This window comes from Epinephelus fuscoguttatus, linkage group LG23, assembly GCF_011397635.1.
Source record: "Epinephelus fuscoguttatus linkage group LG23, E.fuscoguttatus.final_Chr_v1".
NCBI classification, from domain to species: Eukaryota; Metazoa; Chordata; class Actinopteri; order Perciformes; family Serranidae; genus Epinephelus; species Epinephelus fuscoguttatus.
Genome location: NC_064774.1, coordinates 14,419,004 through 14,640,857, shown reverse-complemented (window position 1 = coordinate 14,640,857; position 221,854 = coordinate 14,419,004). Strand labels below are relative to the sequence as shown.

Below are 221,854 nucleotides of genomic sequence, written 5' to 3'. Positions count from 1 at the left end.
GTAAGGCTGCCCCCGACTAAGAATACCCCCAGTTGACCAATAGTTGTCATTTAGGGCCATTAAACAATATTAATATAATTATTTAATCATATATTTTGTGCGGGGCAACACAATGGTTTGAGTTGAAGGTGTGAGAAAGAACAGTATCAGTAACATTGTTAACACTGTGCTACATTACAGAGAAATACAAACCGTACTAATGAACCTTCATTAATATAGGCCTATATTTTATCTACAAGTGCACGTCGCACACTGAGCGAGCCGCCTGTTAATGACGCTGTGGGCTAATGGGCATGTAGCTACTTCCATGTTTCAGATGATACGTCATGTTTGCAGTCGACCAATGAAGATGAGTTTACATATCACCTTGGGTTCGTCCTTCACCTTCTCAAAATGATCCCACACTTTGGATTTTCTGCCCGACACGTTATTAACTAGCCTGTGGAATAACCGCAGGTACCAGCCCTGGAAATTAGGGGCCGTACACATGCTGCGTCTTTAACCACCTGGAAACGCAAGGCTGGGTGCTGCGTCTGAGGTTGCTAAGCAACCTTAACAAGCATCATATAGTCTATTTACCTGAAATCCTGAGTGCAGAGCTGATCTTCTTCCAGGCGCTGTTTATAAGTGTGAAGGCCTATCGTCCGTGGGACAGATGTAAAGCTCTGGGTAGCCCTGCACTAACATGATCAACTTTTCGGTATTTATCAGACTGAATATTTGCAGAAGAAGGGAACGATATCTGTCAGCTGTGATTGGTTTGTAACCTGACTCCTGTCTGACTGCTGAGCGTGGCCTCTTCCTGTAGCCCCTTTTACACTGCCAGATTTTCCGCAAATGTTGTGCCATTTTGCCAGGAAGCTGCGAGCGTTTAGACACACAGAGCAGATTGGCGAGTTGATCCGAGGTACCCAATTTTCCGCCTTGTAGGGTAGTCATATTGGCAGAACCCGGCGGCATTTTGCTGCATTCCCTGATTTTGGTTTTATACTGCCAATGCTGAAAAAAGACTGATTGGGCTTTCCTGCAAATTTGCACAATTCCTATCTAAAAAGGGCTTATGTGTCAGCCCTGTGATAGTCTGGCGACCTGTCCAGGGTGTACCCTGCCTCTCGCCCAATGTCAGGTAGGCTCCAGCTGTTACAGAAAATGAATAAAATGAATGATCAATCAGTTGTCTGCATTGTTTTAATATCACCTTCTAGTATCAGCTCAGTTTGCTTGGAACGCTGCCTGAAATAATACTAAAATAGGTTTTACGGAAAACAACAAGTTTCCCCATTATATGTCCTAAAATGTCGAAATATTCCTCTAAAAAGATCAACAACCACGACACAAGCAGTGAAGCAAACAGCACTGCTGCACCAGAGGGCTCTCTGGCCACCAACCATCTGATGCATTCAAGTTTGTGAAATGTGACGGAAGGCAGCGAGCAGCGTTGCATCAAAGCTTTACAAGTTGAAAAGGGTTAAAAACGATGAAAATGAAGGAGATTGATGATTATGGATGATGAGCTGCGGGAGGAAAGATCAGAAAGGAGAGGAAACACATTAAAAAATCATGTGCTATCAAGTCAGCTGTGTGTTGTGTGCCGCTGCTGATTGCTGATCACACACCCCCACTGTGAACACACACTTAATCATACTACAGCACACTCACCCCCCTTTATAACCATATAGAACGGGGTGTACACACACTTTGATGCAGCCGTTGTATTCACACAGTAGTATTGCAGAAACACACAGGCACACACTGACAACAGCACACATTAAAAAAACCCACAGCCCTTCGTCTCCATCAGCCTGCAGCAGCTCCGGTGGCTGAATCGACCGCAGACCCAACGCCTCCACCTACGGCCCCGTTGTTTACTAAGACTCCCATGACCGCGGTTCAAAGCACGCCTCATACTTCCCTCTGCAGTGCACCACTCTCTGACCCCGTGCCCACACAGGAGCTGTGATCTAAAATAAAACAAACAAACGCTTTGTTCTCTGCAGAGTGAAGCCCCGCTCGATATCGGAGAGAGAAAGAGGGAGAGGAGTGGAAACCTCCCAGGGAACTGTGTGTTTCTTTTGGAGACAAGTTGGACTAACGTGTCGGTGTATGTGTGTGTGTATGTGTGTGTGTGTCAGAAACTTGAAGCATGTGTAGCGAATATGTGTTTGCACGCTGATAAAGTTGAATCTATACAGTGGCTTGAAATCAGTAATGTGTGTGAAGACATACACATACCATACATGCCTGCACTGCATGTGTTCAATGTGTCTTTCTGTCTGTGGTGATTCTCATGTGTGTATGCATGCGTGTATGTGCGTCTGAGTTCATCTGGTGAGCTGCCAGGTTTATGCCTTTATCACTGGCTGCTTGTGGAAACACCTCCATTAACATTTATTAGCTCCAAAACATCAAGCAAGACCACGGCTGTGAAACTGTGAGTGTGTAGGTGTGCAGAGCTACAAAGAGCATAAGAAATGCTGCAGACAGAAAAAGGGAAAAGGAAATTTCTTTTCTTTTTATTCATCAAAAGCACGAGCAGGAGGACGCCTTAATTCCATAGCGTTAGCGGCATCATTTATATTCCTGTTGGTTAACCGCGTTAGATGTAATTCAATGTAAAATTGAACAGATTTAAGTCTAATTACAGAGCTGCTGGCTCCTCTGCGGACTGAGACAGCTTACACTCGGGGTGGAGAAAGCCCCGAAAATGCTCCTGTTTGATGTAGTCTTTGAAATACTGTTGTGTTTTTCCACCTGGCAGAAACAGTCTGAAGTTGGCCTGACAACGATGAACTTTAATTTGGCAATCTCACAAATAAACTCAGATGTCTGTGTTTGTCTGTCGCAGTTCTTCCCTTAAATTGGACCCATTTTATGTGTTAATTAATGGTCTGTTTAAACTAAAGCAGGGCTGAATGAGATTCACGGTGAGATCCAGTAATGAGTCGAGCAACCACAGCAGAAATATACATATTTCCAAAGGCTTCCTGCTGCATCTTAAAATGTCTCCCTTCCCAGCAACTTACTTTCCAAACAACATCTGCAGATGTGTGTTTTCTCGTGATGTCAGCAGGTGACATTGATTGTTGCATAACAGAGGCTCAGCTTTTAGCTCAGAGACAGCCTCGGGGCAGAGTGTTACATTTTTGAGGTTTAAAGTGCCTACAAAGCCATCAGCCACCCACGCAGGTGTTTCCACTCATCTTGCTTAATTAGACCTCGTCTGTAGTCGCGAGCCCGCCGCGGCTGATTGACTTCTTTGCTCTCCTGTTAGCTCCGTTACACCTGGCAGGAGTGAGACTAATTATACCTTCATCTCTCTTAATTAATGCGGTCAGTCCGCTGTTTGATTTCTTGCATGGATCCGTCAAGATTAAAGTTTCTGAAATTTTCTTTTTTTTCTAAGTAAAGAAATATAAACTATGGTGATAGTGATTGTGCAGAGTTTTCAGTTAAGTTTGTTGGTCGACCACCACTTTAGTCCAGATGTAAACACCTCAACTATGTAAATTTTGTACATATGTCCAATATCTTCGACCACCAGCAAATGTTTCCTAGCATGCTGACACACTAAATTAAGATGGTGAACATGGTAAAGATTATACCTGCTTTACGTTAGCATGTTGGCATTGTGAGCATGTTGGCACGCTGAAGGGCAGGGATTTAGACAGAAAGGTATATATGTAGTTTGGCAGGCAGTTGGGTGTTAAGGCAGGCAGGTATTCAGGCAAGCATGTAGGCAGGCATTTAGACAGTTGTGCAAGGAGGCATTAAGGCAGACAGGTATTTAGGCAGGCAGACATGCAGGCGGGCATTTAGGTAAGCAGACATTCAGCCATGTAGGCAGTTAGGCAAATATTTTTGCAGGTACTTATGCAAGCAGACAGGCATTTAGGCAGTTAGGCAGGTTTTTCAGCAGAAATTTAGGCACTCAGACAGGCAGGCATTTAGGCAGCCTGACATTTAGGCAATTAGGCATTCTGGCAGGCATTTAGGCAGGCAGGTATTACGGCAACTATTTAGGCAGGCAGACGGGCATTTAGACTGGCTGACATTTAGCCATTTAAGCAGTTAAACAGGTATTTGGCCAGATATTTAGGCAGTTGTGCAGGCATTTATGCAGACAGGCATTTAGGCAAGCAGATATTTGAGCAGGCATTGAGGCATCCTGACATTTAGGCAATTAGGCAAGCAGGCATTTAAGCATGCAGGTATTTAGGTAAGCTTTAAGGCAGGCATTTAGGGCAAGCAGGCATGTAGGCAGGCATTTAAACAGGCAGGTGTTTACGCAGGCAAACATTTAGGCAGTTTGGCAGGTATTTAGGCAGGTGGGTATTTGGGCAGATATTTAGGTAGTCAGGCATTTAGCCATTTAGGCAGTTAGGCAGGTATTTATAGAGTGCCGAAGTCATGCCCCTTCCGATAGAGCTCATGGGACCTTAGATCGGAAAAAATATGAATGGCAGTGAATGGGGAGAGCAATATTATCTTTTGTTCCCGTTTGAGTTGTGACATGAAATCTAAATATGTTGTTAATGAGTTTAAAACATAAATTGTAAGGTCAAGAAAGTCAAACTTTGTGATAAAACTGTTGAGATATAAGCTTTTTAATTAGAAAGACTCGAGTACACAGGAGGAGGTCGCGTATGTGACGTCATAGCTTTCGCTCGCTTCCTGCAGCTTGGCCTCCCCGCTTAAATTCCACTATTTTATGATTAATCGATTTATGATTGAAGATGTCTGTGTGTTTTGTGCCAGGCTTCAGTCACTCCGAGCTGCAGAAAGCTATGACGTCACATACGCGACCGCCTGCTGCGTAGTTTTTCTAATTATAAATAAATTCTAAAGTTTTTTTCAAAAGCTTATATCTCAACAGTTTTACCACAAAGTATTATGACTTTCTTGACCTTAAAATTTATGTTTAAAATTCATTAACAACATATTTGGATTTCATGTCACAACTCAAACGGGACCAAAAGATAATATTTCTCTCCTCATTCACTGTCATTCATATTTTTTCCGATCTAAGGTCCCATGAGCTTCACCGGAAGGGGCGTGACTTCGGCACTCTATGCAGACAGGCATTTAGGCAGATAGGCAGGTATTTGGGCAGACATTCAAGCACTCAGGCAGGCAGGTATTTAGATATGCTTTTAGACAGGCATGTAGGGCAAGCAGGCATGTAGGCAGGCATTTAAACAGGCAGGTGTTTAGGCAGTTAGTCGGGTATTTTGGCAGATATTTAGGCAGTCAGGGAGGCCACAATCAGTCTGTCCAAAAATTTGGAATATGACCAAATTGCTCCATATCTAATGACAAATATAACAGTTAGTGCTAATAAGCAAATGTTAGCATGCTGACACACAATATCAAGATGGTGAACATAATAACCATTATACCTGCTTTACGTTAGCATGCTGGCATTGTCATTATGAGCATGTTAACATATTGAGGATAGCATTTAGGCAGGCAGGTGTTGAGGCTTTCAGGCATGCATTTAGGGCAGGCAGGCATGTAGGTGTGCATCGAGGCAGGCAGACAGGCATGGTTTTAGACATTTAGACAGACAGTCAGGTGTTTAGACAGGCAAGAATTCAGGCATTTACTCAGTTAGGCAAGCAGGCCTTTAGGTAGGATAGCATCTAGGGCAGGCATGCATTTTATTAATCCTAGTGGGAAACTGTACCATTACAGGAGCTTAACACAAAAGGACAGGCAAGATAATGTGCAAAAAAACCCTATACAACACTTGGCAATATACATACAATTCTTTAGTGGTATGAAAATGTATTTGTCTCACTCTGCATACTCAGAGCGCATGGTGGTGCACCAAATTCCTCCACACGTGTATGATGACAAGATGTTGAATGCAGCATATTTACAGTCATATGTACAGTCTGTGTGTATTTTACTTTGATAGAATCCACACATTACGCCCACGGCCTGGCAGAAGACCTTTTGTTTTTGTTCTTTTTTGGTATAATAGCGTAATGAGAAAGAGACAGCAGGCAGTGTCGGAGAGATGACAGAGCCTGTCTCACTTTCATTAAACCTCACACAGACCTGTCTTCACCCCCAGATAAAAGAGCAGAGGAGGAAGACTGGGGGATAATTGGAACAGCACTATATGCAAATATTTAGCCATTTAGAGGATTCAGGGATGTTTTGTGTGTGGAAGTAGTGGGTGGTGAGGCTTCTGAGCATGTGGGTTTGTGGGAGTGAGTGATTTAATGGAAGTTGGGTTTTTTTGTCTGTGTGTCTTCTCCCCAAGCGGTTGATGTCACTCAGTAGCCGAGCGGAGGAGCATCTCCGGTTTCCCGAGCGCACAAAGAAAATAACGGCCGCTCTGTTGCAGCGCTCCATTCTCCCAGCAGCCTGCAGAGATCTGGTTGGCCTTACAGGGGATCCCTCGCCCCGCTCATTATCAGCCCCTCTTTTTCTTTCTTATTTCAACCTCTCTCACACACACACACACACACACATCATTTCATTTCCTCCATCTCCCACTTGTTTTCTCACACCCACACCTACTGTGCTCCCACTTTCTCTTTAATCCACTGACAGAATTTCACCTAAAAACTATTAAAAAAACATAATGTTGGCAAAAGAAAACCATCAAAGGACAACACCAGCAAAGATCAAAGTGAAAATACATCACCTTTCCCTCCTCACACCATCTCTCATCTTCTCCCCAGGACTTCTCTTTCGCCTCTGACTTAAAAATTATGATTCATGTTGTGCTTCAAAACAAGGAGATGTGTTGCAGACTGACTGTGAGTGGGACTGCATCTTTCATCGAGGAGGGGGCACACTCCTCTGTTGCCTTGTTTCAATAATGCAGCAGTCTAAAGCATCCATCCATACATCATTCAGAAGACTCAACTACGCTTTTCTCTCACTTATACTTCCTGCCCTGCAAAACTCAACCCCAACAAACTTGTTGGTTCGATCATTTAAACCCATTTTTACTTTGATTTTGTGTCAACAAGTATCGAAAAGTTGGGCTGTTTCTTGTTGCCAGACGATACACAGCACTGGGGTTTACAGTAAGCAAGCATCTGGTGTGAAATTATTCTACAGGGCACAGATGCAGAGGCCAACGAGTTCAAGAAGCCCCAAAGAAAGAATGTCTGGATAACATCTTCAGCCTGGGGCTAGGGGCGAGGTAACAAAAGGGGCCTTTTGGACATCTGTGCCCAGGGGCCATCATTTTATAATCAGTCCATGTAAGGTCACAAGGTCCTCTTTTTACAAGCACAGCTCTGAAAATCATCCCGTATCAGAAAGCTGGGAGAAAATCAGGGGCAAAAAGTCAAATGAGCTCCAGAATGGGCAATCTAATCGCCAGGGAAAAAAAGGTTGGCATTGTACAGTACTACAAACCACAGATATATTTGCCCATTTTTATGTAGTGGACACACTGAATCTCTTTGTTTCTTTATGTTTCAACAATGCTGTGGTTGATGTGTGGTTAGGTCTGGGCACAAAAACCACATGGTTATGTTCAGGAAAGGATCATATTTTGACTTACAATACCTGGTTTTGGTACCACTTGTAACTAATTTAGATTTACTTTCATCAGGACAACAATCAATGTTTTAACATTTACAGCTGCAGACTTGATGGATTATTATTACAACCGTTTATCAATGACTAATTAACATTTACAGCTGTATGCAGATGACTTACTAACATTTGTGCGAGACTCGAGAACTAGCACCACCACTAACCATCAGCTAGTCTCATGCGACAGCACGCCGGCAGGGCAGGCTAACTGACCACGGTGAGAAATGATGCTATAAAAGTGGAGTAAATGACGTCTTTTCAAGTCAATTTTGCATGCCGCGGCTTCAGGGCACTTGGGTTAAGACGGATGAGCTGTTCTGACATTTTTCAAATGCATTAGCGGAGTTTTATTACATTTTCAAAATGTAGGTTCCATGCACTTCAAGTGTAGCTGTTATTCCGGCGAGCTGTTATCCTCTGATACCCTGAATGAGTTTTGTGGATTAAAAAACTACACTGGACTTCTTGTCGGCATGAGGGTCAGTAAGTACGGTCTGTATTTTCATTCTAAAGTGGCCATTTCCTTTAATTAATGACTTCTGAAGACTTGATGGCTTAGTACACAGATGGTTGACCATTAATGTTCATGCAAGATTTTTCAAAACCTGGCAACCCAGAGGTCACTTTTATTGATGGATTATAACTGATGTAGATGAAGCATCTCTAAATGGTTTACTAACCACAGTCAGAACCATAGACTGTGTAATTAATGGATGTAGCTACTGTGACATCTCCCATTGGTTTGTGGGCTGCTGTCTTGAAGCCTTGAGCTCGGCATTTCGGCCGCTGCGATCTTGTGTTTTTGGAGGGAGCCAGAATTGACCACATTTGGATGAGAGAGTGTAGCTGTTTAGGAGCAAGGGATGAATCTTGACACTTTTGCACTGCCTGTTCAAGGCAGGAATATCACACCTCTATGCTGCCTCACATTTCTGTTTATAAGGTACGATCACTGAAAGCAGGTTCAGAGTTGTCTCACCTCTGAGCAGGGAACAGAGGTAGTAACAGCCCCACAACAAGGTCTGTGTACAATATAAGGCTGGAAAAACGTACGTAATGTTTTCATTACGTATTATGATGGCGATCCATTACGTGAGATTTTAAATGCAGCTGTTAGTAGCCAGCGGCTAACTCGAAGAAGGAGAATATCAGCCATAAATGTCTGCAAACTGGGAAAACAATAAGATTTAGAAGCTCCTTACTCTCTGAGCAGAAGACGACATCAGCTGACACTTAAGACAGATGAAAAATGATTGCAATTGACATGTTTTGATGTTGTTTAAAAAGTGTAGCAGAACAAAACACAATTAAACCCACTTAGAATAGGCTGTGGACTCATTTCCTGTTGCCAGTAGATCAGAGTGTGTATATGGCTCTGCAGCAGATGAGCATGCCTTTCTGCATGTGTGGAGTTGGTGTCACGTTTGATGTCACGGACAGGCCAGAGAACAAGTAAACAGCAGAGAGGAGCATAAAAGCCTATGAAAACTTTAGGGTCTCTCTTTCAAACTTGGTGCAGACTAATTTGGATTAATGACTGAGTGCTGCTTGGGCGGAGATGGACAGTATTTTGTGGTGGCTGGTGGTAAACGAGCTAAAATTACTGTTTACCTTGGTGTTTTGTTCCCATCAATGCCAATCAGAGCTACACGCAATAAATACCCATGAGTGCTGCAGAGCTATTTGGTATGAATTCTGTTTAAAACCTTTCAAATTGCATTAAAAAGCCAGATGTTAGCAGGTGTTAGTTGGTTTCTGTGCAGTGGGAGAGCAGCTGCAGACTGTAGCATTGCCTCACAGAAAGCCTGTCACTCAAGCAGCCAGCTCTTAAATATGTGTAACTCCGGGTCTTAATAAAATCTAGGCATGGTTAGGTTGTCATGAATGTTGAAATTAGCTAAAGTGACCAAAACAATTTTTGTGCCAGGCTGTAAACATGTTTATTTCTGCTGTAAAGTTGGGAATGTTAACATGGGGGATTTACTCTGTGTTGGACCGTCTGCCACTGCAACAGAGAGCCTGATTGCTTTGTTTTCCTTGTTTCCTGTCATTTTCTGGTGTAAACAGACAAATTCTTTGTGTTTTTCCATAAACACTTATTGGTTGATGCCTAAAGAATGCCCCTGATTAAACTGATAAATAGTAGGTGGTGCTTCCTGTGATTTTACATTATACTCTTGGCTTCAGCACCTTCGACGAGCCTTTATTTGGTAAGCAAAAGGTATACTGAGGTTATAGACACCTCTGTTTGAAAAGTTAAGTTTTAGAAAGTGTTTATATTTAAGTGTTTCTGACTGATGTGTCCCTTTGCACAGTGTTTTTCTCTTTTGGGTCTTTTTCTCTGTCATGTTCAGAATCCCAAAGAGCAAAAGCATGAAACTTGATCCTCGGATAAAAGCACTCGGTTATTGGGTTATCGAACAGAGCGACAGAGAGCTGCTGGTGATGGTGTTGGTGGGGGGGGTTGTCTTAACTGAGCGCCGTGGCCCCCGAGAGCGGGAGTCATGGATTTAAGAAATAAATGAACGGTTACAAGAGGAGGGAGAAAGGGGAGTAATCTGACCCCTCCCTTGCTTTGCATTCACATTAAAGAACTACTCTCTGCTACTTCTACACCCCCACCCCACCCAGAATGAACACACACACACACACATACACACACACACACACACACACACACACACACACACCTCCTCACTCCCCTGAAAGACAGCTTTCAGAATTGGATTACCAGCTCTGAATGGGGTCGGTTCCCCTCCGCTGGGTTTCGTCTCCATCCCCTGCCGGGACTAGTGGTCCACACACACACACACACACACACACACACACACACACACACACACACACGCACCAGTCCTCCTTAATTGGTGGGCTGTGCCCTCATTACATGTCCAAATATATGCATGTGCTGCTATTGTCTCTCCCCAAAGACTCCCTCTTTGAATACGGATTGAAAGAGCGCACCATGCTGTGTGTGTGTGTGTGTGTGTGTGTGTGTGTGTGTGTGTGTGTGTGTAGTGATCCCAGCTGCAGATGTGTCCTTGATGGCGGTGAACTTGATCTCAATCTGACCCTATTCTTCTGAGGGGGGGGTCAGATACAAAGCATCACACTGTCTATGGGGACACCCTAAGCACTCTCTCACACACCTACAAACATGCACACACACACACACACACACACACACACACACACACACACACACACACACACACACACACACACACATGCATGCAGGTGAGCTCAGTGGGAGCTCAGAGAAAGAGATCTGGTATCTTGTTATCTGCTGCGGGCTGTTGCTCTCTCTGCTTCTCACTGATAAATACCTCAGAATAATTACCATAAAATATTCAAGCACGAGTGAGTAAAATGGGAGAACCACATCCACAAAAACCACAATTATCCACCATCCAAAACCACAAACTGTGACAGTAAAGGATCTGAAACACTCTGTGGGCTTATTTCTGGTCAACTAAAGTCCAGACCAGCTTTTTCATGCTGAAATTTTGGGGGAAAAATCAATCTCCAGACAGGACTTCATAGCCATCTAAGCCAGCTTTTATGTATTTGGCTTTCTGTTACTTTGGCAGGATTTCATTTTGTAATGCTAACAGCTATAAAGTCAACAACCTTTGTAAAATCAAATATAGTGGAGCTGCCAATAGATGCCAGAGTACATCTTGCATATTTTAAAATTTATATTCCTCATCGTTGCACAGTGTATAAAGAAACTATTTGTGACTTTCAATAGTCTTTCCTGCTTTGTCAGCCTCTCTGCAACTATCAAAATGTTCTCACACCATTAATAGCCGTTGACCGTGGTTTTTATCCTCATAAATGTGGGATAGAAGGGGCCTGCCCAAAACATTCTCACTCCGACCTCGTCTCACTTCAGTGTTTGGTTGTGAACTTTCCATGTCCAGATTTGACATACAAGGTACCCTGGGTGTGTTAGTTGTTGAAGTTCTGGGACACCGTGTCAAGTTCTGCCTGTTAAGTTGGTGTATAATCATACGGGACGCAAACATCACTCTCCTGTTTCAAAGTTGGTTTACAGGTTTACAGAACGCGAACACCACTCTCCTGGGTTAATGTCAGTTTACAATATTATGGGACATGAACACGCTCTCCTGTGTGACAGTTGGTTAGTAATCTTATGGGATGCGAACACTGCTCTTCTGGGTGACAGTCAGTTTGTAATCTTATGGGACGCGAACACCGCTCTTCTGAGTGACAGTCGGTTTGTAATCTTACGGGATGCGAACACCACTCTCCTGGGTGACTGTCGGTTTGTAATCTTATGGGACGCGAACACCACTCTCCTGGGCGAAAGTCGGTTAATAATCTGGACATGAACACTGCTCTCACTCACTCTCTGTTGGTCCCATCCACCACTACTCCCGTCTACCCTTCTCGGACTTTTGCCACATTAACTTTCATTCTTGTGCCACTGCATTTCCCCCTCGATTTTTTAAGGACGGCTTTTTCGTCGGTGACTGACGAATCACTGCCTTCAAATGAGACCGTGTTGCCCTGCCACACCTAATATTTTGTTCAGTGGCCATAACCCAACATTGTGAAACATTCCCAATTTCATTTGGTTTAACTTTCACTTCAGTTAGATTTAGGTGCAACAACTACATCGTTAGGTTTAGAAAGAAGTATCATGGAAGGTCAGTTAAAACAAGCATCTCTGGTTAAAATAAGTCAATGTTACCTTTTGGTTTCACACGGGACATAAACCCTGCTGTCCTGTGTGAAAACCCTGTGTTTGTTTGACCCATCCACCACCCCCTTGGAAGTGGATTTTCTCACTCTTTATACTACGTCACCTGACTTCCACCTTTGCTCTTGTCATAATTATTATGGCCATGCGAGGTTGCTGCCTAACAATAAATGTAAATGGCCATTTCCTGGTCTGATAATTGCCTTCAAAACCTAATAACAGATGTGGTGGGCACCTCCTGACCCATATCTCTGAAGCTTATAACCACTGATAACGGCTATTTAGTGGCAAGGTATCATTAAAGAGTGGAGGTGCTTTAAAGCGGTATGATCTCCAAGCAGTGTATTTCTGCTTGAGGAAAAGCATACTATACATACATAAATGGGCTACTGTTAACCTCATTTGGGCATTGTATAAGTTGTAAATATTTTTGGATTTGCACTCTATTAATAATATCATATTATTAATATAATATATAATAATATATGTCTAATATCTTAGACTTAAGTATTTGCACTCATATTTGCACATTTCCTACTTTGAATTGCAACAGCTGCAAGGCAGTTTCCCTCAGAGTAAATAAAGTTTTATCTTATCCTAATCTCAAGACATGTAAGGCTACAGCTTTCTTGGCCATTCAATGCAATTTGCGATTTATGATACATTGATAAATTGAAACTATGGTATTTATATGTCAATTCTGTGTTTACAGCTTGTTGTGCTGCCTCCAAGTGGCCAAAAAAAGAATGCAGCTTTCAGAAGAAATGTGCCTGCTAGCATCTAGCTAGCTACTTTAGCAGCTTTTGACGAGTGTGGACTATAGCTTGCTAGCCGTTAGCTAGCTTAGCAGGTGAGTTTGTGGGCCCAACTGTTTTATCATTCAGTATGTTTTACTGATAACAGTTTGTTAATACACTGAAATTACAAACTTATTTGGGTGTTTGGTTACTTTATGGTATTTATATGATTGTGAATATTATCTGCAGTGGTATCAGCATTTCACTATGTCGTCAGTTAGTAACTGAAGTTAGTAATTGAATCATAAGCACTTATGACATGTTAGCTTTGCTTAATGGCCATTTTATTGTCATTTACAAGCATACCAGAGTTATCTTCTCTGTGTTGTTGCTCTGGTGGTAATTAACACAGTATAATCCGACTGTGAAAGTCTTCATACTTGAACATCTTTCAGATTCTTTGTTTGTTACTTGATATCAGCCTATACCAATGACATGCCGATAATATGGTGCATCCCCAGCTCGTATGAGATTGAAACAGACTGGGTGATGTGATGTTAACTGTATGGATTCTGTCACTGTTAAGAATGTGTTATGCTCACCTACAGTAAAAGGTCTGTTATAGCAGTTACAGAGTTTTCCGTAATGTCAGTGAACATGTTACTCCCAGGGGAGCCTGTCAGTCAGTACTAGAACCCATGGCAGTGATTTGTGTGAGATACCCCCTGTGATTGTCAGAGGTTTGAAGACGGAGGGTTGTTGTTATTCTTGCTATTCAGAGTGTGTGTGTGTGTGTGTGTGTGTAAGCCGAGGAGCAGGAGTTGTTGAAGTTGCCATTAATGCAGAGAACACCTTGTAAAGCAGACAGGTTTGTTGTTTTGGCATTGGCTATGGCCCACAGTAGCCTGTGTTAAAGTCAAGGAATAAAAAGCCAGCAAAACAAGTTCATGCCTCATAGCCTCATTGTTAAGGGACACTACAATACCAAATTAGCGCCCTACAAATGACATTACATACTTAATGTCATGTGACATAGGTTAGGCTTGGAAAAAGAAACATGGTTGGGTGTCTTCTGGTGACGTAGGCTACGTTTAGGAAAAGAGACATGGTCATGACATACCTTAAAATAACTCAGTTCACCTGGTTTCATACAGTTCAGAATTTCAGACTCCTCGAGGTAAGCCTGGGGAGAAAGTCATGTGTTTTGTGACCCATCCACCACCGCAACTTGCCTCCTAATGGGAACTACTTCTTTCTAGCCTTCCCGATTTTGTGGGGTATACACGAAACACCTGTCCCATGATGACTTGGCAACTATAATAGTCCAGTCAGGAACACTTAAGTCAAAGAAAATTTTATTTCCATTTACAGTATTATATTTGACGATATGGCTCTGTTCTGGGGCCTCTCTGCCTTTTTGGCCTACGCAGAAAGCCTCTTCCACGCACCTTCTTGGAAAGCATAAGGCAGAGAGAGCACACCTTCCTGCCCTTCCATGCGCCTACATGGAAAGCATAAGGCGTAGAGAGCACACCTTCCTGCCCTTCCATGCACCTACATGGAAAGCATAAGGCGGAGAGAGCACACTTGTCTGCCCTTCCATGCGCCTACATGGAAAGCGTAAGGCAGAGAGAGCACACCTTCCTGCCCTTCCATGCGCCTACATCGAAAGCATAAGGCGGAGAGAGCACACCTGTCTGCCCTTCCATGCGCCTACATCGAAAGCATAAGGCGGAGAGAGCACACCTGTCTGCCCTTCCATGTGCCTACATGGAAAGCATAAGGTGGAGAGAGCACACCTCCCTGCCCTTCCATGCGCCTACATGGAAAGAATAAGGCAGGAAGAGCAGTAGGAAAGACCCCCCAGGAACAGAACAGCAACAGCAGGCAGGCCAGAGGACTTTAAATAGGGCACCCTGAATGAGATTCACCAGTTGGTTGCATAGAGAGGAATCATGTGATCTATCAGCTGACTCTCTTCCATCAAGCAGCTGCTCCATCAGTTGACTGGGCTGTTTGAGATCAGCTGATGTAGCTGGGATGTGAGCTGAGCTTGACCTTGTGTCCTGCCTGAACTAACGCTATGCTCAATATTTGGTGCATTACTTTTTGTAGGTATATGTATGAACAGTGCATGAGAACAGCCTGACCATAAACACGGATGGCCAGACAAAAAGGTTGCAAACTTTCCCTTTAAGTGCTGCAGATAAAGTCACCACACTTACCCATCGTCAGCTGGCGCGTGGAAACCAGGGGTGACTAATTAAGTGGAGAAAAAAGTGTTGTTTGCACTTAAAATATCTTCTTTGTTTTCATTTTCTCTATTTTGTCAGATTGTCAGAAACATGTCCAGTATTAAGGAACCAAAGAAAGACAAAATAATATACACAGACGGGATATGCCTTGCATTTCTGTCCTGTTTTTGTTATCCATTTCCTGTTTGCATCCATCCATCTGTCAATCATCCAGGCCTCTCATCGTTTAACAGATTAATTTGCCGATGGCGGAGGAGGGATTAGTCAGCCCGAGGTGCGATCGTCACGCCTGTCAGCCCTCACTTTACACATCCCTCGCTTCACCCCCCCACCCACCCTCAATAAAAAAAACACTTAACCATATTCTCCCTCACATTCTCGCCTCCACACACACATCTTCTCATCACTTTCACACTCTCGCTCATTTTCCTCCCTCTACCTGAGTCTATGTCTCAAAGGTTTTCTGTAAAATGACCCGATGGTGCTGGCAGCAGCGACATGCTTATATAATACACGGACAAAGAGGAGAAGAGTGGAGGTGGAGTGTTTATGTGCATATATATACTGAAGAAAGAGGAGACACAGGGTCTCATTTTTCCACTGTGTGTGGGGTGTTAATGTGCAAGAGAACAGCTGTGGATAATTTTCATATCAGTCGACTGTTTCCTCTCCTTTCCTCTGTGCTGAGGATCAAAATGTGACCAGGTGACAACAATGTGAGTCTGGAAAAAAGGGAACATCATTACACGTTGCTCTTTTTCTCTCTGTTTTTAGTGTTTTAATACACAAGTATATCCCATTTTTCCCCTCCATCCAACACATCCATTGAATAAAACGAATTAAAGGGACAGTGTGTAAGATTCAGAGAGCTTTAGTGGCATCTAGTGGTGAGGACTGCAGATTGCAACCACCTGAAACTTGCCCCGATTAGATTTCCGTCATTGCTCTTCCTCTCTAAAACAAAGACCATGGCCCTCATATATAAAACTCTGCAGTCTGCGCAGGTGGTAAAGATGTGAAGTGAATGGCCCTATCCAGAGCGAGTGTTTGGTTTGTCAGTTCTGGACTACTGTAGAAACATGGTGGTGCAACATGATGATGTCTGTAGACGAGGACCCGCTCCCTATGTAGAAATAAACAGCTCATTCTAAGGTGAAGAAAACACAATGATTCTTAATTTCAGGTGATTATAAACTAAAGAAAACATACTTGTTATGTTATATTCCTTTTCTGACAATTTATCCCTCTAAATCCTACACACTGAAACTTTCATCAAGGTGAAATCATTGAAATCCGGCAAGGGCAGTGACTTGCGGCGTCAAACACCCACAAATAAAACCGTCCTTTGACGTCGGCATGATACAAATAAATGACATGTTTTTGAGTGGAGAGTACCTTTAATGTTAGTAATTAAAAGTTTAGTTTTATTTAAAGGCCAAACCGCAGCAACGTGCAGCAGAGTGCTTGTTCTGTGTGTGTATATGTGTGTGCTTAAGAAAAGACAGACGGTGAACGAGTAGAAAGGGACAGGGAGAACTCCCAGATCAGAGCCCATCCACCGGAACAGACACTTCATAAAAATGTTTTGACACCAACATCTGTTCGAGACACCACACATCAACCGACATCTCCAGATCTCCTGCAGCTGTCGTCTCGCTCGCCACACCATCATCACGGAGTTTGAAACGCTGAGACTGAGGTGAAATCACACGAGCCAAACTTCCTGTACCCGAAAGATCTGTTGAGGTGTCAGAACTGTTGTCCCTCAACCTGCAGAGCCTGGCAGCATTAGACTACAGTATATGTGTGTGTGTGTGCACACACTATATGCTGTTGGGAATACAAAGGCAAATGACTCCATTAACTTATCTTTAAAACCCATTAAAGATCCTCTTAGGGACACTTTGTTTCAAAAGATGCATTACTTTCTGGGGTAAGGAGATATTTCAAGTTTGAACGTATCCTGGCTAAATGTATGGAGGAAATGTCAAAATGGTGAAAACACACAAATGTACAGGGAGCAGCGCATCACAAGTTATATATGTATTCAAGCAACACATTCTCACTCCGACCTTGCCACATATCAATAAGTCATGGACTTTTCCACGTCCAAATACGACGACCTGGGTGTGTTGGTTGTTGATGTTCTGGGACACCGTGTCAAGTTCAGCCTGTTACATGCATTGTCTTCTTTCAAAATAAATGTACTACGTCATACACCACGCCAAACTGACATTTTATTTCCTTCAACAACAAAAGCACGTGGTTGTGTTTAGAATTTTACAGGACACGAACATTGCTCTCCCAGGTGCGAGTCGGTGTTTGTTGGACCCATCCGCCACCCCTCCCATCTGCCCTACTTGGACTTTCACCGCCTTAACTTTCATTCTTGTCCCACCGTATTTTCCCCTGACGCTGCCGGCCACCGTTAAACTAAACTGAGGCTCCTGTTTGTTCAATGAATAAATTGTTAAATTGCCAGTATGTCTTGTTTCTTCAGACTTCAATCATCCAGTCCACTAAACAACACCAAACAAGAGTCAACAGCAAAAAAAAAAGAAGCTGTTTGGCATTGGCAGAGATCTGGCAAATTTTTTATGGACACAACCCACATACTCAGCTCTGCTGTTCATCCCGCAAATGCATGTTCCTTACAAAGGTGGCACCATTTAAAAGGAAAATAATCAGGCTTTCCAATGATATAAGATTTACTGCATTGTTACAACAAAGAAATAATCTACCAAACACAAATTTCCTTACTTTTTTGGTTTATAGTGGTGACTGGCCACGCATCATGTCGACATTAAAGGATGGCTTTTTTGGTCAGAGTCTGACACACCAAGTCACTGCCCAAGTGCCGGATTTCGACAACTTCGGGGTGAGGCCAGGTTGCTTGGGCAGTGTCCCTACTGTCACTATAATGATACCTCAGCAACTTAAAGTTTTTAGTAATACATTGCTGCCTTTGCGGCTACATTTGTGGCCCATAAAACCAAGTGTTTTTTAAGGACATGCCACTGCCTTTCTACCTGCATCTGTGGCACTCAAAGCCAGATGATTTTTCTAACATGCTGCTGCCTTTTTGGCCCCATCTGTGGCACTTAAAGCAGTGTGTTTTTTAGCAACATGCTGCTGCCATTCCAGCCATGGTTGTGGCACTCAAAGCTGGGTGTTTTTTTAGCCACATCTGCCATCTTTTCTTAACCATAACCAAGTAGTTTTGATGCCTAAACCTAATCACCAACCCCATCTTACTGCCACATTTGTGCAACTCAAAGCCAGGTGTTAAACCCGGGTATTTTCTCAGTGACATCCACGATCTTTTCCCAACCATGACCAAGTAATTTTGTTGTCGAAACCTGATTGCTGACCACGTCTGCATCAAGGTACAACCCATAATGCAGCCCCTGGCTTCCTTTTAGTAACGCCTGGGGCTTCAGCCTAAGCGGCAAAATATGACAAGTAGGGATGAGATCATGTTACCTGTAACACTCTTGATATGTACTGCTCTTTTACCGGTCAAACTGGAACGAGCAGCGCGATGCCAGCACTGGAGAGAGCAGAAAGTGAAGTGGTGGTGTCTAGACGGTAACCCCAGATTCACAAAAACTCCCACACAAGCTCATGTTTCAAGTGAACATTTTAACTCAAACTATTATATTTCCTCAACCCTAACCAAGTGCTTTTTGTGCCTAAGGTCTAACCAGACCTTAACCATAGCATTGTCACACCATTAAACAGTGAGATAAGAACATTTTTGAGCAGTTTGCAAAAGTTTCCCAAATCTGGGGGCACCATCAAACCACGACCGACGAAACCTACAGCAAGCCGCTGTGTGTGGGGCCGAGCCACTCAGTGAGGGAGAAAGAGTAGGTCTGCTTCCAGCTCCTTTTCAGAGTTTTCTTGTTTTACTTTTTATGTGGGAAAACCATGTCAAACAGAATTTTAATCATAGCAGAGTATTTTTACATACTTTCAAGCATGTCTGGAGGGGGATTTTAATGATGACCATATTCATGCCAAAAATATAAATGTATTCATTTTCTTGCTCTGTTTTGCTGGTAAAAAGCCTCTGAAACAGCATTTAGACCATCTGGAAGCATCAAACAGCATTGATTAATAACATTACTTTTGGGTTTGTTGCTTTTTTAATAAAGGCTTTCTGTAATTGGTGAATGTTTAATATGGAGAAAATACGATCTGATTGCAGGTTTCGCAGACTCATTTAGAAGAAGAACCTTCATCGTATTAGAGATGGAAGACATAACCCGTTTTTCATGCTGTTCTCACATGAACTGAGACAAATGGCCGCCTGGAAAGAAGGAAATCAATCTGAACACTTCTGGTATGCTTTTACACAGTGTTCAGGCTCAGATGTAAGCTTGTTTGAAAAGTTACAAATATACACTCCCCTGCCACTTTATTTGGTACACCTTGCTAGTACAGGGTTGGATCCCTTTTGCCTTCAGAACTGCCTTAATTCTTGGTGTCATAGATTCAACAAGGTGCTGGAAACATTCCTCAGAGATGTTGGTCCATATTGACATGATAGCATCACACAGTTGCTGCAGATCTGTCGGCTGCGCATCCATGATGTGAATCTCCCGTTCCACCACATCCCAAAGGTGCTCTATTGGACTGAGATCTGGTGACTGTGGAGGCCATTGGAGTACAGTGAACTCATTGTCATGTTCAAGAAACCAGTTTGAGATGATTTGAGCTTTGTGACATGGTGCGTTATCCTGCTGGAAGTAGCCATCAGAAGATGGGTACACTGTGGTCATAAAGGGATGGACACGGTCAGCAACAATACTCAGGTAGGCTGTGGTGTTTAAACCATGCTCAGTTGGTACTAAGGGGCCCAAAGTGTGCCAAGAAAATATCCCCCACACCATTACACCATCACCAGCAGCCTGAACCGTTGATACAAGGCAGGATGGATCCATGCTTTCATGTTGTTTGCACCAAATTCTGATCCTACCATCTGAACGTCGCAGCAGAAATCCAGACTCATCAGACCAGGCAACGTAGCCCAAAGTAGCCCATCTGCTTCAAGGTTGGACGTGTTGTTGGTTCAGAGATGGTCTTCTGCAGACCTTGGTTGTAACCAGTGGTTATTTGAGTTACTGTTGCCTCTCTATCATCTTGAACCAGTCTGTCCATTCTCCTCTGACCTCTGGCATCAACAAGGCATTGTCACCCAGAGAACAGCTGCTCACTGGATATTGTCTCTTTTTGGGACCATCCTCTGTAAACCCTAGAGATGGTTGTGTGTGAAAATCCCAGTAGATCAGCAGCTTCTGAAACACTCAGACCAGCCTGTCTGGCACCAACAACCATGCCACGTTCAAAGTCACTTAAATCACATTTCTTCAGGTCGTCTTGACCATGTCTACATGCCTAAATGCACTGAGTTGCTGCCACGTGATGTACCTAATAAAGTGGCCGGTGAGTGTCTAAGTTATATATGATTGTAAATGATACACAACTAGAACTACAGCTATGCATGTCCTAATTAACAGTTTGCTTATTTTATTTTCTCTGTTTAAGGCTTTGAACTGTGGGAGGTGCTAAAGGATGCACTTGACAGCAAGACTATTTTCAGCAAGTCTTTTCCAAACACAACAAGCATTTAATGACTCGTTACATTAAGTGTTAAGATTTCAGACTTTATAGCCTGTTCTTTACAATCTGTTCTTTCCAATTGGAATCGACTCTCTACAGACTGACTTTTTTCATTTGTTTGTTTTTGGGTAATTCATTAAAAATTGAGAGCAAATCGTTCCCATGGAAGTAAAACCGCACTGTTCTGAGGACACTAACATTACCACGAATCATGCATATTGAATCAAACTCACTTTGATTCTTCTGGCATGTTCAATAGATCTTGATGCACCAGCCCCTGCCTTGGTGATTTGTCTTGTCAGCTGTCCACACGTTCCAGCCATTCTCCAGCTGTGCTTTGTGACAGAAAAGTGTTTGTCAAACAGTGTTGTTTGCAGAACATCAGGGAATTTTCTTACACAGTCTTTATCCAGAATTTTTATTGGTAACTGTGATATGTCCATGCTGCAAATGTCTGCGTCTTTACAACTAGAAACAAGGGAGTGAGTTTGGAGACATTATGTGGGGGTCTGCTATCGCTGGTGAAACTTAAAGGAAACTACGATGACTGGGGAAATTTACAGAAAAGGTTGCAGTGATTGGACAATATTGTAAGGATTCACAGAATTCACAGGGATTGGTTTTTCAAAACTGCCTACTACCTCTAAATTCAGTGTACTTCGTGCTTTCTGCATCATTTCCTTCTCTTCCCTGGAAGACATATATACACATACATATACACATGACATAATATGACATGACACGTGCATGATCATATAAAGTGTGTCACACATACTGTACACTAACACACAAATACAACTGTTTACTATCGTGTAAAATTAGTCTGATATGCAGCCAGGCCTTGGATCACTGTCCGACTTCTTTTATTTAGTTCCTGTCAGTTTCTCCGCTTCAGTCAGTTCCTCTACCTGAGCAATAAATGATATTCATATGTTTATACAGTTATCGACTGGTCCTTCAGTGTGAATTTTATTCAAAACAACTTTTCTATTTGCTTTAAAAACCTTGCAAATAGTAACGTTTTTCTTTTAGAGTCAGATGCAATGACGTCTGGTTGGAATATTCTTAAGTAAATAGTAAATAGTTTGGAAGAAATTGATGTATTACATAAAAAAGCAAAAGAATGATCAAATATTAAAGGGACAGTTCATGACATTTTCTTTCTACTGAACTGCACCTGCCAAACATATCACTGTGCAGAAGGAAGAGTGCATCTACTCATGGACGAAAGGCTCGTGTTTGTGACAGTGTGAGATGTGAACATTAATGGTGTCCTCCTCGGCTGAGCTGTCACATCAGGTAGCTCAGTGGTGCTAAGTGAGCTAGCAGTAGATGCATGTTTCCTTCTGGGTGGTGATATGGTTGGCAGGTGTAGTTTGGTAGAGAGAAAATAGTTCCTACATGAAACTGCTCACAACAAGGTCTGTGGATTATCTTGAGTGACCAGGTCATGATTTCTGGAAAGAGACATTGCTGTTGAGTTATTCACATGTATTTTTCTGCACTGTGAGCAGCACAAGCTGAGTGCCATCTAGTTCCATTATATTGGCAAAATATAACAGCAAAACAATCTAGACTGATAAACAGCACTACAGGTAAGAGGAAAAATATGTATTTTCAGGGGTAAGTTGTTCCTCTAAGGACCAAAAGTTATCTAAGAAGGACTGGACCAGAAACATATGACCTTGTCTCACTGCACCAAAAACAATTTTCTACCTCAATGGACAATAAATTATTGCAAAGTCTTTCACAGTCTAACAATTAAGCAGGTCACATTCCTTGTGTATCCTGTCCACTTGGCAAACACTCTCACTTCTGGCTCTGGGCAGCAGTTGCATGCTGCTTTCTGACTAGACTGAGGATTAGAAGTATCTTTGGATTATACAGCCTGGTGTAACTCTTTCAGCCCTCTCTGGTCCAGCACAAAACTCTGTATCCCTGCGTCCGCTCGTATGGCCTGACTGTGTGACTCAGCTGTCAGTTTCTGAGTCCAGGAGATGTGAACAAGGTGTCAGCTCGGCTGCGTCACTGAGCCGTGCAGCGGAGGACTGATCTGTGATGAAGGGAGGCAAACAGACAGACAGAGAAATAAACAGGGTGCAGCAGACATGGACGACCAAGTCAGCTCTTCTGCCTGTTGTCATATGCTGCTTGGCTCGCGGGCATTGTGGGAAATGTGCATGTGAGAGTGTTGGCACGTGTGTAAGGATACAATCTCATGCTGCGACTTCTCTTCATTGTGTCTGCAAAATGTTCAAAGACGTGAGGAGTGTTGAAAGATTGTCATATTTATTTCCCTTATTTCTCCTGATAGTTGCCTTAACAGTTTTCCCCTTTATATTTCCCCTTAGGTAAGTTTAAGTTTGGAGACATCGTCTTCACAGTCGTATTCAAAACCAAAACTCTGTTTTTGTGACTGCACCGTTTTCTCAAATTTAAATATCCTAGATGTCTTGAGCCTCATTTTTTACACATTTCTCCAACTTAATTGGTGTCTTTGGAAACCTCAAAATAAAGTTCTGTGGGTTTGAACAATGTTTAGCTGAACAACTTGAGTCTCATCAGTGGGTCGGTCATGCAGCAAACATACTGCTGCAGAATAAATTAGACACATTTGCATAGAAATCATCGCAAAACGCATAATTGCACATTCTGCATGTCCTCTGTGGTTTGGGAGAAAGACTCATTTGCATGCACACAAGCGTTTTAATTAAGATTCATTCTTGACCTCAGAAACAGCAGTTGACAAAATGTCGGCACAGGGTCCATTTAGTAGCTTCTGGAGCTTTCATTACAGTCTTCCTCTGTAGATCGAGCTCACTCTGTTATTCTTTGGAATTGTTCAAATATGCTGTCTCCAAGGTCAAGGATAAACTTTTGAGCCAACATGGGAAGCCCCCTAAAGTTTGTTTTTATTATCATTTTGTCCAACCAATTTATATCACTGAGGGTAGGCTAACTAGCACAAACACTTCTCTGTATAATGAAGTACAGTTCAACAAACTGCACCCTCCACAGTTATCGTATATTTCTGTAAGATGAAACCATTTCCCTCAGAGGAAACAAAGCTTTTATTTACTTTAATTTCACAGATAAGAAACAAAAATTCGTGAAGACAATAAAGCCTCCACAAAAATAGCATTTTAAGTCTTGTGTGTGATTTATCCTGGCTTCATATGAGCAGAGGAAATGTCTGCCAGCTGCTAGGCTAATTTATACAATGTAAAATGCCATAGGCTTGTGCTAATAACGTTAGCATGTTGTATTTGTTTTGAAAACGTGTTTAGTATAAGACAGTTGTTTTGTCAGTGAACCTTGTGAGTTGTAATGACGCCAAATTTTGTAACGTTACCTTTGTTAAATGTTGCTGTTGTCCCTGGCTTCATATGAGTAGAGGAAAAGTCTGCTAGCCACCAGGCTAATTCATACAATGTAAAATGCCATAGGCTTGTGCTACAAAACATTAGCATGTTGTATTTGTGGGGAAAATGTGTCGGGATAAAGACAATAAACTAGCACTGGTGTGCAAAGGGCTTTAGACTGCGGTTTTACCCAGGTGTACCTAATAAACTGGCAACTGAGCTTAGTTGTGATGTCACAAAAGCACGCTGGTTAGGTCATCACTTCAGCAGATGGATGTAAAAACAGCCCTCTGGTGTTAAATCTGCACAGACGTCATCCCGCAGCTCCAACATCTGACTAAAGTCACAATTAGCAGAACACATTTTTTGAAGTGGAGAGGGGGGTTTAAATCTGACTGTGATAACGGTGGAAGTTAAAAATGGATGAGCACACACTCACACACACAGCATCTCCTGAAAACATTCTTTTCTGTGCTGCACACACACGCTGCTACCTATTACTGTGTGCAGATACCTGTCGTCCATCCGTCATCTCACCTCTGAGCGGAGAGGTCTGAACAGCAACACACTCGGCTGTCTCCATGACCGCCCCACAGCATATGATATGAGCCTACACACAGTTTCTGACATGATGACACCCTCCACACACACACACACACACACACACACACACACTGACAGTATCTTACATGAGCAGTGTCCGTGTCTCTGCTCATTTCTCTCTCTGTGAGTCAGAGATGCTTTGCACAGCGTTGAGACCACAACACATCACTTCCATTTTAGTTCACACTCTGAAAGGCTGTGGGCGGCATGAATGTGTGTGTGTGTTTGTGTGAGTGTGTGTGTGTGTGTGTGCATGTGTGTGCGCAGAGAGAGAGAGCAAGAGGCCAGGGAAGGAAAGAGAGATAACTCGTGTGTGTGTGTGTGTTCCAATTAATTAGCATTAGCCCAGCGCTGTTGGTTTCCGAGTGGCTGCAGATTGCCACACTAGTGGTTTTTCCACTCAGTGGGACGGAGGAACTGGCCCACAGTGATCTGGCATGTGAAAGATGCTGGAGAGATGCGGGAGCTGTCCTAACATGGCAAACACCCAGCGCTGAAACACTGAGAGCCACAGAACATCTGAAGCCGAGTTTTCCTCCCCTGAAGGCGTTCAGCCGACCGCAGCTCGAGAAAATGGGACGTTAAAAAAGCACATCACACATCCTGACCTTGGAGTGACACAGATTTTCATGCCAGTTTGGTCAGAAATGAGTTATTAGAACGGCATATGAAATGTAGCCATCTATATTTTGAAAATGGTTTCTTCAAGTGCACAGTGGATAATGGGAAATGTTACAGTATATTAGTTTTGCTATTTGAGATATCAAAATGTGTCTCGTCGCAGACAGAGCTGAACATGGTAATTTTGAGTCTGCAATTTTGTAATTTAGCCCCAAAATACAGACAGAGTCAATATTAGCAGGGCTGGAGCCACCACTGGGGACACTGAGGTCATGTCTGTATATTTAGGGATGGTGGCGACGTGGCTCGAGGGACCGCAGAGTCTGTCTGTCTGCTGATCAATCCACCACTTCGGTCCTGGCTGAAATATCTCAACGACTATTAGATGGATTACCATGAAATCTGTTAAAGACAGTCATGCTCCCCAGAGGATGAATCATACCGACTTAGGCCCCAGTTGCTCATGTAATTTGATCGGATTTCGGCTTTTGCATTGGATCAGATCTTGAAAATGGGTTCAAGAGACAAAAGACAAAACAAGAAACAACACAACATGTTCTTCAAAACTTTTTAGTAAGAATGGGATATATTATATCTACAAGTGCACGTCACACACTGAGCGAGCCGCCTGTTAATGACGCTGTGGGCTAATGGGCATGTAGCTACTTCCATGTTCCAGATGATACGTCATGTTTGTAGTCGACCAATGAAGATGAGTTTACATATCACCTTGGGTTCGTCCTTCACCTTCTCAAAATGATCCCACACTTTTGATTTCCTGCCCGACATGTTATTAACTAGCCTGCGTGATAACCTGACTCCTGTCTGACTGCTGAGCGTGGCCACTTCCTGTTTCTGTCCTTTCAAATTAAACTCCCACATGGTCCAGTCATATAGGTTTGGATTTATTTTGACAAGGTGCACCTCCTAATAGAGTTTAATGTTTGCTTGTTTTATTTGTTGTTGTGTTTTTCTGCCACAAAGCGACATATGAATCTCGCCGCCCAATGACTTTTCTGGTTGACTAACGTTTGGTCGACTATCGGGGGCAACCCTACTAGTTAGTCTGTTAGTACATTACAACACTTTCTATTTTTGTGCACTGAGCTGCCAATCTGAGTGATTTCACTCACAGACAGGCTCCACGGAGTCCGACACCGACTCAACAAGCTGAATCGGCCAAAAAATGCTGACAAGGCACGAATAGTGCCAAATGTACGGGACACACCACACAAATTAGGGTGACAGATGCTCATTTACCTACCAACATTGACCGATGACCATCAGCTTGGTGTATCAGGGCCCTTAGAGCACTGATTATTCGGATTTGGTAATCTTGAAAAGTCTGTATCTGGATCAGGCTTTGAAAAAACGTTACAAAAGTGAGATGGATTAGCTGATCCTGGATCGCAAAACATAGGCTTTCCAGGTCCAGATCATACCCAAACACTAGCAAACCACAACATTTACATCATACAGTCAGTGTGTTGGTTTATTCTCGTACTTTTAGACTCATATCTGTTGACTTTTTGGTCAACAAGAGAACTATAAATGAATAGATAAATAAAGGACTCAGTGTTTCTCCTCCAGACGTTTATTCCTGGCAGCACGGACGGAGCTTTAAAACAGCACTTACACTTATGTGTGAGTAAATAACATAAACACAAGGTCCACTTAACAGCTTTTTTTGGAGCCTTTAACTGCATCTCACGCTCTAGTTTGTCTTTAATCAGCATTTCACGCTTCGTTTTATGGCGCTGTAATTTCCTAGAAAGTTTCTAGAGAGAGTGATTTGTTCTGGTACCTCGGTACTTACAGAGAGGACTCTTCCCTGGGAGGTTTGAGGGATTTGACTCATGACATCAGCATTTCTAAAATCCTGGCTCCAGCCCTGAATGATTTTAACATTATTATGCATCCAAGTAACGTTAATTAAACCAAGGGCAGAACGGGAGAAAGCTTGAGCAATGTAGACTCAGCCGCTAACGCCAGTCATCAGTTTCTAAGTGTCATTGTCATCATTTTCAAAATGGCAGGATTTCACAGTTACACTCATCATCTGCAAGCATGAGTCCGGAGAGGCATGAAAATGACGAGAAAAATAGGACTGGCTGGGAACAAAAAAACAAACCCGATTAAATTAAAGAGGAACGAGTGTGGTCATAAGATGCATGGCAGAGGCCCAGAGAATTATGATCCACTGCCAGACAGCAAACAACATCTGGAGCTGGCAGCACACCAACACACACAGCAATCAGAAGGACTAATAATGAGGGATGTGCATAAGGAGGGACATTATCATGTTTTAGACTTAATCTGATGAGAAATTAGATTATGTGGTGTGAGATTAGCAGAGGAACAGAAAGGAATAATCATGTTTAAGTCTAAACTCATGCTGAAGCATATTAACTATATGGCTGAAAGTATGTTGATCATTTCATACCAAAACCATTCAACCATTCTGCCACATAATAATATACAAATGTGACTTTTCTGTGGTTTGCAGAAATGTACACTTGGGCTGCATAATAAGAGGGAGGCTGTTTGATGAAACACCATAGGAAAGCTGAGATTCCAGTTGAGAGAGTGCCACAATAATAAATTCTATATTAGAAGTCGAGCAGCGGTATTTTGAAGTTTGCATCCGGGACCAGTAATGTTTAGGGAAACTGGGGAAAATATTTCTTGAGGGTCATCACTTTGTTTATTTGGGCATGTTGAAACAGGAAAGGGTCGACACAACGCTGGAGGAACACTATGGTCCAAAATATCATTGTATTTTGTATCATTACAACTTCCCTTCATAATTTTTTTGGTGGGGAAGAAAGGTCACAAGTTTATTTTGTATTTGCAATTGTTTGGCCAAATTCTCCCTAGACCTGGAAGAAAAAAAAGTTAGGATAGGTTTTTTATTTTATTTTATTTTATTTTTAATTTATTTTTGGTTTTGTTTCATTTAATTTTTTAAATGAGCTTATTTTATTCTATTTTATTTTGTTTTATTTTATTTTATTTTTCAGTTTATTTTTTGTTTTGTTTTATTTATTCTATTCCGTTCTATTCTATTATATTTTTATTTTTGTTGTTTTTATTTTATTTTATTTTATTTCATTCTTTTTACGTAATTCAAGTAATTGGGATGTCAAACAGTTATTACAAAATTGCATAACATGTCCCTTGTCGTGGAAATAAAATGTAAAATATAGTATTTACAAATGTGATTAAATTCACTTTCAAGAAATGTAATTTTAAAGGTACTGTGCATGCTTTTAATCAGTTCAATTTTTATCATTTTAACTGGTTATACATAGTGTGTGCTCGTGCATGTGTGTATGTGTGTGTGTGTGTGTGTGCCGGACAAATAATCTCACTATTCCTTGAATCTGTGTTAAATAACTAAAACTTCAGAATCCAGGTTTACGTGTCACTTCTAATACAAAGCAGGTGCCGGGTGTCAGTAATTTTTCCTCAGGCTCCTCCACGGCTGATATGTCCTCCTCTGAGCATTCAACATCCTGCTCTACTGCCTGGCTCTGAGGTTTTCCTGTTTCTTGAAGTATGAAAAATGGTTGAGAATAAGGAGAAACAAGTCTCACTGTCTTCCACGGAGAACATGGATTAAAATGTGTGTTTTAAAAGGCTGTAAATTAACACATAAACAAAATCTTATAGTTAGTTATCTAATATAGTTAAGACTCTCATGAATAGGAAAACCACATCTTCATGAAAAACAGAAACAATATATCTTTATCAGTTTGATCACTGATCTCCTTCACTGCCATAGAACGTATTATTGTGATTACCCCTTTCTGAAAAGCTCCTCCTGAGCCTCTCAGTGCTGCCTGGTGTAACTGGTACCTTCTTCCTAACCTCAGCAGAGTGAGAAGGCAGTTATCCGGGTGGTTGGGATCTTTAATGACTCTCCTGGTCTTATTTTTGCAGTGTCTGGTGTAAACATCCTTAATGTATTCAGCTGACTGAACCACTGTTTGCAGGGCCTGTTTGGTGCTGTTTCCGTACCAGGCAGTGATGTTCCCTGTCAGGATGCTCACAATGGTGCAGGAGTAGAAATTCTCATCTCAGCCTTGTCTTTCTCACCACTGAGTCAGTGTGCAGCACCCAGGTCAGGCTCACAGTGGACACCAAGGTATTTGAAGCTGCTATCATCCTCTCCATCAAGGACCTGTTGATAAGGGGAGCGTAGTTCGTTTGCTGCTTCTTCCCCATCTCCTCTTCATCTCCTTAGATTTGCTGACGTTCAGGAGTACCTTCTTGTCCTGACACCAGAGGGTCAGGCCCTCTGCTTCTTTCAGGTAGGTCTTTTCATTGTAATCTGTGATCAGACCCACCACAGCTGTGTTGTCGGCAAACTTAATGCTGATGTTGGAGTCAGAAGTGGCTACACAGTCGTGTGTGTACAGAGAGTACAGCAGGGGGCTCAAAACGTAGCCCTGGGTTGCCCCTGTATTACAGATGAGAGTGGAGAAGGTGTATCCGCCCACTCTCACCACCTGGGGTCTGTCTGTCAGGAAGTCAAGGATCCACATGCACAGTGAGGTGTTTAATCTCAGCTCCTTGAGCTTTGTGACCAGCCTGGAGGGAACTATGGTGTTAAACGCTGAACTGCAGTCAATGAAAAGCAATCTCACAAAGCTCTGTCTTTCCTAGGTGAGACAAGGTGGTGAGGAGGATGTGTGCTATGGTGTCGTCTGTAGATCAGGACTCAAACAGACTGCATGTGGTATTTAAAATAGAGGCCTCAGTGTCATGTCCCCCACAGAGGACAAAGATAGATTGTCGGGTCTCAGGAATATGTGTAAGCTCAGTACAAAAAGGATGTAAAGAATTGTAATTCAGCTAGTCGTTAAAAGTAGTAAAGGTGAAACTGTCTGTTCATGATTCTATATTAATGTGCCGGCTACATAATAGTATCAGCCTGTATCTAATATAAGTAAGAGATACAGTCAATGCCTCCATTTACAGTTTATTTCAAACAGAGTCGTCCTTGCGTTCCTCATCCTCTGAACACCACAAGATGGAGACATTAACACATACAGCAGGAACCACACTGCCCCTCTGAGCTTAAGCAATCATTTCCATTCGCTCTTCAGCTCCCTACTTCAGACTGCAGCCAACATTTATTTGTTCATGAAAATCTTGATCTTGATTGTCACCCGTGCATAGTGTTGAGTATTGAGTTATGCTCTTGCTAGCATAATGTTAGCTTTCAGGCTAGTAGCTGAGCCGAAGGTTTCTATGACCTAAGCAGACTGGAACCCAGCCGAACGTTTGTATGTGGGGCCCACGTGGGTAAAAAATGGGCCCCATATAGGAGTGACCCGGGGCTCCATTCTGACCCCATGCCAATTGCCCACACGGGTGGTGTTACCCAGGTGGGCCCCACATCGGTTATGCTAGGGCTACCTGGGTAGCAATTGAGATGGGCCCAAAATTGGCACCTTATTTGGGGCTCACTTGGGTAAACCCACCCATGTGGGCAATTGGCATGGCGTCAATATGGAACACATGGACAATCCCATAGACCCACGACCCACATGGACACCACATACAAATGTTGGCTGGGAAACATCTCTCCTTGCTAAGTCATAGAGTCCTTAACAGGTCAAAAAAATTACAACCCAAACTGAACCAACCCGTGTGAGTTGAACCCCAAACCCAGCCTGTCCAAGATCATCAGAATAAATACTGAGCCCAAGTCCGAGCCTGCCAAAAGCACTAGTTGGCTTCTAAGGCCCGGCATACACTGACTGTGTGGCAGCACAAGCCATGCACCTCTCCAGCAGAAAATGGACCAGGTCAGTGGATCACCGACTCTCCACACTGTATCTTCCCGCATTCCCGAAGCTTCCTGCTCCAACCAGGAGGAAGACCATAGAGCCCGGCATGGACCCTGGCTGCTCCCTCTCCCTTTCTCCCTGTCTGCACTTTTAAATGTTTTATTTATTGATTTTTTAAAAATCTCTTTTTTCCACCGCCTGAGCCCAGCCAATCAGCGCCCATTTCCAGCCCGAACCCAGTCTGACCTGTTGAGCTTTTCCAACACATTCTCACTCCGACCTCATCACGTATTGATGTTTTGGTCATTGACTGTCCACGTCCACATACAATGAGCAAGGGAATCTGGGTGCGTTGGTTGTTGACGTTCTGGAACACCGTGTCCGCCCTCTCAGATGAAGGTTGATGTTTGTTGGATCCATCCACCACCCCTTCCATCTGCCTTACTTGGACATTCGCCGCCTTGAATTGATCCTTGCCTTGACCCGGGCGCTGTTAAACTACAATGGCAACAGGCCACACATCATGCTGACATTAAAGGACGCCTTTTTTTCATTCGTTTCCGACACCTCAAGTCACTACCCATGCACCGGATTTCAACGATTTTGGAGTGAGACCATGCTTGCTTTTCAGGACCTGTCTGGCTCAAACTGAGACTCAGAATTCTACTAAGGTTCGTCCTTTTTACTGTAGTAGTAGTAGTAGTAACGTTTCCATTGCATAAAAACCTTATAGGGTAGTAATGATTGTCCCCAGGTACTAGGCAACCCTAAGGTGTTACCATGGAAACTAAGTTATGGTTTGTGGAACTTTTGATTTGCCTCATGTTTTTACTTTTTATTTCTTTGATAAGTGAGCATGGTATAAGCGTGATAATGCCCTTCGTCCATCATCACTTTTTAATGGCCTTCGCGAAGGCAACCGTCCAACGCTCTCGCCTCCATGTCGGCCATTAAACACTGATAATGGATTCTTCGACTGCGTTATCCTTTACATAATTTCTTAAGGACAGGGATGGCAGGGATGGTGTTAATGTTTATATTTGTGTCATATGAATGTGTAATATGTGTGTTTTGTTGCTAAAGTGTTGCCTCTATTACTTTTTCTACTGTTCAGTATTTTGCAAATGAGACAATATAAATAAAGTTTATTCAAAATCACAGACTGGTCCACACACATAATAAAAAAAGACATATACCATCTCCCAAACCATCCATCCTTTATACTGAGCCATAATGTTTCTCTCTTGCACACCACAGTGGCTGGTCAGCGCTGTGTGTAAATCCTAAACGCGGCCTGTGGCGCCCTCCAGCGGGCAGTGGCGGAACTACAAATCTTCACCTGTAAAAAAAAGAAGAGGAAGGGAAAAAAAAAAGATGGATGCAGCAATCCAGAAATAGCTCACCAAAAAAAAGCGCACCGTGCGTCAAAGTCCAGTTCCGGTTACATGACGCGTCTAACAGCTTTCTCATGGTCACAGTGTGAGAGGATTGTGATATTTCTGATGAATATGCCTCACTTGATGAATTCAATTAGCATTTTAAGACCCTCAGCTGCTTGCTCCCACCTTAGAGTGCTGTATAGAAGTATTTATGTAATGGAGGATCAGACTTTATGATTCCTTTATAATGTGTGTATGATATTTTAAGAGTTAAGGTTTTTATAATGTGAATAATAGTCATTTTGTAGGCGTCAATATTGCTGCTTTATGGAGTTTTTAGACTTTGTGGCTTCACTATAATATTCCTGAAGGGATTTAAGACGCATGTACTGTATTATTTTAAATGTTCTTTTGTTATTTTTCTAACTTACTGACAAAACTCCCATTTTTCATAATATGATTTGGTGTGTGTGTGTGTCAGAGTCGGGGAGGCGGGGGGAGGGGGGCACACACACACAGTGTCTCTGCTGTGACTGTGTATCACTTCAGATGCTCAGACAGAATTAAAAATGCGCTCCTCCGCCTTGTCACCAGTGTTGTGCGCATTTTCTTGACAAGCCCGTGTTCCCACAGCATGGTGCTCGGACTCAGAGGCTCGAGCACTGTCTCCATACATAACCATTAAATTAAACTCTCTCGGACGCCTAATTAGGCAGCAGACCACACGCAGCGGCGCGCAGCACCTGTTCCCACCTTCACAGAGAAGGTAAGTTTCCTTTTTGCAAGCGGAATTTACGTTTTAGGAAACCAAAAAAAAAAAGAAGAAGAAGAAGTGCGAGTTGTTGTCATGCTTTTAAAAAATAGACTCCGTGAAGTGAGAATGCAACGGGAGTTCCTGCAGAGTTGGCACATGCAGGGCTGCCTGCAGGCAACACTGTATCTGTATTAATATTTTCTCCTCCCTTTGAAGGTCTCTTTCAATTCTCAAGTTCAAAGCGCGTTGGCGTTTGTTGTTTAACGTAGTTTCCGGTCGGCAGGGGACGTCTTGGTAAACAATGCTGCACGGTGATTCATGCATATGTGTCCCCTTGACTTCCAAGCTCTGCCAATTAATCAATTAGCGATCAGGGCTGTAGTTGTGTGTTGCTCAGTGCAGCAGTGATGTCATTATCTCGCAGTGGAGCCAAAGCAGTGAGTTAATTTAAAGTTTCCAGCCTCCAGGAAGGAGACATGAGGGGTTTTCTGATTGTTTCACGCTGGCATTGAAGACACAAAGTGTAGGTGTTGAGAAAATTCAAATTACTGCCAGCCACAGGTTTGTGCTGGAGCTGTCAGAGGAGCTGTTGTTCTCGCTGTCTGGCTTTCTTTTTCATTTCACTGATGACTTTTGGAGACACCTCCGTGCCGTGCCGTGTCCAGAGAAGACAAAAGCCTTAAAGTTTGATGCTTTGCACACTGCAGCAGAAGTTCAGTTTGGTTTCTCATCCAGCTGCTGCTTTAGATGTTAACTAATGGCATTTATGCACCTTCCCCAGCCAAAACAATGCTCAATTAGCCACTCAGACTTTTCATTTTGGAGTATTTTGATCTCTTGTCTCCCCTCTGAGGGCAAAGTGAGTGTAATCTCACACCATTGGACTGTTACATAACTTTAAAACTGAAGTGCCATCCTGCCTGCGTAGGAGTGGATGTGATGTTCCCAGTTCCTTGCTGTTGTTTTGCTCGTTAATTCTGAGAGGCACATTACTGTAAGTGGCGTTTTGTGACTTAACATGACTGCTGATTTTTGGGGGGGGTTTATGCAGATGAGGCCCCGAGCAGGACTGATTGCTGTGATTATGTAGCCCTACCTACGTGAAGTCTGTGATTGTTGAATGTGGAATGATATGTTAATTTCCAAGGTGGCATGACCAAATGTGTGTATGTATTTGTGTGTGTGTGTGTGTGTAGAGGGGGCTGAGCTCGGCCCTGTGTTGTGTAGGAGGGGTGTGATCGCAGTGTGCCCGAGCATGACGCTCAGAGCTGTTGGACAGAGTTCAGTCCTTTGCTGAGCAGTCTGTCCTCTGCGCTGGAAGTGGTGCACAGACAGACACGTTACAGTAACCTGACTCATGTTTGTGTATATGGCAGGCTTCCCCCATCACTGCTTAGGAATTGTGTCATCATCATCAGCAGCAGCAGCAGCAGCAGCATGCAGCACAACACACAGGGACAAGCGATGAAAATGAGTTCCAGTCCTGAGGCAAGTGTCCACCATTTTGAAAAAATCTGGCAGCTACTCGGGTAAAATGTTGGCGGGCGTGCAAGAAGAACTCCTGACTGTGAAGTGTTTCAGTTGTTTTTCAGTTCTGATGGTAGCTGCACTTTACCCACATACATCCAGGGGAGGGATTTTGATTTTAAAAGGTGGAGGAGGGGACACAGGAAGTGTAGACACTACACTACAGGCTGAAATTTCACACAGACACGCACTATCAGCAACAACAAAAAAAACTTTTACTTAAAGGTCCAGTGTGTAGGATTCAGGGGGACATATTGGCAGAAATGGAATATAATGAAATAAGTGTGTTTTCTTTAGTGTATAATCACCTGAAAATAAGAATCATTGTGTTTTTGTTACCTTAGAATGAGACGTTTATATCTACATAGCTGGTCCTCGTCTACAGAGATCACCATGTTGCACCGCCATGTTTCTACAGTAGGTCACAAACACTGGCTCTACATATAGATAGATAGTTAGCAGCCCCTCCGTGACAAGCTGCATCGGAAAAACAGATTTTTTTTTTTACGTGAAAACTGTTTTATGCAGTGTTTTTAGTAGTTTAAATCACCTGGCCTGTTTGCTTTGGAGAGGAAGAGACTTCTGTGGATTATTCGGCTCCTGGTAAAAACTTCAGCAAGTGGCCCATCTTCAACATGCCGACCATCGTCAGAGAAACCCTGATTTTTTTTTGTCATGAAATTGCTTTACTCAGTGTTTTTACTGGTTCCAATCAGTAGGTGTATTTGTTTTAGAGAGGAGGACACCTCTGCAGATCATTCAGCTCCCAGTTAAAACATCCTGAACATCTGGATCTTAAGTTATCAGAGGAAAAAGGTGAGCACACGATAGCAGGTTTTGGACAAGCAGCCTGTCTGCAACATGCTTAACAGCATAGGAGAAACACTGATTTGTAACATGAAACTGTTAAATACTGTTTTGGAGAGGAAGAGACCTCTAATAATAATTCAGCTCCTGGTTATAAAAATTCCTGAACAATGTTGTTTGCAGTTGTGGGTTCAGTGCTTTGCTCAAGGGCACCTCAGCAGTGCCCAGAAGGCGAACTGGCACCTCTCCAGCTACCAGTCCACGTCCCATATTTGGTTTGGAAGGGGTCTTGAGGTGGCGACTGTCTGGTTCCCAACCCTACGGACTGAGCCCCATTGCACCTGAAGACTTAAGTGTTTCTTTTTTTTTATCTCTTTTATACTTCTGGATATATATATCAAAAGTAACATTTCAGCTCCTTTAAATCCTATGGAGCAAAAGATTTCAAAATGCTTCTCCTCTTACATGTGTAAGCTAGACACACCACGCTCCCTTCTGCACAGTGATATGGGTGGTGGGTGTAGATCAGTGCAAAGAAAATCAAGAAAATTGTTCCTACATGAAGCTGCTCACAACAAGGTCTGTGGACTATCTTCAGTAACCAGGTCATGATTTCTGGAAAGAGACATTGCTGTTGAGTTTTTTGCAAGCCACAAGCCAAGTGCCATCTAGTTCCATTATACTGGAGAGAAGGCAGACATCTCTACGGCTGATATCTTCAGCACTCTGCAGCTCACACCAAAACAATCTAGACTGATAAACAGCACTACAGGTAAGACAAAAAATAAGTTTGGGTGAACTGTCCCTTTAATACAACACAGATAGGACATGATATCACAACTATAGATTTGATCCAAGCCATAGACAGCTCCATATATATCAAAATGCACTGCACCATTGATGAAGTGATACTTAAGTGTATAAACTTAAAGGTACACTGTGCAGGATTTTCCGATATATAGAAGTAATCCCTCTCAATCATCACTTGTGACTCACTGGAAGTGTGTGGCGGTGTATTTATCTGCAGAGACTCCGCCCTCTGCCTGTATTCTCTTCTTTCTTTCTGTGTTCGGGACGTTTATGGGCGTGTACCCCCACAGTGCTCAGGTGAGGTCGGGGCTCAAAAACAAATGTGTAGCGACCATAAGCAGCAGGCATCTGAGAGAGACAGTGCCAGTGAGACAATGGGCTGTTAAGACACAGTTTTAGTGTTTATTTTTTCATATTACTATTAAGTTATTTACCCAAAATAAAATATGTTACGGCTGCAAACTGTTCAAATTTGACTCCTGCTCTTCTTAAACTCACATATCGGTATTTGTCAGGGAATATAACATATATTACAATATAAATAACAAGTTTGTTGTGTCTAACACTTAACTTTAGAGTGGGTAAATAGCCCAAAAATTACACTAACACATGGTTTAAACAGTTTATTTGTACTGTAAAACTGACTCAAACTGGGTCCATTTTTTAACCCAATGAGTTTTAGTGTGTACATTTAAACTGTAGAGGAAAAAACAGACTCCTTGACTTTGTTACAGCGCTCATTAGCTCCCCCAAATGTTCCTCCAGCTCACTGTAGGTGGTTTGTGTTTTCTGCTTAGCTTTTTAGCATTCTCCAAACATCAACACTTTGGGTATGACTAAATCAAGTGTGTGTTTGTAGTCAAAATTCACTCAAAACACTTACGTGTCATGGAGAACAAGCAGAGGAATATTTTTCTAAGGATTATATTTGTATTTCTTCAGGCGAGTCTGGTGGATAAATGCCCCAACACTGACAATATAACGTCCAACATAATGATCTTAAAGAGTAAGGTAGTCCCTCCTTGACAGAATAACTCCTAAAATGTGTCAGCTGACTCAAAAGAACACACCTGATTGGCCAAACCCAACACACCTGAGCTTTGTTTTGACTGTCACTGTCAGATGTGCGTCTCTGAAAAGCTTTGAGACAGCTGTAAACATTCAGAAGGATTCAATAAAGGAGGAGAGCTTGAAAAGGAAGAGGTCTAACTTGGCACCCTCCCTCCCCGTCCGCTTCAGACAGTACAGTATTAATGCAGGCTTTTGTCCTCTTGTGGTCACTCTAACACAATCTGAAAATGGAGGATGAAAGTGATCCCTCATTGTCATTGTCAAGACCGCGCTCGGGAGATTCATACGCGGGTGGAGGAAGCCTCGAGAGGCTTGGGAGATGAAATAATGTGCAGATGTTGGCGGTTAGACGGATGCACAATACGGGTAAAGCCTTTTGAGACAAATAAGAGCCCAAAATATTTCTGGTATGTTCATCAATTGTCCTGTCACGTGTTATCAGCATGTTCTGGGGGTGAAAGCATCTTTGGTTTTTAAGGGATCTTGCCTGCTTTAAAAGAATAAACCCTTAACTTTAAGGGTGTTAAACTAAGTCTGGAAATGTAGTGAAATAAGCACAAAAATCTCGGACGCCATGTGCTGCCCCGGATTCTGTAAAATATCTACTTAAACATCCCCTACAAACTTTAAAACACTCCGTTTTTATGTTACTCACACTCACTTATGGAAAACTTCTGCCATTACCTAACAGTCCTCTACCAAAATAACATTTTGCATGAAGAGCTCCTCATGCCGACCCGTCATTAGTCACGCTGTGAATCACACAGTCACCCAGAGGTCAAAACACATCAGGAAAGGCAGAATATGTGACGTTAAAAAACATTTAACAGTTTAACAGTTAATTATTTTTAGGCTTTAACTCGAGTCCTGAGAATTTTCCTCTTAAAAATGTGAATGTTTCGAAGCAAGCGAGGCCGGTCTTCATCATCCACTCTTGTTTTTATTCAAATACGTGTGAAAGTCTGCCAGCATGGTGAGATTATTGCAGTTGTTTGGTCTTTTGAGGAGTGACAGTAACAAGTGACAGCATCTTGGAGAAAAGTTGCTCTTTTTCTCAGTTTTCACAGAAGACAAGTGGAAGGATTGGAGCTAGATTGTTATTCTGGCGAGTTTCCCCGGCTTATTATGAGATTTCCAAACTCAGATTGGATGACCTGTTCAGATGGACGCATTTGGCGTTTGCGAGCCAAGTGCAGCCTTCACAGAGAAGCTCGAAACATGGTGAGAAGAACTGAACTCACTGATGAATATTCATGAGTCAGTGCCTAATTAAATAATCAACAAACTTTATTCAGTCACCGATCAAACCTGGCCATCATGAACCTGAAGTCCAGCCCAGCAGGTCTTTTCAGGGGCTGATGGGACCTCTCCTCTTCCTCAGTCTCCTGATAGGTTTGTTGCACCTGTTGGGGCGCGACAATTTGTAATGAAAACTGACCATAAATTTTAATTTAAAGGTCCAGTGTGTAGGATTTTCATTTCTTAGAATGAGCTGTTTACATCTACATAGTCAGTGGGTCATCGTCTGTGGAGATCCCCATGTTGCACCACCGTGTTTCTTCTTAGCGTTGAAAATAACACTCATTTTTTTTAAATGTGAAACTGCTTTATTCAGTGCGTTTACTGGTTTATATCACTGGGTCTGTTTTAGAGAGGAAGAGACCTCTGCAGATCATTCATCTCCCGTAAAAAAAAAAAAAACCTGAACATCTTGGGCCGGCCGCACAAAACACCTTAGGTTAACATTTTCCTTAAAGTCCTAGTTAAGATTTCCTCATATCTTTCTGAATGCCCTGCAGGTGGAGTTTATATTATACCTTGTTGCATGCACTTTATCTTTTACTATTTATTACTTTTCATATTTCCGTCCTGACTCTGAGTGTTCTTAGCACAATAGTTCCTATATTCCCAGACTGTGTGCAGGTGTACAAATGGCAAATAAAGTGTTCTTATCTCTTATCATAATAAAATCAATTGCACAAAACACCCTTAAGTCTTCTCCTTAAGGTGTCCTTCAAATGTTCTCCTAATTATTAATGGTTTTCTCCTTGTCTTGGTCTTATATTTAAGGAATCCCTAGACTGTTGCACAAAAGACCTTAGCAACCAAAGCAAGATTAAAAAAAAAAACAATCAAACTTAAAGTACCTCTGACTCTATCTTAACTGCAACATGACCAATTTTATGGTGATAAATTAAAAAAAAAACACAACCCGAGAAGAGTGTTCTGCAACCAGGAGAGCCCACTGGATACACATTTGATTTTACACTACAGATTTGATTAGATTTATTAAAATAAATTAAAAATTAATTCTTAAGTGTCATACTTAGGCAGAAAACTTAAGGTTTTTTGTGCTGCCAGTCCCTGGATCTTAAATTACCAGAGAAAAAAGGTTGAGCACACATCAGCAGCTATTTGGCTAATGTCCTGTCTCCAACATGCCAAACAATGTTCGAGAAACACTGATTTGTAATGTGAAACTGCCTTATTCAGTACTTTCACCCGTTTAAATCATCAGGTCCATTTGTTTTGGCATTGAAGAGCCCTCTGTGGATAATTCGGCTCCCAGTAAAAACCTCCCAAACACTTGGATCAGAAATAAAGTGAGTACACAGTAAGTTATTAGAGAAAGAACCTGAGCACAGATTAGCAGGTGCTAGGCTAGTGGCTCACCTGCAATGTGCCAAACAAGGTGAAACACTGATTTGTAATGTGAAACTGCTTCATACAATGTTTATAGCAGTTGTAATCTCCTGGTCAGTTTCTTTTGGAGAGGAAGAGACTTTTGCGGATGATTTGGCTCCTGATAATAACCACCTAAACAATGAACATTGAAGGAATTCTCACCGGGAGAAATTTCAGCCAATTGCCATCTGCAATTCTTACCATAAGACGCCACTAAATCCCCCATATTATCTCACCAATTTAAAAAGTAAAGCATATTTTTGTTAATTTAAGACACTGGTTTTCAAACTTTTTGTGCCCAAGGGCGAGCCAAACTCTGAAGGCACACCTGTATTTATATCTGTCCACAATAGCTTCTATTACATAGGACAAAAAAAAAGTTATCCTCTCTCACACTGGCTGCCAATCAGGGCTTTTGATGTGTCACACACTTATAATTTCCATGCGCAAATGGCGTCAAATAGGTTCCCCTTTATGGGATTTAATTTGAATTCAATTAAATTACATTTTTTAAGCCACAGTTTGTGTCTTTATTTGGAAAGAGGTGTGCACAACATACTGATACAGTCAATAAAAAATCTGTTCATAAGTTTTTGTGCAGGACCAGTTGAATTTTGCAATAATAATGTGTGGTTATCACAACACCACATGGCACACCCCACCATTTGAGAACCACTGCTCTAAGACAACCATTTTCCCATTTTAATGCCCTTAATTTTAGTATTAAGAATTAAAACTATTTAAAAACTAAAATGGCACTAACATGCCTGCAGAAATAGAGTAATATACCCTATAAACCTAAATATCTGTGAGAAATACCACTGGTTTCCTTAACTTGTGTATTTTATTATCTGCAGTGATGTATTGTGGCCACCTGGGGGCAGCAGCAACACGCTGTACACACAACAGTGACATATCACTTACTAAGTCACTATGTCAAACTACAGTTGCTTGTTTACACATTTAATAATTATGTAGCTCATTATCGATCATTTGGAGTCGTGTTTTTGCCAACTGGCGAATGTAAGTTTAATATTTCCTCTGTTTAACCTTTGTGTTTGGTCTCTACTAACTCCTGAAAGAAAGTAGCTGCTACATTAACGTTAGCCTCTAAATGCCCTGCTATGTGTTCGCTAGCTTGTTGCTAACTAGCCGTTAGCCTGCCGTTTGGTGTCGGGCAGGAGGTGGCATACAAAGGGTTTTTAGAGCTTGTTTTGCTTAACATAAGCTCTAATGGGATTTGTATTAGTGAACCAAAAAAGTGAATTTATTGGCTGGAATTTGGAAAACCAACCTGCGAAGTAAAAGCGTGTTAAACAATGCTAACACCTAGCAAAGCTTAATTAGCTAATGCTAACTGCGTCAGTTAATTGTGTGTAGGCTAGCGACCCCTTCCGTCATTAGGCAGGCAGGTAGGCATTTGACGGATTATTAATATAAAAACGAGGATTATAGCAAGATGAGTAGTTTTTTTGTGATTGTAGCATATTGCAAACTATTTTAAAAGTTGTGGTGGGGTATAACTAAGTACATTTACTCAAGTACTACACTGGTGAAGTAATGCTAATGTTATTTGAATCCTATTTAAGTGAGTAAGTTAGTTTCATTGTATGCTAACATTACTTTATGACGTCACCCTTACTCCATGAGCTACATTGTGGTGGCAAATATTGTAGTTTTTATTTAGCTACATGTATTTATTTCATTTCATATATTTATTTATAATGACAATGCACATTAATCAGCATTACTGTTCAGCATTTCTTCTAATTTTTAACTGTAGTCTTTGGGGAGATGTTTTGAAACCAGAGCAACAGGAAACAGCAAAACAGTAATACAATAATACCCAGTATATGTCAGCTAATAAAATATGGTGTATTACTATAGGTTAAGCTACCCAGCTGTATATGAAATGATTAAATTTAGCCCCACCTTTACCAGTTTCAACATTAAAGTGATGTACAGATGCATCACTAATTATAATCCAGTATATATGATTCTAAAACCATGCATGATGAATACTTTAACTTTTGATACTTGCTTTCAGACTTTTACTTAGGTAGAGTTATGAACACAGGACATGTAGCAGAGTATTTCAGTACTGTAGTTTTGATACTTTGACTTCTTTAAATAAAACATCTGAGTACTTTTTAAAGGTTTCTAAGATTTTGTTGAGAAAAAATGAGACAGGTGCAGCTCAGTTTCACTCCCAACTAGTCAAATACCACCGCTTCATCAGTGGGCCTTGGCGACAGATGCACAGAGGCACCCTCAGTGGCGGCAAAAACAGACCCACTGTTTGTTTTTGGCTGTTTGGCTGTTTGTTTCCCATGTGAAATCAAAAGTCATTTCACTTGTTTTAATAACAATGTAGTGTGATAGTTTGTATAGTATTTCACATGATGTATGTCACATGACATCGCATTACATTAGTAACAACTGTGCTTATTTTTAGGTAAACCATGATGTTTTTTCTAAACTCTAACCATGTGCTTTTGTTGCCTTAACTTAAAGAAGTCAGTCTAAAAATGAATTGTTTACCAACAGTATGGGTTTATTTTGAAAAAGACTGCATTTAATGAGGAGAAACTGTACATTTCCTATGAAAGACACAATGCATATAAGTCATGTAAATTGACCAAATTGATTCGCCATCCCTGATTGTCCAAAACTGCCACAGAAGGGTACCTAGCTGATTATATGTTGACGTGTAGACAGAGGCGTAAGGTCATTACACCGGGCCCCAGTGTACGCTCTTATGACGGGCCCTACTAAGACACGCTAGTTATTTGTTTTACACCTTGACTAGCTACCATAAATTTGTTATTATCACATGATTAAATACAGACTTGACATTGGGTAACACCAACATACATATTACCCAGAATCATCGTTGAATATATATGAAAAAAATACAGAAATAAGTTAATATTCATTTATTGTATAGGTTTTTTTAATTGTTTATTTATAGTTTATGTGGAGTAAGTTTATATTTTATTTTTATATTGTAGGACCTCTGACCAAGTGTCTGTATTTGACGATTTGGGATGAGAATGTGTTGGTGAATAGTAGAATCTGTATTTTAGTTTCGATAACGTAATATTTTTGTGATTTGCTCATTGTGTGTGGGCCCCTGGATGCAACAGCAGCCCATTATTTTGCTCCTTAGCATCTCCAACAAAAGAGGGGTATTCTGTGAATGATTTTATGTATACAGAGTGTTCAGTCAAAGCAACAGGGCGATTCAGAGTAGTTGTAGTTTATTGCAGTGTCACCCTGCAGAGACAAATCAAGGAAAGACCCTGTAGACCATTCATGGAGAAATATGAGACCATTTAAAGATTTTATGACATCATGATGGATACGCTACAGCTCTCTCTTTTGTCTTCTACACACAAACACACACTACTGGTCTGACAGAAGTATTTGTGATAAAGCCCCTTCTGAATCACCACACTAGTTAACTGATAAGCCTCTAAAATTATGAATATTCACAGTTATGCTAACAGGCCTTCTTCTCTCCCACAGTCCCAGTGTTACTTCTGACTCACACTAATGTCTTTGTACGGCTTCATCACATACGCTCGGTAACACACAGCGTTCGGTCCCTTGTCACCGGCCCTGAGTGCCATCACTACGGCGCTTTTGCAGCAGGCATCAAAACGGACACCTGTCTTCAGTCAGCAGGCCCCCGTGCCCACTGTTGCCCCCTGTGGATACTTATAGCCCACCGCAATTATGTTGTTCCATTAGTCATCCTACGCATGCACTGATGGGCTGCTGGCTATACTTAGCCATCGTCATGGTCACTCTTGTGCAGAATGAGAGATTTTACAGTCTGACGCTTGTGGTTGGCGTCAAACCTGATGAATAGAGATGAATAATAAGTACACAGTTGTTGTCATGAGTTTGTTTCTGAGCAGGCAGCCACTGCTCATTTATATGGGCTCAACTATTGTTTGTTATGATAGAGAAAGTTGCTTCATGAGGTGAAACAGGTATGTGTCTACCTGTAAAGAGAGATTAAGTATTTGAACTGTGTGGCATCTCTGCAGGTTGCCTAGCATCCCCACAGTGACGTCAAAACTCTGAGGAAAATCTATTGGAGTCAATGGGATGAGCACAGCAATTCACACTGTAACCCATTATATCTTTGTTGTTTCACCTTTTACTGAAAAATCTTTCCACCAGATTGAAAAACACACATTACTTGATGTTGCCCGTCATTGTTTATGGTACTGTGTGTGTTTGTTTTTATTGTAATTGGTCTACAGAGACCACAGATCTGTCTCAAGCCCCTGTTTGGTCCATCAAGATACATAAACTAACCGGGCTGACCAGACTGCAATTATAACCACATCAGCTCCTAATGGCTCTGATTATTATTCTGGCTGGACCTAATGATACAGTCTTTCAGCTAGGTAAATATTTGCCAAATTAGGACTTGACCACATGCTGTAATGCTTTGCAGTTTGCCTCAGTGATTTACATTCATGCTAATGTTAGTCATCTAACGTTAATTAGCTAGCACACATTTCAGTCATTACAACAGTTAAGCTTGAGAGGCGGTAACATTTGCTATCACTCACAGACACCACAGCTCCCTGTCTGTTTCTTTTACACCTTCACCAGGATTATTTCTTACAGTCCAAATTAGTGTAGGGTGACTCAGCAGATATTGCTGGGTGACGTTAGCTAAATAAAGTGCAAATGCTAATTTAGTTCACTGATAAACAAAAGCAACAAGTATTGAAGGTCCAGATTGATAATAATTTGGCAATCAGCGCCTCCTCCTGACAGTAATAGGAAATGTTATGTAATGTTGGCTCTTCTGAATATTGTAAGATATCATTAACAGTGTAATGGTTAGTTATTGATAATTAAATACATGTACCCGCTAACAGCAGGTAGTGTTAGCTATCATGGATCCAACTGGGGCTTGAGATGCAGCTGCGAGACAGAGCCATGATCTGTTTTTTTTTTTTTTTAATTTAGTGGAAGGATTTTTCAGTCAAAGGTGAAACAACAAAGATATGATATGTTAGAGTGTGATTTGCGGTGCCCGCCCCATTAACTTCAATAGAACTGACACCATACTCTGGCACCAATGCAAAATTGAGCACTGTCACTGATGTCATGTCTTGTCCATCTTTTATATTTTCCTTGCAAAACTCCAGGGAGTAACTGCACCTAGCTGTTGTTCGGTACAGTTATACTGTAGCATGTAGCTCCCAGTGAAATTACAAATTGTCAGTTTTACGTTTCTGATGAGATACAACATGCAGTTTGATATTAAAGTAGTCTTAGTTGGTAGATTTATTTCCATGTTAATGAAGGAGTTTTGCCACCAGGTATCAAAATATCACGCTGCCATTTTTAAGTTGCTTCTTTTCTTCCAAAAGACTGTTAATCAAATTACATTTCCATTTCAGTATAATCATAGTGTTAAACATTGTAAATGGGCGGCCGAAAAATGAGTCTTAAAGGAATACTTCACCCACAGAATGACCATTTGTGTATCAAATTAGTTTTTCCTCACAATCCTGCACAATGAACGGAAGTGTTTTAAATATTAAGCATTTGTGAAAATGCTTAATATTTAGGAAGTATTGAGCATACGACTGGATAAATGAAACTTAGAATACATTACACCAGTTATATGAGAGTTGTAAATGCATATTTGACTAGGCTGTTCCCAGTACCAGTTTTCTGGGCATCAAAGCCTCTGTGAGAAAATCTGCGATTAATCGAAGCTTCAACAGAAGGGGCGGAGGACAGGGAAAAGATAGATGACAGCATGAGTCCTATTTGAACTTAAAATAACTTGACATTTAGCCACTTTTTTTAGCATGTAGGTTACAGTAATATCAGCCACAAAAAGCAAGAAAAAAGAATACAATGAAAGACTGCTAAGTTTTCAGGTGATTTGTCAAGGTCGTTGTAGATTTGTACTATGATGCCAATTTCGTTTGGCATAGCTGGCACTCAAATTTTTGGGGGTCATCTTCACAAATTTTAAAGCTATCCCCAACGCTTGACTTTTTTGCCCTCTTTCTAAAGCATCTGTAAACCTGTCGTGTGGTTAAAGATAGATTCTAGAAAAAGTAGTTGCAAACCAGTTAGTGACAGCGTTGAACAGTTACAATATCTTAGGTAAATTTCAGTCCGGTTATCGTCAGTTACATTCCACAGAAACTGCTCTTCTCAGGGTCTCCAATGACATCATGATGGCCTCCGATGCTGGTAAATCCACTATCCTGGGCCTGCTTGATCTCAGTGCAGCCTTTGACCCTGTTGATCACCACATCCTTTTAGACAGGCTAAGAGACGGGGTAGGAATCTCAGGGACCGCCCTTCATTGGTTTAAATCCTATCTGTCTGATCGATCCTTTTCTGTGGCTGTTGGCCCCCATAAATCAGAGTTTGCCCCCCCTTTCTTGTGGGGTGCCCCAAGGTTCAGTGCTTGGGCCTATTCTCTTTACACTATACATGCTCCCTCTCAGAGATGTCAGCAATTTTGAAGGTATCTCATACCATATGTATGCAGATGACCTCCAGTTATATTTTTCTTTTAACCCTGATAGGACCGATGGAATTGACTCACTGTACGATAGTATGAATGTAATTAAGGACTGGATGTCTTCTAACTCCCTTCAGTTGAACACAGCTAAAACTGAGATTTTAATTATTGCACCTGACGCCTCAGCATCTAAAGTGGCCAGCTGCTTAGGGTCCCTCAGTGCAAATGTGCGCCCCAAGTTGAGAAACCTTGGGGTCACATTTGATCAGGCCATGCTCTTCGATGACCACATCAAAACTGTCAATCACTCCTGCTTTTTCCACCTCAAAAACATTTCCAAACTCAGATCCATGTTAACTTATTCCAAGCTAGAAATGATCATCCATGCTTTTATTTCCTCACGTCTGGATTACTGTAATTCTCTTTTCACCTGTCTCAATAAAACTTCATTAGACCGCCTCCAACTAGTCCAGAACGCTGCCGCCAGGCTTCTGTCCAGATCTCATAAGTTCACTCACATCACTCCAGTCCTGGCATCCTTGCACTGGCTCCCTGTTAATTTCAGGATCCAGCACAAGTTTCTAATCATCACTTACAGAGCCCTCCATGGTCAAGCACCTGCATACTTGACGGATCTGGTGTCCTTTCACTGTCCTGTCAGGTCACTGCGGTCCGCTGAAGGCCACCTACTTACTGTCCCACACACAAGATTGAAGACGCAAGGTGATAGAGCCTTTAAGGCTGTTGCACCGATATGGTGGAAGGCACTACCTCATGAGTTGAGAGTGGCCTCTTCCATGGACATTTTTAAAAAGCAGTTAAAAACACGTGTTTAGGCATGCGTTCCATTAATTGTCCATTGTATCATCTCTGTATTTCGCTGCACTTTACTTTTTATTTGTTGTTGTGTATGTTGCATTGTTTCTGTTATTGTATTTTTTGTATTTTATCTTGTGAAGCACTTTGTGAGTTCTCTCTGAGAAGTGCTATATAAATAAAATTTACTTACTTACTTACTTAAAGTATCTCAGTTTCAGTAGTGCTGGACCGCTAGTGGCTGACATAGATGAGAGCGAGTCAAAGTCACAAATATATCCCTAAGTTTAAATGCCCTTATCTGAGAATAACTAGTAATAATATATATATATATATGTAAATGGAGCATTCGAATACTGATTTGGAAGTTGATTACCATAGCAACGATCGAAGCTTCAAAGCATTCGGGTCAGCCCTTGTTTGGTAAGTTTTGCTGTTGCTGAAGGCGGAACAATCTTACTCAAGTTTATTAAGACTTTTCTTAGTTTTTGAATCCTTTTCTTTCTTTACGAGTCCAACATAACACAAGGCGAATAACTCATAATAAATGTAAAATAAATGGGCATTTTGTTGTTGAAGTATACCTTAATAATACAACTTATAGATGACTGCAATTTTAAAAAGAAAACAGACATCAATTCTAAGTATTTTCAATGTAGGTTTAATATTTAATTGTGCATATATATAAAACGTCATTTATAAAACATGAAGGAGAACAGAAAATATTGGTAATCTCCTGAAACAACATTTGTGAATTATCACAGTTCTAATAAAAATCAATCTTATGGTCTTCACATTTAGATTGAATTAAATTGAAAAACAGCTGAGAGACTGATTTGGTTTCTTTTCTGCAAAAAGTACAACTGACGTCAACATTGGCAAAATGTGACACAAAAACAATAGTGAGGTTTATGTCCAGTCTGATTTTTAAATGTATTTTTAAAGCCTTGTCCTGTCGTGTTTGAATAGAGCCATTACAGAGATCAGTGTTAGAATACCATAAGGCCGCAACTTGAACAGATTACATTCATGAAAGGGCTAAAGAAATCCTCTTTGAGAAAACCCATTAAGTTACAGAAGCTAGTTGACCCAAGGCCAGCCAGGAGAGGTGGAAGGACTTTGGCTATTTATGATAAATAACTGTAAAACACAAAAACTGGCACATTTACTGAAGATTATTATTCAGTACCCTCATACCCACTACTGAGCAGCTTGTTGGGGTGCAGCTGTTATGGTTGAAAATGCACAAACTAATTTTCTTTTTAATAATATTCACAAATACTTAATTTTCTTTGCTATGGTGAAAAAATGGTCTCAGTAGCCTGTTGACAGTTTGCACAAAGTGTTGACAGTGTGTATGGACACTTTATTTTAGTGACTGCACTGCAAAAGTTTGAGTAAAGTTTGGGGTTTACTTCCCACTGGCAGTGTCTGTTGTTCCTTTCTGTCATAATTAGAGCTGAAGTGTCTGTGTGTGTGTTCTAGATTTTAAAAGTTATGGTTTTTTGACAGTTTGAATATGAATTGAATATGACTCATTTCCTTCAGTGTACCTGTGTGAGCAGGTTACTTCTAAGTTAAGTTTGCAGCCACAAAAGTAAAATAACGAAAATACACCCTGACAGTTGAAGTAAAAACTGTTGAAAAGCCGTGAGACTGTTGATTGTTTAAGGTAAATAGTGCTGTAAATAAGATGAAATTCAGAATACAAATTATAATAAACATATTAGAAAATCTATAAGTGAACAAAATAGTATAGGAAAAACAAATGTGTGAATTTACAGTGGCCGGATAGCTGCCTGCTCATCAAAATCTCCAGATGGAAATACCGTATGTAGGATGTGACAACGAGCAAAGTGCACGACATCGCTGTCTGTTTTCAGTATCACTATCATTACATGTTTGTTGGCTGGAGGTTACATCCACGGAGAAAAAAATGTTGTGAAGACTCTGCGTTGCACCTTGGATGATGAAGCAGAGGCTGGAGATGGTGTGTGTGACTGCATCAGCTCAGTGTCGAGGGGGCGGGAGATGTTGTGGAGGATTTGGTTTCCTCCTCGTCCTCCCTCTGCTGCTGTCTCGGGAGTCTCTGGAACTGTCTCTGGAATTATTTAGTTATGTTTTGCGTTGCTGTGAATAGCTGGTGAAATGTAATGAACAGTATGGATGATTTATCGTGGAGATATTTCCATTGTAGGTAAAATTGAGTTTGAGAATACATCAAGCGTAAACATCAGTAGCAGTTACTCTTATTATTTTGGATTAATGATCAGAAATAATCTTAGAGAGGCAGAAATATTAATTTCTCCTCTGGCTGAATTCTCAAGAGACCAAAATGCAGTGCAGCAAGGAGATGTGCTGTGTTTAGTGTAAAGGGCAGTTTTGTCTTCAGTGGACCCCTGCGCTCTTTTGCTCTTACTATCTCTATCATTAAGGCTACCTCCACCTACACACAAATACTTAGCTGAATACACGTTTACGTATGTGCATGTGGAGGCTGCTGAAAATAATTCTGGGAAATGTAGGAAATCACTAACTGGAGTGGAAGAAGAAGAGGTAAGCGAAAATCTAAACTGTAGGAATTTGTTGAACTTTACAGATTGAGTAATCTTAGAGGGTCTCCTTCCTTCAATGGGACAGTTCACCCCAAAATACTTGTAGTGCTACTTATCAGTCCAGATTGTTTTGATGTGAGTTGCCAAGTGTTTGAGATATCAGCTGTAGAGATGTCTGCCTTCTCTCGAATATAATGAAACTACATGGCACTCTGCTTGGGGTGCTTAGAGTGCGGAAAATAAATACACTAGGGCTTCCTCCTGAACGTAAGAGGTTTGAATCATAGTCGGAGACCCCTCAGTCAACTGATTCCTTCAAGTTGAGCAGTCAGAGACCCCTTAGTTAACTATGATCCCTTCAAGTCGAGCAGTCGGAGACCCCTCAGTCAACTGATTCCTTCAAGTTGAGCAGTCAGAGACCCCTTAGTTAACTATGATCCCTTCAAGTCAAGCAGTCGGAGACCCCTCAGTCAACTGATTCCTTCAGGTCGAGCAGTTGGAGACCCCTTAGTCGACTTTGATTCCTTCAAGTCGAGCAGTCGGAAACCCCTCAATCGACTTTGATCCCTTCAGGTTGAGCAGTTGGAGACCCCTTAGTCGACTTTGATTCCTTCAAGTCGAGCAGTCGGAAACCCCTCAATCGACTTTGATCCCTTCAAGTTGAGCAGTTGGAGACCCCTTAGTCGACTTTGATCCCTTCAAGTAGAGCAGTCAGAAACCCCTTAGTCGACTTTGATCCCTTCAAGTCGAGCAGTCAGGGAGACCCCTTAGTCAACTATGATTCCTTCAAGTTGAGCAGTCGGAAACCCCTCAATCAACTTGGATCCCTTCAAGTCGAACAGTTGGTGACCCCTCAGTCAACTGATTCCTTAAAGTCGAGCAGTCAGAGACCCCTTAGTCGACTTTGATTCTTTCAAGTCGAGCAGTCGGAAACCCCTCAGTTGACTATGATTCCTTCAAGTAGAGCAGTCAGAGACCCCTCTATAGACTATGATTCCTTCAAGTCGAGCAGTCGGACACCCCTCAATCGACAATGATTCCTTCAAGTCGAGCAGTCGGGGAGACCCCTTAGTCAACTATGATTCCATCAAGTTGAGCAGTCGGAGACCCCTCAGTCAACTGATTCCTTCACGTAGAGCAGTCAGAAACCCCTTAGTCGACTTTGATTGTTTCAAGTCGAGCAGTTGGAGACCCCTTAGTCGACTATGATTCCTTCAAGTAGAGCAGTCAGAGACCCCTCTATCAACTATGATTCCTTCAAGTAGAGCAGTCAGAGACCCCTTAGTCGACTTTGATTCTTTCAAGTCGAGCAGTCGGAAACCCCTCAGTTGACTATGATTCCTTCAAGTAGAGCAGTCAGAGACCCCTCTATAGACTATGATTCCTTCAAGTCGAGCAGTCGGACACCCCCTCAATCGACAATGATTCCTTCAAGTCGAGCAGTCGGAGACCCCTTAGTCGACTTTGATTCCTTCGAGTCGAGTAGTCGGAAACCCCTCAATCGACTTTGATCCCTTCAAGTCGAGCAGTCGGGGAGACCCCTTAGTCAACTATGATTCCATCAAGTTGAGCAATCGGAGACCCCTCAGTCAACTTTGATTGTTTCAAGTAGAGCAGTCAGAGACCCCTCTATCAACTATGATTCCTTCAAGTAGAGCAGTCAGAGACCCCTCTATTGACAACTGATTCCTTCAGGTCGAGCAGTCAGAGACCCCTCAGTCGACTGATTCCTTCAGGTCGAGCAGTCGGAGACCCCTCAGTTGACTGATTCCTTCAGGTCGAGCAGTCGAAGACACCTCAGTTAACTATGATTCCTTCAAGTCGAGCAGTCTTCAAGTTCAGTCAGTATGCATTGCACTTCTGGTGACATTTTGGTCTCCAGATTTAGCTGCTGTGTTAGCACTCTTCTGTCCTCTACTTAGAAGTGGTGAATTTACAGCTCACAGCAACTTAATATCAAGTGTCACCAAAAAAAGTTGCACATGTTGGATCTGCTGTTAGCGCAGTTAGCTTGTTTAATATATTACGTGATTGTCACTGTCACCCTGAACGCCCCACTGAACCCCATTCAACCTCTCAAACTCTATATGAAAACAGCCAAATCTGATTCGACTGACATAATTCTAAGTCAGGTACACCCCTAGTAGGAACTATTTTCTTTCTACCAAACTACAGCCCCCAACCATATCACTGCACTGAAGTAAGCATGCATCTACTGCTAGCTCACCTAGCACCACTGAGCTAGCTAACATTACAGCTCAGCTGAGGAGGATACCATTAATGTTTACATCTCATTCTGTCAAAAGCACAAGCCTCTTGTCCATGAATAGATGCACGCTTCCTTCTGCTTAGTGATACTATTGGTGGGTGTATTTCAGTAGAAAGAAAATAGTTCCTACATGAAACTGCTCACAACAAGGCCTGTGAATTATCTTGGGTAACTCAGGTCATGATATCTGGAAAGAGACATTGCTGTTGAGTTTTTCAAATGTTTTTTTTTTGTGCTTTGAGCACCACAGGAAGACATCTCGTGCATGCATTGCAGATCAGATAGAGCAGGGTGATGAAAAACTCCAAATTTTTGAATCAGCTGCCAAGAACTGCTGCATTCATGTGCTACATTAACATGCACGGAAGATCTTGGTCATGATCAAGACAAGAAGAAGAAGAAACAGTTGCAGGTTGGATGATAGAGTTTGGTAAAATGCAGTAAGAACCCAAAACACCACTGCATCACATTGCAAAGATGGAAAGTTTTTTTTGTAGAAAGAGGCAGGTTAAATGTTTTCTTTCAGTACCTGTCTCAGGCAGGTTTCATATTTCCACAAACTGATCTTTAACCCCTTGAAATGAATGGAAATCGATGTGTAACTGGAAAGTGGGAAATCCATCTAAGGGCTTGTAGTGCTTTGAAAAATGTGCTGCAGCAGTAAAAAAAAATGTGTGTAATTTTACCTCTCTTTCACTAACTGAAAAGAACAAAATTCCAGCAACTCATGTAGTATTAAGATCAACTTTACCATCTGTTTGTGGCCTTTGTGAGGGTCAACATAAAGCAATTTACTAGCATTTAAAAAGTTAAAATAAGTGTGAAGAAAAGGTTAAAATGAAGACTAAATTTAAGACTGATTTTCCTTCTCTATGCACATTACCATGACTTGTATGTAAAGTTGCAGGGCATCTGCCATGATTAAATCATCTGCTGCCATGTTTTAATTTTCTAGTGTTAGAGCTGGAACATTCATTAGGAGCGCTGCTGGAATATATGTGTATATATATATATATATATATATATATGTGTGTGTATATAGTTTGGTTATTCATTGCATCCACATTCATGATGTGCAGTTTTGACAGTGTGAGTTGCTTCACTTCATTCACCACCTCACTCTCATTGGTTCCAGTTTATTTTGTACACCGCTGCAAGTTCCCTCACCTTGCAGACGCTGAGCCGTAGGTGGTTCTCGTCTCACCAGACTCCCGCTTCACATGACAAAGCTGTCATCGGGGAACATCTGGAGGTGGCACAAAGTGTTGAGATTCTTCAGATAAGGTTCAAACCACAGGGGATCTGTAACCAGATGGGGAGCTGGTCTGGAGGTGGACAAATCTGGACACCGCGATGTTGTCCATCTGCAGCAGGCTGAGCTTCCTGCTGAGCAGCTGATCAATGTCAGTGATCTCTTTCATCCTACACTGTTCTCCTGAAAATTTGTGTTTTGTCATCCGCCTCTTTAGCTTCTTTTAGGTCAGCACAGCTTCCGCTCCACCTCCAGCCCTGAAAGCCGTCTTTTTTTGTCTTGACTGCCTTCTTATCAAGAATTTGCCATGTGAAGAATTGTGTCTGTATCAGATTAACAGATGCGTGACACTGTAGTCTGATGAGTGACGGCTGGCGATGTTTTCTGCGTGACTCATACTTATTCTTACTGCAGAAATTATTATTTTTTCTACTAACACCTTGGAAATCTACAGGGAAATGTAATTCAACACCGATACCTATAGCACCTGCTATGCTTTCTCAGGATCTGCCAAAAAAAATTGTATTCTGTGAGTGTTTGAGTCACTCCGTCAATCCGTCATCACTCACTCAGCCAGCACAGCGGTCAGTCCTTCTGTCCAGTGTTTCATCTCTTTCCAAATCTCTCATCTCTTCTCTAAAAAGGTGTAAACTAGTCAAGTTTTTTGCAGCAGTCAGTCAACATTTGCACAACAATATCTGATGTTGTCTGTCCAAAATACCCATTAGCTGCCCACTGGTTTTTGGCACTGTAAATGCTAACTCCAGTATGCCTGTACGAGCTTACTCCCCCTGTACTGTTTCCCACAAGAGGGAATGTGATTTAGGGTTTTCCGAAACTCCACTTTTCTCTACAACTCCCCACAGATTCCCACTACTAGGCTCAGCGCTTCTTTTCCTCCTTCTACTCCTCTCATCCCCCTTCAGACAAGTCTTGCCCTAACTGTCTTTTCATCTACTTGTTAAGTCCTCAGTGCGTTCAGCAGCATCAGACTTTCTGGTCTATCCCGCTGGGTTCCCAGCTGCTGCTGCCACCACTGCTGCTGCCTTCAGGTGCAAAAACACCTTGTTAGATATACAGTGTACGTCTCCTTCTGCTTATTACACTTGCAGTCTGCCAGCTTGAACTTCAGCGCTGCAGGCTCGCTGAAGTTGTGATTTCCTTACCAAGCTTTAATTTTCAGTCCCGGCTTTTCTCTTTTCATCATTTTATCTTTTATCTCTCTCTTCTGTTTCTCCCTCTCTGTGTGGCTCTCTTTCTCTGAGGGAATTACATAAGTCTCGCTGTGTGTGTGTGGGCAGCGTTGCATTTTATGTAAGGCGGACCTGGAAATGGCTAGCGAAACACAAGGGTCTTGCTCTCTGTTTTTTTCCCTCTCCCTCTCTCTACTTGCCTCGTAGCTTTGTGTGGTTGTGTGTGTGGTTGGGTCATCGGACTGTGGATCTGCGTGGTGGTTGGCTCCAGATACACAATAGGGTGACTCTGCAGGCCTACTCAGACTCACACTCATAGCTTTTTTTTGGTAAAGCACACCTTGACATAAAAAATATTTGACTCCTAATATGAAGATGATGGTGATTGTTGACTCGTAGTGCTCATGTGAAGTGTGTCTGTTTTGAAGTGAAGTACGTCTGAAGTGTCTTTGAGAGATGAAACAGCCGTACTTTGCTTTATTTATGTGGTTTTGACAGTTTGCTAAGCCTTGCCCTCCTTAGCTACGGTTGCTACGTGGGTCAGACTTTTCATATGACACAAATGCATTTTATAGAATTAATGGTGACAATTTCTCAATTTCACACAGAAGAAAACAAAAGCAGGCTAATCATTTTCATCATAGATTTTGTCAGCTGAAATGTTGTTGCTAGCGTATTTTATCCATTTGATCCATAGCTTAATTCTGAGATTATTCTGTAAATAGTTCTCTGACAAATAATTGATATAGCAACTTATGATCAACCCATATCAATTTCAGGTTTAAACAGCAACTGCTGGTTAGGTCTCACCCACTTCTGGTTTACCAAAATGCCACATAGGCGCAGACGCTTCCAGTCACCTCTCCATCAGCTCTGCTAAATCTGTGCTAAATTTTTGCTCTTATGTCTATTTTGCAAGTGTTGGTGGCGCCTTTTATGGTTGGTGTTGAATGGTGGTGGTGTGTGGGTGTGTGTCACTCATCGGGATGAGGACATCAACTCTCCATCTGCCGACTTCTAGCAAGCTAGCGGCTAGTTAGACAGGTCAAGGTGTCCAAATGTAAACATCAGTAAATGCCGAGGAAAGGTGGAGAAGAATTGGGCACCAGCTAAACTAGCATTATACTACTCATTGTACAGACGTTGGATCATAAACTGGACAACCCCAAGTTAATCAGGAACTGTAATATCCTTTGATTCAGGCTTTGGTTGGGTCCTGGACAGCGCTGTTCGACTAGGTCCTGTTGTGGATCACTGCTATTCTGGTTGCAAAGCTGAGTTGTTGTCCATGTTTGGGTGGAGCAACCGTCTGGCAGTCGATGTCGGGATGTGTGAAAATTTTAATCATCTACCTGCTGCTCAAATTTGGACTACAAATTAACTAAGTACACTTCCAATACTGAAATCTTGTCCTGCTGCCCACAGATTCTGCGTATGAATGCATATTTACAATTTCACTGCCATACACTGTTTTAGCAGCAGCTGCAGAAGATGTGTTCTCGCCTTGTATCAGACAAAAATGTCTGCTATCAAGTGAGTTACACTTTGTTTCCATCTTAAGTTTGACACTGCATCCACTGTAACTAAAATTTTGTGGCAGAGGAGGATTCGATTTTTTCCCGACCAGTCACTAGAGACCAATGGATCTGCCTAAATCCAATGTCATTTTAAGTCCAGACTGATGCATAGCCACACCAACATATCTGTTTAGCTATGGTTTTAACAGTGGAGTGGAGCAAAGTAAAAACAAACTACGATGTCAGGCGATACTTAGAAGACATGTTGATATAGAAAAGCCTCAATAGCAGCATCTGTCTTGTCTATAGTGCTCTACATTTTTGTTATCACCCTTAATTGCTTCTGACGCACCGCTGGACAACGGCAGTAGTCCTTCCCCCCACTTCCCCAACCCTCACCCCCACAACGCTTATCTGTAGTTTTTATATTTTAACTTAGAAACAGCTGTTCAGTGTCACAATGCCAGATGAATTGGTCAACTCAAAATTCGTGGACATTGCATCACCAGAAGGCCGGGATGTCCTTTTCACAAAACATTAGGATTAGGACATTAGGGCCTCAGTGTCATGTCCCCCAAAGAGGACAGATACGAATTCCTGAACATGAAAAGTACTGTATTAAAAATAAAAAAGTAGAATTTAATTTATTCTGACATAATCCTGGAATGATTTGGTTGCCTATTACTCAGAAAATAGACTTGGACAAGCAACACAGCGAACAGATTGATGCTTTACAGTATGCTCCACTCTTACAAGACGAAGTAAGTTTGGCTGAAGTTCCTGGAGCGTAAACTTCCTCAAACTAAATAAAGAGCAGGACAGAGCTGCTATAATTCCTCTAAACTCATATAGTAGCATGGCTTGGCTCCTACACAGTGGATGTGTCAGACCTGACCAGGTATTTTTGTAACCTCACCTGTTACAGGTGCAAAATAATGTAGATAGCCGATAACGTGCTCTTTTCCTTTGGACGAAATGCGAGGTTACTACAAGCCCTGGTTCATGCTTTTCACGTATTCGCACAGAGGTAACCATCAGCTTCTCCGAAAGATAATTGTGTTTGAAAGTCTTGTATTTTTGGTTTTAAGCTTTCTGCATGTGGAGAAATCCAAAGTTTAACATGCCTGCTCTTTGTAGTCAGGATTGCTAAAGTATGATCGAACAATTGCTCTTTTGGGGTCGAGCAAACTTCCAATTTTTCTCATTTTTAATCAGAATTGAAAAGTTCTTTGAGAGCTTCCTGTAATGCTTTACAGCTGTTAGAACAAAGCGGTGGTTATTATATAACAGCGACCCCCCTCCTTTGATTGAACACTGCTGTACTTGATTCCTAACCCCTCTAACGCTATTTACCGTTAGCTGCTAATAGTCCTGCGGAGTGCAGATTGGCGCGCGGATAACTGGTTTCCCCCGAGAGGAGGGGAGAGTTATGTAATAAGTGGCAGGAGGTGATGAAAAATGTGAAAAATTCAAATGTGTTATTGAATGAAAACAATATTCTTAATGCTTGCTCTAATACAGCCAAGGCAGGCTGCTGCATCTGATTTGGGAGCAGCACAGTCAATGCTTAGGGAGTGAACTTTGGTGCTGTGATGTGAGGGAGGAAGACACTAAGAAAATTCTGATTATTAATGGCATCACTTTTACATTTATGTCGTATTTTTTTTTTGGAAATAATAAATAAAAAAAAAAGCTTCCTAGAAATAAAACACCTCTGCACTCCGGAAAACCTGTCACCTTTTTAGCATAGTGTGTGTGTGTGTGTGCGTGCATGTGTCTGTGTGTGTTGGTGCGCATGCATCTCCAACTTGTCAGAGAAAGGGTGTTTCACTGAGTGGGAATGCCTGGTAGGATGTGTAGGCCCAGGTTTCTATGGCAACCATCTGCTGGTACGCTTACAAGCGCTCGCCGGCAGCCCACACAGTGTGACATCCAGCAGCAAGCCAATCTGAGCGAGAGAGAGAGAGCGTAAATCTGTGATTGAATGTTAACACTAAAGGGCCAAAAATACGGAAAACACACACAGTTCAAACTGAATGATTGAAGCACATGTAAAGGTGCATTTTATCCAGGAGGTCCGAGTTCAAACAAATTGACCCCGCAGAAATATGTTGAGTTTCCTGCTGTTATAGTGGAGACAGAAGGAGGAGAGGTGTACGGCATTCTGAAGCTCACAACACTTTGATCATAGAGTGAACAGAAGGATGGAAAGCTGCTGTAATATGTTGAGGAACTTTAACTGAAGTTTGGATACGTTTGAGTCAGTTAACACCACTTTGAGTCAGCAGGTTAAAGTTGCCCACCTTAACCCTCAGGGGTTAAGGTGGGCGTTATTAATGGGTTATCAGTCTGTGATGTAGTGCTGAGCAGCAAGTGACCGTCACTGCCTGGTGTAATGTTAAATTGGAAATGTGCTGAGCGCAGTTGATTGTTCTTCCTTTACCAAAATTATACCATCCTGTTCATTCAATACTGACTCTTTAATGTCTTCAACAGAGAGTTCCACATGCAGCCATCTTTGCTGCTTTTGAAAATGTCTCACAATGCTCCTCTGTGTGGTCTTTGTCTCAAACACGCCTCACATTAGATAATCGGCTGTGAATGGCACGTCAGATCTCAAGTTGCTGGAAATCTGTCCAAAGCGGTGGGGATTCCCGACAATCTCCTGGACTGAAAAACAAAGCCAACATGAAAGTGCCAAGAATATGCAGCTCCTTAAAGGCCACTAGAGATTGTCTCTTAACATGAATCAATCCCCACAGACCCCCGAATGCTGAGTAGACGTGTTTACAGCCTAGTACAAAAAACAGTTTTTGCCTCTTTTGCAAATTTTCCCATTAATGACCACTGTACTCGCTCCTTCCCAACGCCGCCCTCTTGTCCAAATATGGTCACTTCTGGCTCCAAAAACCCAAGATGGCGACAGCTAAAATGCCAAACTCGAGGCTTAGAACGCGAGTCCACAAACCAAAGGATGACTTCACAGTGGCTACATCCATTAACTTTATACAGTCTATGGAGCAAACCAGAGCAAATAAAACATGAGCTTGCAGATGTGACAGATTCCCAGGCAAATAGATGCCAACCATTGACAAATCACCCTGGGTTTGAATTTATATGGGAGCCTTTGTTGCTTTTCCCTCTCTTATTCATTTCCTGTTGTCTCTCCAGCTGTAGCTGTCCAATAAAAGCATAAAACATTCTATAAAAAAGGGGTAATATGCCATAACATAAAAACAAAAATGAAATGTGACATTTTTACTTAGCAATCTGAATCTGACATGAATCAGATTTGTGGGAATGCAGTCACAGTCTGATTGGATTTCATGAGCCTGTAAGGCAACATGGGGAGAGAGGGGGGTTTAACACGCAGCAAAGGTCCCCTGGCTGGGATTCAAACTGGGGATGTTGCTTTTTACACTGAATGCGTCTCAACAATTAAGCTACTGGGGCACCCCTTTGCCTCATCTTCTTACAACAGTTTTTCAGATATGTATATTAAACAACAGTGTAGCGTCCATTTTATTTGATTACGTGTCTGGCCATCTTTGAAAAAATACCTGGGGCCGAACAGCAAAACTTGATCCAAGTAATGAATCTGAATTGATCTCAGTAGTAAATGCTTGCAGAGTGAACGTTAGGGCTGCAACTAACAATTATTTTCATTGTCAACTAATCTGTCGATTATTTCTTTGATTAGTCGACTAATCATTTTATCGAAAAATGTGTTACAATGTTGAAAAATGTTGGTCTGTCTCTCCCAAACCCTCTCCCAGGCCAAGGGATTTCACCGTCATGGGAGAGTGTGTAAAGCTGCCAATATTTGAATGTAAGAAGCTGCATTAAGAGTATTTTGGGGTTCTTTTATAGTACTTTTCTATGAAAAATGACTCAAACAGATTAGTTGACTACTAAAATAGTCACTGATTATTTTTATTAGTCGATTAGTCATTGATAAATCGACTAATGGTTGCAGCCCTAGTGAACGTGTGTGTGTACAAGCAGCTACATATGTTTATACTCACCTTTACACACACAGCTTTTTACTCTGTTTTGCGTAGGTTTCACTTTCACTTAAGGGGTCAAGGTCAGGCCACAACTCTTAAGGAAGGTCTGGGCAAACTGCAACAACATACTAAATATCATATTTTATTCATTGCAGCCTAAAGTCAACTCATGGACAAAAGGATACAAGAGGAAATCTGCTCAAGCTTGTCCTCCAAACTTATTTTTCTGGAAAAGGATGTTTAAACAGACACAGAAAAAGAGGAAAGGCTCATGTAATTGTTGTTGAATAATAACTTCTTACCTGTGTTTCAGATGCAGGAGGTGGGCAGCACCCAGCGAGGCTCTCAGCGGGTCTTCAGCGTCCTGGATCGTCTGCTGATCACACATCCCGTGTGGCTGCAGCTGTCACTCAACCAAGACTCCGCCCTCTATATTCTGCTCAGAGAGCCTGTCGGGGTACGGACAAGTCGAGCCTTTCAATCTTAGGACTGTATCAGTTAAAAGAATACATTTTCGGACTCACTGATAGATTTAAAGGTTCACGCTTGGCACATAGGAAAGGTTCAGCTTGTTCACTCTGCTGTCCTCACAGCTAGATGCCACTAAATCCTCCATACTGCTCTTTTAAGATTTAAGACTTGTGCAACATTTGAATTAGCTTTAATTTCTGCAAAGGTGAAAGTACATTTTTGTTCATCCTAACTGAAGACATTAAAAAAGAGTAACGTAGCATTTTGGAAAATATGAATATTTGCTTTAAAACCTCTGAAAACCTTTGACAAAGACAGCAATTTGTTCACATTTGTGTTCAACAGCTACAGCTCCTCTGAGGTTTTGATGACATACACAGTATTTATGGGATGTAGTTACTGAATACTAAAAATAATGTCCAATGTTGCAGTCCTGCTGTTATTTTGTGCTTTACATTGCCTTTTGCACCATCTGTGCCTCCTCCAGAAAAACCTGTGAACATAACATATTTTTTTTAACATTCCTCTGCTGTATTTGTGTGTTTGTGTTTGTGTTTGTGTGTGTGTGTGTGTGTGTGTGTTGGTTGTTGTTGCTTACAGACCTTTCTGGTGCGTAAATGCAGCTCCAGCCAGAGGAAGGTGCTGTGTTTGAGAGTGACAGCGGACAAAAGTGCCTCCTCTGTCAAGGAGTGCTTCATCTGTGAGGAGGACTCCAGTGAGTAAAAAAAACAAGCATGTGTCGTCCACCTGCGATACACATAACTCTGCATTTCTCTGCTCACTGTTTGTGCTGCAGTGCAGTTCACACACTTTTTGTGTGAAGTGGTGTGGGACAGAGTGGATGGGTTCTCCAAAATATTCGCAGCTGCCATGTTTTCTGTTAGATTTGAGCAAGCGTCCCACAGCTGCCAGTCAAACTCTGTTTTCTTCTTTAACCAGCATTCGCCTTGGAGAGCTCAGCACTCACCTTTCCTGACCTGTGTCGACTGGTGGCCTTCTACTGTATCAGCAGGTGATGTTTTATTTTCACTGAAACACAGTGTGGCCAAAAGTATGTGGACAGATTGTTTCTCATGGTTCCACCCATAGATTAAATGACAGGAAATCTTAACGTTCCAGTGCACAATAATATATAAGACAATAGTGTGCTTTCAGCTTTGTGGCAACAGTTTAGAGGGGGCCTTTTCCTCTTACAACATGACAGTGCCCCCGTGCATGAAGTGAGGTTCATAAAGAAATTGTTTTCCCAGCTTGGTCTGGAAGAATTGGCCCGCTCGAGCCCCATCAGACAGTTTTGAGATGAACTGGAACACCAACTGGGAGCTAGACCTGACTGTATGGTGGCTGAGATATTTGGAACTAATTTCCTATCCAAAAAGCTTTGCAAATAAAAAGAAACACAAGTGCATTTATGGATAACACTAATGCAAAAAGCCACAACACATATGCAAAAAGCCACAACACAACATGTGCAACATGTCATAAGACAAATGCAAGAAGTCACCACAGAAATGCAAACAGCTTCAAAACAAATGTAAGAACCCACAATACAAATGCAAAAAGCCAAAACAGGAGTGAGCATCAATGGATGTTGGCAAGGACATGGGCCGACTATTTGCAGACTTGTATTGCATTAATATCAGTGTTTCCCCTACCATTATATTGGAGGGGGGCACCCCCCACCCCCCTTGAAGGTCAAGTTTATTTAATTTAATTTAATTTTCTATATAGCACCAGATCACAACAGAAGTCATTCAAGGTTACCTTTCCTATAGAACAGGTCTATACCTTAACATATGCTTTATGTTATTTATCTTATTTACACCACGGCACATAATTTCTTTCTCTACATGGTCGCACATTTACCTTCTCTGCTCTCTGTATCGCGCACCATGGAGTTTCGCCCCGATGCGCACACACACACACAGACACAAGTGAGCACACTAGAGCACGGCTCGCATTTTCCTGACTGAATCAGACCCGAGTCCGAGACAGTTATAACCAAGCTTGACCCGAGCCCTACGCAGTTTGTTACTTGACATAGTTATGGACAGTGTGTAAATGACCATCAACACACAGTCAAACACGGCACTACACACACTCAATTGGTGTGGAGCTTGTGTTGCGTTCAATTGTTGTCGCGTAAATAACAAATTCCAGCACTTGAATAGGCCATAGCACATCACAACAGCATGTCAAGTGGGCCGAACCCCCCATAGTGATATAAAGGCTTTTAATTTATTTAGTGTCACTCGCCAGAAGTAAAACAGTTGTGCATTGTCTTTAGTTTATGCAAACCTATTATAGTCTTCTCTATGGTAATCAAAGACCCATTGTCATAAATATGAAAATATTAAGACACTGAACAACATAACTTCCATCCATCCATTTTCGTAACCGCTTATCCTCTTGAGGGTCACGTGGGGGCTGGAGCCTATCCCAGCTGACACTGGGTGAGAGGCGGGGTACACCCTGGACAAGTCACCAGACTATCACAGGGCTGACACATAGAGACAGACAACCATTCACACTCACATTCACACCTACGGACAATTTAGAGTCACCAATTAGCCTGCATGTCTTTGGACTGTGGGAGGAAACCAGAGCACCTGGAGGAAACCCACGCTGACACGGGGAGAACATGCAAACCCTGCACAGAAAGGCTCCCTCCTGTGAGGCGACAGTGCTAACCACTACACCACTGCCCCAACATAACTTACTTGTAACAATCATATAGCGATAGTATTCATAATTTGCCAGCGAATAACATTCTCTCCTGCATGTAAGCCCTACAGTAAAAGTGGCCTTTTGCATTTGTGTTGTGGCTGTTGCCTTTCTGCTTTCTACTAATGCGCTTGTATCTTTCAGTATGCAGTTCATGCAACATGTCTCAGCCATTGCATTATTGCCTTCTATCAGTGGTCAGTCTCACTGAATGGGAGCCAACCCCTGCAGCCAGGTGCCAAAACCTTCCCAGGAGGGTGGAGATGTGAAACAATCCCGTACTGGTGTCCACTTACTTTGGCCATGCAGTGTACCTGATGTCACTCAGCCAAGACCCTCTGGAGTCTCATGGCCTCACACATACTCAGGGTTTTATTTAATGTCTTCTGCAGGGATGTGTTGCCTTTCCCGCTGCAGCTGCCAGAGGCCATCGCTGTAGCCACAACACACAGGCAGCTGGAGGCCATCTCACACATGGGACAAGGTACAGTGATTGAAGACGTCTCATCGAGCTAAACTTACTAAGTACTTTGTCACTTGCCCTTAAATTACAGGATGCCAAAGTGCATAAAAAGCCACCAAAATAGAGCTTGTTTATGAAAAAACAGTGCAGGGACGATCCCCTAACAGAGGTCCATAAATATTTTTATGTTTGTTTATCCACTGGACCCTGGTCTCCTATGGCCCCCGGGTCAGTGTCCCTTGTTGTAGACTCTTAGACCTGTTTACTCATTTCCCTTTGCCTACTGTAGCAGCCATTTAACCATGTTCCTAGGTCACCTATGCCTGCTTCACACTACCCAACTTTAGCCCCGATTTTCCACTTGCCAACTGTATTTTGGAGCTTCCCAACAAAAGCCCTAGATCAGAAGCAAATCAACACTGGCTCAGCGCTCTCAAATCTTTTGTTATTAGTTTCATAACTCAACTGGAAAGCTGCTTTGTCTCTTTCTGACTTTGATATTTTCTAGTAAGCATCCCTTGATCCTGGGTTGTGTCTTGACCCGTGCATCACGTGACATATTCATCTGGGATTCCTGTGTGACCCCCTGTTGTTGGTGGGTCATGTAGTGTGAAAACCACAGCAACTTTAGGACTTCCGATAACAGCGCAGCAAGTTGTGTAGTGTGAACTTCAGTCTGCAAAGTATGTTACATTTGACACGTGCTGTACTAAACTTACCACTTACCAAAAAGAGCATATCAGCAATTATTAAAATTATATACACTCATTGTGTACAAACTGTCAAACTGCAGTTAGCCTTGCGCCTTGCAGCACTGGACACTGTGAGGATACAGAGCAGTCCCTCTGCAGTGGCTTCTCCTCAGCAACGTATTGCAAATGTGTGAAAGTAAAGGACTAAGGAACTAAAGTAGTGACTGCCAGCTTGCATCTATTTTAAAGTGGTAACATGTACTGATGCAGCGCAGCAGCAGAGAGCGAGGTGTGACTTCAAGATGGCTAAAAATGACACAGTATGTGTCACTGACTGCAGCTCAGAGATAAAGGACTCTTTCTCACCAGGGCTCTGCAAAATCTGTCTGCTCTAGTCAGCTCGCAGTAGATAAACTTACGCTGTACTGTACATGTTTTATTGCTTTTGTTTGATTACTGTTTTTTGTAAAATGACAAAATGTAATCTCCTCTAGTTTTCAAGCAAGAAACTGAAAAATAAAGTTTCTGTGTTTCTCATTTTAACACATGGAATATGCACAATTCCTGCAAACAAATGAGGCTGGTTGATATTTCTGCAGTTATTGAATGTCTAACTGAAAAATGTTGGTACCCAAACTTGCCTCTAGATTTCTGGAGCGCACCGACTGCTTCAGAGATACAAAATGGACCTGTGGACCTGGCTGCATCTACCAGCCAGGGTCAGACGTCAGCGGCCCAGGATCGATGTACCCTGCTGACCCGCAGTAGGCCAGGCAAACTCTGCTTCATTAACCCGCTCTTCCTACAGCTGGAGGTTAGCAAGGTCAGTAGCAAAGGTTGGAGGAGTCCACTGTTGGTGATTTTCCGTCATTTCACCTTAATTTAAACTTCTCATGGTTTATAAAGTGCAAATCTTTGTAGATAACTCAGTTCAGGTTTGTTAAGGTCCTGAAAACTTCACTTTTTTAAAGTTAAGTCAGTCACAATGGCTCTAAATCCATCCCCCTGTTTGGCCACTAACATAACTACTGTTCACCTTGCACTTCACTTTACCCTTTGAAAAATAGAGTTGTTAGATGAAGGACTGATTCCACTGTTTCTTCTCCGCAGCAGCCACAACTCATTAACCACAGTGCCTCTAATAAACGGCACCGCTTCAAGCGCAGCATGCGGCTCCGGCTCTCAGAGTCCTCCATGAATCTGTCCCTGGAGGGGGTCGGCTCCTACTCGCCTCCCACGTCATTGGAGCTGCCCGGCGGGTCAGAGAGGCTGCAGAAGACCGGCGCCAACCCGCAGAGAAGAGTTCACCCCGGGGCAGGGGTCCTGAGGAGGACCCCTGCTGTGTCACCGGGCTCTGCAGATGAGGAGGACATGATGTCCGTCTATGTGCCACAAGTAAAGCACCTTTATTTGTCTTTCAGACCTCGCCTTCATTTACATGAGGGACTTTTAATATCAGGAAGTCTAGGCAATCATCTTATAGTCATATGAATGTTTTTTTAACGATGCTAACAATCATAAGTGTTTCAAATTAAAGGGACAGTTCACTCCAAAAAATACATATTTGTCCTCGTACCTGTGGAGCTGTTGATCAGTTTAGTTTGTTTTGGTTTGACTTGCTGAGTGTTGGAGATATCAGCAGCACCACACACCAAAAGAGTCTAGATTGATAAACAGCTCCACAGGTAAGAGGAGAAATTTGGGGGTGAACTGTCCCTGTAAGCATGCTGTCTTAATGTGTAAACTGATCTGGTACTTCAGGCTGTTCATTCTTAGACTGAGAAATTACCCCCTCACTTCATCTCAGTTATCATGCTGTAAAATTATCACTTCTGTCCCGGTCAAGACATCTGCAAAGGCAGAGGAGCCTCCACAGCCCCAGCAGTCCACCCCAGCAGAGGAGTCAGGCATTGAGGTGGCAGTTCTAGCCCTGGAGCGCCGCCCGGCTCCGTCCCTGGCCGAGCTGGACAGCAGCAGCTCCTTCAGCAGCATGGACGAGGACAATGACTCGGATTCAGAACAAGAAAGCATGGGTCAAGCTCAATTTCGCGCCTACGATCGCCCGCCGCTGGTGCGCTCTCGAGGCCGTGGCGGGCTGCACCGCATGAGCGAGGCCTTTGTGTGTTTCTTTGCTCCGGACAAGCGGCTGACGCGACTGGTGGAGGAGCTGTCCAGGGACAGGCGCTCCACCTTTGGGGGAATGGTTCAGGACTTCCTCCTGGCACAGCGAGAGGTGCTCAAATCCCTGGCTTCCTCTACTTCGTCCTCCTCGTCACGCGTGACCTCCGTGCAGCTCCTGCAGGGTCTGCGTCTCTTTCTGTCCCAGGCAAAGTGCTGCCTGCTGGATAGCGGAGAGCTGGAGCCTCCCATTGAAACCCTGGTGCCAGAGAACGAGAAAGGTAAACAAACACAAAGTTGCACCCATTAATGCTTACATCAAAGTAAAACACATTATATTTGATTCACAGCACAAACCATCTCTCTTAAACCCTGACTCATGACTTTGAAATTGCATTTGGTCTCCCAGTAGTGCATAATCCTTGAAGTTTTGCAAGGGAACAGGCACACTCATATTCCACTTTGTTGCATGAATTAAAGGTATACTATTTAGAAATTGTCAGTTATTGTTTGTAAACAGTATTGCCAGCAAAGGTGAAAAAAAAAAAGCCAACCCCTGATTCAGTCGGCGTGGCATTTCGCCTCACTATTTTCAAGTTTTTTCCGTGCTGTGTAGGATTTTTGTAGCTTCCTCTTAGATGCCTCCTGCTTACAGTCTGGCACCTGGTTGCTACCTTTTTGCAGCCTGACCATGTCCTGACCTAACCTGTGCGCTGTGCCCAGCAACTTCCCAGACACAGCAAAATAAGAAGAAAATAAGAAATTACAGGCAGAAGGCAGAGTGTCTACAGATAACCCTATTGTCACTCCATTCTAGTCTCCCACAGTCCTATTTCCATGGCGCTGTGACAGTGCTAGAGAAAGGTCAGGAGCCACACCTAATCATTCTGTTACAGAGGAAAAACCACACTGCGTTGTTTGTATTTCTTTAAACCAATCACAGTCGTCTTAGGCAGCACTAAGCCCAGGATGCAGCAACGGTGCCCTTGCAAAATAGTGTCTTCCTTTGATGGAACATTTGCATGTGGGTAGAAGAGCACTGTCTCAAAAATGGCCCTGCAAAAGAAAACACCACAAATAACAGTAGCAGATTGTGTTGCCTGTATGAGTCAACTTAAACTGATAGAAAGGACAAACATAATTGCATTATCTGTGCACTAGAGGGGAAGCCTGTCTATAATTTAGCTCTGGAGGAACTCACTGGACCCGTTAATACGATAGAAGTAGGGAGAGAGAATGCTGGTCAAAATAGTCAGGTTTACAGCCACAGTCTGTATCACAGAGAGTCAGACTACTCACTTCCTGTGGGTCATAAATGAAGACTTAGAGGGGTTGCTTTTGTATAAACGTTTGCTTATTCTTTGTCAGAAATTGTTGCATTTTGAACAATGAATGCAACATCATGTCAATCATGTTTACACACTGACTCCAAAACTTTCGTTCGACATTTAAGTTTATTGAACAAGGTCAATTTTTTGTTTTTGCGCATCCGTCAAAAGCTTGTGGAGTTGTTTGACCAAGAAGCAGTGAAGAAAATGTGGTCGTAACTGCCGGACTCATACATCTGCAACAAGAGAGAGGACTTCCAACAGGTCAGATAGTAATATGCAGGTGGATGAAGGTAGGGAAGAGATGGATGAAGTAGAAGATGAAGACAGCACGCTGACAGTGTGGAGACAGAGAGGGAGGACAGCTCACCCTCTTCAGGCTGCCACGTTGCCAAATGCAAGACGCAGGCAGAGAGTGGCGACAGCCAGGGAGGTACCTCCTGTGGAGAGAAGCGAAGGAGCAAATGCTGCTTCTGTTGCATGGTTTCTCAACAAATAGAATATTAAAATGCGTCAGAGTCACTGTGTAAGGTTTCTGTTCGTATTTTAATTTAAAAAGACATGTAAAAAATACGAACTTGAGTCTTGAGTTGAGAAGAGAAGGTAACACTTGTGCCTCAACCATAGACCACACAACCTGATTGGTTGATCCAACTTCCTGTCACGAGGTGGATTCAAGATGAAACAACAGAACTAAACTGGAACTAAACAAAGAACAGCCATACGAACATCTCTGAACCACACGTGATGCATTTTCACGTATGGACGGAGAAGCATGACCAAGCTTTTAACATTATTGCAGCCATTAGTTTCAATTTATTAATCTCTTATAAAGTACACCTTATTATCAAGTGTTTCCAATTAAAGTGAAAAAAAAAACATAATCCAGAATTAATTTTATTTTATGTCAGAAAAACTCAAAAATCACTGAGTGAAATGTTAAATTGATTTTTGCTGACTATGCTGGATTACGTTTTGAGCTCAATCGTCTCAACCTTGTGAATTTCATATGCGTGATTAGTTTTATCGCATCAAAACGTGGAGACGGTGAGTGCAGCCGGGGACTGGAGGAGGGAGAGAAATGTGGAGAAAGAAGAAAAAAAAAACGGTACTATTAGAAAACACTGATTCAATAGAGCACAGTGCCAGAGGACGCAGGTCTATGGAAACAGACAGCCTTTTCTCATAAATGGTGGGCTGCCCAGGCTCCAGTGAAAGGCACTGTCAACACAAAGTAGTTTGCGTGGGGGGGTAGAGCCTCATTCACTAGAGCTCATATTGTCTCTGGTATTTAGAAAACAGCATTAGGAAAGCCCTGCCCGACGCGCCCGCACTCACATCCATCGCATTCAAAGTGTGATTCTTGTGGTTATTGTAAAGACATCGCAGGGTGCTGCTTTGGAAGGATTCTAGTCAGATCTTTTGACACAGTCCTGTGCGTAGGTTTTTTCCTTTTTTTGGACTCCTTTGTGTGCGGCCGAGTGTGTGTGTGTGTTCGCAGGTGCGCTTGTGTGTAAATGTGTGATGATGGATGGTTGCCTGGCAGTGCAGAGGCTTCAGGGGAGAGCGGTCGGCCGCTGCCTTCCTTCCTCCCATCCTTCCTTCCTGCGCTCTGATTCTGATTTATCTCGCATTGCGTCGGTGGGAGGCATTTGCATTTTTTTTTTCTCCCCCTCGTTTATCATAAAAAGATATCACAGTCCCACGCTCACTTGAAGAGCAGCACGATTCAGAGGAAGGTGGGAGGGAGGGATAGAAATAGGCAGGATACTTTGAAAGTGTAATCAGTTACAGGACTATGAGTAATAGCTAGAAAAAATCAGAACCAGGCAGTAACTAACAGGGCTGTAATCACATTACATGTAATCTGTTACTCTTCAGAGCTGGTAAAAGAGAAAGGGATGCTGGGAGGGGAGAGGAGAGTGAGGTAGAGAAACAGAGCACGGAGGGCGTGGATGATTAATCACAAGGGGGAATGATATAGTAAGGTAGATGGGGAGAGATGTTAGGGGATTATACAGGAGGGAAGCATAGAGGATGGTGAGGAGGATGTTGATGATGAGTGGAAAACAGTGAGCGCTGGAGAATTGTTACCCACTTAGTCAGGACTGCCCACTGACTGCAGGAGAATCACTGTGTGTGTGTGTGTGTGTGTGTGTGTGTGTGTGTGTGTGTGTGTGTGTGTGTGTTTTTCCACATGTGAGAGCATGCATGTGTAACATGTCCAGGGGCTTGTGTATTACATCTCCCTGTTGTCAGGCCAAAAATAAAACTGGATCTGCACAACGTTAGCTTTTCAGGTGCTAAGAGAACTAGCCTTGTTTTAGCTTGATGACAGTGCATTTATTACTGTATGAGAGGTTGTAAAGGAGTAGGTTAACATTTTGGGAAATACTCAGATATCTGTGTGTTAAGAGCCAGGATGAGGGTAGCCTAGCTTAGCATACAAAGTCAAGTATAAGTTAATGATAAGTTAAAAAGTTTAAGCACCTCTACAAACTTGGATCCATCGGCTACCTTCTGACAACGGTAAGCCTCTGGGGACGGGGGCCAGTATTTCACGCTGATGCAATGTAGTTAGTTGATATCCTCGAGCCAGGACTTGTAATCCATGCGCCGGTCATTTCAGCTAATCTCTATAAGCACGTTTCTGCATATGAATACAGATATTTTAAAAAATATTGTTGATCAATACTGCTCGGTAGGGGTGTGCCATATCATCTCGTTCATGATAACACCGGTATAATTTTTAACATCATATGAAAAATTCATCATCATGATACTCGCTATATTACGACTTGTTGACATATGATGTCATACTGCTACCCACGGCAGCAACAAGCATGGCTGAAAGCTAAATTATTACAGACTCCGCAGTGGTACCAAAAAGAGGAGCAGCTTCAGTAGTGTGGAATAAACTGTGGCGTCCTGAATGTTTTATGAACAGCCCCGGACTTCTCAGAGTCTTTTAGTGAGTTACTGCTCAGAGGGAACTCAGTGGCTCCTCTGGCAGCAGCACAGCGTCTCTCCCTCTCCTCTCTCACTGTGCACACATTGGAGTCGGTGTCGTCAAGTGATTTTGTCATAAACCTTTGGTTATGTAAACCTACGTGATGCTCACAGCTCCACAAAAAACTCACTAGTTGTGGTATCATAACAGCCTGTCACAGGTTACAGCATGATGATTAGAGGAGAAATGGCAGAGCATAAAGGTCCAGGTGGGAAAAAACAACTCAATCATTTAGGATTTTACTGAAAGAAGGAAATCACCTGTTGATTTATGTGTTTAAATGTGTAATTTGTGGTAGATTTTATTTTGTTGAACTATTAATATTGTATAGTTACTGTTGTTGTTCACAAACTAAAGTTTTTTAAGTTTTACTGAATGTTTGAAGGCGAACTTATCACTTATTTTGTTGCAATTCTATTTTCGTAAATGAATAATACTTTTTTTTTTTTTTTACTAATTTGTCATCAAGAATATTGTTATCAGCCTACAAACAGAAACCAGAACACTTCAGATACCAAAATCTTGTCCCATCGCCTACTGATTGTGTATACAAGTATCTATTCATGGAGGCTAGTACCTCTAAAGAGGTAGGAGACGCAGATCAGAAATGACTCATCTCCAAACAGGAAGCTGATTTATTTCTGATGAGACAAAGAAAAGGACCATTGTTAGCAGCAAAATTTCCTCTGGGAGGGTTTTACTTTATTACCTTATCTTAAGGCCATGGGTGTTTCTCAGAGTCAAGGAAGGATCCTTAAATGGCTGAATTTCAAGGATGCTACGTCATCAAATCCCGCCTAAGGACTGTTCTAATGTCAATGATCCTTCAAAGTTTACTGAGGGCTGAGTCACACAGCACAGGGAGGGGAAGAGACAGGGAGTTAATCAGGGCCTAACAGCTCATTTTTGCCCCGGGGCTCCCAGCATGTGGGTAAATATATGAGCCTGTGGGCCTGTCTATGGTGAAGAGTCCTGTAGGATTTCCATACTTACACTACAGCTTTCTTGACTTTACACAAGGAGGACAAAAACACGAACGCCTGTGCAGTCTGATGCAATCCAATACAGCAGCACGGCAATAAATTCTACCTTTTGGGAAAGTTAGAACGGTTACATGTCAGGTCTGTGTCAGAAAGTGCTTTATTCAACTTTTTGAGGCCACAACTTTTTATGGTTTCATTGTGCGGTTTGAGTTTTTTTGTATTTCTTATTGTTGTCTTGAGAAACTTAGACGACCAGTTCACATTTTAGCTGCCTGTTCAGAGTATCTAGCTCCTGGGCTTGACAAACCCCATGTTGTTAAAGTCATAATGACAAGATATGAGCTGTGGCAGGATCATACAAAATATTACCAGGGTTTATTGCTTGGAATTTTTATGTTAAGCACACTGGTATGAAGTTTTCCACGGAGTAAAAGTGCTTATTTGAATTCTGTTCTTCGTGTATGGATAATAGGATTCGTGTCAGAGGTGGTAGTCGTCACATGAGTCAGTGGTAAAAACAATTTAATCACGTATGCAGTCAGTAAGAAAATTAAAAGTCATAAGTCCCCTGCACGGACATTTTCTTCAAGTGGAGGAGCGACTCCATTTTCATTGTTGACTCTTTATTCACCTTAATGATTCAGCTGTAACAGCATCATACCTTTCTGGGCCTCTTGCCAGAGCCTCTAGATATGTAAACGCCTCTCTCTACCTGCAAATGACCGAATGAATGAACAAGCAATTCTGTCCACAGAAAAATAGCCTCACAGTACAAAAATGATTCATCCAAATAATTAACCCGTCCCTCTGTCCTCAGACCTGGCGCTGGAGCGGGCCATGTTCTCCTGTGTGCTCAGGCCTCTGAGGTCCCACCTTGACAAAGCTCTGGTGGCGTCACACAATCAGGACGGCAGCAGCCAGCGCCTCACCCAGAACATGAACCGCCTGAAGGGGGATGCCGCAATGGAGCGGCTCGGCGTGCGGACGGGAGTGCCTGACAGCCGCGAGGTGGAGAGGGTGAAGCAGAAGCTGATCCTGATGCAGAGGACACACTCGCCCATCGACAAGGTGCTGCTGCTGCTGCAAGTGTGCAAGTGTGTCCACAAGGCCATGGGGTCCTTACATGGTGAGGCCATATACATTGTTTATTTGATTGTAGAGCATCCACAAAACAGCTTTATTAGTGACTTAGTGACTTCACCCCCCAAATGACCATTTGTACATCAGTTATTCACCCAGTGTTACGCTGAATTCGTAAAGCAAGCTTTGTTTTTCTCGCATGCCTCCACAGTGAACGAAGAATCCAAAAATTCTTGATGAATTGAAGTCATAGGGGTCCAGGTTAAAGAAAGGCAAAACTATATCAAAACATCTGTTTCCAAACTCTCACACAACTCGTGCAGTATAATCCAAGTCTCGTATGTTCAATACTTTTCAAACAGACAATCTTTTCCAAAAGGGAACTGAGTTAACCCTATGGGCCCTAGGCGTTTTTGGGGTATTTTTACTGCCTTTACGTTTAAGCTCATATCACAGTCATTATAAAGGCTACATACACATGCTATATCTTGTTTTTTTCAGGACAATCTGGGCTATCCAGATTTGCCATCATTCCATGTCCTCCTATGTGCCTGTATTTTATATTGATTTTTATATCAATGGAAAAAAACAAATCCGTGTGACTAAATTCTTACATTTTTACATGTATCTCACCATAGCAAGTTGGAAGTTGACATATTCTGCCATATCTGAAGAGGGGAGACTCTCTGGAATCTGGCAATATAAGAACCATGATGGTGGGACATTCTGTCACTTCACAGTTGTCCAAAACATGTGGTTTGTGCCAGGCGGACATGATTGCCAGTATTTTTTCATTATTGCAAGAAATTCCATTGACTCATTCACAAGTCAAAAATGTGTTTTATCTGAAAGAAACATGCAATATTTACATCTAAGATCATAGAAAAATAGTCAGCCAAGTGCAATGATGTCCTCCAAGATAATATTTGCCACTTTGTTTGCAGTAAACAAAGTTTGTTGTTGTTTTTCAGTTTCAGTTGTATACTGGGGGAACATTTTGGGCATTGGTGGAGGGGCACGTGTCCCCCTCAATGTATATGGTGACTACGGCCCTGTCAGCATGCATAATTAGGCTGCAGTTGTCTGGTTGCGCAAACGTGAAGTGGCTGGTCTTGTCATACAAAGTTTGATGGAGTGTCAACTGGACAATATGGAGATATTTGCATCTTGAAAGCCAGACTACAGATGTGTATAGACAGGGAGAAACACACGCAAGCCTAAGAAGTGGTAAGATACGATATTCTTCCCTATATGAAGTGACTGATAACAAGATCTGTATAATGGATTGTAAAGAAATTTGTCAGGTTTTTATTTTGTAGACAATCAATCTGTATTTATAGCGTGATGGGATGACAGGCGTGTGTGGTATACCTGGAAAGCTCTGCTCCTGCACTTTCATGTGATATGTGTGGCATGTCTGTGCGACCCTGCATTCGTGAGTAATCCATCCAAGAGTAATGTGTGTGCAGAGCTGTATGAAAGCTCTGTTATACATCATTTTAGTGTAACTTTATCATTTTTTTTTTCTGTGAAAGTATTGGACTACCGACAAGTGCTTGGCCTTCTCGGAAAGCTACAGTTCCACTGTTTCACGTGATATGCGTGGCTTCTCGCTATGACGCAAGGTCGCGGAGAAAATCCACAGAGAAGAACAGGTGTGAATTTGGACGCACTATGCGTCGTTCGGGCCCATAGGGTTAAAAGTGAAACTCACGTATGCTCTCTTCAAACTCAGACTCCACTGACAAAAATAGTAATTTTGCTTCCTGTGTTCAGTGTTTTAAAGGTTAGTTCAGATTCCCCAAAGTTACACAGTAACACAAACAAACTGAATGGCAGACCAGCAGCTCCCATTTCAGCATGGTAAAATTAGTGTTTCTATGCCTCCAAGCCGGCGATAGCTGTGGCCAGAGGTATCACGATGTCCGCCCCATTCTTGTGACTGTGATATTTCTAGAAAGCCTTAAAGGGGTTTCTTCAAATTTACCACAAATGTCCACTTGGACTCACCAGTGAACCGATTAGATTTTGGTGGTCAAAGGTTAAGATCACTGTGACTTTGCAACTGTCTTCTTCTCATGAAAGCAATATCTCAAGAAGACCTGGAGGAAGTTTTTCTCAAATTTGGCGCAAGCGTCCACTTGGACTCAAGAATGAACTGATTAGATTTTGGTGGTCAAAGGTCAGTGTCACTGTGACCATACATCCATCTCATTCTCAAGACGGCCTTGAGGGAGTTTCCTCAAATTTGGTACAAGCGTCCACTTGGACTCAAGAATGAACATGACTAGAGTTTGGTGATCAAAGGTCAATGTCACTGTGACCTCACAAAACATGTTTTCGCCCTAACTCAAGAATTCTTATGCTAATTTTGACAACAGTGATGATAATTTATGTCCAAATGGTCAAAGGTCAACTTCACTATGACATCATAATATTATACGTAAAACACTTTTCTGGATATTACTCAGTGTTTGGCAGTAACGCGGTACAGTAACAATATCACTTTTTCCAGTAACGAGTAGTGTAACCAAAAACAGTAATGTTATTACAATAACTCCAAAACCAAAGAACTCGTTACGCTGTTACTTTTGTTATCACATCAATACTGACTTGAAATACAACAATCACATCAGCTGACTTGTTTTCGTAATCATCATGTTGTGCACGCTCGTCAAAAAGCAGCAAGCTAGTTGGAAACACCTTAGCGTCTGGAAACTGTCACTGCAGGTAGTCGGACTAAAACTCTTTCCACTGCAAAAACACGTCCCCAAACCTACGGTCTGAAACACCTTGGCTACTACGACCGACAACACAACAACATGAAGCTCCAGGAAATACACCCCACCAAAGGTGAGCCTTCCTCGGCCACAGAGGTCAGCTGTAGCCCTACACTGGCTAAACATCCCAAACTGGATTTTACTCATGGACAGCTGCAGCAACAAAGAAGTGATGAAGCTTGTGGTTAGATATTTGATGATGAAATGTTGCTCCATGAGTGACTCTCCGTCTTTCGGGCAGAGCCTTGGGAAAATACCAGTCACAGGCAACTGCAATCCCCCAGGTAAAATAGAAGTTATGCATTAGCTACACTTAACAGAAATTACCTTGAGTGTCCTCCTCATATCTATGCAGCTTTTATGGATGTTCTGTGCTGCTGTGGGGAAGATGTGTGTGAAGCATCCACGTTTTCACAAACATGGATGTAAACTGTAAATGCAACTTGAGCTGATTATGGGCGTTACCCTACGTTAATCCAACCAGATTTTCCCATGATCTCCCTAAGCCAATCATGTTGCTGTTGAGTTTTTAAAAAATGTTCTCCTCTCTGCTGCTGTCAGTTGTCCGTGTAGGTCAAACAGATGCGACCCTCCTCCACCCCATCCACCTCCAGTCTTCAGCTCATCACGGCCCAGTCCTGCTCCTCGTTCCACCATCCTCATCTTTCAGTCATCCCTCTCTTCACCTCCATCACTAGTGTCTAGACTCCATCGGGGGAATATTCCTAAATGAACCACAGCTTCTCCACCCCCTAAATATTCACGTCCCAGTGGGGTCTAATCGCCAAAGAATTCTTCACATTCCTCATGTTGTGCATTTTGTCACTCTAAAATTAGTCATCAATTCATCAATAATTTTCTCCCTATTCTTTGTACACCATGGAGGCATGCATGCAAAAACAAAGCAACACAAGGTATGTAATCGATAAAGAAGTGGTCGTTTGGAGGGCGAAATGTTCCTTTAAAACTGCTCTGATTTTAAGTTGTTGATCAGCTGAAATATTCCATTTGCTGTGACGTTTTTAAACGCACTGTATTCACTGCTTGAAAGCCTCCTTGTAAAAGGAGTGAAGGTCAACAATCTTTGCAAAGGCGTGTAGGTGTCTTGTCACTTTGAAAAGCTGCACACTTCAAACGTGCTGTGTCACTGTGAGCTGCAGCACGACCTGTCTGCTTTTCAGCACGACCCGCTGGAAATGAATGCGTCGTCATGTCAGCGCAGTCAAATATTTGAATCAGTACAGAACTGATTTTATATTTTTTCTAAGATGACATATGCAAAGTCTAATTAGGTGGATAACTGCACAAGGTTTTCTTTTTTCTCCCTACATTGCTATAAAATCTAAAAACATAAATTCAAATTGTGAAAGATGCTGTTATGCTGTTATTTTCTTTCCAGGACAAGAAGTGAGCTGGGATGACTTCCTGCCATCGTTGTCTTACGTGATCGTGGAGTGTAACAGGCCTCACATCCTGATAGAGGTGGAGTACATGATGGAGCTGCTGGAGCCCTCCTGGCTTGGAGGAGAGGGTACGACCTGAACTCTAAATGCCACCTGTAGCCCTGTATTGTCTGCTGTTCAGGAGCTGTGCTTTACATCTGATAAACTAATAACAGATTGTGTTGTCTGTATGTAGGAAAGAAAGGATTAGAGCGCAGCAATGATTTAACTTGTATTTGTGCCAAGGAAACAGCAGACTTTCATAAATATGTGGCTAATAGGATATACCCCCCTCCTTGAGCTGACTTGAGTTACATGACTTGAACTCGAGTCAGACCTTGAGTTTGAAGACTTTGATCTCAGCCTCATAACCTCAAAGAAAATGTTAAATTAAGCAAAAAATGCATTAAGACTTGGTCTGAAACTTAAACCCAGTGTGTAGGACTTTGCAAGCATGTCATTACAGATATTTATCCACTTGTTTTTTACTCAGAAGTTACTATACTACCAGTAACTTGGCTGCAGCTCAAGCTTACTTTCATTATCAGTAAATCTGACGATTGTTTTCTCAAGTCATGGATCAGTCATTTGGTAAGAGTCATAAAAAGTTACAAAGGCCCACAAATTTCACAAAAATCAAGTTGACATGTATTTTAATTGCTTGTTTTACCGAAACAACAGCCCAAACCCCCCACATAAATTAATATATATAAAATATACCATCATAGAAGACTAAGAAAACCAGCAAATATTCACATTTGGGTCGTTTTTCCCTCATAAAATTTGTTATCTAAATTTGGGATGAACAGATATATTGGCCAAATATTGGTATCGGACTAGTGTTGTCACGATACCAAAATCTTTGTTTCAGTACCCATACCAATATGAATTTTGATACTTTTCGATACTCTGCGGTACTTTTCCTAAGGAAAAGTCCTTTTGGATACAAACCTTTAGAACAATAAATAGTAGGGGTGTAACGGTACCAAAAAAATCATGGTTCGGTAAGTACCTCGGTACAGACGTCACGGTTTGGTAACTCAAATGTTCCACCAAGTTTGTGTCGTCTCGTGTTGTCTTGTGTTGCGAGACAGACTTTCTGTTGTCTTTTTTCACGTGCGCCAGCTGCGAATATTGATACAGGTGTTGTCATGCACACCACTTGTGCAATCTGTGCTCCAATAGGAACAAGAAAGGCATTTGTGTGCATAATTGAGTAAAATAAATTAACTAAATTAATAAATTGAATCAATTTCAAAGAACCGGTATTTTCCAAATGCAGTATAGTACCGTTTGGAATACTCTAGTACTGCAGTACTATTTTAGTACTGGTATACCGTGCAACACTATATCGGACGATATTTGCCTTGTTGACTGACAGTGGCCTATTGGCAAATAAGATGACATTCGCGGATGGCAGAGGCCGATGAGCGTCTGTTGTGTCACATCAATCTTGTGCAGGCTAAAAAGCAGGGCTCAAGACTAACAGCATCCTGTTGTCCCCAGGGGTGTATTTGCATTTCCTAGGATAGCAAGGGAATGACCCACCTTACTCTGCCTTGCTCTGTCTCTAATTGGCTTACCCTGACATCCTTACCCCAACCCTAACCAGTCTCACTCCACTTGCTTAAACATAACCAATGCAACCAATGAAGGCAACATGTACTAGCTATTCACAAGGAGAGTAATATTGATAATAATAACAATAATAAACTTTATTTATGCAGCACAAAGTGTTTTACAATAAGGGCAGTATAAGCTTTGAGTGCTTCACATGAAAATAGACAAGATGAACGAAAAACAGAACTGATTGATAGAAATGTAGAACTATAAGTCATAAAATCAAGTAAGCTTTCAGAAGAGTTACAGCAGCGTGATGCGTAAATAGAAAATAAAAGCATACAGAAAGAGTTTCAGACCTGTATCAGGAAAGTCAGAGCTAGTTAAAGTCTAGAAGTGAACAGATTCGTTTTTAGCTTTTCTTTTAAAAAATATTTAGCGAGCGGCTTTCCTGATATCTATAGGTAGTGTGATCCATAGCTTTGGGGCGTAATTGACAAAGGCTGAATCCCTGATTTTCTTCCGACTGTTGCTTGGAACCTCCAATAAACCAGCAGCAGATGATTGCAGTGTCCCTGGAGGCAAATAGTTAACAAGGGAGTTAGCAATATGGCTCGGTCCCAGCCCATGTAGGGCTTTGTGTACAAGCAGGACCTTAAAGTAGGGCAGGTCATGTTTTCGCTCTCCTAGGAAACACAAATTTAAAACATAAAAAACATGTTTTGGATGAAATGAGATTTTCAGTGCTAGTTAATGATAGCGGTTAGCAGCTGGTGGCCGCAACTGACAGCTGACTGAGGTTGCATTGAGTTACATTATGATGTGAACGAAGGTTTTTTTTTTTTTGAAAGCTTGTTTCATAATTATATATAATTAAATTTGTGCTCATTCGAAGGTCATGTCATGAAGGACTGGACCACTTTAAAACAGTTCAGTTCAGATTTTTCTATGATGAAGATTTCTTTGTTTCACTGGCACTAAAGGGGATAAACAACAAAAAAAACACCATCAGTTATCGTCCAAATAGTTATTTTACACATTGATATCGGCCCAGATTTTCACAGTCGGTACACTCCTAATCTAAATCATGATTATTTTTCTGTCCATCAACAATTCAATTCACTATTTCATTCAAGCTCTATTTGTTTATCACTTGTGACTAATTCGATTTTGGTCATTACGTATCTTAGTATTAATAACTTTAGGTTTTTTAGTATAACATATATTAGTTGCGGTTACTTTTAGTGCTAGTGGTGGTGACTGGTGCCTGCTCATTAATCACTTTGTCCTGCTCCAAATTTTACTCACTATTTTGCTGCTATTTATAGTCACAAGCTTTTTTTCTTTTGGTTCCAGGTGGCTACTACTTGACCAGCGTGTATGCCAGCCTGTGTCTGATCCAGAGCCTGGACAGGGAGCAGCCGCGCTCAGGCTGCCTGACGCCAGAGGCCCAGGAGGCTCTGAAGGAGTGGAGCTGCAGACGGAGCCGAGAGGCACAGAGACAAAAGGAGAGCATGCAGAACCAGGTACGTACAGCGGAGGATCTCAGTCTTTTGTCAGCCAAGGACCCTCAGTAAGACAGAGTATGTACCAGGGACCCCACATGTGTGTCCCTTGAGCCTAAATTTTACATTTCTACAGTCTTCTGAAGTGTTTCAGTCTTGTGCCAATGTGGATTCTGATTATTAGAAACTATTTTAGATTTAAAAATTAAAATATTCACTTGTATCATGATAATTTTAATCAGTTAATCTTTTCATGGACCCTCTGGCCCAGTGCCACGGACCCCACTTTGACTATCACTGATGTACAGTACCAGATGTTTTGATTGTAGTCATACACCACAGAGTCAGTAGTAGTAGTGTTACAGTGTGTGTGTGGGTTTGCGCAGTACTCTACTTTGAGCTGTCACACATAGCTGCCCTGTGTGAAGTGCTGATTGATGTGCAGAGTGTAGGAACTCCTCTTTATTATGCAGTGAAACAATTCTGTTAGATATTCTCCACTGTACCATGTGAACAACACGACCACAAAATTACATTTGAGAAATATGTGATACTGGAAGCGTTGAATGATGCAGAGCTCCCTAAAACATAGGCTGGAACCTAAAGTGGGTTTCAGGTGGCTCAACAAACCCTAAGGCCTCAGTCAGAACTGAAGGTGGATATCAGCTTGTTGTGTTAACTCAGGCTTTCTGCTTCAGGGTCTGTGCGCGTTCTCATAAAACGAAAACAATGATTGATCCGTTTGCCCATCCAGTTTATGTGTGTTTTGTGGACTGGGAGAAAGCTTACAACCAAGTTCCCTTTGGGGGTTTCTGCGAGAATGCGGGGTACCAAGGCTAATGCTACGAGCCATATGGTCCTTGCACTACCAAAGTGAGAGCTGTGTCTGCATACTCAGCTCAAAGTCAAACACGTTTTAATTGGGTGTTGGCCTTTGTCAGGGTTGTCCCTTGTCACCGATTCTGTTTGTGATATTTGTGGGCAGAATTTTAAGGTGCAACTGGGTGAAGGGAGCGGTCCGGTTTGGGGACCTCAGAATTGCAGTTCTGCTTTTTGCAGATGATGTGGTTCTGTTGGTTTTATCATACTGTTACCTCCAGCACTCACTGGGGCAGCTTGCACCCGAGTGTGAAGAGGTCAGGATGAGAGTCAGCACCTCCAAATCTGAGGCCATGGTACTCTGCCGAAAACAGTGGATTGCCCCCTGCGACTTGGCGGAGAGTTACTGCCCAAAGATAAGGAGTTCAAGTACCTTGAGTCTTGTTTGCAAGTGAGAGGAAAATTGGAGATGGACAGGCCATTTGGCACGGCGTCAGCGGTAATGCAGGTGCTTTGCTGGACCATCATGAAGAAAAGGGAGCTGAGCCGGAAGGCAAAGCTTTAGATTTACTGGTCCATCTATGTCCCAACCCTCACCTATGGTCATGAGCTCTGGGTAGTGACCGAAAGAATGAGATCATGGATTCAAGCGGGCGATATGAGTTTCCTCCGTGGGGTGGCTGAGCCCAGCCTTAGAGATAGGGTAAGAAGCCGCTGCTCCTTCGTGTCGAAAGAGGTCAGTTGAGGTGGTCCGGGCATCTGATCAGGATGTGTCCAGGGCGCCGTCAGGTTTTTCAGGCCCAGGGGCAGACCCAGAACCCACTCGAGGGATTGTATATCTCATCTGGCCTGGGAACGCCTTGCAATCCATCAGGAGGAGCTGGATAGCACTGCTGGGGAGAGGGACGTCTAGAATACTTTGCTCAGCGTGCTTTGCCAGAATGGATGAATGGACGGACTGACAGACTGACTCAGCAACTGCATTTACATATACTCTGAATATATACTTACAGGGCCCTGAAAAGCGGTCAACAAAACATAACTCCACTGATAAATAAAGCTACAAAACTAGACGTAAAGTCATCAAGCAGACCTAACAGAATGAAACAATGGTGCAACATATGTACTCAGCTGATCACACCATATTAAACACAAAGGGGAGAACTTATTGACAGAAACTAATAACACAAAGAAACCCCTGATTTCCCCCCATGATGTCACAGCTTTTAGTTGGGTCCAAGGTATGGACCTTCTGAATAACAGCAGGCTCCACCCTCAGCCCCATCTTTTGCCCAGCTTCAACCAGGAAATGACTTCATGTAACTCAAAGACAAAGAGAAATGAATTAATAACTTACAAAAGCAAATAGCAAAATGTGCACACTTCATCTATAAAAACAGTGTGTTGTCAAAGTACTAACAAATTTTAAACTAAACAAACTGGTGTATGTATTTGTGTGGCCGTGGGCACGACCGTCACACCGCTGTAGACACATAAACATAGAAAACAAGGTCCAAGTAAAACAATACCAAACTTTCCCTTCAAGCTGGAAAAGACACTAAATGTACGTGATGTCAAGGCTGATCATATCTGTGATTTGACCTGCTGAATTTGACTGTCAGGTCAATAGTGTTTGGCACTTGGCAAATATTGTCCTGGATTCAAGTCTCGCACCCTCTGGGGACCAATTAAAATTGTACTATGCAGGATTTTCCTTAAAAAAAAATGTGTCGACTCTAGGGATGTCCCAATCCGATATTCGGATCGGTATCGGCCGCCGATATTAGCAAAAAACGTGCATCGGCATCGGATCAGACTGCATGGAAAAATGCAGATCCAAGAACTCCACTTTTTCACAGAGTCCGATCCAGGTTTTCCAGCCAGCCCAGCGCTCTGCAATTCAAGCAGTCCATTCCAGTGATCTGCTCCAGCTCTTACTATCAATCCACCAGGCCAGCATGCAGACGGCAGACACACACGGAGGGAAGAGTAGGAAGAGTAGCGGTCAACTTAGTTAACTGACTATTTGTTTTCTGCTCTGGTTTTTTGAGAGTGATATTTTTATTTGGTTTACACTCTTACTGTTTAAATAAAGAGCACTGATGACATTGTTTTGGGCACAATTAGTGAAATTGGAGCCATGGATGGACTATTGCTTGTTTAAACAGTTGTACAATATTGTGTGCCTGTGCACCAGGCTGGCACTGACACTACTAAAATAACTGAAAAGGAAAGGCTGCATTGTTTGTTAAATGTCAACAATGTCTTGTGGTGTTAATCTATTTTTTATTTATTAGGGGGCCAAAGCACAAGTGTGTGGAGTCTTGCTGCTATTTTAATTTCAATGTTAGACATTTTAAAGATTTCTTGTGTTGATTTATTTTCTATTCATTAAGGGCTATATTTTTTATTTAATGTTCATGTTCAAGTTTAAAGTTTGTTTATTTAATAAACAGGTCAGTTTCTCATACCAACTGTTGTGGATCATTCTAACTAACCCAATTAAGTAGTTGTTCTTGTTAGAGTAATATTGCTTGACCAAACCTTTTCTAACATGACTGACAACAAAATAAGTGAATATGTATAATACGCGCTTGGATGGGATCGGTATCGGCCAGAACTCACGGCTGTAATATCGGTATCGGATCGGAAGTGGAAAAAGCTGGATCGGGACATCCCTTGTCGACTCATAAAGAAGTAATCTCTCTCAATCATCAGTAGTGTGGCAACGTATTTTTCTACAGAGACTCTGCCCTACGCTTGTATTTTCTTAGTTTCTTCTTACTTTCTGTGCCTGGGACGTTTATGGGAGTGTACGCCAACAGCGCTCAGATGAAGTTGAGGCGTTATAAAAAGGTACAGGTGCTAGTCTGTAGGCAGCCAGCGTCCCAGAGGCACAGCGCCAAAAAAAAAAATGTGTTCGTAGCTCCTAGCTTTAGAGTATTTGTCTAAAACTGACAACTTAGGAAATGATCTCTCCTGTTACCCTGGGTCCAAACTCCAGCTTCTAACACTAGAGGAAGTGTCAAACAGGCACCAAGAATCATGGATAAACTGTTTCCAGGTTTCACAGTTCATACACGAACCTGTTATATGTCTTCCAAACGGCAGGAAAGACACAAAAACAAGGCGATAATCCACCCAAAGAGGTCAGACTTTACATTAATTATTCTGATGGCGACACACGCTGAGCAACATCAGATTATCCTACATCTGTGACAACGACAGGTGGGGTAGACCCAGCAACAGTGACCGTATTTCATTCAGAGTTGATCTAAGGTATTACTGCGGCAGCTCGGGAAGTCCAACGCAGCACTCAAATTTCATCGAGGTCAAAAGGTGACAATTTACAGTGGAACAGTGGGTCATCCATCAAAAATGAGAAACACACCTGGATTTCCCCGTCATGGCGTGCAAACACGTTTCAAACTCATTTCAGGGGATTAGTTTTTAGACATTTTTAGAGGTAATCCGCTGATCTGGGGCCGCCGGCTTACGACGGGGCATGCACTAATGCGCACACCGACTTTTACCTACACTCTCCTGTTATCACTCTCCTCCCGGCCCCAGATTGGTGAAGCGGTCCGCCAGATGCCATGGAAAAAAGGCATTGTCATCCACAACGTTTCTGTCTCGTCACGTGGTGCCTCTCCTGGCTTCAAATAGCCGATCTAACTCACCCGGCAGCCAGATTTTCCACTGACACAGGCGGGGATCAGTGAGCCAAGTGCTATGAAGAAGTGGGCGGTCAGATAACATGAAATTTATTGAGCTGCATCTACCCATCGAAGCAGGCAAACACAATATGCACACGGACAGCGAGGAGCTCAGTGACTCTGTAAGTTTGGATGATGGCAGACCTGTTGATTGTAATTGCTGGTGTGTGTGTGTGTGTTCTTCTTTTTTCTTTTAGTTTAGAGCATATTTGGCCACTTGTGCCTCAGTGTGTGTTAGGTAGGATGTGTGTGTTTGTGTGTGTGGTAGAGGAGAGGATTCTCACCGGTTTCTCAATGTTGGATGTTTGGTAAAAGGATTATGTTGAGTGTGTTTTCATTGTGTGTGTGTGTGTTTTAAAGAGACTTGTGAGGGCGTCTGTAGGTGGTTGAATCTGACATTATATAATAGCTCAGGTACAGCACAATTGCCGGTAAGTGTTTGAAGAGTGGCAATTGTTGAGACAGGCTCGTTAGTTGTGTGCTTGATCGCCTTTTTGTTCCTTTTGAAAATGTCAAAAAGTTTCTGTTTGGATTAAACTGAGAGGGAAAGAAAAAAAAAAACTTCAGCAGAACACCAAGATAGAGTGAGCTTACTGGATTATATTTGGTGAGTTTGGACGTGGACTTGCTCCAGTGGATTAATATTGGGAGTTTGTCAATGAAGCCGTAACGTGCAAGAGAGAAAAAGAGCAATTTCAGGAGGATGATTTTCATTTAAAGCTCTTGGACCCGCTGGTTGTGTGTGTGGGAAGCAGGAGCTTTGTTTTAGAGAGAATTTCTTTTATGAGCATGATTTTGGCTCATTTATTATAGAGGATTATGAGCCCGTGTGTTTGCACAGCTCTCACTCCTCCTCTGGCTCCAGCTCTCTTTCCTCCCCCTCTTTTGCCCTCACTCCATAAGCCTCTTGACCTCTGTTTTGCATGAATACAGTATATATTCACTCTTTTTTTTCCTCTCCTTCTCTCCTCCCTCCCCTCCCCTCCCCTCCAGAGGTGCGTTCGGATACTGTTCCAGGACGGGGAGCGGAGCGCCGTGCGGACGTTGCAGTGGAGAGCCGGGGAGACCAGTCAGGCCCTGGCGCAGCTGTGTGCCTCCACCTTCGGAGTGTCCGACCCGCAGCAATACACGCTGTACTGGCGCAGCGGCGGCGAGATGAGGGCCCTGCCGCCTCAGGCCCAGCCCCAGGACCTGGCCAGCCACAGCGAGGGAGGCCCCTCGCTCTCCTACCTGAGGACCGACCACGACTTCAGCAAGATGCGGCGGCTCACCAGAGGTGGCGCCGTGGACCTGAGCGAGTCGGTGTGTGAGGAGTGAGTGGGAGGAATGGAGGGAGGAGGGAGGAGGAGGAGGAGATGGGTGGTTGCTCTCGCTTTCTCTCTCTTTCTCTCTCTTGTTCTGTCTCTTTCTCTCCGGCGGTGTGTTGTGTCTCGTCGTGGGTCAGGACTCGTTGTGAAAAACTACAGCCCTTCTCCAGACTCGGAGCAGACCTTTAACGGTAAACTCTTTCCTAAATGGACCAACATGCAGAGCACAGCAGGACCAACATAGGGACTGTTGCCAAAAAGTTGTACTGTGTACCACTCAGTGTGGCTGCTGGTGTAAAGGAGTGTTCTTCTATTTGTGACATGGAAAATGTGTAATAAATGGATTTGGTTGTTATTTGAAACATGAACCCAGAGTTATACCGTGAAGGGATTACATCATTTAAACGTGAGGAGGCTCAAATCCAAAGACAAATTCTGTGAGACTACTGTTGCCTGGAAACAAAATCACTTCCTGTACGCACACCAGAAGGCAAATTGTGCACCGTGGTGATGTAACCCTTTCACTGTATAGTTCTGGGCAAAACCTAAAAGACACTTGGATGTTTTATTACTTCACTTTTAATGTGTAAAAGTCTGCAGATGCTCGGATGGAACCGCGCTGTCGAAGGGTTCGGGACACCTTTCTGTGCCCCGCTTTGGAATACAGTTTGACAAACAAGGTGAGATGTGTTTATAGCCAAGACCAAACCTCAATACCAAAGTGACAAAAATAAAGAGAGGCCATTTTGTGATACAACAGGTGTCGAAAGAAATCAGGTTTGCAAGCTCGAAGGGAAGCTTTAAATCAGCTGTTTATTTTTAGAATCACCCACAGAGACAGTTTTATTTTTGCTTTTTTGAGAAAAAAAGCGCAGACTCTCCTCCTTGCTCGCGTATTCTATTTAGTGTTTTTTGGCAGGTGGAGTAATGTGCGAGTAGGAGGGAAGTGATAGAAAAGCATCAGCTCTCTGTTTTTAAACCATGTGAGAGAAAAAAAAAACAAAACAAGCATCGACACAGCGAGACAACCTGCAACAGATTTACTGAATGACTTGCGAATGTATTAAAATCTTTTTTCCGTGTCAGACTTTAATCCTTTCACGACTGCATTCATTCCACTGCTTTTGAGTTCTGCTGTTTCTCTTGGCCGAACTGTAAGATAACACGGCGTTACAACCCAGGCTGAGCGGACAGTCTGACCATAAACCAGGACCTCACGGTGACTGGTAGAATGTAAATGTAAACGTCACCAGCTTCTGGCGACGCCTGCTGCAAGTCATCACTTATCAACTGACTGTTCAACTCAGTGTCATGGTCATATTATCATATTGTGCATTTTAAACTAACTTTTAATTGTTCAATTTGTTGGGTAGATATCAAACCTAAGTATGGATTTTCGACATATCTGGAGTTTTTAAAATCAGAGGTTCATTTCTGGAGGGAACTGCGATGTGTTTTGAACATTATTGCATGCTTTTTCATTTAACGTGAAGGTTCTGCGAATGTGGCGTGTGTGCGCGTGAAGCATGTGTTCATTGTGAGAGCTCACTTATTTCTTTTTCAGTGTGGAAACACATTACTGTATTCTGTCAGGTAACTCAGTATCGCAATAAAAAGTTGCAATATCTGTACACAGTGTTGTTACACCCAGTTTGGTTTTCTAGTGGGATTGAAGTGACTGTTGGGATTAGATGTCTTGAACAGAGTCAGCCACCAGAAGGCAGCAGATGACACCATTTTACTCCTGCCTGTAAGGCGCACACTTACTCAAGATGTGTAGTTTTCTGATGTTGTCATCCTGACAGATTTCATATATTTGATTTCTATGGCAGCTTTTAACAAATCAAATACAGCACTGCTCTCTTTTCACACAGGACTTTATTTATTTAAAGGAGAACATCACCTAAATTAAGATTTGTATGTGTTATTTCCATGACCTTGGAGAGTTCTATCAGTATTTGTGAACATGAGTTACTCTCTGTTAAAGCCAGAAGCTAAAGGAGGAAGTCTTAAACTTGCGATGTCATAGGATTTTGTGGACCCACAGAACTTTGTTTAATTTTTATACCCAAATGAGCTTTAAGTGCTGTCTACATGTATACAAATATTTCTGTAAACGGATTTTTACCTCTACGTTTTTGCCTCTGGTTCACACACAAAATTTTAGGTCACTAAAACGCCCGACACTTTTGATGTGTGTTGCTTGACAGAAATTGCATATTTTGGATGTAAAAAAGGTGTACACGACACTTTCCTTTCATGAAGTGCACCTGAAGAATTTGTTATGTCACGGACAACGTCATATTTTGTCACGCTCCATGATTGGTAGTGCGGTAATTGTCGCTGCGGAGAAAGTAATTTCGAATTTACACCGACTCCGACCAGCATTTTAGCGTCTCTGTCCACAGAGGTAGTCGCTGATACAGAGCTGAAAGGACAGAGCTTCCCCATTATGTTTATGTGTATTTCATTTAGTAAGGGACTGCACATTTAATAACATGATAACACGTAAATGTGTCAGATTTAGCCACACAGGCTAATTTTCATCATATACATCTACGGGCTGGACAAACTGCCTTCACCAGGTTGACTGACAGCAGACATTTACTAAACCGAGATATGTTTCATGTCAGCGCCACGGGACAAAACCAACAGTATTTGGATTTAATGATTCATTATTTTTATTTCCCAGCACACCGCAGAGAGTGAGGGGAGTCTGATGCTCACAGACACAGACTTGGTGCCGATCAATCAATAAACGCACATGTACATCGGGATATTGGTGTGATTAAACAGCTTCTCTTAAGCCGACAGAAATAGATTCGGACTGCAAAAAACGCAGGGCGTGTCTGGCAACCATAAAGACGGTTGTGCTGCTCTTAAATTTCTGTCACTCCTCAAAAGTGTCCCGCACCCAATCATAAATCAGACTTAAAGTGCAGATATTTCACAAATCCAGCTAATTTATATCCATGTGGACGTGTAAAACAGAACGTTAGCATCATCTCCTCAATTCACGCACGTCTGTTGTTGCTGTGTGTAGCTAACATGAGTCAGAGACAGACTTAATAGTTTGTGTACATTTTGTTAGCATCACTAGCAGTGTTGCTGCACCACTTAACAGATGAAGGAAGGCATCTGCTGCACCCAGTTTTATTTCATCGGCTTTAGCGTCCTCGGTTTTGAAGTCTGTCAGAAACGACAATCTTATGAGTGGGATTGTCGTTGATGAGGAGTAGAAGCAAAGTTTTCTCATGTCCAGAGCATCGTTTATATGTTTGAGTCAGCTCCTTTGGGAATCATGGGACAAGATCTCCAGTCGTCGTTTTGAAAAAAGTAATGTGTTAGTAGTGTTACCACCTGTGTGATGAGGGGAAGGTGCTAGCACGGCTAACACCGGCAAGCATTTGAAGTTGTTTTTTGCCTTCTAGTGTGAACGGAGATATTTTGTAAATCGAAGGTCCTGTGGACAGAATTATTTTTTTAACCCATGGGGAAAATACCTGTTTCAAATAATATCTATATACATGTAGACAAGGCCATATTCTGCTGTAGTGTTCTATTTCGTGAAACAAAAAATGTACCCATATACTCAGAGCACTCCCCTGGTTGCTCTCAACGTCATCTAGAACATCTCTTCCAATTCAGTCTGTGGAGCAGCTCCAGACTTTATACTTGATGACATCACAGATTTGAGTTTTAGCACTCCAGTTTTTAATTATCGGAGAGTTGTTCATGTTTACTAATATTTTCGGACTGTCTTAGATCATAGGAGTAACGTATGAGTTTTGAAGAAGGCCTCACTTCCTCTTTAAAAGCATTTCTGACAGACAACACTGTTAGAAATCCTGATACGTCTCACTAATAAAATACTAGGACTGATTGTGCCCAAATGCAAAAAAAAAAAAGACAAAGAATTTGTCACCGATAAAATCTTTATTTACCGTTTTAAACATTTCACATATTCTATATCAGTCAGTGGTGTTTTCCAACAAACCTTTCTCATTGTTTTACAAAGCACAGCATGAAGTTATCTGGATGTAACAAATATTTTCATAGGATAGGATTTCACCCAAATGAGAAGTTATAAACTGTGTCACCCATCACCTTGTGAGATTTGCATCAGGGTTATGTCGAGACCCAATTTAAATGACAGAAAAATAGCACCCTTAAATGCTGATTTAATTGTCACAGTGTATAAAAAGGCCTCTATAAAGGTTTCAGGTATCCATATGCTGCGTCTGTACAGAATGTCCTGAACATAATTTATGGTAAAAGATGAACGAGTTGTTCAAAATATTGTTCCAGCACTAGCAGGAATGAAGGAGTGTCGTTTTCTGTGAAGTACACTGAGAGCCAGCTTTTTCACCCAGCATGCCAAGCGATGAGAGGTGAGACTTCAATTTGAAAAAAAACAAACAAAAAAACAAACAGAGAAGAAGTATCTGGGTTTTCCTTTACAAGCTTTATTTTTATCTGACTCCACCTCCCAGTTTCTGCAGCACTCCCACGCCTTTCTCCTGGTACTCCGCCCTGCTCAGCCAGAAGGATTCCTTGTCTTTCATGATGTTGGCCAGCACGGCGCCGCCCAGGAACACCATGTGCTTACGCCGGGGAGGGTCCTCGATGCGGATCTTAAACTTCTACACAGGTGAAGAAAATAAGAGAGGAGAGGTTATAGAAACATGTACACACATGGGCTTTTTAAAATATATATACTTTGTCTCTCTCACACCCCTTTTCCACTGAATTAGCTCTGGTTCTTGAGCTGGTTCTGTTCATGACTCCTGGAACCTTGGTGCTATCTAGCGAACCTGCCAGTGTTTCCACCAGTCTTGAGCTGAACCATTGTAATCAAGGATGTGTCATCAACGGAGGGTGTTGCTCAATGCACAACAGAAGTAACGGCAGTAAAGAAAATTTGTAGATTACCTGCAAACATTTGTTCTGTTAGTACAGATATTTGTTTTCACCCAGAAAACAAGCCTGGACCAACAATTTCTCACTTGACTCTATCTTCTCTTTCAAACCAGTAGAATATGACGCGCCCACTGATGTCGTCATGGTTTGTACTTAGGGTCAAGGAAAACCTGCTATTTTTGGCTTTAGAGAACTAGCTTTTTGGGTTCTGAACCAATTTATTCTCGCTCAAATTGCTCTTAACGGTTCAAAATTAGGTGCAGGAACCAAAACAAGAACCTGTTCCATGTTGGTGGAAAAAGGGTATCTGTGTTTGAGCTCCAGACAAAACTGCTCCTACAACTGTTGTAGGAAAACTTCTCTTGGATGAACCATCAGAATAATTGAAATATATTCTCAAAAATGTTGTCGCTCCTCCTCTTCCTACTGCTTCTATATGCTAGAATCAGACCATGGCGCAATCAGCAACATCCAGTCAGAGCCAAAGAGTCTTTAATGCAGCTGTCACACATGTCGATCACTGCTTGTGAACTGTGGTCAAACTGTCAAACTAGGCAGTGCTGATCAAACATGAATGAAGATTCTCTTACTGCATTGCCTCCTTCTCACCTCAGATGTTTTCAGAGACATATTTTAGTGTACTGTTTAGCTGTAAAATCCTCCAGCCGATGAGCGGTGCTTTGTTTTGGCTTGACTTGACGTTCTCATTTTACAGCTAAGTTAAGTTAGCTTAGCTTACAAAGAACCATGTAACTCCCCGTAAATCGACTTAAACACCATCTAACTTGTTAGTTTTGAGCGTCCATTGGCACTTATTTTGTTTTTCACTTTTGGTGCCAGGCTAGCTGTTTCCCCCATTTCTAGTCTTTATGCTAAGCTAAGCTAAGCTAAGCTAAGCTAAGCTAACAGGCTGCTAACTTTAGCTTCATATTAATAACACAGATGCAGGAGTGGTATTTATTTTCTCACCTAACTCTTGGCAAGAAAACAAATTAGCACATTAACCAAAATGTTAAGCCATAGACTAAAAAACATTGGTTATTAATGTAGACTAAAACTAAGATTGCTTTCCTGGGATTTTGTTCATCAACATACATGAACGACTTCACCAGGTAGGTGGACTCATGTTGGCTTGACTTTATCCAACATTGCAGCTGAGTGACAAACGTCCAACTATATATATATATATATATATATACACATATACACAGTACAGGCCAAAAGTTTGGACACACCTTCTCATTCAATGCGTTTTCTTTATTTTCATGACTGTTTACATTGTAGATTCTCACTGAAGGCATCAAAACTATGAATGAACACGTGGAGTTATGTACTTAACAAAAAAAGGTGAAATAACTGAAAACATGTTTTATATTCTAGTTTCTTCAAAATAGCCACCCTTTGCTCTGATTACTGCTTTGCACACTCTTGGCATTCTCTCCATGAGCTTCAAGAGGTAGTCACCTGAAATGGTTTTCCAACAGTCTTGAAGGAGTTCCCAGAGGTGTTTAGCACTTGTTGGCCCCTTTGCCTTCACTCTGCGGTCCAGCTCACCCCAAACCATCTTGACTGGGTTCAGGTCCGGTGACTGTGGAGGCCAGGTCATCTGCCACAGCACTCCATCACTCTCCTTCTTGGTCAAATAGCCCTTACACAGCCTGGAGGTGTGTTTGGGGTCATTGTCCTGTTGAAAAATAAATGATCGTCCAACTAAACGCAAACCGGATGGGATGGCATGTCGCTGCAGGATGCTGTGATAGCCATGCTGGTTCAGTGTGCCTTCAATTTTGAATAAATCCCCAACAGTGTCACCAGCAAAACACCCCCACACCATCACACCTCCTCCTCCATGCTTCACAGTGGGAACCAGGCATGTGGAATCCATCCGTTCACCTTTTCTGCGTCTCACAAAGACACGGTTGGAACCAAAGATCTCAAATTTGGACTCATCAGACCAAAGCACAGATTTCCACTGGTCTAATGTCCATTCCTTGTGTTTCTTGGCCCAAACAAATCTCTTCTGCTTGTTGCCTCTCCTTAGCAGTGGTTTCCTAGCATCTATTTGACCATGAAGGCCTGATTCGCGCAGTCTCCTCTTAACAGTTGTTCTAGAGATGGGTCTGCTGCTAGAACTCTGTGTGGCATTCATCTGGTCTCTGATCTGAGCTGCTGTTAACTTGCCATTTCTGAGGCTGGTGACTCGGATGAACTTATCCTCAGAAGCAGAGGTGACTCTTGGTCTTCCTTTCCTGGGTCAGTCCTCATGTGTGCCAGTTTCGTTGTAGCGCTTGATGGTTTTTGCGACTCCACTTGGGGACACATTTAAAGGTTTTGCAATTTTCCGGACTGACTGACCTTCATTTCTTAAAGTAATGATGGCCACTCGTTTTTCTTTAGTTAGCTGATTGGTTCTTGCCATAATATGAATTTTAACAGTTGTCCAATAGGGCTGTCGGCTGTGTATTAACCTGACTTCTGCACAACACAACTGATGGTCCCAACCCCATTGATAAAGCAAGAAATTCCACTAATTAACCCTGATAAGGCACACCTGTGAAGTGGAAACCATTTCAGGTGACTACCTCTTGAAGCTCATCGAGAGAATGCCAAGAGTGTGCAAAGCAGTAATCAGAGCAAAGGGTGGCTATTTTGAAGAAACTAGAATATAAAACATGTTTTCAGTTATTTCACCTTTTTTGTTAAGTACATAACTCCACATGTGTTCATTCATAGTTTTGATGCCTTCAGTGAGAATCTACAATGTAAATAGTCATGAAAATAAAGAAAACGCATTGAATGAGAAGGTGTGTCCAAACTTTTGGCCTGTACTGTATATATATATATATATATATATATATATATATATTTTTTTTTTTTTTTTTTTTTTAATCTATTAAAGCATGAGACAAGTCTGGTAAGTCTTTGTCTTAATGACTGTGTGATACAGTTTAGAGCTCCAGAGCAAATAAGTGAGATTGTTTTTAGTCAAATGTATTTATTATAACCAAAAAGAGCTTTTAAATCGTATCATGTAACATTTATTTAATGAACTGAGAGTGTATTATTTTAACATTGTGATTTATTCTACAGATTATACTGTTGTTAACCTTAATGGATTATAGTATTTTTGCAAAGGTATTACAGAGGATCAGCAGTTGTATAACACCTTATCTAACACTGCAGTGCTGCTTTGTTTAACAGATAATAAACATTTTAAACCCCAGCTGTGCAGCTGCTCTCCAGTGAAGCAGAAATATAGTTAGTGGGTATTAAATTTCTTACTGATAGTTTCTTGGTGTCTCCGTCCAGCACCCTCTCCAGGTAGAGCTGCTTGATCTCTCGCTCCAGTCTGGATGGAAGTCCAGGATACATGGTGGTGCCTCCGGACAGGACGATGTGCTTATAGAAGTCCGCCCTGCACAGAAAATATAAACAGATCGAAGGATGATGAGCTTTGTTTGTCTTGTGTAGGTGCCTCAGTACAGACAGCAGTGAGGAGGCTCAGACCTGAGGTCGATGTCCGCAGCCTGGATGGTGTTAAACAGCAGCTCAGCCACGCCGACTCCCTCCACGTTGATGAGGTGAGGCTGGAAGAGAGCTTCAGGGGCCCCGAACCGCTCTCCGCCCACCTTTATCTGCCGGCCATCAGGGAGCTGCACCAGAGAGAGAAAGCAGTTACATTTTTTACGACACCTAAACGCTTTCAAAATTGATGAGTGCAGTATTTACTGACGTATTTTATGTCTAACCACAAACCCATTCAAATAACCTGTTGACTTGGAGACGAGGGAACCAGGAGTGCTTAAATTGTAACTTATATCTGGGTTTTAGGATTCCTGGAGCACTCTCTATAGCCAGTAGAGGGCACCAAAATCAGACATGTTCCACTTCTACAAGTAACTACATTAAAGGAATTGTTTGAAGTTTGGGGAAATACATTAATTATTTTTTTGTTTTTTACCTTTGGTGCCAGGCTTGTTGTTTCCCCCTGGTTCTAGTCTTTATGCTAAGCTAAGCTAACAGGCTGCTAGCTTTGGCTTCAAATTACCAACACAGATGCAGGACTGGTATCAGTCTTCTCAACTAAACTTTGCCAAGAAAGCAAATTAGCATGTTTCCCAAAAGGTTAAACCATAGACTAAATAATATTAGTCAGTAACGTAGACTAAAACTACGTACTGTGAACGACTCCACCAGGTAGGTGGTCTCTTCAGCCAGGCGCTGCTCCTGTTCAATGTTGTATCCCACGTAGCAGAGCTTCTCCTTCAACAAACGCACAGTCTCAAAGTCGGCCGAGTGGTTGAAGGCGTAGCCGCGGAGAAGCAGGAGCTGATGGCGGGAAAATAAGAGATTTGTGTATTTGTCATTTTCCGTTATGCATATTTACCAACAAAATCTATTTGGACCATAAACAGTATAAATCCTTGTGCATCCTGATATCACCCATTGGTTTGTGCACTCCCATTTTGAGTTGGGCATTTTGTAGCCAAAAATGACTATGTTTGGATGAGATAATGGGGCTAACACTAAGGCTAGCAGCTAGCCTGGTTAGCATGGTGCTTTGACATCTATGTGTAACTGTGATAATAGTAATTTTTGTGTGCAAAAACAGGCTTATAATGATTAAAACAGAATGCGCATACCAAAAATACTTAACATCTGACTTCTTAGAGGGTCTTTTAATGAGACAAAACACTGAGCAAGACTTTTTTAGGTGACCAAAATGTTACAATTTACTTTCATCAACTGAAAACACACTGAAATAGCAACAGGTATGGCTACGTCTTTACTCTGTGAATCTGGGGTTACACCATGGTACCGTTACCTAACCCACTTTATTGGCGTGGTAGTGACTAGTGACTAGTGTCAAAGTGACCGTGCCTTTAATTAATCATATCTTTCAGGCTTAATAACATGTAAACAGGTGAGTTATGTAAGAATGAATCCCTGTACATTTATCAAGAACAGGAATTGTTTTTTGTACCAGACTATAAACATGTTTATTTCTACTATAACAGTTGGGCATTTTAACATGGGGAGTCTATGGGGATTGACTCACTGTGGAACCAGCCTCTAGTGGCCATTAGAGGAACTGCAGTTTTGGCACTTGCGCATTGGGTACATTGGTTGGCGCTTGATACAGACATGTTGTGTTTTCTTATTTTGTCCCTAATTTCTTCACGTGCAATATTCAGACCCTTCATCCAGAAAGCTGAACTGAGCATCTCCCAGCTCACCTTAATGAGGTAGCGTGTGATGTCGCGTCCTGCGATGTCCAGCCTACGTGTGAGGTGGGGCAAAGAAAAGCCCTCGTACACTGGACAGATGTGGGTGACACCATCCCCCGAGTCGAGCACCACACCGGTCAGCAAACCTAGAGACAGCATAGATTCCCACAAGAGTTTTACATGAAACATTTCCAGTGATCCTGAGCACTGAAACCCACCATTACTGTAATATACTCTCAGTAACAAAACCTCAAGATAATAAAGTTAAAATGGACAAACACTTCCGTCCTTTACATATTCATTTAAATAATTTAAATCAGTTTTGAGTTGTGATGCCTTACCCTGAGCATACAGAGTGAGCACAGCCTGAATAGCCACATAAATGCCGTGGAACTGGTATTTCTCAAACATGACCTCTGCGATCTTCTCCCGGTTCTTGGTTGGGTTCATGGGCGGCTCCGTCAGCAGGATCTTTAAGAATTAAAAAATAAAATACAGACTGAGAAAAAGCTTTAAAATCTTATTATGTGCAGTGTTTTCCAGGTATGTTATGAAACATTCTCTCTTTTTTTTTGTATTTTATGAATTTTGTTTTGTCACTTCCTGTGATGATACAACAGTCACACACTGTTGAACTGTGAAACTGCATACACTACAACATCTGCCCAGCTGTGTCCTACCTTGCATTCCGATGGGGTGATGTCCAGGCGGTCGGGACCGAAGGTGTAGTCCCACAGGTGGAGCATGTCATCCCAGGAGCGCACCATACCGTTCTCCATGGGGTAGGACACCTCCAGCATGGAGCGACATTCGCTGGCCTCATCACCCACCATTAGGTCCTGGTGAGACAGAGCGGGAGACGTTCAGCTAATAGTACTAATTAAAAAAAACAAATAAGTTTATATGACAGATAAAGTGTAATTACAGTTCTATATAGCTCCACTTTTCTTTTCTCTAGAGCAAATTTTCTCCCATTTCATGTTATGTTGTTCTATTTTACAACAGTTTATAGCAATAATTTTTTTTCCATAAGAAACTGACATTGCACTGTATTTTTCAGGAAACTTAAATTAGATTTTTTCTTGATAGAGCTTTAAATAAAAATATTTTACCCAACAGAATAGTGGTATTTATTATCTGGGGACTGTTTTCATCCAGGACACCCAATAATAGCTGTTCTTCTTCTTCCTCACTGCAGAATCTACGTAGTGAGGATTTTGTTTTGTAAATTGTTCTAAAAAAAATGTTTCCAAGGTATCAAAATGTTAAGTTCGTCTTCCCAAAAAGAACAGTGTATGGGCTGGGTATTGTTTCTAAAATTTCGATGCCGGGGCTAATATATCTTAATTTTTGCACAGATACCAAAACAATACTTTTTAAAACACCATAGTTTGAGGATGTATACATCAATGTTTGTTATTCTCTTAAAGGCTCTCTAAGTCTTTCTAAGCTTGAAATGTTTTTGTCACATACAGCAAACATTTCTCACGGTCTCGCACAAATGCACACACATGAATGTTTGGCCCAGAGAGGCAGTTAGAGCAGTTTTGTTGCCATTTGTGGAGCCTGGGCTGCCTACAGAGACCAGACTTTTTCACAGCATATTCAGAGGACATGTCGTGAGGAGATGTTTGCTGTATGTGACAAAAACTTTTCAAGCTTAGGAAGACTTAGAGAGCCTTTAATACAAGAAGCCTCACAAGAATTTCATCAAGCTGTTGTATTTAAATCAGGTTATATGTGATCCAGGACCAAGAATCCGACGAAGCATTTGACGACAACTTTTGATACTTTTGATGCTATATCAGGGTCACTTAAATATAATGCTTTTTTTGGCTTTCTGCCTTTATTAGGACAGTCTAAGTGTGAAGGGGGAGAGAGATGGGATGGCACACAGCAAGGGACTGCAGGCTGGAATTGAGCCTGCAGCCACTGCGACAAGGACATTGCCTTGGGATGCCCCATGCAATGCTTTTTTAGACCTTTTCGAGATCATTTTGAACCAAATTTAAGACTGATTTATGAAAAAAAATCATCTCTTTCTTGTTCAAGCATTGCAGGTGGGTATAAAGGTAAGTAGGTTAATCCAAATTTTGCCAATATGTAAGTGACAGTATAAAGTAAAATTAAATTTAAAGGATGGAAAAATGCAATTTGATAAAATGTCTGTGGCATTTAGGACTTTCAACATTCAAATCTAAGACAATTTTCACTTGACATTTTAAGACTTTAAAAGGACCTGCAGGCACCCTGTATAGGTCAGTGCTCTTACATTACTGAGGTTCAACACATCCCACGATTGGGGGCAAAAGTGCATGTAGTTTTAAGTAAAAAATAAGACAATTATCTTGGGAAGCCTGATGTCTTTGTCTTATATGTGAGCTGAGAGTTTAGAGGTTGGTTTAATTAGCTGGAAAAGCTTTACAGTGAGTTTCCAGACCTACCAAAGAGCAATACACCTACATAAAGATGCAGTTTATGTGACGAGAGACTGCATGGAAATCTAGTTTTTCATCTATTCACCAGTTAAATTTAGCAAAAATATACAGAGCAAGACATGACGGAAGAAAAGTTTATAGATTTTTCATGTTTTATTCTGTTGAATTGTCCATGATCACGGTGCTTACAGACTTTATCTCAGCTGCAGGGTGCAGTGAAGGAGCACTGCAAAGTAATCTCACCTTTATCTCGATGTTGCCCACTTTAGTGTTCGATCGTATGATTGGTCGACCCACCATGGCGGGGAAGATGTGTTCGGGGAAGTTGGATCCGGCAAAGCCACACTTGACGAACTGGGGAAGGATGTGAGAGTGAAATGTGAAGATGTGTGAGCTACATTCTCTGAAACTGAACGTCTGTGTTGTGTATTCCTGAATTGAAGCTGCACATTGAAGCACTGAAGCCGTTTGTAATGGATAATTCCCATTCATGAATCAGTTCAATTCAGTTTAATCCCACACTGGGGTTAATCTGTATCCAGGAAGTGTATTATCATGCTGCATTTACTGATTATTATCAGACAATGCAATTTCATTACACTTTTAAAAGCATGAGGAAATACTACATTTATTACATTGATTTAAAATGGCCTGGCTCCTCTGCCTGTCATGACTACACCTCAGCCTGCAGTGTCTCAACTTGTCTCTGTGCCCATAGACACATTCCTTAGCCTGGAGGGATGCAATACATTCCAAGCAGAGGCAGAACACAGGACACAGCCCGTCACCGACTGCAGGTACTCTTCATATAACTCCAGTTTAGCCTGGACATCAACATTAACAAGTCAAAATACGAAACTGAAGAGTCACTCCTGAGTCAAATCTCTCTTCCTGCTTTTCACCCAATTGTTGCTCACTTTAAAGCATCACGACCATGTATGGCTGTGTGTGCAGATTAGAGGCAGAGTGACAAGTCCAGACAGATGTGGAATCAGGCTGCACACACATTCACACCCTTCACATGATAACCACAATCCAGAGGCTAACTTTAACCTCCATAGAGCCACTACTTTACAATATAACAGATGTTTCACACAGCTGTTTGCATAGAAACCAGTGTGACAGCTTGAAGAGAACACTTTGAATACTGGAAAGCAACAAAGTCAATAACCAGTGCTGTTAACAGGCTGTCAAGCTACTGCATAAAGACACAGTTTGACTCACCCCTGTCCCATTGTCACACACCACCACTTTTCTCCCCTCGCTGTCCATGCTTCAGCTCAAGATGCTCCCTCCTGTCAGGACAGGGGTCTGACTAACAGATAACCAATACAAGATTAATACACATGAATTTGGCAGTGACTGAAACTGACAGGTAAGCAGAAGTCTTCTTGCAACTCCTTCCAGCGAGGGCGGGACCACTGAGTGTGAGGACGCCCATTTCCAGGGGGGGCCGGTGGGAGGAGGGAGACCTGCACTTCACTTTTTTGAGTCAGTTGAAGATTGTGTACTTTTGACACTTCCTCCTGTCTTTGCAACAGAAAAGAGGAACATTTGGTGCAATGGTTGGTTAAATGTCACCACTCTGCCCACTTCTGGTGAGACTTAGCTTTACAAACCTGTGTGTCTTTTTGGAAAGTTAAATGTCAAGATATATAAATTCCCAGACATACTGCAGATTGTTTTTGGTAGACCTTTAAAGTTTTCTCCTCCTGTTTTCTCCTCCTATCTCCTGTAACCTCTGTGTAAGAAGAGCAGCAAATACATTCCTGATTTTGGTTAAAATTATAGCTGATAGTGAACTACACAATTACACACTATTATTTTCTTTAATTTGATTATATGAAATTTTAGTCTAATTAAAATAGATTATCTTGTTTATTTACTTATTTCTATGTACCTTATATCCCATGTCATTATTATTTAATCATTTATTTATTTATTATATTATTTTTTATTATTAATTTATTTATAATTAATAAACTTATTATTTTTATCTTATTATTTCATATTAAATTTTATTTTTATTTTATTATTATCATTGTCTGTCATTTTTATTCATTGTTTTTCAGTTGTCAGTGCACTTTTAAGTTTTTGTATTTTAAACTGCTTCAATAAAAACAGCAGTAATATCATTTTTATCAGCCTATAAGAGTACAAGGTAATAATACCCTATGCTTTTTGTATTACTGTCAGTGTTGGGCAGTAACTAGTTACATGTAACTACAAAATAAATGTAACCAGCTACAGTTACAAAAATATACAATTAAATTACAGTTACTACACAAAGGGGTTGCATCTGAATATATTCTTTTTGGTTAAAACCAAAAAACATGAACCTACAAACAAGCAGACTGACATAAAGAAAGAAATATATACAAATAATGAAAAGCATAATAAAAAGCCATTGTCAGTGTATAATTAGTTTGATTTACACATTCGAAAAGGAGTGGGAGGAAGTAATTAAATTCCACCTCTTCTCCATAATACATTAAGTGAAATGAAACTGACAGCTTCCATATATATATATATATATATATATATATATATATATATATATATATATATATACATATAAACCTTTTCTAAATATACCATTGTTATTACTATTTAACTTTGTCTCACAAAAATAACCCATGTATATGTGTATAATAGTAATTACCAAATATCTGTCTTACAAAATCCTATCTCAGTGTGTAATATAAATGATCAATTATCCATGACGTACAAGTAAAAACCAGTCCAAATGTATGATACACAGTCCAGATCAGCCGACACTGCCATTACTGGGCCGTTACCAGAAATGACCTGGCCCAGCATCGGCCCAAACTCGGCATGCCAAATGAAATTAGCTGGGCCGCACCCAGTCGCTTGACTCAGCTGAGACTTGGTATGAATGATGCCCCAGAATCAGGCCGAATCAGTTGGCTTGATTCTGGCTGCCGACACTACCATCACTGGGTACAATACACATACCATAGGACAAATACCACAATACATACATCACAACATATCCTAAAATACGTTACTCCAACAGACATACCACGATACACCAATACACCTAGGGCCGACTTCATAGTCGATGCAAAGGCACACAGACACGAATGCATTGGCCGCCATGATGCGTGCTTGCGTCTCAAAATGTGTTGTTCATTTTTTTGATACACGACTTATGTAATACCATGCGTTGCCAGCTGGGGTAATAATGCAAGTGACGTACTTGAAATTAACCTCTTTTTGTTATTTACAGAAGAAGCAAGTATAAAATACGGCGGGCGAGGAGGAAAAACTTTGCGAACTAGTACGGGCACACCCCCATTTATATGACAGTTCTAGTGCCCTGCACTGACTCTGCTACCCCCTATTGTGCGAGCAATGTATTGCATTTCAAGTGTCGCCCGCGTTGCTTGCTTCCAATGTGTTGACTATGAAAGGAAGTGTGTCGCTCGCTTGCATTGCGTGCGTCAACTATGAACAGTCTGTTGGTTTATGCATCGGCATCCTGGACATGCTAAAATCTATTCCAAATATTTTTTTTTAAATTTTTCAGTAAATTGGCTTTGTTCTTAAGGGAGGCATTTTCCCCCTTCTTATTCTAATAAAAAAAAGAAGATAAAAAACGGTTGCTAAATCAATCTGAAATGTAGAGTACCATCCTGTATTTCTGTAGTCCTTCAATACAGGTTTTTAAATTACTTCCCATATTGAAGGCGATATCTAAAAGAGACATTAATTGTACTTTTATTAATAGGTTCAATTAGCATCTGTATTATTTCACAAAATAACCTTTTGGGCGTTGTAAATTATAATACCAGCTAGGAGGCGTCGTTTCTGACCTCTTATCTTCTACCGTTAACGCCCGTTGGACTACAGAACGAGCAAGAAGGTATGTCACTTCCGGCCTCCATCTTTGTTTCAGGAAACAGTCGCAACTCATCAACAACTTCTTCATTGTGCAGCAGAAATAATAGTTTTGTTCAAAATGTGTTGACGAATATATTTTTTGACCTGGAAATATCCTCAAAACACCGGTAAGTCTTTTTTGTTTTGTTTTAGTTTGGCTTGTGTTCATCTTTAGAAAAAGCATCTAGCTAGCTACTTTTAGGTTATGCTAATCACCAGTGCAAACGTCATAACAGTGAATGTGGAAACTACTATATATAGAAATAAAGTCGTGCTTAAATGTTAGTCAGTGAAAAGTTATGTTAAAACCATTATATTTTATCATTACCTCTTTACCTGCCTTACAACAGATAAAGTTGTCTATGTTAAGTTAGCTAGTGTAGCATTTAAGCTAGCAGCTGCAGACAGAGCTTAAGTTAGGGTGAATATTGGCTTTACATCCGTGATTTGGCTAAAAACTGAATACTGTTGTGTCTGCGTCTGCTGGCTGTGTAAGATTAAATAGTTTGCTTTCATGTGGACCACATCAAATGTGGCAAATGAGGGTTGAAACTTAAGCAGGTGTAACTGCTTGCATAATTAATTGCTGCATTGCTTGCATAAATTAAAGGAGCTAGGCCATCATTAGTGTTATTGGTTACACCTGTGCTTTCCCTTCCTTGACTAAATGTGAGAAAGGCTCATGAACAGTGGTGAGATACGGAAGGCCATTACAGGAAAGGTTTTGAACCACTGACAGCGATGTGGTATTTCTGATGTAGTGAGCTAAAGAAAGACTAGCTTATTATAGAGTATATTGTTTGTGTATGTGTGTATCATAGTTTTGTCTGTGCTCAGTTTGAGCTCAGAGGTGTGCCACCACTGTCTGGTACAGTATATTGCAATTGTAGCTCTGCTTTGGTTATTAAACATAAATGCGTGTCAGCAAATGGAGCAACACATGGTACCAGCAGTGGCCCACTGATTTTTGGCCAGTCATCTGTGGCTATATTGTACAAAGATTTTTCATAGCCTTAAAGTATAAGTGACAAGGTAATTAGATAGAACAGAAGTAGTTGAGACTATAGATATGCAGCATATGTGAATAATGATGGTTCCCCAATTTTAATGTAGTTGTTGATACGTTATGATACCTGAATTATTAATCTTGGGCTTGATTTTGATCTGAATTAAAAGAGCACTGTGAAGGATTTATGGGATTTAGTGGCATCTAGCGGTGAGGATTGCAGACTGCAACCAGCATGAACTCCTCTTTTGCTTTCCCTCAGTGTTCTCTGTTCAGGAGGTTTTTATTGGGAGCCAAATTAAATTAAAAAACACTGAACAAAGAAGTTTAAGGTTACAAATCCGCTGTTTGGCTTGTCACTTCTTAATGCGTGCTCACGTTTTTTCTCTCATAACTTAAGATCCAGACATTGAAGAGGTTTTTACAATGAACTGAATTATCTGCAGAGGTCTCTTTGTGTTGTGCCGATGGCAATTCTTATTTTCAGATGATTATACACTAAAGAAAATATACTTATTATTATATATTACATTTCTGCCAATATATGCCCCTAAATCCTTTTACACAGACTGTGTTCCCTTGTTGTTGCCCTTTACGTTCAGTGGACTTAAATAAAAACAAAAATAAAAAAAACCTTTCCCAGTGAAACATTAAGTAATTCAAGGATAATTTTCAGCAATAAAATGCTATAAATGCTTCAAATGTTGTTTGGCAGTGCACCCACATTAGCTTGCGTGATACAGGACAAGATATTAAACAATTCTGTTCAGGGTTCAATCTTGACAGTTGGAGTTTTGGATAAATTCTGGTTGCACAGTTTATGTTCTTCCCTGTGTGGAGACCCTGTGTTCATGGAGCCAATTTGAGGATTCTCCGTCAGTTAAAATGTAGACATCATTGTAATTTATGGATGGTACATGGCCCATGGCTCGAGTCCTGGCACACCATACAGTTTTGAGCCTATAAATAAAGTGAGTCAGTAAAACTTTGGATAAAAATAGGTTCATTTATTTACACAAAACATTAACAAAATACATCTTTTCATTGAAATGTAGTGATGTGTTCTGAGAAGTGATGGTTGTAAGGAAGACAGCAAACAGTAGACCTTTGAGCGTGTCGTTCTGACGTGCAACACAGTCATATCCGACCAGGTCTCACTGTTCTCAAATGTAATAGGCACATTGAGTTAAGACCGATCAGTGCTTTACATTCTCGCTGTCTCGTCTTTTCTGCCTCTAGCTCCTGCGGGAATTTATCAACAGAGCAGCTCAGGAGCGTTTACAAAAAGCCCTACGTATTTCACACAGTAACCAGAAAGAGAAGTGAACAGGTAAAACGCAGCTGGTAACAAAATGCTTTGTATTTTAAGCAGCACGTGTGCATCATTAGTTACATTAAGTCTGTCTAAACTTAAATTATTAGTAGTTTTTGCATTGTTGAAGAGTGATGCCCTTAGTTCCTTTTTAAGGCAGTGAGATGTGTTTAATTGTTCACTATGTTTACATGCACATTATAACCTGATCACACTGAATAACAAGATTAAGGTAAAGACAGTGCAATTTTAAACATTATCATAGCTTGCCAACAAATTTTTTTGCTATTGCCTTTAAATATGTGGATTTTGGACATTTATTTGTACATGCATCTAGGTTATCCTTATGCTGACAGTTAATTTAATGTTTGAAACAAGGCGATTAACACTTTCCACAGTCGGCATATTTTACCGTAACCTGAAGATAATCAAGTTATTAATGTGCATGTAAATGTAATCACATGTATTAATAGCCTACTCAAGGCATTGTTCGTTGTGTCCTCATGATTTCCATACAGTTGAATCCTGTAGCTTAGATAATGACTATTAGAAAATGATCTATCCAAAAATATTTACTGAAGCCAGTATCAAAACTGAAAATATTAACATTCACATTAACTAAAGACCATGGTCGGCAGTAAACTAATTCATATAACAGTCGAGGTCACGTGCCATGGTGCTTTTTTAAGTGCATGTTGTTTTTGCATATCATTGCCGTACAGCGTCCACTCACGACCACATCAAGTGGCCTCGTCCTCCTCCCGCTGAGAACATCTCCAGTGTGTCCACAGCCAGTGTCTTTAACACGCCTGATGACAGATGGAACGAGTCCGTGAAAAGAGTCCATCGTCTCAGGACTCAAACTCGCTGTCGCTGCTGACAGAGATCTCCGGGGTGGAGGCTCCTGTTCCTCTGCGCTCGTTCTCTGTGCTACAGTCGCTGGCCTCGGGGCTGCCCAGGTGGCGAGGGGAGGGAGGCAACAAGTGGGGGTGATGGCGGCGCTCTTGAAGGGAGCTGTCAGGTGAGCTCTCCGAGGGCAGGAGGGAAGGGTCCTGCTGCATTCTGGGTGGAGGGAGATATGAGAAAGATGAGACTGCGGTCCCAGATTGGAGTCTTTTTCACTGTGTTTCGCTCCCCTCCAGACAAATATTAGTATTTATCACAGACATTTTTAACAGACCTTATCTATTTTACCAAAGGCCAACTGAGTCTGCTTCTCAGAAAGTATTTCTGCAGCAAACTGAACCTATAACTCAAGTTAACAGCAAATTTTAAGGCACCACGAGCCTGGTTTTCGTCCTCTTTTGCTCTTTGTATTCACAATCAGCATAATCTTCCACATTTCTTGACATACCTGTTCTTTGCGGATGCAGCACGGTCTCTTTGGCGGCGGTTCTTGAACCAGTTGCCGACCTGTGTGGGCGTGAGCCCCGTGGCCTGGGCCAGGTGGCGTTTTCTGGACGGGTTGGGATACGGATCTTGGAGATACCACTCTCTCAACAAACTGCGAGTTCTTTCCTGGAGAACACAAAGAAACATACAAAACATTTAGGCTACCATTCATGTATCATAACATCCCTTCCTGTTGCGTAGACAATACAAAGTACACCATTATTATCATCATGGAGCAGCACTTTGACAAGACACCATATGGTGTTTTGATATCATCCTATTAAACCACAATAATCTTTATCACTCTCATATGATGCTCAGTGTAATCTTATTAGACTGGATTTATGAATGCAGCACACGATTTAAAATCTACATTAGAAGTATAATTTATAGGCACTAAATTGGATCATGTTAAAGGGCTTAATAGGCTGCTGGAGACACCGTCCCTCCTGAGGTGTGGCATTACAGATTAACCACAGGTAGGAACAATACTGCACCCTGCCACAGGAGGGAGATCACACATTGAAGCACACACCTTCCCTGCTCTCTGAAATTCACTATTGTACTAAGTGAATCTTTGAACTCTGTGAAATTGAACCAATTAGTGGTGTTATTCTAACTTTAAATGGAAAAAATAGAGTGTGTTTGCTCCCAAAAGAGCCACTAATGATCTTGTGACACTGACAATGGAAATGTTTCTGTACAGCAGGTGATGCACTGAAAATGCTGCCCTTTAAACATGGAATAAACGTCTCTTTATTGGCTCCTGAGTAGCAGATAGATGGCTCATGTAAACTCCTGCAGGTCTGAGCTGATAGCCAGTTAAATATTTGCTGCTAAATAAAAATAATATCAAACTCAAACAGAGTCTTGTGGGGAAATCTGGCCTTTGCAGCAACGCACAGTGAATGCTGCAGCAAATATAATAGACTAAAAGCAGATTAAAACAGTCACACCACAGTTGGTGTCACCAGTTAACACCAGAGCATATAAAACATACAAGTAAATTAAAGTGTGTGACAGAGGCCTACTCATGTGTTATTAAAAAAAGAGTGTAGGCTACATGAGAAGTTGAACACTATGTCAGTGCATGGATATCCTGGTCACCAGTTATTGCCCAGCTCTGTATGGGACCCCTGATCTTGCACCAGGCCACCATGTGTAAAGTAGTTTACGGCAGGAGGATAACCACAGCTCTGGGCATTATCATCTTAAGAGCTCAAAGACCAGGCTGCCTGTTACAGCAGGTTAAAAAGCGCATTTACAGGAGAGAGTGTGCAAGTTTCCAAATTAATGTAAATATATGTTTATAAGATGAAACTTGAGGTCCGGAGGGAGCACGTGGGTTGCACCGGGGTCCCCAGCAGCCATATGAGTGACATTAAAACACGTATCCAGACTTGGTGTTTACCTTAAAGCAGTGCGTCTTCTGCTCGCCGTCCCAGATGGTGCGAGGCAGAGGGAACTTCTTGCGGATCCGGTACTTCTCCACGGGGCCTAGCGGCCGCCCCCGGAGCCTCTCCGCCTCCCGGTAGTGCGCGTCCAGCCACAGGTCCTGCAGCTTGGCGTGCGACTCGCGCGTAAAGCGGTGGCTCTGGAGGATCTGGTAGAGAGCCTCGAAGTTCCCACCGTGGAAGGCGACCAGCGCTCTCGCTCGCATCACGGACTCGTGTCGGTTCAGCGCCTCCCCGGCGGAACCCGGCACGGCGGCGGGGAGGGACCAGAGGAACCTGCCCAGGCGCTCAATGTCCCCGGTCTCCTCCAGGTTCTCGCACACCCGAGCCACCTGGTCCGGGGTGAACATGGGCAGTGGGAACATCTCGGTTAGATCTCAGCAGCTCACCAGAGAGGCTGTGAAGTGTTCACAAGGCGCAAGGAGAGGTGTATCCAACCGTGCGTAACGCTCCGTGCGCTCGCTCCGATTTTTTGATATGATGGCAAGTTTACAGCCTCTCTTATGCAACTGACTCGTTCCTGGTATTTGGGAAAATGCTTCAGAGAACAGACGGCGGCTCCTAGTTTCCAGAGGAGGGCCAAATAAAGAAAGAGGACAAGGAGTCAACCTGTATTTATAGCGAGATACAATTAGCATCTCTGTAGTTGTTTTGAGAAGGATTATACGTCCCGGCCATTAGCCTCTTAGTGGGGGGTAGTGTGTACAGAGGTGACTGGCTGATCAGCTTGTTTGGCTTAGCCTGAGGATACATTGACTGCCAGGATGACTGCAGTGAGCAAACAAGCAAGGATAGGTTATTTGATAGGACGGATCTGGTGGAGATGGAGCCAGACCCCGGAGGAGGTGATGAGGGGAGTGGATGTGGAGCGAGACAACAGACAGCAAGATGCCAAGAAATGATCGTCTTAGCTTTTAAAGTCACTCTGCAAAATCAGTGATAACAATCTGTATCACATGTGCCTCTACATTTGGCCAAGAGGACATGTCGGGATGCAAAGCTATAGAGATTCCCGACCAGTTAATGCCCATGTAATTAAAACAGACATGGCTGCACCTATAGGTTATCCTCTTCGACCTCTTGCCAGGACAAGACATAATGAAAACGCCCCTAGACATGGATACACGGGCAGAGTGACTCCAGGACAAGGAATTAATGATCTGCTGGCCGGTTCAATCCTACTGATCTCAGTAGCTCATTAATCAGTCTTAGGATAATTTTCTTATTAATCAGGTTAGGGATCCTGTTAGCATCTGTCAGCTTTAATGCAAACATGTTACACTTCATTTGCACATGGGAGATTAGAGGAAATATATTCATGTGACTTCTGCCAAGCATCAGTGGACCAAACCCTGCGTAAAGATTGTCAAATTATTGGTATTAAATTAACAGTTTCACTCAATACACTGAAGGCACACATGGATTAATCTCTGGAGGGAATATGAGGCTTTACATAAAGGTTGCAGTCAGGTGAAGGATCATCTGGTTTAAAATAAGGTGAAGTGGATTAAAATCTGTCTACAGATCTGTCTAGATCTATGAACATCGGCAGTCCCAATAGTTAGGTAGTGTTGTGGAGATATAAATAAATATAAAAACAAAAATTAGAAATAACCTCTCCAACAAAAACAGCAATAAAACACCTTTTGTGTCATTTTAAGTCACACATTTTTTCAGTGCATATTGCATAAGTTGTATTAATGTTGTAGGTAGGGGTGGGGGATACTACAAAATTTGGTTTTGATCTGACACCAGTTAATAGAGGGCCAGAATAACCAATTTTGAAAAGGACGTACAAGAGAGAAACTCATCCCTTTTTTGGTATCAGTCCTATTGACACTAGGATTGATCATCAAAATGAAATTGTAGTATCTATAGTATTGATATTGTGGTATTTATATGCCCATCCCTAATTATAGATGCAAATGATTATCTACCAATGCACACACAGAATTACAGAAAATTCAGTTTAATTGTAGGTTGTATAAATCTGATCAATTTTGTTCCTTAATTCTAAAAATGTTGTATTAAAATGTAAAGTCCCTCTGAGTGTTGAGTTAGGAGACATCTTAAGACCTGCACTCACACCAGTTGTGTTTGTCAGGATAAAATATGTCTCATTTTTTAATATTTAATGATGAAACACATCAATTCAGTTCAGTTCAATAGAATTTTATTTATCTGAAGGAAATTCTTGTGCCAGAGAATGTTTCAAATTACAGTAACACTAAGTACAGTAACCACAATTTTAACGATTCACAGTGAGTAACAACCAGACAACCAGTGGGTTCCCCAGGTCAGGGTCACTCACTGGGCCCAGTTTTAGAACAATAGAGTATTAAGTATCTAGCAAAATATACAAGATAGAAGTGTTTTTAAGGAGCAGAAGCAAAACCCAGTGTCTAATAGAGTAACAACAGGAGTAGGGTAAGTACAAGAGTTAGTAAAGATGAACTAAAAGATGCCTCATGTCAAGTTTCACCCTGAATGCATATAAAGCACATGCAAGGGAAACTTTCAGATTGTTTTCATTATTTAAGCAATACAAATGTTTTATTTTTTGGATTTATGAAGCAAAATTTACCCCAAAACAGTTTTAAATTAGATTTTTTTTCCAACATTGTAATAAGGCTGCGTAACATATCTATATTATATTGATATCATGATATTAAACTAGATATCTTAGGTTTTGGATATTGTAATATTGTGTTTTCCTGGTTTGAAAGGCTGCATTACAGTGACGTGACGGAATTTTCTGAACTCAACAGGACTGTTCTAGTTGATCTATCATTTGTCTTTACCTGCTTTGTCATTATATCCACATTACTGATGATTATTTATCAAAAATCTCATTGTGTAAATATGTTGGAAAGCAACAGTGGTCAGCCCTACAATATTGTTGCAATATTGATATCGGATTAATACCCATTTCCGCCACTTGATGGAAAAAAATAAGATCTATTAACTCAAAATAATGAGATAGTAAGTCAAAATTATGATTTACTAAGTCAAAATTATGACTTAATAAGTAAAAATAATGAGATACTAAGTCAAAATTATGAAATACTAAGTCAAAATAATGACCTGCTAAGTCAAAATAATGAGATACTAAGTCAAAATTATGAGATACTAAGTCAAAATAATGACTTGTTAAGTCAAAATTATGAGATACTAAGTCAAAATAATGAGATAATAAGTCAAAATTATGACTTCATTCATTCATTCATTCATCTTCTAACGGCTTCATCCTCTTGAGGGTCGTGGGGGGGCTGGAGCCTATCCCAGCTGACATCGGGTGAGAGGCAGGGTACACCCTGGACAGGTCGCCAGACTATCACAGGGCTGATACATAGAGACAAACAACACAACTCACATTCACACCTATGGACAATTTAGAGTTATCAATTAACCTAGTCCCCAATCTGCATGTCTTTGGACTGTGGGAGGAAGCCGGAGTGCCCGGAGAGAACCCACATTGACACGGGGAGAACATGCAAACTCCGCACAGAAGGGCTCCCACGCCCGGGATCGAACCGGCAACCCTCTTGCTGTGAGGCGAGAGTGCTAACCACCACACCACCGTGCCGCCCTTTTCTGTGAAGTTAAATAATGATAATTAAACGTCCGCTCGCTGAGTCCGTGGTGCTGAAATATGCACCGAAATAGGTCCGATGTTTTCACTGCTCTCACCAAGTCGTGCATTACATGCAGACATGAGGTATTATGTATGTGAGAAACAGCTTCATGTCCTTTGAAACAGTTTTCAGTAGCATAGTATGTACTTCTGACAGGTCAACGACCAAAGTGAAGTTTTATATAAGTTCATATTTTTGAAACTCCATCCTCAGTAGCTCTGTGATGTCATGTCATATTGCCATACCTTAGCTTTTGCTGAAACGACGCCCCTGCCTGGAGGTCTGCACAGAAGACTCCTGGCTCTCCTGACGACCACTCATAATTTAATTCAAATGTAATTTTGGGGAAAATATCCATTTTCTTGGTGTAACGCTAGTGTCAGTTTGTGTCAGTGTAGCGAGTGTGACAGTTGGTTAATTAACGGTTGTGTTTATATTTTTAACACCTGTGAGTGGAGTGATTTTACTGTTACAAGTCCCAGTGATGTCATACTCTATATCAGCGCTCATGGAATGCTTCTCGTCCAATCAAATTACTCGGTCGGAACTAACTGTTGTATAATTAACTTTATGTCTTAGCCAAACAGAACACTTAAAATCAACACTATTTGTAGACTACTTAAGTAGCCAAACATACCCCATACGTCACATCATGTGTGGCATATCCGATGTACATGAGTTATGACCTCACTGTTTTGAGTTAGTATCCCTCAATGATGTTATCCATCGTGACTGAGAGATGAAGAGTATGGATTGTCGAAGGCTGAAACTGTACTCATTCACCTCATTATTGGACTTGGCATCTCATTATTTTGACTTAGTATCTCATAATTTTGACTTAGTATCTCATAATTTTGACTTCATATCTCATTATTTTGACTTAGTATCTCATTAATTTTACTTAGTATCTCATAATTTTGACTTAGTATCTCATTATTTTGACTTAGCATCTCATTTTTTTTGACTTAGTAAGTCATTATTTTGACTTATTAGATCTTATTTTTTTTTCCATCAAGTGGCGGAAATGGGCTTCCATAGCTTAAAGAGCAGAGTTGTAGAGTTGTGAAATGCCAGTTTGCTTTGGCATATCTGACACTTGTCTTTTTGAGGGTTTTTTTTTTTTTTGCAAATTTTGAAACTTCCAGATGCTTGACTTTTTGTTTGACATCTTGCTAGTGTATCTGTAAGCCTGTCTCTGGTGGTCAAAATGTCATAGTCACAAAACTAGGCCTGTCATTTAATTTAAATTTTCTTGTCTGAGAATATCTTATAATTAATGCTGATGCATAATGAATGATGTTGGATCGCTTAATTTATGGGATTTTTGGGTGATTTTATAGAAAAACAGAGCATTCAGGACACCCAGTAGCTCACTGGTCAGAGGGGGCGTCTTGTGTAGAAAGACTATGTCCTTGCCGCAGCGGCTGCGGGTTTGATTCCAGCCTGTGGCCCTTTGCTGTATGCCGTTTCCTCTCTCTCCCCCTTTCATGCTCAACATCTGACCTATTAAAGAAAGGCAAAAAGCCATGAAAATAATCTTTAAAATAGTTTTGAAAGAAAAACAGAGCATTCAAGCACTGTTCTGGACATCAGTTACCATGGCAACAGTCAAAGCTTCAAGGCATTTGGGTCAGACCCAGTGAAAACAGCACAATATTTGATTTTGTCCATATTAACCAACCCTAAATTGTGACTTTAATTTACCAATCACCAATTCATTTGTCAATACCACAGTTTTAGAAAAGACTCTTGACATTTACAAATAAGAAAATAATGATTTATATTGTAGTGGCTTGAAAATGTATTGTGTCAGTTTTGTGTAACTCATTTGTCAGGGATGTAATTACCATATATTAATCAATTGAGTAAAATTATTATACTCATTGTTTTGACCATCCTGTATGTATATGTAAATGTGTTGTTTCCTAACAAACAGTGAATCTACCACAAGTTACAACAATGTAAAACAGACGTGTCCAACCAGCAGCCCAAAATCCAAAGAAATTCAATTTACAATGAGACAGACAAAAGCAGGAAATTCTCTCATCTGAGCAGCTGAAATTAGCAAATATTTACGAGATAAATTACTTTAAGTAATTAATCAATTATCAGATTTGAGAGAAGTTAAATTCCAGTCAACTCGTCTACTAATCCTTCCAGCACCAGTCATGGAGGACACCTCCCAAATCTGCTCCTGAGGTGCTGTTCAGTGGAGTTTAGGGTAAAGAAAGCGTATAGAATTACTTTATAAGCAGTAGGCAATCATTTGATACGTGTTAGATCCTTAATCTAGATTAAAATACCAGGTGGGATTGGAGGGCTAATGGGGAGAGGGGGGTAGGTGTGATTGTGTGTGTGTGTCAGTCACACTCTGCGACACAGAAGGGGAGAAATGAGCTCAGTGAAGATCATACTCACAGCTAATCTAACCCCTCCAAGTTTCAGACACTTCGCGCCACTGACCGCCGCCACACACACACACACACACACACACTCACCTTCATTACAAGAAATCCCCCCGACCCAATCTGTTTAACACTTTGAGGGCAGACTGAACCAAAATCTGCTTAAGCACTCCCAAGCCGTTAGAACAGGATGAATGATAAGATGGTGATGGGATGAACAGATTATGTATGTGTTTGTAGAAGGTTGGGGGGGTCATGTATATCATATCTTACATCGTATATCTCTGTGACATACATCGTCAGTATTACCCTGGAGTTATTCTTGATAATTTACCCCCTGTTTTAAAGATTAAACGTGTCAAGGCCATTTAAACTTTTCTATATGTCACACCTCAGGCTGTTTGTACTTATACCAAGTAGGTGATTTAAGGAAGGGGTGAAGGGGGACCCAATCCCCCTTTTAGCAAAATAACCAAAATGTCTTCCTCTTGTTACGCTGTTATCCCTCTCCATCCCCTCAAGATCACTAAAGCCCCGTTTCCATCAAGCAGTACGGTATGGTACAGTTCAGTTTGGTGCACTTTTTTTCCCGTTTCCACTGTGAAAAGTTGTGGATGGCACCAATGGAACCGTTCTGTACCGTCCCCATTTTTGGTCCCCCCTCTGTTGGGGTACCTAGCACACAGATCTGGTACTAAAAGGTGGAGCTGTGAACACTGCTGTCCATTGACTGGTCAATAGAGTACGGTCACTTTGCTCAAGTCTGAGTTGTGGCTGGTTTTGAGGCTCATGTAACCACTGTTCACACCACTAGGGTCTAGGTACCATGTCTGAAGGGTTACTTTTGGTTCCAAAGGTAACATACCGAAAGTGTTTGGTTGGAAAGCAGCTTAAGCGAACCTGGGGGCTAGGTACCATGTCTGAAGGGTTACTTTTGGTTCCAAAGGTACCATACTGAAAGTGTTCCAAAAAGAGTATAAAACACTTTCAGAAATAGGTTATAACATTGTCACTTTCGGTAATAAGCAAGCCACGATCCAGGTCTGGACTCGATGCCGTCTTATCTGGACCAGTCCCTATAACTGATGTAATATTGAACTGTTTCATTTTGAGTGGTTCTACTTTAACCAGCACAGCATTTCTAGCCTTTATAGCACTGCTTTAGGGGACAAACAAACTTACGGGCCAGTTACATCCGTTATAGGTCATCTTGTGTCCAATCGGCCAATCAAGTCAATGTATTCTGATTAGCATTGCAACTGGAGTGAGTGAGATACACACATGGGAAAGTAGAGATGAGGAAAACAGTTGGAGAAATAAGAAAGTCAGGGAGAAGTAATTTCACATGGCACGCTCTAACAACAGATTCTTAAGATGTTCTTTTATCCTAATTCTTATATGCATCCCATGTAACTGTGAGCCAAAGGGCTATGATCACGTGATGTATGCACTGTAAGCTGTTGGGAGCATAGGAGGACGTCAGGTGATCGGTATGAAAGTACGGAGGTGATCAAGTAAAAAAACGTAGATTTATTTTGTTAGTTACGTATTTCATGACGTTTTCTGAGGTTACCTTGAAGTGTTTGGGTTCGCTCTCATGCAGGATAGTTGAACTGGAAAGCCCATATTACTTGTAAATGTGATAATATTTGTGTGTTTTTAGCTGTGTCCTGATTCAGGTGGTGAATCACTCATAGGACACGACACACCAGATCTGAAGGCCAAACCGAGCTGAGGCCTTTTCTCCCAACTACTGGTGCATTTCTCGTCCACTCATCGGGTAAGACTCTTCATATTAACCATCAGGAAGTTAAAGGTAAATGGTTAAACTGACTCTAAATATTCGTGCAACAGTAGAGATTATGCCTAGCTTCAATTATTTATACCCTGCAAAGGCTTCTTTATCAGTGTAGGTCATGTTTACCAGTGACTAAAGACCACCTGATGAAAAAAGTTGGTAAAACTGACAAGTTCCTGTGATATTTCCTGAATTTATGAATCAAAAATACTTTATTGATACACACTGAAAAAACTGAATTTGAATTTATTCAAGGTACGTTGAATTTACCTGGAATTTACGCCTTACTGGTAGCCTATACCGTAGCCTGATGTGCACCTCCCCTGAAATGTAACTACATGTCATGGTGATGTAGACCCCTTGTTTATTTTTGCAAACTGAAAACCATTTCCCTCAGTGGAAATTAAGCTTTTATTTACTTTTATTTCTCAGATTGAAAATGATAAATCTTTAAGATAACAAATTCCCCACAGAATAACATTGTTGATCTTGTGTGTGATTTATCCTGGCTTCATATGGGTAGAGGAAAAGTCCACTAGCCTCTAGGCTAATTTATGCAACAGGAAATGTCATAGGCTTATGCTAATATCATTAGCGTGTTGCATTTGTGGGGAAAACGTGTCCAGCAAAATACAGTTGTTTTGTCTGCGAACCTTGTGAGATATAATGGAGCCAAATTTTGTACTTTGGTTTAATATTGACACAATTAAGCCATGTTTTATGTGTGTATTATTAAACTTAACTGCGCTTCACATGAACTCAACACAGTGGCATAGAAGACAGGCATAGAGCATAGAGCATTTGGTATGGGACAAATCGTGTTGGCTAGTTGTGACACTTCTGGTCTTGAAATGCACGCTTCAGAAGATCCAGTCCTTGAACTGGGACACTTGCAACCCATCCAGGGTGTTTCCTGTCTCTTGCCCAATACATACTGGCATAGGTTTTAGCTTCTAATCAGGGTAATGAGTACAGAAAATGGCTGCTGAATATGTAGCTCTGTGGCTCAAAGCACGATTGACATTTTTATAGAACCAATGTAATGCTGTTTATTATCAGAGAGACAAACCTGTAGTTCCATGGATTTCTGTTTGTTTAGTCTCTGTATTGTGTTTTAATTCAAGAACAAATTGGAGAATATTTAAACGTGTCAGCAGCTACAAATTAATATACACACACACACTGCTGTAGTGGCTGGACCTATGGATGGTGGAACCCCACTTGGCATAATTAATTAGAGGCTTAAACAGAAGCCTCCTGCTTAAAAAATGACCTGTTGATTTTGCCAACAGGCAAGTAGGGGGTATGCTGTGTGTGTGTGTGTGTGTGTGTGTGTGTGTGGGTGTGTGTGTGGAAGGGGGGTATTACCATGCTGTATAAATCCACACCAAGCACAATTAACAAGCAATTGGGAGGAGAAGTAATTAGTATTATCTGCTTATCACCGTCGACCCCTATTCTAAGGAAAATGGGTTAGAAAACACAATGACACACACACACACACACACACACACACACACACACACACACACACTAATTCCCCCCAGGCAAATGTGTAAGGGCTAATTACAAGCTCATTTGCAACTCAATAGCAGTATCCTCTCAGACAGGTCTATCCCTCTGCGTCCTCCCCTCCCCTCGTCCTCAACACACTGTGTGTTAGCTTTACCTCTCAGCCCACACCGGGGGCACTCACCAAACAAACGACAAAAATTGCTTCTCCGTCCCTCGCTGTGGGGTGAGAGGAGGAGAGAGAAGGGTAGATCTCTTGATTCAATAGACACAGGTGATATAAAGTAAATGTGGGCCGCATTTTCAGCAAATACTGAAGGGGGATTTCATTAAAACTTTAAAACCAAATAGAGGTTTAAATTAGATCTCCATCTAAATTTGCTGGATATATTTGAATATATATAAAGCATGAATATAAACTAAGGAAACAGACACGTGTTGTTTGAATATATAAAAAGTTTTATCAGCTGTGGTTTATTTGAAGCTTCTGCCGAACAAACACTTTCAGAGACTTTATGGGAAGGCAGAAATGCAGAGGTTGTGAGTATGTAAAATCTAGAGTTCGCAGTTTTGGCTTATAACGTACTGTACATATATTTATTGGCTTTGTCCATCTGTAACACTGACTTCCATTTTCTTCAGATAGATAGATAGATAGATAGTTGGATGGATGGAGAGATGGATGATAGATAGATAGATAGATAGATAGATAGATAGATAGATAGATAGATAGATAGATAGATAGATGGAGAGATGGATGATGGATGGATGGATAGAGAGAGAGAGAGAGAGAGAGATAGAGCGATGGATGGATGGAGAGATGGATGATGATGGATGGATGATGAATGGCTAGATAGATAGATGGATGGATAGATGGATGGATGGATGATGGAGAGATAGAGAGATAGATAGTTTGACACATTCAGCTGGAAGTCACTAGTTAGCACCCGTCACTCTCACAACATTGTTTGTGTTCTGTTTGTGATGCCAACCAATATCTACCATAGATAGAGGGATGGAGGGATGGATGGATAGATAGATAGATAGATAGATAGATAGATAGATAGATAGATAGATAGATAGATAGATAGATAGATAGATAGATAGATAGATAGATGGATGGATAGATGAATGGATGGATGATAGAGAGATAGAGAGATATGTTAGCTACGTTAGCTAAGCAGTGTTAACTTAGCTGATATTACTAGTGTCATAATCAGTTTTTTTTTTTAAGTTCAAGCCTCACACAACTGTTAAAGCAGATGAGAATTACACAAGTTCTTCCTGATGTTGTCAAAAGTAATGTTACACAGAAAGTAAAGGTAGAAGTAAAAGAAAATTATACACTTCCCAAGATAGTTGCGTCCAAACGTGCGCTAATTGTAAGAGATGCCACTGCAGTAATGGCGACTTGTTTTCTTCTGGTACTTGCTAGATTTGTCTGTAAGAAAGCCAGCTGGAACCAGTCATTTTTAGGTTGCTCTGTCTTAAAATAGCTTTGTTGATCAATTAATTGTCAAAGTTTTTGCAGTTTCTGTCAATTTACGATGGATTACCTTACTAATTGTACAATAACTAAGTGTATGCTGTCTGCTGTCTATATACATATACAGTACGAAGTTTAATCAATCTGCTTTATTTTCTTTATTTTCATTTTTTCTTTTTCTATGACCAGATTAATGTTACGATAGACTCTGGTTGACTCACAGCAAATACACAGTTTAAATAAGAAATTTCCTGAGCCTCAATTTGTGTACAGTACAAATCAGTACAAAACTGTTTGTACAAAAGCAAGCTATATTTAGACAGAAAGCCTCAACAATGGCCTAAATGTAACCTTGACCAAAATAACTAAATAAAACTAAATACTGGTCCTAGCCTTAACCAAATTATTGTAGCTATAGAACAAATTATCAGTGGTTGATATGTGTGAAACAAGTGGATATCATAAAATTGTTACGGTCAGGGGATTACATTGTTCATATGTTTTTAAAAGGCCATTGATCTGAAATAAGTCAGGTCTGGTTTCTAAATTTAAGATGTGTATGAACAGATGTCAGACTTCTGTGGGTCTCTTTTCCTCTAAATTATATGACCCTTTTTCATACATCAGTGTTTCCTGTAGTTGTCAAAAGTAACGTTACACAGAAAGTAAAGGTAAAAGTGGAATATTATCCAATCTTGTAGATGGATTGTAGGGAGACAGTAATGGCGACTCCATTACTTCTGGTACTCCCTGGATTTGTCTATAAGAGAGCCCGCAAATGTTTGTTCTGAAAGCCAGAACCAGTGATTTTATTTTAGGTTGTTTTGGTTTAAAAAGAATTTTCAATGATTAATTAATTATTAGAGTTTAAAATTAAAATTAAATACTGGCCCAACTTTAACAAAATGATCGTAGCTATAAAACAGATTGGCAGTGGTAGATATGTGAGAAATTTGTAGATATCACATCATTGTTATAGTCAAGGGATTACATTATTCCTATGCTTATTAAAAAAGGCCATTGACCTGAAAAAGAAGTCAGGTCTGGTTTCTAAAAACAATTCAAGATGTGTAGGTAACTTAATTCTCTAAATTCTATTACCCTTTTTCATACATCATTTAACTCATTAACTGTTATTTTCCCAGGTTGAAGTCTAACACTACTGTTGATGCAGATGAAAACATTGTTCATTGTTCATATGTTTCTTTAAAAAGGCCATTGTCCTGAAATAAGTCAGGTCTGGTTTCTAAAATAAATCAGGATGTGTGTGAGGAGGTAACAGACTTATGTGGATCTTTTCCCCTCTAGATTATGACCCTTTTTCATACATCATGTAACCCCAAGTCACCGATCTTGTGGCATGTGATTCACCTCTCTGAAGTGGCGCTGTGTCACTGGCCCTGTTTCATGACATTACAGCATATCCAGGGGAAATCCCTTCTGCGTGAATTAATAAGTGAGTCAGAGCAACAAGCTCCTTTACACTTCAAGGCGTGAAGGGAAAAGCTGTCTGGAGATTAATTGTGTAATGAGATGTTCCTTCCAGGTATCGTCAACCGGTGGATCGGGTTGTTGTTCCTTTCAGCACAATGAACCACCCCCAGACGGTATCATGTTCGCTGTTTGAAGGATCAGCTTACCACAGGCTCATGGTTAGCCGGCAAACTAATTTAAGCCTTTAAAAAATAGCCCGGCGAATCACTGCTCGCACTGGATTATTTGTTTTCTTGTCTGATTGTGGTCATAGAGCTTTGAATACTGAGAGCTGGACGTCTGTGTGACACAGTAGATGACGTAACAGGCTGAGACAAGACAAGACATTTTTCAGAGGACTCTTGAGTGTGTATTTGATTTTTCTAGCTTTAAGAAATGCATAACATCTTTGACCTAATGACAAAACTAATTTAACATTAACACCAAGCTAAAGGAACTGATGCACATTATATTGGATAAAAACTAATAAAGGTTGGAGGATTTAAATCTATTGTATGTGGTTCAGTAGTCTCCACTTCACTTAATATGTCCAGTATTTAATAAATTAATCTAACATTTTCTTTGAGGCAAATGTAGGGTACCTAAACTAAAAACTATTTATTTTGATTGATTGAGCACTGTAGATTTGATCTTGTGTAGTCTAGAGCCGTAGTGACTAATCATTCAGTTGATTAGTTTTAAACCATTAAATCAATTGGTAATTGATTTAGTAATTGATTCAATGGGTTTGGGTAATAAAAAAATTTTTTTTAGCTTCTTAAATGTGAATATTCTTTGGTTCCTAACTCCTCTGTGACAGTAAGATGAATATCTGTGGGTCGTGGACAAAACAAGACATTTAAAGATGCCAGCTTGGGCTTTGACATTTTTCACCATTTTCTGACATTTGTAGACCAAAAGTGAATTGATTAATTGAGAAAATAATCAACATTTAAATTGACGACGATAATAATCACGAGTTGCAGCCCTAATTTCGTCTGTGTTAAAGCCCTACCAGGAGTATGAACATCAGTTTCACCTCGCACGACTCACTTTTGTCTCTTTCAGCTGCTGTTATGGGTACATTTAATGATTCAGTAAAGCTTTCATTATTCTGATTTTTATTGCTCTGACTTTCTGACATGAAACAAAATCACAGCAGCTTGTACTTACAGTAGATACCTTTGATTACAAACTATGCCTGAGTTTGTAATCGAATCAAAAAACAAGCCAGCAGTATTTTTGTCTCCTGCTGTGATGAAAAAAGGTTTTATTTATTTTACTTGAATATCGCCTAATATTCATACCCTCTGTCATGCTTCGTCATAAAGCCCTCTGCGCCCTCTGCTTCCCTCCATCATCATATGTAACAGGTGTTACTGGAGTTGTTTAGGAATCCTGAAGGATTTAAGGTGGGACTTATTCTTACCTAATACTATAATGCTCATTAATTCCTGCTTTGGTGACTTACGTCCCCCTGATCCTCTCTGGTCAGCCCGGCCCATCCTCGACCTCTGTGCTGCTGACGCTGAAAGACCGCTCAGCTGTCAGGTGGGAAATTGTAGAGGAAGGCGGGAACATGGGATTGTAAGATAGGATACATGTCTGCATGGGCGTGGCGCTAATATGGGCAGTTATATCATGAGTGGCCAAGCGCAGAGTGGTGTTTTGGAGGGGTGTGTTTCCCCCTGAGGATTTTGTGTAACAATTGTTTGCAGGAATGTGGGGCAGTGTGTGTCCAAGACAATAGTTTCCTTAGTTAGGGTGGGAGAAGAAATGTTCAAGTGAAGCTCTAAGCACTTGGTTTTCTCTTTGACTATGCATAGTGACTTATCCACAATAATTAACACTCCTATGGTAAGACTATAATTAGTGGGTTACTGAACTATAGGTCCTGCACTTAACAGTTGAATAAGATAGTGAATACTGTATAGCCAAAGTCTTCGGGGGGCATATAAGATGTACTACATTACTTGAAATCCAGCAGATCATGTCTGGACTCAGATAAACACCGTGCCCGTTGGTGACCTTTCTGTTGGGAGGGGGTGGCCACAGGAGAGACACATACTCCTATAGTGGTCACTATGTGTGTTTTCTATAGGCTCATGTCTGAAAACATGGGGGGATAGAGCCCGCTGTTTATAGTAGCATCTGTCAAGATGTGTCAGCCCTGAGCTGCACTGACTAATGAGAGCATCGTCTTTCACAAGCACTGAAATATGAAAACATTCACACATCAGATACTTGAATGCATGTGATTGTAAATACTTTGTTTGTTATCTGAAGCAAATTAAAGTTCAGTTAGGTAAATATTTAAAGGAATACTTCACCCTCCAACTGATCATTTGCATATCAATTAATCACCCAGTGTTACGTTGAATTTATAAGGAAAACTTTGTTTTTCTCACACTCCTCCACAGTGAACGAAGAATCCAAAAACAGAAAAAAAATTCTTGGAAGTCACAGGGGACCACATTTAACAACAGCCCAGGGGTCTCATTTATAAAACAATGCGTAGGATCCATAATAAAAATGCACATACAGACAAAAGCCAAGAATGGCGTGTGCCAAAAACTATTCAACAATTTCTCCAATCAGGCTTCCACCTCACCATCTACATAGCCAAGTTCCCATCTCCAAAATGTTCGTAAGCATAGATCAGAGTTTGTCCTATCAAGTCTGTTTTTATAGATCACAGCTTTTGCGTGGGAAGTGGCGTACGCCTCTTTCAGGCCTCATTATTTGCGTATGAATGTTTATGAATGAGACCCCAGGTGCTTTAATAGTCCTTGCGCAGTTTTTTAAATAGCAACGTTTTGGTGAAAATGCTTGTGTTTGGGAAGTACTGAGCATACGACTGGGTAAATGAGACTTGGATTATTCTGCATAAATTGTGTGAGAGTTTGTGAATGGATGTTTTGATATAGTTTTGTTTTTGTTGAATATAAACCCCATGAATTTAACTCATGAACAATTTTCTCCTTTTTTGGATTATTCGTTCGTTGTAGAGGCATGTCAGAAAAACAGTTCTCTTCACATATTCAGCATAACACTGGGTGAGTAACTGATACAATGGCCCAATAGCTCAATGGCCCATGGTAAATACTGTGGTCAAAGCTGGATTGAACAAGCTCAGCAGTTTTGTGTAGAATTTAGGTCACCCAATGTTAATGCAGCAATTTTCTGACAGGAACTACACATTAATTATTAAGGTATACCGTTTTTACAGTTACTGTATTTGGGATGATCCTAACGACTAATTTCCCTGATGTTTAACAGAAGTTTTAACTTAGACTAGTGTCTAAAAGAACTCAGAAATCAGTCAAAGTTAAACACAATTTCATCTATAAGTTTAAAACTTGTCCGAAAAAATATTGTGTATATTTTAAGAGCCATCTGAAATCATTAATCGCATCTTTCATTTTGCTGCGTGCATTGTTAAAATTGCACGTTAGCCCACTAAATAAAAGTTAACAATTAGATTTATTGAAAACAGTATTTTTTAGAAAATTAATTCTTTAGGTAATGTGCCTGATTATTAACGGAATTGCATAAAATAACAATAATTTAAATTTAAATAAAAGTTTACTCTGCTAGTATTTCTGTTACCTAGCAATGTTTGATCGACAAGACATCCCTATACTGGACAAGACTAGTAAAACTTTTTGTTTTTGTACTGACAAGAAGTGATGTGAGACTCAAACAAACTGCAGCCTTTTTGGATTTTTTGTTGCTTCAGCCTTAACACCCAAACCCTGCTTGGAATCAGTTTGTCTTTATGTTAGTGTTTGCTTATAGTTAAATGAATCGGTCATCTATGTCACCTCTCATGCTCATGTTATTAATATTTAGCTATTATTCAGTAATTCTGCCGTTGACTTGACTTGGCACCTGCTAAAATTCACAAAAATGTAGTGAAAACACACATTCACGCTCACTACTAGCTTATATTGATTTTATCATGTTGTGTGATCCTTAGATACAGCAGCTCAACTAAAATTTAATCTGTCATATAAATCCCACTTAATCTCCTGAATTACAACGGCTATATTAAGTATGTTAACTACAGTAAGTGGTCAGTTAGCAAAAACTGTTGCTTTTTTTAAAGTAAAATCAATCAGTTTGAATCTTTAGAGCTACTTTTGGTAAAAAAAAAATGTAATTTTAAGTAAGGAATTTTTGATTCTGTTGCAGCAAAGCATGTAGATGTGAGTGAAATCCTTCAGGTAATCTGTGAGACGTTGTTGTCATACACCCAGTTTGAGTTGTGTAAACACTGGGGTAATTGTATCATAGCTTCCATCATCTGTTACTGTATGACATCGATCGATCGAAGCAGAATTAACTCACCGTGGACACAGCAGCCACTGTACAATGTGCGTGTGAGTGGTGGAGGACATATGTTTTAGTGCGTCACTTTGTGGTGTGTAGATTCTCCGCTGCACAGCACGCTATAATGTTCTGGATGTAAAGATGATGACTTTTAATGATACTCACCTGTGTGTGTGTGTGTGTGTGTGTGTGTGTGTGTGTGTGTGTGTGTATATTTGTGTACACATCCATTGAGTCTATTCCCGCTGGGTTCATGTGACAGCAGGGGTGGGAGGCTAAGAGCTTGGTGAGAAGGATTACCTATATCTGTTAGGCCTCCTTTTCTTTCCCCCGGGCAGTGTCACGTCTCATTACTTCTGTCCTCCAGCCCGGATAGTCTGGCTTTAGCGGGATACATTTAAAATGCAGGCAGCCTGGGCGTCCAGGAACACCAGGTTTAGAGGCAGAGTGATATGCGTGCCCTTTGCCTGAGAGGCTTTTTTCAGTAAGCAGACAGGTAAACTTCTCCCAAAGCTGGCATTGATGGTGGTTAAGCCTTCACTTGTTTAAGTGAAACGGATGGCTGCATCTCGGAGAGAGACGTGCTCAGCGTGCGGTTACAATCTGTTACAGACTGTCCATGGTCACCTGCCTGTAATTAATATGTAACATCACACACTTTACATGGATGAGGAAGGGAAGAGGGGAGGGTATGGAGGTGAGAAAGCAAGGTAGAGTAGAGGGGTGTGTAGAAGATCGAGGGTGAGCTGTTTTACAGATAGAAGCTGTATTTTAACATCAGAACTGGAATCATTTTGATAATCAAAGTATAAATGCCAAATGTTATGTAGTTCCAGCTTCTTAAATGTGAGGATTTGTTGATTATATCATTCGAAATTCAACATCTTTGGGTTTTTTGACTATTGGTTGAACAAAACAAGACGTTTTTCTCTTCTTCTTTTTTTAAATCTTTTTTGAGCAAACAATTCATCAGTCACTCCAGGAAATATATGGCAGATTAATTGAAAAAGATTTCACAAAATATTGACATGATGAGATTTTTGATAAGTATTCATCAGCAAGGTGGCCATAATGACTAAGTCAAATAAGAAAAACAGCTAGAACAGTCTGGTAAGTTGGGAAATCTACAGCAGTTTACTGTTATGCAGCCTTTAAATCCAGGAAAAGACAACACTTGTGATATTGTAATTTACAAAATACAAGATTATGTCTTGTCTTATACCAAGATATACCACGATATCTGTGTAACAGTGATCTGTTGCCCAGCCCTAAGTGGGTTTTCAACCCTCACAGTTTCAATAAAATAAGAAGCTATTGATAGGAAAAGAACAGAGAAAAATTAGGCTTTTATCTCGCAACTTTTCTAATAACAAAACAATTAATCAGAACTGGCTATTTGCTGCTTGTCTCAGTTTTTATTATAATTTATTGAACCTTTATTTAACCAGAAAAACCCCTTGAGATTAAAAAAGAGTGTCCTCACCAAGACAGGCAGCAACGTAAGTTACAGACAGACAACATGGAACAAAAATACAGAATAAAAATGTACAGCTCTAAAACAAGCAATGTAAAACACAGAATAAGAACACTACAAGGAAAAGCCAAAATGTATGTTAATATATACTAGAAATTCAGCATAAAACTGTAATGTGTAATGCTGTAATACACTTGAGTTTTGGATGGTTGGTCAAATCTAGTAAGCAATAAGAAGACGCCACTTTGGAATCTAGAAAATCATGAAGGTTGTTTTTTCTGTCAGTTAATAGAGCTAACCAGTTATCAATGAACAAAACAAAAAAATTAAAATATTAACTGACCATGAAAATCATCGTTAGCTAAAGCCCTACATATTTCAGGGCCTCACCAACCTGTCTTAACACCAGACTCCAGTCAAGTGGTGTCTGTAACAAAATTCACATTGGTTCCAACCTTGAATGGACAGATTTAGGGAGTAGTAGTAGTAATCTAGTTCTCCGTAATCTGATGCAATTTATTCTATTAACAGGCCTGAAAATGCATCCAACATGACCATTCACATACACTGGGCATGTGCATGCTAATGAAAACAGGAAGCAGATTGTCTACTCTGCAGTTGCTTAATTACAGAAAATACTATGGAGATGGCGAAAAGTAAAACCAGAGATTGCTTTGCTTGGACTGACGATGAGGTGGAAGTGTTACTGAAAGTGACACAAGCCGGTCAAGGTGGTGGTAAACAGATTGGGAGTCGACGCAAAGCAAATAGGGTTACATATCAGAGTGGTTTTGGGAGTATTATTATTCATTGCTGGAGTAAGCCATGGCTATAGGAAAAGAGTACCCACACAACTAGGATAAAATCACAAAAGGTGTGCAGGCCTGGCTATAAAGTTTTGGCTTGATACTCCGTGACTGATTGGACCCAATTGGGAAGTAAACGCTAATATGTTTGTCATTGTTTTTAAAGTCATCATTTTTACGATTAAAACAAAACTTGGAGTTTTCAAAAGTCTTAGCTGTAGTGGTTTCAAAATGACAGACTAGTGTGGACGTCAGGCATAAACATAGCAATAATTGTGCATTTTAAAACAAGTGTGGATGTAGCCTAAATGTCCCTTTGAGACACTTCAGTTAACAAATGACTCATTCGATGATTGTAAAGATCTCTTCAACCATTTCTCTAAACCATTCGGCCTAATCACTTGCAAATCCTTCCAGTCAAGTGGCTCATTAAAAGAAATCACAGATGTTAAGCTGAGTGGCGTAAACACCCTTTGTGGTCCTTTCTTCTTAAACTGCTGTTCAACATGCTACAGTGGGCAAACAACCAATTCATGTGCACCTTTGTTTCATTTTGCGAATTCCTTTCGTCAGCATGGGTCATTGACTCCTTCATTTCTCACCCATTCACTGACCCAGAAGGGCCTGTAAGTCTACAGCACCTGCGTGTTGACCCCTTGCTCTCATTGCCCTCCCTCCTCCTGAGGAACACCCCCCCCAACCGCCCACCCACCGCCTGCTCATCTCGCCCTCCAGCTGGTTTCCTCCACCGTCCAGAAGCCGCGGAGCTCTCCTGGCCTTAGCAGGGCGGCTAATCTAGATGGCGGGAGGCCTCCCTCCTGCTAGCGTACACAAGAGAGGGCAGCCCTAATTGCTTATGTCGTAAAGCTCCCTGACCCAGATAAGCCTCCACTCCCCAAAGCTGTCGATATAACCCCACTTTACCTCACCAAACCTGCCTCGCCTGATCCATTCAAGCCAGCCCCCCCTCCACATTTCTGCACCTTCTGCCACGTTATTAACACCCAGGGCAGGGGGAGATGGGGAGAAGAAAATGAACACCACGGGGTAGACAAAACATCTTGATGGTCGAATACCAACAGCTTTTTTAAGGAGTTGTGTGCTGCAGGAACATAGCTACTTTAAAGGGGTATTTTTAATTTATGTATTTTTACAGGAACATTATCAGAAAAATTCATTTCGAAGAAGAGTGGAAAAAACTTCAATAACAACATGAGACAAAGTCTTTTTAGTTGCATTAATAATCTTCCAGAATATATCTAAAAATGTTGTTCAGGATTTGCTCATAACTCGATTTAAGTAGAGCACAACTTTGAAGACGAAGGGGTGATTCGTCGGCCAGAAAGCAAAAGTGCCAGATTTTAACAAACACACGATGACTCGATCAGGTGGTTGCTGATCAGTTGTACCCAATGAAAGCCAATCTAAAGTCATGGAGTTGCGTGCAGCTAGCTCTCGCGTGCCTGGCTCATTATTGAGCCCAGTAATGCAGGCTTAGCCACAAAATGCCAGAGTGCCTCGGACAGTTGTCAAGTGCCGAATGTCACACGTGCTCTACTTTGCCAACAGATGGCCGGTTCACTGATCAACACTTGGGCAACTTTAACGCTACACAAACACAGATATTGATGGTTTTAATTTGCTGCGTCAACTTTCTAAAACTTTTGTCACGCAGAGATATTTTTAATAGGATATAATGAAAAATAGTTCTTCAGACATACTGATCGGTTACTCAGGTGGTTTAACTGATTGGTCGCCACTATAGAAATGATTGATATCAAACTGGAGACTGACTGAGAACTCCTGAAAGTTCACGTTAAAGCAGATCTTAATTACTAAATAGGAGCTTTTAATTGGATGCTGGCCCGCCTCACCCTGTAATCACCCACCACATGCTCCTGGTGCAGGGATGCCTTTAAACCCTCATCTTAAGCCACGTTACACCACAGGTTAATGTCAACTGTGTCAAGTGCTTGGTGAACGATACTCCCACTGATATCTTGGAGTTTTTCTCGCTGTGAATGACCCACCATGTCAGAACTACAAATTCCCACATTCAAACACAATTTAAGCTCACATTTTCTGTATTATGTTTGTTAGGAACATGTTTTTATCTACATCAGGCTCTGTCGTTCTTGGCCTGTCCTGCCCTCAGCTTAATCGTCTCCTATTTCAGTGATACTTCCAGAAACACTGTTGACATACTTGTTATTACAAATCCATCTGGTGACGTTAAGTCATTGGATTTGTGCAATTCCAAGTGTTCAAAGAGCTCTCTGATGACGGAGGATGTTGTTTAATAGCTATTAGGGATGCACCCATTGTGAAATTTTGGGCTGATAGCAATATTTAAAATAACAATTTGGCCAATGGTCGATACCTTTTTGTTTGTTTGTTTGTTTGTTTGTTTAGTGCCAGGGAAAACAAAGAAATCTTCATCATAAAAAATATACTAGCTGTGTTAAAGTAATTCAGTTTTCATTACTCTACCTCTGATGAGCACAAAGTTAATCATACACATTCATGAAACAACCGTTACTATAACCTTCTTTTACATTTATGTATCATTATTCCCTCTCTTATGTTTCATATTGCTGTGAAAACACCAACAAATTTCTCCTTCAAACACCTGTATTTATTCAAGTTTCTTGCCAAAAAACTAAATTTCTACATTACATTTTAACACATATGAGAACGTATAATTTACCTTTGCCTAATAGAGCTTGAACGCATCATAACGTATCTCAGTGCAACCTCCGTCAGAAGTTAGTTGCGGCCGCTAACAGCTCACGTTAACTAGCTCACTTCCTGCTGATGTCAAGATGGATAAGTTATTCACAATGTAGCATTAGGGAAACAACAGGGTGCGTTCTCGGAGGCACTGATAGGAGTTTACTGCGCTTTTTTGCCTGTGCAAAATTGATGCGACACAACAGAAAAACGTCAGCCAATGCCAACAGTGAATGTAATTTTATTTGCCAATAGGCCTGTGGCAGTCAACAAAGCCGAGTATCGGTCAATACCGATGTGCGACCGATAAGTCACTGTCAGAACAGACATCTTGTATAGTAATTAAAAATACAAACAAGTGACAGTTTTGGGTCAAATAAAAGTCAGCCAGTAGGTTTAATAGAAACTCCACCAATACAAACCAGGCATTATATTTTCTGATCACAAAAAGAAAAAATAAATACCAAAAAAAAAAAAAAACATTTTCAAGTAAGGAAAAGACACATGAGAAACTAAAACACTACACCACGTCATCGCACAAGATAATTTGTTGAAACTGATCTCACTCCAAAAGTATCAAATAAAAATAGTTTTATAGTGTTTCTAAAAAAAAAAAAAGAAAATAGTTTAATACCAAACATGATTTTTTCGCACCAAACACAATTTTGTGCTACAGTTTTCCTGCTTGGGGTCATTTAAAAAAATGGTTCAACGAATTCCAGTCAAAGGAAAACATTTAACAATAAATATATCATAAACACAAACATATTTAAATCTCTCAAAATCAACAATTACATATCAACTGAACACTTAGAAGTAACGAAATATTTTTTGTATATGCATACTTTGCAGTACTGTTTATATGAGAAGAGTGGTAGCAAGGTTTAATACTGTATGTGCTGTATGTACCAGGAGGTTACAGAATAATATGTTTAAGATCAATAATTTGCTATCTTCTAGTGGTGTTGAGATAAACATGTCCACAGAAATCCTTTTGACAACACTGCTTTTGATTGTGCAGTATTTTTACTCATGCTACATTTCTACCTGTGGCCCACTGGCCCCATCATAAACTCAGGAGAAACCTCCCAACTCTAGATAATCTAGCCGACTACCAGCGTCAGATCCTCTGTGTTATAATACAGTAGTTCTCCACAGTGTTGGTGAAATCATAGTGTCGTATAATGTTCTAGGTAAAGTTTCCCAGTGCTTCGTTGTCCTCATGACGTGTGAGTAATCTCTTCAGTCTGTAGCACTCACAGGAGACTGAGAACGTATGAAATGTGCTGACAGTTGTGGCGCTGAAAATTTTCATCCCCCTGGGCGCCAAACAACACAGGCGTTGTGTAATCCCTGTGTTCTGCTGTAGTGTCTCCAACACTCACTTCAGGCTAAAATAAACTGCAACACGGCACTCAATCAAGTGCCTGTTGCCATCTGGTGGTCAGACCACATCACTGATTGGCACAGCATTTAAAAGACACAAGCATTTAGTATAAAGAGATACATTTATGAAAAACTGGGTTTGTAGTCAGCCTGATAATTAGACTGAACTGCCATTTTGTTTTGCACCATAATAATTATTGAACAGCTGCAAATATTTGACAAAAATGTCTGGAAACAGGCCAGATATTTGTGATCGCCCTGCCAGAATTTAAAGTCCAACTGAAATTGATTTTTTTCCCCCCTGCTACAGCACACATAGCATACATATCTGCTCTATAAACTGTGTGTCCTGTTTGCTCCTTTGAGAAATAAATCAGAAACCAAAAGGGAGAATTATACTCTTTCTCTACCAATATTAGCACATGTGCAGTTTTTTTAAATGTGGGAAAACCTGCTAAAAATAGGCAATAGACTCCTTATCCATTTGCATTTCTGTTTATTTTAATGGTGTGTCACTTTTAAGGCTGCAACTAACGATTATTTTCATTTTCGAATAACTTGTCAATAATTTTCTCGATTAATATATTGTGTATTTGGTTGACAAAATGTCAGAAAATAGCTTTTCTCAAAGCAACATCCTCAGATGTCTTGGTTTTTCCACAACCTGAAAATATTCCGTTTACTGGCATAGAGGGGTAAAGAAATCAGAAAATATTCACATGTAAGAGGCTGTAATCAGAGAATTCTGACCTTTTTTCTCAAAAATATGCTCAAACCGATTAATTGATTATGAAATTGGTTGGCAATTAATCTAATAGTTGACAACTAATTGATTAATCTTTCCAACTACAGTCTTGTTCAATGTCACAAATGCAGCAGAAACAAGGTTAGTAAAGAATAGAAAGCAGCATGGAGGCAAGTGAAAATGTTACGGTATATTATTAGTCTTTAGTCATACTCGTTACTGACTAATTTGTAACGATGTTTGAGCACTGCTTGGACAGAGATGGATGGAATTTGTGGCAGCACATGATTGCGCTGAAAAGGGATTAAAATTAGCGTGTCCCCCCAGGTGTCATATTCCCATCACTTCCCACATGCCGACTGTAACCTTTCCCATTTTAGTCAGATGATAGTGGATGTTAGTGGGATTATGTGTCAATGGGAAAGCTGGAAAGCTTGGTTTCATGATTGTGCCCATGTGTTTGCATTAACCAGTCAGAAGGCTGTTAATTTTCTACACATACAAAATCTTGTTTTCATAAACGCAGTCATATTGTGTCATTTCAAACCATATTTGCATTGAGCAGTAACATAGTTCTATCTTTGGGACAGAAAGACACTCTTCCTTTTTGTAATAAAAAAAGGAGAACTATAAATTTGACATTACTTTTGACAGCAAAAAAGGATGAGTGTGATTTCAGTTGGACTTTGAGGAACAAGGCAGTCTTTGATCAGCTGTCATGAAATGCAGGACCTTTAACTTCATGTTACAGTACTGTGATATTAGGACTTCTGTTTCTTAGGATATCTCTCTGAGTGATTATGTCGAGTCTTGTTGTCACATTTAGTGTCTAGCTCCATATCAGGACGAGCTCACAAATGTTTTACAATAGAAAATGTACCTCATATGCGACAACATGAATGTTGATCGAATGGCATCTAGATTTTAGATTTGCATTGGATTTTAGATAAAGCTGCTGGCCAGTTTTCCAGTCTTGAATGATCCATTTCTTACTTTCAGTCCCAACTAGCAGGACGCTCTCAGAAATCCCCAGAGAACACTTCCTGCTGCTCACTTTTAGAGGGACTTGAAATAAACCCAAGAGTTGGATTAAACTCCTACTGTGCCGCCAGTAGAAGAAATCAAAAAAAAAGCTGGGATGTTTTGGGCAGAGAGAGCCTGACTCAAAGCTAAATCTGGTTAAAATAAGAGAAATGTACATCCGTCTTTTCAGCAGGAGAGTGATTTCATTAGAGACAGATAGAGGCGGGATGTACGGGCCTCATCTTGTTTCAGCACCGTCGGCTGGAGGATGGGTATTTGGTTTTCAGGCCCTCTTTGAAGTTGCGAAACAGAATCCGATTGCGTTTGTTCTCCTCGTCCTTCCTGGCATGGAACTCCCCCTGGATCTTGAAGCCGCGGTGCACCACGAAGGCTGAGCTCAGCACAGAGAACCTGTATCCGGCCACATGGAGCTCGCAGGCCTGGAGGGAGATGGGAAAGACAAGACAGAGTGAGAAGGCAGACGTGGAAGTGGGATGTGATGAGACAAGACAGATTGTGTAGAGTGCAGAGGAGGTGAGAAGGAGGGTGACGGCAGGAGGGACAGAGGGGAAACGAGGAGGAAGAGATGAAATATGTTAAAGAAATATGGCAAGAGGAACATGAGTAAAAGAAAGGTCAAAGAGACGTGATGATTAAGGTACAACTACAGTGTGGACAGCATCCATCATGGGACGAGGTAAAGTCCAGTTCAGACCGAAAATATGCAACGTGACGAGTCGAAACCTGCAGCTACTTACAATGTGCTGGTGTGCAACGATATGAAACCTGCCACTTTACACCATTATGACTAGATGGGAGTTCTTCCTTATCCGCTGCGAAGGTCCTAAGGACAGAGGGATGTCGTATGCTGTAAAGCCCTGTGAGGCAAATTGTGATTTGTGATATTGGGCTTTATAAATAAAATTGATTGATTGATTGAATTGATAGATGAGATGAGATGATGTATCATCTCTATAGCAAAGACTCTCTGCACTTCCCATTCTAATTTTCGGCTTTTCAGGTACAAGTAACGACTGTTTTTTCAAGTATGTGTGTTTGACATGCCCACTGCAGCAGCAGCGACCCACTGTCCGACACGACACTGTGACACAGAGACCAACATACGTATCACAAGTCGAGGGGATGTGAATGAAACAGACTTTGGGGTGGAGGGCTGCTGTCAGAGAATGCGACAAACATGGTATCTGCTGACAAGTGACTAAAAGCGCTACAACCTGGATACCAGTTGCGTTCTCAAACCTGCCACTGGCGACACCATCAGACAGCTTGAGTCGGGCTGAGATAGGCCAGTTCACACTGCTGCAACTTTTTCCTGCAGTGTTCTAAAATGGTTTAGTCTCTTCGCGAACTAGGCTTAAGAGGTGTCAGAGAGAGGCGGTGAGGGGAGAGGAGATCAACCAGGGTGTGGAGAAGTTGCCACAATAGGGACGGAGGACTTAGGAAGTAGACAAAGAGAAGGCAAGGAGAAACTACAACTGAAACAGTAAGTCAATTAATTCATTTGTTGATCACCATTGAATTAATTTGCAGCAATTTTGATTGTCGACTAAAGGGGCATTCCACTGATTCAGTAATGTGCTTCCATAAAGTTGGGGGACCTGTGAGAGGTCAAAACAAAGCAGCAGGAGCAGAAATATCCGGACTGTTTGCCCTTAGTGTGGGTCAAACCCTGAAAACATTGGATCTTATGCTTCCCCTAATCCAGCTCAGTAGTATTCTTCAATACCTGCTTGTAAAATATCCATAGCCCCTTTTACGCTTCCTGTTCTGTATAAAAGATACGATTGTGGAATCAGGGGACAGAGTTGTTTCAACAGAGGTAGCAACAGTGCTGACTCAGCATCAGTGTTAAAGGGACAGTCGGCAGGATGGGACCATGGGCGGGACAAATGTGATGTTTTCACAATGTGTTATGCGTTCAGCCCACCGTGGGAGAAGCAGCTAGAAGCAGTTAGCAGCTAACTCAAAGCAGAAGAACAGTAGCTGAAAGTTTCCACAAATTGGGAAAACAATGAGGTCTGGGACTCATTACCATTCGAGGCTGAGGACGAGATCAGTCTCCATATAACAGAGACAGTAAATGATTGTTATGCCATTGTTATTGCTTATAAAGTGCTGCTGATACATAGTTTGTTTGCTACACTACAGACCGATGCTGTTGTGTTAAACGTCACACTCATCATGCCAGCATGCTGTCTAAAATCACACATGATGCAACTGTTGCTATGTTCCTTGTAACAAAGTAAAGGCGGTGTAAAGCAGCAGCCCTATAATGCGATCCGTGTAAAAAGGGCTCATATCTTTTGCACTCCACACCCCCATTTTGTAACACCGGCTTTCTGTCAAATTATGCCCACCATGACCCTGATGATATGATTAGGGTTATTTTCCCAGAAGCCCCCTTCAGAGCCACAGAGCCATTACATCACAGTTTTTACAAGCCCAGTAGCACTCCATGTGCCAAGTAAAGTGGCCTCCATGTGCTCCCTTAATCCTGTCATTTTACAGCAAGGGAAAAGCTAATTTCACAGGTTGCAGCCTTTCAAGTGTGAATATGTGTTTGTTTTCTTAGTCTTCAGTGATAATAAACTAAATATGTTAGGATTTGGGACAGTTGGTCGGGAAAGAAACGGTTATACGGAGGACTAAAAAGCCTCTGAGTTGAGAAGATGTGTGCTGAGAAGTAAATAGTGATTCAGTTTGAGACTTTGTCAAAGTGTATTTATATGCAAAAAAGTCCTGCAGTGGATTGCATCAGGATGGTGCTGCTGTGTGCCAAGTACAGTGTTTCCCCCAGAATGAGAATACACTCCACTGCATATAACTTTTAGTCAAAGGAAGAGACTGGATGAACAAGGCTGGTAAAATTATATATCAAACCAGGGTTTCCAAAGAGTGAACTATCACACATAAATGTTGAAGTTGTACAAACCTGGCTGATGCGATTGAAGCCATACTGCTTGAAGTTCTCATCATAGAGGGGCACAGTGTGGGGCCCGATGTAGAAAGGCTCCCAGGGGTCCACCCAGGTGAGCGTGTAGGCAACCTCCAGGGTGCCCGTCCCTCTAACGTGGCTGTTAACCCACTGAGAGTAGTTGGTCGGGGCTTGACAGCGAGGACACAGCTCTTCATAAAATGGCCTGACCTCGCCGACCTGATAGAGCTGAACCAACTCTGCCTTGCTGGCGGGCATCTTCCGGGCGTGGCGGATCTCGAAGGCAGGCAACACAAACACCTCATCGCTCATTGGCTCTCGTCTCGTGATCATGGCCAGGAACTGCTGGTGCAGGTCAGCGCTTGGCATCATGTCGATGTCAATGACCAGGATGTAGGAGGACTCCGTGCCACTTCGGGCGACGTTGCGAAGAAGGTTGTTGGGGTAGGAGACGTTCCCACTGATGGCGTAGTTCTTGTATTTATCTCTGTGGGTCTCCAGTCTGGAGAACACAGCGGCACAGTCCTCAAGCCCTGCAAAGTGCTCACGGTCCTGCTCAGGGAAACTGGCCATCTCTCCAGAGAGGCAGACCAGGTGGAAGTCCACCAGAGCTTGAATCTGAGGGCAGAAGAAGCTGAGAGCGTAGACCAGAGCCGTGGCAAACTTGACATCTTGCCCATGTGCGAATATGGCCACAGAGAGAGGGTTTTGCCACCTCTCCAGGAGAGACTCCAGGTGATGCAGGTTGTTGATGGTTGTGTGTGTGGCTAAAGCCAGGACATTGGAGCTGGGGTCGGACCCTGGCTTCTGGTTTGTGGTGAAATCACTTTTGATCAAGTTCTTGTACACCCGGTACTGCCCACTGTTGTCAAATATCCCACCAGTGGACAGCGAGTATCTCAGACGCTCTTTCCGCGTGTTTTTCTCGGGGTGCCCATTCTTCTTGCCCCCGGAGCCTCCAAACAGCTCGGAGTATCTGTAGCGCTGCTGCTTACCGTGAAACTTGGACAGGAAGGACAGGTATATGAGCTGCAGGAGCGCCACTATCAGCAGAGCACTCAGCACCACTTTGAAGACGGAGCATTTCTTGGAGAGATGCATTCCAGAGAGACTGCAAAGCGGCCGCTTACTGAACACAAAGCAGGTCCAAACACAGGAGCAGGCTGCTGTTTCAACGAGGGCTGGCTATTTCTGTCCCAGCTAACGTTAACGTTACACACATTGCTACCACAATGCTAACACTGCAGCCGACTGGGCTGTGACGAGTACCTGCATATTCTGCTGGTTAGTGGCATAACTGCGCCATATTTTCACACGGCTGTCGACAGCGCGAGCAAAAAGACGGATCTAATCCAGTTTCCGTGATCGCCATCCAAAAGAAACCCGGTTGTTACCATTCTGCTGCTGCTGCTGCTGCTGCGACAGCGGCGCATGTAGATACGTAATAACCGTAATGTCCGGAGTAAAGGCGCCACCGAATTTGGTGCTGTAGCTAAAGCTGTTAGCGAAACTGATGCTAACGGTTACACGTGAGGATAAAAGGCTACTGTCACTGTTTTGTCGGGTTATGTAACAAAGCGAGGCTGTTAAAAACAAATAAAATGATTGTATATCGTGTCAAATGATCTATAAGAGAGTATATGGTACTATGTTGTAGATCAGAGGACGAGGTGGCCGAGTGGTTAAGGCGATGGACTGCTAATCCATTGTGCTCTGCACGCGTGGGTTCGAATCCCATCCTCGTCGCAAAACAATTTTGACTTTATTTTTAATTGTATATCATGTCTAGTGTGTTTATTTATTTGGATGCCCATCGGTCACTACCAAGGTAGCAACCACTGTTCCTGAGGTTCAAAAATTCAAGGCAAAAAGCAACAAAACACAACCAAACACAGTAAGACTACAAAACAAAAATGAAAAAATAAAACAAAATGAATAGATTAACCACAAAATAGTCAAAAAAAATGTCATGATAATTATAATAGTAAGGATTTTACAGCTCAAACTATTTAACTATGTACCTGTTTAACTTGTGTAGCCATATTTTGCAGAATAATTACATGCGAGTGGACCATTGGACTCTTCACTGTATAAATAAATAGGACATAAAGTATTAGCATTCACTTCTATTCATAAAAATAAGCAAAAAAATAAATAATGGCCAGATTTGCTGATTTGCATTTTTAGAGAGATATTTTTCCGCATATGATGTTATTTATTTATCTTTTTGTGAATCCTGTTCCTACATTGGGTATAATGTTGATTTGTCTGTGTACCATGGTGTATGTTGTATTTCTGTGGCTGCAGTATGGGTGTAGGCCAAGACAAATTTTCCACTCTGTGGGACAATAAAGTTAATCTTGATCTTGATTTTAAAAAATGATGGGCATCCCAAAATGGTCTTAAAATTGTGTAAAAATCTCTGTAAAACAACAAAATAACAACACTGTAAATCACTGCTATGTTTAAGTCACACACCCTTGAATGCAAATATTATTCACACACATACTCGCATCATGGGGAGCAGAGTTAAACAGAGGGGCTGCTTTGCACGAATGATTAATAGCTTTTGGGGTACAAAAGGTAGCAAAATGCCGTGCTCAGGCTGCACTTACTACAGTGTATCTTGATAATTAACAAAACTACATTTGGTTATTTTATGCAGTGGCTATCTTTAAGTTGAATTTTTCAAAATCCTTGTCATCCAAAACCCATGCCAAAAATAGAGGTAAGATTCTTTTAAAAAAATCAGTGCCTAATTCCTCAGAAAACCATGAATGTAAATCATGCCTAATTTAAATAATGCAAGCAAGGGCTGTGGTAGTATGAACACATTTTAAACCTTAATTTGCAAGGACTACTGCTTGAATGGGTTTAGCCTCCTGAAAAAAAAATGGTGATGATGTAATCAGGGCCTTGTGGCATACAGATACTAGGATTTATGACACCACACAAAAGAGCACAATTGTGACATTCTTTAATTCATGACCATTAACAAAAACATTGTTGTCTTGACGACTACACCAACAGTGCAGACAGCACACGTCAGGTCCCAGGCGGCATTTCCTCAGTTTTCAGAGTTACAAAATTAATTTGACCAAGCTCATGTGCAACAGATCAAACAGAATATGACGACTTTTATTCTCAATGACGGGGCTTTATTATAGAGTTTATGGTGGTAGCGCTTCTTTGGCCACTGAACAATAATAGCTGACCTGACATGAAACAAACCAGCAGCCGCTCTGAGCATGGCTCACATGTGGAGACAGTAATATGAGTCGTGGATGAAATGTTTAATAGAGGGAGGGTGAATAAAGCTGATAGATTAGATATATAGTGACATGGTGACATGTTTACAGTATAACCTCTTGTTCATGCTCATAATACGATATCAAAATGCCTTCCAGGACCTGTGCTGCCAAAGCTTAACCTATGTTAGGGCCCAATGAAATCAGTTTTTATTTTTCCTCATTTTAAAGTTGTTAGTCCAAAATCTGGCTTTCAAGTTTATAAAATGCAAAAGTGTGCCCTGTGATCTTCTCTATATTTACTGACTGTGTGGGAAAAATGGGAGTAAATGGGAGTAAGACTAAAACAAGTACTCAGGATGTAGTTGTTTAATTTATGCCACAATATTTCAGAAATAAAAAAAGAGTTAGCATCACTGAAAGGCAGATGGAAAACAAACAGCCTTATTTTTTACACACACTAGCACCCACATATGTAAGCAGAACACTACGTATAGTATAGAGTTTGTGTCTGTTGCAAAGTACGTCACTACCAAGTGCAGCATGTTAAGCAGAAATTTAACCCAGCTCCTAAACCAAATTCAACATGTGAAAAAGCTCAATTTTTGGAACCTAGATTTTGTGACTCCAACCATATTTTCAGTACTGTAGAAATCATAAGGCCCTACGGTCACCCCCCCATTAGTACAAACTATGACACTAAAACGCCCGCTCCGCTTTTAGACCCGCCTCCTTCGCTGTCCCTGGAAGATGCTGCCGACTGGCCTTGTGTGTCTCCTTCGCCCTCTCCCATCAACCGGATGTTGTAGCGTTCCCTGTACTCTGTGAGCTCCCGTCCTTTCGTCTGCATCTGTGTGTTGATGGACTCGATTATTTTGGAGATCTGTAGAGAGAAGAGGGAAACAGTGAGACATTTTCTACTAAATGAAACTTTAGATTCGTGCCTGAAATTGTCGTCTGACTTGGGATTACATTACTACATGTAGGCAGCTATTGTAAAGAAAGTGTTGACGTTTCAAGTATCAAATTTAAATTGAAATAGCCTCAGTTACCTTTACAGTACGACTCTAACAATTAACCACTATGGCACTTTGTATTTGTTGATCTGTTTCAAGGTTTTTTTTAAAACATCCATCACCTGTTCTTTGTTGCTTTCCAAGGCCGGTAGGACTTCTTTTACAGTCCTCTCCACCAACACTCCTCCGACTAGACGAAAGCATTTCCTGGAAGGATCCACTTCCTTCAGGGTTTCGATTACTAGGCTGGATGGAGGGAAAAAAGTGTCGTCAAAAACATAAAGCAGCACCTAAAAGATCCAATTAGCATGTTAGCTTTCTGGTCTGGTATCTGTGCCCAAACTTAAAGTTATGACACTTATTTGTGGCCATGGACATAATTACATTGTTTGGAGTTAACAAGATATAAAAGCTAACGCACACTCAGCAATATCAGAACTATGGTGGCTGGTTTAGCAGCAAATTGTTAGAAGAAATTTCTTTCTTGATCAAATATAAAATGAGTAGACGGTGAATTAGAAAGGCTGCAGAGGCCGAACATCTGCTGCCAACCTGTGCTCGTTGATCTCCATCTCCAGCTCTGCAGATTTAGACGCCATGCTGCGCTGCTCCTGACGCATCCTCTGAAATGTTGCCACCACCTGTCACACAAAAACACACCTTCAGCAACAATAATCTTAGTTTTTCTCAGTGCTGTAGTGAAACAATTTCAGTTGTGAATGTCACCATCTACTACTTACACTTCATTTGTGTGTCTTTATAAATTAACTACTTTAAATTGATGGCTGTTGGTCAGAAAATTGACTCGTAAGCTGTGATAGAAATTAGTTGCAACAGTTCTGCTCAACGTTCTTACTCACAGAGCATTACGCTGTCAGGCTCGCTCTTATCTAGCTGAACTACTTCATCTGTATTCTTCAGCTCGCTCTCTACGATCAAATACACTATCTTTGTTTTCTGTCCCTCGCACTCGCCTTGAGACGTGGTGATCAAGCTTTTGTGGCCATAGCACCTACATTTTTGACTATGTGGTTTCTTTTTAAGGCCAGCTTAAGACACACCTGTTCAGACAGGTGTTTGGGTAACTTGTATGCACCAGAGGTGTGCTTTTTCAAATTTTGTGTATTGTTGTTGTGTAGTGTGAATTCTTGTTATTTTGTGCGTGCAAATAGTTTTGCTAGTTGTGCACGTTTGACTACATGGCTCTATGATTTCTTTCTTGTTGTGTATTGCCCTTGTGAAGCACTTTTTGACCCATGTCTGTGAAAAGCACTTTATAAATACATTTTAGTTACTTACTAGAATTAGAGCTGAAATGATTAGTAATAATGAATCAATTAGTTGGTTGACAGATTAATCAGCAAGAATTCTGGTAACTGACTTCTCCCTGAAATAATTTTATTACCATATTACTATTATTAGAGCAAAAATACTAAATATGCACCAGTTTCAGCCTTTAAAAAGTTAGGATTTACTAATTTTCTCTATGTCATGTCACTGTAAATGTTAAATGTTTGGGTTATTGACTGTTGCTCTGACAAGACAAGCTGTCTGAAAAATGACAAAAATCAAAAATGCCAACCAAAAAAAAAAAAAAAAAAAAAAATCACGTTTTCCAGCATCTCAGAATGATCAAGTACTGGTTTTATTTAAGTCTTTGATAATAATACATGTAGTATCTCTGTTTTTGGACTGCTGGTTGGGAAATCAGGGAATTGGGGCCATTTTAATATTGTCTGAGACTAAAGATGAATTTATTAATCAATAGAAAAAAAGCATACTGTATATTGGATGGATAAATGATATTACATGAAATGTTTGTAGTGGTCAAGACTTCACAATTCCAAATTTAAGACTATTTAATGACTTTCAAGGCCTTATTCTCGTTACATTGAACTTAAGAGATTTAAAGACTTTTTAAGCACCTGTAGACACTCTGATTTTTAATTTAATATTACATAGAGGCACTGCTACTGTTACAGGGTTGGGTGGTCTTCAGTGATAAAAATAGCTTCTCACACTGTAACTGCAGCTAGGCTATCACCAAAGCACACCATGCCTTTAAAGGCGTGTGCTAAATGTTAAATGCACCTAAACCCTATTAAAGTGTTTATTAGAAGCACAAACCAGTGACCAACTCTAAACTCTAGGTGTAAATAACATGTACAGCTTCACTGTGGCTCACTGTGCTGTAACGTTTTGTGGTGAGAAAGCAGAATGACGGCCGGAGGATGGCGATGGGGAAGCTAAAGTTAGCATTAGCTAGCTATGAGTCAGATTGGCGGCTTTAGCTTCACCGGACACGACCGACCACTAACGGCGGCGAGTGTACCGACTAAAGCAGCCCGAGGTGGAGGTGACGGTACCTGTTCGGCTGACGGGCCGGACTGTTTCCCACCGGCGGTGTTGCTGGATTTGCTACCCGTGCTGCTACTGTTGGCTGCCATCTTGGAAGGGTGTTGCTGAGAAGAACCCCGGGCAGGATGTACAGGGCTGGTCCCTGCGAGCGCCTGTGTGGAAATACAGTCCAGTTTAGCCAGAGTAGCGAGCAGAGGGGGTGACACACAGTGAAGGCCACGGGTCGGACTCGAACCCGAACCTGTGACTTCAAGTTTTTTCCCATAAAATTTTGCAGTCAATATTGTGCCACTTTTTGTTTGTTTGTTTTTGAAGACTGTCAACATCATGTCGTTTTTAAACTGTAGATAAAGACTGTCAATTATTTATTTAATTAATAAATAATTACAAAATTAATTTATAATTATTATTTTTTGTATTTTTTCATTTTTCATTTAATAATTAATTTATTAAATTTAGTTAATTATTTATTAAATAACATGTAGGATGCATTTTCACTAGTATTTAGACATGTGCCTTTTAAATATTTTTACATGTATACATAATGTGTTTTGCCAATTTAGCAATATTTTATATCCATTAAAGTAAATTCTACAGAAAACATGTTATATAGACAAGTACATCCAAACAACTGACTCTTAATGAAAAATATTTGAGATAATCATCTGAACTGCGGAATATTTTGATTTATTTTATGTATTAATCTTATTATTTTATATGAACCCCAGGTTCATTCTCATTCATTTGTTTTCCATAACCACTTATCCTCTTGGGGGTCCCAGGGAGGCTGGAGCCTATCCCAGCTGACATTGGGCGAGAGGCAGGGTACACCCTGGACAGGTCACCAGACTATCACAGGGCTGACACATAGAGACAGACAACCATTCACACTCACATTCACACCTACGGACAATTTAGAGTCACCAATTAACCTGCATGTCTTTGGACTGTGGGAGGAAACCAGAGCACCTGGAGAAAACCCACGCTGACAAGGAGAGAACATACAAACTCCACATAGAGGGGCTTCCCCACCCTGGGTTTGAACCAGGAACTCTCTTGCTGTCAGGCAACAATGGTAACCACGTATATTTCTTTCTTACTCTATATGCATATATTTTAATCAATAAAAAAGTCAGTCTCAACACTCTACACTAGATGTTCCCTAACCCTAGATGTCGACAGGAACAAATCCTCTCCAGCAGGTGGAGGTGGTGTGCCTTAATGCTGGTTGTAATCCTCAGATAAACAACAGAGAAGAAGAAAGTAGCTCTCCGATCCTTCTTGCTGCACACTAACCACAACTAAGCTACTAACATGGACTAAAAAAAAAGGACAGTGACGCTTTGTCTGGATCACTTTGACCAATGTTCACGGTGAGGTGCATTTTGGGAACATCTGCAAAGCATTTGGCCTCTCTGCCAGCCTGGAGACAACAGATCAAGCTGCAAAACAGGTATGCCTGTTCTTCTGACCTCTTGTCTTCTTAACAAAAGCTAATGATAAAGATTACACTTGTATTTTGTTATTTAAATGTTTTTGGGAAGGAAAGTTAGAGAGATGGAGGATGGAAGTCAGAGCATGAATAGAGTTCATAGAGTGTATTTCAGATATTGCGTTCAGATGAGGTTCATAGATCACCACAGCTGTACAATATAATACAATGCATATATAACAGACTAACTAGTGCAGTTAATGATCAACCCTGCTTGTCCTGACATCTTTGCCCCGCATGCAGCTTCTGCACACTGGGCATAATGCCAACCTCTTCTCCATGCAGGATGTCGACTTCACCTCACCCAGTGGCTGCAGTGTGTCAGCTGACAGTCACCCCGAACAAAGAGGCCAACTTCTCTGCCTGTAAACAGCTGGTGGATGAAGCCAAGGAGCGAGGGGCCAGCATGGTCTTCCTGCCCGAGAACTTCGACTACATCGGGTCCAGTCGAGAGGAGACATTGTCGCTGTCTGAGAGCCTGACAGGAGACACAATATCACGATACAGTCAGCTGGCCAGGTAGACAAAAATGTTTTTTCCAGGTCCTAGGAAACATTGAAAGAGGTCCCACTTTTTGCTTTGTTCTAGGCGTTCTAGGTATTGTGCTCTGCTTCCCACGTTGGTAAAAAAAAAAAAAAGTATGTTAAGTCCTGCACTACTGGAAGATATTCCTTAGTGGGCTGCTGGCTGAGAACAAGATGCTCATACAGACGAGTCTTGGCTCTATTCAAGCAAAACATGTTTGTACATGAGATGAAGAAGGATACAGAGCCAACACTGTTTTGCTTCCTGTTTCTTCAGCTTGTCTTGAGGCAAAATATACGCATAGCTTCATGACCATGAACAAATGAAAGAAAGAGACCTTGTATGCTGTAGTATCTGGAGCTAGGGGAACCAGCCTGGGTTCAGTACATTTATTGTTACGTAGTGTGAATATTGGAATGGTAGACAAGGAAGTTCGGCTGGTAATACTCTGAATCCATCAGCAGGCAGCTACTGCAACCTTCGACTACAGTACTAGATGTGAATTAATGGTGCTTGTTTAGGATTAATACAGGTGTGTGTTTTAACCTCTCCTTCTCCCAGGAAGTTGGAAGTGTGGCTGTCCCTTGGAGGATTTCATGAACGGGGACATGACTGGGAGTCTGACAGACGAATCTACAACAGTCACATCATAATTAACGATAAAGGTAGAACAATCTCTCTCACTTTTTTGTAGACACAGAAACACACGATCCCAACTAATTTAAAGGAAACACACAGTCTGTGTTTTCCACTTGATGATTCCTTTTGGTACACGTTCTGACACATTGTCTTTTCATCTATAGGCGACATCGTTTCAGTCTACAGGAAGTCCCATTTGTTTGATGTGGAGCTGCCAGAAAAAGGCATATCCCTTAAGGAAAGTGGCTTCACCATCCCTGGACCCTCCCTCGTGTCTCCGGTCCAAACTCCCATCGGCAAGGTGTCAGTTTATGAGATTCTTCATTCTTTATTCGGATCCCCATTAGCTTCTACAAAGTGGTTGCTTGTCTTCCTGGGGTCCACTCACAAAACAACATTAAAAAGATATTAACAAATATATTATAAAAAAGGAGTATCTATTATTAATTGGTCTAATGCTGGTAGGGGGCACACTCCAAGCTGAGACCCCTCTAAAGAACGGCTCTCATCATGAAATTTGTTCATGGACTTAGTGCTACAAGAAGACCAGTGCTCACTTGACGTGTCACATACCCATGACGAAAACCACTATATACTAGTTTAATACCAAATACTGAGGTGTATTTGTCAAGATAATAGTATCACAAGAATTACTGTAAATGCACATAAGTTCAGGAATGAAACCTTAATGCAGAATCTCCGAAACAGGCCAGCAGTCATTTGAGATACTCCCAGCAGTCCATGGGACAAATTTATCTTGACATGTACTGTATTTATCTGTCAGGTTTGGGCTGAGTATACTGGAGAGAAACACGTATTTAAATCAGTGATTGTAAGCTTTAGCTTGTAGGCTTGAACTGTTTTCATTGTAAGATACAGTGGGAGATTTCTAAAATTTGGACAAACAAAAAGGCAATTTTTATTTAATATCATGGAATTTATTTGAGAAGGTGTTTCGGGCATACTTTGCATCCATTTTGAGCTTCCAAACTGTAGTTTAAAGGGATCGTTTGAATATTTTGTTTAGTTGCGTTGTATGAGATGCTTATCTGTAGTCAGTGTCGGCACGCCCCCAGTTTGGAGAAGCAGAAAGGAGTACAGACACTGAAGCTAAGCTAATGTACTGCTGTGGACGGGTCAGAAACACAACAGATTTTTTAAAACAGTCCCACTTAAAAAAATTTACATCAGTTGTATGCTATATTTAGAATATTTTCATGGCTTTACCTTGCCGTCAGACAGCAGGGAACTGAAGCCATTATATCGCTCTTGTTAAAGCCAGACTACATTGAGAAAAACAGTAATTTAACACAGTTGAATGCAGACATTGCTGGTTTACAGCTGCCTCCATCAGTTAGGTTTTTTTCTGTCGTTGTGTGACTTTTGTGTTTTAAAGGACTAATTAATTCACCAAAGTCACACAATAACACAAACAAACTAACTGATCGAGGCAGTGGTAGACCAGCAGCTGCTGTGTTTGTTTAGCGAGCTAAAATTACTGTTTTTCTCAATGGAGTCTGGTGGCTTTGACAAGAGCTTAGATGGGGAACTTAAGCAGTTAATGGGGCTGTCTGATGGCAAGGTAAGGCCATGAAAATAATCTCAATATAGCATACACTCAAACAGTTCTTGCTTTTTTTTGTGGAGTTTATCTTAGGTAGCTAAAATAGATTTACTAAAGCCCCCGTCCACAGCATTACATTGCTTAGCTTCCACAGTGGTACTCCAGTCTGACTATCGATATGTAGCTCATATTTCAAAAGAGCCAAACTATCCCTTCAGCATTACGATCTGTTTGCTTCTGTCTTTGTTCTGACCACTTTTATATTGTTGCCACAGGTCGGCCAGGGCATCTGCTACGACCTGAGATTCCCTGAGTTATCTCTGGCTCTGCAAAGACATGGGACTGAGATTCTAACATACCCATCAGCCTTCACTGTAGCAACTGGAGCTGCCCACTGGGAGGTGCGATGAGTCATGATAAGTCAGTTTATTGTTCGCTGGATTACTCAGGCCTAAACCCTGTCAAATATAAACTTCATGTATTTATTCCCAGGTGTTACTCCGTGCACGGGCAATCGAGAACCAGTGTTTTGTCATTGCGGCAGCGCAGGTCGGCCAGCACACCGAGAAGCGCTCTTCGTATGGCCACACCCTGGTGGTGGACCCCTGGGGTGAGGTGCTGGGGGACTGCGGAGGGGAGAAGCCGGGCATGGTGCTGGTGGAGATCGACCTGGAGAAGGTCAGCAGCACCAGAAGGAACATGCCGGTCCAACAGCACCGCAGAGACACTGGTTTCTATAAGAGTCTGGAGAAGACTTGACCACAAGAGAAGTGCAAAGTTCAAAGTCAGGTTGTTTCAAGTTCTGTCACGCTGCATCATGAACACTGCAAGTGATTTGATTAATGACAGATCAAAAGAGAGACACTTCTCAGCTTTTTTAATCAGAAGTGTGATGATGGAAACATGCGAAAAGAAGTGTACATTCTTGTCAAATGATGCTGTTAATGAATAAATATCAGCTCCATGCAAACATGGAGTAGTGGTGGCAAAAGTGGAAGTCAGCCATCTCTTTTTTCTGTTTTCTCTGCTTCTCTGGTTGAACCTCTGAGTCATCTTGTCATCTTTGCAGTAGATAATCTCATTCCCAGGAAGTAAAGCTCACTCACAATCAAAAATATCAGCTCTCTGACCATGTGAGTCTGTACATGATATTACTCATACTGGTCAGTAGATGGTGCTGTTGGGCAGTTGTTGGTAAATTACTGATGTTAATTTATCTGTTGTACGGAATGGACATGTACACATTAACCTGTAACATTTCTGTAATGAAATTAATCAGTTACTACTTAAAGATTATAAACTCAAACATCTGGAAAACATCTTCATCACGTGGTTTGTTTTTCTTCTGTTTCCAGTAAAAAATGCATTGTTAATTTTCTCCCTGTTGCTTGATGGTAACACATGACTGTATGGAATGCTTAATCTCTCCAGTGGGGTCCAGAAACTGGTCATGTCATTGCTCGACATATCCTGAAATAACAAAAAAAAATCCCTCCATGCTTAAATTCAGATATGAAGAAACAGAATGAAAAGGATTAGGTAAAAAAATAAATGAAATGGACGGCACGGTGTTACAGTGGTTAGCACTATTGCCTCACAGCAAGAGCGTTCCTGGTTTGAACTCCTTCATGGGTTTCCTCCAGGTACTCCAGCTTCCTCCCACAGTCCAAAGACATACAGGTTAACTGGTGACTCTAAATTGGCCGTAGGTGTGAATGTGAGTGTGAATGGTTGTCTGTCTCTATGTGTCAGCCCTGTGATAGTCTGGTGACCTGTCCAGGGTGTACCCTGCCTCTCGCCCAATGTCAGCTGGGATAGGTAGTTGTATGATATGTAGTTACTTTCCAACTCTGCTTGTGATGGAGTATTTTTACAGTGTGTGGTGTCCATGTACTTTTAGTTTACTTGAGTATTTCAGTACTATAGTAATAGTTTTGTGCCACTTTGTACTTGTACTCTAGCCAGCAAATTCAAATTTACTAGGGGCGGGGCATCTGGATTTCCAGGTTACTTGTACTCCAGAGAGGGAAATATTGTACTTCTAACTCCATGACATTTATCTGACAACTACAGTTGTATTTTACGATTAATACTTTTGTTCGGAAGCGTAATGCATTCACTTCAGAAAAATGTTTTTTGCCCTGTTTATCTGTATGAATGAGATTATCTCAGAATTCTGAGAAAAGTTTTCATGGAAAAAAAATCAATCAATGAATTTTATTTATAAAGCCCAATATCACAAATCACAATTTGCCTCACAGGGCTTTACAGCATACAACATCCCTCTGTCCTTAGGACCCTCACAGCGGATAAGGAAAAACTCCCCCCAAAAAAACCCTTTAACGGGGGGAAAAAAACGGTAGAAACCTCAGGAAGAGCAACTGAGGAGGGATCCCTCTTCCAGGACGGACAGACGTGCAATAGATGTTGTACAGAACATATTATGTTTCTCTGAATGAACATGATTGTCATCTCAGAATTCTGTCAAAGGTTTTTATGGAAAAAAAGTGCTCTTTTTTTCTCTAGAATTCTGAGAGGAGTGTCCATAAAAAATCTGCGTTTTTTTTTTCTGAAGTAACATGATCATTATGTCAGAATTATGAGAAAGGTTTTCATGAAAAAGAATCTGCTGGTTTTCTGAATTAAGGAGATAATAATCTCCTATTTTTGTTCTCTTCTGAATTCTGAAAAAGGATTTTATGGTAAAAAAAAAAAAAAAATCTGCTATTTTTTCCTGAATTTATGAGATTATTATCTCTCAATTATGAGAAAAGATTTAATTTTAAAAAATCTGATCTTGTTTTTCTGAATTAATGAGATTTCATCCCAGAATAATGAGAAAAATTTGTTCTCATAACTTTTCCCGTCACAGCCGTCACTTTGACCAATAGAAACACAGAGCAATCTGCTGCCATAGACAACTGTATGACAACAACAGCCCAGGGTTTTTGATATTTCCTCTAGGGATGTTACCGCAACACAGCAAAAAGGGAAAAATGATGGTGTGAAACAGCAGAGACACTTTGTCAACCCAGTGAGTACTGCCATTAGCATCAAGCTAGCAAACAATGTTACGTCCTCATAATGGAGACGGACATAAAGTAAGAAGATTAAAAAATAGTGGTGGGGCTTTTACTCACCACAACATCAGAGGCTACCAGCTTCATTTGAAACAGACTTTAACTTTTTACTTTTTATCCGCTCCCGTTGACTTGATAAAGTTAATGCATGGCGCCATCATTTCAAACTCAACACTTTCTGAATTTGTTTCAAATTAAAAGCCCCTTATAACCTTGGTTGAGAGAATTGCTTCATTTTCTAAACAGGATTTTATTGTGAAACATTTACAGGAACTTGTTGTGGAGGTTTCAGTGACTTGCATGTTTGCGTATGGTACTTCAAATGTAGCTCCTGCCATCTGCTGGCGCTTTTTAACGTTACTACAACAACATGTCGGCTGGCACATGAACACACACAGTGACTGAAATAATAGTAAAAGTAATAAAAATAGGATAAGAATAACCCGATGACATCACACACGTCATGAAAGACGACCGGGGATAATTGGTGTGGACCAAGGAGTAGTCTGTTGGCCAGGTCTCAGCATGATTTTAAGACTCCTCAATCACCTAATCTGACATGGTGACTATCGGAACGGACAGAAATGTCGTGTAGTGTGAACCAGGCATAATTGCGTGCATCCCTACCTGACACCTCTTAGGGCCTGTTTTACAGTTCCGTATATTTCTGAAAATGTTTATCTTTGCGTTTGCACCTGTCATTTACACGCAACCTGCATTTTTCTTGATGAAAACGGAGATTTTCAAAAACGGCTGCCAAAGTGAAAGTTTTTAAAGATATCCATTTCTGTGGAAACTTGTAAACAGGATAGACGGAGACTTTGGAAAATGATGACATTGTAACCCAGTTGGAGCATGCCCATTAGGTGCCTGGTAACCACAATAACAATGGCGGATATATGCCGGATTGTTTACGTTTTGTTAGCACTTTTGGGACTACTTACAAGCTTACAAATGAACTCAATGTCACCGCTACATTGGCGAACAAAGACATCTGCTGTGCCCAATATTAGTAATTGTATAGCAGCTAACTATGTGACATGAGGTTAACATGTAGTTTGTCATTGTTTTTATCACTAGCGCCAAGAGGAAAACAAATCATATGGTGTATCGCCACCTACTGGCCTGGCATGCTAATTGCAGCAAAAAAGCTGCCGTTTTTGTGTAAGCAGAGATATCGTTTTCACAACTGATGGTGTAAACCCGGAATGTTTTTCTATACGGGATGAATAAAAATCTGTTTCTATTTGTATCCGTATCCGTGTAGACAAGGCCTTAGCCTCCACAGGTGTATTAAAATGAGGTGTGCGTAGTCATCTCGTGGGCTGGATTGGACCCTTTGGCGTGCCTGTTCTAGCCCCCGGGCCATATGTTTGACACCCCTGACTTAAGTGAAATCTTAAAAGCAGGACTTTTGTTTGTAATAGAGTATTTCTACACTACTTTTACTCAAGTAAAGGATCTGTATACTTATCACATCCCATTGCATAGAGCCATGCAGCAAGACTGGCTATCATTTCTAGTTGGTGACTCCATTATGTGTTTTCTTTAATGCCAACCGTCTGATTTCCAGTGAGTGATGAATTATTGATCAGATGTTCTCCTTCCTGCCTGTGGTACCATCACAGAGACTGTGGGTGGGAGCCGCTGCTGCTGCTGCTGCTGCTGTTGGGATGGGAAACAGGAAGTGAACGTCACTGACACAGGAATGGGACTGAAAAAAGAAAACACCATCATGATGAGGAGAATGTCAAATCCACTCGTGTAGGAAAACCCCAAAAATCCTCGTTTCAACTCCAGGTCAAAGGATGAATTTTCGTGTCCGAGCTGGAATCGAGGCATCAGGAAGGTACGTTGCGTTTTATTAACGTCTGTGTCGGTTAGCTTGGAGAATAAAGATGTGTGTGTGTGAGTGTGTGTGTGTATGTTTCACCGTCCGAGGCCATCCATCCATCCTCCTCTCGCTGTCAGATGATGTGAACTCACAGGTTGATTTCACATCCTTCTCTGTGCCTGAACAGGTGCTAGCTTGGTCTCCAGCTAGCGTGGGGGCTAGCTTGTTAGCTCGGTGTCGGTGCTGTGCAGTCGGTGTGAATGCACCGTCAGCTTGTGGATGTATTCTGTGGATAAATTGCCGCTTTGGTGGACTCAGGCCTTTGGCTGGATGCTATGGGAAACTGAGGCTGCACAACCCAACGACTGCATGAAAAAAACAGTCTCCATTTGATGTGTGTTAGTGTGAATATATATTCACCATGAAATGCAGATGTAACGTTAAAGCATGCACGGCTAAGAGCTGAGCCTGTTTATGGCCATGCTGGCTGTGTCATGCTTGGTTTTCAGCATTAGCAGTGAAAATCAAATCGGTCTTGTGCTTGTGAAGGCTGTTCTCTTTCCTACTGATTCAGGCAGGTAAAGGTTATCAGACTAAAATTTCCTCAGCACACCCTTTAGCTCAATGTATAGGGTATAACTTACTGTCACAAATTGCGCTTTTTAATGCTTACTGTATTTACTGTGGTAGTTTTAATATTGAGTTTTTCTTGTTTAAAAGAACCCTACACATAATTATTAATATTTCCCCAGGCTGATTTTTTTAACGCCAGGTGAAAGTGGCACAAAATATCTTTCCTACATCATGCACAGTTACATTTACTATTCAATCGACACAATTATTCACTAGTTACAACTTACTGAAAGTTCATTTTTCTTAGTATTCTTTAGAGCTGCAACTATAAGTCGTTCAGTCCATTGAAAGAACATTAATCTGCAACTATTCTGATAATGAATTCATGCAAAAATCAAGTCAAATATTTGCTGGTTCTAATTTGCTGCTTTTATTTGTCATTTATTACAGTAAGTGATGTATGATGGAGAAAATGCAGAATAGTCTTTGGGTTTTGAAAGTTGAATGGACAAAAGAAGCATTTTGAGGACGTCACTTTGAGTTCTGGGAATTTGTGGCGAGCATCTTCTTTTATTTGAAAATTTCATACACTATTTTCTATAAGCAGATAAAAGAGATTACACAAAATAAGACAGAGACATGCAAGTGTTAGAAGTTGGGTTTGAGTATACTATATTTACTGTGGTACTTTTCTAATATTGAGGGGGGTTTTTTTCTAAAAGTTTTATCTTGGCTGATTTTTTAATGTCAGGTGAAAATGGCACAAAAATATCTTTCCTACATCATGCACATTTACAATCAATCGACAGAAAATTACTCTGCAGCTTACTTCAATTTGTAAGTTATTTTGGAGGCAAAAAATCAGAAACTTACTGTTTACAACCTTTTTAAAGTTCACATTTGCTGGTTTTCTGTAGAGCGGCAACGATTAGTCGGTCGAAAGAACATTAATTGCCAACTATTCTGATAATAAATTCATTGTTTCAGTCATTTTTCAAGCAAAATTGTGAGAATTTGCTGCTTTTCTTTGTCGTTCATTACAGTAAGTGATGTATGATGTAGAAAATGCAAAATAGTCTGGGTTTTGGACAGTTTGTTGGACAAAAGAAGCATTTTGAGGACATCACTTTGAGTTCTGGGAATATGTGATGAGTATTTTCACTTTTTTCTTTTTAAATTTCATAGACTTTTTTTAAGCAGACAAAAGAGATTACACAAAATAAGACAGAGACATAGAACAAAAATAAGGACAAAGTGAAATATTGAGGACACAGAATAAAAACTACAAGACACAAACAAAGAATACCAAAAAAATTCATAGACTTAACGATTAATCAATTAATGGTGAAAATAATTAGCAGGTTGATTGATAATGAAAATTATTGTTGGTTGCAGCCCCAGTTTTTTACTCTTCTGTTACAGTAAACTAAATATCTTTGAGCACTGGACCTGTTTTGGATAAATAAAGTTATTTAAATATGATATGAAATATTGAAATTGAAAAGTTTTTCACCATTTTCATACATTTCATAGACCAAATGATAATTTCACAATAATAAAAACTAGATAAATGAAGCAAACACTCACATAGAAGAAGCTGGAACCAGCAAATGCTTGTCATCTTTGCTTATTGAATGATTTTTATCGTTAATATCAAAATTAATATAAATTCTTTGTCAATTGACTAAACATTTCAGCACTAGTAGACAGGATGTCACACATATTGAGGTCAGGGGGGTCTGCTTGTGTAGGGTAAGCTGGGATGCTGGGAATTTGAGTGTCATTTCAAACTAACACAAATATTAAAGATGATTTTTTTAAGCTCTGAACGTCATATTTGTGGGAAAATTGAAACACAACGACAGACACCTTGTATGAGTGTGAGTAGTTGTGAGCCTGATCATGATGAACATCCACTTTTACATTAATTTAATTCAGTTTCACACAGCTCTACTCACTAACCAAGACTGTACAAGATGTCCCCGACAGTACAAACAATGCTCATGTTAGACATAAACTCAGGTTAACATTTATCCGGCCGCTGTTACCTTTTCACTCCATCACTGATCTGGTATTCAATTTATGATTTATGATTACCTGGCCATCCTCTCAAGCCAGAATCAAGAGCGCATGGTGGTGGCTTACTTTTTCCACCCAGCAGTTACAGACAGGTCAAACCAAAGGCACTGCAACGCTCCTTATTTGATTTGCCACGGCTGTTGGTTTAATCAGCGCCCCTGATTGCGTTACGTCTGTCTGGAGTGTTTGTCGTCATTTCGTTAAGCATGACCTTAGAGTTTCATTCACAGTCAGACAGTCGTGACAGCTCATCTGAGCATTTATCTCTCTCTGCTCCTGTCAGTGTGTAAGATCACCTACTCTTATGTTATTCATCGTGGAAGTGAAAGGTCAGATTACACATGTAGGCGAAGGGAACTGTTTTTGAGTCTTACTAAATAACTTGTCTTGACTTTAACCTCCGTATATTTGTCAGATGAAAGCATCAGCCTGGACTTTGGAAATTGGTCCAGTATTGAGCGACAGGGCTGCAGCTATGAAACAGGCTGCAATTTAACCACTTGAGACATTTGTACCCTCAATTTACGTCCTCTGAAAGTGTTTGTTTTTGCCACTGACAGGCTCAGATTGTTGTTTAAGTGTCTGACAACATTATGAAAAGGATCCCTACAGAGATAGACCTTTATGGTAAAGAGTAAGATCCTTTTTGTTTCATCAAAAACAACCCTGAAATCACTACCAGCAAAGCCACCAGACTCCATTTAAAAAAACGGTCATTTTAGCATGTATAGAAAGAGCATATTTTCACATCTAACTGGGTAAATTATAGGTTTATTTTTGCCAAACTTCAGTTGATGTTCATTGAAACAGTGGAAAGACGAACCAAGATGGCTTTTGTGAGTTTTATTTTATTTCTCTCGTCTTTTGAATAAAGTGTATTTTACTGGGATAAAATCACTGTTTTTTTAAATGGAGTCTGGTGGGTTTGGCGATAGCGATTTCAGGGCCGTTTCTGGTTAAACAAAAAGGACATTACTCTTTAACAACAAGGTCTATCTCTGTAGGGATCCTTTCCTTACGGTTGTTAGACACTTAAATTAACAATCTGAGCCTGTCAGTGGCAAAACCAAACACTTTCAGTGGACGTAAATTGACGGTGTGTTCATCACTTAGACACAAAAACTTGGGAAATCAGGGTTCTACAGAAGATTTTTCACCCAGACTGGATATAGATTTTAATCAGACTCTCTTTTCTAAATTCTAGGATTCATCCGCTGCTGTCTCCATAGTAAAATATTATTCTCAGACTGGCGTGGGCTGGATGAAATTGATATCTGACAAAGCCTCATTGATCGCACACCCTCACTGGAGGATTTCTTGAATGGCTGCATTTCTTTAAGTTTCGCTGCAGGGCCAGATAGGACATGTATTATTCATATTTTAGCATTCATTTTGTAGAAGTAGGAACTTCTTCTGTCTTCAGTGGGGCCTTTGCTTTTTGTTTTTCTCTCCTCTGAAGACAGCAGCATATCATTGACTGATTATTTAATTGAGTTTACTTGATGTGCAGGTGCACATGATGCCAACTAAATGATTTAATGAAAAGATAATAGATGAATTCTAAGTTGAAAGCTGTAATTACATTTTATAATGTGCCACATTAATAGTGAAGAGAGAGTTCTTTGCATGTTTTCCTGTGTATTATGTTCCCAAATTGACATTACAGGCACAACTTGAGCAGTTAGCCAGTGCTGCATGTTGTTGAAGTGCTCTTAATTGCGGGGAGTGAAAGCTCCCTGTTGTGTTGGATCTGCTACGCTGGATGTTTTGCTACAAAGCGATCCATATATCGATTGCCCGCTGCCTTTTGAAGGATGCGTGTCAACTTATCGGCCCCATCTACGGAGGAGGTATGAGCCTGTCGGTTAGAAGGGAAGGCAAAACGCTGAGTCACATCCCAGCAACAGTCGCCTGGGCAACACCTCCATAGTGACCAGCCGGAGGAAGATAACGGCCCTCTCGCTGCTCAACTAGTTGTGTAACATCAGCAACGTTTTGTTCCCTCGCCGTTGATTATGCCGCTGTTATCGACTGCCACACGCACTCCTCCCTCTCCTCAGCTTATCCACGTCCTCAAACAGCAAAATGAAATCTGACTTGTGAGGTTGTAGCTGCTCAATAATCAACACACTGTGGTCTCCATGGTGTAATTACTGTTTTGATGACTGTTGCAAAGAATGAAGGGAAACACGAACGACTGTGCTGCAGGCTGTCATAATTATAGCTATCAAGTGTCACCAGCAGAAGGAAATAGGACAAAAGATGGCGTGTCTAATTAAAGCAGACCATCATTAAGAGGCTCAGCAGTTCATCTGATACCAGAACCGTCTGTCTGAGAAGATAATTGCAAACCTTAACATGCATTTTATACTCTCTCTTTGCTTCATCCTCCTGCATGAATCGGCACCTCTGCTGAGTTCAAGTGTGTGTTCAAACTAAGCCACAAAAGCTTAGTTTAATCCAAACAAAATAGTTGAAGAAGGCAAAGAAAGTTTAGTATGATAAAGTGGGTATTCTCGAAATCATCAGCGACAAAAAGCGACACCACACGGGCTCACCTAGCCGATCTCCGCCCCGACATTCTCCGCAAACAAGCTGAATTGAATTTCCTGGCCACGCTGATTCGATATGGCTCACAGGGAAGTCCTGTCTCATGGTGAATCAGTGCGATTGTTGGCCCAGGGAAAGTTTCTCTTCCATCTTTGCCTCACATTATAGAGTTTGTGCCAGAGAGGATTAGCGGTCTTCAGTTTCACTGTTGGCGTTTGCAGAAGGCTTTTGTTCATGATAGCTTGTGCTGTGATGTGGTAGCACTGTCATAACAAAGTGTCTGGATGTGTTTGTCAGTGGAGAGTGACTTTCACTGCAACACCACACATCTAAAGGGAACGGGTTGACGCTGTTGCAGGGCGTTTTTAAATATTAAAGGGACTCTATATATATATATTTTTTTTTCATATCTGTAGTGCTATTCATGAATCTAGATTATTTTGGTGTCAGTGTTTAACCATTAATCGGTTACAAGCCAAGAATATTTTTGACCAGTTATACATGTCGGTCTACAGCTTAATTTTACTCCAGTTCACAGCACTGCACACCAACTGGGTTTGGTGGGAGCTAACATTAGCTAGCAGTGCCACTCATTCTGTGATTACTATGAGTAACGCCGTCCCGACCCAAGACCGTTGGTTTTGGAAACATTGTGTCCACCCTCCGGTCATACCCCCACCCTGAGTAAGCGACTCCATTTGAGCCGCAAAACCCCTTTAGCATTGTTAGCTCTGTTAGCAGAGTCAGCACGGCTAGTTGTGCTAACATAGTTAAAAAGAGCTAAAAGGTTTTGCCGCTCAAAATGAGGCCTTACCCACCAGCGCTATATGGTGAGTAGCTGCTATGTTTCTCCTGTGGGACAGCAGCAGTAATCTCCAAATAGGTAGCTAGCTAGATCCCACCGGAACCAGATGGTGCGCAGTGCAGAGTGGACAAGGCTAACGCTGGCTAACAAGTGATGACAGGAGGGTGGGCAGTGGGCACTGTGTCTCTGCATGTTAATGCCGTGAACTGTCTCTAAATGCATACTGATTTGAAATGAGGCGCTAAACCTGAGTTAATGAAACGTCGGACTAATAGAAAAGGCCTCTTGTATTTCAAGTCTTCTGCATTTTTTTTCTTAAAAACTCATGGGTTAGTTACTGGTTAATGGGTGTCAGGCTATCTGAAGAAAAATAACCAAAACAGACACCACTAGTTGGAGCCAACTGTATTACCATGCAGAAGGAAGCGTGCATCTACTAATGAACGGGAGGTTCGTGCTTGTGGCAGTGCAGGATGTAGACATTAATTGCATCCTCCTCGGCTGAGCGGTAATGTTAGCTAGCTCGGTGGTGCTAGGTGAGCTAGCAGTAGATGCACGCTTTCTTCTGTGTGGTGATATATTTGGTGGGTGTAGTTTGGTAGACAGAAAATAGTTCCTACATGAAACTGCTCACAACAAGGTCTGTGGATTATCTTGAGTAATCAGGTCATGATTTCTGGAAAGAGACATTGACGTTGAGTTTTTTGTTTTATTTTATTTTGTTTTATTTATTTTTTGCTCTGTGAGCTCTGCAAGCTGAGAGAAGGTAGACGTCTCTAAGGCTGATATCTCCAACACTCTGCAACTGACACCAAAACAGTCTAGATCGATAAGTAGCACTGCACGTAATAGCTAAGAAATCTATTTTTGATTTTGGATCGAACTCTCCCTTTAAATACATCAGAAGTACGTAGAGCCTGACTGACAAATTGTCCACGGAAATAGGTTAGTCATCCAGTGGTAGTACAGAGCTGCCAAAGATAGGTTTGTGAAAGTTTAGAAACTTTCACAAGTAACGTAATTTCTCATTCACCCTGAAACTACATTTTTAAAAAAAAAATAAAAAGTACTTCACCTCTTATTAAATTACAGTTTGTGTTCTCTGGCCTTGTCATTCACTTACAGTCTGCACTAGATAAAAGCATCTTTAGTTAAAAAAGCACTCTTCACATTTTTAGAGGAATCCACGTCCTTAATCAATGGAGCTGACCCCAACTTTTCTTTGTCTCCACTTCTTTTTCATTGTGGCCTTTTTCCCTGAATGTCACTTTTCAAAGTCCACATCACACCAGGAGAGAAAATCAAGATCAAGCAGAGTTACGTCGAATCCATTCAGGTCGATATGAAGGGGGCTTAGAAATCTATTAGGCACAGGCCTTTTTTTACAGAGATATAGAGGAATAAGGAGTCGCCTGTCAAACCATGACAGATTAGTGAAGATCAGTCAGACTGCAGCAGCAGGGCACATTAAATGTCTTTCTTCTGAACTCTCTTCTTCTCTTCTTCTTAATCACTCCGTCACTCATTCCCTGAGGCTGATGGCCCTTTAACTATCATCAGGTTATCTTCTCAATTTCAGGAGTCATTAACTGTCATCGTTCTCTGCCTTTTGAGAATCATGTGAGATCACGTCTTTGCGGTCGCAGAGTTGGGTGTAGTTTCCACTTCTTCCACATGGGGGTGAGGTTTGAGCAAAGGTGAGGTGCTGCGTGTCGACACAGATCTGCTCTCTCTGGTCCAGCAGTTTTATTCTCATAATCATCCTCATTGTGGAGAGGGTGTTCATGTGACATTTAATCCCTCAGGCTATAAATACACCACTCGGCTGTGCAGCGAATGGAACATTTTAACATCACTGCCAAATATGTTCAAATTTTATCTGACAGAAACAAAAGTAAAAAAGCCAGAAAGCTCATTCCCACCGTAGCTATATGCAATATCACCAACATGTTGTCCAATTTTAAAGGAGTTCCCTTACTTGATTCTCTTTTAATTAATACATGTAACTCTATAGCATTTCCAAAATTGCAAACAAACTTCAGTCGTTAAACTGCGACTAAATTCATACCAGTTTTAAGCACCCAGTGGTTTACATTATTTAGATTAAAATGATCTAATATAAGTTCTCTAATTAAATTTTTCTTCCTTAAAAACTATATTCTGCCTTGCTTTTAACTTTAAATCTTTTCCATAGAATGTTTCTTAACTTGTACCTTTACCTTTTAACCTTTAGCTGTATATTGTTTGTTGTTTTGTGATGAATGATTTCTATTTTGACTGGTTTGCATATTAGTTATGCGTTTATTTGAACTTATTTTAGGTTTGCTTATTTATTTTTATTTTCTTTATGTCTTTGTTCATCAGCATCACTGAAAATAAAGGTCTCCCTTAGTTGATTCTCTGGATCTTAAATAAAGGTTTGAATATATGAAAAAAAAAAAACTAATCTGAAGAATATCACAAAGCATATAAGTATTATCCACAACAACTGTACTTCTAAAAACAAGTTTTAATATCTAAATCCACATTACCTTTAATATTTAAGTAATAGAAGGACATTGTCTGCTAATCTGTCAGTATTTTCTCGATTAATAGATTAGTTATTTGGTCTATGAAAGGTCAGAAAATTGTGGGGGAAAGAAGTCGTTAAATGTTCTCTAAAGCCAAAGATAATGTCCATAAATGTCTTGTTTTGTCCACAGTACAAAAATATTCAGTTTACTTTAATAGAGGGGAAAATAAACCATAAAATATTCACATTTAAGAAGCTGAAATCAGAGAAGATTTTTTTTCTTGTCTTGAATAATTGCTCAAACCAATTAGTTCACTATCAGATTAGTGGGCGGTTAATTTAGGCTAGTAGTTGACACCTAATCAATTAATTGAAGCAGCTCTAGTACTAAAAATAGGGATCTTTTAGAAGTTCAAATCTCAATTCAAACTCAAATAAGAGATGTATTTATCACTGGGAACTTATTCCTCATATATGCACATAATAGTGCATTCCAACACTCTGCTGTCTTTGTATTTAGTACCAGATTACATAGTTATTTCAAGGAAAATAATTAGGAAGAGGCAAGAGTAGCAGCTTCATAGCTGAGATACTGACTGTTATATCAGCTGCTAGACTCCCTAGCACAGTAGATTTATTGATGGTTTGAAATCTGCAATCACAGGTCGAATGTATTCTTCTACTTCTTCTTCTTGCATCTCTAGTCAAGTGGTCCAGATATTAGCACTCAATCATTCCACCTTAGCGCTGGCATGACCGGCCATCTCTGACAGTCCACATTCATCTTAAACTCTAATGGATGATCTGTATCCTTTCTCTCTCATTCCTTCCACACCTCATTTCGTCTTTGTTTTACTTTATCTTCCATCACTGTGCGCTCCAATATTCCTGTCAGACTGTCTCTCTAATCTCTCAAGGTTATCTGGACCTTGAAGATGTAGTTACATATTTGTATTTGTGTGTCTGTGCTGTCATTTTTACCAGTTGTATTGACGCCTTTTGTCGGCCAAGAACTTTTGGACATAAAAGGCAATTTACCTGGATTGCTAAAACTGGAGATGCTAATTAAAAACACAACACAGACAGTAGAAGATTAATGTTGGAAATGAAGGTCTTAATATGCAGTAGGGGCAGGGTCTGTGAGAGGCTTCCAGACGTTTAATAATCTTGAAAATTTTCATTTTGATATATGCCTGTTACGTCACTATCTATCACCGAATGAGGTAACACAATAGTGACTGAGCCTATGACCCTCTACGAATTGCTTGTCTGGGGAGACGTCCCTGAGAAAAATCAAAAACAGCGCCCTCACACACATTGAAACATACATATATATCAAAACAGTCAACTTGTTCAACCACCTGAAAACACCACACTCTGCAGTATGATGAATGCATGAAGGTCAAACAGAATAAAGTTGTTATTGTTACCTCACTTATTCCTGGTCCTTGTCCAGTGTTAGCGACACTACAGCAGCTACAGTGGATGCCACCTGACATGTTCCACCCACTCAAACACCATTGCAGACAACGTACCCCCCCTCAAGGCAACAGTACTCCCCAATGGCAGTGGCCCCCCAGCAGAAAAAAGCACCATGCCACACTGCAAACACTGCTCAGGAATAGCCTGTGGAGCGTGACAAAAAGTTCAGAGTGTCGACCTGGTCAAGGATTCTTGTGATGTGCTGCTACCCCAGATGTACTCCGATCCAAGGTGGGGCCTCCTTGGATCGGACTTTGCTCTGTCCTGTCGAGGCATGGACACAGGATCTCTGGGAGTGTCCTGCAGTGTCCGGCACCAGTGCGTTGGTGGCAGATCCATTTAGTCCAGTGGGTTGTGAGGTGGGTTAACAGCACGTGCCACAGATGCTCATTCAGATTGGGATCTGGGGAATTTGGAGGTCAGGTTGACACTTTGAGGTCTTTGTCACATTTCTTGGGCCATTCCTGAGCGATGTTCACAGTGTCGCATGGTGGAAACGGGGGTCTTTGAGACTTTAACTTTACTTGACTTTAACAGTTTTGAAAATTACATGGAAAAAGGACATTGGGCACTATTGTTCTCTTGGCTTCCCAGTGAAGGCACCAGTTGCCTCATTCTCCAAGAAATGTCATGGGGTATAACAGGATGTGACCAGATGATTTATCTTTGAGCTCAGGTTTGTGTTGTCTGAGAACAAGCTCTGGAAACCGTTTCCTGTGGTGTGCCGATGATTTTTGTTGGACTATGAATGTGTGTCTGACTTCAATCTCTCCATCCCAGTGTCACTGTCTATGTGTCCTGTTTTCCTGTGTGTCAGTATGCACATTAACAACACATCCTTCTCATCTGTGTACCTGAGAGACCCCCTTCACCTTGTAGACTCTATAATCTAGCATCTTCACAACACGGTGTGTATATCTCCACCACTCCCCTCCTTCCTTCCCTCCCTCCTTATCATCCAGGGCACCGGCGCGTTGCTAAATGGAGTCGGAGCAGCTGTACCACAGAGGCTACTGCAGGAACAGCTACAACAGCATCGCCAGCGCCAGCAGCGACGAGGAGCTGCTGGATGGAGCTGGCGTCATCATGGACTTCCACACCACCGAGGACGACAACCTGCTGGATGGGGACGCTGCCTCCCCAGGTAGGGAGAGTGGGATGTGTCCCCCCAAGCTGTGTGATTGGTCCTGGACCTTTTGAGCTTCCCTTCCAAGACTCAGGCCCGACCAACCCTCACCGTCCAATCAGATAGGACCTTTCCTTGAATTCTCAGTGAGCCTCCCATCGCTCCCCCTGTTCTTTCTGTTGCTGCGTCTTGAAGTCCAAAATCAAGTTTGTCTCCTGCTGAGCACACACGTTGCTATTCTGGCTATGAGTCACCCCACTGCTGATGTCAAGACGCATCAAGTGTGTGTTCGCTCGTGTGTGTTGCTGTCCCATGGCGCAGTCGCTCTGCCATCTGCCCCCTCCTCATCTTCATCTGCACCCATCAGCTGCTCTCCATGCAGTCTTGTCACACCCTACAGACACCTGCCGCCCAGCATCATTCATCCATCCATCCAGCATCATAATCCTGCCCCCTTTCCACTGAAGCGGCCTCACAAATGGTTATAAAACTATTAACTGATATAAAATGGCCCGGAAATTTGGCTACTGTCACTTTTAAACCTGCTATTAACAAAATTACCTGAGCTCAGAAGTTAGCCTTAAGAGGTTTTGACCCCATCTCATGGTCTTCAGAAAATGGAGCTGGCTCTGATGACCTAAGGGAGGCCCTTAAAGATGTATTATGTAGGTAAGGACATTTATTGGCTGCAACCTCTGGGCTGTAGTGTGTGTAGCCCCAAACAAATACCGATGCACAGTTGAGGTCGGGACTTTATGAAAAGGTAGTAACATGTATAAGCAGCACGCATCCAAGAGGAAGCTTCAAACATCACGGACATTGTGCCGAAAAAAAAGAAAAAAGAAATATCGCAAGCGAAGCACCAAGCAGCAAAGCTTGTTCCAAAGTGAAAGTGAATCTGATGTTGGCTTTCACTAATGCAGGTGAGCACTGAAAGAGCGTCACTAACTAAGCCATACAAAGTTATCTCAACGAGGTAACATACTAGCTTTGTCAGACCTTTCAACCAAACCTCATGGTCTTCATCAACAAATTTAACTGGCTCATGTACTCAAAATATGTTGAGGGGCAGCTAATTAAAAAGGCAAAAACAATTGTTTTCCCATTTAAAAGCTACGTAGTTTAAATTATTCGTGAATTCAGATGCATTATTATTAAATTGATTCTTAGAAAAATGTTAATTTCTCCAGGTCATTAAAGGTATACGATGCAGAAATTGTTGGTTACTGTTTGTAAACGCAGCTTTCAAACTTGGCCCCTCCTCCTTACACCGCTTTTAATGCTAGCTGCTATTGTAACATTACATTTGTTGTAATGGAAAAGCCAATATCTTAGCAAGCTAACTAAGCTAACTGCCTGCACCTACCTGTCCAACAGAAAACAGGCCAACTCTTGAGTCCGTCCTTTCCTTCAGTGCTCACCAAGGGAAGTGAAAGCCAACCCCCGGTTCACTCTTGTTTTGAACAAGCTTTGTCACCTTGGCCTTTCGCTTCACTATATTTGCAGGTTCTTTCAGTGTTCTTGATGTGTGCTGCTTCAGATCAGATCAGAAATACTTTGTTGATCCCCAGGAGGAAATTGTGATACGTTACAGTCACTCTGATATATAGCAAAGAGAATTATATAAAGTAGAAATCAGAAGAATGAAAATAAGTATTTAAAGATATAAAAATATGTGCGCTATGCTACAATGTTCAACATTAGTAAAATAAAAATAATATGTGTATTATGCTAAGTATATAAAGAATGTAAAAATGCTCTGGCACCTAGGGTCTCATTTATAAACATTGCGTACTTACATAACAAGGCCTGAAAGAGGCATACGCCACTTCCCACGCAAGAGTTGTGATGTATAAAAACAGACTTGATAGGAGACACTTTGACCCATGCCTATGAACATTTTGGAGATGGGAAATCAGAGACGCAGATGGTGAGATGGAAGCCTGATTGTAGAAATTGTCAAATATGTTTTGGCGCGTTTAGCATTTTAGCTGAAATGTTAGCGTACTGTTAGCATGTTAATACGCATATGAACAACTATTGGATGGTAGGTTTAGCATCACCTTTAGCATTTTAAGATGTTAGCATACTGTTAGCATGTTAATATGCATATGAACAACTATTGGATGGTAGGTTTAGCATCACCTTTAGCATTTTAAGATGTTAGCATTCTGTTAGCATGTTAATACGCATATGAACAACTATTAGATGGTAGGTTTAGCATCACATTTAGCATTTTAAGATGTCAGCATACTGTTAGCATGTTAATATGCATATAAACAACTATTGGATGGTATTGTTTTATAAATGAGACCCCTAGTTGCTACCTTTTTATAAAGTCCTAGCCTCAGCTGCGTTGCCAAGGATCGTTGCTAGCACAGAAAATATGAAAATACAGGCAGAGGGCAGAGTCAGTCCAGAAAAATAAACTGCAACACACTCAGAGTGGGTCATAAGTGACGACTGAGAGGGATTACATTTGTATGACGACGTTTTTTAGGAAAATTGCGCATAGTATATCTTAAAAATTATTTGTTGTTTTTATTTATTTATATAAAAATCCAGTTTTGTTGGAATTATTTACTAATGAATACATGAATTTAACCATTTAAACAATTATTGAATTGCTTTATAACCATTTGTAAGGCTCTCCAAGGACTCCTCATTTTAAGTTGTTATTTTTCCACCTACAGTCATTTGTTTACTCATCATGCACATCTTACTTGACTTGTTGTTCTCTCCACAACATAACTATGACTGTTCCTGCACCAAACTTTACTCTGCATGGTTTTATGTTTTTGTCCACTCCTGTATCCTGTCTATCCTGTTTCCATCCACCATCTTGACCTTGTCACCTTCTTAACACTCGTGCTTCCTGTTTCGCAGTTTGTTTTGTGGTTTTTACGTGTGCTTTGGCCTTGCTCGTTGTTCCTCCTCCGCCTCGCTTTGTGGCTTATGTGGATTGGTCCTTCCTGTCAGGTTAGCAGTGAAAGATAGGTGGGTGTTCGTCATAACACAGACACGTGGCCGAGCCGCTGTTTTTATTGTATTCATAAGTGCGTCATCGGCTGGCTAAATATAGAAGAGCTTAGGTGGAGCGCGGTGTACAAGTGACACACAGTGATTGTAGTTTATTAAAGATACATGATTTATTACGCACTTTCAAAAGAGTGTGTTGTAGCATGGTGTTTTGTGCTTAAGATCATGACCTCATTCACAGTTAGACTGCCACAAATCACCTCTGCCATGCTGCTTGTTGTCTGGCTGCCATACTACATAATTATAGTCATACTTGTCATTCCAGTGCAGTCACCTGTTTCTCATTCATTCAGGAGCTGTGTGGCACCTCTGACTGATATATGTGGTGTCACATCGACATCTGATCTGCTGCATCCTGTTTGCACTTCCTTGTCTGAGTAATTATGCTGACTCCTCTCTTTAGTTTTGACTTGCAGCTGATCAAACAGAAAAGGCACATAGTTCCACAGTGCTTCCATGTTGGTTTTGTGTGAAATCCATATGCTCTTTGAATGCAGACAGAGCACTTAAGTTAGTGAACCAGTGTGTTTGTGCTGGTATAGAGACACTTTGGTCTGTTTAAACTCTCTCCTAAGTGCTTGCTGAGCAGAAAGAGGTATTTTCTGTCCATTAGAGTTGGATGATGAAGATTATCTGCCTTTATTTAAGTCAGTTTAAGAACACAGTGAAAAATAAAAATGCACAGGGTTGGATACTATTCACGTTTGAATCAGTAACAGTACTGGTGCCACATAGGGGTGGAAATCACTAGTTTTATCATGATACAATATTATATCGATTCTTTGGACAACGATACCCTATTTGCAGATATTACAAAGTCTGCCACAATACGATTTTGATACGATGCGGTTCAAGTCCTGTTTATACGACAACGATTTCAACCGAAAACGGTAAACTTAAGTTGCGTTTTTGGCTGATGGTTTACATGACAGCGGTGTTTTGGGTGCTTGAAAATGCAACGTTTTGAAAACGGGTTCCAGAGTGCAATTTGTTGGAAACAGCACCGTCTCCATTGTCATGTAAACTTGCAATATGCAGCTCCTCTGAAAACTGAGACTTTTCACACATGTGCAGTACAGTTCCAGTCAATTTAGCAACGCTTCTCAAGCAAAGCGTAGATTTACTGTAGCAACTCCACCTCGTCGTCCTGTCCAGACAAACGTTCGTTCGGTTGCCATTTTGTTTGTTTCACCACTCTATAGAAGGAAACGTATGTACGCAAGTTCAGTCAATACAAAGTCAAACTGCCAACTACTGGCCTGGCATGTATACTACAGTGTTTTTGGTCATTTTTGCGTATCCATGTACACAGCGATTGTTATCAAAATGTTACACTGTAGCAACTCCACCTCGTCGTCCTGTCCAGACAAACGTTCGTTCGGTTGCCATTTTGTTTGTTTCACCACTCTATAGAAGGAAACGTATGTACGCAGACCCAAGTTGTTTCAATACAAAGTCAAACTGCCAACTACTGGCCTGGCATGTATACTACAGTGTTTTTGGTCATTTTTGCGTATCCATGTACACAGCGATTGTTATCAAAATGTTACTGTTACTGCAGTGATAGTTTTGGCTCGTTGGGAAGCCGACGGAGCTTCGTGGCCTGCTTTGGGGCACTTTGCAGCATGTACACCTTTTTCCGGAAGCCGGCCATGAATATGCGGGCAGCCTTGGAGCGTTTTGCGGTGCTTCCACCTCCTGTCTGAACCTTGCGTTCTCACCCAGTACCAAAACTTGGCACTGATTGATTTAAGCTCAATTCTTATGCGGTAGTACGGATGGTTCCCTTAAAAGTATCGAGTTCAGTACCCAGCCCTAGTTGTGTTGGAAGTGAACTAGACAAGTTGCTTGTAGAAAACACAGACCTTTCCCCTGCCAATTATTCTACTATTATCTTCCATCTCCTTTCTCTGAGGTGTAACATTCTTCCGTCTAAGTCTGGTCACAGCTTTTCCTGTTTTGCACTGACAAGGCTGCAGCAAGACTCGTATTCATGCAGCTATCTGTATCAAGAATTTTAAGTCATGTGGTATATTCTGATGTAGCTGGCACAAAACCCTTAATATATCTGTTAAAGTGAACATCTAATACACACTTTCACTCTGTTGTTTGGTGTTGCCCACGTAAAAGCACACAGTTCTGTGGGAAGGTTGCTATGATGCCCAGAAGAAAGGAACATCAGAAAAGTGTTTCTAAGGTTACACCGTGTACTAATGGTCTAATGTAGTTCCTATAACAGATTGAATGTGCCTGGTAATTGTGGTACTTTTCCTCCTTGACAGTACTTGTTTTTACATTTTTAATAACAAGTCGCAGAACACTAAAACCTGCTTCTTAACCACTGTAAGGTTGTCTGCTTTGTAGAAACACCACTCACAGAAACAGTGATAGACTGAGATTACAGTTTTATATTACAGTGTACGTCTGACTGGCTGCATCTATAGATTTCCCCAGTGAATATCCTCCTGACTCCAGTTGCATGATGTGTAGTAAAGTGTATCAGTGATATAACGACTCTGGAGTCTAGACTCAACCTATTCATTATTAATAAAAGGAGACTGTGGGTGACCAGGCTGTTCAGAAGGGCACACGTAGATGACTTATCTATATGGGCAACCATGTACAGTGCAACAGGATGCATACACAAGAGAAGGAAGTGTTGCAGCAAAGGCAACTTTGTAACCTAAATCAGAAAGGATGCTTCTTTGTCAGCTGTATTTATGTTCATTTGTGTCTTAAGCTAAAAACTAACATTGGTATTTCAACATTTTACAGTGTTAGCATAGTGTTAGCTTGGTAATTTGCATATTAACAACTAGGGGTGTAACGGTACACAAAAATCTCAGTTCGGTATGTACCTCAGTACACAAGTCACGGTTCGGTTTTTTTCGGTACAGTAATGAAAAAAATAGACAACTATTAAATATCTTTTACTTATTGGTAACCTTATTAAAACATACCACCACAGCAGTTAACTCTTTTTACACAATTTTTGAATGAAACAAATATATATAAAATACTGCTTTTTCACATTGTTTGAATGAAAATAGAAATATAAAAGTGAAAAATAAAATCCTGCTTTTTTTTTTTTAACATTTTTTGAATGAAAAATATAAATATATATTTCTGCTTTAACAGTTTTACTCAATTAAAATAAAAAGTATAGTGCAGCTGGTCAGCTTTAAAGCCTGCTCAGATTCAGTTTTACTAGGAACTTACTTAGCTTTCCCACTTTGTTAAAGTGCAGTTAACAAAACATGCTTATATCTAAAGTGCAGCTTAAACAATTTTACTCAACTCCAATGGCATTGATTATTTCTTTAGCGCGATGGTCAGGGAAATGCTCTTTCTTTTTAAATGATGACGATATCGTAGTTTGCACCAGATTGCTTTTTCTAGTTGTACTGGTTAACGTTCAAACTCGGGTGGTGTCGCTTTAGATGCGTTAGCATGTTAGACGTGTTTCCAAGTACATACCCGACCGCTGTTCTGCAGTGTCGGCACACTGCTTTTGTCTTGTCAACTTGTTTATTTCCATCTTCGTATTTTACCCTGAAACCAAAGTGTTCCCAAACGGAGGACTTAAGGTTTGCGGGTGTGTCTTCAGGTTCGTCAGGTTCACTTGCCATGTTGTTGCGAGAATGCGCTGCACAAAGTGAAAGCGGAGATTTACGGGACTCGGTCCGTCACTCAATTATGTCCGTCGGGGAACTAGATATTTTAAATGGTTCGGCTCGCAAAAACGGAATTAAAATAAAACAAAATAAAATAATATCCTGTGCCCAATAATTCGGTACAGGGTCGTGCCGAACCGGAAGTCGCATACCGAACGGTTCAACGCAAATACATGTACCGTTACAGTCCTATTAACAACTATTAGAAGGTAGTTTTCGTATCACATTGAGTTTTTAAGATGTTAGCATAGTGTTAACTTGTAAACATATTATTTAGTACATTACTTGATGTTGTGCATGTTAGCTTATTAGCTTATGTTAACTCTGGTAAACAGCTACTCAGTATACACCCAAAAAAAAAAGATTCTTAAAGTTGGTGGATAACGCTTACAATTAGGAATTTATTCAGCATAAAAAATGACGTTTGTCACATTAATGTGTTTTAGTCAGTTGACCACTCATTTTTAAGAAGTAAACATTTTTGAGTAGTATGGAATTAAAATAAATATGTTACAGTAACTTAAATAAAATAATTTGACCACAAAATATCACCCACAACTTTTGGATAGATATTAAGTTGGTTCAACCTGATTAAGCTTTTTGAGATGTTGTACTTATCTAATTGAGTTTGTCAGATTATAAAAGACTTGTAGGATTTACTCAATATTGCCGGAGTTGGCACTACTTAAAAAGATGCATGCAAATTGTTACCTTTTTTTAAAGTTGAACCAATGGATTCTTTTCTTGGATTGTACAGTAACATATATGTGTAGGGCTTTTATTGTGAAAGGTAAGAACAGAAGGTATGTGCTGTTTTAGTTGAGGTTGAATTGGTTATTCAAGTTTGCGGCCTTGTTGGTTTGGACTTCAGGGCCCTCGTGTCATTGTTTTGTAATGCTCATAAATAGGCACAGCTAAGTTTTTGATGACTTTATTTTGCGGTGCAAAAACTCAGAAAAATTTCCGCTGTGAGCGCCCCCAAAAAATCACTTTTTCTCTGTGTAATATTTGCATTCTGTGGAAGGAATCATGACCAAAAAAGTACGAAAAAAAATATTGAAGTGCAAATTAATCACAGAAAAAAGGCATTTATAAGTTTTGCTTTTTGTCTATGCCCCATCACATCACGTTGGGGTAGTAGAGATTGTGCTTATCTTCTGTATGTGTGTTTACTTAAGTGGGAATGGCTACCATGTCAGCGTCTCCAGTCTCTGCGTGGTGATTAGCCTCTCACTTCTTTCCTCTGAAACTGGACCCCTGGGCAGTTTACTCTGAAAGGTGAAAGCGTGGGGTAACCCTAACCTGCCACTTACACTGTAACTGCTGCAAATACAGAGTGAGTATCAGTAAATGACGAAATCTGACAAATACTTGTGTATCAACAGGTTGAACAGAGGCTAACAATCATTTATAAGAACAAGAGGGACTTCGTCCTTTGTCCTTCAGCCGAGGTCCCTAACTACTGTTTGACCTGCCTGTCTTGTTTTGTCAGTATTTTCGGACTATATTGTGACACACTACTGTATCTGCCTTGGCTCCACCCACACGTGCGGCGACATTCCCATGAACTAGTTGGGCTGCCAGCTGGTGTGAGCTAGCATTTCAGGAAATCTCTGGATGACAGTTCCTCCTTGAGGCTGGTGCGCTGCCTGTCTCTGCCTCCCTGTGCTATTTTTACGTCGTAGTGAGGGGTGGGCTCATAGGAGAGCTTGTAAAGCCCTCCTCTGGGCTGAAACTGCAGAGTGAGCAAAGAGGGCCGGCTCACTCTGTGGTCCCGTGGTGATTTTCGTTGGAACTTTTTGTTTGCTTGAAAGAAGTAATGGAGATAAACGGAGCAATGCCTTGGGAAGTTTGAGCTGAGAAGGATTCATTCTGTTTTTTTGTTAAACTCACTGGTTCATGTTGTGGTTTTGCTGTTTTGTCGTTCTGACTGGGACTTGTTGAACAGAGAGGTGACAAACTATGGCTGAAACCACCTGTGTAATTGCCTAGCAACAGGAGCCCTGCTGACAGGTAAGGGACTGTTTAGGATCAAGAAAAGACCTTTTTATATTATAGTGAAAAGAAAGGTACAGAGTGTGAAATGTCAGCGTCCTATTGTTTATGCCTGGGAACTGGAAGACGTGACTTATGCTGCATTGTTTGATATAATAACACACAATCGCACGTTTACAAAACACCTTCTGCCGGCAAATACAGAGACTGTGTGATCCCTTTTGGATTCAATGCATGAAACCCACTGCAGTTCAGAGGGGTGTAAAGACAGGAAAGTGGGGAGGGTTCCCCTATATCAGGGTCAGTAACGTCTGGCTTGCGTTATGGCATGTATGCTACGAGACGTTCAGATTGTATCTCACATCCTCCCTGTAGAGTCACCGTGAAAGAGGAAGATTAAGCAGCTGTTGTGCATCTGATATTGTAGTCACTTTTTGCCCATTTCCAAAACACACTTTCTCTCTGCGTGCTGCAGCAGAGGCATCTACTGCAGTGGAATTTATTCAGAAATACCCAAAATAACAAGGCAGATTGGCAAATAACTGCCATGGGGAAATAGTTATTTCTTGTTTGTGCAACCACAAAGCGTTCTTTCATTTCATCTATGAATAGGCTATTGATTTTGGGCCGCTGTGTAAAGTTTTCTTCTTTATATGTTACAGCTGTAAACAGAGATTGACCAATCTGACCTTTTCTCTTCCAATACCTTAACTTAAAGGAACAGTACGTAAGATTTAAGGGCATTTCGTGGTATCTAGCAGTGAGGATTGTACATTGCCATCAGCTGAAAATTCTCCTGGTTAGAATTCCTTCAGTATTCACTGTTCAGGAGGTTTTTACCAGGAGCTGAATTATCCACAGAGGGCTCCTCCTCTTCAAAACAAACAGTCCAGGTGATTAAAACTGGTAAAAAATACTGACTAAAGCAGTTTTATGCAGGGCTGCGCATCGCCACTGATTTCCTTCGATTGGATTTAGATTCACAAGGTCCTGATTCGATCCAATTGGCAATATTTTACAATACCAATTTTTGCTAGTATGAGAAAGAGACTCTCTGAGAACTAATACAGTAAATTTTACAATGAATTATTTTTTTTAAAAAAATTCAATAATAAATAAATTCAGGAGTAAAACTGAGTATTTTATAACTAAATGTTGTTTCTAGAGCAGCAAGAGTGATATTAAAACAGCAAAGTCACAATATAAACTTGATATCTCATTGGAAACAGAATAAAAATGTCATATTCCTGACATCACAGTACTGAATGAAATTTAGAAAGAATGGTTGACACAGACATCAGTCAGTATCAGTCCTGCTGTCCTCTCTGCTCCTCCCCCTGCTGCTGAGGAGAGTCACTGCCTGCACGTCACATTATGTTTTAAGATACGTGGCACACTGAGCTAAACTGTTTGACATGAGCAGTTGTTTGAGCTTGTTAATTAAATTTTGCTATTATCTGGAAAGTAAAGCGTAATATTAGCGGTGGTGGATGACAGACTACAGACAGTGCAGATTGAAACATCACTTTTCTACATGTTTACATGTTGCTAAATAAAAAAATATACTTTATAGATAAAGTATTGACTTTTTTCCAAGTTGAGGTTTCATTGCACTCAATAACAAGTGTAGTTGTCGTCAGCTCGTTATCTTCACCTCTCTGTCTCCACCACGACATGTCTTTGTGCGTAGCAGCCCCACAAGCACAGACAGCAGAAGACAGCAGGAGGAGAGGCTGCTGCAGTATGATGATAAATTACAGCAAGCTAACAGTTACAGATTAAAGAACTGGTAATGTTGAGCTTCTCAATACTACAGTCAGTAACTATTTAGTGCTGGCGCCCATTTTCTACCGGTGAGATTAAAGCTTTACATATCTGTAAAAAAAAACAACAGCATATTAACAGAGGGTCAAGTCTTTCAAATGAAGATTGTTTTTGAATCGGATGAATCAGTTATTTTAACCCAGCTCTAGTTTTTTTTTCTGACGCTGTTTTGGATGTCACAGACAAGCTGCTAGCACAGCACCTGCTAATGTTTGCTCATCTTTTTTTTTTCTCATAACTTCAGATTAAGTCTCTCAGGAGGTTCTTACCAGGAAATTGTCCACAGAGGTCTCTTCCTCTATAAAACAAATGGACTTGCTGATTTAAACCAGTAAAAACAAGAGAAACAAGAACGCGTGAATGGCCATATATATGGCCATCTATATCCAGTGTTTGGTTTGTCAGTTCTGGGCTACTGTAGAAACATGGCGGTGCAACATGGCGATCTCTGTAGACGAGGACCTGCTCCCCACATAGATATAAATGCCTCATTCTAAGGTAACAAAAACACAACAATTCTTATTTTCCAGTGATTAAACACTAAAGGAAATATACTTATTATATCATATTTCTGACAATATATCCCCCTAAATCCTATAGACCAGACCTTTAAATTTCCTAGAGATACCAGTTACCAATCTGATACTACGAATGCTCTCTTTCCCCGGAATTTGATATCTGTATGTGTCACTGGCTGTAGCTCATTGGATCAATTTTGTGTAAGGTAGTGTGAGACCAGGGATTTCTGTAGCATTGAAAACTAAGTTTTGACAGATACCCAATACACTTAACAAGCTAAGCCCATGTCATTTAATCTACAAGATATCAGACATTTTTGAAAAACTGTGGTCTTCACAGTCTTTTGAGGTCTGACTGACTGGCCAAAACTTAAACATATTCAGTTTATCATCAGACAAAGAAACCAGGATTAACAGCATCATGGAGAACCTGAGAATCTGAGTCTTGAGGAAATTTAGGAAGACCAAGTTCTTGTTAACGTTTACAAAGGTGCAATAGAAAGCATCCTGGCTGAAAACATGATAAACTGCAGCGGGGTATTAAAACCGCCCAGAGCATCATTAGTACCCATCTACAGAGCATCAGTGATATGGGTGAGGTTAGGTGCCTGCACAGAGCCCAAAGGATATTAAAAAACATTATCTACCCCAGCAACAGCCTATCCACCCTGCTGCTGTCTGACAGGCGATACAGAAGTACCACCAGACTACAGAGCAGCTTCTCTTCTCACCTTATCTTCTGTAGTTCATCATAAAACAAGTTTTTTTTGTTGTTGTTTTTCTTGTGTAGCATAAAGGGACTACAACTTGGATTTTGCTGTGTAACCTTGTGTTGTAGAAAGACAATTAATGATCCTTGTCACCTTGAAGTAGTCACATTCTTGGGGCAGGAGCCACTACATTCTTTGCATTTTTGCTTGACAAATGACTTTCTGACCAACAGCTGTGGGGACGCCCTGAGAGGAGCTGCCCACTGGGGAGGTCCTCCAATAACTGCATGCTTTAAACCAGTGGTTCCCAACTGGTCTAGCCACAGGGTCCAGATTTCTCCTTTGTCATTAGTTCAAGGTCCACACAGTTTTATATGTTAAGTATCATACTTGTGTTTGGTCATGTCGTCGAGGTAGTTTGCTGTCTCTGTTAGGTAGCTGTCCATTAGTCACTCAATTTACAGCAGGAAATGGCACTTGAGATGCATTCGGAACTGACCCACAACCCACTTTTGGACCGCAACCCACCAGATGGGAACCACTGCTTTAAAGGGCTTTTTTTCCCTGTTGGCATTTGCACCACCAAAAGAAATGCTGCATTGATGTAAGCCGGCTGGCGGCTGGTATCAAGCCCCCAGGAAGTGCGCAGGGCTTTTAAGCCAATTTTTGTTGGAGCCAAACAGTAGCATTTAATCTGTTGTGTAATGCCATGGAGCCCAAAATACTTTTTATACAGACTTACATGGCAAAGGAGAAGTTTGTAAATCAGTGGATACATTTTCTTGAGCATCCAACCCCCCGCGAAATTACTTGCTTCACTACCATAATTTCATCCATTTGGTCCCATAACATTTGGAAAGTCTAGAAGAGCCACACGATTAAAACATTTTAAGTTAAGTTAATGGAGCCAAACCACCCTTCGCTAAGTCCCGCCCCTGGATGCAGGCTGGCAAATCATAGCATAGCATTGGGCCGGCTCAGACCAGGGTCCGACAACAACACAGCTGTGCTCCATTGACTGTAATGTAATCGTTTCAGATTTCCTTCATTTTCAGGCTGGTTTTGTGGATTTGGAGCTAAATGTTGTGCCTGGGGCACGTCGTTTATTAATGATACTCGTTACCTGGAGAGGTTGGAAAAAGATACACGTTTCTTCCCTGTTCCAAAACCAAAATCAGACCCTGAAAAGTGTAGGGTTAGCTAGCTAGCTACTGAAGATATAGCCTACTGAATGTATACACATGCTGCTTTTGCTTTTTAATGATTGTAACAGTGAAACAAAGACCGACCCTGCTGTACAGGAACCAGTGAAGGGAAGCAGGGAAACTCTGCTGATATTCAACCAGCTGTGTGTCATTGTCGTCTGCTTCTCTCTGGAATCACTGTTTCATTTTCCCAAAAATATGATAATATTACTTCAGGGAGTGCAGTTAGTTACAGTGTGGGCTCCATGCTAGCTAAGACAGCTTGTCGGACCATCGAAAAGGGGCGGGGCTTAGCGAAGGGTCAGTTGGGTCTATAGGGATTTCTACTTTTTCACATTCCCAAACCATGTGTAAGAAAGTTCCAGTTTGTTCAGGCCGGCAGATTCTTAGCAAAGTTTATCATAATGAACAGAGCCCTGCCTCCAGCGCTGTATCCAGGTCTCTTTGTACATCCATGGTTAGTACAGCAACGTCATTTTGCTTAGCGAAGCCTGGACTTCACTGTCAGTCCATTTATCCTTGTTTACTGTTGTTTGTGTTGTCTGTTGTTTACACTGGTAACAGGTTTTTAAAAATGGCGATGTTGGTGCTGCATTGGCTCGTGTGTGTGTTTGACCAAAGTACGATTGTTCCTCCTTCTTCTAGTCCAAAAACACCTAATGAATTTATAATAATGATGGCTGCAAATTATTTTTGCCAAACAATTAATTGACTAATATTTTCAGCTCTGTTATCAACATCCACCTGTCAGCAAACCTCTTCCCCTAAATGCTGTAAGACCTACCGTTACTCTTGACTTAAACCCCCCTTCACTTGCTCAGAATAGAAAATCCCATGTTAGAGCTCACCCTCACACACCCCTGTGACCCTGCACCATGGTCTCTCCTATACAGGCAGGGCTCACTGATCTCCCCTAGCAACCAAGCAGGCAAGGCTGACCGGCCGGGTGCGCTCGTGTTTCCGTTAGAGAGTGTGTGTGTGTGGTGACATCATCAGCCCTAACAGTCAGCTGCTGCAGTGGAGGGAGAGCGAGAGAGAAAAGGGAGGGGGAGGGAGAGAGGACACAAACACACACACACACACACACTCTCTTTCACTCATACACACACAAACACACACAGCACTGCTTGTCTTCCTCTGGTAAACATGGCAGCGGCAACTGACACACACGCAGCGAGCAGTGCGTACTGAAGCTTAGCTTAGCCTAGCCTCGTCTCAGCTGTCAACATGGAGGAGGAGGACGCGGCGGCCGACCCCTATTTGCCCTACGACGGGGGAGGGGACACAATCCCCCTGCAGGAGATCCCTAAAAGAGGTACGCCACGTCCCCTCTTCGTTTTCTTCCCCCCTTCCTTTCCTCACGCTGCTGTGATGACAGAGGCCGACCTCCTTCTTGTACAGTGAGTGCATGTAGCCATATGGCAGGCAGACTATGGTGCAGGTTAAGCAAACGCTGCCTTATCTGTTATACGTGAGGCATGGAAATTGGGGTGCCAGTATGGATTTGAGGCTGCCATCGCTATTGACTGCATGTTCTGTGAGAGCAAACCCTGCCCAGCTCAATTCACCATTCAGCTCTCTGTTGATGATCAACCAGCAGTGTGTGTGTGTGCACGTCAGCCAGAGATAATGAGATAAAGAGGGAGCTGAGTGAGTGTGAAGGCTTGTGCTCGGGCCTGTAAGCAGCAGCAGCAGCAGCGACTTAATGCAACATCATGGGCATCCATTTTACTTTCTCCACACAGAGAGGCACAGTCAGGCTTTGGCTGCTACATATGTGAACTGGATGTTCGTAGATGTAGGCTGTGTGTTGGTGGAGCGTTTCACAGTGTTCCTGCAGTGTGAGGACACCTGTTGGCCAGATACGGGACGTCAGCTTACATCACATCACGCACAACAGGGTACTCAGGGTGAAGGCACGCAGTCAAATACTGACAACTCTTTTTTTTTTCCAAGACAAATTTGAGCTCTTACACTGTATCCTTGTTTGTCTTTTCTATGTGGCCTTAAGGGAGTTTTCCTTTCAGTTGCATGTGCATGCGCTAGTTCCTCCAGGCCTTGTTAGATTTTTACGGTGAGCGAGCAGAGACAAAAGGCCCCTAGTGAGTTTAGGACTGCCTACATCCACTTTGTGCAAAGAGACGTTCCTACATCCAAGCTCTTATTTCCTCTCTCGTTTCATAGTTTGTAGTCCAGCTTGTAATCCTCTTCTTTCTTAAGATCTTCACCACAACTAATCGAACATCCACCCATCTATTTCCATTCTGTCAGCCCTTCACATAGAAGCAGCTTCACTCGTATCTTCTGCAAGTTTTCCATGTCAAGATTACAGGAATTATAATCATCCAGATATGTTTCTCTCAATTTCCTGCCTTAAAGGAACAGTGTGTAAGATTTAGGGGGATTTAGTGGCATCTAGTGGTGAGGATGGCAGATTGCAACCAGCTGAAACTTCTCCCGCTTAGAATTTCATCAGTGTTCATTGTTCAGAAGATTTTTACCAGGAGCTGAATTATTCACAGAGGTCTCTTTCTCTCTAAAACAAATGGGCCAGGTGATTAAACTGGTAAAAATAACGAATAAAACTGTCACATTACAAATCAGAGTTTTGCTTATGCTGTTTGGCATGTTTGAGACGGATCGCTAGCCCCGCACCTGCTAATCTGTGCTCACCTTTTCTCTCTGATAACCTAAGATCCAGACAATCAGGAGGTGTTTGCTTATCCACAGAGGTCAAACAAACGCATCTGGTGATTTAAACCAGTGTTTCTCTGATGCTGCTCTTTGCGGAGGAGCTGCTAACTACGATGGCCGATGCAAAAACGTTAATGGCCCTATATAGAGCCAGCATTTGGTTGGTCTGTTCTGGGCTACTGTTGAAACATGGCGGTGCAACACGGCAATCTCTGTAGACAAAGACCTGCACCCTATGTAGAAACGAGTCATTCTGAGGTAACAAAAACACAATGATTCTTATTGTCAGGTGATTATACACTAAAGAAAACTTATTATATTAAATGGACTAGCACTTCTGTTGCGCGTTTCTAGTCGTTTGAACACTCAAAGCACTTTCACACTACCATTCAGCACTTTGTCCTTGTCTTAACTATCTGAAACCAACTGGTTGCATGTAAGCACAAACAAATAAGGCACGTTTCAGACTTTGATCCAGTTATCTGTCAGCCTATACGTGTGACTTTGGGGATTCCACCAGTCTGGTCATCAGGCTGGCGTCGGTCAACATCAGGGCTTCTCAGCCTGTAAGCAGGTTGTTGAGGTCAGTATATGATGCCGATCACATGATGGCTGAGCAGACTAACTCCACTTCAACCACGCTGATCCAGGCCGTCCTAGCCAGATGCCTCTAAACCTCTCTGATCTGATTTACTCAGCAGTAGTAGAGTAGGTCCAATTCAGGGGAATGCATGGGTGGTTGTTAGACCGAAAACCTGGAATTTCTCCACCCATCAGACACAGAAACGTCTGAGCAAGCACTTGTCTGATGGTCATTTCCCACCTCATTGATCATAGTAACACAGCAAGGCCATGTTCATTCAGAGAAGTTGTATTATTGACTGTCGGCAAGCCTGCGCGTGCACTGATGTGGCTTTTACCCCTGACGCAGGCTGAGCAGAATCGCCGCGTCACTGTACTAATGCACAGGGGAAAGAAACAGAAGCTTCATTTTGTGAGCGTGTCTTTTGTGTACGTGTCCACTGAACCGTCGGGGCATGATGCTGGCGATGTGCTCACATGCAGCCCCCTTCCGTTTCTGTTTTCCGTGGCGTCACCCTCGATTAGCCTCACACTCTTGATTTGGCTGATGGGTGCCAGTAGTGCAGCATCATCAGGAGGCCTGATTTATCTCATCAGTCAAATTCCAGTTTCCCTTCCAAATAAGCCACACTCATTCTGCTCTGCACTTGTGAGCTGGAAATGTTGCAGTAGTGTGGTTACTGCAGTGTGGAGCCGCAGTCTTATCTCTGTGCTCTGTTGTCTTCATAGACTGACACTGCTGGATTATTGTCAGTGAATGTTTTCTCTCTCTTTCAGGTGCTGATTTATTTAAACAATATAATTATGCCTTTGCTGAGGCGCTCAGTTTGCAGCACTCAGATTTTCATTGCTGGACACTGGCTGGAGACTTTGCAAAATCCCTTACTTACATTTTTGTTCCATATTTATGTGTATTAGCAGTCAGCATTTCTACTACTACTGTATGTGTGGTGTGCTACCTAGTGAATTACCTGTTGGTTTTTCGCTCAGGTTTGTTCCACATTTCTCCTGCGTCAGACCATGAATCACCTACAGTGGTCCATGAGGGACAGAAATCTCTCTTACAAATGGATATTTAGCATCTGTTGTCTTTGATTAATGAGTCTGCCATAGAGTTTTCTCAAAGCTTGAATTCTTTTCTGACCCAGGTTACAGAATGTACAGTTCAGGGACCGGGTGCACCAACAGGGCTTACACATGGTTTTAAGCTAAGTCGGCTATAACCTGGCGTTTTAAGTCTGACTTAATAGTTTCAAGGGGTTGCACCATCTAGACGTAAGCCATCTTCTTGTTAAGAGGGTGTAAATATTAGACCTAGTAAGAGGAAGTTGTAAAGTCAAAGTCTCTACATATCAGCAGCCTTATACACAACACAAGAGCCACAAACTTTAAACAAGAAGACATATTAGCTTCCCTGCTAAAGTCTCCCTTCTATCTAGCTAACTCACAAACATGAACACGTCTTGTCCACTGTGCTACATTACAGAGAAATACAAAACCGTACTAATGAACCTTCATTAATATAGGCCTATATTTTATCTACAAGAGCACGTCACACACTGAGCGAGCCGCCTGTTAATGACGCTGTGGGCTAATGGGCATGTAGCTACTTCCATGTTTCAGATGATACATCATGTTTGCAGTCGACCAATGAAGATGAGTTTACATATCACCTTGGGTTCGTCCTTCACCTTCTCAAAATGATCCCACACTTTGGATTTCCTGCCCAACATGTTATTAACTAGCCTGTGGAATAACCGCAGGTACCAGCCCTGGAAATTAGAGGCCGTACACATGCCGCGTCTTTAACCGCCTGAAATCCTGAGTGCAGAGCTGATCTTCTTCCAGGTGCTGTTTATAAGTGTGTAGGCCTATCGTCCGTGGGACAGATGTAAAGCTCTGGGTAGCCTTGCACTAACATGATCAACTTTTCCGTATTTATCACAGACTGGATAACACTGAATGATTGGTTTGTAACGTGACTCCTGTCTGACTGCTGAGCATGGCCACTTCCTGTGTCTGTCCTTTCAAATCAAATTCCCACATGGTCCAGACATATAGGTTCTGATATATTTTGACAAGGCGTAGCTCCTAACAGAGTTTCACTTTTGTTTTGTTTTTCTGCCATGAAGCGACCAATGAAATCATGCAGACTAATGACCTTTCTGGTCAGCTATTGAGGGAATAACCACAATTGCGTGTTCATATGAACGTGCATCACTAAGACTGGGCATAGTTAAGATTAGGCTTGTGTGGTTGGTATACTAACCTTAAGTTCATTCAGAAGACTGGTCTTGACAATAATGGATGTAGCAGTCAGGACCAGACTCAGTAAAGACCAGATGATGGAGCACGGTTGAGATTTGTTCATTTTGACTCATGTAGACTCTTTTAACTAATGAATGAATGAAATCTTTATTGTCCATTATGGAATTTGTTACATGAGCATACACCAGGACACACACCTAAAGGTTCACCAAGATAGACCGCAGAGTCATTACCATAATTGTCTCATTAAATGAGTGGTTTGAAAGGCCTTTTAAAAAATCAATATAAAATACAGTGTCTTCAGTCTGTATTAATCCCTGGGTTTTTTTCAGGAGACATTTTGGCTATCTTGACTCAGACGGGAACAGGTTGTTCAGTCCCTTCAGAGCAAGATTTATGATGGTCACACTTCTCTGGCTGCAGAAGTAACTACATCAAGCAAAGTTTATATCCTGTCCTCATCTCTCTGTCCAGATTTTTTTCCTGATGAAAAGATCCTTCCAGAAGCTGCTCCTCATGCTCCTCATTGCTGTCTCTTCTCTCCTCACTGTAGCCCTCATTTATCAATCTAACCTACAAAGCAGTGCAGATTGGAGCGCAGAAGGCATATCTCACCAATCGCAGTGTCAGAATGATCAGGCGTTGATAAACGTGGCAGCTGGAAACAATTGTCGGTTTAGAGGCCGCACCTCATCGCTAGAGTTTACAACACGGAAAGGAGAAGGAGAAGTAATTAATATGTGGCTGCAAATACTAAGATGCCAGTCAGAATGTGGTCTACTAACAATTCTCCAACTCAGCCAGATTAACTATGCTGCACTGCAATCCCACTCTGATTCAAACATTCGTACATGATCTGAGACCTGACGTGAGATGTGGTGGTAGCCTCTGCTCTCGTCCACATTGATAAGTGTCAAGCTTTGCGTGGAAATGACCGTACACAAAGTTTTCTGTCGTCATGTTTGTTTCGTAAATGAGGGCCTTTGTGTCCAGGAGCACAGCTCTGCTTCAAGTTAACCAAAATTCCAATAAAGGTTTGTTTTGGTGTGAAATGCACGCTTCCTTCTGCGCAGTGATATGGTTTGCAGATTTAGTTTGGTAGGCAGAAAATAGTTCCTACATGAAACTGCTCACAGCAAGGTCTGTGGATTATCGTGGGTAACCAGGTCATGATTTCTGCAAAGAGACATTGCTGTTGAGTTTTTCAAATGTATTTTTAAGCATGTGTCATCTAGTTCTATTATATTGGAGAGAAGACAGTCATCTCTACAGCTGATATCTCCAACACTCAGCAGCTCAAATCGACTCTAGACTAAGAGGGACAATATGTACTTTTGATTTGGGGGTGACTGTCTCTTTAAGGGTTGTAGGTCTTGCTTCATTTCAACCTAAATAGCTCACTCCCTAGTGCTTACTACGCAGATGTACAAACTGATGAGTCAGAGGAAAGTTGATCCTATAACCACGTAAACATTTCCTTAAAACACTTCAGTAGAAAGTCACACATGGCTCATAGCTCACACTGTTTTTATTTTTGCCCTCAGGTGTCTGGTCCGTCTGTTGACAGGTTCAGAAAGGTCATATCTCAGTCCTTTAAAAAAAAAAAAAAAAAAAAAAGACATACTGCTGTTGTCGAGCGAACGACTGAGTCATCCCACTTCCCCTTCACTTATACACACACACACACACACACACGTATACACACTATCTCTGGACAGTCCAGACTGTAGCCGTCACTCTCACATCAAAATGGAGAATGATAGTATCAGCCTCCCTGCCAGGCCTGACACTCTCTCTCCTGCTGACTCCACAACAGCAGCTTACACAGTCACTTTCCCTTTTTACTCTCTGAACAGTAGAAGCGTCGGCTGGTCAGAGGAAAGCTACACTCTGCAGTTTTGTCCCTGATTCCTACAGAAATTCTCACCAGCGGATTTATTTCTCCTCTCCCACATCCCATCAGACATCAAAGGCTGTGATACGAGCTAATAAGCTGTACTTTCTCTCAAAGGCTGTGTCATGGCCCATATTAATGTGGGAAACAGGATTTAACTTCTGCTTATGCCTCAGTTATTGGGGACAGAAACGTGACTAGTATGCAAGAGCATTTTTCCCAACTGTATGTAATTTGGCATCATCTGATTCTCGCTGATTATGATCTTTCTCACCTGTTCTGGACTCACGTTCAGGAGCATTTAGTTGTGTAGCTCATTTTGGAAAGGGTAATGTCATGTTTTATGGAGCCATCAAAGGGATTTTTATGTTTAAAGCAGATCAGAGGGTCAACAGCTATGAATGAGGCCTTGTTTTAAAGTCATGACCCTGCCCCAGTTGTAGTTACGCTCAGGAGATTTGCCGTTCAAATGGCCACAAGATTATTAACATTCCTGCATTCACACCTTTTATCTTCAGCGGTGTGAGAGCCAGTAAATGAAAGCATGTGGAGGTTCTTTTGTTTCATATTGTTACACATCACAGCGGTCATTAAAAGGCACACAGGGTGGGAAGTTAACCGTCTTTTTGTTGTGTGCTCTTAAGTGCCACTTTGGCAGAAAACCAGCAGTCATTAGGCGGTTCCTTTTTATCCAGACGTTACATTTATCTGGTGAAACAGTTAAATGTGTGGCCTCAGTGTCTTATCACAGGATGATAGAAAGGTCAGCAGCAACATGTCTTGACTAACCACATGGCACTGAGTGAATGAATGAAAGATCGTAGCAAGGGAAATGGAGATGTTCTGTGACAAACGAACCATATAACAACATTTATACAGCCTCGTTTCGATGCTATACGCATAACAACACGGGACGTGGTATGAGTTTATCTTGCAGGGTGTTTTCAAAGGACGAATCAGTGTCTGACAAGAGAAATATTTGTTTAGAGAAGCAAGATTAGTTTGTCTTGAGAATTGAAATTGCAGTTGTTTAAAGCGGTGGTTCCCAACTGGTGGGTCGTAGGCCCATTCTGAATGGACCAAAAGTGACTTGCAATTTTTACGTACAGTGAATTTCCAGCACAGAGCTTTAATTTTGAAGTGCTGTTTTCTGCTGTAGAGTAAGTGACTCACGGACAGCTGCTGGACAGAGACAGCAAACTAGCTCAAAGACATGGCCAAACGCTAGTATGAAGCTGAATGTATTCACCCGTGGGACCTCAAACTCATGACTCAGGAGAAATATGGACCCCATGGCTGGACCAGTTGGGAACCACTGGTTTAAAGAGTTACCCAGCACCATCTGAAAATGTTATTATTCTTTTGATACTGATAATTGAAGTCTCAGCAGCGTCCCTTCAATCTCTCAACAAGAAATGATCTGTGCTTTATGGCTTGGTGTTAGTTTACTCTTGTATAGTTAAATGCAAAATACATGTAAATGGACCTGCTCTTGAATAGCACCTTTCTAGTCACCTGACCACTCAAAGCGCTTTCTACACTACGAGTCACATTCACACACAGGTGGCCGAGGCTTGCATACAAGAAGCCACCTGCCACACCGCTTTAACACACTCACAAAACTGATGGAACAGCGGGAGCAATTTGGGGTCAGTTTCTTTTAGGATACTTCGACTTGCAGACTTGTGGATGACCCGCTCTACCTCTGAGCCACAGCCGCCCGCATGTCAGTCACCGGGGCAATTGTTCTGTTATCTCTTGGCATACGTCAAAATTTGACCACATCCTTCCCCTTCTCATCTCTCAAAATGATTACCTGCTTGTGTATTTCAGTTTCAGTATGTTACAAACGCTTACAAAGCTTTCGTCAGGAGACTCCTGTTTGTCAGTGCCCTCTCCTGGTTTCCTTTAAGTCCTTGCGACTCCTTAAGTCTACTCTTTCCTCCCGTTGGTGTTTCCTTCTTCCTTCTCTGACCGTCCAGGGCCAGAGAGTCAGAGAGGGGTGCCTGTCTGGCCCACATGAGTTGGGCATGGCTGCCGATAGACCACTCGTCTCCATGCTGACTGTGTTACACTTGTGTAATGGGACCACTCTTGTGGCTGTTTGAGAGGACTGGGCTTGCCCTTCTCTGTAGCGGCGGGATACCCAGCTGTCTTCCAGAGACTGTGAGCCTCCTATTCCACCTCACTTAAACATAGAGGACCCAGGGGCGTGTGGGCCAGGGAGAAAAGCCGGCCGTGGTTCCCTGGCGTAGAACAAGCCTGTAGCTTTGCCTCCCCTGTCCATCCTTGGGCATGAATCAAAAACTTAAACAAATTAAAAGTGTATGACATAAAGATGCTGTTGCAATACTTATCACTTTGTTATTTTCATTCGTTAAAAGTCACCAGAATGCAGGAAGAACTCTGTATTTTTGAGGTCTTAAGGTTGGCAAGTATTTCTAAATACTGTTTCACTACAGTTTCCCTCAATGTGGTTGCTCTCAGCAATATTAGTAAGCCCGGATACGTCCTTTGTTCAGTGCTTTCACAGAGCAGAGATAGTCCCAGCAGCAGTACATGAGCTCTGTTTGTCATTTGTCATCATTTGGCTTCTGCTTTGTTTCATTTGGTGGAGTCAGATTCACTGTTAACACACACACACAGTAATTACACCCATTTTTCTTATTGATTAATCACATAATGCTGGATGTACACAGACAGGAGAAACCTGCTGTACTTGTGATGTATCACTGAATTATGGTGACTAACAGTGCATATTTTTCTTTGTTCCTTTGAGAACTTAAACAGAAGCTTTAACTGTGGCTCTGTGGCTCCCTTTTGTCTTCATCACACACTGTACCGCCTTTGTGTTGCACATGAAGACGCACATATTTGCGTCGTCACAAGTGGGAAGATTAGACTCAGCTTCTCGGACCAGTTTAAATGCGCAAGGACGGGCTCTCCCTAATTTATCGAACACACTTTGTGCCAGATTAAACACAAGCGTTTTAAAGTTGATGAGATGGCCCTCTTATTGGAAGAGGATTATAAAGATTTTTGATTATCCCATTGCTGACTCAGAAATGTGTCGTAAAATATTACAGATTTCACTTTCTTTTATAAAAGAAACTTGTCATCATGCAGCCTGGGAAGCATAATAGAGTGCCCCAGGAGTGAGTCCTAAAGCTGAACATGAGGTAGCATCTTAGCACTTCTGGTTTCCTCGTATCAGAGTCATTGGGTTTTTGATGCCTGAAATAAAGTCTGTGGTTGACACAAGATGAAGAGACTTCCACGTTTTGTTCTACAACATAAAGTACATCAGTAAATATCCCACTTGTGAATATTGAAGCTTTTATGTGTCTTAAAAAATGCAGTCGCTATCAAATGTCTAAATGAGACTACAGAGCATCATCACGCCAAACATGGCTTTACAGCCATGCTGTGGGGACGACGTAGAGTTATGCACCCGTGGTGTAGTTTGTTTATGGCTTAACGTTACCATTTTGGCTTAAAAAATCATGAAAGTAGTGTTCATCAACAACTCAAGAGAACCAGGGCCACACTAACTTGCATGTCAGTCTACAGAGAAACGTCATCCTCTGCTGGAGCCATGAGATCCTGTGATGTTTTCCAGATAACAGGCAGAGAGAAACGGCCTTACAGCTGCTTCTCCTCGCTCAGTTATACTGTGTATGTTTTCATATGTGTGCTGATGTGACTCAGTATGATTTCTTTCCTTATCTGTGCGTCCACCCAGATCAGATCAGATCTAACCAGAGACAGTCAGTGTCTCGTGTCATTGTTAAGAGCAAAGTCACTGTAATCATCTTTATATAGTATCAGCACATTCTTCTAAAGGGCAGTGGACAATGTTTACTTTGTTTTTTTTTTTGTTTTTCAATCATTTATATGTGCTGTGACTAATTATACTCATGTCAAAGTAATTACTGAACTGACTGCACTTGATTATGGGGCCTATAGGCAATCACATTGTCTGGCATCCTGTAGGCTGATACAATCAGACCAGCGCTAATGAGACTGCCAGACATCCTAGCGGTTGAACAAAATGTACTCTTATAGATATAACATGTTGCTTTCCTGCATTACACTGTCTATAAATGACTAGCCCAAGTTGTGCACTTACATTGTTGAAGAACGTTTCCACCAATGTTCAAACCTAGAGAAATCTGTCATTTTATTCAAGGGCACAGTTCATGTCCAGTTTAAAAGGTCCAGTGTGTGGGACGAAGGGGGAGATAGTGACAGAAATAGATCGTAATAAGTGTGTTTTCTATTTTGTACAGTCAACTGATAATAAGAAATGTTGTGTTTTTGTTGCCTTAGAATGAGACGTTTATATCTACACAGGGAGCAGGTCGTTGGCCACAGAAGCCCTTTTTAAACAGGAATTGTGCAAATTTGCAGGAAAGCCCAATCAGTCTTTTTTCAGCATTGGCAGTGTAAAACTTTTACTTACTTTTGTTTATACAGAATGCGCCTTTTTCAGGGCAATGGGGGGCGTGAGCAAGTAACAAAACATGTAGCTCAGCGTGTGACATAAACAGTGACGTGGGAGGGAAGCTGCGGCTGGTCAGTCCTCTGTAAGTCGTCCCGTTCTTCACCGTCCCCGTCATCTGATGGTTAATGGCCTCTTCGTTTGCGAGGACAAGGAGGGAGCGCAGTTCCTTGTCTCCTCAGTTGCTCACCTTTACAGTGTCTGTCAGGTTTGTGTTTCCCTCTTGCTACTAGCTGCTCGCTAATTCCTGCTATCAGCTGTTTCCTGTTTATCCACTGCCAGTGGATTGCACGTGCGGCATCATCAACAGCTCCTCCCACAAGTCATCAACAGCCCCTCCTGTTGCAGAAGGCCGCCTCTGTCTTTTTAAACTAAAAGGGTTCCGCCAATGTGACTACCCTACGAGGCAGAAAATTGGGCACCTCGGATCAACTCGCCAATCTGGCTCTGTGTGTCTAAACGCTCGCAGCTTGCCAGCAAAACGGCCCAACATTCGCGGGAAATCTGGCAGTGTAAAAGGGGCTAGAGATTGCCATGTTGCACTGCCATATTTCTGCAGTAGCCCAGAACAGACAACCCAAACACTGGCTCTAGATAGAGTCATTTGTGTTTTCCTGTCATTGTAGTAAACCGTTTTTAAATCACAGGTTCATTTGATTTGACATTTGTCTGTTGAGCGGATGTCACCATCTTGCTGCAAAACAAATCTATCTACAGGTATAAATAAAGTAACCTGAACCTGAAGAGTCATCTGCAGATAATTCGGCTCCTGGTAAAAACCTCCAAAACAATGGACACTGAAGGAATTCTAACCAGGAGTTCAAGCTTGGCACATGGGAGAAGTTTCAGCTGGTTGCAATGTGCCATTCTCACCACTAGTTGCCACTAAATCCTACACACTGCTCCTCTAAGCCACATTTTTATAATACATTTTTTAGATATTGGTTGCTTTTAACCAAACAGCTACCAGTAAAAACCTCCTGAAGGACGAACACTGAAGGAATTCTAACCAGGAGAAACTGACCACAGTGATAGCATTGCTCCTGTCTTTTGTTAGTGTTTTGATATAGCGGTAGCAACTCTTAGCGGCAGAAAGTTACATATTGTATGTGTAAAAGGACAGGGGAAATTTAGGGCCCCAAAAGAAAACAGCAAGGAATCTGTTAAAGGTTATGGATATGACTAAAAAGTCAGAAAGAACTTTAAATAGAAGTTGCTAATTTAAAGCTTATAAATGTAGAATATAAAAGACCATCTGCAGACACACACATCCACCTACACATAGTTATCTACGTCTCACAGTAGAGCAGGAAAACTAAACTGCTCTGTTCAGGTGCCTGTGAGCAGCTTACTTCGCCCATTGTAGGCGTGACTGTGTGTATAAACATGGATTAAAGATTACCTCCAGGTATTTCAGCACAGTTTACTCACCCAAATGTTTCAGCACTGCAGATAAACCTCCACTCCCTTTATTGCCGTTCCAGACGAGGTGACGGACTGCAGGCCTCATTTAGAGGGTTTTCTCAGAGTAGCTGTGTCGTTATCTCTCAGCGGTGACTGTGTGTTTAGCTCCGCAGTGTTTTCTGATGGGCCAGATAATCGAGGAGCTTTAATGTGCAGCCAGCAGCAGGCAGCGCTGTGATGGATCTCTTTTCTTTTCAGGAGCAATTATGAAGATCAGATGTATGGCAGAGCAGCTTTACCAAATTATTAGATCACAAGCTTTTCTTTAATACATACATTTGATAATGCTTGTTCTTTAGTGATCTTTGTTTCAGAGACAGACATGACTTGCCAAACACAGTTACTCTGTATGTGTCTACTTGCATTTACATTGCTTTCTATACCTAAAAAGTTCAATGCTAAATTTGAGTTAAATAACGATCGAATGCAAGTCGACCTCTCGTCTACTGTGTTGGAGTGGGATGGTGCTGTAATATACAGACTTGAAACGGGAATGTTTTGGGGGAATTCTTACACTCATCACTCTCTCTGTCTGTCCTTCCTCTCTAGGGTCTAACTACGCCATGTCTAACGGGGGCGGGGCACCCAGCAGCAGCACCCACCTGTTGGACTTCCTAGAGGAGCCCATTCCTGGTGTGGGGACCTACGACGACTTCCACACCATCGACTGGGTCCGTGAGAAGTGCAAGGACCGTGAGAGGCACCGGAAGGTGAGTAGGCCGAGGCCCGCCAAATATTCAACCTTTAACCTTAGAGTTCTCTGTGTGTTTTAGACGAGCTCATTCATACAACGTGTCCTTTGACCACGCCTAAGATGCCAGTTTTCTTCATCAGATTCGGATGGTAGAATAGGTTTGCAAACCACGTGTTGGACCATTTCTTTAACTCTCTGAAACTGACATTCACATTCACTAGTTGCGATGATGTGATTGGTCAGCTGTATGGAGGTGAGAAAAGAGCCAGTGTTTGAACTAGCTCTCTATTTTCCCCATGTCTTTACACATCTACTCATGGCACCTTTCACAGCTGAGTGCACACTATGACTGTCTTCAAGGAGAGACTGTCTGAAAATGTGCACCCCATATTTCATCTATATGATGGTTGTCTTTTCACTTCACCTTCCAGTGTTGCTAACAGCTATACACATTTTGGATTTCTATCACAGTTGGACAGCATGTTGAACAAACTACTTTAGTAGTGTAACTCCACGTCAGAAAACCCAACAAGCACTTTGTTTAAATCATGCTGAAACCTTTAGCCTTAAAGGATAAGTTTGGTATTTCTCATGTTTTTGAGACGAACACTATTTGAAATTGGTCCAGGCTGCAATGTAACCACTTAGGGCAATTGTGCACCGTCGATTTACGTCCATTAAAGTGCTTGTTTTTGCCACTGACAGGCTCAAATTGTTATTCTAAGTGTCTGACAACATTATGGAAATGATCCCTACAGAGATAGACCTTTCTGTTTAAGAGTATGATCCTATTTGTTTAACCAGAAACTGCCCCCGAAATTGCCATTGTCAAACCCACCAGACTCCATTTAAATAAACAGTAAATTAAGCGTCTATAGAACCAGCATATTTTCATTTCTAACTGTGTGAAATAAGGGTTTATTTAAACCAAACCAGAGTTGGTTATTTTTGCGACAGCACAAAGAGGAAACAAGACAGATTTTGTGAGTTTCATTTTGATTCTGTCGACTCTCAAATGAAGTGTGTTTTATGATGAAAAATTACTGTTTATTCAAATGGAGTCTGGTGGGTTTGGCAATAGTGATTGTGGGGCTGTTTCTGGTTAAACAAATAGGATCATACTCTTAAACAGAAAGGTCTATCTCTGTAGGGATCCTTTCCATAATGTTGTCAGACACTCAGAATAACAATTTGAGCCTGTCAGTGGCAAAAACAAGCACTTTTAGCGGTTGTAAATCAACGGTGTACAAATGTTTCGCTGACTGTACCAAAGAGCATTGTGAAAGTGAAGAGTGCTCACTCTACAGCAGAATCCGAGGACCAAAAAGTACACTGCACAGCAAACTGACTAGCAAAGACAATCAATTGAGGGGTCTCTGACTGGCAATTTGACTCTCCGTCTAGCGCTAAAAAACACCACACTTACCCTTATACAAATGAGTTTGTAATGGCAGGCTCAAACTGATACTCGGCAGTTCATACAGCTTTCCACATTAGCTGGTGTCAGCTAAAAAATCCAGTGCTAAACAGGAAGTAATGTATAACACACTTCCTGTGGAGCAACAGTGTGTTTGGGCCACATAAGAAGAACTGGGTAGTTATGTAGGATCAGCAGTTTAAGCCTCAGTAGCTGAACAGAGAAGGAAAATCATCAACAGAAAGTCCAAGAAAAAATAACTTTAATATCAGAAGCTATTGCATAAAGCTTGTTTTTGAGCTTTCAGCTACATCTCTCAGTCTTCATTAGCATGAACTCATGAATGAACCACACTGTACACACACTAAATTGCCGGCTTCCTGCCTCACATCTCCAAGTCAAGAATACAACCTCTCTCTGTCAACACTTCTATCCAAATATTGAAACAGCATTACAGCCCTCTTTCCAGAAGTGATTTAGTGCGGTACTCCTCGAAATTATAACTCTGGGAATTTTAATTTTATTTGAATACTTTGTCAAACATTGTCTCAATATCCTGGTCGTACCTGTCTCACGGTAAATAGAGTTATTAACCGTTTTATTGAGGCAACAGAAGAAATCCTGCTGCTAGGGTAGATAATTAGATTGCTCATCATTTGGGAGTAGTTATAAACCTTTGATCTACTTGTATTGCTGCCAGTTTAAGCCATTTAATATGTTGTGTTTATGTGTGTTTTTAGATCAACAGTAAGAAAAAGGAGTCAGCATGGGAGTTCACAAAGAGCCTGTACGACGCCTGGTCCGGGTGGCTGGTGGTGACACTCACCGGCTTGGCCTCAGGTAACACACACACACACACACACACACACACACACACACACACAATACAAACGCACGCACATGGCCATTATCTCCTCTGCTGGTGACTCTCACATGCTTCGCCTCAGGCAGCTCACGCTCAGTCTTTCTCTTGGTCTCGCTCAGTCCTTTGCTTTCATTTAACCACGTACACAAGCGTTTTCTTTCGCCTGCAAGAGCCTCACCGGAGAGTGTTCAGTCCTCATTTGTCTCCCCTTATTGAGCCTATGACAGCTGATAAAGATCCATCTTACCTAGAACATGTAAAATTTTAATTGTTGCAAACTATCACTGATTTTTAATACGTTATAATAAGATGTAGATGTAGATATTTCTTGTGATATCCTCCTGAGACCCTGTCTCATCATATGAGGACATCACATTTTGGGTTTACTTGACCTTATACTTCGTTCTACTTAACTCAGACCTGTTGTCCTCGTTCGTGGACACTTTTTGTGCCATCTAGTGCTGGTAAGAGCACAATACACTAATCCATGTAAAAACAAAATGGCAGCCATCTCTGCCAAATCAGTCTGCAGCCGGTCCCGACACAAAAGTGAACAAGGTCCAAAACCTGATCACATTTTATGGTCGAAACTTGTTTAATTATGCTTAATAATGTTTGTAGTTATGGCAACAGATTTGACCAATTTTAGAAACAGTAACAAGCTGAGACACAGGAAGTACTCATTGGAAGACACTGGGACTTTATTATCGCTTCGTTTGAGGACATTGGGACTTTATTATCGGTCTCAGGATATCCCTGTGGTAATTTGGTCAGAAAACCTTATGCTTTGTATTTACGTAGCTAAATATTTAGGGAGTGTGACTGTAGGTGACCGACAGTGACCAACAGCTGACCATTGGCTTGGTGTGTCGGGGCCATTAGGAGAAAGATGCAGATAAAGGAGTGCAAAAAGCCTCCATGTTGCAGCCTGAACTTTGTTAGGTTAAGTTTTGTTTATCGTTGACTTTACAGACTAACTTAATGACAGGCTCGTATAAAAACTTGTAGCATAACCAGCAAGCTAACTGCCTCTGCCTCTCTTTCTCCTTTCTCCACTTCTTCTCTCCTCCCTGCCTCCACATCTTCGCTCCTCTTTTCATTCCTGGTTCCCTCCTCCTGCCAGGTGCTTTGGCTGGCCTGATTGACATTGCTGCTGATTGGATGAACGACCTGAAGGAGGGCGTGTGTCTGAGCGCCATGTGGTTCAACCACGAGCAGTGTTGCTGGACGTCCAATGAGACCACCTTTGCTGAGCGGGACAAGTGTCCTCAGTGGAAGAGCTGGGCTGAGCTAATACTGGGACAGGCCGAGGTAGACTGGGACTACATCCACATCCAGCATTTTAGCACAGTTTAAAAATGAATCTTTATACATACTAACACGTTTAAAAACACACATCAAATGACCACTATTGTACTCTGAGGATGTGCGTTCTGGGTTACGCAGGAAGCAGATTGTATACTCTGCAGTTGGTGGCTTACCCTGCATTCATGTGGTGTTGGAATAATCGCAAAAATGAGTTTCTGACTGAACGAAAATTGTGAACGCCTCCTTAAATCAGAACACCTACTTGGAACACAACTTGTTGAGTCATATTACGCAGAAACTTGGCAGTCAATGTCAGGTTTTAGCTTACGTGTAATTTGTAGCATGATAATAGTTTGTGACCAGTGCTGTCCAGGTAGAGTGACCTAGATTAGTTTGAAAAGGTATTTATTAGCATTAATCCAGATAACAAGTCAGGCCAAGCAATTTCTAGTAGTTTTAGAGGATGTACAGGTGCAGCAACAGGTCTGGGAAAAAATCACTAATAAAAAGCTTCTGACTTATATCATTTAAAAGCTCATAAACACACCAAAGTCGAAAGACCAATTTCCCAACTGGGGAAATGGGACCATCCAAGTGGCACGTAAATGCACCACTAGTTACAGAAAATACTACAGGGGAATCATGTGTCAAGATTTCTTTGCTTTGATCGACGATGAGGTGAAACTGTTACTGAAATTAACACAAAGCAATCAAGGCAGCAGAGATCAGAGATTGGAAGTCGTTGCAAAGCAAATATGATGACATATTAGAGCAATACAGGGAGCAATATTTGTCGCAGGAGGAAGCCATGGCAACGGGAAGGAAGTTACGCTGTCAACACAAGAGGGATGAAATCACAAAAGGTATAATTCGAGGGCGCTTACTAGCTCACATGGTAAAGCTGGCACCCTATGTATAAGGGCTGTGTCCTTGCCACAGCGGCTACGGGATCGACTCCAACCCAGCCCGCTGCTGCATGTCATCCACACTCCCACTCTCCCTCCACACAATATTTTGCGTGGTAACTTCTATTATTTACATCAGTACACCAACATGTCAGAATACTTTGAGTTGCTCTTCTATAAGGGAGTTTATTCACTCATTATTTCCACTTTTACTTTTCTATTTTCAAATGCTATCAAGCTGTTATTTAGCAGCACAGAGAGCCCAATCCCTCACTTTCTTTGTTGGCTTTTAATTTGAATCCATACAGGAAGTATTGGGATTCAATGACAGTATCTTACCAGGGATAGGAAAATGGAAAGGAGGAGCAATTGAAAATAATTTGTGATTAAAAACTGTATGAAACTGTGATTAACAGAGAAATAAACCGTCAATGCAGACAATTTACATCCATCACACACACTCATGCCCACCTGCAGACTTGCTCTCAGTCACGTCCTCACATTATATGTAAGATTTTTGGTCACAGTGAGTTTCAAGGTGTTGACTCTTCCTCTCCTTCCTCTCCTCTCTGCAGGGGCCCGGCTCGTACATCATGAACTACTTCATGTACATCTACTGGGCTCTGTCCTTCGCCTTCCTGGCCGTCTGTCTGGTCAAGGTGTTTGCTCCCTACGCCTGTGGCTCGGGGATCCCTGAGGTGAGGAAAATGTCGCTTTTAAAAGACTCTTTCAATTGAAATGTGCTCGCAGCTGCATGAAAGAATGGTTTTGAAACGCTGCTTGGCGGTGCATTGAAGTTTTCTAAGAGTTGAGAGTTGGCTTTCATGCAGCAATATTTCAAGAGGTTTTTGACGGATATTAATTTGGTAAAAGATTCTTTGTCTTTGTTTAGTCACAGAGCCCAAAACTGTATTTTACCACAGAGCATTTTATCAGTTTATCAAACTAATGAGGTTAGCAGACTTTCTGTTTTCGTTCCCGGGCGTCTTTCCCATCTCTCTGCTGCAGAGTGAGTGAAGGAGCTGTTGCAGGATTTCTGCAGATTATCGATGTTCTGCTTTATCTCTCGGCTCTCGTATTTTCTCATGTCTGATCAATTTGCTCTGGATGTCAGAAACTGGAAGCAGCACACGAAACAGAAAGCCTATAAATCTCTGCAGCTGCCTCGTAACGCTCCATGAAAGTGTTGTAATTAGTTACGTGTGCTTGCTGGGATCCTCGCAGCGTGCTCTCATGCTTATGGGGGTTTCCCTTTAATGTCTCGAAGTGGCTTCAAAGTGTTAATTCAGCGGGCAGTGGGGAGACGTGACAGCTTTGACCACACTGTGAAAGAAGCTATTTTGAGGTGAGCGCTCTGAGCTGTCCGAAAATGTTCTTTTTGTTGCCATGGGAACAAGAAAGCAAGAAGACGGTGACTTTGAGCATGTCGACAGTAACTGGATGGAGGAAAAGATAAGAAGGTAGAGATGCATTTAAAGCAAAACTTGAGTGAATCTGATTGAAAAAGGCAACTTGAAATATTTCATTAGAAGTTGGCGTTGAGTGGGATATGACCATTTATTTTATGATTTTAATTGGTCTGAAATGGCTGGTTATGGTTATGTACTGTCAGCTCTCTATTCGCCAGTGTCTAACAATAATTAATACAAATTGATAATCTGATTGATAGTAGTAATTATGGATCTGATGAGTCTATTGATAGACAGTTAATTGCTAGCTACATGGATCATCCATCCATCCATTTTCATCTGCTTATCCGGGGCCGGGTTGTGGGGGCAGCAGGCCAAGCAAAGCACCCCAGATGTCCCTCTCTCCCCAGCAATACTTTCCAGCTCCTCCTGGAGGACCCTAATGCGTTCCCAGGCCAGATGAGATATATAATCCTTCCAGCGTGTTCTGGGTCTGCCCCGGGGCCTCCTACCAGTGGGACGTGCCTGGAACACCTCCAACAGGAGGCGCCCAGGAGGCATCCTGATCAGATGCCTGAACCACCTCAACTGACTCAAAGGAGCAGCGGCTCTACCCCGAGCTCCCTCCTGATGTCCTAGCTCCTTACCCTATCCCTAAGGCTGAGCCCAGCCACCCCACGGAGGAAACTCATTTCAGCCGCTTGTATCCGTGATCTCATTCTTATGGTCACTACCCAGAGATCATGACAAAGGTGAAGGTGGGGACGTAGATGGACCAGTAAATCGAAATCCCTCTTCACCTCGACGGTCCAGAGCAGTGTCGACATCACTGCTGGAGCCATGCCAAACCATCAATCCATCTCACGCTCCATTCTACCCTCACTTGTAAACAAGACCCCGAGATACTTGAACTCCCTCGCTTGAGGCAGTAACTGTCAGACTAACACGTGTAACATGGACACTGCCATTTAAATCAGTGTAGCAGGATGATTTGTTGCTGGAGAGAATTCTCTCACAGCCTCTGGTCAATGTCCAGTTGATTTCCTTCCCTGTTATTCATCTGTGAAACTCTGATTTTGGTAGCTTTGGAACTTTTGATACTAGAAAATGTCAGAGATCATATCACTTTAAACACATGGTATCAACCTTACCTCGCTCCTTCCTTCCTGCCTGTTCAAGCTTGATTTCTGTTTAATCTCTGCCTTCTTCTTCCTCTCTACCCGCCCTCTTCTTTCTCCAGATCAAGACCATCCTGAGTGGGTTCATCATCCGGGGCTACCTGGGCAAGTGGACCCTGATGATCAAGACCATCACTCTGGTGCTGGCTGTGGCGTCTGGCCTCAGCCTGGGGAAGGAGGGCCCCCTGGTCCACGTGGCCTGCTGCTGTGGGAACATCTTCTCCTACCTCTTCCCCAAGTACAGCAAGAACGAGGCCAAGAAACGAGAGGTGAGAGAGAGGACATTTGAGTCAGTGTTTCAGTCATTAATCCCCTCCTGGATGTATGACTGTGTTTTAGACTCCATCACATCAGCTGAGTTGCGTTTATTTGGTTCTCCCAGGTTCTGTCTGCTGCGTCGGCAGCTGGGGTGTCTGTTGCTTTTGGAGCCCCGATCGGAGGAGTGCTCTTCAGTTTGGAGGAGGTACGGCACCTGTTCATGAACTCACTACAGATGACTCTGATGCTTCATTTCCATGCTCCAAAACCGCAACATAATGCCCAGTGTAAATGTCAGGATAATTGATTCTCTCTGTCTCCTCCAGGTGAGCTACTATTTCCCTCTCAAGACGCTGTGGCGCTCCTTCTTCGCCGCCCTGGTGGCAGCCTTCGTCCTGCGCTCCATCAACCCATTTGGTAACAGTCGTCTGGTGCTGTTCTACGTGGAGTACCACACGCCATGGTACCTGTTTGAGCTCATCCCTTTCATCCTGCTGGGAGTTTTCGGAGGCCTCTGGGGGGCCTTCTTCATCCGAGCCAACATTGCTTGGTGCCGGAGGCGCAAGTCGACACGTTTCGGCAAGTACTGTGTTTGAATTCATGATTCAGATTGGGATTTTTCAGCCAGCGCAGGTGTTTGAAGGTGGAGGTAGCTCCTGTTTTAGCAGACACAACTCTGATAGTGGTCATTGTCCCATCCTCCCACAGTCTAACATGTTGCATTGTCCCTTTCTTCAGGAAAGTACCCGGTATTGGAAGTGATCTTGGTGGCGGCCATCACAGCTGTGGTTGCTTTCCCGAACCCATACACTCGTCAGAACACCAGCGAGCTGATAAAGGAGCTGTTCACTGACTGCGGCCCACTGGAGTCCTCGCAGCTCTGCCAGTACCGCAGCCAGATGAACGGCAGTAAGGCGTTCACAGACAACCCCAACCGGCCTGCAGGGCCTGGCGTCTACGCTGCCATGTGGCAGCTCTGCCTGGCGCTCATCTTTAAAATCATCATGACCATATTCACCTTTGGACTAAAGGTGATCCCTGGATGCTTTTTTTTCCTAACGGGGCAGATTTTTTATCCTGCTTGTCTTTATTAACACTAAAATTACTTCCTGTTTCTCAACCACAGGTACCATCAGGTTTGTTTATCCCCAGCATGGCCATCGGAGCCATCGCAGGCCGAATCGTTGGCATCGCCGTGGAGCAGCTGGCCTATTATCACCATGACTGGTTCTTGTTCAAAGAATGGTGCGAGGTGGGAGCAGACTGCATCACTCCAGGGCTGTACGCCATGGTGGGGGCCGCCGCATGTCTGGGTGAGTCAGCGGATAACAAAGTAATAGGTTATGGATGGAAATGGTGTGTTCGTTGGTCAGCAGTGTGTTAACTCTTGCATATTTTGCCATCCTTCTAATACTTGGATGCATTAGAACATTTTGTGCTTCTCCATGAGCGGGACTGGTTTATAGTAACACTAGATTTACAGGATTTTTGGATCAATAAGATAAATTACCTTGTATTTACCAGTATTAAATTCACTGGACTAGACAAGAAACCCTGTGATTAAAGGGTTTGCTTTTGCAAAATGGGCACAATGTCAAATTTTCTAAGCTAGAATCTTTGTTTCGTCCTCGTCTCGATGTGTGCTTATGCTCATTTCTTCCTCTCCTGTCTCTTCAGGCGGTGTGACCCGTATGACCGTCTCCCTGGTCGTCATTGTCTTCGAGCTGACTGGTGGTTTGGAGTACATCGTCCCCCTCATGGCTGCCGTCATGACCAGCAAATGGGTGGGCGACGCGTTCGGCCGCGAGGGAATCTACGAGGCCCACATCCGTCTGAATGGATACCCCTTCCTGGACGCCAAGGAGGAATTCACACACACCACGCTGGCCAGGGAGGTGATGAGGCCGCGACGCAGCGACCCGCCGTTAGCAGTGCTGACGCAGGATGACCTGACAGTGGAGGAGCTGCAGAGCACCATCAATGAAACCAGTTATAATGGTTTCCCTGTGATAGTGTCTAAGGAGTCCCAGAGGCTGGTGGGCTTCGCTCTGCGCAGGGACATCACTATCGCTATAGGTAACTAAATTGTTTCTCCCATATTTAAAAACAAAATGTGAGAACAGCAAGAGAGCACAAAACGGTACACAGTCTGTCTGGGGCATAGATTCATTTAAGGGAATAGCACACTGTCTGAGTGTTTTACAAAGTGACCATATATCTATCAGTTATTCGTGGCGTGTTACCTTGAATTCATGAGGAAAAACTGTGGATTCTTTCTTTTGCCGGAGGCATGCGAGAAAACCAAAAGTTCCCTTCTTGAATTCAAGGTAACAGCATAAATAGTTAATATATAAATGGTTGTTTTGTCTGTGAAGAACTCCCTCAAGCAAGACACTGAACCCCTACTTGCTCCCGATTTGTATTCATGGGAAAAAGTTCAAGGCTAACTTCTGTATTTTTCAACCTGGCCCGACCTTTCAACCTTTTTCTGTGTTTTTGTGTCGAACTGACTAATGGGAACAGTACTGAGCAAGAGCGCAGTAGCTGTGAGCCAGGAAGCAGTTTATGTCCACTAAAAGTGTTTGTTTTGCCACTGACAGGCTCACATTGTTAGTTTAGATGTCTGACAACATAATGGAAAGGATCCCTACAGAGATAGACCTTTTTGTTCAAGAGTAAGATCCTTTTTGTTCAACTAGAAACAGCCTCACAATTGCCATCGCCAAACCCACCAGACTCCATTTTATTAAACAGTAACTTTATTATCATAAACACGCTTCATTCATATTGACAGAAACACAGTAAAATGAACAAAATTCATTTTGATTCGTCTTTTACAGTTCAATTACAATCACTCACTCTGATTTGGTTGAAATAAACCCTTAACTCACCCAGTTAGATGTGAAAATATGCTGAGTCTATACATGCTAAAATTACTGTTTATTTAAATGGAGTCTGGTGGGTTTGGCGATGGCGATTTTGGGGCTGTTTCAGGTTTTTAAAAAAAGGATATTTCTAACAAAAGGTCTTTCTCTCTGTAGGGATCCGTTGTTGTTGTTGGACACTTAGAATAACATTCTGAGCCTTTCAGTGGCAAAAACAAGCACTTTTAATGGGCGTAAATTGACAGTGCGCAAATGTCCAAAGTGTAAACATTGCATTAATTACATTCCCAATAACATACGCATGTAAGTTAGCTTTAGAAGCCAACAGTAGTAGCACCAAAACCACTTCAGACATAATACAGTGTTTACCATTAGTGAACGAAGTATGCAGTCATTTTACTTGAGTAAAAATAGCTGTACTACTGTGTAAATACTCTGTTACTATTTACAGGTAAAAGCCCTGCATTCAAAAGCTAACTAAAGTAAAAGTACCAAAGTATTAACACAACAAAAAGGTTTATCTCTGTAGGGATCCTTTCCATAATGTTAGACAGTTAGAGTAACAATCTGAGCCTGTCAGTGGCAAAAACAAGCACTGCCAGCTGCAGAACTCTCGCTCAATACTGGACCAATTTCAAAAATTGTTGTTCCCATTAGTCACTCAGACCCAAAAACTTGGGAAAATAGGGTCCAGGATGAGAAGTACCAAACTGAGCCTGTGAGTCCCTTTAGAGAAAAGCATCAACCAAGTTAATGTTGGTCCTTTGTCTACAGAAAACGCTCGTCGCAAGCAGGAGGGCATCATGTTGAACTCCAGGGTGTACTTCACCCAGCACGCACCCACCCTGCCAGCCGACAGTCCTCGGCCCCTCAAACTGCGCTCCATCCTGGACATGAGCCCCTTCACTGTCACCGACCACACCCCCATGGAGATCGTGGTGGACATCTTCAGAAAGCTTGGGCTGCGCCAGTGCCTGGTCACTCACAACGGGTAAGTAGGAAGTTGCCTGAGGAGGAAGGATGTGCCGTGAGAGAAGAATCCCTCTCACATCCTTCTTTTTAGTGCCGTTATGATATACTTACCCGTCTGAGGTCGACAAGCATCGCACAAAGACATGTACACACTTTCCAGTGTTGCATGGGCTCTCAGATCCCTGGGTTTACCCTGTAACTGCATGGCCTGGCCTAACCGCTGTGCTGCACTATCTGTACCCCCCTACTGAGCAATAATAAGCCGTCTCTTCAGTAGAAGAGACTGAGCTGGCGAAACTAACTACAACTACATAACAGGTATCATGTCAGGAATTATAGTCCGTCATGAAGTCAGCTGATGCTAAAGAAGAAATGAAAAAAGTGGTTTTTGAGGAAGAAAATTTGAGGTTTTCCCCCTTTTGATATGTTTATTTTTCAGATCATGAGGATTTCTTTTGTTCATTATAGTGAAAATAAAGTCTCATGATGGGTCAGACTCAGGAGATCTTGTCTAGGTTTAACAGATTTAGGTTTTGCAGGGAGCCACCTGCTGGTGTAATGTAGGAATTACAAGACAGATTGTGCTTACCACTCCTCAATTTATAGATCACTTCTCTCAGTTTGCTGTGACAATCACCAGAGAGGAGCTGTGCAGCAGTGTTTGTTTTCATTTACAGCTTCATGTTTAACTATTTTAGTCACATTTTAAAGGATAAAGCTGGTGTTATTCTATTTTTTTTTTTAACTTACTTTCAACAAATCTCATAAAAAGTGTGAAAATGTCTTAGTTTGTCTTTCAGTACTTTCTAACTTCTCTACCCTGACTGGGGCACTCAGGCTCCAAGCCCATTTGCTTCTACTTTAATCTTTAAAAATAAATAACAAATATATAAATTTAGTTTACCTTAAAAGGCTAAGTCATTTTCTAAGGCAGCAGGGCACTGTAGTTTTTAAGTTGAGGATTAATTTCTCATGGATTAATACACATTTGGTGTTCTCTAGACCAGTGGTTCCCAACTGGTCCAGCCTCAAGGTCCAGATTTCTCCTTAGTCATCAGTTCAAGGTCCACACAGTTTGATATATTCAGCGTCATACTTCGTCATCGAGTTAGTATGCTGTCTCTGTCAAGTAGCTGTCCACTCTACAGCAGGAAACGGCACTTCAAAATAAAATCTCTGTCCTGGAAATTCACTGTACTTAAAAACCAAGTGTGTTGCTTATATAAATCTTATGACAGACAACACCTACTAGGACTGATTCATTGCTGTTGTGTTTATTTTTTTCATGTGATTTATCGTCAATATGTAAAGCATAGAATATCACCAGACTTACCCTTTAACTTTTGTCAAGTTTCATTCATAATTAAGCACAAATTTTAAATTAATTTCCAGACAGTCGTCAAAATAAAATGAGTTTCCATCCACTACTGTTTTTAGGTGAGCAGAAAGGTGGAGTCCCCGTGCACCCTGCTAACAAATATTTCTAACTTCATTTTTTGTAATCCTCAAGGTGTCTAGTAAACAAATCTGTTGGGCGGCCATCTTGAATTTGAATCAACTAGACGTCATACAGGGACAAATGACCCCAAATTTTGTGTGTAACTTTGGCATGGGGAGTTGATTGAGAGGGTTATTTTCAGGATTTTAACAAGTTAGATTCAATAAAACGTGAAAAATGTGAAGAAGTCAGATTAATTTATTCTCAAGATCTTGCCTCTGTAGGCTTTATATTAGGGATGAGCAAGTACACCATGATCTGTGTCTGTAACTGCTCTGCTAATTAAATTATCAGTATCATTACCTGTACTCTGAATGGGCTAGTGGGACTTAATGTGGAAATGGGTGTGGTCTAACTAGAGGTTGTTATTTTATATGTGAATATTGTAAATATAGAATATCAAATATAAGATACATGATTGCAGAAGAAGGCCCAACAAGATGACGTGATCAAAAATCACCAGTCAAACCTCAAACTTTAAACCTTGTGATTAACGACATGGTATTTTATTAGATGAGTTACATTCTGTTCACCATAACACTGAAATTAATTCATTACATTAAGTTTTTGTGTTATTTTGAGTTTTATTTTATGTTAACATTAAGTTACCTGTTTAATATTTTAAGTTGCACCCTGTTATGTTTTTGTGCTTCTATCTCTGTCTCTCTTCTGTTTGTTGTTTTTGTTTATTTGTTGTTGTTGTTTTTGGGCAGTTTACCAAGTAACAGGTGTGTGTTTCAGGATTGTGTTGGGCATCATCACAAAGAAGAATATATTAGAGCATCTGGAGGAGCTCAAGCAGCACACGGAGCCCCTGGTGACTAGCCCCGCCCCTACACACATGACCCTTCCCCCACACTTTTCACACCTGTCTCTTAGGCTCCGCCACTTTAGAGGGCTGCATGAAACTTGGTGTGGAAAAACTGTTGACAGTTCCCGGCTACACATTGAGCCTTCCTTTGCTTCCTCTTCTTCTCTCACTGACTGTCGGCACTGTGTTGTTCGTGGGTTGGTTTGGTGTGGATTCACCTCTTAATGCAGTCGTTCATCGTAGAGGAACATCTGTAGATAAACGTTCTCTCACCTCCATCTGCATCGCTGGAAGCAGTTATAGTTTTCGAGTCTTTGTCTGTAGAAGTGCTTTGTTGTGGTTTTCTGGGTCCTGTAACGTTGGACCTTTTTGGGAACTGTCACCCACGCTAGTCTAGAGCCCCTTTCAGACATGTGCTTCATTACGGAAATATGCTGGCAATTTAACATGTTGATGTTGAAGGTATTTTACTGTAAAAGTTGTGACAGTGCTCTATTACCAAGAGGGACCTTATAACATGTCCATGAAACGTCCTAGGTTCAGCTCAGGTCTATCACATGAAAAATTCATATCGTGATACTTGTTGACATATGACGTCATACATAGCTGAAAGTGAAATTATTGCTGACTCCGCAGTGGTTCCAAAAAGAGGAGCAGCTTTAGTAGTGTGGAATAAACTGTGGCGTCCTGAATGTTTTATGAACAGCCCCGGACTTCTCAGACTCTTTTGGCGAGCTACAGCTCAGAGGGAACTCATTCAGCGGCTCCTCTGGCAGCAGCACACAGGAGTCGGTGTTGATTTTTACAAATTTTTCATATCTTTAAGGATATCGCAAAAATCCCCTCAAATATCATGATATTATTTTAGGGCATATCGCCCACCCCTACTGTTCATGTTAAACATGGCCAAAGTTTCAAATAATGAGGTAAACGTATGTAAAAGTAACCCATGTGAACAAAAACCTCAGATCGTTCTGAATACTCAAAAATCGATACAGCATAGTATCGCAATATTTTTGTTCGGCAATATCGTTTTGTCACACAGTGCCAAGTATCGACTTTTTAGTATAAAAATTATTAATGTGACAAATACATATTAAACTTAAGGTAGTCGACTACAGTGATATAATTGATTGCTTTTTCAGTCCAGTAGATACATTTTGCTAAAAAAATAAATAAATAAAAAAAGGTTGACATGAGATGAACAGACTGAAACTTTTATTGTATTAGATAAAACAGATGTTGACAAAGTTTTCACTTGGGGACATAATTTACAGTTGGAAAAAGGTAATAAATCACAATATATCACAATATGCTTTATCACAATAATATTGTATCGTGACTTAAGTGTCGTGATAGCATCGTATCGTGGATCCTTTGGTGATTCCCTTACTTATCTGTTACCAATGTTTTTTCTACTTTAAAGATGAGCTGACAGCAGCTCGTGGCGGATTTCTTTATAGGGTCACGTGCTCCAGGCGTGCTACCGCAAGAGCACATACACTGTTACATGTAGCTACATGCTAACCTCAGGGAAACGTGTAAACTGTGCCGTTGATGTTAATTTCTCCTAATTTCAGATCGTATTCTTGCTGCAACATGTCTGGTTGTGCTTACAAGCTTTTATTGGTGATTTTTCACAGTCGAAAGTGCTGTTATACTCCTTCACAGTCAATGATGGTCAGAGAAGACACTGAAACCTTGACCATTCAGAGCAGACTGTCCTCTTTCAGGAGGGCAGCTTAAAGAGACAGGCTTTAAAATGGAGCCTCACAGACGGAGGGTATTCCAGCACAGACAGTAATAGGAAAATTACATGTTTTTTCAAGCATTAAAGCATGTAAACATGTTCTTGTAGAAATATATGAACCTGAAAATAAGCATAACAGGTCTGCTTTAATATGACGGCTACAGCAGCACAGCAAACAAACCGATAGAGAATTAAATGAGTGTCTTGTTCTGCACTGTAACATCATCTCATTATGATGTCTGAAACACAAAACTTTCAACCACATCAACATCACAAATTAACTTAAAGCCAACTTGGATGAGAAGACCCAAAATTGCTACTGATAAGATCATAAAAGCTGCTGAGCTCACGTCCTCAGTTGCAGATGGAGCTCCATAAAAGGCAACATATTGGACCTTGACTTGTGATGGCTCTGTCTAACTACTATTTTCCAGGTCAACATGCTTGATGCTTAAAATAAAATCAGATTAGTGGAACATGAAGCAGCATGATCGAGCCAGATTTAAAAGGTTATAGAGGATCAGCCTGGAAGAATACGTATGAGTAGCCATCTTAAAGGTTTCCATACAGCATGTGAGCAAATACATAATAAATGACAGTCATTGTCACAGTGTAGTCTATAAAACAGGCTGCTGAATTATTTATTGTATCTGATAAATAATGACATTGATGATAAAATGTGCTCTGGGTTGATAAAACTGGTGAGAATCAGAGCGTCCCTCGTGCTAATCATCAATGTAGCCACGGTGATTAACACTCTTCAAACTAAGTTTTATAATCCGTCACTGAAGTCGCCAACGAGAGAACTTTCCTCCCTGATATCATTATTGTCTGACTCGCTGCTGATCTCAGTGTCACCGCTCCCTCTCAAGAAACATTACGCAAGCCTTGCAGCTCCTTCTCTAATGGTCGTGTTTGAATATAGCCATTATGGAACATGCTGTGTACACAAAGGAGTGTTATTATGAGCTCTAAGAAGATTACAGGTTATGAAATGATGTTCAGAAGTAATTTGATTCTGTGTAAGCCTCTGGAAAAGAGAGCGATTTTGGCGCTGCTTTGATCTAATATAATTTGTCCCCAGATTTTATCAAGACATTTGCACAGTCACAAATCTTTTCTGTGCTTATATAAGTTAGAATCTTTATTGCAGAGTTTTTGTTTACAGGTTTGCAAAGGGTGACATGTAGCAGCAGGCTTTGAGATGATTTATGAACATTTTTTCACATGTTTGAAATCTCATTGGCCCTTATTTAAGCCTATATTCTGTGTAAAACAACATTTATTATGCAGATACATGAAGCCAGCACTGTGACATGTCTGAAAAGGGCTCCGTAGATTCCCAGAGTGCAGCTTTGCAATTCATCCCCATTCGACTGTATTTGTACGTCTGTAGCTCTGCTTGTGTCAGCTGCATCGTGCTAGCACCTTAAGATGTTCATCAAGCTTAGGGATGTCAGTTAATGTTGCATTTGATAGTCTGACACCTATTAACTGGTTAGTTGCCTTTTTTAATGCAAAATGACAATTCAAGAGGCCCTTTCTGTCAGTCCTGCGCTCAATTGATTCAGTGAGATTTAGCACCACATTTCAGAGCGCTATCCAATTATGCATTCCACTGCAACGTTGCAGCAGACACATAAGCCTTGTTTCCACCAAATACTTTCGGTATGGTACCTTTGGACCCAAAAGTAGCACTTCAGACATGGTACCTAGACCCTAGAGTTTCCACTGCAAACAGTACCCTTAAATGTGGACAGGATTGTTGTCACTAATTTCCTAATTATCGATGACACAGAGGGAAGTCTGCACCTCGTTTATCATCCACAGAACGAGGCTGCACACCGACATTTTCAGAATAAAAAACAGGCTGCAGTGAGAGTCTCTCTCCATGGGATATTTAAAAATAGTAGGTTTGTGCATTTAGTCCTTCTCAGGCTAAAAGAGTATGTCATATAAAAACTAAAGTGATGGTCAAATTTAAGGTGTGCTGATAGATTTACGTCATCAACTCATACATTGAGTAACATTATAAGTGAACGTTCCACCTTAAAAGTCGCTGGCAGTTGACCTAGTGAATGAAGTTATTTTTTCTGTGACTCCAGCTGCTGCAGTTACAGTTTCCTAATAAAACTCTCCACAGGACCGTCCTCTATTAACCATTCAACGGACTGCAGTGTTCACAGCTCCACCTTTTAGTAACAGATCTGTGTGCTAGGTACCCCAACAGAGGGGGGACCAAAAATGTGGACAGTGTGGAACAGTTCCATTGGTACCATCCACAACTTTTCACAGTGGAAACAGAAAACCGAACTGAACTGAACCATACTGTACTGCTCGGTGGAAACAGGGCTATAGTGTCCATCCTCCGGTGTCCCCCCAGATACCCCCGGTGAGCAAGCGGCTTCATTTTGAGCTGTAAACCCTTTTAGCATTATTAACTATGTTACCACCACTAGCTGTGCTGACACGGCTAACGGTGCTAACAGAGCCAACAGTAGTTAACAATGCTAAAGTCAGTTTGTGGGTCAAAATTGAGCCACTTAATCACCGGGATGACCTGGACAGAGACCGAAGGGTGGGCAGAATGTTTCCACAACAACGCTTTTGTGCTCGGACGATGTAACAAGGTGTAGTTGCCAAATAAGCTAGCTAATGTTAGCTCCCACCAGACAGTGCAGTGAATTGAAGAGTAGTAGCATTATTAACCTATTTTTGAATCAACATGCGTTACCGGTCACAAATATTCTCGGGAGTTAACCAAGAAACAGTTAATCGTTGACATCCCTAGCTACATTTTGTTTTTTTGAGTTACAGTAGCTACATAGTTTAGATGTGTTTTGGTATCATTGTGACTACATGCTGTGTAGTTGAACAGTTGATATAATTTCTCATCATGTCTGCCGTCATGTAACCATGACCCCTGTTGTGTGTTTCCCCTCTTCCCCTCACAACAGTTAATCATTTTAAGAATTCATCCACCCTCGGTTTTATTATCTTTATTAATGACTGCTTTTTCTTCTGTTTGTTTTGTTTTTTAAACCCCTCTTGACCCCACCGTTTCGCTCCTGGGTCTCCACAGATTGACGACATCTGACTCGTCACCTTAACAACCACTTGGCGAGTAGCTAGCCGCCTTGGGAAAGCGGAGTACCGTTGTAATACTCTTAGAGGGTGGTGTTTTTTCATTGGGAGGGAGACAATCCCTAGTGATATGATTCATTCCCATATTTCCCTAATCCTGTAGTGGTAGTGAGCGCTGTGGTGCAGTGACGTTGTTGTGTTGATTGGTGCTGGTAGTGCTGTAGTGACCTGGCTAGTTAGCGTGTGGTGATAAATTGACCCTGATGAAGTAACGACTAATCCCGTGCTTTAACCTGCCAATGTTTCCTCTTAGCCAGCTGTGTCCTGTCCTCGTCAGGAGAGAGTCAACAGATTTATGTTCCTAAAAACACAAAACTGAAGTGCATCTTTGCTTTATAAACAAAAGAGTGTGGAAAAGTCACACTAAATAAACAAATATGTTCTTTGGAGTCGAGGGCCACAACAAACACAAAAGGTTTGCACAGACTTATGTTGCCTGTTAATCCTGTTTATAGTAGTGAGAGAAAACAGGAGTCATGAAAACATACAACAAGCCGAGGCCTTAGAAAGATACATAATACCAGTTACCTATGATGTCCATGTGTTTAACAGATTTAACTGTAAACTAACAGCAAAAATTGTAGACTAACATCATCAGTCTGTCTCTATATTATGAAAAAGCAAGTAAAACAATCAGGAACAAATTAATGAGTTGAAATATCTTATACATGGAGAGACAGTTAGTTAGCACCCTGTGGCAACTCAAATTCAGTCAGTGCATCACCCAGGGGTCTGATCCAGACCTTTAACTTCCCGCAGGATCAGCAAACTTTCTGTTGCTGCCATTACACAGGTTAGACTCAGTGCTGTCGCTAGCTATCAGCCCACTGTGAGCCCTGGTCCTGGGGTTTTTGCTGGCTGTATTCGACAGTGGCTTGCGCTAGCTAGCTAGCTTAGCTCATTTAGCTTCTCTCATTTGTGCTCTGAGAGATGGCAGAGCAAGGAGGGGCTTAACGTATCAGTGCGCTACCATTTTAAGTATTAAAAATAAATAAAATTACAGATTTCTTTAGGTTTTACATTTTCTAAACAATTGGGATGATGTAAGTACACAACTTAAGAAATATATAACATAGGTCTAGTCATTTTTAAGCATTTTGATATGAAAATGTTACATATCTTTAAAATAATAAAAACTCATGAAAATAGATGAATACATACAAATTAGATACAAAAAAACTACATTATATTCAAGTGAATGTACCTTTCTTTTTCTTTCGATAACAAGCCAAACAGAAAATGTGGCACCACAAATATTTGGGTAAACTCTCTGAAAATTATTTGTTTATTTATTTTCATATCCTGTCAAATCTTTTCGGGGGAACCATTGATTCAAAAAATAACCAACTTTCTAGAGGAGCTATTTTGAATATTTTATGTTACATTCTCACTTGGGTGCCAAACCAACCTATCAACCAACATATTCTGAATTCACCCATTTCTACCTATATTCTGATGGTTGCTGAGGCATTATGGGAAATGTAGGAAAATGCTGCAGTAGAAGTTGACTTCAGTGGAAGCAAAATGTGTTTTTATTCTGAATAGATCTTAAAATTAGTTCTAGGTAGCACTTTAAAATGGATTTAATATTGTCTTAAATTGTGACATGTAACAGTACCTCAAATGACATCACTTCCTGATCAGAGTTTCCAGTCCTGACCTGGATTAAAAACATGAAACAGCTCTGGACACTGCTGGCTTACAGGGAACATTGCATCCACTCCTCTGACCCTTCATACACTCTGGTCTGTACCTGGTATCCCGAGCATCTACGACTGTTTTTATTTATTCCGCTGGTTTCAAAATGAGCGAGGCAGTCGTAGATCTCAGCAGAAACCCGGGTCTGATCTGCGTGACGTCTCACCAGTGTTTCATGCTTCCTGCTGCTCTGTAGCTGTAGCTCTAAACCCCCTCACAGGTCATCTCGACTCCTCTCACTCAGACCTGGGTTCAAATGTTTTATTGACTCATTTTGGTTTCACTGTATTTGCATTTTTAGGGTTCAAATGAAGCTGAACGTCTTTGAACAATTCACGACCTGCATATGACAGTATTAAACAAACCTTAGCTGTTTGGACCCAGCTCTGCTCTCCTCTAGCACTGTAGCAGACGGACAGCTTCTCCTCACCGCTACCTGCTGTTTTAGCTTCAGATGCTTCTCCTCACTTGACCTCAGACTACATTCACGGCTGAATTCAGGAGCACAAGTTTAAAGAGCTGGCAAATCATTTTAAAATTAACCTCAGTCTGAGATGTGCTCCTGAATCAGCAGAAATGATTATGTTGACTAACTGAATATTTAAGAATGTGTAAACAAGTCTGCTCCAGTCTGGTTCGTTGGGTCGATCAGGTAAGGTAGGTAGAAGGAGAAGAAGAAGGAGGCAGCTCTGTCACATGAGTCAGAAACTGCTCACATCACTATGGAAATGTTACTGCTCCCCATCGTAGCAGACCCTACTGGTCTTACTTACGTTTTAACAAGATTAAATAATTGATAATTTTGTTTCTGTGTCTTGCATACAAGCATGTGATCAACCCTCATGGGTTTACAAGACACTATTTACAATATAGTTGTAGTGATCAATCCAAAATCCACCTTATCTTACTGCTCAGTCCCAAACTAAATACTCTGCCTTCTGTCCCAGGTTCAGCAACAAACTCTGCCACATAATATAAAATTTTCATAGTCATCCAATCAAAAGAAATCAACATACATGGAGGTAATTTTACTAAAAAGTACAACCGTTATGTTTAAGTAGGCGTTGACAACATTGATCATCTCGTCACAGTGCAGTGTTCTGTTGGGAAACCTTGGGTCCTGGAATTCATGTGGATGCTACTTGACACACTCCACCTGCTTAAACACCAGTGCAGACGAGGCACCCCCAATTACGACAACACCACTCCCCAGTAGCATTGGCCCCCCAGCAGAACAATGCACCACGCCCCGTCACAAAAACTGCTCAAGAATGGTCAGAGGAACGAGACAAAGAGCTCAAGGCATCGACCTGTTCTCCAAAGTCCCCAGATCCTGACCTGATCAAACATCTGTGGGATGTGCTGGTACCCCACCTCACAACCCATGGGACTCAAAAGATCTGAAAGTAAAGCCCTGATGCCAGACACAGAAGGATACCCTCCAGAGGCCCTGTGTCCATGCCTTGAAGGTGAGAGCCAAGTCTGGTCCAAGGAGCACCCACCGTGTATCGTGGGCACGTCCCTTAACTGTTCAATCAGATTGGGATCTGGGGTATTTGGAGGCCAGGTCAAGACCTTGAGCTCTTTGTCACGTTCCTTGGGTCATGCCTGATAAGTGCTGTTGCCATGAGGAGGTTTACTTGGTCTACAACGGTGTTTGGGTGGGTGGAACACACCAAGTAGCATCTACATGAATGCCAGGACCCAAGGTGTCCCAACAGAACATCGCACTGTAAGAAGATGATCAATGTTATTCACTTCACCTGTCAGTGGTTTTAATGTTTTGGCTGATCGGTGTATACACAAATGTTGCTGCAAGTGTAGTTTCTGACCACTTGTTTCATATCTCCTCTGCACAAGAAACAAAAAACAGCAGATTGATAAGTTCTTATTAAGTATAGTTCAAAGTGGAACATCCTGAAATTAATGCCCCTCTCCACATCGATCCCCTTAAGTGATTTCTGACTCTAGTGGTGCAGACGCCTCCTCTTCTCCTTCTCAGAGGTTCTAACTTTTCTCCACGTCCTGTTCACTGCTTCTTGTCTCCTCCTAGGATCCAGTTTTTCCTCCTCTCCAGCTTCTTGGAGCGATAACATAAGACAGCTGGGGCAGCGTTTGAAATGACACCCTGGTCTGTGGTAGTGGGGTGTTGTTTTAGACCTGCTTTCACCCCTTTCTTTCCTCTTGTCACTCCTCCTTCTCCTCCTGCTGACTTTTGCTTCCTCAGGGACTCGTGTTTTTGTTGGCTCTCCAATAAATCAATGTTCGGACTTAACCTAAATAAATCTAATTTAAAATGTGTGCTTCTCACCATTTGAGCTAAAGCAGCCAACAAAAACATGTTGTTTTCTCGCCTTCTCTCCAAACCGCCAGCACCTCCTCACTTCTCTAAACTTCTTCTTCTCTCCCTGTCCTCCCTCCTCCTCCTCTTTGTCTCCCCCTGCAGGCGGCTTCTTGGTATTATCACAAAAAAAGATATCCTTCGTCACATGGCTCAAATGGCAAACCAAGATCCCGAGTCCATCATGTTCAACTGATCCGCTCCTTCCAGGACGGCTGGGGAGGAGGGGGAGACGACAGCGAGGAGGAGGAAGAGGTGGTGCGCCTCCTGGACGGCTCCAATCTCTGACATTCGGACCCCGTTTTTTCTTTTTAGTTTTCAGCTTTGTAGACCCTGAACCTCGCGGACTGACTGTGGCCCCAGAGACTTACCGGCCACAAGAGGGAAAGATAAAGACTTTATTATTATTGCTCTGGCTGCTGAGGACACGCGGAGGTCACGGGTTGAAGGCACACACATGAGGAATGCACTTTTTACACACACACACACACACACACACGCACACAAACAAATCACACAACAACACACACTTTTGCACCTGCAGACACCTCAAACATGCATGCTCTCTCTCCACATAACCTGTAAAGATACACCCGTTTGCACTCTTCATGTGCCTCACCCTTGTCCTGTCTCCGCTGAGGTCATGGTAGACGTCGCCTGGCAGGGGTCAAAGGTCAGAATGAACCGCCGATGCTGGACGCGATGAGGGACCTTGAAACCTCCAGGCTTCTGTTCAGATAAAACTTCCTCACCCGCCCCCCTGCACACACACCAGACCTGTCCGTCCTCCAGAGGAATACATTGTTTACCTGTGAATTAAGTGTGTGTGAGAGTGTGTGTGTGTGTGTCTGTCTGTCTGTCTGTCCGTCCTAGCGCCACTACATTCCAGGCAGGTTACCATGGGAACTGAGAGGACGTGCACCCAAAACGTGGCAGAAAGTCATGATGGCATGGCTGCTCTCCCCGGGTGCACGTTGATCTAATGAGATGGCTTTAACAAGTGTGTGTGTGTGTGTGTGTGTGTGTGTGTGTGTGTGTGTGTGAGTGACAGAGGGAGGTAAAGAGACATAGATGGGTACTGTATTTCAAGAACAAAAGGAGAAAACTGGAAAAACTAAGACCTTCATGAGTGTGTGTTTTCATTTTTCATTTCTGAGCCAGCTTCAGCTGTGTGCGTGAGTGTGTGCGCCTGCGTGCGTGCGTGTGTGTCACTCCCGTTTATTCATCATTATGAAGGCAGGCTGATTGTGAACATGAAGGAAACAACAAAATGAGGAATAAGCATCCATGTTCAGTTCTTTCATGTTCTCTGTTACAGTTCAGTCCCTTCAGGATTTCACAGGCTGTTTTGGGATTGTTGCGACCTGTCGTTGATTTCATGGCAGTTTGCGATGCACATTGCAATGTTTCTAGGCATTTTTTGCAATGAAATCGCTGGATCAAGTGAAAATTACCAAAAGAGTTGTGATGCTGTCTCAGTGTGTCCCACGGAATTAGAATCTGTTTGTGATGGCCATTCAAAGCCTTTAATCTCGCACCAAAATGGCTCCACTGTCCGTAAACCTGCAAGTAATCGGTAGGTTAAGTTAGCTTTGTGATGCTAACAGTTAGCAGTGTCACTGTGTGTCTGTGATTCTGGTCCCACAGCAGCTGTCTCAGAGGGGCTGAGCGAATCAATACGCTGTGTGCTGCTCTACAATTAAGTGAAATGTTACTCATCTCAAATAATCAAATTTGCGGTAAAGTTGCGGTGGCTGGACAAAACTGTAAGGTCGCGCAGAATTCACAGGGATTGGCTAGATTTGCTTTGATTGCTGCAACTGCAACTGCAACATTGCAAAATCCTGGAGGGACTGTATATCACTTTCCTTGTTCTTCTCAAACTATTACTCATGCTATTTTTACACTATTGATGGTACTGTACTCAGTTATGTATTTACAGCTTGACACAAAACAAAACTGGAAATCTGCACTGTTTTAAGTGATCACTTACAGTGGAGAAGGATGTTCATGCTACACAGTGACCTCTTGGTTTTTGTTTCTTTGTCTGAAATCTGTCCACGTCTGAGTTTAAACATCAGTTCAGCATTAATGTTTTCTTTTTCTTTTTTCTTTTAACTGTACAGATAGTTTTAATTTATTATGGATTGTCAAATAACAAAGACTAAAGTTAATTGTCATGAAAAAAACGACCCTATTTTATCCACCCTGCTCTCACACTTGCAACAAATTTAGCAACGCACAGTTGGAGTTTCACCCACATCCTGTAAAGCTCCCCAACTAAACACCTGTTTTCAGGAGAATGGAAATGGTTGCCTGTGCTGCAGCTCATAAACTTTGACAAAATCAATGCTATTTTCTTGCAAGTGCTCGATAAATATCGTGCATGTGCAACCCTCAGAAATAAGAACGAAGCAAGACAGCTAACTGTTTAGCTAATTACATCATCAGCTCCAGGAAAAAACATTTGTTTAATTGTTTTTTTGCCCTATCAGACAAGTGAGATGTTAGATTGACATGCCCAACATGGATATTGAACTAGTCCCAAGCAATCAGGCAAACCTGATTGTTGAGCCCTGAATTTTCAAACAGCAGCTGTTATTTGTCATATACAATGTCCCCCCTCAGTTTATCAGAGGAAAGATAGACCAGTCGTCTTCTCATTAGACCCCAACAGATTCTGTTTAGCACTCCATCAGCCTAAGACTAGGCAAAGACTCAAAAAAAAAAAAAAAAAAGCAGTCTCAAAATGACAAAATACTGAAAACTGTTCAAGCCCAAGTTTGATGAAATAACCTCAGTTTAAGGAGCAGAGTGAAGCATTTAGTGGCATCTAGTGGTGAGATTGCAGATTGCAACCAACTGAATACCCCTTAACAAACTAACTTTCTCACAAACTTGACACTTTCTTATGCAGAAAAACCCACCAACACAGATGTAGATTATTAAACACGATTAGGCGGACCTGTGATAACTGGACCTTAATAGGATTTCGTCAGCAGCTTCAAACTGGACAGGGACAAACTGACGAGCTCCAAATTAGTTAATTTTGAGTAAAACCTTCCTTTGAATTCTGACGCCACATCCAGTCGATCATCTCACCGCCCTTTAAGAACCACTGACATCGATGTAAAACACATCCAGCCTCATCTACACTCTGATTGTGGTTACAGCAGGTGGTGCTCAGTCTCGGACGTCCAGTCTGCTACACCTGCCAAGTGCCTGGCAAAGGTTGTTTTGGCGTTTCCCACCTGCATTTTATCCAAAACCCCCAGATGAAACACCTGCTACTCCCACCAGCCTTTCCCCTCTTTGTCCTCATAACATGTGAAGTGTTTGATCCTTTAAAGTGCAAACGATGAAGGGAAATGAAGTGACGGGGGAGACGGTGAAGCAGGGACAAACAGTAGCACTTTACCTGCAGTGGCGGCAGTAGTGTGTGTGCATGCGTGTGTGAGTGAATGAGTGTATGTGTGTGAGGAAGGTCGGGTTCATCCTGTGTACTTGTTTCCGTTGCAGCGACTGCTCCTGCTGCGTGTCGACAGGCAGCAGAGCCAGATCGTCTTTGTTAACCAGTGGTGTTGCCTAACATTGTATTTCATACTGATCTCGATGTTTTCTCCTTTTTTTTTTTTTCTTTTTTTTTTAATTTATGGGTAGTGTCGATAGAGTTGTGCATTATTATGAAAAATTTTATGTATGATTACATTGATTGTTTGATTGTACATTTAAAACAAAAATATGTAAAGATTAAATTTTGTTTTAAATTAAAAGGAACAAAAAGATTCAAGTTGCACAGGGTGGTGCTCCTGGTGATTAATTGGGTGTTTTATTCCTGACACAGTTTCTCCACAGCACAGCTTCCCTCTGGTTTCTTTACCTTTGATGGGTTTTTTTCTCTTGTTAAAACACTCCAGACCCATAGTTCACTTGCTTGTTCTGGAGCTTTTAACCGAATTTTGTGGTCTTCATCAGCAGATAAAATTTGCTGCTCTTTCTAAGGTCAAGAATCAAATGTCAACCTCGACATTTGAGCCAACATGGACGATAACTCGACTAACTTAACTTCATCTTCGGATGAAGATCATGTATGATGGCGACCAAAAGCTCCAGAACATGTGAGTATGTGGACTTTGAGTAGAGATTGTTTTGTCAACTGTTGCTTCCAGTGACTTTTTCTCAGGGTCTCCACGGTCATGAAGAACCTGGAAAAGTCATGGGATTAGTAGAATTCTTCAAATTTGTGGAAAAGTCCATGGATAACCTTCCATGTAATGCAGCATACTGTAAAACTTCCATTAGTAGCCCGGGCTATTATTTGCTTACATGGCTGAAATCAACAGGTCTATATTTAGGACAGGCCTTTAATTCCTTTCACGTAAAACTGGCGCTTAGAAAAGATCGCAAAGTACGATCAAATTGTTTATTTAAGCCAATATATAATATTAATTGTTTAACAATGAAGCTTCAGATAACATATCAGTTATGAATCTTTCATTTGATTAAGCTCCGACTGACCTGAAATATTTGAGGATTACAGCACCCGGCACCACTTTATCCTGTTAAAACAATCCTCACAACTTGGATCAAATTTTATGAAAAACCATTTTGATTCTTTTGATGGGAGGACCCTTACAGACTAAAAGATTATGAATAACTTACAGGGTAATAAAGGAATGGATGCATAATTTGAGGTAGCCAACAACCTGCTTTTATACATCCAAAGAACTTCTATAAAAAAATGAACTGCTTGGCAACCAGACCAGGCCTTTCATTGAGACAGGCCTTTATTTGTCAAAATATGTAAAAGGGACTAGTAAAAGGGACTGGGCGTTATATTGGGACGAGGCTTTTAATTGTAGTTTTATGGTAAAACCAAGCCAAGTTCCATCTCTCCCTCCATGTATGGCAGCTAGCTGGAATAATGTTTGGACAGAGTTTGGATCTGGAATGTTTGAATAATGCCGGGCAAGAACAATAATGTGACTGTGTGATTGAACACGTTTCCATACTTTCGCCTGCTACCGCTTTTAAATTGTACTGCATTTTTTTGAGATGGAGCATCCTTTGACACTTAATTATCACACAAATCCTTTTCCACCAACATGGAACTATTTCCACTCCAGTTCCCGCACCTAATTTTGAGCCATTCAGAGCATTTCGACCAAAAATAAATTAGTTCAGGACCCAAAAAGTTGGATCTCAGCTGGAACCAGTCAGGTTTTCCTTGACCTGAAGTGCAAACCGTGAAGACATCAGTGGGCGTGTCATATTCTAAAGGTTGGAAAGAGAGAGGAGAAAAGGCAACAATGAAGAAGTCGAGAAATTGTCAGGAAAAAAAAGCATGCAGTGGTCTCATTAGTAGTTGGTTCAAGCTTGTTTTTTTTGCATAAAAACAAATACCTCTAATAACAGAACGAAAGTTTGCTGGTGATCAATGTGATCTTCAATTTTGCTTCTACTGTTTTCTTCTGTTGTAGCCTGGTTCCAGACCATAGACCCCGCCCACTCAACTGAGTAGGCTTGCATTACTGGTCTGGCATACTGCAATGAATTTGCGATTTATCTCGTCCAAACGCTGGACGGACCAATGAACGCCGGGGGTCTAGCGATTAGCCAATCAGCGCCACGCTGATGTCAAGCTGTGCGCCGGTGGGTAACTGGTGAGGATAGCAACAATGGCGACCGCTACAGATCCTACAGACCACATTAACGATGCTATCGAGGTATTTCGCCACTACTCGCGTTAATGGAGGACCAAATTAAGGAAGCCGCTAAACTGGATTTAACGGCGATGGAGCTGGGCGTGCACGACTACGGAGACATTTTAAACGGGCAATGCTCGCTTGTTTTCGGCACCCCCGAGGCATGGATACTAATGACGTCAGGTTCTGGTTGAGTCGTTGATCTCTACTGATTGTTTAGGGAAAAAATCAAATTCCCTCCCCCTTGTAAATCGCCTTCAACGGAGGCAATGTCAGACTGAAGGTTCTGGCAGCTTCAGTCTGACACTCAGGCTACTTCTGTGGTGCTACACCCTCCCTTGATGACACATCCTTGATCACAGTGGTTCTGAGTCGAAGTTCTGGATATGTGGCCTCGTTTGCTAGACAGCATCAAGGTTCCAGGAATCCTGAACAGCACTGGTTCAAGAACCAGAGGTAATTTAGTGGAAAGGGGTATCAGAGCCTCAACACGCACTTGGGTTTAATTTCAGCTGCTCTGCTCTTAAAGTAGAGCATTGTAGTTTGAAGGTACGGAGCATTCTTTCCTCAAACATATTGACCAACGGGCCAGTCGGCTGTCACTTCCCCTGCTCTACAATTCCAAGTCCACGGACTGACTATAATAATATAATGAACAGTTGGAGTAAAGTGGACTTTATAGTTCTGTTTGTGTTATATGTTGTGAATGTAAAACATATTTGAGGCCTTTACAGAAGGTAAACAGCCTGTGAAGTCTAGGTTAGCCTGTACTTGTAGTCTGAATGAGAGTTCATTAATATGTTTTACCACAAGGTGGCACCTGTGCAGGTTACCATTTATCATTATTTGGTACTTAACTTTGCAGAGCTGGCAGTGAAACCAAACAAATCTGTCCACATTAAAATCTTTATTTTATTGCGAGACTTTTACTTTGTTGGATTTGGCATCCAAAGCCAACTTGGCATTAAGAGTCAAGACTAGCTACTGCTGTCGAGGTTCAGCAAAATATCCAGGAAAGGGTGCCAGGACATAGATGTATTGCACATATTTTAGTTGTTGAAATGTTAAAATATTGCTTTATTTGGTACAGAGGCTTCACATTTTTACAGTTAGAGAATGTAAGAATTTCTTTAGGCAGACACGGTTCTCTTTATAGGACTTATACAAAGACTAATCTTATTCCTGTCCACTTTTCAGATGTCCCACAACTTTATGGCGAAGTACCACTGACTCACTGGAGCTCTTTCAAATCAAAAAGCCTGTATCCTCTTATTTCCCAATGATTTACAGTCTAAAATCGACAGGAAATACTTCACATTAAGCTTTACTGCCGTGCATCTGCACTGTGAGGTGTTTCTATAATTTTGTCCACTTCCTGTTCTCACATTAGGTCTTGTTCTTGTCTTGCAGTCTTGCTAAAGCTCAACAGTGCGCTGTCTGTCTGTATTATCATCTGCGTTAACAGTGGCTTTCCTGTTGGCACCCAGGGGTGGGAGTGGATTAGGAGAGGTTTTGGGGGGGAGGTGATAGAAGCCTGCCACTTCCCAAACACAGACCAGCCTTTGTCACAGTCCCCTCAGTGTTCAGATTTTGAGAGTAGCTCCTGACAGCGGCTGAGAGAGTCGGCCTGCTCCCCGGGTCCTGTTACAGAACATCTATCATTCATGGCTGCGTCTGAACCTGAGCTGTTATTGTTCACCTGGAGGCTTCGCTGCTCCTGCCTCATGAAAAATACAACAGATTTTCACATTAAATTCCACATAAAAACTCACATTTTAAAGTCTCTGCTGGCAGAGTCCAGGTTTTTGTAAAGACTCTTTGTTAATCTAAAGGCATTACTTTCAACAGCAGGGTGCATGTGGTGTAGTGTAACTTCATCTCGTCCAAAGTCAGTCTAAAAGAGTCTAAAACTTTAATGACACTTGTCTGAGATATTTCTGTCCATGTCACTCTTTTCTCCTGCAAACAGCCTCACTCTCAGAGACAGGTGGCTGAAGGTTTCCAGCTCTGTCAGCAGATCAGTTTCCTCCATCACCTTCGTGTCACATCTGAGGGGACAAGCTTGTAACCATGGTTACCGCCACCAAAGAAGGTGACTAGTTTAGCTTACTTTATGTTAGTTAGCTACAAGTTACAGCCATGTTTTGTTTGCATTTTGGAAAAGTGGTATCATAAAAAGTATGTCGAATTAGCTATTAGGAATTTATGTTTGCAACGTGCTCCTGAATATACAGACAAATATAACTGTGTTACTTTGTTATTGAAGAGTTTTGACAATAGCCTTTTTTTTATGATTTCTGAGCAATGTTATGGACATACATTGGCGACGGACATCAGGGATAAAAAGTACATATCCTTCCTCTTACCTTTAGTACTGTGTATCAGTCTAGATTGTTTTGGTGTGAGTTACAGAGTGTTGGAGATATGAGTCATAGAGATGTCTGCCTTCTCTCCAGTATAATGGAACTAGATGGCACTCAGCTTGTGGTGCTCAAAGTGCCAAAAATTACATTTCAAAAACTCAACAGCAATGTCTCTTTCCAGAAATCATGACCTGGTTACTCAAGATAATCCACAGACCTTGTTGTGAGCAGTTTCATGTAGGAACTATTTTCTTTCTGCTGAATTACACCAGCCAATTAGGAAGCGTGCGTCTACTCTCTCAACAACAGGCTCAAGCTCGTGTCAGCCCGAGATGTAAACATTAATGGCGTCCTCCTCGGCTGAGCTGTAACATCAGCTGGCTCAGTGGTGCTAGGTGAGCTAGCAGTAGATGCACACTTCTAGGGCTAACCCGATTATTTCAAATCTTCAAAGTTTCAATCGTTGCCGTGGTAATCGTAATCCAAATCAGTATTCGGATATTTCCATTTTTGTTTTATCACCATTAACATGCTGGAGGAAACTGTCTGTCAGACATGAATGAGGCCAGTGTCCTCAGCAGTCATCGACCCCACTTTGAGCATTGAATCGGCAGTCCGATGAGGAAAAGGAACAGGTGAGACGAACTGCTGACAGTTATCCACGGCTGCCAACTATGAAGAAGCACTTGCTTTACATGTACTGATGCAGCCCGATCCGCGACGTTCCGAGTTATTAAAAACTTACAGAAGCATTGCTTGCAATAGTCCACCTTCCACCTTCTCTTCCCTCTCTTTATTATTCCCTCTAACACACACATGCAGCGGTGCTAAGTCCTACTAAAGTTAGCGTATATGAATATAATTAATTACTATCCCTACTGGAGAGAAGGCAGACATCTCTACCGCTGAGTGCCAAAAAATACATTTAAAAAACTCAACAGCAATGTCTCTTTACAGAAATCATGACCTGGTTACTCAAGGTAATCCACAGACCTTGTTGTGAGCAGTTTCATGTAGGAACTATTTACTTTGTACTGAACTACACCCACCAACTGTGTCACCACCCAGGGGGAAGTGTGAGGGGTAATGACAAAGAAAGGAAAAAGAAGGTGGAAGGTGGACTATTGCAAGCAATGTTTCTCTAAGTTTTTAATAACTCAGAATGCCACTGTTTCTTTTCGTTGGACTGTCAATTTAATGCTTGAAGGCCTCAGTCATGTCTGACAGTTACCACCGCCTTTCATTTTCCTCCACCTTTAATGTGATAAAACAAAACAAAAATGGAAACATTTGAATACTGATTTGAATGTCGATTACCACGACAGCTTCAAAGCATCTTAATAATCAGGTTAGCTCTAGGAGCGTCCATCTACTGCTAGCTCATCTAGCACCTCTGAGCTAGCTAACGTTACAGCTCAGCTGAGGAGGACATTTTGCGTTGTCACAAACACGAGCTTGTCATTGAGCGAGTAGATGCACACTTCCTCCTGCGCCATGACACAGTTGGTGGGTGTAGTTTGGTAGAAATAAAATAGTTC

At 41.6% G+C, this 221,854-nt stretch overlaps 7 protein-coding genes and 1 non-coding gene across 17 annotated transcripts; 4 read left to right on the top strand and 4 right to left on the bottom strand.

The window, feature by feature from the left end:
* The first annotated feature begins 33,210 nt into the window (after positions 1–33,210).
* Positions 33,211–88,098, top strand: rin1b (Ras and Rab interactor 1b). Of its 3 annotated transcripts, none has more exons than XM_049569277.1 (12): positions 33,211–33,435; positions 60,766–60,909; positions 61,524–61,638; positions 61,863–61,935; positions 64,040–64,131; positions 65,450–65,625; positions 65,916–66,197; positions 66,649–67,201; positions 73,059–73,367; positions 77,501–77,632; positions 80,460–80,629; positions 86,137–88,098. In XM_049569277.1, the coding sequence occupies exons 2-12, from the start codon at positions 60,766–60,768 to the stop codon at positions 86,458–86,460; spliced, it is 2,370 nt and encodes a 789-aa protein (XP_049425234.1). In that variant the 5' UTR covers positions 33,211–33,435; the 3' UTR covers positions 86,461–88,098. The 3 variants fall into 3 exon arrangements, with proteins under 3 accessions (XP_049425234.1, XP_049425232.1, XP_049425233.1); XM_049569275.1 differs by having other exon boundaries at positions 65,913–66,197; XM_049569276.1 differs by lacking the exon at positions 33,211–33,435 and adding an exon at positions 41,239–41,346 and having other exon boundaries at positions 65,913–66,197.
* Positions 88,099–90,367: 2,269 nt separating this feature from the next.
* zgc:101810 (uncharacterized protein LOC493612 homolog) lies at positions 90,368–100,444 on the bottom strand. Its single transcript, XM_049568181.1, has 9 exons — positions 100,261–100,444; positions 99,280–99,390; positions 97,279–97,437; positions 96,940–97,069; positions 96,608–96,744; positions 95,550–95,699; positions 94,878–95,023; positions 94,653–94,785; positions 90,368–91,093 (listed from the first exon to the last, which is right to left on the bottom strand). The coding sequence occupies exons 1-9, from the start codon at positions 100,306–100,308 to the stop codon at positions 90,923–90,925; spliced, it is 1,185 nt and encodes a 394-aa protein (XP_049424138.1). The 5' UTR covers positions 100,309–100,444; the 3' UTR covers positions 90,368–90,922.
* A 2,500-nt stretch (positions 100,445–102,944) lies between these two features.
* Positions 102,945–216,037, top strand: clcn3 (chloride channel 3). 7 transcript variants are annotated; one of them, XM_049569588.1, is made up of 17 exons: positions 102,945–103,067; positions 115,807–115,923; positions 151,415–151,635; positions 162,584–162,765; positions 189,665–189,825; positions 191,967–192,066; positions 193,215–193,402; positions 194,880–195,002; positions 196,954–197,160; positions 197,274–197,354; positions 197,476–197,728; positions 197,888–198,180; positions 198,276–198,462; positions 198,827–199,225; positions 200,809–201,025; positions 203,246–203,321; positions 212,354–216,037. In XM_049569588.1, exons 4-17 carry the CDS (start codon positions 162,603–162,605, stop codon positions 212,534–212,536), a joined length of 2,631 nt encoding a protein of 876 aa, XP_049425545.1. In that variant the 5' UTR covers positions 102,945–103,067; positions 115,807–115,923; positions 151,415–151,635; positions 162,584–162,602; the 3' UTR covers positions 212,537–216,037. The 7 variants fall into 7 exon arrangements, with proteins under 7 accessions (XP_049425545.1, XP_049425549.1, XP_049425551.1 ...); XM_049569592.1 differs by lacking the exons at positions 102,945–103,067; positions 115,807–115,923; positions 212,354–216,037 and adding an exon at positions 208,148–212,342; XM_049569594.1 differs by lacking the exons at positions 102,945–103,067; positions 115,807–115,923; positions 162,584–162,765.
* On the bottom strand, positions 105,566–108,468 carry six7 (SIX homeobox 7). Its single transcript, XM_049569599.1, has 3 exons — positions 108,061–108,468; positions 106,612–106,775; positions 105,566–106,319 (listed from the first exon to the last, which is right to left on the bottom strand). The coding sequence occupies exons 1-3, from the start codon at positions 108,466–108,468 to the stop codon at positions 106,109–106,111; spliced, it is 783 nt and encodes a 260-aa protein (XP_049425556.1). The 3' UTR covers positions 105,566–106,108.
* Positions 129,958–137,252, bottom strand: b4gat1 (beta-1,4-glucuronyltransferase 1). Its single transcript, XM_049569596.1, has 2 exons — positions 135,862–137,252; positions 129,958–133,348 (listed from the first exon to the last, which is right to left on the bottom strand). The coding sequence occupies exons 1-2, from the start codon at positions 136,963–136,965 to the stop codon at positions 133,157–133,159; spliced, it is 1,296 nt and encodes a 431-aa protein (XP_049425553.1). The 5' UTR covers positions 136,966–137,252; the 3' UTR covers positions 129,958–133,156.
* trnas-gcu (transfer RNA serine (anticodon GCU)) lies at positions 137,529–137,610 on the top strand. The gene has a single exon. It is a non-coding gene; the product is annotated as a tRNA-Ser (tRNA).
* On the bottom strand, positions 138,825–142,646 carry pfdn2 (prefoldin subunit 2). The gene is made up of 4 exons (XM_049569600.1): positions 142,495–142,646; positions 140,681–140,769; positions 140,251–140,374; positions 138,825–139,995 (listed from the first exon to the last, which is right to left on the bottom strand). The coding sequence occupies exons 1-4, from the start codon at positions 142,573–142,575 to the stop codon at positions 139,804–139,806; spliced, it is 486 nt and encodes a 161-aa protein (XP_049425557.1). The 5' UTR covers positions 142,576–142,646; the 3' UTR covers positions 138,825–139,803.
* Positions 143,726–148,025, top strand: nit1 (nitrilase 1). Of its 2 annotated transcripts, none has more exons than XM_049569598.1 (6): positions 143,726–143,939; positions 144,264–144,497; positions 145,065–145,168; positions 145,307–145,443; positions 146,982–147,107; positions 147,199–148,025. In XM_049569598.1, exons 1-6 carry the CDS (start codon positions 143,851–143,853, stop codon positions 147,463–147,465), a joined length of 957 nt encoding a protein of 318 aa, XP_049425555.1. In that variant the 5' UTR covers positions 143,726–143,850; the 3' UTR covers positions 147,466–148,025. The 2 variants fall into 2 exon arrangements, with proteins under 2 accessions (XP_049425555.1, XP_049425554.1); XM_049569597.1 differs by having other exon boundaries at positions 144,222–144,497.
* Positions 216,038–221,854: the final 5,817 nt, after the last annotated feature.

Bases quoted from the DNA above. Each gene is read 5' to 3' on its own strand.
- rin1b (XM_049569275.1), top strand. From the start codon at position 60,766: ATGCAGGAGGTGGGCAGCACCCAGCGAGGCTCTCAGCGGGTCTTCAGC. The intron at 64,132-65,449 runs GTACAGTGATTG...ACTTGCCTCTAG, and splicing joins CATCTCACACATGGGACAAG to ATTTCTGGAGCGCACCGACT. The intron at 80,630-86,136 runs GTACGTACAGCG...CCTCCCCTCCAG, and splicing joins AGGAGAGCATGCAGAACCAG to AGGTGCGTTCGGATACTGTT.
- six7 (XM_049569599.1), bottom strand. From the start codon at position 108,468: ATGTTCCCACTGCCCATGTTCACCCCGGACCAGGTGGCTCGGGTGTGC. The intron at 106,776-108,060 runs GTAAACACCAAG...TGTGTTCTCCAG, and splicing joins AGAAGACGCACTGCTTTAAG to GAAAGAACTCGCAGTTTGTT. The intron at 106,320-106,611 runs GTATGTCAAGAA...CCCTCCACCCAG, and splicing joins GCTGCATCCGCAAAGAACAG to AATGCAGCAGGACCCTTCCC.
- nit1 (XM_049569597.1), top strand. From the start codon at position 143,851: ATGTTCACGGTGAGGTGCATTTTGGGAACATCTGCAAAGCATTTGGCC. The intron at 145,169-145,306 runs GTAGAACAATCT...TTTCATCTATAG, and splicing joins CATCATAATTAACGATAAAG to GCGACATCGTTTCAGTCTAC. The intron at 147,108-147,198 runs GTGCGATGAGTC...ATTTATTCCCAG, and splicing joins CTGGAGCTGCCCACTGGGAG to GTGTTACTCCGTGCACGGGC.
- zgc:101810 (XM_049568181.1), bottom strand. From the start codon at position 100,308: ATGGACAGCGAGGGGAGAAAAGTGGTGGTGTGTGACAATGGGACAGGG. The intron at 95,700-96,607 runs GTGAGCTGGGAG...TCCCGCCATCAG, and splicing joins TCACACGCTACCTCATTAAG to CTCCTGCTTCTCCGCGGCTA. The intron at 91,094-94,652 runs GTAAGAAATTTA...TCACCTGTGTAG, and splicing joins GAGACACCAAGAAACTATCA to AAGTTTAAGATCCGCATCGA.
- clcn3 (XM_049569588.1), top strand. From the start codon at position 162,603: ATGGAGTCGGAGCAGCTGTACCACAGAGGCTACTGCAGGAACAGCTAC. The intron at 197,355-197,475 runs GTACGGCACCTG...TGTCTCCTCCAG, and splicing joins TGCTCTTCAGTTTGGAGGAG to GTGAGCTACTATTTCCCTCT. The intron at 198,181-198,275 runs GTGATCCCTGGA...TCTCAACCACAG, and splicing joins TATTCACCTTTGGACTAAAG to GTACCATCAGGTTTGTTTAT.
- pfdn2 (XM_049569600.1), bottom strand. From the start codon at position 142,575: ATGGCAGCCAACAGTAGCAGCACGGGTAGCAAATCCAGCAACACCGCC. The intron at 140,375-140,680 runs GTTGGCAGCAGA...CCCTCCATCCAG, and splicing joins ATGGAGATCAACGAGCACAG to CCTAGTAATCGAAACCCTGA. The intron at 139,996-140,250 runs GTGATGGATGTT...TTCTCTCTACAG, and splicing joins TGGAAAGCAACAAAGAACAG to ATCTCCAAAATAATCGAGTC.
- b4gat1 (XM_049569596.1), bottom strand. From the start codon at position 136,965: ATGCATCTCTCCAAGAAATGCTCCGTCTTCAAAGTGGTGCTGAGTGCT. The intron at 133,349-135,861 runs GTTTGTACAACT...ATCTCCCTCCAG, and splicing joins GCTTCAATCGCATCAGCCAG to GCCTGCGAGCTCCATGTGGC.